General features: G+C 43.1%; 19 protein-coding genes across 19 annotated transcripts; 9 read left to right on the top strand and 10 right to left on the bottom strand.

Moving 5' to 3' along the window:
• Nucleotides 1-5,207: 5,207 nt before the first annotated feature.
• LOC128709991 (dystrobrevin beta) lies at nucleotides 5,208-12,023 on the top strand. Its single transcript, XM_053805030.1, has 10 exons — nucleotides 5,208-5,331; nucleotides 5,419-5,718; nucleotides 5,799-6,441; nucleotides 6,540-6,663; nucleotides 6,734-7,097; nucleotides 7,166-7,342; nucleotides 8,127-8,273; nucleotides 10,781-10,909; nucleotides 11,854-11,897; nucleotides 11,964-12,023. Exons 1-10 carry the CDS (start codon nucleotides 5,208-5,210, stop codon nucleotides 12,021-12,023), a joined length of 2,112 nt encoding a protein of 703 aa, XP_053661005.1.
• A 3,332-nt stretch (nucleotides 12,024-15,355) lies between these two features.
• LOC128719367 (translocon-associated protein subunit delta) lies at nucleotides 15,356-15,962 on the bottom strand. Its single transcript, XM_053812991.1, has 2 exons — nucleotides 15,711-15,962; nucleotides 15,356-15,616 (listed from the first exon to the last, which is right to left on the bottom strand). Exons 1-2 carry the CDS (start codon nucleotides 15,960-15,962, stop codon nucleotides 15,356-15,358), a joined length of 513 nt encoding a protein of 170 aa, XP_053668966.1.
• A 655-nt stretch (nucleotides 15,963-16,617) lies between these two features.
• On the bottom strand, nucleotides 16,618-21,640 carry LOC128707777 (uncharacterized). The gene is made up of 6 exons (XM_053802733.1): nucleotides 21,500-21,640; nucleotides 18,974-19,180; nucleotides 18,357-18,899; nucleotides 17,765-18,292; nucleotides 16,833-17,691; nucleotides 16,618-16,757 (listed from the first exon to the last, which is right to left on the bottom strand). Exons 1-6 carry the CDS (start codon nucleotides 21,638-21,640, stop codon nucleotides 16,618-16,620), a joined length of 2,418 nt encoding a protein of 805 aa, XP_053658708.1.
• An 8,675-nt stretch (nucleotides 21,641-30,315) lies between these two features.
• On the bottom strand, nucleotides 30,316-52,093 carry LOC128719473 (uncharacterized). Its single transcript, XM_053813097.1, has 9 exons — nucleotides 52,048-52,093; nucleotides 47,671-49,274; nucleotides 36,640-36,731; nucleotides 34,258-34,491; nucleotides 33,761-34,188; nucleotides 33,368-33,678; nucleotides 33,145-33,303; nucleotides 33,003-33,076; nucleotides 30,316-30,763 (listed from the first exon to the last, which is right to left on the bottom strand). The coding sequence occupies exons 1-9, from the start codon at nucleotides 52,091-52,093 to the stop codon at nucleotides 30,316-30,318; spliced, it is 3,396 nt and encodes a 1,131-aa protein (XP_053669072.1).
• A 24,141-nt stretch (nucleotides 52,094-76,234) lies between these two features.
• On the top strand, nucleotides 76,235-78,443 carry LOC128709206 (protein O-mannosyl-transferase TMTC4). Its single transcript, XM_053804190.1, has 3 exons — nucleotides 76,235-76,267; nucleotides 76,330-77,946; nucleotides 78,018-78,443. The coding sequence occupies exons 1-3, from the start codon at nucleotides 76,235-76,237 to the stop codon at nucleotides 78,441-78,443; spliced, it is 2,076 nt and encodes a 691-aa protein (XP_053660165.1).
• Nucleotides 78,444-79,421: 978 nt separating this feature from the next.
• LOC128707031 (zinc finger protein 669-like) lies at nucleotides 79,422-81,415 on the bottom strand. The gene is made up of 4 exons (XM_053801975.1): nucleotides 80,720-81,415; nucleotides 80,168-80,652; nucleotides 79,994-80,086; nucleotides 79,422-79,932 (listed from the first exon to the last, which is right to left on the bottom strand). Exons 1-4 carry the CDS (start codon nucleotides 81,413-81,415, stop codon nucleotides 79,422-79,424), a joined length of 1,785 nt encoding a protein of 594 aa, XP_053657950.1.
• A 1,118-nt stretch (nucleotides 81,416-82,533) lies between these two features.
• LOC128710113 (dual specificity mitogen-activated protein kinase kinase 4-like) lies at nucleotides 82,534-84,051 on the top strand. The gene is made up of 5 exons (XM_053805154.1): nucleotides 82,534-82,567; nucleotides 82,683-83,407; nucleotides 83,496-83,636; nucleotides 83,705-83,790; nucleotides 83,859-84,051. Exons 1-5 carry the CDS (start codon nucleotides 82,534-82,536, stop codon nucleotides 84,049-84,051), a joined length of 1,179 nt encoding a protein of 392 aa, XP_053661129.1.
• A 3,496-nt stretch (nucleotides 84,052-87,547) lies between these two features.
• LOC128707393 (uncharacterized) lies at nucleotides 87,548-94,891 on the top strand. The gene is made up of 6 exons (XM_053802345.1): nucleotides 87,548-88,089; nucleotides 88,174-88,445; nucleotides 89,666-89,791; nucleotides 92,659-92,799; nucleotides 92,898-94,227; nucleotides 94,288-94,891. The coding sequence occupies exons 1-6, from the start codon at nucleotides 87,548-87,550 to the stop codon at nucleotides 94,889-94,891; spliced, it is 3,015 nt and encodes a 1,004-aa protein (XP_053658320.1).
• A 2,399-nt stretch (nucleotides 94,892-97,290) lies between these two features.
• On the bottom strand, nucleotides 97,291-107,695 carry LOC128718041 (myotubularin-related protein 13). The gene is made up of 14 exons (XM_053811714.1): nucleotides 107,641-107,695; nucleotides 104,123-104,208; nucleotides 103,112-104,046; nucleotides 101,990-103,036; nucleotides 100,740-101,917; nucleotides 100,029-100,682; nucleotides 99,006-99,806; nucleotides 98,670-98,921; nucleotides 98,333-98,585; nucleotides 98,098-98,253; nucleotides 97,816-98,037; nucleotides 97,623-97,747; nucleotides 97,452-97,540; nucleotides 97,291-97,383 (listed from the first exon to the last, which is right to left on the bottom strand). Exons 1-14 carry the CDS (start codon nucleotides 107,693-107,695, stop codon nucleotides 97,291-97,293), a joined length of 5,946 nt encoding a protein of 1,981 aa, XP_053667689.1.
• A 2,760-nt stretch (nucleotides 107,696-110,455) lies between these two features.
• LOC128707115 (NADH dehydrogenase [ubiquinone] 1 alpha subcomplex subunit 2) lies at nucleotides 110,456-110,963 on the top strand. The gene is made up of 3 exons (XM_053802061.1): nucleotides 110,456-110,553; nucleotides 110,697-110,803; nucleotides 110,875-110,963. The coding sequence occupies exons 1-3, from the start codon at nucleotides 110,456-110,458 to the stop codon at nucleotides 110,961-110,963; spliced, it is 294 nt and encodes a 97-aa protein (XP_053658036.1).
• Nucleotides 110,964-111,784: 821 nt separating this feature from the next.
• Nucleotides 111,785-115,556, bottom strand: LOC128707731 (serine/arginine repetitive matrix protein 1). The gene is made up of 6 exons (XM_053802689.1): nucleotides 115,427-115,556; nucleotides 114,717-115,354; nucleotides 113,391-113,482; nucleotides 112,894-113,062; nucleotides 112,204-112,820; nucleotides 111,785-112,058 (listed from the first exon to the last, which is right to left on the bottom strand). Exons 1-6 carry the CDS (start codon nucleotides 115,554-115,556, stop codon nucleotides 111,785-111,787), a joined length of 1,920 nt encoding a protein of 639 aa, XP_053658664.1.
• A 2,020-nt stretch (nucleotides 115,557-117,576) lies between these two features.
• On the top strand, nucleotides 117,577-120,057 carry LOC128718039 (tRNA-dihydrouridine(20a/20b) synthase [NAD(P)+]-like). Its single transcript, XM_053811713.1, has 5 exons — nucleotides 117,577-117,671; nucleotides 117,754-117,875; nucleotides 117,938-118,013; nucleotides 118,089-118,486; nucleotides 119,558-120,057. Exons 1-5 carry the CDS (start codon nucleotides 117,577-117,579, stop codon nucleotides 120,055-120,057), a joined length of 1,191 nt encoding a protein of 396 aa, XP_053667688.1.
• Nucleotides 120,058-128,228: 8,171 nt separating this feature from the next.
• LOC128718038 (amyloid-beta-like protein) lies at nucleotides 128,229-189,665 on the bottom strand. Its single transcript, XM_053811712.1, has 11 exons — nucleotides 189,561-189,665; nucleotides 179,793-179,963; nucleotides 159,804-159,942; nucleotides 155,719-155,940; nucleotides 133,652-134,169; nucleotides 133,432-133,605; nucleotides 132,100-132,249; nucleotides 130,560-131,299; nucleotides 130,198-130,342; nucleotides 128,402-128,578; nucleotides 128,229-128,330 (listed from the first exon to the last, which is right to left on the bottom strand). The coding sequence occupies exons 1-11, from the start codon at nucleotides 189,663-189,665 to the stop codon at nucleotides 128,229-128,231; spliced, it is 2,643 nt and encodes an 880-aa protein (XP_053667687.1).
• Nucleotides 189,666-203,926: 14,261 nt separating this feature from the next.
• Nucleotides 203,927-204,696, top strand: LOC128707572 (MICOS complex subunit MIC27). Its single transcript, XM_053802529.1, has 2 exons — nucleotides 203,927-204,254; nucleotides 204,329-204,696. Exons 1-2 carry the CDS (start codon nucleotides 203,927-203,929, stop codon nucleotides 204,694-204,696), a joined length of 696 nt encoding a protein of 231 aa, XP_053658504.1.
• A 2,067-nt stretch (nucleotides 204,697-206,763) lies between these two features.
• LOC128708446 (uncharacterized) lies at nucleotides 206,764-220,707 on the bottom strand. The gene is made up of 7 exons (XM_053803424.1): nucleotides 220,037-220,707; nucleotides 213,192-213,892; nucleotides 210,626-211,261; nucleotides 209,590-209,735; nucleotides 207,227-207,501; nucleotides 206,975-207,092; nucleotides 206,764-206,892 (listed from the first exon to the last, which is right to left on the bottom strand). Exons 1-7 carry the CDS (start codon nucleotides 220,705-220,707, stop codon nucleotides 206,764-206,766), a joined length of 2,676 nt encoding a protein of 891 aa, XP_053659399.1.
• A 9,745-nt stretch (nucleotides 220,708-230,452) lies between these two features.
• LOC128709170 (uncharacterized) lies at nucleotides 230,453-231,416 on the bottom strand. Its single transcript, XM_053804155.1, has 4 exons — nucleotides 231,230-231,416; nucleotides 231,028-231,104; nucleotides 230,766-230,922; nucleotides 230,453-230,592 (listed from the first exon to the last, which is right to left on the bottom strand). The coding sequence occupies exons 1-4, from the start codon at nucleotides 231,414-231,416 to the stop codon at nucleotides 230,453-230,455; spliced, it is 561 nt and encodes a 186-aa protein (XP_053660130.1).
• A 5,984-nt stretch (nucleotides 231,417-237,400) lies between these two features.
• LOC128718037 (uncharacterized) lies at nucleotides 237,401-238,115 on the top strand. The gene is made up of 3 exons (XM_053811711.1): nucleotides 237,401-237,712; nucleotides 237,788-237,932; nucleotides 238,030-238,115. The coding sequence occupies exons 1-3, from the start codon at nucleotides 237,401-237,403 to the stop codon at nucleotides 238,113-238,115; spliced, it is 543 nt and encodes a 180-aa protein (XP_053667686.1).
• Nucleotides 238,116-239,134: 1,019 nt separating this feature from the next.
• LOC128718036 (serine proteinase stubble) lies at nucleotides 239,135-253,972 on the bottom strand. The gene is made up of 8 exons (XM_053811710.1): nucleotides 253,563-253,972; nucleotides 252,957-253,294; nucleotides 252,678-252,823; nucleotides 252,174-252,480; nucleotides 251,762-251,951; nucleotides 251,317-251,614; nucleotides 239,385-239,534; nucleotides 239,135-239,269 (listed from the first exon to the last, which is right to left on the bottom strand). Exons 1-8 carry the CDS (start codon nucleotides 253,970-253,972, stop codon nucleotides 239,135-239,137), a joined length of 1,974 nt encoding a protein of 657 aa, XP_053667685.1.
• Nucleotides 253,973-258,403: 4,431 nt separating this feature from the next.
• Nucleotides 258,404-263,012, top strand: LOC128709168 (UDP-glucosyltransferase 2-like). The gene is made up of 4 exons (XM_053804153.1): nucleotides 258,404-259,056; nucleotides 260,629-261,071; nucleotides 262,419-262,635; nucleotides 262,715-263,012. Exons 1-4 carry the CDS (start codon nucleotides 258,404-258,406, stop codon nucleotides 263,010-263,012), a joined length of 1,611 nt encoding a protein of 536 aa, XP_053660128.1.
• Nucleotides 263,013-288,358: the final 25,346 nt, after the last annotated feature.

The following is a 288,358-nucleotide window of genomic DNA, read 5'->3' as shown; positions in this document are numbered from 1 at the left end:
CTTGTTTTCTTGGAATTTCTTAACATATGATTTCTTAGAATAAGGATATTGCAGCAAATCTGCTACTGTTACCCGTGTTGACGTGGTTTCTTGTTGAAAGTTGTGTTTTCTTGTAAAAATAATCATATTTTTGATTTGCTTGTTTGCTTTGTAAATGTTTGTTTGATACAGGGTTTTCGGGGATTATATTGACAAGTTCTGCGAGATGTTGTTTTGTTTGGGGCATACAATTGATTTGTTCGGCAAGTCATTGAATTGTACAGTCTTTCCCCGACTTACGCCAATAATGCGTGCCACATGAATTCGCTAACTCGGTTTTCCTTTATAATATCGTTTATAGTTAGTATTAAATGATCGAGTTCTTCTTTTCACGTTACGAAGCACGTTAATTATTGATATTTTTACCTTTATTTCGACAATTGGAGTAAATTTTCAACAAAATAAATGTTTTTAATATCAATAGGTAAAGTATTTATTGGCAAATGTGAAATTTGACAAATACAAACTTCAATTCCACATACTAAATTACACGAATTGTCATAATTTTGGGATACTCGCATCCCGAATTGGCGTAACTCGAGTGTCGCGTACCTCGGGAAAAGACGACAGAGAAGATGGCGTTGACATGTTCGACAGAACTATTGAGCGACGGTAGAATGTTATTGTTGGGATCTCGCTGAACTGGTCAATATAATTCCCGAAAACCCTGTAATGCAAAAGACTGCGATAAGAGAAATTGTGAGTATGTAATGAGTCTATGCAATGAGAGTCTTTTATTTCTTCCGTAAACGATGTTGGGGAAATATTGTCAAATTTAGCTTTGCAACTGTCATATCCGAGCAGCAGCGATAATCGAGGCTGCACAGTAGTAGAAAAGAAAATAATTAAATAAAGAAATTTGTGAAATACCGTTCAGAAAACCTATGATAATATGAAATTTGAGATCACCTCAGGAAAACCTATTTACTTTATCTACCGATGTATAATTTATTTTAGTACAGACAAAAAGGTCTAAAAAGCATGTCAGAAATACCATGCAAAATTCACAAGTGACCTATTTGTTATTGTTTACAACTTTGCGAAGCACCTTCTGTTGGCTATCACTGCGTTTGTTCCCCATTTTTTTTTATCAAAAACAAGTGACATTGTGCGGCGCAACGGGTTGTAATTACAAAAAAAGACCATCGGGTAATCGGGCTTTTCTTCGAACTGCTTGTCTTAAGTACCACCACCAAGTCACCTCTGTTTTAAATTGTTGAAATTCCAACACCATAAGAGGAGAAAAATCGAGTTGATCTTCTACTTTTGAACAGCACTGTGTTCTACAGCATGTTCCTCCGTTTCATCCTGTCCCATGTTTCCTATTATCGAAACACCAACGCGTTAACACAAGTTTAACCGCCCACACAACACCATTTTGCCATGATTCATCCCGGCATCTGTTGCTAATCGTCTCGTTTTCGCAGAAAATATTAAAACACGATAGCACCGAGTTTGCCTTTCAGCACCGTGTCGGTGTATACTGTGACATTCCACAAAATAGGCTATCCATCCAGCCGAAATGTGAATCCTTTCGGCGGCAAAAACCCACTTTACAAATAGTACGCGAGCCCGGCAGCTGTTCGCATTCCAGATGGTTTTTCCTCCTTTCGCCAACGCGTGTGCAACGGATTACTTTTCACTGCCTTGTTTGCTTATGAAAGCGCGCCCCCGAAAAGGGCGTGCTTTCCGAAGGGTCCCTCCTGACGCTCAGACATCAGACAACGAGATACGGGATTTAAAAAAGTGACACCAGCACCAGCGAAAATAGGACGAAAAATCTAAACAAATGGTAAAAACGTGATAAAACTTTTACGCGTCTGATTGCAAGGATTTCAAGCACGGCCGTAGCACAACCGACCGGCAGCAGCCACAACACAAAAGCAACGATTCTAAAACCGTTTAAGAAGCAGCACTTTCGAATCCTGACCATGTTGCGGTAGAACGACCCGGTAGCCAGTTATGACCCCCTTAATTGACCTTATCACGGGAAGCGGAATGAGAGTGTGTGCTGGCAAAGGTGGAAGAAAATGTAAGGCGTCGTGATAAGCGTTCGAAAAAGATGAAGAGAAAAAAAACACGAACCAAACCAAATATGCTTTTCTGCCTTGGGGAAAAGTCGAATCAACACGACGCTTCCTAAACACCCGGGAACAACGGGGGTGTGGTGTTTGCACTGGAAAGGGAAGGAATGAAACGAAGGAAAATCTTTACCAACTCCAAATACGCCTTCCAGCTTAACTGTGTTCGCGTTGTTGGGAGTTATTCGAGGAAACGACGAAAAGTAAACTGCGGTAACCTCACTCGTTTCGTTGTCTCATTGTCGCGTGATTGAGTAAAAAAAAAAAACACACACACACATATTATCCCTCTTCCAGTTCCCTTCCTTGCCTATCTCTCGCTGATCACTGCTATTCAACACAGTGGCGCATTGTGGGTGTGTGTGTGTGCATCTGCGTGTGATTAGAATTTGGGTGACCGGTTGCCTTAGCTTGTGCCGCGGCTATCATTACGTCCCCATGCTTAATTCAAATGTCGCGTGACATTTTCCGCCAAACGATTGTTTTCACTCCTTACCGCCTTGGTTGGTGGGTTGCCCTGCCCTGCTGGGCGCAGGAGCGGTCAGGTAGGGTTGACAGGGAAAAGCTTATTTTATTACGCCTCCACCCAATTGTTGTAATTGGATGGGTCTATTTTTCCAGCGGTACATTTTAACAACATGCCGGAGCGCCGGTTTCGCTTCGTTTCGCGTTTCGTGTGGATGGTTCCGTGGTAAAAATTCTTTCGCAAACAACAATGCTGCCTTGTCAGTCCACGTTTCTATCGCCACGAATAATTCTGCTGTTTTCCTTAGATCCTTCTCGAGCGATACGGTTGAACGATCCAGCATGTCGTCTAAGAGGGTGGGCCACCGTACGTATCGATAATGGTGGTGTATTAGGCTGACTGAAGCAATCGAAATGTTTGATAATGTAAAGCACATCTTTTACACGGCTGAATGGAGACGGCGCGCAATTCCGGGCGCAATAGAAACAACCGTCCGGTGTCAATAGCAATCGATGCAAAGAAAATAAATATTTTCGAGTGAACGCTTGACGAAAGTTAGTGCAGAATTTGATGAACGAAGAGGGGCTGTGAAACGTATTTTGACAATCGTTTATTCAACATTTGCGAAACGCTTGAACGCAGTATTTTCCACCAAGTGAAATAATTCACCAGCTACCAGGCGTCTCCATTGTAATTGCACTTAAGGGCGGACTATGAAGCCATCACGTTTAAAGAAACCTTTTTTATTTGTTCTTAAAATTTTCTTGAAGCTCACAGTTTCAAACAAAATCTGATGAAGGTTTTACGTGTTGTAAATTTTCTTAAAGCTCACTATTTCAAACAAAATCTGATAAAAGTTTTATATCAACTTTTTTTTATTTTTTTATTTTTCTTTTTATACTTTTTTTATATTTTATATCACGTAATTAAAGAGTGGAAAGAAGCGCTAAAGCATCGCCATGCGTCCGTGCATTAATGCTCAGTGTTAACGCGCGTTAACGTACTGCAAATCGGTACCAACCTTTTTTTTCTCTACTCCAAAATACTTGGCGCGATGAACGAAACTGGGACTGTATGGGACTTACATAGATCCAGTACTCAGAAGCGTATTCTGAAACATGGACTTTATTTAAAACTGCTCAGAAGGTTATTTGGACGAACATTTTCAGCTGTACGCCGAACTTACTGTCCTAAAGCAGATTAGACACGCCAGGCTAGTTAGTGAGCTAGTCACATCATGAGAATGACACCGGACGACCCACCGCGTAAAGTTCTTTTAGGTCGTCCACGTGGACAGATGGAGGTTTGGTAGGCCCAAATTGAGATGGAGTAATGATGTTGTTTCGTTCACCAGAAAGGCCGGGATAATAGATTGGCTGACGACGACGTTCGACCGCGAAGTGCCGGATAAGGCAACAAGCCCAAGCTACAGAGTTACTCAACCTAAACTTTATATAAAACGTACGAATGGCAAATTGTCGGTCGTAAAACGCATTCCATTTTGACAGCATTCCAAAGAAAACCCTGTAAAAAAGGCCAATTTTATTTTTTTTCGAGTGGAAAGACTGCACATCCAATATACTTCTTATATTGTCATGTCATATTTTCGAGCTTATAAATGTATATCATCCCTTAACGATTCATTATTTATGTGATCTCAGTTCTTTCCACCCACTATATGCATATCTGTTACTCTGATATGTTTGTTTTATTAATTTTGGCTATTACCAATCATCAACCGTATTACTCTGTTATATTTTTTTTATTCAACAAGGACGGCCAGGCCGTATTGCTTGACTCTGATATATTTAATGTTAAAACAATAAAACTCCATTTCAGAAAGAAAATAAAAGATAAAATTCAACTGAATAATGGAGATGCAATATGTTGCCTGATCACAATAATTAAAAGATGAACAAGTTAAGTGGTTCTAAACAGTAAGACAGCTTTAATGTTGACATCTAAAAACACTCTTCAAACTACTTCATAAACGAAATATCGATTGACTGGGTGGAAATAATCAGTTTTACGGTCGTTATCTTCGGATCCACTTTATAAACCAAAGCAAACATCCTAACTGGTGAACAAACGACTGAAGCGATTGACGAAAGTCAACGTTTACAATGCCTAAAGCCAGATCAATATAAAACGCTTACGAGTGGAAATATACTACCAGCGTTTGTAAGTACAGTATTCGACTTATTACTCTTTCACACCTACCTCAAGAGTGTTATCTTTTTTATACATGCGACATCTGCACCTAATAGCCGTCTGAAATGAGACCTTTACAGATGATTGAGCATAATCTTGGATAATCTTCGGAAAAGAGTGCATTAAAAAGCATTAGCGGTAAAAACAACACGATAGATTGATTTTACGATTACAATTAGTTTTAAGCAATGGTAACAATTTAAAAACATGTTTTATTTGCACGGGTTATATAACAATGTACTTCAAGCTCTATAAACGACACAAATTCGCTTTAAGAATAATGATTAAAACCGGCATAAAATATCCTTTACTTTTGTTTTCTTTTGCAGATATTTGCTAAAATCACAGCGTCGCCTACGGAACGTTCCAAAACCATTCCTATCATTCCAACAAACCAAACGCTCACAGACATGGAACCAATGGAAGCCCGGGTTGCGATGTTGCAGGATCTCAAGATACAATCGTTTGACACGATTCGCTTCGCATCCTATCGCACAGCCTGCAAGTTGCGATACGTACAGAAGTCGACTAACCGTAAGTGATGCAGTTGGGATGCACCGTAACTCTTCATAGCCTAATTGCTTTCTGTTTCCCATTTCCGACCCTTTCCGGGCACAACAGTGCATCTGGTCGACATCTGGAACGTCATTGAGGCGTTCCGCGAAAATGGACTGAACACACTCGAGCCCCAGAACGAGGTCAGCGTCAGCCGTCTCGAGACGCTCGTATCGTCGCTGTACCACAACTTAAATAAACGACTGCCACCGACCCAGCAGGTACATGTAGACTCCAAGGCGAGCCTGTTGCTAAACTGGCTACTGGCGGCCTATTCCGGTGACAATTCTGGCAAAATACGGGTATTTTCGATCAAGGTGGCGCTAGCGATCATGTGCGCTGGCAAGATGGTCGATAAGTTGCGATGTAAGTTGCAAATGGGCGGATATCGAGCATCCGACAATTGGATTTCTGATTGATTTGTTTCCCCATCCTTCCCCGGCTAGATATCTTCTCACAAATCTCGGACGGTGCGGGCCAGCTGATACACTGGAAATTGGGCGATTTCCTCCGCGAAGTGCTAGCGCTTCCGGCAGCCGTCTTCGAATCGCCAACCTTTTGCTACAAAGAGGGCCTGGAGTCGGAAATCTTTCCGGTGGAGAACAAAATCACGGTAAACGATTTTATGGCGGGCTTCATGACAGAACCCGGACCGGCCTGTCTCGTGTGGATGCCGTTGTTACACCGGCTCGCTACGGTCGAATCCGTCGTGCATCCCACCGTATGTTCCGTGTGCATGCGGGAAAACTTTACCGGTTTCCGGTACCGTTGCCAACGTTGCCATGGGTATCAGCTGTGCCAGGACTGTTTCTGGCAGGGACGCGTTTCACTCAACCATCAGAACGATCACGAGGTGAAGGAGTATTCGAGCTACAAAAGCCCAAGCAAACAGATCGGCCATTCGCTACGCAAAAGCTTCCGCTGTGTGCCAGATAAACCGATCCAAGCGTTACCACGGTTTCCGGAGCAGCCGGAGAAAACGCTCAACCTATCGCACATCGTCCCACCGTCACCGTTGCCGTCACACAACGGCTTTCCGGACGGAGGCATACCGGGTCTGTACGACCGCAGTAGTACACTAGACTCACGGTAAGGGTGAATTTGTGTTTCTATAATGAGTTTGAGTTTACATTCACTTTTTACTAGCAACTCTAGCACTAATTGTTCACTTGTTTTTCGATCCGCAGCGCCACCGGTTTATCGCTAGACAGTAACGGAACGTCTGGAACGCGTGGAGCCGTTAATTCTAATGATGAGGAGCACAGACTGATCGCACGATACGCAGCACGACTCGCACAGGAATCACGGACGGTAACTTTAGTTCAACCTGCAAACAACCTGAGTATACTGAGCAACACGCGCCCTTTTCTACTCCCAACAGCCCGGCGGGTCGGCCCCAGACCCGGTACAGATAGGGCTGGACAGTTCACGGGCACAGCGTGAACTGATCATGCAGCTCGAATCAAAGAACAAGGAAATCATGCGCGAAATACAGAAACTGCGCCGGCAGCAGGAAGCGGAACAGGTCGCACCGGAAAGCCCCGCCCTGATGAACGAACTGCGCGCACTGCGGCAACGGAAGGGTGAACTTGAGGGGCATCTCGGAGCGCTGCAGGATTCGCGCCGCCAGCTAATGGCACAGCTGGAGGGGTTAATGCGGATGCTCAAAAACCATCAAACCCAGAGCCCACGCTCCACTCCCAACTCTAGTCCGCGGTCGGGTAAAAGTCCACCGATACCGCAGGGTGGGTGTTGTTATTCGGCCAACGGTAACTTGTAGCACCGCGTGAATACAAATTTAATTCCATTTTAGGACCACCAATGCCAAATCAAGGTCCGCGGCAGGGACCGATGAACCCCGGTGGTTCCGGAATGCCACAAAATATACCGCCCGGTATGCTTCCTCCCGGTATGGGAATGCACGGTCAAGACCCGCACATGGGTCCGGGCGGTATGGATATGCGGGGATACGCACCAAATGGAAACAACAGTGAGTAGTGCATTCCGTACGATATTTATAGCTGTTTCGCCTCGGCTAGTCAAGACCAGCATAATTTTTCCTGTTTTCCTTCCCCGCCACTTGACTTTCCCTTGCCAAAACCTACCAAATGCCTATGCGCTATGAGCTACAATCAAAGCGTTCCCAACCGAAAGATTTTGGTTGGAAAAGCTCTTTCTGCAATGACAACCTGACGCTATATGTTAGAAGAAAAAACAATGGAAAGCTCTCGCTTCAATTGCTTCATCTTATGTTTCTGTTTGCTCGTTATGCATCTGTACTGTTTCTGTAATTGCATACCGTGCAATGCATCTCATCCTTGACATGAATGTTTGTTTACGCGCTTAAACTTCAACAACAATTCACACACTTTCACCATCTAATCGGTGTCGGACAGTTTGGTTAACAATTTATACGGTTTCTTTTAGTTTCTTTAGTCGCCTAATTTGATACACTTATATCGGTTAGTTTGAGTTTTGCCCTCATATATACACACACTCATCTCTTGATTTGACTGTTTGCGTTGGAAATCGCCATCATCGCTCACGTTTAAAAGTCATAATTCATCCAGCAATCATGCGCCGATTCGCTTCTATCGGTTGGTTTCTGTTGAATGTGTCGGATGAGTTTCCCTTTTACGCAAACCGTACACATCCGATAAAGCACCACACATTATCACATCATGTTTATGTACCCGTGTTGCATCCCACATTCGCTGTGAAGAACATTTCCATCTGCTTTTTTTTCGAATTTCGCTTCCGAACGCTATTCACAGATGGTAGCATTAATGGTGGTGGTCCGCTTGGCTCGAGAACGAACGCCGCCGGAGCGTGTCCGCCGGCCGGTGGCCGGTCGGATCTGCACTACGCGGCTGATTCCGTTTCCACCGCAATGTCCTCGCTGGTGCGCGAACTTAACTCAGGTACCCGCACGACTCCACATCGATTCGCTTCCTTCACCCACCTTAACGCATCTGCTCTCACGCACTTCAATGTCTTCCGTCTTGTCCCACCAGCCGTCCACAAGATCTGCACCACTGTATGGTCAACTAGTCATAGCTTTTTCCTTACTTCTTTGGTTTTTCGTCATCCCGAAAGTCATGCATTACGTTTGAGGGACGTTTTTTTTTTATTTGTATGTGATTCGATCCTCCTTTTCTAATAACATGCTGTTACGTTTTGGCGTGAACGGTCCGTCATGGTGGGGAAGCCAGCGGATGGGATTTCATACCATTTACAATGCCTGTGCTGAAACTTTTGTCTAATTCTGGATGTTCAAGCTAATTTTCCATGTTTACATTCTCTCTGTACAATCGCTCATTGTCGCTCTATTAATTACTAACATTCCTATCTCTTCATGTTTCTTGGAACGTTTGTTTTGCTATCTTTCTATTTGCTGTTCTCCTTTTTATAATCGTGTGTGTTTTGGTGTATGTACACGTGTCCCTGTGTGAGCACGGAATCAAACTATAAGTGTAACGCAACCTTTTTCCAACCCAACTCGTCATACAGTGTAACGCTTTGCCGTATGGCAGAACCTCATCAGTTACATATCTAAACTAGTAGGCGAAAAGTTCCTTTCGGCTTAAGACTCTTTTTGCTCAGATTAAAATCATTAGGTTTAGCATAAATACAGCTTTCAAGGCATTACTACTTGTCAAATGTGTTATTTTCTTAGTAACGTATCTCGATGTGACAATCATATGTACTGTAGCTCGTGTTCTTCTGTTCTGCACGATGCCACATCCACTCTGGTGCCGACCGTATCTGCCTAGTGTTTCGGTGTACACGTTTCATGAATGTATCCGCTGCGCTGTTTCCAATACCTATTGCTGCCACCGTAGTTACCTACTGCTCCGTAGTAGTTCATGCCGCGCTGTACTGTCATCTCGCGAGCCCGTCGATGTGCGCATTAGGAATGTTTCTTTGCTATATATACGTGTGTTTTGCTGCGTATTTCTCTTCAAACGTAATTCTCACCAACAAACGCTTCTACACCACCTTCCGCGGTTCCGCTAACTGGGCTGCGGACCGTACCGATAAGCGCGTGGTCGTGTATTTTCGTAAAAGTACTTCCAAAACTCCATCCTTGATTTCTAGGTTCATCCCCACCGGAAACGACATTCTTGAAGGAGCGCAGAGTTTAGTGCACGTTAGTGAGCAAGTTTTCCAAATACAAAAAAAAACCGCCAGCCACATGATCCACATTCTCCCACCGATATCATAGTCGACCAACTCCCAAATCGGGTAGAGGGCATCACGCGCGTGTGTTAGGTTGACCTTTCGCACATGGTGGTGGACAGCAATGGACTCGTAAGCTTAAGCTGAGTGAACCGCAAACTTTGGCGAAGGTGCAGAGGGTCCATGTACCATCCACACTCACCCAATCAAGAAACATAGCGCATACAACCTTGCGAAACGATAAAATAAAATGCTACAACAGAAACAGAAACAGAACATTTTTGCAAGCTAAAAATTGTTCACACATTTGCTAACTTTGCCAGGAAAACTCACACACTTTATTCGCAATCTTTACATGAAAAAATCTGGTGTTTTTTTAAGCAACAGGAATCTATTTTTGGCATTATTTTTCGCCCTCTGTTCCCAGAGTATTGAATTTTGTGCTTTTTTGTTTTGATTTTTGATGTTGAGTTGCTGTTTTCCATTGCGATAATGATATTTCATTATTAAATTTTGTTTCCGAAACCGCCCACATCGCCGACACCAATTATGTGAAAAGTAGAACATTGCTGTAATGGCATTTTGTTTTATTCCCTAACTTTTTCGAAACAACATTATACAGGAAAATGTAATTTTTGTGTTTTTTTTGTCTAAGACAATGATCACCGTCAGTAATAATGGTCTCGTTGTCGTTTTTTTAATGCCGGTTATCCTTTTATCCTTCCGTTGATCATTACCCACCAACATTATCACACATGCACACACAAACACACAAAACACATGTACACACAGTATCAAATTTATAAAATTGATATACCGCGATACCGCTCAGCTCAACGCAGCACAGTTATATTACACGCATGAACGATCTTAATTCGGTGATCGGTTTTCGATCGTTTACTTTCTTACACGCATGCTGAAAACATACACGCTCGCAAACAACGACAACAACCTTCCGCAACAACCACCACGAAATGTTTCCGGGAAAACAATCGTTAAAACAATTCAAACACTCCAACACCACCATCACCGATTGGCAAACGGCAATGCTGGCACACAACTGTGTTCTGCACACACACAAATGCACAAAATGTGCTGAATACTAAATAATACTAACCAACCGGTCCTACTACAAACTCATAACGAAACAACATCATCATCTTCCCCTTCGCACATAATACGTACTACCAAACTATCTTACCCCACCGATCGCCACTTGGGTGGGTGCGTGCGTGCGTGCACCACACAGTTTTCTATGCGCACTACGAAGGACATCTTCCGCCCGGCGTCGTACATAAGCCGCCGATGCGCTACTTTTCAGAGGGATCCGACGATGACAGTATCGCTTCGTCGCAGCACACAATGCGCCATTCGCTAGGTAAGCATACCCCCCAAATGCCGTTGAGAATTTAACAGAATCGGAATCTATATCCATCGAACGTCAATGATGCTTCTGCCATTACTGCTCGCCGAACGTACATCACTCTCAGCTTGGCTTCAACCCGTGTCGTCCAGCCCGGGCGAGGTTGAATGCGGTTGAATTCAGGCACGGAAGAAGCGAATGCTGTGTCACCCAGTTTGGTTTTGTTTGTTTTTTTCCCAAAGCCCCCCGCCCACCCAATCGCTTGTTTGTGTTCGCACTTCGTTGGCATGGTGCTCACACCGAACCAAGTTCAGTTCAGTTTGTTTTTGTGTTTTGCGGACAATTTTAATCTACCCTCTTTTTGCACTGTTACTGTAGTTTTTCAATGGAACGAATGAATACGAGAGCACCAATTTGCGCACCAATACACACACTGTCACGTATGGGAAACATAAAAAAGCTGCACGATAATCGTACTTGTTACTACCATAACCGTTCCGAACGCTTCTTCATGCGACAAGTATTTATAGTAAACTCCCCTTAATTAGAACGGGATTAGTGTGGTGTGCTTTGTATCAAGCAGCGAGCAGTTAGTAAACATTAATACAAATATCAAGTGCATTAAACGATCTGGACGTTCCTTAGTTTATTGCCGAACAAAACAACCTCAATAAAAGTCGTAAAATATTTTTCGTCGTCTTTTACTAACAATGTGTTAACAATCGAATAATCGAGTGGATGCTGTAGGAAACTAACGATGCATTTACTAATGATAAATATCCGTATCTATTTCTTCATTTGATAAACGTTGCGTGTTTCATTTACGTCTCCTTTTTTGCACCATTTCAACTTCTTTTTCTACTCGGCATGTTTTCTACCGGAGAACTTGCACATCCGCCGAATTATCATGCATCATCTTATCATGCTGTTGCGTACTTTTTCCCACCATATTTTTACAGACTTTGACGAGATGCACATGACCACACATGAGTGGAGCGAAAAGGTGAGTAAACGCAAAAGCAGGCTTGTACTCAAACAGATATTTAATGCACGTTATGCACTTTTGCAGGATAATACCCAATGGCAGGAGCAGTTTGCTGCCTGGAGCTTAAATTCACAAAACCAGTGAGCGCCGGAAGTAGTGCAATAAATCCAAGTGCGGAGAGAAAAAAGGAGTAAGCTAGCTACAAGCAACAACAAGCACGACGATGGCGATCGGATGACGATCACGTACGGAACACGCCATATAATTGTACGATCGCGAACCGTCTACCAGTGGGGTTCATTGATTTTGTAATGATAATTACCATTTTGTCGTTTAGTGTATCACTAAAGAACACATTTCAGCCGGCAGCGAGTATTCTTAGCGATGTAACAGTTGGAACTGTAACGAAAGTTGTCCTTACTAAGCGTATGTTGTGTGCACACAGGGCAGCGATATTGTTTTTATCTGTTACTTACATACGTTTACATAATTTTATGCAAACTAACACATTAAAGCGTACAAAGAAAAAACTAAAGGGACTTGTTTTAAGCAATAATGCAACAGGCAATACATTCATTCCAAGCACACAGAGAGACACAGGTGTTAAAGGTAACTTCTCAAGCGATACAACGGATTAGTTTGTTAGGATATGCATTAAAAAATACACACATACGCAAAACGGTTGAACAACAAATTTGTAGCGCCTGTGAGCAGTCATTTTCACTTGCCAGAACGAAAAAAAAAAACGTGAAAGGATTTCATTCACTCTATTCAACGGGTTGCCCGGGTTGAGTATAGTTTTAATTTCGCCTGTTTACCTTAATTATTGGGCTTCCAGTTATTATTTACCGTTGTGTTCGTATACGATTATTCGTAAAATAGCTCTACAAGGAAGTGTTAAACAATCTCGCTCGAAAGCCTAATTTTGTACGTTGAAATTGATTTTACCTTGGTTTTCCGCAACGCGTTATGTTGTACATAAATGATTTTAATAAACAATTTTTCTGTTGGTAATAATTAGCATTGTTTATGTTGTGATTTATTTTATCTTTAGTATTCTGTTTTGGAAAGCAAAGAGTTTTTTTTATTTATTTATTAGCTTTCGGACCGTTCCATAGCTTATTATCGTTATAAGGTAGAATCTGCTCGCACCTCATCACGTTATGTGGACAGTGTTTCGTCCATACTAGCAAACGTGCATTACGGATCAGTTTTAGTAGATGTGTACAACGGCAAGTTGGTGAGCGAATTAAGCGCATCGTTAGAATAAGCAACTCATATGCTTTTTACACCATTAAATTAACAGTTTCTTCATATGCAATGCTGTCCTTGCGAACTTTATATTATTCGGCACGATTCGGCCATGGGAAGACTAATATTGGTGGTACTTTTAGGGAGAAATACGAGATGGCTAATTAGTGCATTCTATTAAATCTAGTAATGTGTCGCTACATGTAAATAAACGAAAGTATTTGTTGGGAAACGCCCATTACAGAACGCAAAATTGAAAGACCGAACAAAAACCGTACGAAACGTAAAAAGCTAACAAAACTTTTCATCCAAGTTGTTAATGAAACAACTATAGTTTACAACAAAATAAAAAAAAACACACACACACTAGCAAATGATTGGCGTTAGTTTAAACACATGCACGATACTGCGCGATCCTTGCATGGTTCCATTCAAAGAAACCCCATAACGATGCAACAAAAGACACACAGCGTTTAGATAAAATTTACTTAAACCAACATCCGTACATAATTGTCCGAAGCGATTAGTGAAAACGAGAGGCCGTAAAAATATCGTCTATTGGAAACGATTCAAATTCAGCATCAGAAAATCTCTACTAAAGCGTATATAGAATCCCCTTTCTAACTCATCGATTAATCGCATATCTTCTATCAAAGATATATCGAAATATATTTGCATTAGAACGCTAGCAAACGACCCGTCATAGTGGTAGGAATTTAGGAAACAGGAAACCAATATCACTAGCTAGCAAACAACGACGGTTACACAATTCTGTACGGTTAAATTACTTGAGTCGAGTTTTCCAAATCCCTTATTCATCGATTCATTATGGCCGTAGATGGCGAACCGAGCAAGAACGATCGCTTTGCTATTTAACATTTTTTAAAGTCTATTTGCATCGCAACCTTCACTTCTCAGCAACTTTTTCGGCGTGGCCAAGCGAATAAACGTGAAATGGATGTGTATGAGGCACTAATGTTGCATCCAAAGCAAAACGAAACCAGAAGTAAACGTTTCATAGTGTCATGATTGCGGCTCCATTCAAGCGCACTGAATTGATTCATTGAACATACGTCATTAAGAGACTATTACAACAACTTGGTAATGCAATTGTGTTTGACGAACATAAGTTAGTAGTAGCCCATTGAGAACAATGGTACAACCATAACACAACAGCAAAGAAAATGTGTAAAGAATACCAAAAACACACTCCTAAACGGTGTAGATAGACAAACGTTTTAACAGTTTTCTGAGGGGCAAATTATAGTCAAATATACAGAGGCTTTTTCGACGTAGAAAGTAGAACCGTACGAAGTGAAACAGTTAGGGACATTACGGAACAAACATACAAAAATAATTAATTCAGTTCAAGTAGAGTTACCGCGAGTGGTTTCCAAGTTGAGAGTGAGATGAAAAAAGCGATATGAAGCATCGATCGAACACACATACGTTAGCGCGCTGTACCGTACATAATCGCAGTTATTCGAGAATTACTTCTTAGCGTTATCATTAAACGGAACCCAAAGGATAACTAAATGATTTTTGCAAATCCGACAAATGCTGAACGTACTGGGACATTCTAACAAGGGACGAGTTGCTAGAAACGAATGCTTGAAAAGGGGAATGCGTTCGTTGTGCGTAACGGGTCGTCGAATGGAGCGAAAACAGTAAGTTGGCGGTAGTGGCATGTTTGGCATTTCACTGTTACGAATAAAACATAAAGACTAAAGGACTATATAATACTACTAACCTGGTTGTTGATGTCGTCTTTCGATGGTTTCGTGTGATATTCGAATGTTCCACTGCTGCAACACGTAGCTCTTTCTCTACAGTACATTATTTTCAGGTGCGACAGCCACACAAATGGTTTTCTTTTATTCACTGTAGGTAATCATGGTTCAGTCTCTAGAAATGAAAGCTAGTATGAACGTTGCTGCTGCTGCACCGATACGTAACAGTTGTCCCCTATACCCTCCCGTTCCGGTGAGGGCTGCTCCCAATAATAGCGGCGGCTCGTAATTGCTTCCAGTGCTTTTCCACATTTAAAACATGTGCCAACTGTTTCGTTAGCGAGCAAGGGAGTAACTTTTCTGGCTTGTGCGGATGAAATTGAACGAAGCAATGAATCTTGGATGAAAAAAAAAAATCGTACGGCTAATGTACGGCAGTTCCTTTGACTGGTGGCACCAAACCGAAATGCGAGCGAACCGGAGTGATGTGGTACCTTACGCCATAAGCTTAGACCGTGTCGTGAAAGCAACGTATGCAACGAAGAAAACCATCACAGTGGCGAGAATTTCCGAGTTTACCCACGGTCCCTTATATGCACCGGAGAAATTCACGGTAACGGTCGTGAGCGGTTTCACCGACTGGATGTCTTCGCCGGCACGCTGGGCTTTGCGGACAGCCGCATAGGATTCTTCATCGAACAGACGCACTGCGTACGATCCGCTGCTGGCTTTCTTAATTTCCTCATTCCAGCTGACCTGAAAATACACAATATGGACGATACCGGTCAGCGTTACGACTAGAACTCAGAGTGCTAAAGGTGGCACCTAATGGTTTTGCGCGATTGCCTACCTGGTACTTGTTATCTCCGATGCGCACAACTGGAGCCAACTTGCCAAGGACTTCGGCGAACAGGGGCAGCTTTTCTGCTCCGGCGTTCGAACACTTAAGCGTGAACTCCGTTACAAAACCGATCTGGCTAACGATCGTGGCATCCGAGGTGGAGTAGAAGTTAGATTTCACCTCCGGATTCGAGCAGGAGCTAGCGATGGCGTAACTCAACGCACAGCACAATACGGCCGACGCTAGAACGAACTTTACCATGGTGTTGGCGTATTTGTTTGCTACGTACGATTCGAAATCGAGAAATGTACTGAAACTGCGCTGATCCCGGCGAGCTTGCAAATGATTCGGTTTGTTGTTTGCAACGAAACCATCCACGTCGATTGCTCTCCAGCCACGTCAAACGCAGCTGTCATAAACAAACCGGGCACGCTGTCAATGTGACAGCTGTAAACATATCGACTTTATGGAAAATATTTACTGAACTAGGCGTAAAAATTAAATACAATTGTGTTTTTAACAGTTTCATATTTTGTTATAAATCACGCGTAGGGATAATCGATTTACTAGTGTAGGTATGTCATATAGAACGACCAGAATAGAATCGGCAAATTGTTGTCCTTTATTGAACGGTCGCGTCTTGCGGATTGTCATCCATTGGATTTCGGCACCCAATTTCAGCAACTTTCGCATTCTCAACTGATCTGATTCAATAAGATCAGTTTTTTCGTTAGAATTTCAAGCCTTGAACCGTACTTCGAGTGCTAATAATTTGGTTTATTTCTATACATTAACCACAAATTGGGCGGCAGAAATGTTTGAACATTAAACAATAGCGCATATAAATGATTTTAAAAAGTGAATGATCTTAACAATTCCCAAAGCCCAATCAGTATGTTTCGTAAAATCGCACGAATTAGTATACATCCATCCCCGCGCAAAGACACAGGCAGTTCAGATTGACCGCTCGTCGATCGCGGGCCCGCAACTCCAACCAACGCTTTTGATTCGGAACAAACATTTCCGGTGGCAGTGGCGCTTTCTCGTCGGCAGTTTCTAAGATAAAGTAGATGTATGCATGTGTGCATTAGAGGAAGGTATTCTTTTACTGTCTTATCTTTACACACTTACCTTCGCTTTTCTTGCCCGCTTTCGATGGACTTGGCAGAATGGATATCGTCTCCTCAGGTTTACGCAGCAGTAGTTTGCCCACACCTTCACACATTCGCAGCACTTCGTGATGGGACAAAGTTTCCCGTAACCGTTCATCCAGCGCCTCACAAGCATTGATCCACTCGGCGACACCGTCGAAATCCTTCAGCAAGTTCAACGCACCGGCGCTGCTGAATTTCGTCTTTTTCATGTAAATGTGATCCAGCCAAGCTTCACAGATGATCTTTAGCGTTAGCTTCAATATTTCAATGTCTTTCGTCGCCTGTATGACAGGCAGATAGATTTGGTTGAAAAAGTAGGCCACATATTCGTTGGCCCGTTCCTGCAAAACTTCCGTCTGCCAGTGCTTGAAGTATGGAAAGCAAAGCGTCAGCGATGCAAGGCTCGTCGTACGGCAGACGGCGGCCAGTACATCGATACATTCGGTGCAGGTCGCTTTCAATTTGATGATGTTTTCCTTGATTTCTGATACAAGTTTCGCCCGTAGCGCTACGCACACCTGCACTTGCACTTCCAGCGGATCGTCGGCAGACAGCTCCGGGACGCGTATGTACTGCAACTGCTCCAAACACAACCCGATATCGTTGTGGACAACCTTGAAGAACATCATCATGTTCCAATCGGTACATAGCGATCGTGCCTTGTTGGCCGCCCAGATACGCATAGAATGAATGGAATGATCGAGTCGATGCAGAACCGGAATCTGCTCCACCAGTGGCAGCTCGTTCGCGATAGTGCCAATGTCACACGTGTTCGATAGTTGTACCAACTGATACAACAGCTCACTCCAAACTTTTCCACAGACAGTTCCTTCAACCTTGGAAGCAGTTTAGAAAATCGAACGAATTATTATGCCTATGCAAAGTTACCACGTGTTTTCATCTACTTACAATTACATTCTTCCCGCAAAATTCGCCCTCCTCGAAGGGAAAATCCACCGGAAGGCTGGAAGAAACGACCGCCAAACGGAACTGCTTGTCCCAAATCGTACTCGTCACATGCACCGTGAGTGTTTCACCCAAACCCTTTAGCGTGGACAGTATCGGTTCCGGTGCTTCATCCGGCTGGAGCAGCGATAGCCAATCGCGCAGATACTTTGCACAAGCCGCCGGCCGACAGGCCAACGGCGAAGAACTCCACCACAGCACAACGTGCTCCAAGGAACCGCCAACTTGCGTCCAAAGTCCCCGCGTACCGCGATTGACCCACTTGATCAGCTCCGTTTTGGTGAGTTCTCGCTCAAATGCCGATGGGCAGTACTTGATCACCTTCATGATAACGTTCGCTACGAAGATCTCCTCATCGGCAATCAAATTCTCCAGCAGATCCATTCCATCCGGTTCGTTGACGAGATAGTTGATGGAGTTGTATGCCACTGCTTCGGCGGCCATTTCATCGAAGAAGTTTATCGCGGGATCCTGAAAAGACATCACAGATAGTTGACTAGAATTCCCGCAAAAAAATAACTCATCTCATCCATACATTATGTTCTGATTCGTCCAGCTCCCGTGATTCCGGTTTGATGATGGGCGTTATCACAACCTTTCGGCCCGGTGTCGCTCTACCGCGGGTATGTATTTCTCCGCTCGAGATCATGTTCACGCTCGCTTTGCGTCGAACGTTCATCTCCTCCTGTATGGGATCGATATGTTTTCCCACCTCCGGTCCCTGTAGATTTGTCGTCAAAGCGCGCAAAATTTCCACACTCGAAGTGTCCGATTCATTCTCCTCGTTCGCTACAGTCAACGCACCCTTACAGGTGGTCAGCAGACAGTTGATCAGTGTGCTGCAGCAATCTTCCGCTCGCTGCTTGGTGATGATCTGCAGGATCGTTCCAACATCGACTTTCTTCGGAGTGGACATTAGCGGGGGAAAAGAATTGCTGCACACTTGCGCATTCGTTTGGGTGCGGGCCTGCGTTGTCTTTTGGGCCAAGAGCACGCTTTCGTTGTGCAGCGTACACAGCAGCAATGCACCATCGACGACGATTTCCGACGTGTAGGTAGCGGCGAGCATTAGCTTGATCTGTCGGAAAACATGCGAACATTGAAATAGGCGAAGATTATCAAGATCAAGATTACCGATCGATCAGGCATTACCATTTTGTTGATGATGAATACCAGCTGAAGATTGCGCTTACGCAAGTTCTGCCGTATCAGGTGTGCCTTCCGGTTCAGCAAAATCTTGAAGAAACTTCGCTCCACATTCTTGTCCGCCGATGACGCCGACATACGTATCAGCCGTGTCTGCACGTGGGCGGACCGTTCGAAGCATTCGCGACTTTGTTGTAGCAACCGCTCAAATTCCTGCGTTCCAGAGATCCATGGTGATGTTAGAGCCGAGCAAACCAACACACGAATGAATGAGCACAGAGACGTATTAGGGAGAGAGGAAGATTGGCATGAAGTCATCCTACGCCACGTGGTATTCCAGTGGCCTGCGTTCACCCGGATCGTAAAACGCTACGTTCGTTCACTGTCGGCAGACTACGATACACTTAAGGGGCGGCCGATTTTGCGCACTCGCAACCTTCGGCAGTCACTCCACTGCCACTGCTCGGCAGGCTTCAAAGCTCTCCAAAGGACATACTGCACTACTCTCGCTCCATGGTGCTTATACAAGCAGGAGCACTTCATTTCAATGAACTTCGAACATTGAGACATTCGAGGCCAAGCTAAGAGGCGGCTAGGTGAGGTGCCATATCTTTTTTCTCTGAAAGGCTAAATAAGCTTGGTCCCAACTACATGATCGATGTAACAATAATTCAATTTCTTCTTTCCTTTTAAATGTTTCCGTCCTCGACAAGTATTGGGTCAAGGATGTTTTGTGAAAGTTAGAATTGAGAAAGGTACCCGGATAGCCTGTGTGTTTTTTTTTTGCAACACGATTTGGAAATACCATTTGATTAAGTTTAATTTAGACCATACACCATAACGTTTAATGTATAACGGATGCAATAAAAAAATGGATTAATTTCAAACGACGATGAACGACGATAAATCTGTTGCAGATAACTGAATGCAATAAAGTTTGCTTGAATCCTAAACTTAAGATTCATTCAGGAAACTTCAGGAACTATCAGATACGCCATAGCTGCTGGCGGTAGCCGGTAGCTGCATTTTGTTGGCCTCGAAGGTATAGAATTTGGTTCTGTGGTTGTGATTTGATATAAAAAAGTCAGTTCACCGCTTTCGAGTTCCACCAGGGGGGTTTTTAAGTATTCGTTAATACATGATAACTAACCATTTTCGATTTTTCGATCGATCTTGCGTAGATCGTAGATTTCGACTTTCGAGGATTTCCTAGAAGGATTGATCGATTGAGCTGCTAGCCAGATGCGACAGATAAAAACTTTCGCAAAACAATGTCCATCTTGTTCAAGTATTTATTATTACTTACTATTCGTACTATTATAAACCTAGTAGTAGTAGGGCTTAGTAGTAGAATTATTTGGCCGATTGCTACTACTTCCAGGGAGAACGCAGGAAGCACTTTGGTTTTGATCTTCATCTTTAGGCTCTGCTGCATTTTACGGTGTTGCTATACGATGTTTGCTATTGCGGCCTTTTTTTGCTGTAGCGGCCAGAACAAAACTACTAATTGACACTCTGACCTTTTTTAAGATAGGAGAAGGCAAAACAGATGACAGATCGACAGATCGAAAATCCTTCGGTTCGGCGTGTCACTTGCGGATTGAACAAAGCCTATGAAGCAGTTGCCTTGCAATTTTAGTAGTGGCTATTCCACATTTAGCAATAACGTCATCCAATTTTGGTGGTGCGTAAAAGGACAGCTTTAAAACATAAAACAGTACGGAGTTCGCCTTTAGATGATAGGGAACTCGTACGAAAAATCGTTGAATTTTGTCCATTGTTTTTTTTTTTAATGCACCTACGTTACCTCCATTTAGTAATTTTCACCTCCATGGTAGTAATTTTTCACCCCACTTATCAACGATTGGAATGTTCTATCTCCCTTAAAGTTCTTCAAAAATTCTAACAGTTTTCTTATCATAAACTTATGAAGACAGAAACAATGGCTTTAGGGGGTTTTCTACGTCAACCATTCATTCATTCAAAGAATGATTTATTGCCGAAACTTTTGCCATTCCTAACCTTGCTCATTCCGCCCCAAGAATGAACAACACGTCGTGCCGCTTTGTGCATTTAGTGGTTGTTCGTTTATGTTTGTTTTTCATTTTCACCTCGACATGGCACGCGAACTATGTTTTGTGTCATTTTTTTTCCTGTTTTCCACCGTTATGCTTCTTTTACTCAATCTACGGCACCCTGCGCTCCGGCCAGTATCCACCACAGCGTCACACGGTGCGCTTTGCACTTGATAATAACTCAATATCAAGGTTTTTGTTTCGATGAAGGAAATTGGAACCGTTTCCTTACGATGACATTCAAAAATTTGATCCACAAAGTATCGTCGATGGCGTAACGTATCGACGGTGCAGCAGTCAAGCAGGGACTAAGCTATACCAGTATGGGTGTACGGATCGCTGGGTGTACGAACCGCGTATAGTGCCGGAAAGGTACCTGGTGTACAGCTGATTTGACCAAGGTTCGATGGTGAAGGGAATGGTAGCCTTGCATTATTCCGCTTCTCACGCTACTTACGTAGTAGTCGGGCAGATCAATATTAATATCCGTGGCAAACTTCTTGCCCAGTATCCGAAGCTCTCGTTCCAATTGGCGCGATTGCTCGAACAGCTTGATCACCTCCTGGTGCTGTTTCGGAAGCCACTTGGATGTGTTCATGATGGAAGCAAAACGCACCCTACGGTGCCCGCTCTGGCCGCGTTGGAGTGGAGCGTTCTTCTAGCCGAGTCTCGTTCGTTTCACCGTACACTTGCGCAACATTCTTACTCGACGGAACTCTTCACTGCGGAATTCAATACTGCGGCACCAAAAATTAGGTCATAAATTTGCGATAATTCACACGCGATCTGAGTGCACCACCATTTTACCGTTACGCCCGAAACGGAACGAAGCAACGTGGTTGAATGTTTCGAAGGATATGTTCGTCCGGCCAGCAGCGTATAACCACACGACCCGCAGATGCAACGGCGTTCGATCGGGAACTGAAACTGAAAGTAGGAAAACGATGAGTGCCCGACCATGATATTGACAACCTTGAATTTTCCGATCAGCCTCACCCATACACAAACCTGGAATGCAACTAAGGTGGACTCGTTTATCGATTAAGCACGGCGATGGTTCCGCGGATCCGAGTGTCTCCGAACCGAACCGACGACTGCGACGGTAACCTAGACAAGATTCTTGAAAGAGGTCGGATTCGGAATTGCCTCCAGAAAAGTCAAGTTTATTCCACGTAGCCGCAACTGCTGGTTCTACCGCAGCGCACTGGGTCGTTGAATGCCTGCCTTTGTTACATAGCTTTCCGTTGCCAAGGACACGAGCAGCTATGGAGGACGCGCCACCTGATACTGCTGCCATTCGCAGGAAGCACTTCAGTTTAGCACGTGATGCGGTGGTACAAAACTTTAGCATATTTGCCTGCTGTTTCTATTCTCAACAGCGTTTCTCAATACATATTCGCAGAAAAAACAATCACACGCACAAAAGAAATACGCATTTTAGATTTTAAATAATTTAATAATTTATCGACCAATTTTACACAGATCGGTTTTATCAAATTCCTTCCCTCTTCTTATCGTCTCTGTTTACATTTGCGTTTCCATCTCATCGTATGTAAACACGCGCTTACTACCGAAATTATTTTCATTTTTTACGTTTAGTTGGTTTTTTTTTGTTGTTGTTCATTCTCATATACACCTAATCATTATTTCAGTATAGACCTCAAAGGGTTTGTTTGATAATTGTGGAATCGTTATAAATAATGTAAAACTACTAAACAAACAATATTCATATGAAAACAAACAATCAAAATTAGTTCTTTAAATAAAAAAAAAGTAAAACAAAGTAAAACTCTTACACTCTCAAACAGATGGACTTCAAAACATTTGAAGCACTACACGACATCAAAATAGTGCCGTATACGCATACCGTTGATCGATCCTTCTCTTTCCTTTACCTTACTACTACTGCCACTGCTGCACCGCTACACTAAGAACATCCTTTTCTGGATCCTATTACTTCTTCGCTTTTAACAAAAGAAAAAAAAACAAAAAGGGGAAATTTGTTTAACGTATTACTTACACTAGGAAAATACTAAACCCTTATCTTAGCCGTCATGTGTTTTGTAATGATGGCAAGCCGATCTCGTCCGGCAGTAGGAGGATCTATTTTAGTAGCGCCTTCAAATGCTACTACCTGAAAGATGGTCTTAACTCTCGTTTTGACATTTCCATTTACTTACATTTAACGTGGGTGTGTATTTTTTGTTGTTTCTCCTCTCCTCAATGTCATGCACTACATAATTACGGTTATTCACAATAAAAATTAAATAATGTTCAGTTCTTTCTATTTCGAGTTTGTTTTTACCTTGCTTACATAGTGGTTTTCGATTAGATTTTTAACGGGCAAGGTCGTCTATGCACAATTCCAGCAACATTGTTTTCTTGCCTAACTGGTATATCCTATCCTGCCCATCGCCAAATCTTGTATCCGTCGCTTCCAAATATATTCCTGCGGCACAATTTTCTGCTTTTATCTTTTGCAATCCGTTTTGTTTTTCCTCCCAATTAGCAATGACTTTAAGTGTTGCTTTCTTTGTTTGTAAAATATGGTGTCATGTTTAGCTGCGATCACTTAGTAGTAGATTACAATCATGTTTTACGACTCGCTGCAATGGAGCGGGCACGACACCGCTCGTCCGCAGGGTACCATTTAATGTTTCTGAATATTACGCGTCTAGTCGTGGGTGTACGGGTCTACGGTAAGCAAATAACACTGTCCCGATTATGAAGCAAAAAATAACGCTTCCCTATGTATAACCTACTGGTGTGTAAGAAATACATACTACTGCTCCAAGTAATAAGCTCATGTCGTGAATGATAGGAAAACTGCAAATAATAGTGCGCTTTCAAACAACTTTCGTCCAACAAACGTAACCATGCGAATAATGAGCAAACACAAAACTTAACAGTGAACTTCGAGGGAATCGTTCTTCTTGTCATGTTGGGTTCCACTTGATAACGGGATGAAATTCGTTTACGCGTTTCGGGGAAGCTATTATTCGGTTGCAGAATTTTACACAACACGCATGTTGCCCTCATCAATATTTAACTAGTCCCGTTCCCTGCATACTAAGCAACATAAAACTGCTTTCAACTCACACGGAACACATCGATTGTGATAGCGATCTGGTATCGGCGGCGCAATTAGAATTTGATGCGAAAGTATCCAGTACATGTAAGAATATATGTATATTTATTTGCAAGAACTAGCGGTTAGAAATTTAGCACAAATATAACTGGACTAGATAAGAGTTACACAGGTTAATTATAGGCTAGATATGCGCTTTCTTCTTCCTTGCTAAATTCCATTCCGTGTGTCTATTGCATATATGTCTCACAGAAACGTTATACAGTCATCGCTTCAGATTGATTCATCCCGTTCGCTTGCGCAAGAATTGTGTAAGTGTGATCCTGTACAATCTGCGCAAAACGGGGCTTTGCTGCCATTTCCATTCTATTTACAATTACAATTCCTCTAAACTGGGTTAAAATTGCAATTAATCCAGCGTATGCACACCGATGCGCGTTTGTGTAGATAGTACAAAATTGTCCTTAGTTTTCTTAAAATACCGTCACATCGAGTAATTATATTTTACTTCCTACTACGGTTCACATTTGCTCTCAGTCACGTACCTCTGTTGCAATGAAATGGTTATCAATAGTTTTGTGTCTCGGTGTTGTTAAATGTTCACACTAAACAAATATCGCTAGTGGATCGTTTGATTGATCGGTCGATAGCGAGTTTATAATAAGTCCACTTCTTTTTTACCCGATGCCTGCAGAATGATGGGGCGTTTTGTTTTGCGCATCAATCTCCTGCTAGCGTCAGAACCAATTAATTTGTTTTGATTATAGAACTAATCCGCCTAACTCACCGGGGGTCGGCTACTGCTCGCTCGGTAAACTCAGCGCGTTAGTTTGCTTGTATTTGTATCTCTTCGTCATTCAACGACTGTAGATGACACGATAGACGTCGCTAGGGAAGGAAGAGGGATGCAGAAAGGGGCAGACGGTGGATGGAGGATCGTAAGGATAGAGGAACGGCTTTCTACAGAGGAAGTACGGATGGTACGAACGATGGAGGCGCCTAGCGTCTATCGGCGCTTCTTCTTATTGCGTCGCTTGCGTATATACCGCTCGCGCCAACTTATCCTGAGGCTGATCTTTTCGCTGTCACTGTCGTCACTGTCATCGCTGTTTTTCCTATGGATAATTCAAACAGTTCGCTTTAGTGTCCGGCCATAATGTGACAACGGAGCGAGTAAAATGTACGGAAAACGGAACAGCACAAGGATGCTCCAAACACACAGATGGCAGTAAATTCTAATATTCATTCTGGAGTATTTGTAAAAGAACAATTTTGCAATGGCTATCTGTTTATGTACCGTTTCCCAAGTTTTGTATTTTGTCTTGTCACTTCAATGACTGTTTACTTCACTGTATCTCTCTCTCTCTCTATCTACACTTGCATTCGTGCCAAAATGATTAATCGTTACAGTTACAGTCAAACGATTTATGCTGCTGGACGATCGATGATCGGCGAAGGCAAGTGTACGATGATGTTGATGCCAATGATGTCCCTGGTGAAGCGATGACAGAGATGAGTAGTAGCACGAAGAGTAATCCTGGATGATGTTTAGCCAACGACGCGCACATTACAGGGCGATCGAACATGGCGAGGGGGGAATGAGATATTAATTCATGAAAAGCATTAAGCTTACGATGCAATGACCTTCCTCGAACTGATATACGGTTGTCACGAAGTCGTAAAACTTGACATAACACCCTTTCCGTGCGGAACATCGTGTACGCGGGACGGATTAGAACTCGAATGTCACAGAGTGCTGGACAACTTGTGAATCGCAATGCTTGTCTCAATTAAACCGTCTCTGCGAGAGAGACACTTACGAAAACTTGTACATAAAAATCAATATCTTTAATCTTGCTCGCAGTTATTCCACACGAGTAACACCTAATTAGATAACGCTAAAACGTAACGAAACAATTATTTTGGCACCGTTGTAAAGCTTATACGAAACGTCTTAAATAAAGTATCCGAAGAATGCTGTTACTTCCCATGCATTGGTCCACTAAAACAATGGAGTACCAATGGAGAACTCAACAGACTATGCAAATCATTCACTGTTCGGTCATACAGTGTGTCTCTGTGCGAGTCTTATTAAACTCTTAGTGTCGTAAGTCTACTACTAGAAAAATAAAGAATAATGGCTATAAAATACTAATTATGGGCTGTGCAAACTATAGGTAATTAAATCTATCTCTAACCAATACAATTTGGGTAGTTAGGTACCTCTCTCAATGTATTCTGTCACTGGTTGGCTAAAAACGAAACTCCCTTACATCTATGCTACAAATATCACCGCAGACACGTGGTTGGTGGTTCGCTAATCCGCTTTTGATAACTACTTTTAGACAATATTTTCTGGTCCTATCATTTGAAGATGGTTGTGTCTGTGCATGCCGATACGATACGCTCGCTGCTCGTGACACCTATGAAATGATCCAAAATGTACAGATTTAGTTGATAGTGTGGTTTCGGGGTATGATTATGATATGACAATGGTTTGATTTTGTAACACGTTATAGGCAACACCTGCAACGAGCGTATGAGAAAGCATTCATCCGCAGTACGTTCGCGCAATTCACCGTTGGTAGAAGTGCGAGTGCATCACAATATGCGGTAATTGTTAAACAACGTTGTTGTAACAGTGTGAGCTCATGGTAACTATTAATTTAAACCACACAAAATTGTTTTGTTTTTTCATTCCTTGTAATTGTAGGACGCTTTGTAGGTTCTGTTATTTCGTTCGTTACGGCAAAGTTAATTTCCGTTTGTTGTTATTATTTCTTTTCGAGCATAAACACCTTAGCTGAGCGGGAGCTTTGGTAGAACAGAAGCCATTTTTTTTAATCTACAGTACGTACATATACTAACACATCGTCTTTTGCTATAAAGCGTCCTTGGAATAGTATTTGTAAAAAGGATGAGTTTTTGATTTTGAAGTAACTAGTGAAAACCAATTGCATTCATAATGCCAGTTAATAATGCCAACGATGGTAGTATTTGTAATAGTAGTAGTAGCAGCAGTAGTAATAGTAGTAGCGATTGTAGCATTAGCTGTAGCTGTTGTTACACTGATGAAGATGTTGTCCATCCGCTAGTGGTAGTAGCATTGTAGAGTGTTGCAAGGTAATGTATCTATCCCCTTCGACAATTCTTTCCTCTCTTTCTCTTTACGACGTTCTATTGTTTCATTCGCAAAGCATTTGACCGTCGATCGGCCAGCCATTTCCGTTCATCTGCTTACTCCGACGTCCGTATATTAACAGAGAAGCTGTGCTTGTGATTAATGTCCGTGCACGCCGAATATCGAATATCCTTGTGTATGTCCTTCCGCAACCGTACTCTCCACGGTTATCGCACAGCTACGCACATAAACTGTGTATTTCTAGTGTTTGTTCTAGAGTCGATTCAACTGTTCTTGAATGGCCCGTTCGGCCCGCTCGAAGTCCTCGGCCGACTCTATTTTCACCGTTTCTCACCATTCGTTCAGTATGCAATCATCTAACTGTGACTCGAGGATATCTATGTTTGGTTCGTAGTCCTCATCCTCATCATAAGAGCTATATTTGTTACAGCACACCGACCCAAAAAGGACGAAATCGATCGGACGCAGGTGTTATCGGGGTTTCATTCGGGGCCGACAAGTGAGTTTGAATTGTAGGCGTAGAGATGTGCATTCGTAGGTGTAGCAAATGGTAAGTGCAGAACGCAGTTTGCAATTGTTACATGTATGGGAGGGGTGGCGCGTTATTGTTTGTTTATATTTTGTTTTCCATTAATATACCGTTTTCCATGTAACGACACCATCGAACACAACAAACAACACGCGTGACACATTTGCAACACATACAACGGAATCCAATCAGTATGAATTAACGGGTTTATCAAAAGATGTAATAGAGAGGAAGAGAGAGAAAGAAAAAGAAAAAGAGATGATATTAATTAGTACATCGACAGCAGAGCAGATTGAGGTGTTGTGCTGCTAAACGCAAATAAGCAAATGCTCTTTTTCGTCTACATTAGCATCAAGTTTTTTTCCAGCATTTGCCAATTTTACCATTTATATTAATGAACAATATTAGCCTAAAGCAAAAGCATCGCTTGAAATGATTTGCTTGTCAATAATGGTACTTTGACACACGCAAAAGAACAATGGTTAAGAGTGTTTTATGTGCAATATGATCAAATCTACACGCAATCTAACAATTGTACTTGCTAATCTAAATGGATGATACATTTCATAAAGCATATGTGGATATTTAGTAAAAATTAGGTAAACCCAGATGCTAATTAACGATTTACATACAAACACTTAAAAGTAATGACGACCAGTGCAAAAGTTATGAAACATGCGTAAGCCTTACGACTTAGACATGGGTAATTTATATATACAAAAAAAAAACTTTTGTAATGCATTTTCTCAAAACGTATGTACAATTGCTGAGGGAAGAAAACATTCAGCTAACAAAACTACCATACTGAAACAAAAGGCAAAATGATACCTGTGAAGGAATGACAAAGATATGCAATGGTACAGACGAAACGATCATAGGTGAACAGGAAATACAAGAAGTTACATTATGATTATTCTTACATTAACATGTTACGTCCTCACCGATTTGCCTAGCACAGAGTTTTAGCACAACATTGCATGAAGCGTTTTCATGAAACGAGAGGCCTTTTCGAATCATAGTTATTCATTATCGTTGTCCCAATTGCTGATTAGAAGGTGACTTTGTAGACAAACAACAAACACACATTTTTGACACCTATAAGCCAATTTTATAAAAATACACGAGAAAAGAGTGTAAAATATTTTCGGTATACACTGCACTTACAACATAATCCGACAGTATTTTACACACTCGCACATCCTAACCATTTTATGCCCTTCAACCAATTATGAGCGCTTTCCAAAATGTATGTACAAAAATGAAAGTGTCATAGATATAGGAAAACAAAAACATAAGGTTTGCGTTGCCCGTTTCATTCGGTCATGAAACTGTACTTCAATGTAAACAAATTTGGCATTCGGTTAAAACCAAAAAGTTAATCCAAATTTGTATCAATTGAAATGCAAAATCGATCTCCAAGTATACAAAAAAAACAACATTTTACTCGTAACAGACAGAGACGAAGGAAAAATACACAAAAAGATTGAAGAAAAAGTTAATAAAAAAAAGAATTCATCACAGAGATCGTACTGAACATTAAGACAGACAAGTTGTGGTGGCAAACATGTTAACCTATACGGCGATTGGAAATGGTAACAATCATATTTAAATACCCAAGCAAAAATACACTGGCACATCAAAGTTTCCGATAGTTTGTAGCTGACTTTTCCGATTGCTAGCGTTCGAGAATATTCCACTGATGATAATATAGGTTTGGGCTATCCAAAGTGAATTTTGTACAGACAATTTGGAGCTTAGAAGCTTTCGATTCCAGTGCCGTTTGAATACAATATAGCAGTAAATTCATTTCGTCCCACACACACTCACACACACGCATGACGCATTCGAAAGCGCATAGACACGCAAAACATAGAGAAGAGAAAGTTGTTTTTTTGGACAGGATTAGTAAACAACGACGTAAATATGGAAAAAGGGATCAACTGAAGAACATTACTGTACACAGCAATGGATATAACATTATGGGGTTTACAGACAAAAGGAAATAGTGATATGAAATTAAAAAGAGAAACAAACAACGTTTCGAAAATGTGATCAATTTCCAACAAAACATACTTCTCTTATTAGCAACTGTACACGGAAAGGTGGGATTGAAGCAACGTATTAAAAAGAAAACAGCACTCTATTCAAATAAAGAAAGGGAACACATGTTTAAGCTATTGAATTGAATTACTGTCCATAAAAGGTGTAATAAACCGAACAGAACGCAAATCACAATAACAGAACCAGAAATGTGCAAGACATTGAACGAAATAATTGTAAACGGTCAACTGTCAATCCAAATGCGCAACTAAGAGAAAATCCTTCCTAATTGACTAATCAACTGAAAGTGGAAAGTTGCTCCACGGGTGGGATATAACACTGGGAAGTAGGGATGGATTGGATATAATATATAGAGACAAAGTAAGAAAGTGAAGAATTAAGGAAAGAAAGAGATAGTGAATAAATAGAAAGAGCAAGGGAGCAGGACAGAAAAGTGCTGGTCGGTTTTGTTACTTACACCAGAAATGCGCTATAAAAGGTATTAGGATCACTGTCGAGTGCCATCATTTTGCGGCTCGATTGCATCGGTGCTTGTGATGCAGCAGCGGTGACATCTTCCGGTGCACCATGCTCTTTGCGACCGTTGTTGTTGGCATGGGACGTGGAACCGCTACTGGAACCGTCGCCGCCGACGCCGCCGCCTCTGGTAGAGCTTGAAGCGGTGCTAGTGGCCTTGCACGTACCGGCGCGTTGGGCCGATGAGCGCGAATGGTGTACGGTCGTCGCCGACACGGACGTGCAATGCACGGTACTACTACTACTAATCATGGTGGTGGTCGTCGTACTGCGTCTGGCAGCAGGCCCGATGACACCCACTTGCAACAAAGATGGTACGGGCAGTCGTGATCTGGCTGTACCCGGCACGGTCGATAGCAAAGGCTGGCCAAACATGTAGCATTGGCTGCTGTATCTCAACCGGATTGACCGGAGATTTCACCATTGTTCGAACACATCAGTTTTCAATGGTTTGTGCACGTTTGCAGGCCCAAAAATCGTACATTCCCGCGTTTATCCATTTATTTTCATCAGCATTGTTGTTGGTCAGGTTAGTTAGCAGAACGTATAACTCGGACGTAGATGGAGGATGTTATTTGAGGGTGTTTTTATTTTGTATGTGTTTCATAATGTTCACATTTCATAGTGCGGTAGCAGCAAGTTAGCAAAACATGGTTATTGGTTTTGTTATTAGGTGAATTTTGAGGAATGTAATGTAATTTAGAGAAAAAGAAAAAAACGAGAAATCACTTATTCACTTTGTGAGCTTTGAGAAAATGCATTCATCATACCACAAGCACACATCACAACCCATCAAAGGCACGTACAACACAACAACGATAAATGTACAAATTGCTAGGAGCATTAGGACAACTAAGACAATGTTAACCACACATCCTTACTAGATTTTAATTTGGATTCCAAACTACACAATCGGGATCGGGAAATGTAAAGTGATAATTCATTTTTTGTTTGCTTCTTGTTCGGGCTAATTACGTTAAATGAAGGAAACTTTTCAGCCATGAAATTTATGTATAAGAGAGTAAACAAAACGATTCCTGTCCATGAGTTCGATTTCAGCAAAACTAAAACATTATGTTGACGAGAAAATTATCACATTAGACAAATACACTAGGCTCAATCTTTACATTATTTTAAAGCACACGAAAACGAATATTATTTGCGGCGTAATATTTGATGACTAACTTCCCAATCAATGTAAACTGACAGTAGCTTATCGATGGCCATGTATAATGTGTTCATAATGTGCACCATATTGATGCATCACACGTGGTCAATAGATGCTTGCAGAGCTTAGATGCTTGGAAACGATATATAGCCATAAGTTAAATCCAATTCACGTGAGCATTGAGCATCAATTCGCTATTATGTTCAAGCACGCGATGAGATGCACACGAATGATATGTTTTATTTTGATCTCAGAGATGAACCATTAATAATGGATTCAATTAGCGATTAAGGCATTTAGATGTGTGTGTGTGATTTTTTTAATATGCAATTCTTTGATACTTTGTCTTGTTTTGTTCTTACCCCTATGCATAGTGTGCTACGTTTCTAACATTTCGTTCTTGTAAATCATCTTCACCTATCTTTATCGGGTCTCTTCCTCCCTTCACCGAAAACGGAAAAGTGTACACAAACGAAAAAATAAAACCATCGAACAGGTGTTTTATGGGTAGGTGTTGCATTTAAATTGTTTATGTGAGAGCATATAGTTGAAAGGGTGTAGTGTGTAGGCAGTTGTAGAAAAACAAAATATATAGAGAGAGGAAGAAACAAGGAAATAAAAGAAAACAAACACAAAACAACAAACAGAGATTGAGAAACCAAGGAAATTATCATGTAAACATTGCAATAATATAAATGCTAACTACTCGCTGTTACAAGGAAGTAAAACTAAAAACACAAACAGTTCAGCTGATTACAAACATAAAGATATGCAGAAACAGAACAGAAGATAGACGAATAGAAGAGAAACATAAGGAAGTTTGAAGAGAGGTAAGAAACATAGAAGCTTTATGTATTTGGATTTAAGAATGCTAATGCTATAGAAACATAAATGGGTTAAAGATATCAGTTTCTCAAAAGAAACCATTGAAAAGACATATTTGCAATTGATTTGATGTGTGAATTTTGTACGTTTAATTTAGTCTTTTTTTGTTTATGTTATATTTTCATTGCAATGAAATACACTACACAAGCAACTGTTCTCACGCATTGACCACTGACCATTGATCAGTTGACTTTATCACAATGCTTCATTAGAGCGGTCTGCGCTTATTACAAACAAAACTGAATCAGTTTCTGTTCAGTTCAAAATTCTATTCGAACCGAATGGAGTTACTCTATTGTATCCGATTATATTCCTATGACAGATAATGCAAGACGATAACGGTAACAAGATGGAATGAAATGATGATGAAACGTATAAAATGATAGTAACAAGAGCAGAAATAGTGAAAGAGAATTGTCGGAAACGGAATTATAGAATAGAACAAAATATAATTGCATTTCATATATGCAACTTGGGTGAAATAGATATTGAGCAAGATATAGATAGAGGAAAGCTCCAAGAGAAAGTATAGTGAAAAGAAAGGTGTTAGTTCTAGTTTTTTATATATTACCCTTGCGTATCTCCGCCTTCTTCAGCCACCAGCAATTCATACTCCTGGGCTGCATATCGGTCCCAATCCGAAAGCTAAAAGATCACAAAGAAACATGTTATTAAAAAGTGTTAATGATTGAAGGGCTCTTTCCTATTCTCACATCATCATTTTCACGCTGTGCAAATGGATCACGCTGTTCGTGCTCCATGTATTTCTCCAGATTGAAGAATGTGTCGTAGAAAATGGGAGTCATCTTGCATCGTTTTAGATCGGCCAATGTTACACAGCCAGGTGTTGCTGGTTTTATCATATCCAACATCTGCAAAGAAAGGTGTTCAGTAACGCATCGTCCAATATTCTTACCGCCATCTAGCCAAACTTACTTGACACAGGCAGTCTTCGAATGGAAGCGTTTCTATTCCGAGCGATTCCATGCGGTGTTGTTGCTCCTCATAGAAGTACTCCAGCTCGTACATTGAAAGCACACCGTCACCATCGACATCCATACAACGGAACCAATACTCGATGGCAGTCGGATGTGATTTGTCCTCTTCTGCCAGCAGGAACCAAACAAAATCGGTGTACGACATTTTTGGACCGTTCGGACCCTGTATCATTGGGTTGTTATTGCCTCGCCGGGGACTTCGCGTAACGCAACCGGAGAAGATCCTTTCGATCATTCGCGACGACAGAGCTGAAATGTACAGAATACGCACCCGTAGTAAGTAAGATTACTTATTCGAACTAGCTTTCCATATCTTCATATATATCCGTACCGTGATCATTATGTCTGGCCAGATCCTGCTGGTCAATGTAGAGATCATGATCGCGATCCAGTTCCCAGAATTTGCAATAGATGACGTAGAAGTGCTCATAGCTAAAGTACGCCATAATTTGATTAATATCTTCCTCCTCCTCTAACAGCTGAATTACGTCCAGCAGGTTCGACTTCCGCAGTTCCGCCGTCGTGATCTTGCCGGTCCAACTCCGGTTCACGTTGTAGAAGATACGTGCTATCACGGTGTGTACGTAGCGGGAGTGAAATTCGGCTGCCTCCTTGAGGAATGCCAAACCTGGGTGCGTATCGACTACATCCTGTATCAATGGTGCGAAATCCTCCGGTAAGATATAAGGCCGCGTACGATCACCGCGGGACATTATGTAGACAAATCGTGATGCTGCATCGTGACAGAAAGATGTCATCCTGGAAATAAATGTAAACATAATGCTGGTCGAATCAAAAGTTCACATATGAAACACTGCGTGTGCTTACTGTCGCCAGAAGTGAAGGAATTTGTCTCCGTCAACGGCACCATTCGGCGTTAGCTGCGTACACATGAAGAGTGGCAAGCGCCAGTACTGGGGCACCTGGCACATCTGAACGATCACCTGGAAGCTGTCTCGGGTGCACTCGTAGTTTGGCATCTTGTCGAAAACCTGCTCCAATCGCTGCATCGTCGTTTCCGTCGTAATCGTTGGCGGTGGTTTGCCATTTGGGAAATGGAATCTGGCGGTTAAAAAGAGAACAGTGGAAAAGAATTAACAATTCCTAACATTTCGACCAGCTTGCCATCCACATTGCACAAATGCCAACAAATAAAACTATACTGCGACGGGTGAACACTACCACAAGCAAGAATGTCATTTTTCAACATTCGGAACCGTGCCAAATATTAGACCATCTTCTTTCGAAAAGAAGAAAAAAAAACAATTCATTCACAAAATATCGCTCAAATTGCCAAGACAAACACCTCCGAAACAAATTGCATTTTTTAATGAAAGAAATCTCTCACTTTTTCTCTTTTTCTCAGAATATTGAACCTGATTCCTGCGCCGAATGACCCAATGCACGAGGATCGCGAAGATTAACAGCGAATAAATTACATGTCAACAACAGAACATGCAAACAAACGGTCGCTCTTAATATAAGTGTGAATACTCATTGAAAACGCGCGTGCACACTCACAGAAACCTTCGCTACGGGCAGGCATGCATGTATCTACAGTGTTGATCTTTCCCGCGCGAGTTCCGGCCAATTCGTCGACAATGGTGGTTGACCCAACGCGATCAACATTAAGCCACGCTTCGTCCCTTTGCTCGAACGGACGTGAAACGATGTTTAATGAGGTCTAATTTCCAACCAAAAGAGTCCCATTGTTGGTTCGTAAAATTTTCCTGAAATCCCATAGCAACACAACAATGGGGCAGTAATGTGGAGGAGACAGTACCAAATAACAGTACCACTGATGGTTGAAATGGAAAGTTTTATTCAACAGAATTGATGCACGGAATACCCATGCCTGTAACGATCCCGAAGATGATTGTTGTGGCCGAAAATAAAGATAGCTAATGAGTGTTGTCTACCGAATGCGCTAATAGACCATTTTTTCTTTTCTCTGGAAAATCGATACACTGGTACAACATTCGCAAAACCAAAGCTCTGTCAAAAAGTTCTGCCCAAACACAAAACCCTTGTTCCAGAAGTTTTTCGTTGCAGAACGGAATCCCTTCAAATGTGCCTGTTTTGGGAATGGCAAATTTTTGAAGCATATATTTGCGAGAGATCAAATTGCGTCTGGACGTCAACAGGTGTCAAAGAACCTGCGAAAACATTCGTATTACATTCGAAAACCCGCACAACCGGAATGAGCAGAATAAGAAAAAATAAATTTAAGGCTCCAAAATGTCAACACGAATCAAATTACAAATGAAAAGAATCGCACAACGGCTCGCATTACTGAGAACGCGAGGCAAAACATTTCTGCTCCCTGTTGCACGGTCCTCTGTAAATCGCAGAGCATTTCATTGCTTTCACTACTAGCAACATTAATATGAAGATACTACAAACAAGAAGAGCTATTTACATTCATCTCTTCGTCAACACGGTTCGGTCACGGTCAGTCAAATACCAAAAAAAAAATCATCAAAAGAAGAAAGTAACCACCATAAGGACACTGGTCCACTGGTGGCGCTTTAAAATCTTACAAGTTGCAAATCTATTACTCCTAACGGCTGCCGGGAGAGGAAATTCACCAAGCACCAGAGGGATGGTCAGCGAAACCAACCGGTCCGCTTACCGACCGTAGTAATACCGACGCACGTTTTCCTACATTTGTCGAGTGAAATTTTTCGTGATGCGACACTGGCTCATCACATCCGTTGTGCCGTAGCCAGACATCGTCGTCATTCGCAGCACTGTCCGAATGTCGCTAGACCGTTGCGTTGGCACTGTCAGTGATTGACGGTTTTGCTATGTTTTTTTTTTTTTTATTTTGAATTATCTCTTTCGTTAAGCGCCACAAAGGATACTACTCGCTGACGGTTCAAGTGCGGTTAGGTAGATGATTCGAATGATGCTGCCCATCTGTGTCTCGAGCGAACATGCTGATATGGGTTGTATTGTTTTTCAGGCACAATTCTATCCCAGCTGTTTAGCAGTTGGTGACAGCGACTTTTTATGCAAATAAACATTTCGTGTAGGTGTAGAACCCGATCGCATACATAATACTGACCGTTTCGTGGTGTCGGTGTCGACACCACTACAACGGATCAAATTAAAACTCGCGTACAGCAACACCAATTCAGCAGCAAGAAAACCATAAAAACAAACCAAAAATCAGCGGACGAAGATGAAGGTCGGTGGCAAGATACTTACTGCGGTATGTAGGGGGCTTTGGTTGAGTTTTTCAGATGTCGCTGCAGCGTTGCGTGAATGTTTGGCGGAATCAGTCGGTTGACAGGCTTGGACTGTAAAGAAAATAATAAGAAAGATATCAGCAACCAGGAAATACGTACTTATTGTCACCCTATCGGTGAAACATGGGTGCATTACGTGAAGAGACAAACAGCACACGGCACAAATCGGTGGAATCAATTAGTCGGTTTGGTCGGCTAGAACGACAGTGATGATGTTTTGTCACCCCCATCTCGTGTGCGTCCGAAAGGCGCCACGGAGCGATGAGGAAGAAAACGAGACCAAACAAGCAAATATTGCCGTCAACGAAGGTGCTGCTGTGTGGTGAGAACGGAAAAGAGCGTCGAACCAAGAAGGACAGAACTGACATCAAATATGACGCGATCGTGTGATTTTACGTCTTTCAATGTTTAGGTTTTTAAAACATTGCAATAGATTTTATTAAATCATTAACAGTATTTATGCCTTTACATACACAAATTAAACTAACAGGAGTGCTGATAAATCGGTAAATAGCATCATAAACCATTCTAGAAGCGTTTCAGCAATGGGGTCGTAACTTTGACGCAATAAATCGATCGCGCCACAGTTTGTGGGTGTTCAAACATTCAGAAAAGAATATATGTCAGATACGAAACTGTACCGATGGTTTGTGGCACGGTTGAACATTTCGTTTACCGTACCATCGTGCACATGGTTGTGAAAGAGTGAAAAATCAATTTCCTGCAGATTGGGGATGGTAACATCTGTTTGGAATACGCTGCAATCCATCCCCGCTAGCGTATGCTAGAGTGCATCAGTAGGATGATTTAGTTTCTATTCGTACACTACTGTTTGACTCTTCGAGATGCAATCTGTGGAGTCATTCGAGATGTAATCTATGGACAAGCGTGAGGCAAAAATTGGAACAATAGTGTCAAAAATTGGGCAGTCAGCGTTAAAAGAACTCCTTAGAAGAAAATTTGTGACCAATGACTTTATATCAGATTAATTTTGGCAAAACGCATTGAAATGTATCCCTTTTTTTGGAAGCCGCATCATCAGATCCTACGGAGTTTAAAATGAACCAATCGGAACGACATGTACCTCGGTCCGAAAACAAATTCTGCACACATCCGTCAAACTTAGCCCTTCATCGATCATGCGTATCGAAGCATAAAAGCATACGAGCATGAATTGGAGAAAAGCAAAGACCTGTACAAAACAAAAAGCAGCACGTTCGGAAGACTCATACATAGGACGGACGCCAACCTTAGCCGTGGATCATTTGCATACTTCAAAATTCCTTGCACAGCCGAAGTAACGGTAGGTAGCAATGAGAGAAAAAAAACCAAAACTGAATTGCCAACAGTTCGATGGACTTTGAGCATAGTTAAATTAACCAAACGGCTGCGTGTTGTGAGTTCTTTTTATAGGTATAGAAAGGCGTTTGTCGTCTTAGACGTATAAACTTAACACCAATAACGTTATTGGTAACGTTATAACGCTATTTTTTCGATTATCAGGTTTCCATTATCTAATTGTTTACATGTTTCGTCCGACTTTATTATGTTTATTTATATATATTTACTAGTAAATTGTTATGCTCATCGGAAGCATTAAAACTAATACAACCGGAACGGAATCGCGCCTCAAACATTCATAGAAATTCCACCTTCAACGCATATTGCTGGTCAGTTTCGCTAGCGTATGTTTGTAAGGCTTGAAAAGACACGTAAATCGTTTTCGGTACACTTGAAAACAAAAAACCCCTTCAAACATAAAACATTACAGTTCATTCGTGCAGAACGCCCACTTCCTACGCCGTTGACGCGTAGCGCGTGACGTAACGTGGAAAACACATACTGAGCATTACAACAAAACGAGTGATGCCGTCCATCAGCTGGTCAAATCGGTCTCGTGACGGATCACTTTCTACGCCTTACGCCTACTTTACTTCCATCACCCGTGCGCAACCACTAGTCCGGTATTTGAAACAATGTATTTTAAATTCTTAAAGAGTGGATGATACTGGGAGCATGTAATTTAATCCACCACAATCGTTCAATATTTAGTGGTAAGTCTACGAAGTTTTTTCTTCCGCTGGTTGTTTTAATCGACCAGTTTCAGGCTACATTTGCACCCACTCCTTGCGCCATCTTTATTACCAACGGATGTGTGGACTCTTTTACCGTATTCTAAAAACCTGTTTTTGATATTTGGATGTTACCATCCCAATATGATGACAGCATCTTCTCATGCGAGCGAAACCGTCGTGATGAAATTAACCGCAGCAATAAGCTGGCAAAAAAAACATAATTCCAAAGCTTTTATTTTATTTTTCCTCCCATGGTAAACGCCGCACCCAAGAAGATATAAATCAGTTTTCTTTAAGAGGCATAATCTTAACTTCAAATCCTCTTTAAAACAGAAGTGTTGAGCACATTAACGCGTCGTGTCTGTTTCTCTAAGTATGTCATGCGCAGCGCAATGGAACACTAAACACTTCCTCGGCTCATAAACAAATATTTGTAAACCAAAAAATCAGCGTAAAATGGACAGGAATTTAAAAAGGTAACACAATCTAGATAGCAAACCATGTAAAGGTTTGAGCGGTTGCGAGATCTCTGAAGAGAAAAATACATAGATAAAGCCGGATTTTTCATTGGTGCTACAGTAATTTATACAACAAGTAATCCTCGATACGAAGTAAACTAACAATTCGTTCTTTACTTTCGTTTAGACCAGGGGTTTTCAAACTTTTCAGCCCGCGGGCCGCATTGGTTGAAACCATAATAGGTTTTACATTACATTAGAGGGTTTTACATTAGATAGAATATGGCGAATCCAACTTACCGAATCGCACAAACAAATAGCATAAACACGAAGATAGACATTCAAAACCAACATAGTTTACTGAACCGCAAAAGCTGGATATAGAATCGCGTGCACAATTTAGTGAATGCTAAATCGGTCAGCCTGTTACTTATAAGCGGATTCAAAAGTTTAATTACAAAATGAAGTTGGAAATTAATCACACGTATTTATCATCATCAAACATAATTTTTAATCGATATTTTGCACACCATTTGTTTAAAATTTCGTACATTAATTATGTAAGTAATATCTCAACTCTTGAATCTAGCAGGTACGTAAACAGTCCGGTCAGATTTGACATTAAAGTGAATAAAGTCACAGAAAACCAGAAATGGGTAGGCCTAGACCTCTTGAGGTTATTCTGCCTATAAAGAAGAAGAAGAAGAAATTGTGCTCGCGACTCCATATCCAGCTTTTGCGATTCAGTAAAGTGTTTTATGTTTCACTATCAATCTCCTCGTTTATCTTATAAGCTTACGCGATTCATTAAGTTCGGTTCGCGATATTCTATCTATTGGAAAACCCTGTATCTTCCGGGTAATTTACAGCGTTGTTGCGATCGTGATGATTTTTTTTTACAATTTCTAGTACTAAATGTCACTAGCTATTATAGTAATTAATATTTGAACAGTTAAAACCTTTCCTAAATTAAACATTTTCGTTAAAATGGAATAGCAATAGCGTCGCAGGCCACACTGAAGACTCTCAAGGGCCGCATGCGGCACACATAGCGGTTGTTTGGAGACCCCTGGTTTGGACAATACATTTCAATTGATTTTTGAAAACTCATCATATACTACGCTTACAAAATGTACCAGAACGTAAAAGAAAACTACAAAGAAAATTTTAACAAACTCATTATAAACACGTTAGCAATAGTAAGGTTTTGTTACATAAAATATTAATGAATGCGTTCAAATATAGAAAGCTACCGGTAGCTGAACTATAGCGATTGCCGAGTTTCGAACATTTCACACGGTTTATGGCATTGTGAAAATATGAATTATGAATGTTCGCTACAGTCATTCACAAAATATATTAATAAAATAAGAAAAAAAAAACAATTCCCTCCCACCGTCTTGCTACAACTTCCACCGTACGATTTTTACAGCCCGTAACGAATTTTCCAGTAGCTCGACAGTCAGTAGCTGTATCTCGCATGAAACAATTAATGACGATAATTTATGATCCAAAACAGTACGATGTACTATTCGGTTTAATCACACGATCATCTGATCTCATGTGTTGGAGCGTGTACAAAGTAAAACAGCAAAAAATATGCACCAGCACCTGCGATGTACATGCAGCCGTTACCAGTTGGCATATTGTTTTGCATGATGTGTGTGTGTGTGTACAAATAATGATCGTGCTTGTGCATTTCGTGGATTGAAGCGAAGCAAAGATCAACAACAAATACTGCAACTACTCGCCAGTCACGAGTAGCAGTAGTATGGTTGGCTATAAATACTACTGATACCGATACTACTATAAAACCACCAGATCGTAGACCGTCCCGACATGTTGCCGGTCACATTATTGAACGTAAACGCTTTTAATAGCATGCGCCATCGGGCAAGGGGGATCCGACCACAAATTAAACGGCCAATTAAAGACTAGAAACAAGGTTCGAAAATCTGCCTGAATTTGCCTAAATTATACCCTGTCACACAAACCTTGTATGCAACGCTATTCCAATACTACCAGATCTGGTACGGTCTCCGCATGCATACAACTGCGAACCTTTCCAATTCCACATTTCAAAGCCCTTTTTGCTCTCGAAGCCTTCAACGTTAAGATGCAAGCACGGGCCCTACCCATGAAAATCGCACACACATATACGCGCGCGCCACTCGGCCAAACCAGCCAGATCGACTACATCGTGACGAATATGACGAAGGCGTCGTAATTGCACACTTTTCCGGTTCATCTAGACCCGGCCAATGTCTGTGACTCGCCTGCAAGCAAGTGAATGTATCAATACCACGCAAAAAGAATCTACGATCGTGCACAGCAGATCGGATCTAAACAGACGCCCAACGTCGCGTAAAATTGTGCAGCACAAAAAAGCGAATCTCTAGGCACGAATCTTTAGCACTGTTTAGCACCAGCTGTGACGGCGGCCGACGTAAGCAAAGCCAATTTTTCCCACAGCACGGTTGTGTCTCAGTTGAGTAGCTTTATAGAGGTGTGTCAAGCCGATGACGGCCGTAAGGGGCAACCTTAGGTTTTACGAGAAGCTGTTGGTACTGACGCGGTTACGTAGATACATGTAGGAATCTCACTTTTATTGCATACCTCGTGCCCCCGTCGTCCACCAACCGCTAGTGGCCACCAACACGATTTTAAATGAAACCTCATCAAGCGGTTGTGCAAACGAATAAAATTTAATAACCCACTTGGCGGCTTCCGAAACTCCTCGCGGCAAGATTATCCCGCTGCTAAGATTCTTGGAGTTGGTGGAGGGTGTCATATTTTCAACATGGCATTTAAATAGCTGGAACAATAATAATAATTGCTCATATTGTTTTTAATACAACATACACTAAAGCTCGTCTAAGTCTCCAGTATACCTGTTCAACAATAATTAAATTAAATGGTTATGAATGTAAAATAAGTAAAGATCGAATATAACACCACCATCGTGACACTCTTCAAACTAATATTTATTAAACTTTGGATTTTGAACTAGAAGTTGCTAAGATTAAGAGGTTGATAAGATAAAAAAAGGTTGGTTTAAACATATGCTAACATCATAAATAAAGTAACATAATATTTTGCTCCGATTCTATCGTAAACTACGCTTGGAAAGTGAGTTATTGATTTAGATTGACTGTAAAGAATTTCGGCACAGAGATTATATGTCATCTTGCCACAAAGTAACGTATCTGCCGCACGTTTTGGGAAATCATCAATCTTCCTATACATTTCCAGCGATCATTCCAACCGTTACTCGTATTGCCTATTAGGTCTTTTTTCAATTTACACAAAATACAACACTGCACGCAAGCGTAACTAACTTGCCTCTCTCTCCCTGGCATTGCATCACTCTCGCACGGCCAAACATCGTAAAATCTTCAGCATGACCAAGGTTCAGCCAAGTGTAACCATTTTCCTAATTTTGGATCAAAACTACTTTAATGATCTGTCAATCTAAGATTTTTATGTCACTTGCCTTTTTTTTACACAACCCCGGCACTACTCAGCTTGCAAAACTTTCATGTCAAGCATACCGAAGATGGTTTATGCTAGCTGGCATGAATTTGGGGTGTGCAGCTTGTGCACATGTGAAAAGGAATACTCGCTTAATTCGCAGCATCACGGACGTAGCTGGCTGCTTGTCTGGAAATTACTACCCACGCGACTCAAGCGTACAATGCCGAACGCCAGTGCATAATCGAGATCAACTGTCACGACCATTTTACTGCTTAATTTACTCCCCAAAACTGTCGTCCACTGAAGCTGCGAGACTCATTCGACATGTTGCATGTTGCACAGGCAGACTGCAGACGCAGACATCATCGGCCAACTGGTTCGCTCCACCATTACCCAACGTGGGACGCTCGTAATGGCTCATTGTTGGTGCGCAAGTATGCAGTTTGACCTCGCGTCCGTGTACTAGTCGAACGTTGGTTCCCAGTTCTTGATGATGCAGACAGTGTCTTCCATATCATCGGAAAGAGCTTCGCTGTTGGGCAAGGTGACCTACTCGAACGTCTTCCATTTTAGGGTCTGCGCACGGCACATGGCCTGGGGGTTGTCTGAAGAACTTTCAGGGGCAGGGCAGCATAAGCCTACATGTTGCTAAATACCTCCCCATGAGGTTAATTGTACCAAGTTCGTGGATCAAGAAAAAAGAGAAGATTCCAAAGAATATCTTAAGTTTACGACAATACGACAATGCCGATAAGTGCGAGCTCTTCCTCGTTTCGTTCACAAATTCCATGAACTACACCACCAGTTGTTATAGTAGGAACGTACTCCATCATACGCTCGTCGTTACAAGGTTGTTTGCTCACGTTAATCGACTAACGCACAATTTAATGCGTGCACACGTGTGCTGTGATAGTAAGTTGCCTTCTTCATTCCGTCCTACCCTCGCAATAGTTAATCGCTGTTTTTACGCACAACCAAACACATAACGAGCAGATTAACTGGGAGAGAGAAAGAGAATATGTGCAGCAAAAAAAAGCTCTGCGACGACAGCGCTGGTGGACAGGCGGTGCAATGGGGAATAGTTTTTCATCACATCCATCTGAGCCAGCGCAATAGAGAGCTTGCAGCAGAAAACGTTCACTCGGTTCGCTCCGCGATTTCATTGCTACACGTGATTGCCCTGTACCGAGGCACAGCTTACCTTACGCATAATTTCGTTGTCGTCGCTCAGGAAGGTGCAGATGCGCGAAGAGCATTACGCTACACCGTTTGCAAACGTCGTCGGTACGCATAAAGATAGAACCGTCCATCGCACGATTTCTCTGCGGCGTGGTGCATGCCCAACCGAGGTGAAACTAGCATTTCCTGCGGCCCACTCGGTCGGCCAATTCTGTCACGATCGATGAAAGGGAAATAAAAGGAAACCAACAGTGATCGATCTGTTTGCCGGCAGCCCTCGCTAGTGTACATGTGCGGCCCCACACAACCGTTTCGATCGAGAAGCATTGATACGCCGTCGGACGCTTTTCCTAATGCAAATCTCTCGTAATGACCACCCCTCGCGCGTTCACGTACGCAAATGCAACCACGGTTGAAATACGAAATGAAAGTTCGATCCCGATCGTACGTACGGATGGGTTTGCCGGTGACGCTGCAAAACCGAACTACCATTACCCCCGTCGGGCGAAAGTAAAGGCTTCCCTCATGCACACGGTGCTAACCCAGGCGTCCATTTAGATTAATTTTTACCTTCGATGGGCTAGAAAGTGTTCGGATCCGGTCATAACCTTTTCGGTTGCACGAATCCCTCCATTGGCGTGGGGTGTTTTATTTGACATCGTTTTGATCGTGCTGTCACTATCATTAGCGATGCGAATCGATTGTTGAATTATCAATCAGCCCTACGCCGATAGGACGTGTTAAGTTCCAAAACGTTTCTCCTTGCGTGCCCAAAATGCCGAAATCGGATGGTGTCTTCAAATTTTAAGCCAAAATGGGAAAATTGTAGATTGAATGTTTTATTTGTGCAATTGGTTGTGGCCGTACATGAACGCAGCGTATGAATCGTAACAATTTTATAAAAAAAACCCCACATCTTGATACATGAACAACTTAAATATGTTGAAGAATTCTTCACTGTTTACAAACATATCATCGTGAAATAATCGCTGGGCAGAGAATATAGCGAAAGACTGCTTCTTTTCCTATTCGAAGGTCGTCCAGCCCTTTATAAGTAGCGTTCATTTGAGCCCAGCGGCATTGTTCGTAGAAAAACGCCGCAGCGCGCGTACATAAAATAACATAATTTAAAACCCTGCTACCCAACATCCGAACTACACTCGAACGACGTGTGGCCCGTGAGGCTGCCAAAATCATCGTCAGCTGCCAAAATGTTGCCCATCGAGAGTGTGAGACTGTTTCAAGGTCTCGCGTAACCCTGACCAATCGTTGCGGTGCGGTGAGTCGCACAATTAAACATGCCCAAAGTGTTTCCTCGAGCCTCCGTTCATCCGGCGTGCCCGTACTTTGGGGGTAGGTGGAAATCACACAAAAGCCCCGAATTAAATTCCGAATTGAAAACGAAACCCGTACCGAGCGGAGTGAAGTTTTCCTACGGCACCGTACCCCGGTAACCTTGAGCAAGAGCAGTAAATTTAGCGGGCGTAAATTCATTTGCTAGCGGAATGGAGGAGAACGCGGCTAAACCGCCCGCCAGATCGTGCTGATGGAAACGAAAATGAATGTGAAGCATACAGCATCATCAACTGCGCCACGAAATGTAACGCTATGCCGCATGTATGTCATACTAGTATATAAATGAACCACTTCACTTCAGCGAGTTAACTTATCGTAGGGCCCTTTCCTTTATTGGAAATTATTTTGTTGTAAAATCAATTCCAATCACTATTATACGACGAAACAAAACAACATATACCGCACGTGTTTACTGCCGCACACGATCACGCAGCAGTGGGCTGTTGATTACAACTTCTCTTGTCAACATTTCGCACATAGCACACGCACAGTGCGCCCGTGCCCGCCGAAACCAGCAAAGCGCAACGAAAATGCGCATGAAAGTGGTTAATAGGCTGTCATGTTCATCATCGCAACTCATCGCACACCGGAGGCAATTCAAAGTCGGTGTTCGGTGGATCGGAAACATTACGATGATCTGATCACGCATTGGGCAGGAGACTAGGGCGGATACGCCATTGTTTACAGCAGCCACAGTTTGCTGAGTAAACCGAAACGTAATAAGATTATCATTGGAGCCATTATCAATACAATGTTTTTTTTAACAATCTTAAAAAAGACTCTACTGGTATCTCGTCACACTGCTTAGACGGATACTAACATTTAAAGATCTCGTGTTTAACGACCGTAATGATCATAACAACAATGTTATAAACAAAAATTTTTCCATAATTATTGAAAGATATAGGTACGTTAACAACTTTATAAATTATAACCTAAGTCTAGAAGGTCACATTGAAGCATGACAATAACACTGCATGTGAATGGGTAGAACGCAGTGTCTGTTAGATTTATGCCTCACAAATTGCACTGAAAAAAGAAGTGGTCGTCGGTCAAATAAGGTATAATTTGCCATTTGAATTTGAATTCTGAGTTTATAAAAGGGCCCTTTTGTTTTTGACCAAGAATTCGCATCTACCTTAACACATTAAGGTTAATTTGAAAAAAATAAAAATATATCATACTCTTGACATGATAATCGGAGAGTATAGTATAAACGGATCCGTCTTCTTCTTCATCGGCACAACAACCTTAAGAGGTCTAAGGCCTGTCATTTCTGGTATTCTTTGACATTATCTGCTCGTAGCGGGATAGTCAGTCCTGCGTATGGGGATTTGACCCGGGTGTGATTTTGGACCGGTCCTGTCGTGTGAAGACCGACGCCGCTACCAATACACCACCGGTTTGATCTAGTCGGATCCATATATCATAGATATTGTAAGATCTTTGCCTTTCATGATCGCCTGTCGATCGTCAGTCAGCCTTTCTAAGGCTCATACCAAAAAAATCGAATAAAAGGGCATATTTTAATAGTGTTCTGCCTAATGAATCTTTTGAAAAAGTCAACCAACTTTCTACTGCATTCTTAAAATATTTATCAATCCTCAAATTATGCTAATAGGACTTAGGGTTATCATCAGTCTAGAAATTCTTATTTCAGACATTAAAAGTAAAATATGCGCTATATCAGAAACTTGATATACTCATTTATTACTTCAAGTTATGTTCAGAAATCTTCAAGAATTGACCAATTCTTCTGGAGTTTTTAATTCTGAAGAAGAATTCTCTGGTGATGCATAAATCATTCGGGAGTCAAGTTCAATTCAATACATATACTGTATAGCAGAACGCACGGTTTTTGCGAAAAAACAAAAACATTCCCCATGAAGTCATTTAACCTATGACCATCGGTTTGTGCTACAAACAGGCGTACCAACGTTGAAGTGTAGACACGTCGCTGTTTCTCAAATAGGTCAACTAACTATGTAACTCGATTGACACAATCGCTCACGCGTTCGCTAATTGGATCCATTGGAAAGCATAAACTAGACTACACCCAGCACAGTGTCACGTATAGTGCGAGAATCGGACCCGGTAAGGTTCGCCGCCAGCTCTACGCCAGCCCTGGCAAACTATTATTAATTGGGTTAATGTTTCGATAACTTAATACAGACTTATGGAGCATGTAAACTCATCGGTTAAGGCAACTCGATAGGCTAGGGAGACTATTAAGGCACTATCCTTGATGATCTGCTCAATGGGTGATGCGATATCAGCAGAACAATGCTTAACACCTCGTTGTGCGCATTAGCGGCAAGATGCTATTTTCATCACCTTTATCAATCACACCTTTTTTTCAAAGAAGCAATAATCTGTCAGGAAATCAGAATGCTCTTCTGATGGGTAAAAATGTGAAGACGACATTGAAACTTGAAACGCTACACTCACCTGAAGCTTTACCGGTTCTTTCACTCGTTCCCGTGGCGGTGCTTTCTCGGGACACTTTTCGAAAATTAGTACACGTTCGGCGACGGAACCACGGGACAGGAAGGGCCGTATCGGGCTCGGGATGGTTTTCGGCTGCATGTTGAGCTTCTTCTCATCGTCGACCGATGTGCGGCCAAAATCCTTCGGTAACCGTGTCGTCGCGACATTGCGCGTAAAATTCATCGACAGCTTCTCCTGCTCGCGTATCTGGTGTATGTTCAGGATCGGTATGTGATTCGGCTTCATCGGTACCCCGTTCCAGTGTTTCACGTTTGGCGTGTCACCGGAGCTGTGGTTTGTGGTACCGTTGCCATTCGCCGTACCGTTGCCGTTCAGTGTCGGCGAACCGTTGGTGGCGGCCACAATCGGGCCGCCGCCATTGCCGGCGGACGCCGCGGTCACCATTGCTGCGACGGGACCGGATTGAGTGTTGTAAATAGCACTGCCGCTTGCACTATGGCTGCTGCCGGCGCCACTACTCAGTCCTGCCAACTGTGCCCGATGGTCCACAACGGATCCGTAGTCCGGTACGTCACGATCGGGCAGGGTCGAGGTGATCACTTCGGGTAAAACACTATCACTACTGTTCAGCACGGTACCGGTTTTAAGCGCGTTTATCAGACGTTCTTCCTCCCGCGACACTTCATCCATAAGATCCGCGGTGTTCTTCGCGAAGCTGACGGGTGTGGAGGCACTGCCGCCAATCACCTTCGTGCCGGCGCCTCCGGTTTTAACCACGCGGTTCTTTAGCGGCCAGCTCGGCACATGGTTGAGCAGGTGCTCCGGTTTCACTGGGGTTTGCGGTTTTTCGCGCACAGTTCCGCCCGGCTTTGACTCGACGATCGTGTCCTTCAGCACGTCCGGGACGTCGTTCTTATTCAGGGTGTTAAAATTATTGTTATTATTGTTGCTACTGCTATTACCTAAATGGCTCGTGGGTTTGGCGATCCCGCCGGCACCGCTAGTGCGCAGATAGCTTGGCCTACCCACGACATCCGACACACCGACACCACCACTCACTGTATCATCACCACCGATGGCACCATTTCGTTCGAACTTTTGCAAAACACTTTTGATCGCCGAGCTCGTGCCCGTTGCCGGTGTCCGCACAACTCCTCCACGCTGCTGCTGACGCTGGGCCGCTATGCGAGCCTTGTCTTCATTCACGAACGAACTCACCAGCTGCTCTAGGCTGTTGTTGGAGAGGTTCGGCGCTTTGGCCAGCAGTTCCGCTACGCCGGCAGCGTTGGAAGTGGGCGACGAACTGCCGCCCGGCACAACTCCCGCCGGACCGGATTGCCCGCTGGATATTGCGACGGAGGTGCCGCCGGGCTGATGGGTCGGTGTATTTGCAGGGTTTAACGCCTGGCTGAAGGCATGCTCGGCACCGTCACCGGTGTGACAGTTGAGTATCTCAGTCGGTGCTAAGCCGCGCGCCTTCCAGGTCTGGTAGATGGCTTCCGCGTGGTCGGAGATTTGTTTCGCGATCGCATCCAAATCCTCCTGGCCCTCGACGAACGTTCGCACGGTGTTGGAGGGCGAAGTCGAAGATGACGACTGTTTCGCTGCCGTGGCCATTTTGTGTGTGTGTGTGTGTGTGTGTAATTGTTTCGGCAATTGCAGACGCGTTCCCGTGTTTCCAGTATCACCACCGATGTGAAGAATGCACACAGTGACGTTTGTTGCGTTTTACCGATACATTTTCCGTTTCGACGTCCCAATTTGGTTAAGACGGAGTGGTTTGAATGTTGGGCAGGTGCACCGGCATCAACACCAGAGGGTAATGTTCATCGTTGTACCGTCAAAAGCGAATATCGTCACCGAGCGGCCCGAAATGCGAATAGCGCGTAATACACCATTCAGCACAAAGTTAGCCAAACATGGGCACAAACGGAGAAATATAAAAAAGGAGGAAGAGAAAGAAGTACAAAACGAAAGTCAGTTTTAAATGTCGCGCTTTTGTTGCGGCTTAGCACGCTAGCGGAGTTCTGCTATCGGAGCAGCACACACTATCATCACTGACACTAATGGCGTCGGTCGTTAGTACATCTACACGACATAATGACGAGATGAGTGGTGAAACACGCGTCTTGTTTTAGTAACGATAGCAACAGTTGGCAGGCAGCGTAGTATACACACTAATGCCCGCGTGTGGATTATGATGTGTGGGCTATTCTCCACATCGCAGCACACGCAATTATATCACACCATACACACATACATACACACACACAGAGATCTACACAAAAACGCGCTAGACGAGCGGTCAGACACGCGCAATTACGGCCGGGGGCGAAGGATTCGTTTCAGTTGCATCCGGAAATCCAAACGCCTTCCAATTCCAAGCTTCTAAGCACTCATTCTCTGTATCCAAGGCACGACAAATAGCACAACTGAGGCATACAATCCTTATGGAAAACAATGTGATACGCGTTCTTCCTTCCTTCCGCAGATGAAACTTTTACACACGCATAGATCACGCCCTTGTTGCCCACTCGATCGGATGGATTTCGCCCAATCAGAGCGCCTATCGAGCACGAAGGGAGCACACTTCGCAGCTGATCATTTACCGATCACGTATGCTCCAGAAGAACACTTGCGATTGCTTCGCTCGGTTTGTTTTGCTTCACCGGTATTATTTGTATCACACGCACACAAACGCACACGAGCACACACACATACTCCAAATCGTATTAGCTTGTTCGCACACTGAGAGAAAATGCGAAAGAGAGAGCAAGAGAGGGACAGAGCGACACTGAAGATTAGTTTCCTTCATTAAGGACAGTGTTTCATTAAACGAGTGTGCCGATTTTGTGTTTGGTGTATTACATTTTCAGCAAAGAACTTTTACAACATTTCCCTTTCCAAGATCGCCGTGCTCTTGGCGCACCACTGATTGACACATATACACAACAGGCACTATTAGAAGGGATGCACATTAAGTCGCACGAATGTCGGGCCGTGTGATGCAGGGTGGCGAATTTGTTTATCTATGCAGACACACACACACACACTTTTGTAACGCTGTTTCGAAAGATTTGTGAGAAAAGAAAATGGAATGGTAAGAACAATTGTAGTACGTGTAGGAAATTATTAAATGTCCTTCATTATTAACCAGCCACAGAGAGGCGTAGAGGATTGATTCTCTTCCCTACACCTACACGGGTGACCTCGATCAGGGATGTTGTGAACGTGGTATATAATCGAATTTCTCCTTCTCGTCCTCTGCGTCCTCGTCTGCGCCACAACAACTTTACAATACTATGTTCTGTTCATGGGTTAGCGAATGGAATTGTTTTTCCTCTAGTATTCAGAGATTGCGGCAAAGGCAATAGAACCGATTGTGAGTGTTGTTAAAAATGAACTAAATTTTGAAGCAATAAAATAATAGAAATTATGGTAGAACATTGTAATGCAAAGGATTAAACATAAAAAAAAATATTAAACATTCAAATAATACATATAACACACATAAAGAACCCTGCCAGATGCAACCTAGTAAGGCTTTCCAACTAATATAAAAAGACATCAACATGACAGAAGGACCAAACATCAAAGTCAAACAGTCAACAAAACTTTATGCACACACATTACAAATTACATATTTTATAACTATATACTTTATATTACAGAAAACAAACATACCAACAACTATTAAGAAACCAGTATAATCAAACTGTACTATGAGATATTGAGCATTTATAGTGAAACTTGCGATTCAAACTCAGAAGTCATTTTGAATAGGATGACGCGATAATGATTGAATTAAAAAAAAAATGTAAGAAATAATTCATACCCAAAAATCAATAAAAACCTTGCTCGGTTTGTTGTGCGTTGCAAAAACAAAAACAGTTCTCTAAAAGCACTCTGTAAATACTGCCTGTTCCACCTTTCCAACTCGAGAACAGTATCACTCTACGGTACGGCCCGCACAGGGTTCTTCAAGTCAATATTGGACACATTTTCACTGATGGCACAAAACTCTATCATTCAAACTACACCTTAACTGCCTCGATAGGGACGCACTAAAACAAATGTTTGTTCAAAAAACCAAAATTACTACCGGGATCGTCATCGCATTGCTGTTTGTTTTTTTTAAAGGAAACAGAAAATTATATTATATTAAAAGGAGGGAAAAACCAACAATCATAAGGGTGTGCATGTAAGTGTTATATCCATCAATCACACAAGTAGATTGGAATCCATTTCGCTACAGGTGCCGGAGGAACGTTGTTTTATGTATTAAACAATAACCAAAGGAATCACTATTGGTAGGGGGCAAAGCAAATTAGTACGACGCCACACAAGCAAATCAAAACACGCACGCACGGAACTCACTTAAAAGGAACAAGTGTTGATAGTAATAGTCGAAAGCGTCATTCATCGAAGCGCTTGGTATCGGATAACCGTTGTGCAACTTGCAGAGAAACCCACAACAGAAGCTAGCTGTCAGTGTAAACTTATGCTGGCTTGTGCGAAAGACGTGAAATGACGGTCGCTCCTAAAATGTGTTACCAAAACAAAAAAAAAGCTTTCTTCAAACAATCGAAAATTAGCCGGCGATAGTAGCGAAGGAGCTCTGCAGCTGCGTTAATTGATCTCGAATCAAGTTAATGCCCACAGATATTTCTTATGTGACCATGATGCACGCTGCGAGCAGGGAAATCGCCTTGATACACACTGAAGCACACTAGATGATGCCCCTGTTTTTGGTTTTGTTCGGGCTCGTTTTGTTGTCGCAGTAGCACCTCAATTCTGGGTTGTTTCCTTCCTTCACTATTTTTAGCACACATCGACAAACCTTCGATGAGTTTCCGTGCATCGTCAGTGCATACGCCAAAGCGGGTGAGAGACAAGCGCGAAAGGTAAAGGAAACGTGCAATGCAAATGCAATCATTCCGCAATGATTTTGGTCTTTGAATTGTGATAGGAACAATTTAAGTAAAAAAAAAATCGATGGAACAAATATCTGCATTAGACAATCCTCATTGAACATATCTTTATCTTTATCTAAACCCTATTTCTCCTGTTCAGATTTTAAACCTCCCTCAATTTCCTTTTATTGTGATGGCGCAAACGCATACTCTCAAGAACATGATCGATGTACACACACGATCACTCCACCCTTCCCAAAATCGAAGGTCACCGACGTCTGGCTCCCTTCTTTCTTGCCGTCTGAATCGAGACGGTTTCCTCCACTTTCATTCAACCGCCGCTGTTTTCCACATTTTCCACATGTTTTTCTTTCTTCCCTCCTTGCAGCAACACATACACTCTAGCACAAATATTCATCAGCTTGGTGGGAAATTCCTCTCACGAAATCATGCCTTTCACGCGCACGCACGGAATACACCCCCCTTGGGACGGTATAGAGGAACGGGGAGGGGGAAAGAATTTTCTTTCACCCTTTTGCCACCAACTTTTCATTGCATTTTATCATCATCCCGGTGCGGGGTTTACGCGCCACACACACCACGCATACATAACTTCACTCCATTACCAAAAACGGCCACCGGTGTTCCTTTTGCTATCTATTTGCTGCACTTTGGTAACATCTGGTCGTACACCCGCCAGAGCTAGCGACACTAAAGATCCCGATTTATTGGAAACATTACTTAGTAAACGGCCAGGCGCGGTTTTTACTACGAGCGACACGAAATCGTACGACTGGCACAGTGGAAATCTTTCTCGCAACTGCGGTTGTGCACGGTGCGCGACTGGGACGTGATGCTTGAAAGCTTCCTGCTCGCGGATGTTCCCGCCAGCCTCGGCCACCCGCCCCGCCGTTCGATCGATTGATTGCGCACGCGTATTCTCACCGGCACTGCCAAGGGGACGGGGAAAAGGGCCAGGATAGGAGAAACGGGCACATCTTCCTCACAGCGAATCGTGTTGCTGTATTAAAGATCACCGTACGCCTGCGCAACTTAAATAGAGTTCGTCGCCAGTTAGTGTGTGTCAGTGTGTGTCATTCGATTAACATCCCGCCGACCGTCCTACCCACCCCTACACGCGAGTTTCACCAAAGGTTCGTCCGATACATGCACGCACACGCACGAAAATCCCGCACGCATCAGAAAGAGAGTCGCGGCTACAAGTCCACGCTACGCGCGGTGGATAATTAATTAGACCTGACGTAGTGTTTGCTGAGCTGGCCCGCTAAGTCTCGAGTCTCGGGGTCCCAAAACGCTAGTCCACCTTTTCATATATTGTCACACACGGCATATACGGCTGGGGTGGAAATGCGCGTGTGTACGTAAACTCCAATCTGGGCATAGCTGCTCGCTTGGATTAGGGTTTGGAGTTTTGGTACACACTGTAGGGTGATAGGGTGTTGTGGGATGGTCCGACACCAGAAACACACACCCATACGCGGACGCATATATTTAGAAAACGGATCCGCACCACCTCCGGATTTGCCTGTAAATATAAACGGAGAAAGAAGAAAAGCAATTTTAATGAAATGTCTCTAAAAAAAAGGTTTCATTGGCAGTGCTTAAACATCATGGACAAACTAGCGAACGGAGCGGAATGTTGGGATGGGATTTCGGTGTGGAGTTTTGGAAGGTTAGAAGTTTGCATATCCATTCGCGTCGAAAGCCGATGGCAGAATAAATGGTAGAAAGACGACAGCGCCGATCGATGGCAACGGTTAATTCCGAATAAGATATGGCCCATGGTTTGTCCTTCCCACTCATTTAGGGAAAACGATAAATGTGTTTTTTGGTGTCGTTAATCGAAACACATCAACATAACAGCGACGTATTGACGGTTCCACATCAAGCTTCCATGCGATTTCGATATTAATTTCACGGGAAGAATTTATCCACTTGTCATCCGGAACACTTCGGAACACTTGCGCAGTGCTATCTGGAAGTTGCTTACTCTTCGAATTCTAGCTCGGCGATATTGGAGACTCTCCAAGGCAGAACCGGTGAACGAGATCAAGTTCCAGCAAAAAAAAAATCATCTGCTGCAGTTATCTTCATACTCTAAATGACTTTAAAATATGGCATAAAAGCTCCAACAGTACATTTTTAGCACATATTTAAGAAATCATGAGTTTGTTACGGTTAGACACAATTGCAAATGGACACTTCAATTTGCTCGCTTTGAAACCAATCCTCCGATTAATATCGAACATTTTCCCCATATCTTCGGGGCCCCCAACATTTTTGGGGCTGAAACTTAAGGAGAAACGTGGAATCGTATAGATTTATCGATACAGAATAGTACACTTGATTGCGAATGCGCAATACACACCTTTCCCGAATAAATCAAGTTCAAGTGTTTTCCTTAGCACTTTCCCCAAACTTAGACATGCTAATAGATACGAGCGAAAAAAAATAAACGCAAACATACATACGTCAAATAGGATGCAGCTATATCCGTTACCACAGCACGCGTTTGTTGATGGATACCTAACAGAGTGTTGGGCATTGGGTCGTACAGCAAAGCACCAACACGTTTTCCGACCTTTTGACATGCAGTTTTATTTTTTCCCGCTGTAATCAAGGAAGTGGCTTCTGACATGCAGAGGAAAACTAACAAATTTTCCCAAGCTTAAGCTCTCGTCATCCAACACGATCAGACAGCGAGCTGAGCTATTTTTAGGGCAACCAGTCGTTCGTTTTTCCTCATCATTTGTCAGTATACTATCGGCAATCGGTATCTTGTAGCGGATTAGCGCGATCGCTAAAGGCTTTCGAATGGCGGGTACGATGTAGTCACACCCTGGGTAACGAGGACAGTGTGCATGAAGGAAGGTGACATCGGAAGTACCGCCATTCAATGTACGCACTATATTGTGATCAGCTCTTCCGGCTTTCAGTGGGGTTGGAGGGACCGACCAAGACGGACGCATTAATCGACCAAGACAAGGCACTTCCGTTTTCCAACATTGAGAATTGAGATTTTCTAACTTTTCAGGGGCAGTGCGGCCTGTGTCGCTCAAAATGAAACCGTTCCCTTCGCACATCGATCATTAGCAGGCCTCGATTGACGTCGGCATCGTGGATCGATCATCACGGATGATCGCATTGTGCCAAGTTCTTTAAATAATTATCTCCCCAATGTCAGTACAGTGCAAAAACAAACGTGGGAGCTAATCATCGCGACAATGGTTTTTTCGTTAGGGTGAATTACTTCCGTCCCGGGAGACTGATCTCGACCCGAAGTATCTTCAACTGTTGATCTGATCACATATCCGGATGAATGCACTCGTTGCAATGTTTCACTACCATGGGAGATATTCGACTAGGAAAAAAGCACTTCATCGATTATTTACATGCAATTTTTTTTTTGTTGCTTTGGTTGTCTGACGACGCAATAACGTATCAAACGCAACGCAAGCACGAACCATTCCCGAAAGCACAGCCCGGAAAGTATCGTCAGCCGCGGTTCGATCCGTATCCCGCGATCTTTGCTTTATTGGTGGAATTTTTACGGTCGATAAATTTTACTAAAATGACACCCACCAGCTCGGAAAGCCACGACGGTTCCGCCATATATTACTAGCAACTGCTTCCGCCCATTAACCAGCTACACTCGATCGTCAGCCTATCGTACCATGACACGGTCGCCTTTACATGGTTCAACAGACGAACAAATGAGTATGGTATGGGCGATAACCGATTTTCAATGTCATGAGCATGGGCAAGATCAATGCAAAACAAACTCCACCATACTGCAACTTGGGCTCGACGCACTAAAACGTGTACCGCACATCAGCAGCATCTTTTGCAGCGCGATTGAATCAGCTGGCGATAATTGGTGTATCAATAAATTTGAAAATGCCTCACAAGATGCGATCGCGGGTTTTCGTCGAAACGTTAGCACGAAAGCAAACAAATATTCCAACCATTCCAAGTCATTCGCCCGAGGGACCTTGGCCCATTCAGCTCGATTAAAGAATAGGTTGCAGATGTTTGAACCAAAACCATACGACCCGGCTTAGGGAATAATTCTATTTATGTTTTTCCCAATGCGATACTCGACATTTAGGGACATGTTCCGGAACGTTCAGCTAAACGTATTTATCTGATGCAAGCAACGTTTAACGTTGAAATGTTGAACTGCAGGAAATGGGTGTCATGGGGATTGATTTTATCATATTGTATTTCAAGTGTATTGATTAACACAAGGCAACATTCCCCATCGGAAATTGTGTTGGAAGTTTGGACAATGTTGTTTTTTCTGTAATTTGTTATGGTTTATCCTTAATTAAATATCGATTCTAGATATTACCAGGAATTACATTTACAATCAATTTTCACCGATTTCACCGACCGAAATATAGAATTGCTTTCTAAAAAAAACCTTACACTGGGCGACACACTTCCTACCAAGAAGCATTCTCTATCCAATTCAAAAGTTTAGTTTTGAAATTTTGTATACATTTTTACACTAACCGCTTTTAATAAATATCCATTAAATTATTTCAAACAACATACGACTCCAATTGCACACCAACCGTACCGAGGCACAAAGTACGAGATGAGAAAGTATTTAACAAACGATTTGACCCACGTTGTCTTCTGGACGGGTAGATGTAATTTTGTTATGCAGATATTTCACAGCAAAGGTCAAGGAACAGGTTTCACACAGCGTTGTACGGGCGTGTCTGACTCATGCCCAAGCTGAACAATAGCAATCGAAAAAACATATGAAGAAACCGCAAGCTTCGAGACTATCGATAAAACATGGAGCCTGTCCCGTGACACCATCGAACCGTCATTTTCTTCAGGAGTTTCATCATGGTCGCAATCCAATCGCGTGCCGCTTAACATACAGTAAATTGTAGCTATTCATTTTTAACCTCCTTTTCATTTCACATTGACGACTTTTTCATAAAAATGAGGAGAGGCGAATATTCGAAATACATGTGACATAGTAAATAAAACTGATCATTTCAGGTTTTACTGAAAATTCAAAATATTCACACCGATTTACATGACAATTATTAATTGATTATTATAATGTGAATGTTATTTACAATGCTTTTCAATATCGAATATCGTAAATAATCGAAATATTGGAAAAAAGAACCTTAAAGCATCATATCAATCGATTTGATATATCCAAATAAAAATTCTTGTCAAGAGACTGACAGGAATTGGTGTTTTTATTTGTCAAATTTAAAATCGTAATTGGCCTAATAAAATTCAATTTCATAAAGTCGATCCCTAGCGGATAAGCGTTGCGTGGAGGTGAATAAATATATATTTTTATTGAATTGCCTATAATCAAGACCAGTCTGAATCAGATGACTAATGGACGCTTGCTAGCCATTGGGGAATTTATCAACAGGACTTAATGTCCAGAAGGGTCACATTTAGATGTTCGCGGAACCATTTTGTAACATTTGGTTTTCAGATTACTTCATAATATTTCAATGAAAACCTCCTCAAACGGAATATGTAATTTATACACAATTAAAAACAGTGGAATCTCAAAAGTAGCCATCAATGGGCATTTTAGTCTATTCACAATGCTTCATTTTAAATGAGAAAGCAGTGTATACCATAGTTTTGAAATCTTTTTCTGCTTGCATTTGATGGTTTTGTGTTGTGGCTATGGAAATATGTGTTAAGCTGTTGGGGCAAACGCAATAAAACTAACACGTGCCAGAGCTATGCTGTAACAGCGTCATAAATTGCAATACTACTAGTTACAAGATAAAGCTTAAAAAAATAAAAACGATACTGTAACTTCAATCTTCAATCTATTAAACAACGAACTAATCATCTCTCCGCCAAAACAGCCTTTGACCATCATTGACGCCGTAACGTTTGATAGCAAACAGTGCACCAATGCACCGAACTCGAACCACCTCATCCATTTCCATCCAACTGCTGTCCGGTTTAAATTTTTAGCATCCGTTACAATCTGGTCCCCTTCCATTCGGTGCTGGGCGTAGAAAGTCGCTGCAGAATCGCAAACGCAAAACACGCCTCGCGCGTCGGGAAAGTGAGCATTCGCGCAAACCGTACGGTGTCCCGGGCGCAGCGTTGCATTGCCACCATTTTGAGCGACCATTCGGTGAAGCGGCGCATGACTTTCAACACAGGTTTAGCTAGTTTCCAAGCAACTCCCCTAGTGCCTAAGCAACGTAAAGGACCGTCCTCTAGCACCTAAGACTAACAGGACCTGCGGGTCGACAGTCTAATCTTGATCCATCACAACCGTACACGAATATGTACTCCCCGAGATTTCGAAACACTGTCTCCGGTCATAGTAGAATATGCTGGGACCCTCCTCCCGATATAACGGGCACCTGTTACGGGACGTATCTTCCTCGACCGAAGAGTTGCACACCGACACATCAACTCCATCGTACCAAACACCCGAAACCGAAACAGGTCAGCGAACTCCAAGATGTGTCTGGGCGCATTAGTAGTGCACGGTGCATCGTTTGCTAGGGTAGAGTCCCCTGCCGAACCATGTGCAACTGGCGACTGGCTTTGTATGAAAGTGCAGTTTCACGGGACGCACACGATTTAGCTTGTAATTCGACCATTTTTAGCACTTCTCTGGTTGCCTAAAGCGATTTTCAAACCAAATGTCCACGCGAGCATATTTTAGGGTCTACATAGGAGGAAATATTTATAAATGAAGTCGCGTAGTTTGTGCACCGTCTGTGTTCATGTTGTTTATTCCGCGTTGAAAACGAAACGGAGCTACATATTTTTAACGCACTATCAACTAAGCGAAATGTTCGTTTATCTATTGTACGAAAATTATGATAACCGCTATTTAATGTTTGTGTTTAGATGTTTCTAAAATAGACACTCTACCCACTATTCCCTATCCGAAGCACTATAAGATTAATTTTTACATCACGTTAGAGCTGTAATCTCTTTAAAACCACATCGCAAGATGGTTCCCCCCGCTGAGATGGATGCTGCTGGAAGATGATACTAAAAGGCGATTGGTAGCATGTCAACGTTGAGATAAAAAATCAATCTTCATCCTGGCACATAGCGCGCTTTCCGCGATGCTATGCAATGTGGAAAAACTGGCTTACACGTTGGAAACGATTTTCCATGTTTGCATGTTTATTTTCAATCACGCTCAATCTGTCCGTGGCCGGGTTTCTTGTACCGCCAGGTACTAGTGCTCTAGCGAACGTATATCGATACAATATGCACATCTAGCACATCTGTCTCGCTCGCTCTTGGACTCACAATTCCCCGCTTTTGGCACCCCCTCCTGGCAACACTTCACCATGTGAAAGAATTCCCGTCTGAACGCATATGCGGCCATGGCGTTCCTAACGTGTGACAGATTAAGGAGTGAAGAAGCAGAACGTGAGGGCCCGCTGTGGTAAGGTGCATGCTGCGAATGCATTTCGCCGGCAGGTACTTGACAACAGGAGTTCGGCCGTGATGTTTAGTTTGCCACGGTAGTACACTTAAAAACATATGACGGTGGTGGTGGTTTTCCTTCGCAAAGTCCAGATTATACCACGTTCCTCAAACAACACACACCTTTTTTTTACAGAGAATTCCCACCATTCGCAGTGACGAAAGCATTTTCTCTTTTACTTATTGTTTATCTAAGTGTCCGCAAATGTTTAAGAATGTTTTGCAATCATTTTAAAAGACTTAAACAAAAATATATATTATATATAAAAATGATAATTATGCCACAGACAATCTTAGCACATTGGGCTAATGCTGATGAAACTAATAATTGCGCCGTATTGTGACGAAGAGCGCTCTTATGAGTCCTTATATATATTGCTCATAAATCAGAACACAGATTGAGATTCAGCAAGGTTTATTTATTTCACTTAGTTTATATTCGTTATGATTGACATGAAAAACGATTTCGTTTTTACAGAATGCTTTTCTCGCTATCGAAATAGAATCGAATAGACAACTAACGAAATAGAATCGAATAGACAATAGAATAGAATAGGTTGGTACTATATTGCACTTTCAAACATCCCTGACAAATATATCATTCAAAGAATTCGTCATGTTTCATCATTTCTTGAATATCGAATTGCAAAATTTTGCATAATAAAATAATGTTATTTAAACATTTTTCATTAAGAAAACAAGCGTGGTGTCGTGTCCACCCTTTACCATAATTGTCCAAGGAAATGGTGAAAAGCCAAACATCGGTGTAAGAGCTAATCATAACGATGGCAAAAGAGCCAAACGTTGTACCCATCCGTACATCCCATCGCCTTCACGGGACGTTGCATTTACGCAAGTTGATGTTTCCGGGTCGTCCAATAAACCGCCGACTAATTTGTCAAAATTTATGCCTAACGCACTCACACACACACACCTTGCGATTTTTACTCAACTATGTTTTTCGCCTTTAACTGTAAACTTTGTGCGTGTCTGCAGAGCTACTATCGGGTTTCATGGCGTGCTTTAACCCCTTGCCTAACATCATTAAACACCGGTAGCGGTGCGCATTGTTTTCCCACAGCCTTAAAGGTGTCGCAATAAACATTATCGTTCAGCGTGATGCTTTAATTTGCCACCTGAGTCGCGTTAGACTAAGGGGTGTGTATTTATGATGGCGGATTTTGAAAGTGAAATGAAAACCAAAACAAACGAAAATTTACTATAAATTATTGCAGTAACTAAGCATTGTGGTGGTTAATAAGAAATCAAATGAAGAAGAAAGAAAAGAGTAGATGAAAAAAAAACTCCTTTTTTTGTCTTAATCTTGTGATGACTCTTTCAAATAAAATTATGTAATCTTCAAAACAAAAATCAAAACCTCTAAATTTCGCCTAATATCCCAAACGCAGAATTTGTGTTAAATAAGTTAAATTAAACCTTAGTTTTTTTCAATAGGAAAGGCCAGACCGTATTGCTTATTATACCTTAGTTTGAAACATTGAACCTTTACGGCATACTCCAATATTTTGACCCCATTTTGGTATTAATTTGTATGATGTTTGCGCATCAACATAAAACAGATTTCAAAATAAACCTTGTTTTCGTGCACCGAACAAGATTTCTTAAATGTAAATGTAATGTGAAACAACTTTTAGTAAATATATTGCTGACTATTGATTGAAATATGTTGACCAATTGATGCCTATCAATGGGGTGGTCTTTAGATATCTGGAAATCCAGTCTCTCACACAACATAAACGGTATCTAATCCTACCCGGACCGTTCACCCATACTATCTAACTATAAACTCAACTATCTGTCTATAAATATAATAATAAAGTCAGAGAATGCCAAAAAATTCGTTACTTAAACAAGTTAAAATCGCTTTTCCTAAGTGTCGATAAAAAGTAATAATGATCATCAAAGTAGTTGCTTTGCGTTCAGACACATCGAACAAAAACAACAGAACCCAACCGTTAAAACCAGTTGAACGGAAATTATATTGATGAAGCGAAAATAATCGAATCAAACCGGCCGGTATTAAGTTTTCCGACCGAAATTGAACTGACCGGCACACTTCAGGCGGATGGGAGCGTACCGTGCAATCCAACCGATACGATATCTCCTTCAGGGGATAGCGGTGGATCTACTTTCACCGACTAGAGTCGCGTCAACGAGCGTGCACATTTCCTCCTTGCTCCGGACAAACGAAACACTTTCTGGCTTCTGTTCAACGCGATAGAACGAACGCCAGCAGCATAGAGGGGCCCGTGTTCAACAAAACCACCATATTGCGGTCGGTTCCCTATCGGACGGTTTACGTATAATGTTGCAGAAGATAAGATGACCGCCTAATCATCCAAAGCTGTCAGCTGTTGTTATTTAGAAGTTTCCAGCATTTTAGTCAAGATTACCTCGCTGTGTGTAACGTAGTTGCTAATTGGAACTTTCTTTCCATAATCTTGCATCAACGGCATTTGAGTAAAAATGCAATTTGCAAGTCTTAATTATGCTTTCGTTATGCAGATATGTGCATTATAGTGTTAAAATTAACCATACTGCAAGTTTTGTAAGGACAACATTAAATCATCACCCTCATCATAGAGTATTCAGAATGCAACCTAATTAAATTTCGTTTCTTATGAGGCCAAACACTCTAAACCTTGCATGGACCAGATTTCATCACCTGAAATACACGGCAGCCCACTGTGCTCTGCATCTTGTTGATCTTTGCTAGCAATCCCCACACTTGAGTGTCCACTAAATCCTTCATTGAGGACTCTTGTACGGATGGAGTTGATTAAATTCTGTCACTGAGCGGCATCGATCCGCTAAAAGCGTTCAAACCCATCAACATCCATCGAAAATGCCGGTAGCGTTAATTTACGGCTTTGCTTGCTAACGTTACGTTTAGCAGGTGGGCAACAACGTAGATTTCGATCCAGAGACTAGCCGTCAATATTGGCTGAATGCCAAACGCATTCCCCACATGAGTTACAATGGTGGATTAACTTTCAAAAATGCTTCCAAGCAAATTTACCAGAAAGGAATGTGAGTCAGATCCAGTGGTCTGCTCGATTTTTGCTCCATTCAATCGGTTGGAGAACAAATCTTTACAGCAATAATGTTTTTATTTCATTACGGAAACTATCTTTAGTTTAGTAATAAATATCAAACATTGCTTCAAAGTGTGCACTTGAGATGATATTCAACAAATCTTGAAACTGTTATGATACACACTGGTAAGATTCAGCTGAAACCATGTACACCACGCCCAAAGCAACGCCAAATCAATTCGTTGCTGCCTTACATTAGTGTGCTACTGCCAAATATCATATCTTCAGAACCGAAATATGGCTCGTCCCTATTTGGTTGACTTCACAGTGTTAAGCGTGAAGCCAGAGCCAGAGTTGAATAGTTGACAGCATTCTTTGGCTTCATTCATTTATAGACTGTTGTCGCCGCCTCCGCACAACACTAAATGCGGGTTCTTGTCTATTCTATGCCTTCCGACATTTCAACATAGCCCAATGACCCGATTCACATCGATGACGCACGCTTTTTCTTCGAAATGCTTCAAGAACGCACATACTCTTGTGCAGGACCAACAATAGACCAACGGTTTCATAACTAATCATTATTAACATAGTAATTTATCATGAACGAATATAATTATGAGGACCAACTAAATGTTTGTTGAAATTTGTTTAAGGTATCAGCAATCAAAGCTAACACAATGTTAAATCGCCCGGAATTTCGTTAGGAATTTCGTTTTCACGAAACATGCACTATTCTTTTCTTCTAACTTTGCCGAACATTACGTATTGTGAAGGCTTATTACACATTTGGACGAAAACCCATGTGTTACGCATAACAACTCCATGTTGTTTGACGCTTTTAGTCAATACGTCAGTCGATTCCAACGAGCATAAGTTCCTATCTATCACCACACAAAGCAAAAATGAAGCAAACGAAACCAACGTTCACCAAATGCCATCATATCACGTGCCAGAAGTGTACACACATGTGCAGTGTTAAGCTGTGGAAAAAAGGGAACAGAAAACAAAACACTATTCCGAACCACAATTAACACCGAAATTACAGCATTTGGTTTCTGTTTGTCATGCGCGGAAAAGCAATATCGCACGTAAAAAGCCTATGCTGTTGCTTATTCTAGTTTAAAATTATTTACGCATGATTCATGTTTTGTTTTCGGAATATGATTCTAACAGCATTTGATAAATAATGCGAACAATCCAATAATTACGGTGCAGAAGTAAATATAGGAACAGTAACCAATATACTTACAATAAAACAAAAAGTTTGTTAGTAAAGCTAATCAAAGACTCAGTAATTGATAGGAAAGAATGTCTTTGAACATTCCCATAACCGTTCAAAAAACTAATGAATATAAAATTTAAATAAAGATAACCTGAATGGTAAAATTCATTCTACAAAACTTCAAACAGTCGATTACCATATTCGAAACCATATTTTCAAAGTTGACGAACGTCGTACCTCAAAAACTATCTGTACGACTTAAATGCGGTTTAAAAATTGAACCTTACATAACTGCTTCGGTCATTGCACTTCCGTACGGTTCTTCGGCGGAACTTTTAGTTACTAATTTTGCGGCCGAAAACGAGATTTTTCTATTTAAATTATTGTATTTTTTCTAATTCAATCTTAATTGTTTACTCGGCAGAATGTACTATTTTCTAAATATTTTTAGTTACTTTTGAAAACTTAGGAAACAGTTCTAACGAACGTTAGGAAACAGTTCTAGATCGAATCATAAAAATCTACAAATAAAAGCTGACGGGAGTAGAATAGTTTCAGGTTTTCCACGAACAAAAATGTCGACCTTAGTCCAATTTGTTGGCTTCCAACACACAAATTAAGCGACCAAGACGACCGAAAAAAAAACGCACGCAATCGACAAATTAAATTTGTCCACTGTACGTCAATGTGCCCATCTACACCGCTGTCTGCACCTGTCTTCCGGAAAATAAATCGAGAGTGGCTGGATGGATGTAGAACGTAAAGCGCATGGGCCGGATAACCGATCAGTTTCCGATTAATCTATGCTGCTATTTTGCTTAAAACAAAGCGTACCGATGATCTGTTTGTTTGTATTATTGCAAGTTAGTTAGTAAAACTACCAAAGGAATATTTCGTTTCTACGCAAAATTAACCGTACATTTCATTCATTTTAAGCAGAAGCTTTTTGTTGAACTAGTCAAATTAGATTTTTATCGTAACAGCATACCATTGTTGCGAGAAATCTCTCCAACATACCGACCTATACACGCTTTGTGCAATTTGTTCGTTTATCTAGACAAAAAGAGACGCACTGGCAATAAAAAAAAACATTAAATAAAAAGCGCCAGACCACCGTGCTTCCGGTGATGGAGCAGTGGTTAGCGTTTCGTTGCTTCCGTCCCACAAAAACCACACTAACGAACCGAACACCATTACATCCAGCGTTGGGGACAGGGAGCAAAAAAAAAAAAAGCTGGACGTCGAGTGGGGTGAACAACGTTTAGCCCGGGTGAGATGAACAATTTCCACACCTTAGCAACAACCTTCATTTCCCTGCGTCTCCCGCGCATTGGGATGATTTTCCTAGTGTACAATTATTTTCATAGTTACACTGCACTCCCTTTCTAGCGCACTTTTTTCACTCTCGCTCTCTCACTCACTTTTTCCCTGCAATTCACCGTTCCATTTCCCTTGTTAACTCTAACCTTTCTTCATTTAGCCACCCCGCCCGTTAGTGCTTTCGGTTTGTTTATGTGGAGTTGCCGTGTGTGTGACTGTCTGTGTGTGGTGTGGTTGCTTCAATGTTGATCTTTTTTCTCCTTCTTAATCATTTCCCGCCATTCACCTCCTGGGAGGCTACCGATCGCGCATAAGCTGAAACGAAATGAAACCCATCCATGGGGCAAATATGCGCGGCCGGTATATGAATGAGTTGCCTGCCGTGTTCAATTTTCAACCCAATAATGCAAACCCCGCAGCGCACTTTCTCACTCCTTGGACTTCTTTTGGCCTAGCCGCAAGGCCAACTCGGACGGATGTGTCTAGAAGTGATTCTTTTAATAGAGATTTGAAGTGCATTTCGATACTCAGTAGTGTGGTCACGCGGCACTGATTAGCAATTCCTCACGGTCGAATCTTTGAGACAAAACACTCTTGAAAGCATCCTTATCCGATAAAAACACTATAGAACGGTAAACATGTTATGTAAATTGGAAGTAATTCAGATAGAAAACACACCTACCCATATTGGTGATCGAGAGAGTGATCGGGTCTTCCAAAAAAAAACGGTCTCTCCGCAGCATCCGCGGCCGCGTGCCGCCAAGTCGGTGCAGGAAATCTGCCCGAGTGTTGGTGCGAAGGCGAAACACCAAACTGGTATTCACTTCAAAGCAGCGCGACACGAAGAGAAACCTTTGCCGTTTTCAGTCGAAACATACCAAAACGGAACGGATTCAAAACGAAACGAAAACCAGACGAACGCGGCGAGCAAAACAAACACTGCAGTGTGCGCAACGGGCTGGAAAGGCTGCTGATTGTCGATAGAATGGGTGAAACAGGAAATCCTGTGTACCGTTTCGGCGTTAGGCATAGGCGACAGCAGGGGAAAAAAGGCCATACCCTCGAACTGTTTCATTTTCCCGCCGACCGGGCCGTTCCCGTTAGGCCGCGCGGGCGAACGATGAGTGAAGGAAATACGCTCAAATTGGAAGTTTGGTTTTTTGTTTGTTTTCGTTCTTTACATTGCATTGCCAGCTCAGTCAACAACATTTATCAACCCTCGCATCGACAAGCCTATTCTTACAACGTTTGAGTTTCATTCGTGCAACTGCCAGGATTGTGCGGACGCACAAAATGTACCCTTACAGCATCGATCACGCATGCTGCACAGTCTCACTAATCGAGTTTGCAACAACCACCGTACGTGTTGCTATGTTCTCTCACCACCACACAACCCAGCAATTATGGAAATTAAAACATCACTTCTCTCCTCCCGCTTTCCAGACACGACCACACGTTTGTTTTTGTTTTGATTCTGCTACATTAATTTATGCTCAAACTACGCAAAAAAAGGGAAATATTTCTTCTTGCGCTCTGAATAAAGCTACACAAACCACGGCACGGTTTTGATGCTGCGATCGCACCCGCTCGCACGATCAACTTTCTCGCTTTTATGCTCACTCGAATCTCCTCACGGCTCGAGGCACACACTACCACTCACGATTCACACTCTTTCTCACTCATTCCGATACGATCGTGCTGCCATGCGCTTACAAATGTTGTTCCCGTCCCTTTTCCAACCCCCAAGCGCAATATAAACACGGGAACGCATAAATACACACACACACACACACACATCAACCTACGCACCCTCCCAAACGCGACATTACAGGTTCAATTCATCGGACAGACGAACGAGAATGTCCCCCACACATTACTCTGCTGGCTTTTTGTGGTTGCCTACTCCGGACACGAAAACCACCCACATGCGCCCTCCGTAAAGGTTGGCGCAAACGGGACAATTACCGAACAGATAACTGGTTGGAATAAATGCGCGATGCTTACGCACACCGCTGTGTCACACACTCCCACACGCGTTGCAGGCGAAAAACACGATTAAAATGCACGGCGTACGATCTCTGTGGCCATCCGCGCTCCAGAGCATCCGACTCAGTAATGAGCGGTCTCGGTGGTTTAGCTCGCGATCGAAGCGCGACAGCATTTCATATTACCAGGGGCAGGCAACTAGCGCTATACGAGCTTGTGCCATTTTAATTATTTTCACAAAACGAAGCTATTTTCCGTACTTTTGCCAACTAGCAACATGTTCTTTTTTCTTAGAGCTTATAGTTAAGGTTTTGTTTTATATGTGTTTATCGTACAAACTTAGTCCAGTTAACCTGGAACTTTGCAGTCCATCTAGGAATGTTGCACTATAGCGGGCTAATGCCCTTCATTCATTCAGCTATCTTCAGAAGTCATGATATCGACAGGAATAAAATTCAAATTTCTCAAATCCGAATTTTTTATATTGCGTTATTTTCTTCGTATTTTGTGACAAACAAATTTAAGTCGTTGTATGTTGTTGAACCAAAAATTAATACAAAATAGCACTTTTTTAAACGTCTCTTTTTCATCATTTCACCCGAAATGCGCACAACACAAAACTGAACAAAAGCGAGCATACTGGAACCGTGAAGTGTTCAACAATTATCATCTGGTATTATCCAAAAGAAGCTGGATTGTTAAGTGTGATAAATACAATCATTAAAATGGGCCTATTTGTGTGTGAGCACTGGCATGTAATGAATTTGTCAATCAGAATATTCACCGATTTTACAAGTATGTTTAGTGATATTTCAATTCGTTCGAGCAAATGACTAACTACCGTATTTTAGCATGTATAACAGCCCCCCTGATGGATTATACAATGTTTATGGAAAAAAGTTATTATTTTCTAATTTTACTCAATGTTAAACATGTTATAATAATAATTCATTATTACGATTCACATTATTGTTCCATTTTGTCGTCACTGATGCTAGAAAACATCATGCACAAAACATTGATAATCGTCAATGTTTTCAACATCGTCATAAATATCTGCATAAGTTGCAACATCCTCAGTGTCAGAATCGAAAAGTTACTACCCATGTATAACGACCCCCTTAATCTTATTTTGGTCATTTTTGAACTAAAAAGGTGTCGTTATACACGCTAAAATACGGTATTTTGAAAGTTGTTTGAATATGCAGAGAATGGGACGTACAGGCGCGGTGACATCTAGACATCCAGATCAGCCACAATATATGTTTTTATTATTATTCTTCAATTCCATTTAAAAGCCTGTAAATTGTGCCTTTCGATCAACGGCATTCGATGGTGTCACGAAGTATTATTACGAAATAGGTAGTTGGGAATCCTAAATGCAATTATTCAAGAGCAAGAATGTCCGAAATGTTGATAATTCTTATTGCAACTAGAAAATATGTAAAAAATCTACTGTTTCACTTATACGTTTGACGACCACTGAAATAATGAAATGGAAAGTAAAGGAAGGCAAGTGGAGCACGAGTAATCTTCGGACTGAGCAAAACTGGAACAGAGAATGTGTCACGCACACAATGAAGGAGAGAGCGAAGCCGATCACAGCAAGATCACTCAGTTCTACAATACGCACGAGATTTAACCCTACAATCGATCTTTCGTTTAAGGATTGCGTGTGGGATTAAGACCAGCCATTTTTAATTATTTTTGTTACGATTATTTATGTTACAATTTAGTCATTCGCTTTTAACTTATCTCGCCAATTACGACGTAATAATGGATGCGTAAAATCTCAGCAACATAAATAATGTGTGTAAACATTATACACACCACTGGACGTGTACTACAGTGCGTGTTTACAACATCAGATAGGACGATACAAGGGGTGCCGCGCTTCAATAGATGCTTCAATGCTCCATAGGGATCGCCACGTGTTATCTATCCATCAGCTGGCTGAATGGAAAAGATTTGGCAAATGGCGAAAAAACGATTCAAACCTACACCCTTAATGACTGATCGAGTCCATAAGGCTAAAAATGGCGCAAGGGAAAGGAAATAGCCAAAATATTTGCAATGTTTTGGAAAAGCAATTTAACACCGTAACTAACACAATTTTTCTCGTGGATTATGTTGCAATCTGTTTTCAAGTTCGTAATGTAGAGTAAATATGTAGAAGTCATGCGTAAAGTACGGTAGACTTGAATAGTTTCAAAAACTTAAATGATTGGAAGGAATTGAGCTTCAGCAGTTTTTGTGCTAAAAAAACTACTTTGAAACTTCACGCTTAATTGCGTACCTTAAGATCAGTTACCGTGACAGCCCAGATAATGTTACACTGTGATATGGAAGGATATCTCTGGCTTCATAAATTATATCTTTTCACATTGCCAGTGTACGTTGACACAGTTACTCATGTTTTATAAATGAATGATATTACTCACAAATTCTCAACTCACTTACCGCACATGCTTCAATTCGTTTCAGAACCATCATACTTGAATATTATGTCAAGTGTCGATGTTCCACGAAAACCGACGGAAATAAAATAGCACTAATTAATGTGCTAGATGCACGAGATCCAGTAACGGTTCGTCAGCCAGTCAGTCGTTTGGAAGCAGCTCGTAAGTGAATTTTCCACATTATCAAGCTTACGTTCCAACGTATCATGAACATGGTAAGCCATTTTATTCGTGCTTTGGAGTATCTTGCAGGCCGAACTGCTATGTTGTGAATAAATGGCTCTTAAATGGAAAAAACATCTTCTACACCAGATTTAGAAAGTAGATGACGTGACTTTCATGTTCTTTCACATGACTGGGAGTCAACACAAAAAAAAAAACGCATCACATATTACTACACTATGAGCTTAATAACACGGCATTCAATTGGTCCGAATATACTGTAGGTAACCTAATAAAACCCAAACTTACACTAAAGCTAATTTTCGCAACACGTTACTTGTCGTCCATAAGAAAACTGTAACGTTTGGACTATGGTGAAAAAATATATCTCAACAGAGACAACATACTCCACAATAAAAAAAGCTTCACCACCGTAAGGTCTTAATAGTAACAGGCCAATCGTACCCGACCGTTCGTCCGACATTCACAATTCGCCGCACGGATGCAATTACCGGCGAATGAGTTTTAGTAGCATCCATCGTTGTTGGTTCGCTCGCTGGGCGTAAAGGCAGAACCTGCGCCTAAAATTGAAATCGAAAGTGGCGCAAATGCTGGCAACGGTCACAACAGAAAAATAAACACACTTCCACAATCGATCCAACAGCCACTGTACTAAAACTATCGATAACAGATGAATGGTCACACACAGACACAGAGTTTGTCAACACGGGCACAAACACAAATGCATTATGATGAAAAACGTAAGCAGATCAACCGAAGACTTTATCATCACCGTCGATGGTGTAGATAAATTTAGATTTTCGTAACTAAATTTCAACCTAGTCACGTGCGGAACCTTTATCCTACAACTAGCAGACACAATATACTAACAATCCGAAAAGATCTCGTCGGTTGTTAAAGGTTGCAATAATTTTATCCAATTCTTATCTAACATCGTACAGGGGTCCTGCTCAGGACACCACATACGTATATATTTTTTATACAATCATTTCCCAAGTTAGGCGACACTCGAGTTATGCGAATTCGAGATATCCCAAAACTTTGACAGTTCGTGTAATTTTGATGACGATTATAATGAGAATTCGAATTACGCGAATGTCTCTGGCACGCATTATTTGCGTAACACGGGAAAAGACTGTACAGGCTTTTATGTGTAACTCAAAATTTGTTACAAAGAACATTTCAGCTGCAGGAGATCGCGCAACAAAACATATAATAATTGTCAGACATCTTGGAACAATTTAGGTAACCACTCTAGTAAGATCGAGAGGCACGTTTATTGAAACATTATTTATAGAAATAAGACTAAACCCCCTTTCCAAAGAGGTGCTGTGTTGAAAATAAATTGTTTTATAAATATATCTAACACAAAGACAAAATGAGGAAAATAATTTCCACCGTTTTGTTAGTTTTATTTTATTTATTTAATTTCAGATAGAGATATCTTTCAACGTTAAGGTTGGGATGGACCAACATTTTTTTTGTGAATGAACTACGCTATTGGAAATATACATGTTATTTATTTATTTTATTTATTATAATTATAACCTCAAAATTCCTCAAGGCATTTTCTCCTTGTGTATTTCCCTATCCCCGGCATGTTAGGTTGTTATTAATATACATGTTTGGTTTTTAAATCCAATATTACATTTTCAGTCCAATGACCGCTTCTGTACAATATTGCATTGTTTCGTAATCGAGTAACAATAAATTCCATAAACCTGTACTAACGTATACTACAATCATAACCAATTCCCTCCTGCACGCTGTATAATCGACGATGGATTCAAGTATTGAACCGCACAGTGTCGACTGAACGAACGACCAGATTGAAATTTGACTAAAACGACATCCGTGATTTATGGGTCGTTAATAAAGGTGCGCCTCCATAACGACAGCCCATACAGGTCCCGTGCGAGTCCCGTAGAAACCACCATTTGCCTAATTTGGTTCACTTTTCATCACCTCCAGCGTCATCTTTTTAACGTTGCCAAACGATAAATAGGACACGGCGGTGCAAGGTGGGTGCAACTTCCCGAAAAAGGCACGGCCGACACTGTTCCGACACTAATTAGATTGTTATCAACCTTTTCCACAGACGGTAAAGCAATTTTGAACCATCGAATAGCCTCCATTTTCGAATGTCAAAATGACCGAAGCACAGGTCGATCGGGAACCCGGCTGGTGGTTGTGGCACCGTCTTTGCCTTTGCTATGGAAATATCGTTTTGATGAACGAGCTTTTATAGAAATTAATACAGCACCATGTGACGGGAAATCCCATCCTCGTACACTTTACTTATTCCAGCACCATGCCGGTTGGGCACAAGCTTCACAAGCCGTCAAGAGCCCCTTCTTTACACGGGGCAAGAAAAAATCAGGTCAAGCCACACGCCATTTCCACCACTTTCCGGCGTATGGGTGCGAGGATTCCGGTAGTGCGGATAAAGGAGAGGTCGATTTGTATCCTTTCTTCATACCGGTCACAGAACCCATCGGAAATGACGAGGTAGGCTCTGGTGTGAGGCAACATTCTGTCTCACAGTTCGCACAGACGATGGCAAGCCCACCATCGGAACGTCCGGAATCCTTCGACGAAGGTCATCCAATGAATCTATGACACATAGGCAGTGCTTTTTTTATGCAACTGCTCATTTTCTACCGTTCATCGGACAAGACAAGACAAGATTCGCGGAAAGAGGAAAACATTTAGAATGGTATTACACCCACTTTAATAGTTCATAAAAGGACGTCGAGAAAAAAAAACCCCTCCACAGGGACCAATAAGTTCTTTCGCTGTTTTGTGCTGTATTTTATCTCTTTGGAGAAATTCAACGGAGAACTAATATAATATACTAAACATCCTATTGTTTTTAGGCGAAATAACATAATTACTACCCAGCACAATGGTTTGTATTTAAAAAAAATCAATTAATTCGTGTGAAAGTGCATTTTTTCACTAACGCACTAACAATTTTCATTCGTTCTGTTCCAGTTGTAAAGTGAGCTGAATGCAAAAATTCACAAAGCGAACAAACAAGTTTACGTTGCAATTTCGGCACGCAGCAGAATCGCTTGTCCAATGGCAACAAATAAAACACCACCCACAGCACCGACTGTCCTTGCTGTATGTTTTTTTCCCCATCGTTGCAGCATTGGTCACACACGAAAACGCACGGCGGGAGAAAATATTTCCCCCCACATTCCATTCATGCTTCTTCCTCCACTCCAACCCTTTATTCTGGCCAGTACGATTTCGCATTAAACACGGCAAATAAATAAAATGGTTAAGAAACATAAGATAAATAGCGTCGAAAAGACAACTCATCCTGATGGAGGTCTACTAAGTGCCGAGTACCACCAGCCAGCACACCCAACGTTCCGCGGGGCCGGTCGGTGCATGGTTGCGCCGGTCGAGTTTGCTGAGGGCCGGACGATGTAAGCACGTCACGATATTACGGTTTTAGCGCTAGTGTGTGTGTGTGTGTAAGTGTGTTTGTGAGCGAAGCGTGCTGGCGAAATGTGAATATTTGCTCTGAAACGAAGCTAATTTTAGGCCGGCGCATATCTTACAGGCGGCACCGATCGTTAAATCTCGACACAATCACCTTTCCCGTTCGCGAAATACACGAAAGGGTGAGGGCGGCGCGGCCCCAAAACACGACGTGTAAACGATCATCCACAAAGGTGCTTCATCGATTAGAGGTTTTGCTAGCGTGGATGATAAATAAAACCATAAAGTTCTACGCAGCATGTAAAATGGTGCCGACATTAATGTGAGTTTTTCGAAAACCGAACGGAAATATTTCTAGCAAATAATCTGATATTAATTGAAATTTCGTTAAATCCGCACAGAATTCCGGTTTACTAAGTAGCATAATCGTAGTAGGCGTACGCTCACCATTTAGTTTTTCATTATTAGTAAAAAAAATATGATAAATTCGATGGAAGCGCATGGTGCTTCATGAAATACGAAGTGTTATAGTGAAGGATACCAATGTAATTTTAAATAATACTCCAGTTACTTACCGGAAAACATTTTATAACACCAATCCTCCTCGGTGGGACGCTTTTGGTACCGTTTTATACCGCAAGATGTGCAATAGCGACGAGTTTACAACAAAACCCGCTGATAACTTGATTGTTTCGTGCAATAGGTTGCCGTGATCCCGATGTTTGAATACTGCTATCAAGCACAATAATGAAAGCGCAGCGTGAAGAGAGCCGGGAAAATGTTGGTCTTTGTTCTCGGAATGCACTCTGCTCTCGGGTACGACAGCGAGCGGATGGCATTCCAGAAGTTTAGGATAGTGTTTGACAGCTCCTGTCCCCGCTACTGTTACGCTTCCAGCAAAGCGAACTTCCGGGTAAATTCAGTCGTCAACCTTTGCTACATAAGGCTACCACACACAAAGAACACAAAAAACACACCTTTCACTGAACATTCAAAAGAGCTTCTTGTTTTTCTATCGTATCGTTTTTCTAGTAGTAGAACGCAGGAACACTGCTGCTTCCTATCGTGGAAGTTTACTGTCGATTAACTTTACAAACCCCTTTAATTATTAGAATTTGCTCACCTACTTGCACCGAATATACCGTGTCCAGCGAGCTAAAACAACATAAATCAGCAAATGCTGCGAAAGAAAACAGTTCCTTTCTTTCCCCTTCTGCACTATATGTGAAAACTGGCCTCGAATCAGAGCAGATCCAAGTATACCCAGTGGAAAAATGGATTCTAAACCGAACACTTCACTTTTCCATTTTCATCCACCACTCAACGCCACAGTACAGCAGAGGGTGTGAAGAAAACATGGCACCGAGCGTTCGTTGCGAGCGAGCAAATGTAAAAAGAACCGATCCCGGATACCAACCCTCTTCTCCAGCACACGACATTAAAACACTCACTCCGCGTCGTTAGGTCACTAAAGTTGGTAACCGGTAGCGTTTAGCCTTCGTTTATGCATTAACCGCATTGGGAACTACGACCGAACATTCTAACATTACAAACTATTCTAGAAAAGCAGCAGCAAAAACACCAGAATTCGCTGACCCACACGCAACTTTCTCGATGAAAAACACACACAAACACGCATTCACATCTATCTGTCTAAATTTTGTCCTTTCAACTACCGTATCCTTAACGACACACACACGAAGTAAATTTCGCTTCTGTCTGCGATGGTGTGTGTGAGGTGCTACGTTGGAAAATCACTGTTCTTTTCCGTTCCGTTTCAGGAATGCCACCGGCCAATGGCTAACTGGTGTGACACATTATGTTGCAAACTATTATTGAACTATCGAAAATTAACTAATTCTAATTAAGTTGAGCGCATATCCACATCCCAGCAGATGTTTTTATTGTGCATATTCCTTTAAGTTGTGATAAATTTCATATAAAACATCGCACACCTCAAAGTACAATAAAAAACGCGCTGGAATCTGCAATAATCGTGCCTGCTGTCAAATTTGAACTGTTTGCGGATGGTCAGTAGAAATATTACTCAATGTGTGAAATTCTCCTATATTTATAGTCAAAATTTCGCACGTACAAGCACAATGCTCATCCTAAATATTAGGAACGGTTTTACAGAAAATGAATCGATTTTTGCATCTCGGTATCCACTGCGTCGTAAAATATGTTCGAAACGGCTCATAACTGTCAAAATCATATGTCAATGTGTGTGCCATGATCGTACCAGCTGTCCGAAGTGTTTAATTTTGTAGACAAAACAAACACAAATTGAATGCAAAACAGCCTCGAAAACGCCGGGATGGGACGACTAACCCCGTAAACTTATCACCCCCATTCCTTAGTAGTGTAGTGTTGTACACTCGATTGTTTCCCCCGGTTGAAACAATGATCCTAAACGATTAATGCCAGCAATTTTAACTTGTGAGTCGTTTATTCAGTGCGCCTGATCCAGTCCCGGTAATGTCTTCCTTGCGCCAGCACGCCTTGGTACAGGTAAGGGAAACAAACGCTCCGAAATCGTTTCGCTACTAACCTACCGATCGTGCGCTCCACAGTATGCACTGCTTGTCGCCGCCTCGCTACTTTCCTACGGCGGAGCATTGTACGGAACGTTCGTGTTTGACGATTCGGCAGCAATCGTAAAGAACATCGACGTACGTAACGTGGCCACCCCGTTTCACACCCTGTTGCGGCACGATTTCTGGGGCAACAATTTAACCGACCCGACCAGCCATAAATCCTTCCGTCCGCTGACCGTGCTAAGCTATCAGCTGGAAAATCGTCTCCTAGGTTTAAATGCCGGCCACATGAAAAAGGTTAACCTTGTCCTGCATACGATCGTGTGTCTGCTGGTGTTACGTCTTTACCAAACGGTATGGCGCGATACCGGCCCATTCCGTACTTCGTTTTGGGCCGCCTTTGTCTTTACCGTTCATCCAGTGCATACCGAAGCGGTCGTTGGTATTGTGGGACGAGCCGATTTGCTAGCATCGATCGGATACATTACCGTCCTGTTGTTATACCAACGTTGGTTAACGAGCGAACGCCGGTACAGTGTGTTGGTGTTTCTGGTTCTTTTCCTCCTCACCATAGTATCAATGCTGTTCAAGGAAACGGGCATGACCGCTCTGGTGGCGTGCGGGGCAATCGATTTGCTGAAAAGAATCAATTGGCATTACGTGCGGATGCCTGTGCGTGATTTGTTACAAACGCATCGGGCTTGTTTGGTACGCGTAACTACCCTGGCCAGTCTTTCACTGGTTGCAGTCGCGGTGCGCTTTTGGATTATGGACTTCGAAAGTCCAAAGTTCCATCGAATGGATAATCCAGTGGGGGCGACCAACAGTACAACCACACGAATACTTTCCCAGAGTTATCTGTACTGGCTCAACTCGTATCTTTTGCTTTGTCCCGATAGGTTAAGCTTCGATTGGGCCCTTGGGTCCGTTCCGTTGGTGGAAAGCATTTTCGATGGCCGCATGCTTCTCATCGGATTATTTTACGGAACGGTAGCGATACTAGCGTTACGGAGCAATGAATCCAAAGCAAGAGAAATTAAAATATCGCTAGCGTTGACCATTGTTCCTTTTTTACCGGCTTGTGGATTTGTACGGGTTGGGTTTGTAATTGCCGAACGGTTACTGTATCTTCCCTCGGTCGGGTTTTGCTACCTCCTAGCGGTAGGCTACCGGCGATTGATTAAACGATCCGTCGTATTCTACATTCCGCTATGCTTCCTGTGCACCATGTTCATCCTGAAGACACAATCCCGTGCATACGAGTGGACCTCGGAAGATGTTTTGTTTCGTTCGGCGTTGCGTGTTTGTCCGAGGAATGCCAAAGTGTACTACAACATTGCCCGACTTGCAACCGACCAGGGAGATCGTGAAACTGCCTTCACATTCTATCGGTACGCCATCGAGCTGCATCCGGAGTATGAAGCGGCTCACATGAATCTCGGCAATATGTATCGGGAAATGCACAAGCTGGATACTGCCGAACGTCATCTAAGGAAAGCGATTGAAATACACGAACCTTTTCCATCGGCGTGGATGAACCTGGGAATTGTTCAAGCGGCTCGAAAAGACCACCAAGCAGCGCTGATTAGTTATCAGCGAGCATTAGAGCTAAAGCCAAACTATGCGAACTGTTTGTACAATTTGGGTAACCTGGTAAGTGATAGTGGGACGGATTTCTTCCATAGTTTTGCATTGAATCTTTTTTGTTTATTTTATGCTTTCAGTACATCGACAAACAAAACTCCTCAATGGCATTGCGGTACTGGCGCGAAGCAATACAGCAAAACCCACGCCATAGCAAAGCGTGGGCCAACATTCTGGCACTGTACGATAATCGGGGCCGCACGGAGGACATTATACGCACATCGGCACTCGCGCTTACCTTCCTGCCGAACGACACCGCCATCCTGTTTACCCGTGCCAATGCGTTCGGCAAGCTCGGCCAGTACGAAACGGCTGAGGCACTTTACCGGCAGATCATTGCCGCCCGTCCGGATCATGCTGTGTACCGTGCCAATCTCGGTGTCCTGTACCACCGGTGGGGCCAACGGAACTCTCAAGCGATCGAGCAGTATCGGGCTGCGCTACGCTTAGATCCTAACTTGCGCAGTGCCAAAACAAATCTTTTGAAACTGATGGACTCATCGTAATAGCACACGTACTGGCAAATCACTCAAACCCACTTTGGCTAGTTTAGTTCATTTCTTATGTTACTAATTGCAGATAATTTGCTGATATTTTTTACCATTATTTATTTATGTAAGGAGTGTTGTGTAACTGGTAGCAGTTTATACAAACGATTTTCGAAATATTTGATTGTAATAACCAACTTATCAGTCATATGTTTTGAAGTTTAAATTAACGAAACAAGCTTAAGGCAGGGTCAAAAGTTAAACGAAAACCTCCTTTTACTCGTGTAATTTTAACTATTACGGTACCATATCGTACTTGAAAAACAAGCAATAACTTATACATCGAATCACGAATAATGCAGTGAAATTAAAACATAATCACGTATTTTACACACATAAACTCGTGGAATGATTTTTTTTATCAAACTTAATATTTATTCTAGTATGTAATTACGATTGTTAAGCGAGAGATAGAAAGTCAGCATAATAGACTATCGGTGCATCCGACGATGGCGGCCCGGCGTTTTACTCTGGATTTTCACACGAAAATGATGTAAAACGGGAAAAATGCATTACAATTCGGAGGCAGTTGACCCACATTCGATGTTTTACAAAAATTTAATTTCTTTTTGTAAAGATTTGTTTGATATTTTCCCAATTTTCCTGCTGACTATTGCACGTACATCCTACGCCCCGAAGGTAAACACAAACTGAGATCCCATGTCACAAAACCCAAGAAACAAGGGGACAGCAATGTGGTGTTAGAGTGAATAGTCATGAGAAATAGTGCCACTTTGCCATTAGGTACTAAAAATGATGTGGATTTAAATTTACTAGCGTCATCTATGTATCAGGCCAAACAATTATCAGCAGATCTGTTATTTCCTCTGAAGATCCAAACGATACATGGTTAATTTACATACATTAACCATTTGTACATTTTATCAGTCATTCGTATTGCGCATGGTTATTGCATACGGTAAATCCCATTACCAATCATCGGCCCATCAATTGCCGCCCAACCAACGGTTCTTCGTCCACAGGATCGTCTTCCACCATGAAACCATCGAGACCCTCTGTTTTTATCATATAATCGCTAAAGTTAACTATGGATACGCTTTCTAACTCTTCCGATGCGATCGTTACCCCGGATGCTGTCGTTCCCTTCTCACCATCCACTACCATAGGCCATTCGACCGTGAGCAATCCACTACCGGTGTCTGGATATGAATCGACAAGTACCACACCGTCCGGTTGCTGCTGTCCAAGCAGAGTGCTGCTCTCGCGCACTGTAACCTGATCGTCGTTCGATGCTATTAGCTCATCCTGCAACAGTTCCGAATACACGACGTGCGTTGTATCCTGCTTAATACTGTTGTTTTCTGCTTGTAGTCCATCAGTATCATCCTTCGCTTGTCCGGTCGCAATCAGCGTTTGTGAACTGTGCGTGTTACAGTGGGATTTTAAGTGATGTGATTTCGCAAATCGCTTTCCGCAGATGGGGCAACTGTGATACAAGAAAAAGTGAATTAACACTTGGAAATAATAATTGGATAAAATGGTCATACCAGTACTTCTTCACGCCCGTATGTATGAGACGGTGACTACTTAGAACGTGAGAGTAGGAAAATGCTTTGTCACAAAACTCACACACGTACGGTCTGGAAAGGGAAAGAAACGTGAACGAAGAATAACATTTGATTCATGTTTGTATTATCATCTTTCAAAAAGTGGTCTCCTACCTTTCGCCCGTATGCGTACGTTCATGCTTCGTTTTGCTGCCAAAGTCCGAATACGCTCGATCACAGTACTGACATTTGTACGGTTTTTGTCCCGTATGAATGCGCACGTGACGCTGCAACTCGAACGCGACGACAAACGATTTTTCACAATATCCACACTTGTGTGGTCGATCACCCCGATGTCGTCGCATGTGCGTATCAAGCGCATGTTTATGTTTGTACGTTACATTACAGATCTTGCACAGAAAGGATGGTTTAGGACCGGCAAGGTTACGTTTGATGCGTATTACCGTCTCCACACCGGTACCGTCTGTGGCTGGCTGTGAGGTTACCATTTCAATCGTAGGTTTCATCTCGTTCGGTCGGTTTGTTTTGCGGATGGTTTGTAACGTTTTCACACCTTCCTCTCCCATGGAATGATGTCGCTTTTCGTTGAACGCACTACGGTTCACCATTGGTTTCGTTTGTTTTCCAAAAACGGATTCCTACAATTATCAGTGAGTATAAATGATAAGGAACGGAATAAAATAGAACTCACAACTGCATCAGGACTTCTACCTTCAATTCAGTATTCCCTGCTGTCGTTGCCACGATATCCAGATCATCTTTTCGATAGATCAGGTATTCTACTTCATCGTTTTTCGATTCTTGTTTCGAATTTGGTAATGTGTTGATCATCATCTTTGTTTTAGTATCAAACTTTTCAGCTTCTTCCTGAGTGCCTGCATCAGTTTCATCGATTATTGTATCACTTCCATTTCTCGCTGTGGTTTCTTCGCTCCCTATAAACGATCTAGTCAACTTCACATTCAAACCGGCCGGTGGTTTGTACGTGTACATGATTCCGCTATCGAGATGTATTGCAATTTGGTCCTCATCTTCCGGAGCAGATTCTATCGGCATAACGATCGGCGATAAATCGGGTTGCTTCTCTTCAAGACAATCGAATGTGTCCGACCCGTGCAGTAACGCACTCGCTTCCAGGCAGTTCAACTGAAACCGGTACGCCACATTAAGATCTTCTATGCATTGCGAACAGATTCGATTGGGTAGATCGTCCTGCGCACGGATGGTCACATTTACACACTGCATCACTTTATCCGCGTAGGAGAGCTGCAAACTTTCGTCCAGCTCGAAGATGGAACGAGATACGCCAGACTGTAAACACGTCCGGCACATGTTGTTCCATTCCGAGTTCGGTTCACATCCCGTGCCCTCAGACAGTAGCGTTTCTTGGCAAGCACTCATGGTTTTTCGACGTCGCGTTCAACACAAGGCCAACATTATTTTGCCAAAGTACGAGATACGATTGCTTGCGCAGAGCAAAGCTACGCAAAATGTTGTTGTTTTCATTCTGGTCGTTCACCGGTGTCAAATGGTTACCTGTCATCTATGCAGGGTTCGGCAACAATGCGCTGAGAAGTTTGAATACAGAAACCCCAGATTCGAACACACATTTCGTGCGCCACATTGCTTGCAGAATGAAATGGAAATGATGCTGTTTCGGAATGGAGCGATAAATATACATGGAGAATAGAAATCTCTCGCTAAGAGGAATTTGAATAAACATTTTACCCATTTTTCCAATATAAAAAAAAAAATAAACGAACAGTACATTTACTGCCAAAGCTCCACGCAGAACAAATATGAACTGTCAACAGTGAGCACAATTACCGAACCTGATAATGTAGAGAATTCTATCGCAAAGAACAACCACGAAACGGGTAAAAAACGTAAAGTAAACTTTGCTGGACATCGACAAAAAGCGAAAGAAAAGGGACACTAGTGACCTGGCCCAGCAACGGCATCGCAGCAAGGTATTCGGTGGCATCAGAAACAAGCCCACAAACCAGCTCTTTCCAGCAGACTGTGCGTGTGTGCTGGTCAGCAGAACACCACGGTACATATTTTCTCTGCTGGTCGCCCGCACGAAGTGATTTGACTGTGTGTTTTCCTACTGCCATCCACACCCGTTTAGTGCGGAACCGTTGTCGAGCCGGATTGGACCGTGGTTGCCATCGGCCACCGTCGTAGATTGTCGTTTAAGCACCACAGTATTAACCGTCGTCGTCCACATTCATTCCGTCCTTCCTTCGAGTTTCGTACCACCGCGACCAGGTGAATCAGGTGTCGTGGTGCCTGTCAAATTCCACATTATCGCTCGTATCGTTGTAAAATTCGTCCAGCTTCTACCACAGAAACGATACGCGCAACCCGTTTATAGTCAGCGTACTAATGTTAGCAGTGAATGTTTCACCGCGTGAATAAGTAACAATATATTACGGATCCCCGCGGTGAAAGGGCTGCTGGTTAATCATTAACTATTCACCACTCCAATCGGACGCACCGCCGCCAGGCTCTCGCTAATGTCAGACGATCAGAGTTCACAATCCTCACCAGGTAAAGGCGACGTTTTCTATTTTAAAATAACGTGGGACATGTTGCCCGATTTGCCCGTTAGGTTCATTTATTTAAACTCTACCTCAACAACCCTTTTGCCTTTCACTTTCAAAAGCAACAACTCCATCATCAGCACGTCCCTTCATGCCACTACCATTGGAATTGAACGGAGAGCGAAGGAAACCGTCCAAGAAGCTCAGCTTTCAAGGATGTCAGGGTGGACAGGCGCCAATGATACCGGATCCGACCCGGGAACGCATACGCATGCAGGCCGCGGCGGGCAAACTACAGATCGCACCAAACCAAATGTACGACTTCACCTCAGATGATCTGCTCGACGAGGGTGAAATAGGGCGCGGTGCATTCGGTGCGGTCAACCGGATGAAGTTCACGCACACTGGCACGGTGATGGCGGTGAAGCGCATTCGCTCGACAGTGGACGAAAAGGAACAGAAGCAGCTGCTGATGGATCTGGAGGTGGTGATGAAATCCAACGATTGCAACACCATAGTCACGTTCTACGGTGCCCTGTTCAAGGAAGGTGACTGTTGGATCTGCATGGAGCTGATGGACACATCGCTCGATAAATTTTACAAGTTCATCTGCGAATGCCAGCAAAGCCGCATCCCGGAACCAATACTGGCGCAGATCACATTCGCGACCGTACGCGCACTGAACTATTTGAAGGAAGAGCTGAAAATCATCCACCGGGATGTAAAACCGAGCAATATACTGCTGAAGCGTAACGGGGACATAAAGCTTTGTGATTTCGGCATCTCTGGACAGCTGGTGGATTCGATCGCACGTACGAAGGATGCAGGATGCCGACCGTACATGGCGGTAAGATGGGAACGGATCGATAATCGATGGTTCGATGCAAGATTGATAGAATTGTGTGTGTTCATGTGATCTTTTTTTTACTCTTCAGCCGGAACGTATCGATCCTCAACGCGCCAAGGGCTACGATGTGCGCAGTGATGTGTGGTCACTTGGTATTACGTTAATGGAGGTAGCGACTGGCAAATTCCCTTACCCGAAATGGGGTTCTGTGTTTGAGCAGCTTTCACAGGTATGTACATTACAGGGGAAATTGCCTTAAGTCTGGTAGAATGATTCCGATTGTTTTTTGCCCCACAGGTCGTTGAAGGTGATCCCCCTCGACTATGTACCACCTACAATGGGATGGAATTTTCTATAGATTTTGTAAATTTTGTAAATACTTGGTAAGTAACTTGGAGTAGAAAGCGACAATGTCACCCATCTAAATATGTTTCTCTTCTACGGCTTTTAGCTTAATCAAGGACGAACGTGATCGTCCCAAGTATGGGAAGTTGTTGCAGCACGCGTTTATTCAGCTGGCAGAAAAAAGTGACACGGATGTTGCAGCTTACGTGAGCGAAGTGTTGGAATCGATGGCGAACAATGGTATCACACAATTTACCACCAACTTACCGGCGGAAGGTTGGAACGAAAGTTTCAATTAGGGTGCGCTCGAGAGGGAAACATTTCGTAAGTCAGCGTTCGCGTTTGCCTTTCGGATTGAAGCCCCGTTCTTTTTTTAATGGTTTTGGTTTTACCACCACTTTCTACACAACTTCTTGTACGATTTCGTTTGCTTTCACGACCCATAGACTTTTAGTACCTTTGACTGGTAAAACTGCAATCTTACAGACAGGGAAACAAAACAGAGTTGCGCAGTCTTGAACACAGCTATTCGTTGTTTTGTCTCTCTAGAGGCTACTTAGCCACGGATTGAACCGAAATTCCTAGCATACATAAGTAAGGGGTGGACAATAATGAAGTAGCATTTTGGCACAGCGAATTAGTAATTTTAGCTCTGTTCTGGTGTAGTAAAGTGGAAAGTAAAAAAAAAACCCAAATGAGATTTCCCAGTAGGTGTCGTAAATAGCGACAAAATACCAATCTATATCTTTTTAACCACATAAAAAAAACACATAAACTAGGACAATACACGTGTATTTATTCTGACCGGGAATTAATTACGTTAGGTCCTCTTAGTACTAAACACAACAATACTAGCACACAAACACACAAATACACTAATAGAATGTAAGTAGTAAAGGAAGAGTTGAATTCCTTGAATTATACATTTTTTGTAATCGTGCGGTGTAAGGTAACAGTGAATGTGCAAATGAATGCAGTTGAAGGTAGAGCAGAGCTAGCAGATAAGATGAGTGAAGCAAAATAACATTCAAATGTAGAACACTTCCTACCTAGTTGGTTGTTGTTAGTTGTTGAAATGAAGCATTGGTCAAATGTGATTCGGTTTTCATTTGTCAATGAAAGTCATTTTGTGATGCAGTGCAGCGGGATTGTAGTAGATGCTAATGGAAATAGTAGCGGATTAGCTAACCAGTAGACAAAACGGCACGATGGCAACTCTATACCTAAACAAAACTTACGGGGCGTATCTAACAGCAAACAAACAAAAAACCCTTTAAACAGATTAAACTTTTTCACACCAGAACACACGTTCACTAGTAGTAATAGCAGTAGTGGTAGAAAAAAAACAATGCTAGCAATAGTAGGATGAACGATATTGTCCGACAAAACAGAAGAGCGACAACTACACACTAGTAAGGATTTTTTTTTAGCTGAATTGAATTGTTAAAAGGAATACAAAATATGCCGGCTGCCGCGAATGTTCTCGGTGGAACATAACTTTATAACACTACCTTGTGGTATTAAATTTATACCTAGCAGCCCCTAGCGATACAGATAGCAAACAAATCCCTCTAAACCATTGTTGAATGTTTAGCTGTGCTTTCGTGAAACAAAATTTTTCCCCATCAAATTTTTATCTAAAATCCAGTTCGGTTCATCCAAGCTAAATGGTTCTCGGTTAGGTGTAGCCATTGAACGAATGGAGTCCCCAGCTACAAAAAGAAACACGTTCGTCCTGTTAGTTTATTAGTTCTTCAGCAATGTAATGCCCTTTAAGAAGCGGTACATGGCGTGCCCCCGGCGGGAACGAGTGCGAATGCGATGCACACATTTTCTACGCTACTACTTATCTACGCTTTTCTACTATGGTTGCCTTATAAAGAGATTAATAAGTATCTGTGTCTGTGTGTGTGTGGGTGTGCGCGCGCGAGAATGGGGATCGTGTGTGTTGTGTGGGAAAATAGAGCGCAGGCAAGGTGCATACCGTGCCGGTAAACCGATCACAACAATTCGCCGTCAAAGGCCGCAACTTTGGTTCATCATTCCTTGTACGATTTTAGCATGCAGAGGCAAGATACATCCTAGGGTTTTGTTTGTTACCATTCGTGGTTGAGCATTGTGGACGACTTGAGCTCTGAGACCCGGCCGCCCAGCTTCACGGTAGCGAAAGCCGTGGATAAAACACGATAGTACTGCACTATTTACACGGAAGTATTTAGCGATAAATACGAGATAAACAAGTAAGATAACATACACACACTACACACACAATGCAAGAGCTTTATCGTAGTTGTTTCGTCGCGAGTAATATAGTGGTAGTAAGCGGCACGTTTTTGGCGAGAATTGAACTGGGATAGGGGAATGTGTCCGCCGGGAAGGGATGCATACGAAAGTCAGAAATAGGTTTTGCATAAGTTTTAACTGTGAAGAAAAGCTTGAGATAATATATTGAAGGCGGGATATGTTAGGTGACAGTATGCCACCGTCATTAGTTATGCTGTGTACTAAGTAAGATGTATAACTTAAGAAGGAACGTCCAATAAAACTGCAAACAATATGACCGAACTAGCGCCATAGAGTATCAAAGGTGAGCAGTGAGGAGCAAAACTAACGAACCAACCAATGGACACGGACACATTTATCGAACAATAATGAAATTTAAACTACTGCTAACGTCAACTAAAGCTAACCTAGGAAAGCAAAAACTACAGAATACAATTCCCTGTTTCGGATCGGATCGTTAACATCACAAGAGCAAATATGTGTAGCGTATAAGAAACCACACACCAATTAAACGCATACGTTGCCGCCAAAGGTGCAACACAACTGTGCGATTGAAAGGAGAGATCTTTAAAAACAAAACGGAAAATTAAAGAACACAACATAAAAATAAAGACACACACCCATACACACTTACAAACTCTCGCATATTATTAATCTGTTTTTTTTTTCATTAGTTCAAATTAGTTATGTGTGCATACTGAATCAGAAGGAATGAGTGAGTCAAACCCTTGCTAGTGGGTTAAGTTAATTTGGATTGCTGCGAAGAGTGTTTAGCTCACTCACAGCAATTGAAAGCACTTCCGGATAATAAAACTCACCTGTGAGGTAGATGTGAATTCGATTCTCTGTGGCGACTAGCAGCTCACTTGCTGTGATTTATTATCACTCCGCTCACTTGCTGTGGTTCATTGTCATTCCTGACTCGGAATTACCTAGAAATTCCTCGGAATTACCTAGGGATTTTATTCTCCACGGTAACTAGCAACTCACTCACGTGTTATCTCACGTGTTAACTTCTTAACTCACTCTTAGGAGAGTTAGAAGAGTGAGTTAAAATATTTGCTCATTGTTGTGACTCACTCATTCGCTGCGCTGCGTTGTTATTTCCATCACTTACGGGCTTCATTACTGTGACCGCTTTGGTATTGTGCTATCGCAAAGCATTTGCAGCAATAATGTTCGCTTTATGTTCGGTTTTGCGAAGGACACACGACGTTCGTTCGTCGTGTCCTTAGCGGGCGCGCGCGAAACCACACCACCACGTGTTCGTTCGGCTGCGAGTCGAACCGATCCGTTCAGTTCCGTTCCGGTCGTTGTCGATGTACACAGCAGAAGTGCATCCACCATTTTGCAAGGTGTGTAGTACTGCTGAAGCCATCGTCACACCGATGCACGTGGCCGCATTTTAAACGGTGCTCGTCAATATTGTGCGTGATCGTACGTGGGAGTGGCTTTATGTAAATCAGGAGCTTTAGTTTTGGGTTTAGCCTGGAAAGTGAATAGTTCTACAGCATGCGCATCCACACGGCAGCGCAGCGTCGTGCACCGTCCTCTACCATGTCGTCGTTGGAAAATTGTCTCGATCCGTCCCTGATGGATACGAGTGTGCCGGCCGTCTATCCACCCGCATTTAGACGCTATCCTCACAATGGACTAACTGCAGCGGAAGAGTACAAACAAGAGTCATCGCAGCGATCACAGGAACCGGTCAGTCCTGGTGTAATGTTTGGCTCGCGTACGCTACCCACCGTTTCGGAGCGTGTCATTGGTTATGGTCGACGATCGAACGATTACGATGACAATGGCATCGAAGTGCAACAGTTGGCGAACGGTGATATGGCACTGATTGGTAATCGACTATGTCGGGAAGATTCCGGCATTAGTATTGGCGATCCCCAGCAGGAGGGTCGGTTTGAGAGGTTGAAGAAAATTTGCTCGTTTGGAACGCTATCGTCTGGCGGTGGTGGTGGTGCTGGCGGATCCGACTCCGAAGGATCGAACGGAATTAGCAAGAGTCAGCACTGGATGCTGTTGATCACACCCGTTGTGTCGAGGTTAGTGTGCAAGATAGGAATATGCATGCGTTGAGCAACAGCATACCTCCAATATCCCACATTCCTTTTTCCGCTGTTTGGCAGCTTTTCTTTGGCTCTCGTAATAGCTGCCGTTGTCGGACCTCAGTGGCTACTGACGGAGGAGAAAATACCGATAACTACGTACAACAGCAGTACGCACGGTGCTGGCACGATGGTGGTACCCACCAGTGCCACCACCAACAGCCTTCTGCATAACCAGCAGCTCAACATACAGCATCCACACTTGATACCGGCGACGAAGGACGATGTCACCGGTGCTTTTCTGACCAAGTACACCAAATCCTCGCTTTGGGAACTCTGCAGTAAGTATAGCGGTAAGTTCGGTGTTCCACAACAACCAAATATGTACCACGCTGTGCCGGTTCAGTTTGCATGTAGCACTTGAATTACCCGTAGTAGACAAAAATCACCCAAACTCCTGCTCATAGCTTACTGAGATTTGAAACCGGAGAGCCTGCAACGTGTTGGGGATCCGCCTGAACAGCACGTGACGAGCGGTGAGATGAATCGATGTCGTCCGGAAGTGATTCAAGAAAGTGATGGACGATGTCTTACGGTAAAACAAAGGAAACTCTCACCCGTAACGATAGTGTACCGTGTGCACGCAAAGTTAATCATTAAAGGAAAATTGATTTTTGATTTCATTTTGCCATCGGTGCCATTTCGGTTTAAGGCAGTGTTAGTGCTGCTTTGGACGGAAGTGGGGCCGTCCACTCCAACGAGCTATTGGTGTGTTTGCCTTAGGTGATATCGGTAATATCTTGCCAAAACATCTCTCGTCGGTACGGCAGGAACAGAAACCGTTGTGAAACAACCTCAACCGATGCTTAGAGGACAGAAATCGAATGATTGAATTGATTTTTGCACGCACACAACAATTCTGCAGATTAGCGTTTTGTCTTACAGTAGTCATCCTGCAGTGATGCCAAATCATTTCCACAAATAGTAACCTCGCGACCGAACGCTTGGGAAGCGTTACAGTAGCACGCAGTGTGGCAGTAGAACAGCACCGGATGGATGAGTCCGCGCAAAACGTTAGCCTTGCACCGGGATAACAGCACCAGTACAGCGTAATCACCGGATATCGGAAATCGGTAGAAAAAGACTGCCGGGCGAATGGAACGGTTGGTTGTGGTTTCGGTTTTAACACCTGTAACGATGCAACGAAAGGACCTGCCCGCCGGAACGTATGGTGGTGGCACATTCTGCCAGAGTTTCTACCAGCCGGCGATAAAGGTAGCTGGCTTGATTTTACAAGTGCTTGCCGCACCGTACCGGATGCAGCGCCCCGACACATCGGAAATGACACTTTGACGGTGGGAGTTTTCTTTTCCATTTCGTTTGCCATGCTTTCTTTTTGCCCCCTCGGATGCTGTAGTTGAATTTATTCTGTGCTTCCTTCCTTGTGACCCTTTGCCCCTTCCCCCCCACTAATTTCCAGCTGACTATTGAGAGGAAGAAAAAAAAATAATCCCCGAATGCTCGGTGTCTAATTTGTGTGATTTTATTGCTTTCGATGCTTCGATTTCTACAGGTGGTACGGTCGCGGGACACTCGCAGCCACAGACGGTGGGGAACGAATTCCAGTGCTCCAAAATCGATTATTTCCCGAGCGAAGGGTACAGCCCGGACCCGAACGATTCGACAAATGCAATTCCTTGTAAGTGTGCCGGGGGAACTGTATTTCGGGTGGTGTATGTGACGTCTCGAGTGCATCCAGAAGCGCGTTAACGGTCTCGTGCGTGGCATTAATGAGCAGTAAAAAAGAACCCCCGGAAGCATTAGTTAAAATTCCGTCCGTAAATTCTTTTGGTTTAGCTTGGTTTAATGAATGGTCTGTACTTAGGTTGTATCCTGAGGTATGTAATTGCCTCTTCTTGACCTTCATGAGGGGTCGAAATGTCTGCCATGACAGGTCAATTTTAGATAGAGTTTAATTTTACCACGAAATTGAGATAGCCAGCCCTGTATCTACGGATTGTTCTGGACGATCGGAAGGAACTGGTCCTGGTCCACTACCAATAAATACCACCGCGAGCCCTGGACTGCCCTTAACTGGATAGATGGTGCATTAGGTCGAACTTGAAGACTTAGACAAAGAAACCACGGAAATGCCCCACGGTTCGTATGTCTCGATCTAGCGTTTGATCTCCGTTACAGTTATCGATTACTCGTGGCAATGTTTTAGCTCTACGGCGTAAAAATCACACATCTGAAGCAATAATACACGCTGCAACGCTGCACACACCTGTTACTCCTGACGATGGGGCCACTGTTTTAGCATCCGCATCTTTGCAAACGCCACCCTGCGGGGCACATCGATACCCTGGGTGACCTCATTACGGTGTAATATAATTATCGATGGTCACAATCCTTTTGATGTGTGGCAACACTAGAACGGTTCGTCGAGACAACCCAGTCTCAAATTAGGTGTGATGGGTGCGCTTTAGCCCACCAACCGGTGGTGTACTTGCCTTGCTGTGGGCTTTTTACCCCTGCACAGCCTTTTACCGTGCCAACCCGGTAGTGACCAAGTGACCGAGATTTTCCTTTTCATTTGCTATAATCGGCGGGCCTTATTTTGCACCACACCGCACCGCACAGCATGATGCTGTGCTGAACACTGTTCAAAAGAAATGCACCTGACTGTTTATGTGTCAACTCAAAACTCCTACCGCACGGTGGGCCATTCGTTTCGTTCCCTAGAACTCCTGGAATGTTGGGGTTCTGTGCAGCATTGCAATGGACTCGTGAGCAAGCACATGTGGCAAATGATAAGTCGTACGGCACGACAGCATTGGATGCTTATAATTAAAGACCGTCCGAGGGCTATCTTCAGCCATGGAGATGAGATTAAACTGCTGTTTCCGGATACGATGCGCCCTGATGCATCACACGGTACAGTCGTGATTGGAGTGGATATTTGAAGTTTGAAGAGATGTGTAGATCGTTAACATGCTATTATGCTCCAAATTTGGAACATTTGTATATTTAAACCGAAGTGAATGGCCAACAGACGGGCTTGTCACTTATAGAACTAACTTAAGAGACTAGGAGAAACAGAACAGAGACAAGTATAACGCAGCACCAATTACCTAATTTAACACTAGTCCCAGTCGAAGTAGTCAATTTTTTGATTTATCCTAGAAGCCATAGCCGTCATAGGAACCTTGTCACTATACGCACGTCTGTTTTGATCAGTTTTCAAAGTCCTATTGCATCTTAGCGTACGAACAGGTACATTGAAATTGACTCTACTCAGTAGTTCCGGAGAATCGATCTCCCCTACAATAATTGATAATGTAAGATGTGATGTGGCGTGTGATGTACAATGAGACTTGAGCCAACTTTTTATGAACCTTTTCGATCTTATTAGACCACAAAATAGACGACAAGCGCCCAACTACTGAAGAGAATTCAAGTAGTGATCTTACAAGTGATTTATACAAAGAGATAAGACAATGTGGGTCAGAGAACTCACTCGACTGCCTTCGAAGAAAACCCTAACATTTTAGAGGCTTTATCGACGATTTCGTTGTGGTAAAGAAGTTTGCGGTCAAGTGTAACTCCTAGGTCCTTAATGGCATTGCAGTCCTGAAGTTTTATACTTGATATACTGTAGTTGCAAGCAATGGGACAGTTGCGACATTGCCGAACACTTATGAATAGAAAGGCAAGATCATACACAGGCTAAGATCATCCGCATATAACAAACATTCCGAATCGCTGACTACAGTGGTAACATCATTAATAAACAGAGAAAAAAGAGGACCAAATTGCTGCCTTGTGGGACGCCCGAAGAACTCACGAACTCCCTGGATAGGTGAGATACGATTTATGCCAACACATTACCAAGTACATTCTCAACATTCTCCAAAGAAACTTCAACTTTCTCCCCAAACCGGCCTTTTTTTAGTATCTTTTTAATCGAATGATCAAAGGGATACTAAATATCACTACTTCCTAACGGCATTGATGCGTGTCATAAAAACGGCCTAAAGAATGCTGCTGCTAGTAGTTGCTGACACGCCTAATTGGAATATAGGCGCTCAAATTGATAGTGTTCAATTTCCCCCGCATAAAAATCCACACCCAATGCCATGGGTAAGCATTATCTAACGGCGATTCCCAGCAAACGCCGCACACACTTTCTCTTGCTCCGGTGTGCCAGGTGGCTAGTATCATGCACCGATAATCCAATTATGTTCAGAAGGTTGAACGATTCCGGGTGTGTGTGTGTGTGTGGGTTTATGTTGCCCAAAAATCATCGTTCCCAATCGAAACTCGTTCTTGTCGTTTGAATTCTCGTTTGGCGGCATGTACGTGTGTACCGAGACTAGCCGGACTTTCTTACGAATTTTGCACCGAATTTAGGACACATTCATAACCGACCTCGTTCAAATACGGCAAAATACGGGGAGGGTGGTAGCATAGCACCAACAGCGAAACGGAGCCTGCATCCCGGAGCCCAGCCCGGGAGGTGGTGCGCCAGGTGGGGCAATAATTATCGGCCTCCTTATTTTGCAGATACCGTAACGCATTCGTCACCGTTCTTTCTCGCCTCGAACGGTGTCCTCATCGTAAGCTACGGTCTGTTCCTGGTGGCCATGTGCTCGACGAAGCACAAAATCTGCTACTTCGTCTCCGGGGTGCTATTTATAATATCCGGTAGGTGTCCCTTTTCGTGTGTGTGTGTGTGGTTTTTTGCATTGCAACAAACAGCAACTGACTTTCACTTGGTGGACTTTTACCCTCCACGCGGTTAGGGTTGCTGATGCTGATTGGGCTGATAATGTACATCTCGATACTGAAGGCAGAAATAGGTTCCAAGCTGCGGCCAAGGTCGTCTCTGCAGGCGCCTCAGTTTACTTTCCGCTACGGGCAAAGCTTCCTGCTGTATGTGTTCGGGTTCATCATCACAGAGCTGTCGGGCATCCTGAACGTGCTGATCTACTCGAACGTACAGCAGGACGAGTACAGTGTGCACGACAGTGGCCAATCGGGCTTCCACACCTATCAGAACCTTTCCGGTGGCATCCATTACAATCTCCACTATCGGCGCGAGTTACCCGCTGCCGTGGGCGATGAGCTCGGCAAAGGTCAGAATAGGCCACCGATCGTTGACTATCGCTATCCCTACGATGGACTGGACTGTGAGACCACACCGCGATACTATTTCGAGCAGCAGCAGCTGCAGGATGACGGCGAAGTCGATTGTCGCCTGCACAGACGCGCCTTTGGACGCATGACGAACGATGGGATGTCCAAGAGCCTCACGGATCTACTCTACATGGAGCCGACACAGGTATATTCCGATCGGCAGGTCGCTCCATCGCGTGTGCGTACCAACGGAGACGGACAACGCACGGATCGCCCATCACCAATCGCAGACCTGGAATTCTCACACTGGTCTTCAACGGGTAAGCTAACACGAAGCGTATCAACCTGCACAGATCTGCTACCGGTAGGTGATTTCGCTGAGCAAGACACGGTACGCAATCGCCGGGCACGTTCCCGGTCCCCGTCGCGTAGTGATGACGAGCCTGCCAATGAAAAACTGAGCAACATCTGTGGTCTCTCCCGCCACTACCTGTCCCGGGAGCTATCGAAGGAAAAGCTATTCAACGAGTTCTGCAAAAAGGTCGGCCCGCGACCGAAGCCAAAAGACATCTACTACATCGAGAGCGATGGACGCAACGGAGACAGCAGTTACCGCAGCGTGTTTGTAGTGGAACCATCGTCGCCATTTGCAGGTCGAAACCGATCCTCACAGCGAAGACGCAACTCGATGGCGGACACGAGACGCAGGGTGACTGCCCATGAACCGTCCGCCTATGCGTCCAACTATCGGCAACGCATACATTCGGACAACTCGTTGGATGATTTGGAGCACGATGCACATGGCCGCTACAAGCGGCGTCGGGATCCGATCGGGCGGGCACGTTCGGTGGACTATAGGCAAACGTTACCCCGCAACTTTCAGCAGCGCCACATGGAAACCAGTGAGCCGGAGGATGAAACTGGAGGTTTCGGCGAACGGGTAGCACTGGAGCGGAAGCGTGTGTCCGCTAGTGGGCTTTTACTGGAACCCGAACGGTAAGTCAATTAAAGTCAGTTTGAAATATAAACACAAATCTTTGGGCTATCTTCGTCTAGGGTTAATGTGTCGCATGGAGATCTCTCGTCGAATACCAGAATTGGTCGATGGCACAGAAGCGGAGAGAACTTTTCACTGCACACTGATATCGAACCGGACATCCGACCAGCGGACAAAACGCATTGTCCCAAATATCTTGATCCACCTCCACCAGCCTACACATCCACGCTTTCCACCGCTGGACAACAGCAGTCCCAGCTAAGGGATAAACTTACATCCTCATCGCACATGTACCGGAGTTACGGTGATTTATCTTCCCAGCAGGACTTCCGCCGGCCAACGATCCTGTCGCCCCACGTGTTTTCACCGATCGGTCAAACGGCAACATCAGCCGCGTTGCGTCCCATTCTTACTGTAGTGCAGCAGCAACCACACCGGCACGTTCACCATCAGCACCATCGCCATACTGCCGTGCCACAAGAGCAGCAGCCACATGCTGAAACGACGATTATCAACCGCAACCATACGCTACCGTCGCCAGTGTTTGATCTGGATCGCATCGAACAGGAAAGGCGCAAATCTCACTCGCAGCTTTTTCTCAACAGCCCAGCCAGCAGTTCGACCGTAGAGCAGTATGATTTTGTGAACGGTACAGCCGTTTAGAGAGGGCACATCACCATCGACTTGTGCCACCGAACAAATCGTCATAATACGATAATCATGCTTAATCATTCCCGTGTGTCTGTCGATATGTATTGTTTCAAATGAAGCTATTGCGCTAGTCTATCATAAATTAATGTGAATAAACATGCTTCTCATAGTTTACAGTCTTGTAACATTTGCAAGCACTTAATTCGGATTATTTGCATACTGTGGCCGTTCGGTCCCTTTTTTATACAACATACATTTATTTATACGCATAATACACGTTTCTAACAGGCAAACCTTTTTTTTCATTGAATGCACCACCTTCGCTTTGTAGCAACTTAATTTTAGCCGGCCGTGAGCATATCTTTACCATCTTCATTTATAGTGCATTTGTACACACGTGGTATTTACCTTATGCGCGTCAATTTATATACGCATTCGAATATATAAATGTATAGTACTGTTGCAACATAGCGCATGCTATATGAACGTGCTATTTACAATGCTTTTACTTCGCGTGGTGCACCTTAACTGGAAAACAATATTGCGAATCGGGGTTTGTTGCGACTAAGTGTAAGTTTTAAGTAAAAGTTTTGGTGGGTAGGTCCGACATGCTGTGGCAAGGCATTCGCCTACAACAGCAAGCTTTACCTGACAACTGATATGAATCGGTATCTTTGTTGATTATGCTCGAACGGATAATAATTTAGCTCGGCTTAGAGTGGCCCAAAATCATCGATTTAAAATGACACGGCTTCCGGTTCGAAAGTAAATCAAATTCTGCTGGATTCATTTGGAGCTGAAGCTATGATAACTAGTTGATCGTATCTTCAGCATCGTTCGTTCTGCTCTCATCATCCACCGTATCATTATGGTTTTGTGTTTCAGATCATCATATACCATCATCATGATGCAATTGATTTTGTACAGAAACAGATAAAGTTACCCTTTGTTTGTTTAGTAGCATTCTAATAACTCGTGTCTTTGGAAGTGATCTGATCTGGTACGCAATTTTGTTCTAATCACCACACGGACTAATTGAAAGGAAATTGTGGTGGGATCACTAAACGATACTTCACCGATCACTGGCAGTTCTTGGTTCTTAATCTTAGCGACGGTTAAACGAATACATTCCCACGATAATTACACACTAATATCGATGCATGGCACTGCATGAACCGTTGTGAGGGTTGGCGCGTTTAACGATAGTATAATAGCGAACAGATATGAAGTCATTATTCGGCGCTTCAAGAGAGGCGTACACCGCTAGTACACAGATACACAATAATTGATTTAACCTAACTTTGATAAGCTTTTTTTGCGCTATCAAAGCAATTGTAACAATTCTATAACACACACACACTTCAGAGGGAAAAGCGATGCAATATACGCATGTTTTGTTTATCGTTCTTACATTTGTTCAAATTATCCACTGAAATGCTAGTTTTATCTTTATCTGACAATGATATCTATATGTTTTACTATTCGAATAATGGTGTGGTGTTTGCTGTTACCTCTTCGTAGAGGAGACGCTATTGCTAGGGTTTATATTACCATGAGAGAACTACGATTACATCACATATCACATTTAAATAATCGAAAACATTATTTGTGATTCTAGTTCCGCTTTCATCGAATCGAATAACCGATAGAAACTAGTTGCACATGCTGCTCTAAAATGCTTTTCTATGAGCTTTGTGATCAGGAGGTACAACAAATACGGGTGAAACAAACGGAAGCGATGTCGAATTCGGTTGGAAAGACCTTATAGTCGCATTTCAAACATCCATCCCGTGCAACGTAAATGAAACCCAACAGAGAAAAAAAACAACCTTAGTTAAACATAACAATACAAAATGAGATAACCCGCATCACTTCGTAGACGCATATACGCCTTAAACGCTAAATAAATTAGCTATTCGCTGGAAAAATTTCGCATACGGCTATATATCATACGCCGGTAAAACTCGAGAGTTCGGCTCGAAACTAAAATATATCTTTTTTCCCTTCTGCTTCCCCACCCAACTATGAGTCTATCTTTCTAACGGTATATGCGCACAGGTTGTGCATTTCCGTTTTGTATTGAGCATTTTAATATCCGCGATCCTTGAACAATCAAGGTATCCATCTATGTAACGTTTGGAACTGATGTCTCGTACTGTTGTAGTTTAAGGCTATAAAAGAGAGCACGCGTTATTAATGAACCAAAAACTTCCAGGGAAATAGGCGCATCAACGGTGGCTGATATCTATGATAGTCAAAAATAAATACAATTTTATAGACGAAAATCATTGCTCCATGCTTACAGCCTAGATCATCAGTCAGGAGAATCATTTTGTTTAACTAGGGCATTCGGAGACAGCGCGATTTTCCACATGAAGTATCAGAATTAGCCTGAAAAGAGGTAGAATTTTCTACTGCAGACAAGCCTGGATTTTCTCGATCCACTCCTGGGCACTGGATGCTTCCTGGGCGTAGAAATTATACGTTCGTCGGCTAGTTTTGAGCTGAAAATAGAAAATTAATGTGTTTGTTATAATGCAATTATCAACGAACAACTACCAAAGGTACTTACATCGAAAAATGCTCGATCATCAAACTTCTTCGAAGGAGCTGGTGCTGTTTGGGGAGGTGCTTGTGCGACCGATTGTACTTCAGCCAGTTCTGTAATGAATCATTAGAGAGAACGTACAGTGTGTGGATGATATATGTCAAAAGCTCCAAAACAAGTATGAAACACACTAACCAATGTAGCCCTTGCAGCTGCAATCATCCGTCGTGTCATAGTACCGCAGCTGATGCTTGTGCGAGTCCAACACAAACCAACGTTGCTTCCAGTTCTTTAAGATTGCGCCGCGTTTGTAGAGGTAGCTACAGAATAATTGCAAAAAATTGTAACAGTGCTTCCAGGACCATCCGTATATATTCTACACACTTACCCTTCGTGTGTACGATCGTCAGCAACCTTGCTATCATACTGTTCGTAATAATGCTGACTGTTGGTATTTGTCGTGTTTACACTAGACGTTACACTATTATTATCGCCCTGCGTTCGTGGTAGCGTCGGTTGATTGCCACCTTCGACTGCTTTGTATTTGGTACAATTCTTCGGAACCGATTCCGCACACTTCTCGTGATAGGTGTTTCCACAATCAACGCATCTGCATCGAAAGGAAACGTCGTTAAGATTTTGCTTCAAAATGCCATATGACGGATGTTACCTTAAACCGTTCAGTAGAGGACCCCAGAGAACGTTACCACAGTGATTGCAATTGACCGGTGCCGAATAAACGTGCTTTTCAAAGCGATGTGGATGCAAGAAATTCTCCTGATGAAATCCAGCCTGTCGACCGCGCATTAGAATTTCCAGCGTGGATCTAAGTTGCAAAAAACCAATAAAAAGAAACACCATCAATGTAATGGCCCACCGCATGTAAATCCTCATTTGAATTATACCTTTTGTGTAACAATCGACCATGCGAACGGACCAAAGCACTGCTGAACGATGCATGCCGGGTCAGTGAATCTGAGTGCGGTGGTTCCAGTTTATCCCACACCTGGCGCCACTTTTGCGGCAATAAGCCCCGCTCAGCCTCGGCCGTTTTCAACTCATCCAGCAACTTTGTGAACGCGTCCGCTTCGTAACGGCTCAAACTATCATAATTAACGGTCACTACACGCCGTCTTGGCTGTCGTAGCATTAGAGCACCTGACGGGCCACCGGTACTGCCTAGACTTCCAGCATTGCCCGCACCACTATTGCCACCGGTTGTTGTCGAATACATGTAATCACAGTCGTCCTCCATATTATCACTACCGACCAGCTCGGGATCGTACGGTGGTCCTTGGGCGAGTTCCTCGCCTAGATAGTACGACCAAATCTCCAACACCGAAATGGAACTCTGCGGCCGCAGCACTGTGCGTTCCGGATCGGGGGTGTACATAAAGTTGTAGAACATTGGGGATTTTGCGTGCTGCCGCTCAATGTAGTCAAAGAGCGAGGGACCAAACTTTTGCGTGTTTGTGTTTCTACCACCACCCATTACTCCACTACTGTTCGACGAAGATCCCACGGGACCGCCGCTACTTCCAACACCGCCTGGAACGCCATTACCACCGCTTCCTCCACCCATGCCGTGATAGATCAGATTATCGTCATCGGAAATCGTAAGCGCTTCTACGACGTGTTTGTGATGTGAGTTGAGCGAGCCCCGCTTATCGTCAATCGCAGTTATGCCAAAATCAACCCTCTCCAGCTCGCAATCGAACAGGAATGTTCGAAACCGGCAAGACACATGATGGTACGCCAGAAACCTTAAATAGAACTCATTGAACTCGAATGCGAGAGGAAATTGAAGCTGTATCTGATGCACCGCATCCAAAAACTGCAAAAACGTTGGTGCAAACGGTGAACCGGAGCTTGAATTCGGCTTCAGATTGCTTCGGTGACCAAACCTGTGGCCGAACGCAAGCCACTCCTTCTCGATCAACACTCGGAAGCCCTCAATCGTGCGGTAGTACGGATCGAGACATAGCTGCGCTAGGGATGATATTTGCGCCGATACGTCCCAACCGTCTTCGAGTGCCAGTGTTACGCTGGATTCCTGTAAATCCATCAGATCAACAACGGCTCCCGATAACTGCAGTAGGCCACGAATCTGTTGCAACCAATCCGACTGTTCAACCAGTTTCGCGAATGTTTGGTCCGGCTCGTTCGTATCACATGACGGTAGACAGGCTCGCATTAGTTTCTTGAAGGCAGTTCGGGAATGTCGCACGTCAGTGTAATCGACCGGAATGAATTCTGCATACATTTCCGATAACTTCGCTGACTTGGATTGCGATTTCTCGCCCAGAAAGTATAGCGGTACGCGCTGGAATGCGTAATGTGCCTGTTGCCCTCCTTGTCCAGCACCACCAGGGCCACCGTAATGAAGATGATGATGATGATGTCCGCCAGGACCGTCGCGTTCCCAGTGATTCACATCCCGCAAGCTAGTGGAATCGGGACCACCTCCTACCGCTGCCGATGAGTTGCGGTTTGGTTTCAATGAAGTCCATTTGTTCGACTTAATATTCGATCGCATCGCACCGAAGCTAGAGAATGAAGAATTGTTGATGGAATACAGACCTCCACCACCGGTGGAATTTAGACCACTGCTGTTTCCACCATCATGGTGCGAGTGATGTTGCTGCTTGCGGCCAACATCAGGCGTTAGGGTAGAAATATCCGATCGCGGCAGATTGTTCGCAGCCAGGGCGAGCGAATCAAGTGAAATATTGGAGTCAGACAGTCCACCCCACGCTTGATGCCGAATCGTGCGCGTATGTGGTGTCATTTTGATCACCTGTACGAAGTATCGATCTTGCTCCTGGAAGCTTGTACTATCAGTGGATGTATTCGCTGAACCTGGATGCCCTTTAAGCATCCCCATCACGCCCTTTGCTTGTGGCACGGCACCACGCAACAGCGTGGCCCCATTACGATGTCGCCACGTCGCCACCGGTATACGGTGCTGTTTGTAGCATCGTGCCATACATCGAAGCGAATCATCCGACACTTCCTTCGGGCAAACTATCATTGCCGGGTACGTTCGACAGATACTGTAGTTGCTATTTACGGGAGAAATACGATACCCTGTCGTCTGTACATCGCCCAACCCCAGCCGTAACCAGTCACGAACATAGCTTCGCTCTTTCAACCGTTCCACGTCCTTTACGTGAACACGTGGCAGTGTATCCGTACCATCGTCGGAGACGTCATCATCGTCGTTGTTGTTGTTGTTCTCGTTCATTCCACCACCACCTCCGCCGGAACTGTTGCCTCCACCTGGTCCACCCATACCTAGCAATCCACCGCTACCGTATGCATCGTCATAATCAACCGCACCTGGCAGTATATATTTCCGTTTCGTAGCGCCTGTCTTTTGTTTGAAGCCTGCCTTCTTTGCCGTACGCAATAATGTTTTCTTCGCAAAGTCCTTCAGTGTGGCATTTTTTTCCTTCACTTTATGACCCGGCAAAAGGGCGGGATGCGCCAAACCGTGCGTGGCAAACGCAAAATGTCCAAACTCGTCTTCCGGGTGACGTATCTTATGCACGGCTTTCCGAAATGCGTCCACCTGCTCCTGCGGTACTTCCTCATCGAAAGCGACTTTAATTAGCTGGAAGGTGCAAGATCGCAGCTGCATTCCTTCTGGCAGCACCTGCTCGAGATGCTGCAGGTATATCACCGTCAATCGTTTTTCTTTTGTAAGCGATGAAATGGGGAACGCCCGGACTACGCTCTGCTCGCAAGAGTACGAATCGCAAGGCGATCCTCGGAACACCACACGGTAGTTGGTTAGGAATAGAGCTCCCTCTGCCGGGAGCATCGTGCCACTGCTACCTCCTTCCTTATCTTCCCGCCCGTCCGCCAACAAATACGCCCGCAGCTCACCAATGATCTTTTCATCCTGCAGCAAGACCGGATACTGCAACTTCGGTTTCTGAATCGGTGGTATACGCTTCGCTTCGCGTGCAACCGCCTCGAGCGTCTCGATGTGCATCTGTATCGTACCAGGTACCATCTGATGTAGATTGCGCACGTGCTCCGCGGTCACGTTACCCTCGGTGCAAACACGATCGATGAACTTGCACACCATCTTCGTAACCGCACTGCCCGTTTCACCGGGATCGTGCTCTTCGAATCCTTCGTCGCTGTTGTGGTCGCTGTTATGGCTGCGCGATTCGATCACGCTATTCGACACGCTCGTATCGTCCTCGAGATGGCGACCGTCCTTGTCACGTTGCACCCGACCCACGGCACCACCAACATCTTGCGGAATTAATAGGTACACCATCCGGTAAGCGTAGTGAATGGCATGGCTGTACAGCGTACTTTCCTCCTTGTTCGTAAGTTCCTTCTGTGTCACCGAATCCATCGTAGCCCACTTACCCATCTGATCAGCCGCTATTTCCAGCGCCGACGGTTCTTGAGCCCGCGTAAGCATCGAAGCTCGGTCGAGTTTATCGCGCGAAATGGATTGTGAAAGTAGAGAACTGCTGTCCGCATATCCCACAGCACTTCCACCGACACCGCTCGGTTTCGGCCAGTTGGCAAGTGGTAGATACAGTTCTTTGATCGCCGTCTGAACCTCTTGGTAGTACGCATCCTCCCAAAACTGTTGAGACTTCCACACCGGGTGATCTTGGATACAGGTGTACGCAAACTGAATCACACCCGTACAGAGCTTACGGCAAAACAATGACGATAATGGAAGCAATGCGGCCGCCACGCCATACTCGTCCTTCGCCGAATCATCTTGTAGTGCACGGTTCATCAGCTTGATCACGAGATCAAACTGCTGGTGATCGAGTTGCTTGTTGCCCTGTCCGATCTTTGCCAGTTCGCGGCACATAGTAAGTCGGGCTTCGCGCTGCTTCAGTATACGCAGCACCGCTGGGAAGCTTTTGCGTGCTTCCGTTATCTTATTGTCGAAGATGCAACTGATACAGTTTCGCAGCACCTCTAGCTTGCGCGCACTATTATTCACGATGGGGCGCGATTCTTGTGGAGCCGGTTTCAAATACGGTCCCATCGGTACGATACGCAGCTTAACCCGAACCGGTTGCATACGGGACTGCAAATCGTTCGCCTGCAACCCATCGTTGATAACATTTTGCACTTCCTGTGCGTCAATCAGCGGCATCGGTGGTTGATGAATTCTAGCAAAAGCACCATCCGGAGGGCGCAATATTTTCTGCTGAAACGATTGCGGATTCGGGTACTCGTTGGTGTACAACTGTTTCGCCAGATCCTGTATATGAACCAGCACTAGCGAGGAGTCTAGCGATTCGGATTTCAGTAGGTCGTTCATTGTGCTGTACAGCTCGTCCCATGCGTCGCATGCACGCCACGGTGGGCCACGTTCCGTCACAAACCCGGTAAAGAACATACTGTCCAACACACGCGACAAAAATTCACAATCCACTAGTTCCCGGGCCCCGAGGAAACCGGCTCGATGAAACTGGATGATCGGCTTGGGGTTAATCCGAATCAGTGTGAGGTAGGATCGATAGCCCTGCAGGAGTTGCGCGAAAAGTCTCATGAAAACTGCTCTTATCTCCTTATCAAGCATGATGTCGTTCTTTTGCTCGCGAAAACTGAACCCATTTGTGCTGCTTACTGGCGCCAGGGCCATACTCTGGTTGATGTTGTTGTTGAGCCCAGGGCCGTGAGCATTGCTACCGGACGGAAAGGCGAGATCAGCCAATGCTAGTTCCGGATGCAAAACCGTCCGCAGAGCATGTTCGGTTGAGTCCCAAAGCGAAGCCGGTAACCGGGCGATTGGTGGTACGAGTGACTCGGGAATGTGTATTGATCCTCCATCGAGATCGGCAACGATCACGTCCAATATTTCGCTGATTTCCGACCGAAGCGAACTGTGGATGCCCATGATAAACGTTGTCGGCATGGTAAGTACTTCCAGCAGCGATGCAGGCAGTATCGGAATGTAGACAAGACTGTACCGGAAGGGGTACATTAGCGCCGTCAATGCCCGACAGCTGTCGGTTAAGCGCGTGTAGCTGGTCGAGTGAAACAGGATCTTATGCTCGGTCATGACGGCACAAAACAGCAACATTACGTTCTTAATACCCAACTGATGGAACAGCAAGCTGACGCATGAACCCGTAACGGGCAGTGTGTTTGAAATCGGAGGCTGCAGGATCTGTTTATCGCCCGCACCGATCGAAAAACGTACCGGAGGTCCACCGGGCGGTGGAACCTGTATACAGCCAAGGATGCTACCGATCAAATAGTGGAGCTGAAATTTGAGGCTCTCCAAATACACCGTGTAGATCGTGCCGAGACAATTGCGGAACGCTTCAATGTACTCCAATCGTGACACGATCACGAGACATTTCGGTGCATACATAATGCTATGGTGGGTGATCGAAGGTGGCCCACTGTTTGCCAGTAAACCACCACCCGTTCCACCGCCCGACGGTGATAGATTGTCGTCCTCTTCCTCTTCGTCGATCGGTTTGCTCGGTGTGATGGCGATGGTTTCGTTGAAGCACAGACATGCACAATAATGCCGGTTGCCGTCCATATCGGTGAGAACCGAAACGAAAAACTGTGGCTCCTGTCGGATGGTAGAAAGGGACCATCCTTGCGGTTGGCAGAACTGAAAGTAATAAATTAAAATCAATGTTATAATTCATCACACTAGCCAAACAAAAGATAAATTTTGGAATACCTACCAGTTCTATTCCCTCTATGAAAGGTGTATCGGGCCAGTCTTTCTCGGGAAATCTTTGAATAATTTTTCCACTCCTTGATCCAGTTCCTACAAAAAAAGTAAATCAACAATAGACCATTAGACAAATAATTCACAATAACTAAATCAAACAATTATACTGAAAATAGATGTTTACACCATTAAATTTAAGACAAAGTTTGTGGAACGATTAGAATTGTAAAAAAAAAACGTTTCACATTATAGAATCCCAAAAAAAAGTGTTCATACCGATTCCTAAACAGATTGATCGAGTTTCAATAAACAAAAGGCTTAGCCGATAATATCAATCCTTTTTCTTTGCCTTCTATCTATCTCCATCTTCACCTAACTCGCACAAACGAACTCTGCTCTCCACTGTACTTGATTTAGATTTCACTCTCTATGCGGAATGAGTGATCGCGCTCGCTTTCCATTTACCCTGCTGCCCAGCGGCTCGGACACTAATGGTTTGAATTACTTTTGACACTGACCGCCGACTAGTCCGTTCAATGTGTGCGCCAGCGAAGATTTCCATTGGCTTGTCAGTGCTTGCCAGGCCAATAAACCATCAACCGCAGCTGACGAATGATTTTCATTCATTTTCACTACTCTCCAATAGTGTGGTGTGCGAGGTGCGTTTGCAGTCACAGTCACATGTTTCATCCACTCTTCGTGGTGTTTAGTTTTTTTTTCCTCTTTCGCCAAGTGTGACGATCGATGGCGAAAGTAAGCGCACCATCATCATCGATCAGCCGAAGGCTTATACGGACACACGCTCTTCCCACCGAGTAGCGGTGTAACTAGAGACGCAGTGCGTATAAATTATATCTATGCGATATTTTATGGTACTGACGATGAGTTATGGACGTACCAGCGATTGATACGCTAGATAGGGAATGCAGTTGTTGAAGGAAAACCCAAATAATGGCGTGTTTCTATTAGTTTAGAGCATTAAAGGAATGTTTGCTAGAGGAATGGTTTTATTTTTGATAATTTAAAATAAAAAGTTCCATATTGGTGAGATTGTAAATCAAACATTATACACACAAAGACGCAACAAAATTAGTGTGCAATCAGAATCAAATCCAGAAAAAAATGAATTAATTTTTAAACAGAATGAATGATCCTGAATCGCTATTATAATCATTCTTGAATAATAGATTCATGATTTATCAAATTTATCTCCTCTCTCTTATTTATAAATTTAAATTTAATTATGATTTATCTCCAAGATTTATGAATCATCAAAAATTCATTTGATATTGTAGTTATACTTTGTTAATCTTTTAATGTTAACTAACTAACTAATATAGCTAATATAATAGCTTAAAACCATAAAACATGAGCTAAATTAGGATTTATTCGCGATTCATACATTTTTAAGGACTCGTGAATCTTCGAGAATTTATCAATCATTAAGAATTTATAGATCTATGAAAATTTATGAATATTACGAGTGTCAAATCATGATTTATTTGACTCTTCGCTAATGATGGTCAAATGACTCTCCTCCAAAATTCAGTAAACATAACATCATTCTAATGCTAGTTGGCAGCAATGAATAAATTAATTAACTGGCTCTTAATTAAATTTAAGAAACTCCAAATAGCCTCGGTTCATTACTTTTATCGGTCACCAGGACCGATTAGTTTAACCAAACTGGAATGTAACGTAGATCGAAGTCGAAATGCAACTTACAAAAAAAAAAGACGAAGGAAAATGAAAACAAACATATTGAAGCAATTTTTTGAAACCATAACACATTTTCCCTCTGTGGAAAGAGGAAGTTTTTTTTTTTGGTGCATAGTTACGTTGCTTTGGCTATATGTTGCTTTTTCACTTTAAAGTGAACGTGAAGAAGAAGGAAAAAATTGCTAGCGAAACGCAATTTAACGTCGTTAGTGGCCACGGTGGCGGAACAAACACACGCACCCGGGCAATGGCGAGTTGGAAGCAACAACACAGCAACAGAATATGCGATCCGTTACGATCGAAAGATCGCGAAAAGGAAATTCCATGCACACACGGCCAACCGAACATCGTAGCAGCACCCACGTATTGCAGAGGGAGGACGATCACCATCAACATCAGGTGGCGCGTGATATTGAAGTGATTTTATTGCCTACTTTGACCGTCTATCAAACCAGCGTCAATTAACGCACGGGTAATGGAACACTTTCGTGTTTATGTTCAATGTAACATTTTCTATAAATTGATGTACAAATTGACCACCTCCTGATTGACCACTGCTCGATAGTGTACGAAGTAGTATGTATGTAAAACAAAAAAGTAAACAATCTTCCGTTCTTATTCTCAAACAAATCACAAAAGCCAAACAAAAAAAAACGAACAAACGTGTTGCAAAATTAAAAATGCAAGCATAAAGGAAAGTATGCTTCCCCACTGAGAAATGTATGATGCTTTCATCAGCAATTTTCTGGCAATTCTGTGTATGTGTATGCCAACTGGAAACCAGACAAACGCAGAAGAATGTCAACGATTGATAGTGACTTGTAACCGTATAACTAAAAAAACACGATTGGTTTGATTAGTCGTTAGAAGCATGGCCTCGGGTCTGGGGCAACTGGGTCAAATTTAAATGCATTCCAGCGAATGGAAGAACGTAGCCGTGAAACACATGTGATGATTTTTCTCCCTAAGCAAACGATGAGGTCAGACCTACAAATTAACCGTTCTATCGTAGAACAGATCGGAACGATTGTCCGAATGGAATATGCGTTCAGTCAAGGATTCTTTCTCATGTAAAACTCCTAATTCTGAAATAGATCGCGTTACAATAATCACCCCATTAGTGTCTGTTGTATGTCGCATTGCTTCGGTCCTTATCGCAGAGATATATGGACAGCATTCTGATTATCTTTCACTATTCCATTATCAATAGTCATACAATGTGCTGGCAATGGATGGCAATGGGTCCAAGACGTTGGCTTGGCAAACAGAAAACTGTTCCCCAGCAATTACGGATGAACCATCCATCCGTTGGGTGGTATATAATGCTACATCTTTAATGCTCAATACGCAGTGCGAGCACCCAACGGCGGACATCGCTTACACTGTGTGGAATGCAACCAACCATTTGCCGTTTGCGTTGGATGTTTGCTCAAATGTAACACTATCTATCGCTATGCGTTTGCGTTCTATCAGTGAAACGCTGTGACCAAAGGGACAGCTGGTCACGAATGGCTAGGGATTTTAACTTTGCAAATGGCAAATGATGAATAATGTATCCCCCCGGTTGCGAACTCATAGCGCACCATCGACGAGTGTCCCAACAAGCGTCGAGGGGGCGAGGGGGAGAGGCTTTACATAGCTCAACTAAAAAATAAACATAAATTATAAGCGCATGAGCATATTTACAGAGCGATATACGATTCGGACTTACATGCTTGAATCTACCGAACGAGAAGGATCGAGCAAACTGAGATAGGGTATATTTGAAGAAACTTCAAATTACATTTAAGAAACAACGGTGTGACTTACGCTCTTTCTCATGATCGTATCCAACGATGACGAAGTAGTCGGCAAGCCGCGACATTTTCGATTCATTGCGCGAATTATCCATCGCCGCAAAACGTTCTAACGGTGTTGCCTAGCACTGTGTAGAGTTGCTATCCGTTCTTGCTGATGTGTACGATCGCTTTCTAGCCACCGAATGAGGTACACCGGCGATCTAGGTTGATCGGACACATTGAGTAGAGTCTGCGAAGTATAAAAGCGAAACAGCCGGGACGTCACCTAAGACGCGAACAGTGGCTCCACACAGTATGATGAATCTTCTAAACGACGATGATGATTTAATTCTCCTTCCCTGCGTATCTCGTACGCATGATGGCCACGGAGAAACGATTGTGCAGGCTGTTCTCGTGGATGAGTATGTATTGTTCTGGTTTCGTGTTTTTTTTTGTTGTTGTTGCTGCTGCTCTGGGCTATGTCGCTGGTTCAGTAATTAATGCAGACGCGCGCGCTTCTCGTTGCTTTGGTTTTCCGCTGCTCCGGTTGTTCGGTGTTCCCGTTGCTATGACTGCACACCCGGTTACAATATGTATATACACGCACACACACACACACAGATACACTTTAGGCACTAAAAAAACAAACAGTTTACGGGCGTTTGTGGTTTCAGAATGACTGCGAATGATATTTTTCTCTATCCGCATCCGTGTGTAGTCGTCGATTCGATCACTCCCTACGGTAAGAAAAATTTAACTTCGCATTAGCACACATTAATCACAACAACGAAAAAACATCTGTATTTTTTTACAGCAAAAATTCAACCACATGCAAGGGGGACGTGCGTTTGCACTTGCGGAGGTTCTGGGCGCACTTGTAAGCACTCGGGAAGAAAGTAATGCTGCATATCTCAATAACAAAGGAACCTGCATTCTGCGACTCCCAAAATACACCCTTTTGCTTGTTTTCGTTCTCGCACACATAAAACACTGAACTAAACCGCTATTTCGGTGCTCGTTATTAGAACCAAAATATGCTAAATGCCACACCGCACAACAGGCCACTGCCCTCTTTTTTTTAAATAAGTGCTAACGTGCGGTTGGTGAAGGGAATGGTTGGATGCTGTTACCCTTACTGGTTGACATTAGAAATTCTTAACGGAACGCAAAATGAGATCACGCCATAACCGGGATGTATGTTTTAGGCGAATACTTTTCGAATTGCTTTGTTGTTCCAGCTACAGCACACGAAGCGATTCGGTTTCCATTCTGTACACCGTAGAGCAGATGGGCACGGCTAGCAACTCTTTGGAGCAGTCGGTGCGCGCTTGTTCAATAATCTGCCCTTCCTTATTGCTACCTATTGCCCCGCTATTGAAAGTTGATTTGTTGTTGCTTCCTTAAATTCCTTGACACGCATGCACGGGTGGGCGCACAGCGGGCGAGATTCCCTGCTCGATTTAATTTGGCTGCACAGCAACAGAGCGATAAGCATGAATAATCGGCTTTCCCTGCAGGAACTGCACCATTTCTTCACACACGGGACTCTTCTTGATGATGATTGTTCCGTGGCTGCTTGTTAGTATTTTCGATCACGACCGCACCCAGCCGCTTACGTCTTTTTGCTTTTTCTGGCTATCTGTGTTAATTTTGGGGCAGCAGTTGATGATTTCACATTCGCTTGAATTATAACCACTACTGTAACGAATGCCGTACCAGCACTAACAATGAAATGAAAGTAACACAGCAGAACAATAATAATTTTCGGTCGTTCCTCTAGCAGCGTTTTGCATTAGCACTGTTTTGACAGTTCTCCAGCTATCCATTCGTGGCCTACTACTGTTGCTGCTGCTGTAGCGTTGATGCTGAGCGAACTGGGCCAGGCAGAACAGAAAGATATCCAACCGTTCGATGACTTTACGGTCCAACCACTTTTCACTACACTTAAATCCGCGCCATCCACCCTAGGGAGCGAAAAGGGCAAGTACTGGAGATAGGGTAAAACAACTTTTGCTCATACAACGGGAACCAGCAGTTGCCCCTTTGTCCGGATTAGCTCGATCCGCCACCACCATTTTCACTGTACACATTGTATGCTATAATTCACAGAGCTTCAGGATGTACAAACTTACAACACTTTTTCCATGGCCGTTCGTTTATCCTTCTGACGGCATTAGTACAGTATCAGCTTACGAAACGGACAACCAGCCAAGCGCTAGTTGTTCAGCACTACAACCTCGCTCTCTCGCATGCTAAACACAATCAACACAGCTCATAGGAATGGCACGCGTCAAACCAGTCAGAATGCGCTTTTTGTGGAAACAAGTGTACGAATCGACGAACGCAATGTCAACGGTTGCAGAGTGGAACGAAGGCACGCCGCGTTGATTCTCCAATGTGTTACAATGTGATTAGCAGTGAAGAATGAATTTATTGAAATATCGCATTATTTATTCGTAAAAAGCGTATCATAATAACTAACAATGATCCCTACCTTCGATATTCATTTTGTTTTTGAGAATTGACAAAACGTATCCGGGCGGCAAGTGTTTGAAAAGTGCAAGTGTTTAGACAGTTGTGATAAAATAAATCCCTTTTCAATACTCATCTTGTATGAATTCATATCGTGTAATATAAATTTGTACTTTTTCTCGCTTCAACGTTTATAAATTTAAAAAACAAATTCAAAAAAACAGGTGAGAGCACCTTCCACTGTGCTTACAATTATCAGCAACTGTCAAGTTGGTCAGCTGTCAAAAAGCACCGAACCAGGTTTGTTTTTCTTCTGTGCGCTCCCACTCGATTCCACTTGCGGAAAAACTTATCGGGCCAAACGGATAACGAAGATGAGGCTGACTTTGCTTCGCTTTGCGCGGCTCAACCCGTCGGTCAAGGAGCTTCGGCTACATCTCTGCCAGACTGGTGAAGAATCAAAGGGTGTGCGGTAAGTAGAGTGTCGCTTCGGGCGATAATCGCCCTGGGCCCTGGATGAAGGGAGACCCAATGTTACACAATCGTCCACCGGTGATGGCATTTCCCTTTTTACCCCTCCCTCTCTCTCTCTCTCTCTCTTATCCGTGACCATAGCGATTTCGTTAACACCCGCTACGTACAATTGAAGCGGGATAATCCTACGCTACCGATATTGGTTCGTGAATGCAGCGGCGTACAACCAAGAGTTTGGGCCCGTTACGGTAGCGCATCGTTCGTATAGTTTTAATCGCATGTTGAGCTGGTATTTATCCAACTTTTCGATCCTTTCTAGAATTGGGGAAAGAAAAATCCGTAACACTAACAAACGCCACTGCTGAGGACGTCTCGAAGCATATCGAACAGCTGGGCAAGGCACAATAGAACCACCCATCTATCGAGGGTTGTTTGAAGATGTTAGGAAATTGAATGTAAACAACAACAGTACATGGAATAAAAAAATTCAAAGGTAAAAAAGCAACTTTTCTGGAAAGAATATGACCGAAGGCAATCGCAGAGAGTTCAACGTTTTTATTTATGGTTATTTATTTGTTTTTCTTTATTTGCACTTCGACATTCCCAGGCTAAAATCATCGGCGAACTGGAATTGAGGTCACACATCTATTGCTCTTAACATATTTTGTTGATTTACGTTCTGACTATTACAGCTTTAAGTGTAATGCTAAATTTACTGAGATAGCTTTCCAACGCTTTGTTACATGCTTGCTTTTAAGTAAAGATAAAAAATCTTAATCTTAAATTACTTTCCTACTTTTCATTGTTTTTTCTTAGTTATACTTAATCAAAATTCTCCATAAAAAACATTCGTGTTTGTGTAAAATAAGTTCACGCTTGTATGTGTCATGAGAAGAAAAAAAAACACAAATATTCCACCAAGCATTGCACTGATTTCAATGATTTAGAATTGTTAACGAAGTAAAAACAGGAAACAAGCAATTTGTTAAGCAAAGGGTCAGATTAAATTTCTACAAATTATGAAATACACAATCATAAATGGTTTAAATAGATAAGATTAATGAAATATTTCGTAGACATTTCTGACGCGCGTGTAGCTCGGGAATAGCTCCTTCCAAAATATACCTGCTGTGGTGTCAATTTCCTGGACACCGTTTATGTTTTTTCACTGCAAAATTCAATGGAGAGATAAATAGGCTTTCCGAAAAAGGGAACGACAGCTAACCACTTTAGTTTAGCCGCTGTGCAATGGGAATTTTCTTTCGACGGCGGTTCATTTGCGAACGTTCCCACAGCTCGTAATATCGTTCTTGTTTGAGCCATTCTTGGTACTTGTACCACCACTCCTCCCACTTGATGTAATCTTGCAAATCGAGATCCCGCAAATACCCGCGTCCCTTGTAGTACTCGTATCGTACCCGTACGTCATCCCACGATGACAGGCCGCTCGGTCCAGTAGTCATCAACTCTTCTGGGAAGTGTCCGGCCGGGGCTGGCGAATAGCTGCAGGAGGAAAAATTACATTTAGCTCTACAAATATTACGAAACTAACTACTTAAATCTGCAGCTTGTAATGCTTGCATCAGAGATATTTTGGTACGATTCGACGAAGAAGTTACAGTACATATGTTCTAATGCGTAAACTTACGTGTAACGTGTCGGTGGTGCTTCAAGTTCCTCTTCGATCATCACTTTAAGATCCCCGCCGGACGAGTTCTTTGTGATGCGCATATTTTCCATATTCGATCGATCAACGCTCCACTGGGCCATTTTACCAAAGCGCTCCGAAAGTGTCATGCGAGTGGTGGCCGTAAAACGAGGCAAGGAACTTTCGCTACTGCTTGATTCCTCCGAACCGCTTGACGGAGAGCGTGGTCGAGAACGACGTTTCGGCTCGCCTTCAATTTTCACACGCGCGCGCAGTTTATCCGCACTCTTGTCTTTATGATGTTTTTTGTGGGTCGTGCTCGAGGAGCTTGCTGCTGCTGTCAGAGCCGTCTGGGCAGAAGATGACGGCCGAGATGCAGTATCGTGCCCATTCGAGCCAGCCGCATCTGATGACGGAGCTACCTGTGTTTTCGATGCACGGACCTTGGATGGTCGTGTTTCTTCCGGAGCTGGGACAGTACTAGAGGGTTTGCTTGCATGTTTTGTACGCTTCGGAGGTGACAAAGCGCGATCGGAATCCGGTGTTTGTGGACGCCTTGTTCGTTGCTCGGAAGGCGGTTGTGGGCCTGATCGTGATGGACGATGATCACGTGAAGTCTGTATGAAATGAATATATCGAATAATTAGATGTTCTAGACGTATGCTCTTGTGTAAACATAGTTTGTATTACCTTCTCTAAACCGCGATGGCCTTTCAGTGGCGGTTCGGGTGGTGGCAGATGCTTGCGGCGTGGATCCACTGGCGGTGGACTCATTGGCCGCAGACGGCTATCATGATTCCCCGGGAGGCCCTCCCGACGGAATACTTTTGGACCGTTGTTATGCGGTGGTGATCGAGCCCTAAAACACAGAAAATGGTCGAGGTTTACTTAAGGAACATTTGCTTACAATAAGTAAATAATTATTTGCATAAAAAATATTTTAATTACTTTTTACCAACGAATACATTGAGAATAGACAAGTTTTTACCGACTTAAGCTCGTTATCGGAAATTACGCGGGAATGTAGATGATATATCACATTCCAACTAATAACAATCTTCCGAATTCTTTAGAATTTTTTAAAGTAAAGAAACAATATCCGAAATAAGAAAAATGTGTGAAACAAACAAAAACTAACACCTTGTCAACTTGCAAAATGCTACTAGCACCCGCTTGTTATTACTTACCTTGAACGACGATGGCGACGACGGTGATCGTCAACCGAACAACCGGAACAGGAATCATCGGAACAGCTACTCATGGATGCCGACCGACTCATCTACTTTCAGTGAAAAAACGCATTATTTCATCGCATAACGAATGTACTACGATATTAAATATTTTAGATCGAATCGAAAAACAAATAAATAAATGAAATCATAAAAATAGTAATTTGATAACATTGCTTCAATAAAGTTCCGATAATAGTAAACGTATGTTGGATAGGGCTGGATTGCCCTATATACCAGAAGTAAGAAATAAATTAGAAATTGCGCTTTTGATACACAAAGCTAAGAATCATCATAAGAATTCTGTGTAGCCCTAATGGCAAGATATTTCATAGGCATGTTTAACGAAAAAAAAAACTACAGAAATACAGTATCCTACTATATAGTAGGACCCCCATGTTAAGTAACAAATAATTTATAATATATGCTACATTTGCAACACAATTACGCGAGCATTACTACTCATGTTCAAATCAGCCAACAATACTTAGTCAGCAATAGAAACTAGAATACTCTAACTAAAACAGAATGAGTTTGTACTGCATTACAAAGCAACATTTACACGCATTATACCACACTAATATGAAAGAAATATACTTAACACTATTGCTCAAAGGAACTACCCATACCGTTCTGGGCATGGACTAAACAAGAACGTGGCATGTTGACTGTGGGAAGTCTAATCAAGTTTTTTGTTCTCACAATTTGTTCAAGTTTGATTCAACCACGACGAACACGTTATCTAACAGTTGGAAGATAATATTGAGAGATGGTCCTATTGTTTTTTACGACGTTGTAAATCTTATACTGTTCCAACAACTGCACAAAACAAACAGTCACAAGTAGTGTAGTAGGAAGAATCTGAATAAATCTTTGAAATGCATGAATGAATCTCTATTAAAAAGATTCATGAATCCTCAAAGAGCCACGAGTTATGAGCCGATAGCAAAGATTTATGACCCCTCCTCAATTTCGCATAAGACCTCAAGGGACTTCATCCGCCACTGCTCTGAAGATTCATGAACCTTCTGGAAGTCGATTCCTGATTTGAAAGACTCCTTATTTAAGATTCTTTTAAATGACTCTTCTCAAAACATTCATAAACATCCAAAACATTCATTCGTAAAGCACAAAAGTCAGAAGTATAAGGACGACTACATTTATGTGTCTTTCTAATTTAGAATCAAGGCATGCACTAAAAATGTTGTTCAGTGCTGGATGCAACTGAAGCAATACGAATAGCACAGTAATAGACAACTATCTATATGAAACAATAATATTCACCCTTGGCGGCGGTGAAGGAGGTCGCTTCGAACGTGGTACCGGTGGAGGCAGCCGTCCACCCTTAGACGGCGGAGGACCCAGATGAGGTGACATACGGCGAGGTGCTCTGCGTGGTGAATCCGGCCCCATACCGGGTGGTGATGGACGCCGTCGCATTTCGCCTGGTGACATGGGGCGGCGCATCATCCCCATTGGTGACTTGCGGCGCATTCTTGGTGAGGGCGATCGGGGTCGTCGTTTCAGTTCAGGTGGTGGTGGTTTACGATTGATCGGTGACGGCGATGGAGACCGACGACGCATCGGGACGGGTGATAGGGGCGATATATGGCGTTTGCGCATTGCTTGCATCGGCGATGGTGAGCGTCGATGAGCCGGACGCGGTGATCGCGGTGATCTACTGCGTCTACCGTTACCATAACGACCACCTCCAGCACCACCACCACCTGGACCACGGTCTGAATCTGAGCTGCTGGGATCATCTTCGATGTACAGTTTTTTGTAGCCTGTATGGCGCCAACGGTTGGGATCCTTTTCTTCCACTTCCAATAGCTTCTTATCCCACGTTTCATTCGGGAAGGCACGGGCCTTCTTCATGACGTTATCGATCTCTTTCCGCTTGCCTGCCGGATGGCTTGGATCTGGATAACACGACAAGCGTGCATATTACTTGTCGTGTTGGTCATTTTCAAAGAGCAATTAACAAAACATACCAGTAATCTTCGCCCGGCTGGGATTTCGATCCATACGAAGTTTGCTGCTGCCACCGAGAGGACCACCGCCGCCTCCACTTCCAGGACCGCGCCCCGGGGGAGGACTTAAATCGCGCCGACGTACTGACATCGCTTCACGATAGTTCACAAGTTTCGGTGCAACAAATCACACGCTTTTTCTCGCTCAGACACGCGCGGCCACGGAGAAATCTGTGGTTCTCGTAGAATCGCACCCAAAACTCACACGATTTGACCAACTTGATCCTACCGTGACAGTTCGGAGTCAGCGAAATTAGGACTCTTTTACTGGAACTGCAATAGTCGATGGATAGACCGAAACAGGTGTTTATGTTTTCTGACTGACCCACGGTTTACGCTACACTGAACTTTCCGGATCGACCGCAGGAGCGTATGTGTGGCCAGGGTTTTGCGTGTGAGTCTTAGGATGAAGAATGAAGCGATGCGATAAAATAAGAAAAGCAAGCAGAATTAGTACCACGTCTCGAACAATGTAGAAAGAATTATAGAACTGGCTATCTTGGGGATGGTAGGATGTTCATATCCTTCTGCCAGAACTTCGCGCTCATTAAAATGCGATCCGAACAGCGTCGGTGTTACATCGTTTTCGGCCAAGGCGCGGGATAATGAACTCTCCTCTAGACTTGAATATTGTTGAACCGCGAACCCGGCGCGACCACGCCGCAAGTTGGCAAGAATCGTATAGGAACCACACCGCGAACGGATCCAGATCGCGGCATTTGACCGAACAAAAGATGCTTCATAGATGGTACGACACGATTCGATTATCACGGCACGGAACGCGTAAAGGAACAGGAATGCGAAAGCCAGCGCGGTCAGTATGTTGCTCGTACAAAACCCGGCGACGGAGCGTTTACACGGCGAATAAATTTCGATATCAGCATACTGCGAGATATGCTTCAGACCAAACGGAACTGAACAACAACGGAAGAGAAAGAACGATAATCGATAGGCGTACGGACGAACGGACGGAAGAACGAACGATAGTCGCTAGAGGAGATATTCAAAAACTTTCGTGAATGCGCACTGTTTGGATTGTCAAGTTATCCAAATTCAAAGAGTATGCACCTTCCACACTTATTTCCATTATTTGGGCTTTAACTCGCATAGGAATTCCGCGAAATCACCACTTTAAGCCCGAGCAAACTACACCACACCACCGTTCCGAGATGGGGTTTTATGTTTATGTTGAGCACTCCATCTTTTCGTGCACCTTAGCTCAACCCGGTGATGTAGCGGAACACCGGAAAAGTATCGATTCACCGCAAGTGTTATCCTGTGCACTCGCACACCGTGTCGAACCACACATTTTCGATTTTATTCGGTGACTGCCGATAAATGCAACACGTACACGACAATATTGATAAAGAGCCGTCCGAAGTTTGCGTTACTTTTTCATATTTCGATACACATTATTTACCGCTGAGCAACGAGCACCGAACAAACAAATCTGTGAGATAGAGAGCTTGCCTTATTACCTCGTTTTTTACGCGCAGTAGAATCGTGAAGTGATTATTACGAGTGTTGAACGTTTTGCAATGGTTACCGCGAGTAAACTGTAGCTAGTTAGGTTCGAATTCGACCATATTTTACCGCAATAATTGCGTTAATTTTCCGCGATACTCGACGCTTTGCGTTGTCGTTTGCTTTGATACCGAAAAATACGCCATCTTTTTTGTGGCGACCCGAACAAGGCGTTACGAGCATTTTGACAACTGGGATGCGTTACATGCGTTATCGTTTTCGTCGATTTGAAAATTGTGTTCAACGCAATTTGATTTGTTGCTCCTGAAAAGGGTATAAAAACACTTATACATTATGTACCTAACTGTAGGCTTAGCAGAGAGTACAGCTGGAAATGTTGATCCAACTGCGAGGTGAATGTCCAGAATTGATGAAATTAGAATGTTATTTCTGATATCATATGGGAGACCGTATCCTCTTAATTTTGACATACTTCTCTTCATTTTATTTTATTCTTTTTCCTCTCTTTGATGTGTCAGCCAGGGAATACCGCAAACAACTTCGTTTTGCTAGCTGATCCAAAATACGACCTCGTGCCGCCTGAAGGTGTGAAGCGCCGTTTTGTGTAGTTTAGGTTCAATAAAATCATGAAAGAAAAAACAAAGATACACGAACTGTTCAGCTTGGCGGCCGAACGAAACACATTTCTTAAGATTTGTGCTCCGATGGTAAGATACAGCAAGTACGAAACTTTGTCCTTTAATTCACTACTATAGTCTTTGTGCAAGATTGGTGATAATTTGAGACACATTCTTCTTCTACAGATTAGAGTTTCGCAGTCTAGTTCGTACATATGGTACCGACTTAGCCTTTACCAGCATGATTATGGCTGATTCTTTTTGTAAGAGCGAAAAAGCCCGTCTCAATGAGTTCACCACAAACAAAGGTAATAGACGGACTGGAGAGCAACCAAAATAGTTAATGCTAGATTTTACTGTCTCGGTTTAGATGACACACCGCTAATAGCCCAATTTGCAGCTAATAATACAATTGATTTTTGGTCCGCCAGCGAGATGGTTTTCCCGTAAGTATTTGCGTTCTAAATTTACCTTTTTGGCACTTATTTTAAGTCATATTCATTGTGATTATTGTGTTTCAGTTATGTCGACGGTGTTGATCTCAACTGTGGCTGTCCTCAGCGCTGGGCGATGGCCGAAGGGTACGGAAGTGCGCTGTTGAAAACTCCCGAACTAATAGCCGACATGCTAGGTACGGTGCGCCGCAACATCCCAGGGCCGTTTAGCGTTTCGGTTAAGGTGCGGTTGCTTTCTAGCTCGAACCATAAACACACAGTTGATATGTGCCGTCAGCTGGAAGCCACCGGCATTACATTCCTTACCGTGCACGGTCGAACAGCGGCCGAGATGACGAAGGTACCGGTACATAGGGAAGCGCTGCAGGAAATTAAGCAATCCCTTACCATCCCCATGGTTGCCAATGGTGATATTTTCACGCTGGACGATGCAGAACAAATGTACTCCCAAACAAAGTGCGACGGTACGTATCCAAACAACTGCAATCGAACAATTGCAAGAGTCAGCAGGGGAAACATTGGAAATTTATTCAGTTCGGTCGCTCAATCTAAGCTCATGTCTGACAATCTGTTCGAAAGGGAGGTTAAAGATGACGATCCGGACTGGGGTGCGTTATGCTCGCCGAATGTATTAATGTCTTGGTTTAGCTCCGTGATCGATTGCTGGTGACTGGTGATTTTCTTGATACCTTCAGAAAGATCACTAATCACTTTGAAGAATGCGTTCAATTCCGGTAAACTTTCCACGACTTTAGTACGCTGTGTATCTTTCGGTACGACCTGCAGCTGCTCGAGCGACTTTGAAACATCGACACGATTATCGACACCATGAACGAGTACGATTTCTTGTGATGATGTTTGCATGCCATCCGCTGACGGTGATGCGTGATCTTCCAAATGGCGCAAACTGTCTGTGTTGAGACGTTCGCCTAGGTTTTCAAAAGATATGGATGAAAGTGTTGCCTGAGCGTTGACGAATATGTTATACGTATCATCCAACTCCATCCGAATGTGGTTAATCCGCTGTTGAATGAGATCTTCATTGGAATTGTTCACTTCCAACAAGGAAACGGTGGACGTTTCAGACAGCAGTTTGGTCGTGTTATCCATTTTTTTCACCGTTCAACAGAAATTGCTGTCTTTTTTCTTATAAAAAACTACGTTTCTTTTGAAGTACGGGTTTTGCTAGCACTACCTGCAAAAGTCTCCTCAGCAGTACGACCTCAAGGTGTTCGACTTGCAGAAAAATAACTAACTGGTTACCATGAGCAACCAAAGCATTTGTAATCGCGTTGAACAGTGTGCTTCAGTCACAGTCGTTTCAGTTTGTTAATATTTTCTCAATTCTCGTTAATGCTATTTATATTAATTTTCATTTTAGTTATTATTCCCAACAAAAAATATTTTTGAATTGTTGTGGGCATTTCTGCAAAGTATAATTTTTTTGTTGATAAAAATAGTTTAACCAGTTTGAAACAGTGTTGGAATAATCGATTGAGTTATCGCTTAACAAACAAACTTGCTCTCTATTTCAGGCGTCATGGTAGCCCGTGGCATACTTTCCAACCCGGCCCTATTTTCGGGCCACAAAAGCACGCCGGTAGAGTGTGTAAAACGATGGTTGAACATTTGCCAGCAAGCCGATACCGACATAACGTACCAATGCATGCACCATCACTTTTCGTTTATGACCGAATCGCTTCTTACCAAGCGATTACGCTTACAGCTAAATAATCTGTCCAAGGAGAAGCAAAACGTCTACGAATTCGTCAGAACGCATTTGTCGTTAGATGATGTTGTTGACGATACGTTTATGTATGATTACCCACCAAAGGTAAGTTGCTTCTATAACGATCAAAACTATCACAAAAGGGCAACGGAACATGGCGCAAAGAGTAATATTACTGCGAATGGTTGTGTATACGACCCGGAAGCGTCGGATGGTAACTTTTTTCGGAGCAAACTAGATAATACACAGTCTACGGATGATGAAGAGGAAGATATTGATGGAGTTAGCTTTTTGTTCGACGAGTGAAATTACAATAAATAACAAATTTTGTTACGTAGCAGTAATGAGTGCTGAATGTTAGTTATATCCGAAGGAATCTTCAAATCACTCGTTTCAAATTGTTTCGGCGCCAGGATGATTGGCCCGTGAATTCAAAGTGAAACTTTGATTTCCCACCCAAAGATGGCGCTACCTGTTGCAGCGAAGGATTGTGAGGAGCGTTCATGAAACAATTGAAAACAGTGAACAGTGAAACAGTGAAAAACAATTACCTTATTCTTTGCGTCAAACTGTATTGGATGTGATAGTAAAATGACACTGTTTTCCCGAACATCGCTGGATTATGGTGGTGACGTACATGTAGAAAACCGAACCGTCAAAGTCGTCCAAAATTTCATCTATCTTGGGTCAAAGGTTAACACCGACAATAACATTTATGTCGAGGTACGGCGCTAGGGTGCTGTCTTTCTACAGTCTAGAAAGGCTAGCAAGCCGGTCTTTCTACAGGCTGAGGAAACTTTTCACATATGCTCACATACGCTTCTGAGACTTTGGCTTTGTCTAAACTGACGAAACCCTCTTAGCCGCGTTCGAGAAGAAGATGCTCATAAGCATTTGTGGCCCCGTATGTGGGGAAAGACATTCGAGAAGTCGCTACAATAATGCGCTCTATGAGCTGTGTGGCAAACCTACTCTCATTGGATACACTCCGCGGAGCACAGTGGATTAAAGGCTCCGGTGAGCTAGTCACGTCATGAGAATGACACCGGACGACCCAGCCCGTAAAATCCTTTTAGATCGTCCACATGGTCAGAGGAGGCGTGGTAGGTCCAAATTGGAGTGATGGCGTCGGCCGGGATAATGGATTGGCAGACGAAGACGCTTGACCGTGAGCGGTTTAGAGGACTTCTGTCGCAAGCTAAGACCGCGAGGTGGTTGATGCGCCTGGTAAGTAAGAGATAGAATTTCTTATCCACTTCTTTTCAAACAATTTTTGGTCCGGGCAGAAACAGGAGACAGGTGGGAATTCCATTGGCGTGGTGGAAAACGATTGCTTAGTCTCAGTTGACCTTACCCACCGGGCTTGGCATGTATAATTTTGCATTTCGATATTGGATAATACATGTGTGGCGTCCATGCCAGATAGGGAGCCGGCTGAGATGAGCGGTTTCGGTATATTTAATTAGCAGCTAAGCACTAAATATCCTACTCGAAACTTTCACTCTTCACGTTTATTGTGTGACACCTAAGCACAGATTGTCGAATTAGCGTGGGTTCCAGGTCCCCGATACCTCTTAGTTTGAGAACCCACGCCTTTTAATTACCTCGTAGGCTTTCTTGGGCTTATTTCCATTGGCCCTCTGTCCTACTTCAAACGATGGGTAATAACCGGTTCCTGGACTTTGGTTTCGTCAAACGATCGATTCACGATCGCCTGATCGATACCAAACTCGGCTCAGACCCCCTATGCATAAATAAAAGTAAATCGCAAACCGAAGCGGAAAAGCCGCTTCACAAGTGACGTGTACTGCAAATTACGATTTCTGTAGTTAAAAAGTTATCATGATTTTGTTGAAAAAATATGCAACGTCGTTTAAACTGATATTATTATACTGAACTATTAACTGATGTACAACCAAAATGCAGTTGATGCTCTCATTACGAGTACCATTTGTCACAAGTTTGTCGTATAACGAACAGATCTAAATATTATCAAATTACTCCTCTAACGAGCAACATCTCGCATATTTTTGGTTCATCGATGCATTGCATCGATGCAATAAAGTAGTTTTAGCCTGTTATGCAATGTTCAGAAGCTGGCCTTTTGACGTACTTTTGATGTTGGACACTAGCTCAAAGTTGGGAATTCAAACGATAAATTTGAATAATTTCGAACGAAGTACAACGTAGGACTTGTGGAAGAGATTGCGAAGGTGTTTAAAAAATGAGATGTGTTTCCTTATATCTTAGCAGGGCTGCTAAGACCATTCCACCATTAATTCGGGTTTTGCGATATGTAGAGCTTTAATCCAATGATCATGTCAACAGTGTATACTGGGGTCTAGATTGACTTATATCACTTGTAGATAGGAAAGCCCCCGATGTTTCCATCCCCGAGTCGTGGATGGCACTCTCTAGCGCTAAGTGGAAGAGTAACCAAGCTAGCCAACAGACCAAAATGATGCACCATTTGTGTAGATACCTCGTTTTTTATAGTACTTTTTATTTAAACATTGGTTTTTCCATCTGCTGTTTTTCATACATACATCATCAACACACGCCACACTCGTTTCACACATATGATGTTGTGATATTGTGTTTAGCTTTCTGTTCTGCTATGCTTTGCAGTTGATTTAGCCTTGGTATCTAGCTGCTATGCTTGCCTTTTGCTCAGATGATCATTTCCTTCCAATCCTGGCCGGACCACACTCCCGTTTGAGCTCCATTTGAGACGTGTTACTGGCTGTGTGTTGTTCGTGTGTCTGTGTGTGTGTGTTCGGTTTTTGAAGGTTCTGTTCTTATGTATTCCACTTTCACTTTCCGAACTCTCTGTTTTTCACCAAAAGCACCCCAGCACCATTGTTTGTATGGGGGGTGCTTTTCCGGTAACATTACAGGTTGGATCGCAAAGTTATCTTGAGTGTCGACTCACACGGGGAAGCGGTATTTGTGTATACCGGGGTGTGTTAGGTGTTGATTAGAGTGCCTTTGATTTCTACTGGTATCTCATTCTTCGGTTTCCTTTCGGTTTTGTTTGTTTGTTTTTTTTTTTATCAAAATTGGAATTCGAGTATTCTCCCGTCTAGTAGCTTATCCGTAACCTGCCTCTCGCACCTTGGCGGGTGGGTAGGGGCCGGTTGTTGGAGAAAGGTCAGCAGTGTAACAACAGTATAGCATCAAAAACCTGGGAAATGTTAGTAAATAACCCATACATGGAGAAACAAACACAAAAAAGAAGGAAAAACCGAACCCCAAGCGGATTTTTATTTTGATTTAGCATGTGCACGTATTTTTTTGCATTAAACATGTTTGTTTCTCGAGTATAGTCTTGGTTGTGTGTGTGTGTGTGTGTCAATTTCGTTTGCTCTTGTGGCGATTTAAATGTTCCGTGTTTGTGGTATTGTAACTGTTGGATTATTATTGATTGCTGGACAAACGGACTAACAAGCAATTTGTTTGCCCATTGCAAACATTACATCTCGTACATCTGTCGCATATCCGGCCACCTCAAGACTATGCAGCAAGATATCCACTACGTTCCAGTAACTTCGATTTTTGCCCTTTCACCTCATCGGAATCGGTTTTTGACGCAAACTTTTCCAACCACCACTTCCCACACTCGACTGCATCGCTTGTAGATGGAAGGCCCGAAGGAAGTCTTCATTGCTTCCAACAAGACAACCAGTGTGAGAGTGCGTTACTGCACAGATCAGTGCAATACACGGGATAACGACGAAAAGCATGCTTTCACATACATGCTAAAGCAGAAGCCGTCTCGCTGACTCGCTTTCAAAAATGTTCACTCCCAGCAGGTGGATCACTACCTGCTGCGGAACTTGTTCCATCTTCGTCTATACTGTTCTGGGTTAGATGCCGACTAGGACTAGGTTGGCCTCTTCTTCTGTGTACGAGTGTGTCCGCGCTCTTGGCTTTTTCTTATCGTTCGCTTATTAAGGGCTTGCTGTTGTTGTTTAATTTAATTACACCGGTAGCATGTTTATTTTGTTCTATCCTTCCTGTTCATTCTTCCCATCTTGTGTATGATCACCTATTAAAACTAATCTGTAAATGTTTACATCATTACACTTATATGTGTGTGTGTGTGTTGTGTGTTGTGTGTTGTATATAAATATATTCATACTTATACATGATATATAATCTATTCTATGCATCCATTCTGGGTTTTTTTTCTTCCGTTTTCCACTTACAACTGTTCCAGCTTGTTCATTTTGCCTGTCCGCTGTTAATCTTCATAACGTAACGCCATGCTCTCTCTCTCTCTTACTTGTTTCGTTTCATTATTGTTTTGCCTTCGTGCTTATAGTGTTTGCCGTTTAGATGTTTAGTTACTAGTTTTGTTTACGTTTTCCCATCTTGTTTTTTTTTGTTCTCTATTCTTTATACATAGATTATATATATGCTGTGTCTGTGTGTGTGTGTTTGGGTTTTGCTCTTTTATTTCGCTTCGCTTCTTCATTTAGTATGCTTTCTTTTACTGCTGCCGTGTAGGTTTGTTTTATTATTCTGCAATTTGAGTCACTTTTTGTTTTATGTTTTCAAAAATTTCATTTAATCTGTTTACGAGCCAAATCATCGAACTATCGATAGTAGACGAGTGTGGCATCGCGACCCATGAACAACCCAATTAAACTAGTAAAAAGTAAGGATAGATAAGTGGTAGTAGTTAGTCACGCGTAGTGTAAAAGGAGCACGAGAAGTGCGAGGCCCCCGGTGGCGTGCTCTCGCGCTGCGTATTTCCTGCCAATAGCCGTTGGTTGTAAATAATGGTGAAAAAACGAAAGGCGATACGCCCCATATAGGTGAAAGCTCTAAAGAAAGGTTAAGCCGAGTATAGGATAGCTGGTTTAGCGGTAAGGTAACGGAAAACAGTAACATGATGCTTTCAAGCCCTACATATATATATGTGTGTATGTGTGTGTGTGTGTAGTTCACTGGCAAAATCAGCGTGTCGGATCAGCGTTGGGATAAGATTGTTCAGCACTGTTTAGCGAAATTTTCCCGTTTCGATTCCCTTTCGCACAGCTTGCCTACATGATTCTCATGCATTACTCCGAGATTCCACAAGTGTGCATGGCAAGTGTTGCCAGCACCGATCCCTACCACGTTTGCTGCCTAATTAGGAGTTCATGTAGATATCAGCTCTCCACGGCGGAGGGATAGGGTGTGGGGGATGGGGGACAAGGGACTTAATGACACACTATCGATAAGATTTGTTTGCATTTTTGCATTGTTTTTTTTTTGTTGTTTTGTTTTGTTTTGTTTTACTCTCTTTTTTTTCTCTAACACCTATTTGTTTAACGCGCGTCGCAAAATCCTACAAAAATGGACGAATTTTCTTTGCCTAGGATGCAATTTTCCGACTGTAACCTCTTCTGAGTGATTGGATTGTGTTGCGAGTTGTTGTTTCATTCTTCACCTTCATCAATTTCCCGCCGTTCCGTCCTGCTGCTCTAAATACGCTACCAATCGTGGGCTTTCCTTCCCGACCCTCTCGTGCTTTTGTGCGCTGTACGCACGCGGTTGTGAATGTGCCAAAGGACGTCCTGAAGCTTCAACCCATCCGTCGGGGCGTTTCCGGGGGGCAGCATCAATGGCGAGAGGTACGGGAATGGTGCATGCACATTGCCAATAAGTGCAATTGAGTGTTTTTTGTTTGTTTGTTTTTCGTCACGGCATCAAAATAGCTGGGGCTGCGCTGGGTGCATTGTCTCGGAATGTTGTTGTACGCTACAGATCGGAAGAAGCTCTCTTGTGTTTGTCGTGCTACGGCGTTTTGTGGCTCTATGTTTTGGTTGTAAATTATTGTTTTTTGATACACATCTTTTGCAATCCTTGCCGAGCGGGGGAACAGTGGCAATGGGGCTTCGCAAATCGCGCTTCGCACAATCATATTCGCTCACACATACACACAGCTGCATCATGATCAATAGTTCGAAGGTCTGTCGAAGGGGCTATTTGCGAGCTCTTTACACACGGGTTTCTTTTTACAGAATATGGGAAAGGGTCCAGCGTTGCTTAACAACGTGGTGAGTCGGTGTGCTGGGTATGCTAAAACAAAAGAAAAATGAGCTAATTTTGCGATAGCCTACTGTGGGTGACCGTGCGTTCCGAAACCATCCAGAGACTAATGGATTACTACCAATATGCGAGCCTAATGAATGTAATACAAGAATGTATGTGTGCCTTGTGTTCCACTTGACAACTGAGTCCTTTTTGCGCCAACGCATCGGCGTTATTGTTTCATGTGCCACTGCCGATACTTCCGTCCCTTAACGCCACGGGTTGTAACACTTTTGTTCTGGTTCACTTGTAAATATATATATAGCAGACGCGTTAGCCACTTATGCTTTTTTTTTGGTTCGTTATTGTTTTGTTTTTTATAAGGTAGTATAAATATGAAATTTCAAAGCGTATAGCAGGTGTGTATTACAAAAAATATATATGTATATACTTCAATAGCTGTTCGTTACGTTGCGTACATACTGTTCTTAGGTAGTTTGTCGCCCTTTTTTTGTTGTTGCTGTCAGACAAGTTATGCTTGGATTGAATTGTATGGTTGTAATTGTTTGCGTTGGCGCGCTTGTATGGTGCCTCTGACCCCTTTTTTTTTTGGTGTTACCTGCAGCGAACTTGATTATTGAGTAAGCACAGGTGTGCGCGTTCCAATCAAAGCACCAAAGCACCGGAACGCATGTGCGATGAAGGACGCACCATGCACCATCAAACACCGCGAAGCGAATATATAGATCTAATTGCAATTGGTTGTATAATGTACGTTTATTTATGCATGTATATTCTTACAAGCTTATCAAATGAGAAGTAGTGTGTATTGTGTATGTATGTGTGTGTGTGTGTGTGAGTTGGCGCATTCTAGTTTCGCGGCACCGTCCGCCCACAGTCCACCCACGACGGTCTTTAAGCGCGGCTGTTTTGGTTTTTGTTTTCCTTAAAGGGCCCAGTGAAGAGCGTGACTGCCTGTGACTAACCTGAGCTGCGTAACCGATCGGTTTTTTTTGTTTTGTAGAAAATTAATAACTAATTAGCTACTTAGCTATCTAACTATCCTGCGCCTGGGTCCTAAAGAATGGTGCCTTCGGTTTCGGATGGGCTCTGGTGATCTGCTCGTGATGGGCAATGGGGAAGGGGGTGTTTTTTTTTGCTGTTGTTTTGTTATTGTTCCTGGAGCTATGTGGATGTGTGTTGCGATTGATGCAATTTCCTTTCGCCGCGATCATTGCGAACGTTTCGTTTGCTACTAAGTCTATAAGAGCGCAGCAAGAGCATTCAACTATAATTAGTGACTGTTGCTTGTTTGTTTATTATTATTCTTTGCTTCTATTCTTTGGTAGCGTCGTGCTCTACGTCTGGTCTCGTACAGTCGAGAGTGATAAAGAGAGAGGCGTATAGGTTGTAAGATAGGTGTGAAAGGAAAGGTTTGTTTTGTTTGTTTTTTTTGTCTTCTTGAAATAATAACTCGCAAAAACGTTGCCATTTTGTTTTTTTTTGTTGCGATCACACGCACGATCGCGCTAGTATTAACGCTCGGTTTGTTTGAATTTAGTAGTATGCTATGTTAGAGATGCTCAAACACTCCCATTTCTATACACGCGCAAAAGGACACTCAGTGTGTGTGTGTGTTTTGGTTTGTTTTTGCTTTTCCTCACAAAAAAAACCTTTCACAAATGTTTGCATTTCGCTTGGTTTAGCTTTGTTGTTTCGAAAATTGTTCTTTAGTGCAGCGAGTTGGACTGTTAGTAGCTGTCTCACGGTTTACTTTACACGTACCGCACGCACACACAAACCCTTCCGAGAGATCGTGCTTTGTTTTCTGTTTGAAGATCGTTTTGACAAAAAAAAAACGCCCGATGGTCTGCGTTTCGTGCTGCCTCACCAAGAGCACAAGGACATGAGGCAGGAGTTACAACGAAGTATATAAAGATCAGTGTGGACAGAAAAGGAACCCAACCCTACAAACGTGTGTGCCGGTGTGTACGTGTGCGTATGTCACGCTTCTGCTCAGTTTAATGTTTAGTTTTTTACATGTTTCTTTTTTTCTTAATCCAAACCAAAACGGACATAACTACGCATATGCATAACTGTGTGATAGTTATGTTTTGGTATAGCTGGTAGATAGTTTGTTTCAAGTACACCCAGTTGATGGTGGTGTGTATTCTGCCTTTTGTTCGTCTCTGCCGTTTGCCGTGTTTTTACGATGTGTGTGTTGCAACTAATGTTTTCCCCTTTCCTTCTACCACGAATATCGATTTTTCACCACCTAGCTGGTGCCGCTGTTGATTTGCTCTTGCCTCTGTTACATGACATTAATCGTACCTCTCAAGGATCTTAGCTCTGGAGTACTTATGCTTTCGGCTCCTTTCAACTCGCCCACTAGCAGGCCAATTCGAGTGGTTTATGGCCCTGACCGACAATGATGGTTTGCGTCCTTTTGTGGGAATTTATTCCTTGATTTCGAAGTACTTGTAGGTTGGATTTTCGTACCCATTAATCTGCATGTTGGCCACATGCCGTTCCTCTGGGGTGACCGGTGCACCGACCGCCTGGAAGGAAGGGAAAATAGCTTGGGTTAAGCAGCGATGTAATGCGCGATGAGCTACACTATGCACCGTACCTGATCTACCTCGACGAATCCTTGAGCATGAGGTGACCGGGAAGCTTTCCATTTGGCAACAGCGACACCAACAAACACCGCAGCCATCAGGGCCACTCCGGCGAAACCGACCGTGAAGTACACGTTCTTGCTATCCCGTCCGCTGGAACTGTAGACTTCGCGTCGAACTGAGTAGCTCTGTAGCGGGAGGAGAATATTGCACGATAATTTAGTGCCGAAGCGTTGGGTGAAGTGGATTTCGATTCGAAAATATGAATGAATCTTCTAATCTAATATGAACTATCCAGAATAACTAATAACCTACTCTGAATCTTGTGATTGTGTGGATTGATTAATCTTTGAAGATTTCTAAAAATCCTCGTCATCTCCTTTAGTATTTTGATTAATGTTTAAGCTTTTGCATTTTTTTTAACCCATTTTGGTCCAGAGCTACGAAATCTTAGTCCAAATGCCATGAAACATGTGTTAGTCTAACTGGAAACATTAAAATATTGGGGGCTGTGGCACTATTTTTATTTAAACATCTTTAGAATTCGAGACATGCAATGTGAATTCTAACTTTCCTATCAAATAATTTGTCTTTTCGATACTTTCTTAAAACTTTAAGCGAGAACATATTTTTACGGTTGGCTTTTATAATTTATCGCACTACAAAACGTAACATAATCGTCCAAAAGTGCCATCGAGCCACGAAGCACTCTTAAAGTGTCATCTGATATCATTTTAAACACGTTCAATCCTATAGTTTGATACACTCAGCATTTAGAAAAAAAGAGTATTTGTGCGTATGAAATTATTTGAATAGGTTCAATATATGAAATATCACAAGTAGTGCAAGATTTCGCATTGCATGGATAAATTTAGCACCAGTTTTGTTTAGGTTTATAAATATGAAATAGCGTAGTGACTTAAAAGGGACAACTTCAGTAGAATCGATCCGTACTGTGCGTGGTATGGTCAAATTGATATGGAGTAATGGCGCACTCGAGGAGTTCTGTAACAAGCCTAGCCTGAAAAATTAGTAATTAATTATTTCCATGCATTCATCTGAAGCTATCCGCAGTTCGAGTTAGCTTCTTCTTAGTTTCTTATCTTCTTATCGGCACAACGACCTCACGAGGTCTAAAAGACCTGTCATTTCTATCTTTCATTGGCTTTGTTTACTCGAAGCTGGATAGTTAGTCGAGCGCACGGGGGATTGGGCTGGATGGGATTTCGGACCGGTCCTGTCGTGTGACGACTGGCGCCGCTACCAATACACCACCGAGCCGCTCCGCAGTTTTAGCTTAGTTTTTCCATAAAATACGTAAATAGTGTGTTGAAATTGGATGTAAGTGCCTTGAGGAACAGTACACTTTTGGAGGCTTCGTTTCATTTAGACCGGCAATTAGAGATACATTAATCTTACAATAATCGCAATCGTTGAATGGTTTTTTTTTAATTATTAAAGCTTTTTGTATCATTAAACTGCAATAGATCCTTAGAATCTGTGAATAATTTAATTTAAAATAATTCCAATTCGATTCAAATTAATCTTCACTGGAGATTTATACGAATGATTCCCCTCGACCGATACAACTATATATAGTGCCATTTGGTTCAGTCGCAAAAAAATAAACTAGTCCCAAAGCATAACTTTGCTGCTGATAGTTTTGTGGTTGCAATTTGCACTGCTTTTCGCGCGAAAACGGCTAATGAGTGCTAACGCAACAATTTGCGGCCAACGGAAATTTGCCTCCACTTTTTTGTATGTTTGCCCCGGCGCTTCGTTTCCCCCTAAAACCACCATCACTTACCGGTTCACCGTGGCCAATGTCGTGGGCCAGAACGTGTTGCATCTTCGGTTCGGCTTCCTGATGGGCGACGGCCGCAGCAACCTCCTCGACGGCGCGCTGTACCGCTTCATCGTCCACGGTCGGAAGAGCCGTCGGCTGTGGGCTCCTGTTACACCGAGCCAGATGCGCCACAGAGGAAACGAAACAAAACGAACACAGCAACACGCGAGTGATTAATTAGTCGGCAGCGCAACGGGAAGCTACTAGCAAAGGAAGTCAATCGAGCTAATTACGGTCGCGTTGCTCCCATCCTGCCACGGGCGCTGGCGACGGAAATGGTGCGATGTTCGTTTTTTTTTCTCTAACAATCCCCAAATACTTACGTCACGGCCGCTTCTTCGGAGTAGTCCTTGGTGGTGTCGGTTTCCTTCTGGGCTTCCATGTCCGGCTGTTGCTTTTGGGTTTGGGGTTGATCCGTGAGCGTCGGTTGCTGGGTTTGCATCGGTTGCTGTTGCTGTTGCGTTGCTGCAAATGTGGCAGCAACCATTTGTGCCTGTTGCTGTTGAGCCTGTTGTTGCTTTTGCTGTTGCTGCTGCTGTTGCTGTTGCTGCTGTTGCTGCTGCTGCTGTTGTTGTTGTTGTTTGTAAGCGGCTTCCATTTTCTTAGCCTCCAGGCGAAGCTTTTCCTCGCGTATCTTCTCGCGCTCCTGTGCCCGTTGCTCCTTGCGCTGCTTTTCCGCCAACCGCTGACGTTCCTTTTCGCTGACCTTGCGCTCAATCTCCATGCGGTATTTGTCGAGAATGGCCGCCTCGGCTTCCTCCGTCATGGCCAGCATCGAACCGGGCGTTTCGTCCTTGGAGCGAAGTGCCTGGATGTAATCATCCATCAGCTGGGACAGCTTCACCGATAGTTCCGGGTAGCGTTTGAGCATCGCCATCGATTGATTCACGGCCCGGTCAATGTCGACCAGACGCTCCAGCGTGCGGGGGCGCTCGGATGCGGCCGCCTCCAGCCCACCGGTACCGCCCGAACCGAGCAGATGCCGATAGTGCGATAAAGCATGGGCACGATCCTTGTGAAGAGCACGTAGCAGCTTCTGCAAACACTTTTCCACCCGATGAGACTGTTTTGTAGTGGGCGAAGCAGGAAAAAGCAGTGAAAAATGATCAAATATTCATCCGTGAATGTGTGCCAATTCGGTTCAATAAGGTCTCCGGATCTGGAGCGTTACGTTCGCCATAGTTACGCTAAGTTTAATTACAGTTTACCAAACGAATCAGGCTCGGAATATTCGTAAACATTCGAACGGTGGATTAAATATGGGTTGCTGAGAGCTGCACAGAACACACACACACACAGAGCCCATATTGTTGGTGCGTTTTGCCTTTTGTGCTATATCAACCTCGGAGAAAACGACTTCCCATCGCGTCACGTTTCTACCCATCACGTGCACATTTCGCCATTCGTACAGGCCGAAGCCGAAAGCCCAGAACAACACCCATACACAACGCATCAGTTTTTGTGGGCGCCTCTCGAAAAGAAAGTTCATTAAAATTGTGAAATAAACGGATTTCCATCAAAGTTGTACATGGCGCGGAACGTGCCTGGCTTCGTACGGTACAACGAGCACGTACACGCACCGGACGGCGGGATCGCTTTTTCGATGCATCGACGACGATTTCCAAAAGGGCAACCCATAGTTATGTGTGTGGGTGGGATGGGTGAGTTGATATTTCTTGGCCGGTCCGGATACTCTCCGTACCGAATCTACCGAAAACGCGGACATCCGCACTGGCGAGGACACAAAAATGTCACCCAGTTCGAAGAGATAGGAAGGAAAAAAAAACCATTTGCTCCACCACAGATGCAGCGTACCACAGGTTCCGGCTTTACTTTGTAAAGTTATGAAACTGAATAACTTACGCTCGGCGGTTGCTCCGTGAGGGCTTGGGTGTAGCAGGTCATCGCCTCCCGCTTGCGCTGGTTGATGTGGGCGAGTACGCGCTGCTGATGCATGGCCGCCAGCTGATGCTTCTCGGAGTTGCCTTCCTCTTCCAGTGCCTGCACAGAAGTCTAAAATATTACACGAACGAACGGAGGTTGGCCATGTGGGGGTGGCCAGATTTTAGTTACGAACGAGACCGTTAAACTCATGTCACCAGTTTTGAAGGATTTGTAGTTGCTGCTATTTGGTTGTTTTGGTTTGGTTTTTTGTTGCGCAATAAATTAACTACGGAGCAAAACCCCCCACACACACGCACGGGGTTCTAAAAGGGGTGGCCCGCAGCAAACGAAGCGAACGAGTGCGCTGGGGAAAATGCATTTCGAAGGATAACGAAAAAAACACACACACAAGCGTGCTGCCGTTGCGAAAGGATTGTCATTGGTGTGGCGCAATAATCGTTAGTTGGCAGGATGCAATGGGGAATGTTACAGGGCAGCGCGGAACGTTTCGGAGAATGTACGCGAATCGTTTTGGATCGGTATTTAATTGCTTTTGGGACGCTTAGGATAAGCGGAACATTGGCCACGTTCCAGCCAAGGCAAAGGGTGGACAGCAGCAAAACAAACCTAGAAATTTGTAATAAAACTCGTGCACTGACTGGCAATTTTGGCACACGATGGAAACGGTGTTTTTGGTTTTTTTCTCCGGTGGCATCCGGTATTTTTTTTTTCCTTCGCTCAACGGCAAAATGCAGTCGACAGTTAATCTAAATTGCGCTCGTTCGATCGTTCGGCTGGCCTGCTCGGGAGTGGTCTCTATCGCTACGCTAGTGTGCTGAACAAAAGGTTACTACATCCGCGACAAACCTCTAACCACCGATCATTTGGAGAGAAACAGCAGCAAAACTCACTGTACCCGCAAACCACGGCCATTGCGTACGATGGCCGCGAGTTGGCAAATGGTGCTGCAAGCGTTTTGCTATTTCCTCACAAATGCGAATCAAACGTTCGACTCAAAACATGACATGATTTTTACTGTCAGCTTACGTTTTTGTTTTTTTTTTGGGGGGAAAGTGTGTGGATGTGTTGGCAGTAAACATTGGGAGGAGACACGAAACAAAGTGGGGGAAACAAAGCACTAAACCGATGGTGCATACACTGCGCCACACACATGCAGATAGTGTTGCGCGAGCAAACCGAAAGTGTACGGTAAAGGATCGAACAGAAAGCCGCAAACAAGCAAAATGGTTGCCGGGGGAGGGACATTCGGTGCGTGCTTTTTTTTGTTCGCTCCTCCGCTCCGTCGCTTACCTGGAACCGGGCCGTCATTCGCTGCTTGAACGTTTGGGCCGACTTCGGATCGGCCAACCGCATATCCTGGTACTTCTCCTCCAGATCGGACCAGTCCTTCATGACGCGCGTCACCTTCTCCCGGTGGCTCTCCTCGAGCCGCTGCTGGGCTTCCTGAAATTCGGCGTGCAAATTCTACGAACAGCATATACAAAACATCAATTTCGTGGCTCGTACATACCTTGAAGCTCTGATGCTCGTTGCGCGGATCAAAGTGCGTGAAGTATGGGTCCGGCGTCGGGATGGCCGTGATCGGTGTCGTCACCAGATCGATCGTGCCCGATTTTTCCGTCGAGCTAGCGGCGTACCCGCCGGCGTACAGCATACCACCGATCGGACCACCAATATCCGCCTGCTGCTGCTTCTTCAGTCCATCCTTGCCGGGGGCGACCTGGGGCGGTGGTGGTGTCGTGAAGCTATCCCACGCGGCCGAACCCGTATCGATCGCGTCCGCACCGGACGGTTTGTCACTGCCGGAGTCGAAATCTTCGTCCGAATCGTACTCGTCGTCATCGCTCTCGATCGGTTCGTCGCCCAGCATCTCTTCGTCCTCCTCGTCGTCGATATCGTCATCGTCCTCGTCATCCTCGGAGTTGTTGTCCGAAACGCCATCCGAACCGCCATCGTCCAGTGCGGGCAGCATGTCGGTGTCCTGTGGCAGCACCGGCAGATCCGTTTTCTTCACCTTCATCGGAACAGCTGGTGGGCGAAAAAGTAACGAAAAAAGCAGGCGGAGAAGGTTCATTAAACCATTCGCAGACAGTTCCCAGCGATCCAGTTGGAAAGTTCTCAGTTGTCAGCTGCGGCCCCTTCAATGATCACCACCATAAAGCAAAACCCTACCCCAAAAACGATAATGATGATACGATTCGATTAAGCGGTAAAGTGTTGCCCATTAATCAGCACGGCGCAACCATTAATACAGCCGTTCGTCTAGCGTTTCGGCATTGGTTGTCGGCAGCAGCTGCGAAATCGTACCGCACTCACCAGGAATCTCGAGCGAAGGCGAGCGCTAAAAGTCGGAGACAGCACTGTATGTTTATCTGCATCACATTGCGGGTGGCTTGATTGTGAGCGTCACAAACATCGATACGTTATGGCACTTGGTAGCCCAATGCTAAAACGTTAAAAGAGAACGTCGTTAAGGAAAGTGCCATCAGAGCTTACAGTGCGGAGTTTTATCCCAACACGAACTGGATGGCCATACAACAACCATTTCCGAATGCTGTACGTTCAAAGCTGGGCTGGGTTTATACCAATTCAAACCCCAGAATTGTTTCCAGCTGGGCGAAAGAGGAGTTTGCGAAAAGTTCTCAACGATAAACAGTAAAAAAAAGGGCAGCAAAACGAACTGTCAAGCCCATTAATCGTTCGCACCGTTCGGGGGAGAAAAAAAAAAAACCCGTTTGGGTTGGATACAAAATCAGTGGGCCAGAAGCTATCCAGCCCAATATTGGTGAACGATTTTTTTCCCCTCCGCTTCCGAAATTATTCGTGCTCGGTTCAATAATCGAATCGATTCATCAGCCTTAGCTTTATGCAGAGTGTTGCGAATGTTGTCGTTTGCGAACGACCGGGCCACCATCGGAAAGGTTAAAATATTGGCGTCGCCAAACCGTTTTTCCAGCGTTCGAGTTCGGAGGTTAATACGGTGAAGACAGCGGACAGTGGGTGATCCATAACAAAATCTGTCCAAGTCATGCACCATGCTACTAATGCTGCTACCGCGTACATCGAGATCGTTGTGTTTGTTTCGAGCTCTACCGAGCAATGCAGTGTTCCCGCTAGCGTCATCAAGCGAGTCTCGTTGCCTGTTTTGGGCGGTGGGTGTTATGCTCCTTTTTTTCTTTGTTATGCTGTACCGGATGGTCATCCTTCTGTTCGAACCATCAGCGAGCAGTCGTCTGCACGTGAAGGCAGCAAAAACAGTGAACATTTGTTATTATCACCTTCTATATGCCGGAAACTGCAATTTTCCGGTCGTGGAATGGAGGGTGGGTGTACCGTGGAATCGAACAGTTTTACGATCGCAAAAGGGTGTAGGGAAAACGGGAACCGAACATAGAGCTGCAAAGAAGTACACACACACACACACAGAGGGAGAGATAAAGCGTAACGTTGCAAAGGAGACTAGTAGTTGTGTGAATGTCCTGACCGAGAAGGTAGACCACAATTTTTGTCCACCACCCATCTTATTCACCAGCTTTTTGGACTTTTGGCATTTTTTTTTTGCTCCTTGCTGAACATAACATCGACCTCATCCGTACTAGAGAGAACGATTCGTTCGCTTGCTCGAATCGATCGTTGTCATATTTTGTGCCCGAGTGTGCCCGCTCGCTGTGTGTGTGTGTGTTTGTATTTTTCGCGCATTTTTATAGCCGATCGTTGTACCCTTCGCGGGATGAATGGTTTCCCGTTTTTTTTTCGCGTTTTCGAAGAGTGTGTATTTGCTTTTTTATGGTTTGCAATGGGGCAGGACTGTACATTTACCTTCTGGAAGGACGCTATCCTCTCGCTCGTTGTGTGTGTATGTTTGTGTTGGTGTACCAAATGCCAGTGAAAGGAAACTGTGGCGAGATGATAATGACCTAACCCACCGGTACCGATACACGGCGGTCGGATAGCGAAACCCATGGATAGCCTCGCCGCGAAAGCTTTCCATAAACACCCCTCACTAACGATGCCCACGGGCCGGATGTTATACGAAGGAAACCAGCTGCCACTGTCACTTCTTCGCTTCATCGAATGGACGGATGTCAAAGTTTTATAACCAAAAGGATATCAATGGTTGTCATTAGTGGGGTATCGTTTTTTATTATCATTACACCACCACTGGTCTCGAGCTGGGTGGGTGAAGAGAGGGGGGAGGGGTGGTGGACACACGAAGGGTAGGAACAAATGGTGTGTGTTCGTTCCACTGCTTCGACCGATCATTATGGTCTCCATTATAGGTTACCGTCCGTTGTGATTGTGTTAGCTTGACTGATAAGTTGGCGATGGTTCCGTTTATTGGCGAATGTTTATTTTTTTTTCATAAGTCAGAATTTTCATGCATTACAGTAACTTTATACTCATATTAACGGAGTATAAAAGCACCGATCAACCATAAAAATGTAACTATCTGCTTGCATTTTGTCGAATCTTCGATGAAAACCCTGTAATGTACTGTTTAGAGGAGTGGTAGTGCACCAAACAACCCAAACTCATGCTCGCTGTGTAGACGCAGCAGAGTACGAAATTAAAGTTATGCAAATGAATCACTTCATCTTACGGTTTTGAAAGTAATACTCCATCTCAAATGGAAAATGAGTTCCAAGTGTGATAATCCATCCACCGGATGGTGTACTGCGCGCACTGGGCATTAAAGCCAAACTTCCGTTTAATATACTGTCAAAAGTCGTTCAACAGTGGCTCGTAAACTTTACGACATAACGCGTGTTCGACATAGAGTTGAGAACTCCAAGTCGAAGGACAATGCCCGCTTTATGTTCGCCGATCACATGAAACGTTTCGCATAAACCCAGCAGAAACTACCTTCATATTTACAGTGAAAACGATTTCCCAGCACAAACCCGTTACTGACTGCCACTGGTTGGGTAAATACTGTTCACTTTACGGCAAGGAGCTGTTGAAAACTTTCGCAGAAAATCAATAAGTTTGTTTTGTTTAAATTTCTGAGCAGTATAAGCTTACGCTTACGTACCCATCGAAAGCTCCAGAAGATCTTGTCTGAGATGCTGAGAAAGGGTGGAAGCGCATCGGGGTGCTTTACAAGGACTTTGGATTATTTTGAAATATCGAAAGTAATCCTAAACGATACGGTATTTTATTGATTCGATCGGACATTCACATACATTTGATATCACTGTACTTTAAATCAGATTTGTCGGGGTTGGCATCGCACGAACCGTATGAAACATGTAGCATGTAGCAGAATGGGCGAAAATTGTCCAATGTTTACGAATAAAATACGGATAAGATAGTACACGTATGACACTAAATTAGTGTACCGTTTAAGATCCTTTGGCGATATCTGTAGGCTAGTAAAAGATCTTTAAGACCGGACAAAATGGTGTCTTCTTCGTTCGTTCATCTAAGGATTCTAGCAAAACTCCGCAAAATGTCAGCTTTAGCGTGTAGAGCGTACACGAAGCGAAACAAATCCGCACGTGGGGAAGGAACATTCCATTTTCCAGTATAAACTGTTATCTCCCCGTGGAATATCCGGTGGTGGTCCCTCGATTGATATTACCAAATACTCTCGAAGCTGGTGCTCGGCACCTCTCACCATCTCATTTCCGGCACGAAGCTTTTTCACTCCACCACCGGTTCTACCGTACTTCATCGTAGTAAAGTCAACAAAAGTGTGTGTTCCAAGCTCAACCGTAACCGACCAACCGTACGTCCGTGGGGATAAAAGCAACCGACATCGGGCAAAACCGGAAACGGCCATGAAAATCGTCTTCGCTGCTGCTACACCGGGCGGGCAGGTACTGATCAGCTTTCGAGGTTCGTTCGAGGTTACTTCCGAGACGGCGACAGTGACGGTGCACGACAGTGCGTTATGAAACCTGAAGTTTAAATGCTTCAATGCCTCGTCCGAAGCGGGAGCCGTGGAAGCGCACAATCTCGTGGAGTGGCACTCAGGAGTGCGCATCGAGCCGAGTGGTATCGTATGAAATAATCCCCCAAGCTCTCTAGGGGTTGATTCATTGCATGGAGCATTATATGCTCCAAGAGCTTCGATGCGGATCCGTTCGTCTTTCGTGTGTATGTATATATGTATATACTATTTGTCTGTATGTGTGTGAGCGAGCAATTTAAAAGATGCGCATTTTGAACAAGGTTAAGAATATTAAAGAAATTCTGCCATCGTAAGCTAACCGGATGGTCGTTGCAAATATCCGGCGACGGAACGTACGATGTAGCAGGGCAAAGGTTCCCATCGTCCTGCGAAACGTACTTGAGCTTACCGGGGCATAAGATTAGCCCGGGTTGGACTTCATCTCGGCACACCGTTCCGTCGAGTTTTCCTATTTCTTTTTTTTCAGAATAGAAGAAATAAAAAGATGCTGTTCACTATGTTCCAGTTCACCTGGTGCCGCTCCGAACCGTACCGTTCCGTTTGAGCAGTGATTTATGTAGCAAACTTTAAAAACTTTCCATACATTTGCGATTCGTTCCCTGAAACGCTTTAGCCCTCGAGTATGAGCATATTTTTCCCAGCAAACTTTCTACCCTCTTTTGTGTAGTAACTTTTATTTGCCACGCGGAACTCTGCTGTTCGGTGTTGAAATGCTTCTGTCAAACAAGGCTTTGCGCTGGCAGGTGGAAGCTGCCGATATGCTGGAAGTTCGTGTACCGAGCACTGCACTGCAGGAAGAGTTTGGCGCAAACAAATCAACTATGACTTACTTGGCAACAAAACTTTGGCACATTTATTTTACACCACGTCTCCACCCGCCTTTTTTGACCCCGCGGTCGGTTAAAGTGTCGGCCCAGTTCCCCGGGGGCGAAAGTGCTTTTGCATTGAATCTGCCTACTTTTAGATTGATTCTCAATATTGATTTTGCTGTACAAGTTTTGCTTGCAAAATTGGGTTGCTCTCGGTCTGCAGGTTTGCTGACTGAAAGCTCTTATCCTAAAAGACAACCATATTTTATTGCCGTGAAGATTGTTTAGCTACATCGTAGATGTTTGTACAGAGCCTTTCGCACTTTGTTTGTATACGAGCCAAGTTCATCAGTAAAATGATGGTCAGACATTCTGTTTTCAAGCTCTAGCGTTGCGAAATCATCATTTTTGAATGTTTAGGTTTAGATATCACAAAGTGGATCTGTAAAATTCGACCATTTGTTAATTGATGTTGAACGAGAAACCTGTCCGGACCTTAGCTATCAAGCGAGGCACATCCGAGTTCGGGTGAAGTGTTTTTAATGCTACATCAGTGTTTATGATTCGCTTTCAACAGCTTTTACGATTCCTATTACTTTTTTGCCTGCGGAATCGATACCTTTTCCAAAGAAATCAAATCATTCAGCTTAATGGTGTTTGAGCCTTTTTCCATGGTGGGATACAAACTGTGCGTACTTCCTACTAATGAGCAATTTGTAATGGATACCTTAATTTTCCAGTAATAAAGGTAATAATAAAGTTTTTTTTTCGTTCCAATTTATATCCTGCCTTTTCGATCTCGGTGAAACGTTAGCGTGAAAAATAATAACATATCAGTCAGTTCGGATGTCCTATCCGGAGGAAAGTGAAAAATATTTTAAACCATTTTCCATCGTTACTTTAACAAATAAAGCTCACTAATGTGCTTCCAAGTAGTTGAGTTTCATAAAAAGATCACGTAGAAAGGGCTTTGCTTTATTAAGTTGAACATTTCTACCGATGATTAGTGCACATCAGAGAACTTCTTTATCCAATATGCGCAAAATTCTTTGCAATACTCTCTCTATTTTCCTTAATTTTTTCCTTATTTTCCTATAGGTGTTTAAGCGTGATCACCACTTGTAATAATATAGAAGTGTAGATTTTGAAAGGTATGGGAAAGAATTTGAAGTCAGCATTAGCACTCAGTGACGATTAAAAGCTTGGAGCTACAATGAAGCGTCACACCTTAAATGCTGAGGAACACTCATTTCACAGACCTAATCAACTCAACACTACTTGTCTGATTGACGCTGACTCTTGTAGCATAAAATATTATTGCGCATGTAACAGATGTTTTTCACCTCCTGAAACACTCCTCAGCTTCAACATCAACAACATCATTACGACAGACATAGAAAAATGTTACGAAAACATAGCATGCCTGAACGAAATACTTAGTTTTTAGTTGTCACCAGGTCATAGGTTACAGGACTCGATTATAGTCAAAACCTAATAAAACAACTCATTTCAAGAAAACTGTTAAAACAAACGTTAACAAATACATTCGTTTAAAAATTGGTACAAAAATGATAAAATCCTTTGAAATCACCGTGCACGTATGGAATAAAATAAGGTCTTCGGGAGAGAACAAGCGGAGAGCTCCGAACTCTAAACCACTGTGTTCTCTGAAGTAAAAAATATTTTTTGATGGGTTGATAATATTTTTATCAAGCTTTTGTTTCAATTATGATTTGTAGAGTCCTGAGCTACATAAAACAAACAAAAGAGCACCCTCGGAGCTGTCGCTTGAAGGAATATTGGTTATATCTCTTGTGTTAAAATGTTTCCCACTGGTTAGCACACTGGTTCGTAAACGCTTGTAAAAAATAGTAGAAACTAAACTATCTACGATAATTTTTTTAACATATACCACCAAGACATTCATCCAATGAAAAGAGCCTTTTTTATGGCAGTACGCGATGTACGGTTGAATAGAGTGACCTAAAATATGCAGCACAATGCTTGAACTAGTAACATCAATGTCAGTATCAAACCGATGGTGGTGGAAAAAGGATACATCCATTCAATCCTTCACGGTACACTCTTCTAACATTACCCTTTTGGTTATTTGTTCGTTCTCAACCGTTCGTTCTCTGACGGATATGCTCCGGCGTGATAGGATTGTGTTCCGTTTCGGCTCGATAGATCGATTTATGCGGACACAAATACCGTTACAGCGAGCTGAAGGACATACCGCTTACACGAGCGGCACTAGCTTGTGATGGTGATCCGATGTAAAAAAAAAGCTTTGCGCAATGGAAACAAGTAGCACGGCAAAAGAGCAATATGTTTCGCAAAGCACACTGTCCACGCGATACAGGCTGTGCATCGGAGGAAGCGGTTTTAGTTTTGCTTCTCATTGGTACTAATTGCTGGTTTCGGATGTTTTCCTTCCATAATGCATGATGATGTGGTTCAGCTATCAAACTCCTCTTGCACCGTATGTGCTGCAAATGGCGGGTTCCATCCCAAATTGCTTGCAAACGCGTTTGCACAGTTGGTCGGGAACAAGATTTTCGTTGTAGGCAATTTATTCGTTGCATTATATTCGTTGCTTTATATTCAACATTTATTTTTGCCCACAAATTACGCAATAACTAAATGACTAGAAAATGTTGTATCGGGAACAAATGGAGGCGCCTGGTAGTTTGTGGAAAGTTAATGTGAAAATGATCGGTGCACGATGTTTATATCTACCCAAACAGATATATCATGCAAAATACATTTTATATTCATTGGTCGTGTTAATCTTTCAACGATTTCCTTCCTTTTTGTTAATGGTTTATCCTTCGATGCCAACTGCTTATATTTGTTGTGTTAAAAATACCATATAGTAACTGTGCAGGGGTCGTTGTAATGTAAATAAAAAGAAATTCATTCTACCTGCATTTCATTCACTTCACCCGTACAAGGCTGCAAATGTAATGGAATCGGAAACATAGACCATCAACATAAAAATAGTACCAAACGGTTAAGTGGTAATTAAAATCGCTTAATATGCACGGAACGGGGGTGATCCACGTGCAGCAAAGCTTCCTTTAAACGGAAACCGCCCTATTGTTTATGCACGGGGCTTCTAGTGAATCGACTGTCGGTGACAACATTGGTGCAGATGGTAATTCCACCACGAGCGTTCAAGTGGTGAAGGTCCATTTGATTGTATTTTTGCTGTTGTCCAACCGACTTTGTGACTTTCATAAAATGGACATTTTTCCCCATCCGCTGGCTTACATTAACATCGCCGCTTCAATATGCACAGCCGGGCTTAACCGTGCGCATTATAATTCTTCGTAAATGGGGTACGAATGAACACTACACACCAGATGGGCAGGCAAAAGAAGGCAAAACAAAGGAGAGAGGCAAAAAAAAGAAGAACATTTGAACAACATCAACACGAAAAACGGAAAATAAATGAAACCATTTCGTCCACTAATGTCCATCGCATATCGCGTACCGTTGGTGTGGGTCGGTTTGCAACAATACCGAAACCGTTTAAGCGAACTGCATGGTGGATTTTGTCGCATTTAAAAAGGGTCATATATTTGTGCGTGTGTATGTGCGTTTTTTTGTGCTTGGAAATAAACGGGCTCTGTCTTTGGGAGCTCGGGAATGGTGCGCGAAAGCACTGGCAAAGAGTGAAAAGCACAAATTAATCACCTAGCCAGCAACACGGCTGGAAAACAATTAATGGGAAACAAAACTGAAAGCATCCTTCAGCAGGGCCGGTGAAGGATGGCGGGATAGGTGCAAGCGTGAAGTAAAGCTTGAGTTTTTGGCAGTCTGCCGAACCCGCTCGTATTTATCCCAAAAAAGGTTGATTTAACTCAAATGAAAATGCTTACTGTGTGTGTGTGTGTGTGTATGTGTGGTATAGAATAATGAAACAATTGCTGTACCGATGACAGCGCTTCAATGATTCGTTGTCCTTGGCCAGGGACCATTTCGACTATTGGCGATGTATAATGATCCATCGACTATTGGCACAATGATCCACATTTGCGTAGAACGGATCCAAAAGGTTTTTGGAAAGATTGTTAATACTACTACAAATAATCGAGTGTGTTAAAACGTGTTTAGCGGGCTACCTGCGTGTAGTGGCATTTTCCTGCTCCTTCTGCTTTGGTCGACCAATGCCTGTTCTGTGGCATTTGCAAAGGTTCGCAAAGAAAAATGGCTGTCCACGGTAATGGTGGAATAGGGGGAAAAAATTGGAAAGGTTTCTCATGCTCACTGACCATCTCAATTACATACAAAGCACGCTGCCCGTAGAATGTTGGCGGTGGAGGTTTTTTCTTTTTGTCCGTTCTTATGTTTTGTTTGCAGTTACCCAGGATTCCCGTACCCGTGTGGAGCTCGCGTCTCCCGGTGGCATGTGGCAGCCGAACGAATAATGTGTCCCTGGAGAGAAACGGAAACTCCTCCTGGCAGGAAATGCCAGCGCGGATAACAGATGTGCACCAAACAATGAACAAATGGTTCGTTGGTCACTGGCTGGCGTTTCGTTCGTCGGTGCACCGCGCGTTCGGAAGAGTGTAGAAACAACAAGAACACACAAACAAACACAGCGGAGCAAAAATGTACAAAAAGCGATGAATAAGAGAAAAAACCTCCCATACTGGTGAATGCTGGTGGAAATATGGTGGTCCAAACAAACGAATAAAAGAAAAATCACTTTTTACCTCGACACGTACAAACTGTTTTGCACGCTCGGAAACGAACTTAAAATTCATACTGCATGGTGCGTGTTGGAGAGAGAGAGAGAGAGAGAGAGAGAGAGAGAGAGAGAGAGAGAGAGAAAGCGAGAGCATGTCAAAGATGACTACAGCACCGTCAGGGGGTACATGTGTGTGTGTGTATTTTTTTTATTTCCTTCACCTCACCCTTCGAGCCTTTTCACACGGATGGTGGCGATCTGTCGACATTGTCTGTTCCGGACAGGCCACGGCCAGGAGGAGCAATGTCCGGGTGTTCGGTCACTTCCTCGGTTGACCGTCTCCGGTGTGTGGTCCCGGGGCAGTGTTTGCTGATGACACATTCAATGTGCAATTATATTCCATTTTGCATTCGAATTAATCATTCCACGTCAACTGATGGCGACAGTAGCCGAGCATGAACAGGAACCTGGAAATTGTTCGGCGGTTTCTCAGAGGCCACGGCACGGGGTTTGGGTGGAGCGGAAGCGATGCGTCGCTCGTTGTTCGGATAGGCAATGGATAGCCATTTGCAATGATGCTCGGGCAGGTCGGGCTAGCGTGCTGTGGCACTGGCACAGCTGTTGACGCAACAGAACACGGGGACACTATCTGCTCCCGCACATTCGCTTAGGGGCGAGCTGTTTGTCAGCCCAAACTGAACCGCTTCCGAAGGACGATGTAGGCTGCTCTGTAGCACATGTGTTACCCTCTGGTGCAGTGCATCAGTGTATCAACCCGCTGTGTGTGGACCTCGGAGGCGGTGAAGTACGACAGGTCACGCGGAAGGTACGATGGTGGAACCATCGCCATACAACCATCGCCGGCTTTGTACTGCCTCACTGAGTTGACCTCATTCCGGTTCACCGAGGACATGATCGGATGTAGGGTCGGTGCGTTTATGAGTGGCGATGTTGCGCCGTGGTGCGCCATGGTGATGAAAGCCCCTGCCCAAAACCTGACATGTCGGCGATCACTTGCAACGCTTTTCAGTTTTATACCCTGCCACACCCGTTGGTCCCGTTTGGTGTCCCAGGCAACCTCCCCCACAATTCATCTCTCGATGGTGTGTGGCGGAGAGTGATTGATGCTATTTATGCCTTCAACAGCATCAGCATGAAGTGCACGGTTTGGAAAGCGAACAAGGACACCCGTTAAGCCTCGCAGAACCAGAAAAGGTCCTCCTCCGTTGCAATGATACAGCTCGTTTAGCGCCGTGCCCGTCCGAGTTCCTTGGTTTGATGTCATGCGATGACATCTTCGTGGATATGTGCCCATCAGAGCAGTGCCATTTTTGTATGGCCACTTCAATTGTGTGTATGTATATGTGTTCATGTGCGAGTGCATCGCAGGCATTTGAGTGACGAATTGCGTTGCAGTTTTAGGTGCATCGGAGCTCTCTCCGGATGGACAGTGGTTGCGAACGATGGACGTAATTTATATCATTAATTCATGCCAACCGATTAGTCCGGTGCAGAACATTTGCAGCAAAGCGGATGCGGTGTACGGAAATTTATATTTCTACCTTCTTGGAACGAGACCATTTTCTACCTTTGCATGGTGAAGGGGGGGGTCTTATGTTAGAGCTTAAAACACTTTTTTCGATAATAACTTCAATTGTGACATGTAGAGAAATCAGAATTATTGTTATAATTAATTAAATTAAGTATCATTTTTTTCTCAAGCATTGCACCTTAAAGAAAAGGTGCCTGAATAAACACTCCTGTGGCCGGTTGTCACTGCTGTAGCATGAATTTTGTTATCCGTAAATTTGTGCTCCTCCTTCATTCAGCAAAGATATGGCAAGTGGAAAACACTAACAAGATACAAAACACCATGCAAATGATACAATTATACGCTCTTTCATCGGCATTCCCATTCGCTATCCATTCGCCAGCTCGACATCACAAGAAGCGCTTCTCATAAAGGATCTTTTTATAGAGCGCATATCTTTCCCTCTGTTCGGGGCAGATCGTCTAGCTGATGGTCGGCGTCTTTTCTCGCTGGTGTCGCTCGACTGTTTGTTCTACGCTTTCACCAACATTTCAACGCGCCCGGGCAGGACGTCGATGACGGCGCCTGTTTCATAACTTCGTCGGAAGCAATTTGTGAAAATGATTTCATCAAAATGGCGCTTTTATTCCACCATTACCATAGACAACGGGCTACTTACATTCGCACGCGCTCGCGGCAAACATCCATCCGCGGAAGTTAATTCAATAGTTAAAAAGTGACGTTTTCTTCCGGGCGTCTCCGTCGGTGGCTACAAGTCCCGGCTGCGCGGAAAACCACGATATCCTGGCGTTGGTAGCAGACGGCGCTTTCCCGCGTACCATGATGGTTGGCTTACTTTCATCTTTCACAGGCTTGGCTGCGGAGCGTAAACCGCGCCACTAGCGGCGCAGCAGGAAACCGGTGGCCGGATTCTTGGGGATGAGGTTTTTTGGTGCCGTTTTTGGATGGCGTCTGTCTAATTAAGCGTAGCTCGCCTCCCATTTCCTTCGGGCGGATCATTTTCCTACTGGGCCCACCCTCCGCGGCTCGGAAGGAAAGGAAAATGTGCTTCCGAATCCCCACAGTACATGGGCACGATGGAGAGCTTCATCATTAACAATATTAACTTTGCTTCCTACGATTGTCCTCGCTTCTCCGCTTTGCTGTGATGGCGTACGCTATGTGCTTTGTTGGTAAAACAAAAATGAAAGCTTCCATACCATTTAGCAAACGCCTGCCTCCAAGCCATTCTTCACCTCCCCAATTTTGCCTCCAAAACCCCAAAATCAACCAAACAAAACGGTCGGCATTTAGCAGGCTAGGCTTTCTAGGGGGAGGGTCAGACCTTCCTTTCGTCTGTCAGCCATTTTGCAGTCGGTTCAACTTTCCCATACTGGTGCAAAGCTTTACCGAGCGGAAATGGATTGACACGGTGCGGCGAAAGCGTTTTCCATTGAATGTGTTGGGGTGTTGTTTCTACAATATGGAAACGATGGTATCGTGCTCATACCATATTTGGGATGATGAGTAAAACTTATCGATAGGTGAAACGATTCTAGCACACTTTTATGTTCTGAAATACAACACAACAATTCACTTTCCGTAGAGCGATGCGTGTGTGTGTTGTGGTTTTTCTGGCTGAGAAATTTAGTTCAATGACGCAGCAGCGTTAAGCTCTTCATAAAACACACCAACATAATATAGAAAAAAAAGCATCAAACGGGCTAAGCAAGTCACTCTCTCATTGGAGCTCTTGACTTAACACTGTAGGTGGCGAAGCCATTTGTATGAATTTATTTGTAGCACGATGACGTGCGTGTTTATTGACTGTTACTGAAACACGAATCCCAGACGAATCGTATCAAACGCGAAGAGTTCCATTTCCCATGTCTGTGTTGTGTGGTTTATTTGCTTTTGTATTATCATGAACTATTTAATCGCTTTGATTTGCATGCTGATTCTAATTTGTATTTTTCAAAGTAATAATTTGATTATGATAATAATTGTAATTTTCTTTTTCTTGTTATATTAGCTAATATATTATCAAGGGTTTAAAATTTTCCAACAAATATTTTACCATGCGCTGTATTACATCCAGTTTTTAAAGCTGCTCACAAGTGAGAAACGTAAACAGACATGAAAGAACGCTGCAAATACAAGGATAAGTTTTACGTTCACAAGCTGATTAATAGTGCTGGCGGGGTTTTGCGCCCCTGTGCATTTTTTTTTGGGCGAAAGCAGCAAAACTTGCAGAAATAACTTTTAGCCAAATTAGTGAAGGCTCAAAACCCCCGCGCACTGGTGTGTTTGCGCTTCTAGCTTCACAGCAGTGACGGCCACACGGAACAACGTAAAATTAACATTAATTTCCTTTAAAACTTCTAATTAAGGGATTTATGATGTTTTCGGAAGTTGTTTATTTGAAGTTTTTGTGCTTGAAGACTAAATTGTACAAGTTTGTGTAACTAAGTAAGTATTTTTTTATCAGTTTTGCTACACTTTTCACCTGGTTTTTTCTTCCCTGACAATTCTTGGCAGTGGAAGGGAAAGTTTGCTTCTGCAATTAATTCAGTAAACGATGCAATGTATCGCGTCTAGTTATTCTTCAACGAAGAAAAGTTAATTTTGTGTTAAAAATGAATAATCTTGAAGCACGAAGTACATAAGGGCTACCAATTTATCGAAATTTGCGGTGTGCCATAGAGGCAAGTGCGTCACCCAGTATTGTTTTAAAAGATATTTTATTGAATGCTGAAATGAGTATACTGATTGTACTCGTCACAATGAAAAGCCGTAGTAGACCGAATTCCATTTATATAAGCCTATTTTCCCATAATAAGAAGCCCGTAAAAAAGATAAATTGTTACGTAGGATGGGCCGAACAAAAAACAGACATGTTTTCGTGGAAAGTAAATAACAAAAGAAAACTAACTTTTGGGACAAAAGCACCAACACTGTTTGAGGCAAGAGTGGCACCGATTTTTCTTTGAAGTAAAGCTGTCGGAAATGTAGGTTCTGTTTGTTAAGCCCACACTGTGGCAGGAAATTGTTGGATAGGGTTAAATTAGAGTTATCCTAATGATGATAAACTTAGCAGCGTGTTGCTATTTTCTATTAAAAGAGCGCTGACATACACACTTGCTACACCTGTTAATATTTTGCATTGTTAACAAAATCAATTTATTTAATGAAAGTGACTTTAAACGTCATTTTTAACCATTTTTAAACTCATGTAAAAATGATAATGTTAATAAATAATAAATGAAAAATTAAATGTAAAATGATAAAAAATGCGTATTAGGCTTTTTTCAAACTGGTTTTAGTAAGCCAGAGAATGAATTGCTTGAGGTGGCAAACTTGCCCTAAATTCCGCTAAATGTATGTACTGTGCACGTTCAGTTCCTTTGTACTCATTTTACCAAACTAACAATGCAAATCCTTTGCTAGCTGATGTAACACATTCGGCACAACTTCCCATGACTCTGTAGGCAAGGTGGCAATAATGTTGCCGTTGTACAAACTAAGTAAAACATCTACGCTAAAACCCATGTATCACAAAACGACGCACACAATACTCGTGTCGTTCCATGTTTCATTCCCATTGTTTGATGCATAGATTTGATTGAGGTTCTTATCCCATCACCCAGTAGTTGAGTTAGCAAGCTGAATGGGTGAAACTTAACAGTGAGCAAAAACGGGTCGGAATCAGGATGTGATCTGAGATGGGTCGATACGATACGGGGAAGAGAGGGGGAGCTCCACTTATCCGTTTTATCAAATTCCTGCAACTGATGTAATACAGCATGATTTGATTGAAAACACTCTTCAACTGTTCTTCACTTTTTGGAAACGTAGCGCTTGGTTGTCTATTGAATCGCTGCTCCTAAACCTTAAGCCCTCCCCCCCCCCCCCTCGAGTGGTGGCGAGACTTTACTGGTGGTGGTAGTCAGCTCTAAACCTACAGCGCATGTGTGCGTGTGTGTGTGTGGGGTGGTTGGTAAATCTAACCCATTTCAATTTGAGCTGGTGGCTTTCTGAGGCCTGAAGAATGAAGAGGGAATTACTGACAGCCATCACACTCGTACCGGTTCGACATGTGCCACTGATTGTCGTGTCAGTGTGGGTGGGTAATGTTAAAGCGGGTGTTGAGGTTTCTTGCCTTGCATGGATTCTATGAAACTCTAGTTTATTATCTGACATTTAGAGGACAAAAGCATGTTCGACAAAAAACGACTTGTCCAACTTTAATCGAGGCAGAAGTCATGAGACTGATTCGTTGGAATGATTAACGACGTAGCTGGGGTTGCTAGCTTGAAAGCGTTTGTAAATGGTTTTGTGCTTTGTTGAGGTCGTGTTTGTTTGAAATAGTTTTTCACACACAAATTGTTTGTGACGTTTCAGCGGGTATCATAACAAGTTAAATAGTTACTTTTTCACAAGAGAAAACTGTGTTAATTTCGAAATATAAGAGTAATATTACAATTTCTTTAATATAATTTAACTTATTATAAAATAATATATAATATTTTTCCATCCGCTTCACATTTTCTATTGTTTTGATATCAGCAATAGCAATAGGAGAGTATCATTCTAGTTGTGCTTAACCTCAAAGATTGGCTATGGAGGCGCCTGGTACATGCTGGAAAAGATCCTGTCATGATTTTGTTCGCCTTCCATCAGGTGTGAATGTATGTGTCCAAAGTATGAAAACTATTTTATCTGTGGTATTTCCATACTTATAAAGGTTTGGTTACAAAGGCAAAGCGTATCTCTATTTTGCGTCTATTATTATAAGTTATATAATTAATTATAATTATTAATGAGCAAATTACAGGAACTATAAATGAGCAAAAATTTTAAACACATTGTATTTGGCGATTGTTTATGCCATATCATAAAAAAACATCTCTTCACGCTTGCAACCAACTGCTTTCGGATCATGGGACTGTGACTTTCTCGTGATAGTTTTCGATTGATCCGCCCTGTACAGGCGATTTAACGCTACATTATGCATGCTGAGCTTCCAAGCTCTCGCGGAAGTGAGTGGGACATGTGATGAAAATATTAAATATGCATTGAAAAGGCTTGATGCAAGCAGCTTCACTTCTTTGGTTAGTCTGAAGTGTGCAATTGGTCAGCAAATAGTGGAAATCGATGTCGTAGAGCTATGGTTAGACCTTCAAGTAATTTAAACTGTACTGCTGTAGTGACATATGCGAGCGAGTGCTTGGAAGTTTGTATTACTGTTGGCTGTAGAAGCCAGACCAACAACAGATCAATAAGCATCAACTACAACAAGGCGCTAAATGATAAATGATTGAGCCGACTGCGGTACGGTTGCCTGAAAATGTTTGCCAAATCGCTAATCATGTAGCTGTTCGGGAATAGCTATCCCGTGTTGCGTTTCTCCCAATTTGTAGCTTTTCGTATGTTTTCTGTACGGTTGCAACTTTACCGCCCAGCCACTAATGAGTGCATCGTTCATTTTGCTGCAAAAACACTGGGCGTGTAAATCTCGGTCACTTCGGCAAACACACCGCAAGACCCCTGCAACGTCCTGATTTCGTCGGTCATCAACTTCATCTCTGCTTGCTTGTTGTTGTGCTAGCATACCCTGCCCTTCCACTGTTCGATGCGATCCCGCTACGGTGGACCGAATGTTCGAGTATACCCCCGGGTAGATGGGGAAATTGCTGTCAGCCAGAATTAATTGCTCAGCGGGACACTGGTGCTACTACCACTACTACGGGGCACAATTTATCGCTCTGCGTTGCCGATTTAACGAGCGTGAGACAGGAGAGCTGTATAGCAGCAGGGTAGCACACCGTAAAGCTGAAGAGCTTGGGGTGCTACCACCGCGTGCACATGACATTGGCTTTTGCCAAGCGGCTGGGCAGCGCTTGAAACTCTCCAGAGAACCATCCAAGCCAACAAGGACACGATTGCTTCAGGAGACTCAACTCCCAAAAATTGACGGAGGGCAGAAGGTCTCTACCATGTCTCTAGTTCCCGAGCAATGAGGCCCCGATGAGGGTGCAAGGAAAGAAAACAGATTTCCGATAAAATTAATGATGCTTTCGATTCGAAAATTACGAGCAATTAAACAGTGGCATCTGCCCTCCGGTTTCTGGTTTCTGTGGTTTTTTGTTGCTGGCGGTTTGGTCGGGTCTGATCGGGAGGAAAGTATGACGCGGGATAAAATTATCGTCTGATTGCAATGGAAACAGCAAACTATGACTCATCTTCGTACTCTTATTAGCACTAGGAACAATCCGCTTACTAACTTTCATGCGTTAGTTTTACGAGCAGTATGAAGCGGAAAGTTTTCTTAACTTTGAATTCTGCTGTTTCAGCTTACAATCAATGTTTTAATTTTCGATAAACCAATCTTCTCTTCCGTATTCAGCAGCTACCAGTTCGGATGTTCAAAATCCCTGCGCCTTAGACAATAGCGCCATTATGCCGCTATGATTTTGGGATACAAGTCGAGATGAAATTTAATCATCCAACTATTTACTAGCTTGCCACCGATGAGAAGGTTAATGTAGGGATATTTGGCCTGGGGGTATGCACGAGGCCAGCACAGCAGACAGCGATTATGCCGCGCAGAACTTTAAATCTTGAACCGCACGATTTCATTCCACGCATAACCCAACGGAAGGATGGACGCGCCGCGTTGGTGTGCAGTTACACGGTGAGTTAATGAGTTTTTGAATGGGCTATTACTTATCCTTTGCAGTGAGACTAAATTTTCGAAGATTGTAAGGTAAAAGCAGGAGCGTGTTAAAATTCAAAACTGCAAGGCTGTCCTCCCGGTAAGGTATTGCTGGCGCCACGACTACCGTTGTAAGTTATTGAGGTTTATGTGCCGACACAATTTAATATTAATATGAATGGTGCAAAAGTCATTTTTATTAAACCGGTTCAGCGAACGGACAATTTCAAGAGGTCTAAACCTGCCATGTCTGGCTTTCTTAAACTTTTATTTACCTCGAATTGAATAGCCGAGTGCTGCCTGTGGGGCATTGATGCGGATGAGATTTTGGTAAGGTCCAATCGCGTGAAACCGGGATCTCTACCAAATGCATTATACACCAAGCATCTAAGTCTAGGTATAATAATACATTATTAAATGTGAATGTAGTCGAGAGATTGTTAATCGATATTTGTTGCCTTTGTGAGAACAGTTGATTATAATAAGATGCAAAATATTTCCCATAATATTTTTATATTTTTGTCCATCTCTCGTGATATTTATGGATTTTGTTGGGAAACAAGTACGATTGTTTGTTCACTATCCAATAACTGAAAGGTTACTCACTCAGACCTTGCTCCATTTACCAAACCAGATAGCAATCAGAAGAAGCAATCTCCATGTTATGCAGTCAGTCGGACTTCAAAGTTTTTTTTTAGTTTCCGGTACACTTTAACAGGAGTGGCAATATATGGCATAAGCATTGACATGCTCTAGGATAACTTTACCTTTCTTTGCCACGGCCACAACTTATTTCTACAATTCGGCCACAATGTATTGCTCGCAATACGCATTATTGAGTCGATGAAATCGATCCGTAACAGTTATTTAAACCACATCATTGACAGCCGGGGTTGAAGTTCATTTATATTTGTTGTATTTGGTATTTGGTGGGACCTGCGGGGTATGGTCTATTATGAGCTGCTACAATCAGAAAAAAAAGACAAAAAAAAGGCTGCTACAAAGAAAAGATCAGACAGAAGATCTACCGACAGCAGTTGATATGCACGAGTCGCGATTTGAGTATCAATTGTCGATATCATTCGGATCATTCGGTTAAAAATTTCCATTTTTGGAGCACTATTACGAAGCCATTATGTTGTATACACTTACTAAATTTCTTAATTTCTTGTATCGGTAAAACAACGTCATGAGGTGTAGGCATAGCATTTCTGGCTTTTTTTACATTATTTATTTTTACGACAGTTAGTACACCACACGTACACTTATACTTAGCATATTAGGGTGCAAAATATTTCCTAATAAAGGAAATTTAAAGTAAATCGAATGAAACAAGCATATAATAACATTTTTAAACTATTAATATACCATTCCAATCATAATCTGGTATAATTGATTGGTGAAACAAATCAGCTAATCAGCGTATAAATTCTTATACTGATCGCCTCATAACATTATAACGAAATTAAACTAGGCAAATTGAGTTTAATTTGTTAGGTTCAGGCTCTCAGGTTATAGAATTATGTCTCTTGATTTACTGAAATTCCTTCAGTTCTGTGTAAATGGAGGCACCAACATCTCCAGTTACCAATAACTTTCAACGCGTGGATTAAACAACCGTCTTCGGTAGCAATGGTTCAGCTATCACATTCGGTTAAATGAGATCGTTTCAGCGCACAAGCGTGTCCCTTCTAGACCCCACAACAACAACAACAACAAAAAACATTTCGCTTCAGGACCCAGTGGATAATCAACTCAATAATCGGGATGCTTGCCGTCTGGCAGATCTGGCTCCATCGGAAGCTTTATACTCGGCGGCTTTCGTTGGACCGGTCGACTACCGGATCACACCACGATAAGAAAGGGGCCATGATCTTAAGGGTGGAGTGTGTGATTAACACTGCTTAAACTCGTTTGTACCCGGCTGCGCCCACATTCGCATCACGCTAAACCTTTCGGTTTTCCGGCAAAAAGGGGCCACTAGTCGCTCGGGAAGCTACCAACAATTGCAGCTTGCACCGAGAACAGCCGGGAAGAGAAACAGATTTTCCGGAGATTTATTTGCATAATAATAACATTTAAATTGTACCCAAACCCGGCCGTCCAACCGAACCGGGTCGACCTTAGCCGGTACGGTAGGCAAACATCATCCAAACAGCTATTTTGCATCGTTTGTGTGCGTAATCGTTTTTGTTCCGGTCCATGTGGCTTTGTGTATGGGTGTGTGAATGAGTTGGAACATAAAAAAGGGACTTTTGGCTGATTTTTCCCTCCCTCTTCCCTCGGTCAAACTGCTCAGTCAGGGAAAATGGGAAGCACGATGAAAAGCGCCTGGAAAGTGTGCTATTGGAGGTGTCGTGACGGTTTACTCGCGTCAGCATCAACGTGCATTGCTGCATGTCTTCATTGTAAAAGGGATGGTCATGGCAAATGTACATAAGTGTGTGTGTGTGTGTTAGTGTGAATCTGTGTGGTTTCGGAAAAGCTTTTCTCACGCCCCAGCAGGATAGGGACATCAAGGCAGCTTTCATCCGTCCAACTATCCGTGCACTCACATGTCCTTTTACCAACGTCGAGCTGCGAGCGCTGTGCCACATCGGGTGAAAGGTTGCGTTGGATGAACCACACCCATTTTGCTGTCGGGCTCGTACCGTTCTACCGTTTCCCGGGGTACAAGATTGAAAGATGACGCGATGCGAGAAGGGTAATATTATGCAAATTTGATGCACTCGGAAAACTTTTAAAAGACAATCCAGGGCTCCCGAGAACCAGGGTGGAGATTTTTTGTTCGCCCCTTTACCGCTTTTTTTTTTGGTAGCAGGAACACTACATCATGGGTGAGCTGGAGGAGGTCATGCGACGAAGTTTGGCCGTTTTGTTTGTTGTTCGTGGCCCTGTTCGGTTGCCGGTGTGTGTGTGTGTGTGTGCTTGTGAGGGTTTTGTGCGTGGTATTGGTTCATTTTTACTTACTTTCAGTGTCCATTTCAGTATGTTTTTTTTGTTTGCTTGTCGAACAGTGTCATTATTATGCCACTGCGCTACTCTGTTTTATGTTTCTAGCTCTTTTATCATTGTGTTGGCATGAAAGCTATTTTTCACTCGGTGGTTGGGACAGCACCGCGCGACCCGCAAGAAAGCTTTTCCGAAAAAAGCCATTTGTTTTACGTTCACTAGCTAGGCAGGACCTATGTTATTGCCTGACTCGAAAGCTAGCAACTTTAACGGGTGAACTCTTTGACATTGTTGTGCTAGTTTTGTGGAGTCGTATAATTCATATTTTCGCCTCAACCAGCGGTACCAAACAATCAACCTTTTCGCTGAAAAATGTTTCCTTCCGGAACGCCAACAAGTACTATTTTTCATCTACGTTCTTTTGCCCTCTGTCGCATGCTCGTGCACAATTTTGTTTTATCTATCGATAACACAAGAGCCAACACGAAAAAGATGCGGGTCGCCAATTCACCGTATCGCAATGTCGTATTCATCTGTGATTTTTGTGATAGCGCGACCTCGATACGTGTCGGCAAATGGCTTGCGGAAATAATTTCGAAACGCGTGTTCACGCATCGCTTTCGCGCTTGGGAAATGAATGAAGCTTTTTTTCCTTTTGGTATCACCGGTCAGTATCATCATTGGGCACGGGTTTGCTTTATCGCGCACTGTACGAAACAATCAAATCCCCGGGCGATCCTGTGCCTGTGTTTCACAAGTGACCCTTTTTTTTATTTCGCCTCTACTCTCTGCCGCTGATTGGCACCCCTTAAATTGTGTCCCGGCGAGCATAAAGAGCTCTCCAAGCAAATGATGAAGGTAGCAGAAATTTGCCCACTCACTTGAACTTGGGCCGATCGTTTGAGCGGAAGCAGAATAACGATGGATGTGTATGGGAGGATCGAGGTATTCATCACCTACCTTTGAAGTGCTTCGGACAGCAGACGAATTCAACGCCGGAGAAGAGCGAAATGCCGCAGGGCAGCAGCATGGCAAAGCTACGCATCTGCATGTTGCGATCCTGGCAGGCGGCAGCACCGGTTTGGTTCCACCTGACGAAGGGCCAGCAGCGAGATGCGTTGTGAATATGATCGAACAGGCAACCTTCCGGTACGAGCAGCGCATCCGACTGGAACGGTCCCTCTGTGGAAGAGTCGAGTGGAAAGAGCAAATAATAATAATACTTTTTGTTGGGAATCTACGATTTTGTTTGATCAAATGACACATTCTTCGTTAATGTAGGTCAAGTAATTTCTTCAAAAGCTTTATTGGAAAAACTATGAGCTATGAAGCTATTGGTAAAGCTGGATTTTTTGGAGCACAGAAATTTGGACAAACGTCACAAGAGTTTGAATAAAACAATCGCTACACAGCATGAAATAAAATCATTTAGTTACACGAAGAGTTTCTGTGTTTAACACATGTATTGAAAACCGGGTATTTTCATTAAAAATCGGACAACGCACACGTGACCATAAAATATTAAATGATAACAAAAGCCTTGGACAACGTGGATTTTGATGATCGAATGTGTTAATCTAGTCGTATTGCATCTAAGAAGCATGAAATCACGAAGAAAAAGCAGCTGAAAGTCCGACTTTCCCGACTAAGCGTCGGACGTCAGGGACTTGAGAGTCTAAATGCCAATGATAGGTTTGAGAGTAATGTATATTACTCTTGTAAAGGGTTTGTAAACTTTTGGAAAAACTGATCAATACAGAAAACTATAGCCAAATCTCAGAATCTTGGAATAATTTTGAGACCAAAAGTGAGAATCAGTTGAATACCATGGCCTCGAAAGAAAGATGAATCAAAAACTAATTTTGTGTTTTGAGCCCCGGCTGGATATCGTATGATAAACCGATAGGGTATTGACGAATAAGGAGGATATAGGGCTCAAGAAAACTTTCATGCAAACCTGCAATAAGTTTGTGATTCATGTACATCATTATTTAGTGTTAGATGAATCTGATTCAGATTCCAGAAGCTTAAAGAATCTTTGAACTAATTCAACTCATTTGAATCTTTACTGCAAATATTTATGAACATAGGTTGTAAAGTTGTTGTAAAAAACGGGTTTAAAAGACTTTCATTAAACAGAAAAATAATAAAAAATGAAATCTATTGTGATCTATCGAAACAATAAGAAAATGAAAATGAAACAATCATAAAATCATGCTTCCGAAGAGATTCATAAATCTGTAACAAATCATGAATTTATGAGGTATCACGCATCTTTGGGATTTATGAATCTTTGAGGATTGGAAAATCTTTTAAGATTAGACTGCTGTTTTAAATGACGCCTTGTCATAGATTGATTGATTCATCATGAAAGATTCATCAAACACAATACTTTCGGTATTATTGTTTTCTTACGTCATTCGTAATTAGTTTATTCCTAACGCATACTAAAATAGCAATCTAAGCATCATATATCTAAATCTTATCATTCTTTTCTTTAGATTTGATAGATAGGAAAAAGTAGAAATTTAAAAACATAAATAAATTGGAATGGAACTAACACAGCGCTGCGCTGGATTCGAACAGAATCAGACGGGCGACAATCAACACGACATGATACTTTCATGTCAATTCATTATCCCCAAAATCGACGGCACGGTACTGCGAATGGGTCACACTCGTTCTAACGTTCGGAATGTACAAAAAGGGAAAGAATCACACCAGCTTTACCGTGCCGTTAGCTTTCGCCCGTCAGCATCAAAGAACAACAATCTCGGCTAGTTCGCGGCGAACGATGTGGATGAATCTGTCGATCACCAACCGGTTGCCGACTATAGCATCGGATTTGTTCGATAAATGGGTGCAAGTGAATGAGTGGCTGCAGCCAGTGCTACGTAGTTCACAATTCGGCCTATGAACGTTATAGCCACTATTGCATGAAAGGAAAAGAAGATAAATCTACAGGATACGCAATTCGGCAGTACGACGTGATGCGTTGCACCAAAGAGTGAACGGTTTCTATTATTGTGCTTGCTTTCGTATGCTTTATTCATTCGTTTCGTTTAAAAGCCAATTATGCATTCGCTCCATTACGCAAAAGTGTCCGCTGCGTGCTGGTGGCGTGGGGTGAATTTGTTAAAGCGATTGCCACATTAGCAAGCTTCAAATAATACCGTCTGTAAGTGCTTACACGCACCTCGTGCATCTCATAACACATTGACCAAACGAGCACAAGTGCTTTATCGCGTATCGGTCATTTGTGAGTGATAGAATTTTTCATAACCATCAAACAGTGCTCAAATTAACTCACTAATGCGTTTATGGGCACAGTTTATGATTTCCAATTAGTCTACTTCCCATAGTAGTGGGTCGCCCTTGTGTGTGTGTGTGTGTGTGTTTGTTTGTGTGCTTTGTTTTTTACTTCGTTCATGTGCACCGTTCCGTGGAAACCTTTATCCTCGTCCAGCCCCATTCCAACGACCGATAACGCCGAGTGACAATTGGCAAAGCAAACGCACCCGTGCCGATGACGGCCAGACTCGCCGTTGCATAAACTGTTTGGTAGCCGAGGTGTCAATAAATGGATTGAGAATGGAAAGTAATTCAATTACGGATGATACGAGTTCAGCTTCTGTGATGCTTTTATTAAAATGTAAATTGGTTTTTGTTCGCGATTAGATCATTGATTGGTGATAAATTCAATTAGACTACCAAGCGACGCAGTAGCCATTTTGTGTTAGAAATGATGCGAAGAGCGTGGACATAAAAAAAACAGGATCTGTATTTAGACGTATTTTAGATGAACGCTCACAGCATAATTGCAGGATAGACGACTGTGTAAAAAGTATTTACGCTTGCACTCCACGTTGATGATGTGGATTAATGTTTGAAACGTCGTACACGTTTACTACCCATCGTTGGGAAAGGTCTTGAAGTTACTTAAGTTGTGCTCGATGGGAACTAAAACATCCGTGCGTACTGTGCGACGCGTCACACTGCCAGCATGAAAACCCGGCGCTATCAAAGTCTACCATAAAACACGAGACGGGTTCATTTTCCTCAGATCACTAATTTAATAATGTGCGCTCCATATTTTTACAATTCTTCCACATTGCTTTCGCCGTTAGCGACTTCCCTTTTTTGCTGTGTAGGAATGCTGCATTAGATTTGAATTCTATTTCCCTTCTGTTAGTCAAATCCTGGGATGTGTTTTGTCATGTTATAGCATGATTTAGTTGCATGGTGCGCCGTATGCATGGTGACGCGATAAAAGAAATGTTTCCTTCTCGCACTCTGCCCTTTACGCACTAACGCCCTACTACGATACCTTTGCTGTACAGGGACAGCGTTGCCTCCGAGGGTCGCCTCTTTCTCTCTCTTCGTGGCAGATACTACAGGAAGCGTCTAAAGAAACATTTCCTCTGGCTGTACATCTTTCCGAGTTTAAAGCGCTACTGTTTTTTCCGCCTTTCGATAAAATCATTGCGCGCATTGCTAGGGCGTACAATGAGTACACGGAAAAGCGGTTACACCATTTGGGTTTAGACACTGAGCAAACAGGCGTACAACATTTTACTGAACCCCATTTCGACTTACGCATTCAGCACCGTTACGGTGCTAATGGGAAAAGCTAGTATCTCGTTGCAAATTATGGTGCGATAAGAAATGTGGAAACATCTTCCCCGGACGGTGGTGTGGCACTTTTGGCCAAGGATTGTGAACGGAAGTCCAAAGAGAACATGAAAATGACTGGGTTTTACTGGGTGAGTTTTACCTATCAGACAGCGAGATAAATTCAATTTGATGTTAGACGTTTATATTCGTTTCGCTAAAGTGAACGAAGCAAGCACGACTCATCGTGGTTGAGGGGAACAACCAACTAAAGGGTAGCGAAATATCTGCACAGTTAGAACAAACTTGCGTTTATCTACTTAAATCAGCATTAAGCGAATGTTCGCCCGAGTTACCTTACTGTTACCAACGGTAAGCAATGTGAGCAAACACCATTTTGCCACCGAGTGATCGAACCATGGGAAACTACTTACCGAGACACCGGAACGGTTTAATCCACCGCTGAGCTCCTTTGCACTTGGCTGCATTCAGTGCACCCTGACGACACCAACCACCGATCTTTTGGTAGTGCGAAGACTCCACAATGTTTGTGATGTCTCGTCCCGGGTATACCTGGAAAACGTGGAGTAAAGAAAGGAAAACCAATCGATGAGCTTGCATAGTGGAGAATCATCGGAAAAGGTTGATTAATTTCTACACCGCTAAACCAGGTCGTGTGGAGCCAGCTACGATTGCAAACCAATTATGTTTTTCTTTTAAATCGCAAGGAATATTCTTGTAAAATGGTGAGAACAGTCGTGAATTAGTTAAAGAATTTATGGTCTAGTACACCCTAGTAAAACCGGGTTAATAAATGAGGACAAAACAAAAGGTTTTTACATTTTTACAAGCTTTTACACGTCTTATTTCAATACAAGTTTAGTTGCGTTTAGTGCCATCGTTTAAGTTCGTTTAATAAAACAGTAATTAATAAAACAAAAATAATTAGAAGGCCACAAAAGTCAACATTAACACGCGTACCAATGAGTTTGCATTTACTTTAGACAATATTCATTCATCCCTCACGGTTTGTTGTTCATGGTTTGTGACAGTAAGATTGTTATATTTCACACCATTTTTCACCCGAACTCAAATTAAATCAACACTGACATTATTTTGCGAAACGGCAAAACGAGTACGACCGACTTAGGGACGGCAATCGCGTCTGCGTCCATGTCCAATTCCCTTCCCATCCCTTAGGTGCCCTGTGCCGTACGCTTTTCTCGTGGCTTATCTTTAACAACTTTTTGGTTCGCAGGTCTGCTATCGTTTCCCTCTTTCGCGTTAAGTTTATGGCGTTTGTGACTGTTGATAGTACGATTGTGTGACAGGACCCGTTGGTTTGGTTGGTCTAGTCTGCTTACTTATCGTTACATGTCACTCGTTTGCAAGAACGTTTTTTTCTTTTGTATGGCAACACCGAGGTTCGCGAGTAGGAAAAACTCGCTCCGCGGTTTTGCATTTCATGGTTGCGATATCGCTCAGCAACAGAAGCTCATGATTCACGACCACACTTTCCGTGCCCGGAGAAAACTCGCAGCCCCAGCAGCGCGAAAGCAATTTAACGAATCCTGTATCACGTCTCCGCGCTGTCTACCGCGAACTCTGACATCCACAGATTCACACTGTCACGCCACGACCACCGCCACAAGCCTCAACGGAACTTGGAAGCTCATCTTTATCTGCCTAGCAGGCGTGAAATTAAATGATTTTATTCCCACCGGGGCTGTAGGCTTTTTGAAAATGCTGCACAACGCACGGCACAATGGTTCGTACAGGATGGTCGGATGCTTTCGGGTTGTTTTCCCAAGATGCAAAATTAGCAGAATACCTAAAATGTCGAATTACGCACTACCAACACGCATCAGTCAACGGCAACAGTATCGTGGTTGTCTTTAACTTTTTTCCAGCAGCTCAAATTCCTCTACCACGCCTTAAGCATGACGACTGTGTGAATCTTGTAAAAAATCACAAAAGGAGATATGGATACCGCATTGTGCTTTTGTGGTAATGAGTGATAAAGCCCCAAGTTACATCAATACTCCCTGAGGCGAAATGTTTAACACGGGTTTTGAGAGATGGCGGGCAGGAGAGTTGTAGATTAATTTACTAACGTTGGTGTATTACATTTTCATAACTAATCTCATCGTTAGTATTAACATACAAATATAGTACCTATTGCAATTTAATGATGCAACGCTCATGCCCGAAGGATTGAACGTAATATAATTTATTTCTTCGTTCTTTCTGCTCTGTACTGCACAACTCCGTGTTAATGTATTGAAATTGCTGTTTTTGATTAATACCTTTATGCATACATATTTTATATAGTTTGTTTGATAATTTATGGTTAATATATACTACACGAGGATAAAGTATACTTTATTCGTATCCATATTATAACAAAATTACGTCTGTAGGTGGTTATTCTGGCTTTGTAGCAGAAAGCAAGATATCAACCATGAATTGATTGAATGTGGCTTGTGGCGAATACTCATCGGATATCGATTCCGTGATTATGTACGTGTATAAATAAACATCCGTTCTACCTTAATCAACATTTCTGCAACTTTGATTCGTTATCCCAACGTAGAGATAGAACTTCCTGTAGGAAGTACATCGTGGAACCGGATGCCCCGTCTGTCGTAACAAACCTAGCTAAACTTCGGAACGGCTGTTCGACGTAGTAAAGGCGTCGCAGTTCCGTACGATATGTGAGCATTTGAGAAGTAATTGAAAGCACTGATGAATATTGCGCCGCATCTTGTAATAAACTCGTTCGCTTTCGGTCGATGAATTGCGCATGATGCAATCACGCCCGATTGTCGGAAGAAAATATCTTACGTCCCAATTGAAGCCGAACCCAACAAAGCGTAGAATCTGTCCTCACCAGTACATGGGTGGAAGAGATTCTATTGAAATTTAGTTGATAATGTTGCGAATGATTAAAATGTCCATGTTGTTGTGTGTGCGATTAAAGCAACAACGTGAATGTTAAACTTTTTTCTGACAAAAGCTTCGGCTGCTTTGTTGCTCTGATTTAAGTTTCTGGTTGTAGTGTAATTTATGTCCTTGTTGTATATTTATTTATATTTTTTTCTTAATTTCAGACAAGATAAAGGACATGTCCCCAAACTAATATGAATAGAACGATAAGTTTAGATTCCAAAACATATTTAAGCAATACGGCTTAGCCGTCCCTCACGAAAAAAAAAACTTTCTGCCAGGCCGTTTGGACCTTATCTCTAGAACTTTGTAAGGTTTCAACAAATGGTAAAAGCTTGGGGCTAAAATTATGCGTAGCTTATAACTTAATCTGGCAATATACAAAAATACTTGTAAAGCCTAATTCTTTTCTCGAAACAGTGCCTGTGGCAGTTTCAGCAAGGAGATACAAACTGTTTCATTATATTTCTATCGCAAAGCCATTTCAAACAGCTAAAGCATCTCCGTGTCTAGTAAAGAAGATCCGACCGAAAGTGGTCATGTTTGGGTTTGATGGTGCCTTTCAGACTATCTTCGGCATTTCCAGGCTCGTTTGTAGCACTGTTCCGCACTTCGGACAACGTTTCGTACTTCTTGCAACCAGTTGGTTCGAAAATGTAGCAAATATAACAGACTACAATGACATGCTAGACGTGGCATATGTTGATACGCTTTCTTTTATACCAACATGCCAGGAGGATTATACGAAAGTGTTACGAAAGGCTTGCTGTTGCAGCTAGCAAGTGAGCTTCTCACCCATGGCGAATGATAGCCACATTGCTGACTATCATGGAAATAGTATCATGTGTCGAAATTAGGGCAATTGGGGCCACTTTGGATTGGATTGAGGTCTTTTATTCGCACACGAGACCATCTTGCAACTTCGAACCCATTTTCTAAGCTCTGTGTGCGATTTGTGCCATCGACCGATGCTTCTCCCGGGACTATTTGACCCCACACGCTTTACGGAGATTCGGATTCGGTTTGGGGTGGTTGGACCCGATAGGTGGAAACCCGTTTTGTTATGTTTTGCGTCAATTTCCCGCACAATAATTTTCATTTCACAAGCACAACCAAACGATCACGCAAACGGACTATGAAAGCCTTTAAAGCCATAAATCCGATGGAATCTGATTAATTTATTGCTTTATGATAAACAGCACACAGCGGCCATTCCTTGTTCCACTGTACACTCCCCCGAAAATACACCCATGGCCAAGGGTTGTGTTTTCGGGACACTGCCGTACCGTAGTTGTTGGTTTATCGTATTAAAAACCAATAGTGTGGATGCCCGGCAAACATTTTCATTCCGGTTTGCTGACCGACGGGGAGCCGTGGCACCGGCCGATGCATGGCTTACGTAACCATTAGCATGGCTGGGAGTGGGTATTCGGGCAGTGCATATGTGCATACAGGGCTGGGCAATCATGCGGTCAGCAGGCGGAAGTTTTGATCCAATTTTCCTACACAGAGAAAACCCGATTTGCACGTCCATGCAAAGTGAGGCGTAAACCGAGAATATCGGTTAACAATTTTCGGTTCATTTCGTTTTGGGCCAATCATAAATGAATGCCTGTCGGTGTGGGTGGTTGTCGCTGTAAAACAGAACACTTCAATACGGACAGGGTATAATAATTTTGACATCATTTGCCGAGTGCTTGTATAGCAACCATTTCCCATAACACTGGCAAACATGATGGTAGTAGCTCAGTAGAACGTAATTTTAAATATGGTTCCAAAAGATAATCAGTTTTTCTAATTAAATTAATTTCATGTAGTCATTTTCATCCGTCAATGAAATCGTATCAATAAGAAAGAAAGCTTTTGCCCAAGCATGACTCACATTTTCCTCAGTTGAAACAGAATAAACCCAACTGTGTAGTAGTCACAGTCACAAATAAATAGTGAAATTAAATCAAACCACCAGATCGCAAAACCCCAAAACGCAGGTAAAAATACGAAAGTACTCGGGGACGCGTTCGGAATTGTTTGTTTGCCCGCGGTTCGGATCAAACGATCAGTGGCCATCGTTGGGGGTTTCTGTTGGAGCATAAATTTTAAACGCTAGGTAGCATAAATTATGCCAAAAACATCAGTCGTTCCACTTTATCGGTTTCGTTTACCTTCCGTCCGTAACGTAACCGTAACATACTCCCCGACCGTGCATCTCGGTTTCCACGGTTGGCTATCAGTAGCTTTGCCACTCGGACCGTTCGAAAGCTGTTGGTGTATCGGCCAGAATGGTGATGGTGGTACTAGAGCTGTGCGCTAGCTATTCCGGCAGGGTGGAAACGTTAGTGGGATCGGAACTGAATGTCGAGTGTAAGTTTATTAGAATCCTGCAATGATTTATTCACCCACATTTCCCGCATTGCAATAGGGGGCCATTGCCAGGTCGGTGAAAGGTGGACCGGCGATGTACAGATGCGTTCAGATTATTTGGCTGCCGACGCGTGCAGGTTGCGTTTATTTTGTGGGAAGGGTCCGTTCGCCTCTTCAAACCCCCATTTATTGCCTTGCCACAGGTACCGGTAGCAACGGATGTGGTAGCAATCGGGGCGTAAGAGTGAGCACGGTTTATTTATGTTTCACACTTTGATGTTTTCCTGCCATTTACCGCGGGTCATTGAAAGCGTTGCGTTCTGTTCCGGTTGTTCGGCTGTATGTGGAAGGAACCACATCTCTTACCTTTAACAGGTATTGGGAAATTTAATAACACAGATATGGCATGGCGCTAGTTACTATTCCACAAACCATTCAGCATTCAAACGAACCGTTCAAATGATAAGCAATAAATCATTAAGTAGACCCGCTGGTTCGGGCATGTCCAACTATTCTGCGCTTACAATCGGTACACTAACGATCCTGGAAGCTTCTTATGAATTCTCTTACCGAAACGAGAGCATCTTTCCATTCTCGCTTGTCTACGGTCGGATGAAGATTTGAAGCCCGTTGCAGTGGCTATTCAATCTTCTCCGATAATCAGTTGCCGATTGCACGGTACCGCTACAGGGAGGCAGGAATGCCTGTACATCGTACTGTCGGCCATTGTAGGAAGTCCTTTACCACTCGGGAACCACAACAGTCCTATCCGGAAACGGGTGAGCGGCATGTTAGTGTATCAATTTCTGGTAAGCTAAGCTTAGCATATCCCACCAATCCCATCCGTTCTGGCAGCTACCTTCATCGGGTCAGACCGGCGTGTATTAGCTCGTCTCGTTTGTGGATAATATGGTTGCAGGATATATATGCTCGTTTCCCCCACCCCCGACCACGAGTATCAATCGGATTGGGCTCGGTGGAAGATTTATGTGCGTTTTGTTATCCTGTTGATGTGCATTGCGTCGAACGCCCGTAATACCACAAGATACATGGCCTAGTGCCGTGTGGTCCTATAACTGGGAAATCTTTAGCACGTGCGTACACATTGTCATTGCACTGCTCCGGACACACATCCACAGGGATAGTGATTCGAGCAGAAAATAATTGAACTTAGTGTCCTGCGTTTCCCGTCAAAGCGGGCTCGGGCCGAACGAGGCTGACATCCGTTCTTGATTCGTGCTGATGCTCGGAGGAATATATTGTGCACGGAACGGAAGAGACAACGAGAGATTTCCGCTCGATAGTGTTATTAATTTTCATGAAGTTTCACCCGCCCACGGAGGGAATTGCACCTGAAATTATCTTTCATCGTCTCATCGGCCTGAGAGAGCAGGAAAGTAATTGATTGTGTCTACCGTTTCAAAATTTTAACATAATAGTTTGATGTCATTGTTACATTTATTAATAATGAATAAAATCTAAAATGTATATATAATATTGATAAAATGATTATATATCCAGCTGCAGCTGCTGAATCCGACTGCTCACAGATATTTCTCGTTTCTATCAATGTTTTATATTTTATTATTACGCAGTAGAATTAATGAGGGCAATGCGTATTATGTGAAACAATAAATATGAAACGCGTCGGCTGATAACGGTTGAAGAAAATCTACTTTTTACACATCTCAATCAGCATAGATATAGCGAGTAATGCACTTTGCATTCATTACACTATGGAACCAGTCCAGAGGTCAGTCTATCTTCAGTGCATGTTTGAAAATACACTGGTCAAGCAAACAGTCGGCATGGTCTGCTGTCGAACATATCCGACACGGTTCGAATACTAATGAGTCTCCGAATTATTTACCGGCCTGTATCGAACCATTCGGCACTTGGTTGGATCTACCAAATGTTGAGCATTGATATCGTCCGAGAACAGTACAGCAGCGATGCTAAAAAAATGTAAAAAAAATCTCTCACACACACGCAAACAAAACGAGCCTACCACAACTCACCAGAATAACACACGCATTCTAATCATATTCACGCCAGCACGCTTATAATTGTATGCAAATTGGTACCATTCATCTACCGCCGGTGAACAGAATGAAAGACCGAGCGCAAACGAGTACAGGAACCACCATCGACACACGCGAGTCCACATTAGGTTTCGCGCAGTTCGGCACGCGGTTGTACCGTAAGAACTTATTTGAAATTCATACAGCACCGCGCAGTGTGTACTTGTTTGGCCCGATGGGTGTCTCCGTAGTCGCGAACTACACCACCCTGACATTGATTATCGACATAACAATGCGAGAGATGCTGAAAGAAAGCACACAAACGTCATTTACAGATGATGAGCGTACAAAGTTATGCGGAACTCGTTAAACCGCTGCTCGTCATGGAAATTCAATATTATTTGCATAATAATGTGCTTAAAAAAATATGTATTTGGCTATTTCTAGCTGGTTCTTAAAAAATATGAAATTATGGAACTAAAATTTCAGAACTTTAACCAATGAACCAATAAACTAGAGAGCGAAACAATTTACAAAAATCAATTCGTCAATCCATACTAAATCAATTAACTCTATACGCAACTACGCAACTGTTGATACATTTGTTCTCATGTGTACTTTCAACTGCATTCAGCGCTAATGGTAAACCACATCCTCACTGCACAACACATAGCAACCGTGGTTCGTTTCTAAATTAATCACTGGACAGCTTCATCGCAACCGCTAGCCGATTTGGTCGAGTGTAAAATGCTGAGTTATTAAATTTTGCACATGCAGAATGCATGGTGAACTCTTCGCACATCGGGCCTACAAATCTAATTTACCACCCGCAGACCATTCTTTGGCCTTAAAGGGGATAAATACGGCTTTCAAAGGGAACGTCAATTCTAATGCATAATTGATTGGTTCGCATCGTTCGTGCCAGAAGTTGTGCTTCTATTATCGTCGCAGCTCACTACCGGTAGCTTTTGATGCCGCATATGAGAGACACTAATTGAATTTTAATGTGGAGATGATATTTAATGATCATATGAATGGATTCAAATAGTTTCGGATGGATATACCTGTGATGATTACGGTGCACTTCACTTTTTTTATTAAACTTTTCGATGGTTATGAGATAAAGCATTAAGTAGCAGTACCACATGATCAATATCACAAAATTTATGCATTTTAGGAGGAGTTTCAGGGTTCTATAAGGGTCTCCCTTGACACAACTTCCAACCACAACCGCCGTTAATTAAATACACTTCACAATGGAGTAAAAATAGTTTTTCCTCATCCAAACCTCATCTGAACAATTGAATACCAATTGAAATGAGTATACTCGGAATGGGAAAATATTGTTCCGTTAATAGAATTATTTCAGATTTAATCATCGTTATATACTCCCTGCAAGCAGCCACTAGAAACGTTTTCCACCGTCTATATGAGGGTCCTTGGAAAGTTCTTTACTTCCATCCCACCTTTGCTGTCGACATTATTCCGTATTTGTGGGCAACGATACGACAGTTACTACATGTGACATTTTGGCACAGGTAAGTCATGGCACTTACATTCTACACCGCACAATGCCAGCCTGCCATCCACTTCATTGCGATCCACGTGATTTTCAGAACGCAACTGTAATATAACTGTTGAAGTGATCGTGAAGCGCATGAAAAGAAGTTTGAAAAATGTTAGATCATACACCGAACCTGCAAGGCAGGGCAGGTAGCGTGTTCCCGGTGCCGGCAAAAGTTGAAGGAAAGCTCTTGTAATCTGATTTTCCCGTACATGCTCCATCGAGAAACATCAGCTTTGACAGTGAAAAGGACAGTGGTATGAAGCAGGGGAACACACGGAGCGGTAAAACATAGGATGTACGACTTATTGCCGGCAGTTGTAGCCATGCAGGAAGCAACTGCTCACACTCTAGACTCTCTGGACATCGTACGAATGTGAGCGTATTCTGCCATGTAATGGATTTAATGGAAAAGCTCGCAGCTGTCCGACCAGTACCACCGTAAAAGGTAGTCACAGATCGGAGAGTAAAACTTTGAATCGCTCCTGCATAGCGTAACGGCACTTGATACGCCATCATCACGGTGGACGATGGCCATTACCGAGTTTCGGGAGGCCTGCAGCACGTGTCAAGCCTAGCCACGTGGACGGTGATGTCTGTTTCCATTATCGCGATCGCGATGAAACTCTGCCGCGCTCGGCATGGCCACTCGAGAGCCCTGCCGTTGCTAGCGACTTAGTGGAAATAAATTGAGTTTGACAAAATTTCATTAAACGCGTACTATAGCCGACTTCACTGTCTGCACTGCTGCCAGCTGCTGTAAATACTTTCACAGCCTTCACACGGACGGTGGTTTTCGTGCGCTTGTCCTGTTATGGTCCCGCGTGCATTGGCCAGCGTAGTGTAACCGTACTCCATAATGAACAGCCAATTAGCTCGAACAAGAGCTTGAACGATCAATTGTTGATTGATAATATTGGATAAAACTGGAAGGACACATTTGAGTGTGGTGGGTTTAGAAAGGAAGTTGAAAACAATGAGGTTAGTAATGGTTAATCGAATCAGCGAGTCATTTGAAGTAAGCAGTGTCATTACACAGCTTCGTAGTGTGTTGTGTGCATATGCTCCGTTTAGTTTATTTTCCCGTGCGATATATTTCTCCAGTAAGACGCGTACGAAACAAGCATACAAGAGTTTTTGTTTGCTGTTACTATACTGCGGTTATATCGCAAACCCCTCTCTAGTGACATTCTGTATCAGAGTACCACGCACAGCTTTTCAGATAACTTATGAAGATTTTTTTTATTTAAAAAAAAACAAGCCAACCTGAAGAGACTGTCTTGTTTACCTTATTGTCTGGCTTGCGGTGATTATCCGACAGATATGCAAATATTGACGCCCTATTGAAACCTTAAACCATCGCCAAGGATCTCCAACTGGCAAAGCGACCAACGATGGGATGGTGGCTATTTAGAGTTGCTACACATTACATGCTTGGCACTTTTGTTTGGCCACGATGATGAACTTGGATGGTGTTTGTCGATAGTAAAGGTTGCAAAAAGCAGGAGAAATGAAAACAAACTCTGAAATTACCTCCAGAGAGGGTTACCTTTAGTTTTATGAGACTTCTTTGAAGTTTGAAGTATGGTTTGAGATAGTCAGTTTTATGGTTGCTTAAACTTTACTTAACAATAACAGTTTGTGTACTTACTGCATTGTAACAAGTATTTAAAAATGTGTTGTTTATTTTAAAATTTACCAGACCATCATATCAAATAGCATAACATCGCATCATATCAATAAGAGGTCAGTAGTCGATACGGACTGGGAGTTATAACGAAAAACATAAATAAAAGGGCCCAACCGAATATGTCCGGGATAAGGAAATTCGCAAGGAGGAAATGCCTTGTAAAATTTGAAATATTTGTAAAAACTAAAACACTTTGTTGATAATACGGCAAATGCCGTCATTATGGAATAAATAAATAAATAAATAAAAGGGCAATAGGAGTAGCTTGTTTGGAGAATGTTTTAAGTCTAATTTTTATTGCGTTAAAAGCTTTAAGCTTTGCTTTAAGTGATCCAAAAACGGTTAGCTTCATAATAACCCAGCTATGTAGGTATTTTGTTAAAATTAAACCAAAAAAAAAGAATCAATCACGGAAATGGATGCATTCAACCATGTCCGAGAGAACGCTTTTGCAGCTTGTGTTCGCTCTATTACATATAAAACAAGCCAATTTGTGCAATGAAATTGAAACAGTTTTCCAATTTCCTGACAACCATTCCCATGCATTTACCATTAGCGTATTCGAAACCGTGGTGTGTACCCCAGTGCCTCACTGCAGGAGTGTGAGCCCTGAGCCAGAGAAACGCCCTGATAACCTGCAAGTTGAGCACAATTTCATTTCACGCTGCGTCAATCAGATGCCACGAGGGGTTGGAATAAAAAAAAAATACCAAGCAAAAAAAGCTCTCAGTCACATAGCCTGCGGATAGCGAATGTGACGGTTGACAGCACGCGGCCAGCGCAAAAGCCGAGCAAGATGGAAAAAGTTGAATACTTTTCTGACAGTCCGCTCAAAGCATGTCCCCAAGATGATGATGATGATGATGATGATGGTAGCGTACATACATTGACTGAAATGACTTTCCCAAACGGACATCCTAAATATGTGCCCGCAGCAATTGTGCCAGGATGTTCGGGACCTTTTTGTGTCGTTTCGAAGACACAATGTTCTTATCTCCGTTGCTCCAACTGCGCATACAAACACTTGCGTTCGGGATGTAACGAACGGGTTGGATTTTCGGAAACACTTGCAGCCAGTTGATGGCACCAAGTGAGGATCACATTTGGAGGACGAGCTGTGTTGATCACGGCACTGTGCTACCCGCTAGAGTGTAACACAAACTATCATTCATACACACGAACCATATCCCATGTAAGCAAACAGTCATTTGAAATGCAAAATTCGACCGTATGATGTGTTAATTTACATCACCTCCGGAATCTCTTGCTTGGAGCGATACGAACGGGACAGATCCGGATGGACGATGATTTTTGAGCGGGATGTAGGACGATAGTTGGTATCACACATGCCATGCCATGCGGCCATGAGAGTTGGTCCAATTGTGATGAAATTCGTAAAATTGGTATGATTTCCGCGCTCTGCAGTCTGTATGCGACTGCAGTGAAGGATGGGGAAGCAACAGAGTTGAGATATTCAATTAAAATCTCGTTACACAGCGGATGTTGAGTTGTTTCACGGGGAGTTCTCTTAAAATGGGAAGTACAACAGCTGTATGTTGAGCTTTCTGCTGGTAAATATTTGGTGCAGATATGGTAGCATTTGTTTTGTTTTGTGGAAAATAGTAAGTGTAAGAAGTTATACTAGAAATAGTAATATATTTTACTTGCTACTGATAACTGACGTATTCGTTCAAAGCATTGCATTAATCGTAGTACCAAAACATTAGTAGTGAATAACAATAAGCTGTAATTTAAATTTATTTTAATATATTTTAATATAAATGCCTATCGCTTACCACATTGCCTAAGACGCTAAACGAAAGAGGTTTGTTTTTGTAAGCCAACAGGGACTTGAAGTATCTTCAGAATGTAGCTGATGGTCACACAACTGTTTCAATGAGGGAACCATCATGATGCTGTTGCTGTAAAGCTGAGCTGGTAAAGTGCTCTTTACTTGCTTCAATGCAGACCGTTCTGTATAGAAAAGTATATCTTTCATTAGAACGAAATCATTGAGTCAGTTTCGAGCGGGCCCGACACGAGTTCAAGGCAACTGGACGGGAAGCCACCGGAACAGTAATTCACGTGGAAGCGCGATAAGCGTTTTATAACGAGGGTAAATGCCATCGTCAATCTCGATGGTGGTGGTGTCCTCGTGTATGAAAACCAACCAGCCAACAGAGCGCTGTTTTATTGTTGTGGGACTTGCGTTGGGCTTGCGCGTCTCATTTGTCGCAACCCTGCGTTATTGTCTTCTCGTGCTACTGTCTGTAACCAGCAACAGTGACTTAGAGAGCATCAAGTGTACGAAGGTTGCAGAAATGGCTGGAAAGAACATGCAGTACCCCACCTCTCAACATGAAACCTTGGTGCAACAATCCGGTTAAATGCACACACACATATTCAAAACGAACTTCATCACGAACTGTGGTATCAACGGTATGGCAATATTTTACCACTCGATTGTCATTCTGACCCTAAGCACCAGAGATTATTTATCCTCCGGACCGAAACGGCTGAGCACCGATGGGCATGTTACACAGTGTATTTACTGCACCACGGGTGGTAGTCGACCACAGGCAGGATACTCATCTTGCAACTGCATAACGATGCAGTATTTCGCTGGAAGCCTCCATCTGAGTTCACAAAGGGTAAGGTGCAGTGCATGAATTGTGATACAATCTTTTTACACAGCTGCATAGAGCTCACACACGTACACCTGATTCAGAAAGCAAAACAAAAAATAATGACCTCTTGGCGCCATCATTAATTTGCCCATAAACCCAGGAATAAGCTTTTGTAATGGTGAAAGTCTTTCGTCGTAATTGTCACCGCGGAGTACCCGCACAATCTCTTATCTGCAGACAGGGCAGCAAATTAAGCGGTATCTATAAAAATAATGATTGCTTTCATTGGCGAACGTTACAGCAGAGTGTATGCCGATTTGTGCCGAAAGCAGGCTTTACAGTCGCACACCCAATCACAGTGCCGGCTTCTCTGTTTCAACTCCGTTCGCATTCTGCCACGACGCTTGGCTCGCTGAAACCCTTGAGGTTTTGCTCCCAAAATAACGCCGTACAATTAAGCTCCGACACCATCTGCATCCCTTTCTGGTTTTCCCATTTCTTTTCACTTGCAGCACTCTGACCTACGTCCCATAGGCTGCACGGTGCACAATGTCACAAACGTCAGGCAGGGCGATGTGAGGTTTATCCCCTTCTTCGGTGCTTGCGTTGAGTTATTATTATGCATGCCAAAATTGGTGAGGTTACCGGTTTCCACACTGTAAATCGTTATACCATCGAGTCTCAATGGTGGATGAAGTATAATAGCGTTTTGTCGCATGATTCATACCGGTCCCACAGTTTCCCCGGGGCTCGCTAACAACATCACGCTAGCGGTTTCGGTCAGACGGAAATGCTGCTTCGTAATGAAAATTCAATGCACAGGCACCGGCACGAGGCGCAGCGAACCAATTTATCCGCAGTTTATTTTTGTGCAAATACTCCAGAACTGGCCCCGTACCCGGGTTGCGGGTTCCGGGCGGGGTCCTTGGAGACTCGGTACGCGACCGAGGGATGAAGCTCCGTCTGTGGACATCGTGGCCCGAGATCGGTTGGTCGGATAAACTGCGGACTATCAGGGCGGGAAAAACAAATAATGGTCGTGTTGTTTGCATGCTGTGCTTTATGTTGTTTCATAATTTAGTCCTTTCTGGCCGTAGAGGCAGCCTCTGCCTGCAGCGTATTGCGTCGATTGCGAGAAGGATGAAGCGATTTGAAGATTTTTATTGTTCTATCTTGCTACGGGGCGAAGAGAGTCTTTTCAGTGACGTGACTTAGAGAGAGGGAAAGAGAGAGAGACAGGCACGCGCTATGGGATAATATGAGACAAATAACCAGCAGAGATACTCGAACTGGATGCCCTTCAGTAGGCAAGAAGCTCCTAGATATTTTGTTACCCTTTTGCTAGGTTGTAATTTATTACAATGCTGCGTTTGGATTGTGTTTGGTCTGTGCCTTCGTTGCGCGTTTATTTCCACAGAGAGCGGCTGTATAATTAGTGTCCTCGGTTTTCCGCGAGAGTAAGCCATTCCGGGACAAATGTTTGAACTACCAACACGGACGACAACCAATCCATGGGCCTTCCCATTTACGTGGAAAGCTCAACGTAAAGTGAAAATGAACTATTTCTCATTTACATCATTTCAATGCGTGCAGAGCGAAAAAAGCTGAAAAGCGTCGATGAGCATCGTTTCAATTTCTCATGAGGTTCCATTCCATTCTACACACACACAGTCATCTCAATCAATAACTCCTTAACCTCCAAGGACCTTGCACCAACGACAAAGCTCCGGGTTTCGCCGCATAAAGTAGAATGTCGGAGAGCGCCCAGGTAACGTTCGTTGGCTCTAACACGTTTGCTTCGTTACCTTTCACACTCCACTACAAAGGCAACAAAGGCCCGAGTTGAAGCAGAAGCATCAATCCCCAAGATGCAGCATTGAAAAAAGCTAGCTGACTAAAGGACTATCGATCGGTTGCGATTGGACGAGCTTTAGTATTGCGAGTTCTTGTTGATGCGTGAGATTTTTATTTGTATCGTCTTCAAAATCGAAAATTCCCAATCGAGAACAATGCGGCAGGACGAGAGCACTTCCGCAATATGTAGTAGTGCGGTAGCAGAATAGACCTGTACCAACCCAATGTTGCTCTAGCATACCGTTCTATCTATATACTTCTTGAGTATTGCTTCATCTACACCGTACAGGACAGTAAGCTTTATCCTTCTCATCATCATAATCATGATTTCTTTCCGGGAACTTCTACGTAGGTACCGTGCTATTCCTGGAGCTTCAATGCTTTCCCCGGCGCACTCATGGCAACGATTTGGCGCTTTAGATTTGTGATAACGAAAATCTACATATTTTTATGCTGATTTCATCATCAAATCAAATGGTCTGCCGAGTATGCGGATAGCAACAGCCAACATTGCTACGCAACCGTACGCACTACGAATGTATCCGCGCGATAAAATTGCCGACTTGTTTGCGTACGGCATGGCCAGCGTCTTGCTTGGTTGAGCTTGTGGTGCAAATGGTTCCGCACCAGCATTGCGGGTGCAGACAGTTTTGGGTGCCAGTTTAGAATGTCGATTTTACAAAAGGGCGTGTCGGCGTACAGTGCGGTGCCTGAGAACAGCACGCGTGTTACGTACACAATCGTTGCAACTCTTATGAAATGGGTGTCTTATCGCACACATCGCACCATCCCCATCCCTCCATAGGTAAAGGCTAAGAAAGAACATATTATTTGAGCAAAAGTTTCAATCGATGCTGATGGTGCGATATTTTTACGCTCTGCATTGTTTTTGTGCGCGATTTGAAGAAATTAATTGCTACTATTGAAAAGTTTGTGCGGGACTAATCTTTACTCGCCGCAACACTATCCCATAGGTCATATGGTTAGTGGCTGTAGCGCGTGGAAAAGTTTCACCCATTACGAGATAAGTAAACACGACGAAACGATGATCCAAGCATGTGTTGCACTGGTTGTTTCCTTCGCTGTGTCGTTGCGAACGGGGTTCCCGTTTTGTGCCACAGCGTGTATAACATCCGACACGGTCTCTGCAAGAAGTTACGCTTTCACACAAGTAGCATGGTGGTTCGACCGATGTTCAAGAATGTGGTCCACCAGTTCACACCAATTCCTTTCCGTTTCGCACTACGACGACGACCGGTACGGTCGCATTAATTTCGTGTATCCTTCGCCATTGTTGCCGCTGCCGCTCCACTCCACGCGATGCCGATTGGGTTGGAAATATTTCAGCGCATTTGTTTGAGAATGTACCCCACTTTTGCCCAACGGTCCCTTATTTGCTCGGTACCCGGCAGTACATCTTAAGATGATGGTGTGAATTTGAATGTGTTTTCCTTTTGCTTCGGTGGTTTCGAATAGCTCGGGTGGAAAATGAACTCCACCTCCAGCGCACTGGTTTTTCCCGCACATACACATGCAACGGTTTGGCAAAAGGGCTCCCTACCCCCCTCTCCTCCTTTCCCCCCGTCACATTCTTTTATGTTTGCAAGGGGTCACAAGGACACGAACGCCCCAAGCAACTGCAGGGACACCAACCATCCATCCCGCCAGTGGAAGATGGTGAGTTCTGCTCCGAAGAACCGGTTACCCGCTCTGACGGGTAAAACTACTGCTACGTGCTCTTTCCACCCGGTTTGTTTATGTGAGCGTTCCCGGTGGTTCCTCGGCACACCGATCTTTGACGCTGCTTTCCACATTGCTTTTGTGTGTTGTACGGTACGGTATGTGCCAAGTACCGGATCTTTCTTGAAAATGAAACAAACACAGTACTATGCTGGCCAGATTTGTGCTACCGGTGATTGTTTGCTTCAAGCAATTGCAGCAGGTTCTTCGTTGCCTTTGGAAGACGATGCTATCTGATGCAATGCTACCGGTGGTATCTCCGCTAGTGGAGGGTAAGCATTAGAAAAAAAATCATCCCCAGGTAAGATCTTGGTTCCTTTCACGTGTACATCCACACGAAACGATCTGTACTTCAACCAAACGGCATCAAACGAAATAGCATGAAAAAAATGGCAATGGTTCAAAAATTCCTCATATTGCACAAATGCCAGATGAATACAGGTGCAGTCCAGCGAAGGCCAGCCATGACCGTAATACGTGACGTGGCACAGTAAATTTTCACCAAAATACGTAACCGCAAAAGAGCACTGAAGCGTCGGACAATGTGTGGTGTATACGTTGGCTGCAATAATGTAAATCCAAAAGGCGGTATCACAACCTTTTGGCGTGACAGCGCACGAATGCCGATGGGTGTGATATGAAGAGAAACAATGCATCAACCAGCGTTGACGCATTGTAGTCCTGCAGCTCTGGGTGCATTGTATGGGGTACACTTTCGCTTATCCTTAATGAAATGCTAGAAAAATCAACAATCCAGTGGTATGCACCACTGGCTTCAATGGAGATGTGTCGAATTGTCAGAAAGGATGACATCTGAATTCACCCGCAATCAAAATTGGAGAAGATGAACCAGCTGCATTTTTCCCTGCAACCTGCTACCGTATAGCGTTCTATGTCCTTAACCATAGCAGCAAAGGCAACGCGGCTCCTTCACAAACAGTACAGAAGAAATAGAAATAGTAGAATGGAAGTCAACGATAGAAAAGATTTTGCTGATTTCTCAGGTCACCAGCTGGGGGCTTAGAATTCAATTCTTCAGCAGTTTCCATCCAACACGGTTCGGTAAATGCTAAATGCATGCTGCTTAAACACACCGGAAAGTGTATGCAACATCCACCACCGACTGGTGAGAGCTGTTGAATGGATGGATGAGGAAAAAAAAATCTCTTCCAAGCAGACAAAAAACCACGGAACTGGAAAAGAAAATTCCCAGAAACATTATACTCGCGCTTCGTAAAATGCACCGTGTGGTGCATATCGTCTTTGCGTCGTTTGGCATTTTTGCGCGCCTTTGCGCCGATGGGGCGTTGGCGCTTCCTGGCAACGATGCCAGCCAGTCATTATGCTTATACTGTGTAGTGCTCGCAAATGCTCGGTGTTCGGGCAGCAGATCCGCCCGACGTCTCAGATGTTTGCACGGATGGTGTGGCAGGGAAAATAAAATGTATTGCAAATAGTACTTTCATCGCAAAATGCTCCGCAAACACTCGCAAAACTTGACGCCGCATAGCCGTGCGAAGTGGGGGCAAAGTGAAAAGCCCGCGCGTATAAGATTGGAAATACCTTTCCCAAACGTGCTTTGTGAATGAATTTGCTGGTAGTGTTTTTGTGTTGCGACAAAAAAAAACAAGAATCAGAATAAAAAAAAGATGCAGATCTTATGAAAACCGTAGGCAACGCTGGAGGTGTTATTCGGTGGTTTGCACCACGGCAATCATGGTGAAGCATTGCAGAAACAATCAGGAACGACCAGCGCGGTATTCCCACCAGCGGCTGAGGGTTGAGAGGCGTTATTTTGCTCTTAATTTATTTGCATTCTTCAGTACGGAAAAGCTGAAGCCCCGAAAGCAATTAAGAGGACACTCTTGAGACCGTGACCACCGGCGGCAGCAGGAGAATGCGAAACTTTCACACCCCGTAGAGCGAGAAAAGAAACGCCGAAATGAACACATAAATGAAACGTTCGATCGGTTTCATCAACTTTGCAAGTGGGCACCTTCAAAGGCTTTTTACTCCCCGGTGAGAATCGTCCAAAAGGTGATATTATTTATTTGATTGCTCAATTGAGCGTTGTATAGTTTGATGTCTAAGCTATGAAACACAGTCAGTATTCAATTTCCTGGAATGAGATAGCTGCATTCGGCATGAGGCAAAACAGACTGTTCAAACACAGAAACAGATTTAAGTGGATGAATACCATAACTCAATTGAGTGAGTTGTTTTATTCTTTCACGGTGGTTAACAATCCCATTAATGTATGTAAATTAATGCTAGTAAAGGCTTATAATTATTGTTGGTGTTTGTTTCTGCAACGCTTTTATCACAAACTGCAATGCAACGAGCAATTAGAAAGGAAGACAACAATTTCAATGCATATACGTTTGATTATCATTCCCATGTACCATTGCCGCTCAAATTCATAATAATTGACATTTATGACATCTGCATCATGTAATTCATTACGAGAAACGGCACAACAGCATTACAAGCGTTGTCCTTTTTGCCAGCGAACAACCGATATGTGAACCGGATACAAAAGGCTTTGAATGCGCTATTACGGTACTGCAGGCGGTGCACTAAACTAGAGAGAGAGAGAGAGAGAGGAAGAATGGGACGGCATTGTCCCAAAGGGTCCGTTTTGAATCCAACTGAATCGGTCGATATCGAAAGCGTGTGTGTTCGATTTCAAGATACTTTATGAACATGATCGATATAAAGTGCTACCAAGAGCGTCTGCATGGAAACGAACCGGAATGAATGCCCATCTATTTCCAACGGCTTTTGCCTTGCAAGCGAGAATTGCATTTCATTGGTTCGTCGCGTAAAACCGTTCGCTACACGTAACCTAATAATCTACATCGCACCGTTCCTTTCGAGGGCAGCCGGTGCGGTTGACTGTTAAATTGAAAAATCTAATTACTCCCCTGCTGTAAAGCTATCTCCACCGTTATCAGACGGTACGGTAGCTACAAGGATGGACAAACGAGCAGGTAGTTGTTTGTGAGATGGGTTGGATACATGAAGGTAATGGAACCCAGCGGTATTTAATGCCCACGGCTACGTATCTTCAAAGTTGGAGCGCTGCAACGTTTGCTAGAACTTCAAACACGATTCGTTACTAAAGCTCAGCGCTAACAGGTATGTTCTAGTGGGGAAACGGCAACCATCTGCATAGCGTTGTCAGCTTCCCGAAGGGCATGTTGTAAGTGTTTGGCATCGTTGACATTGGTGAACAATCGACAATCGACAATCGAGATATTTACATCCTCCAAGTTACCCGCAAAGTTTGTGAATGCTTTTAAGCCAATCGTGAGGAATACATTTTTAATTATAATTTTGAAAGTTGTTCCTCTCATTCTTATTCGTACTTTTCAATTTCAAAGTGAATATAACAGACATTTTAGCTAGTATTCATTAGTTGACAATCATTATAGTTAGTGGAAAGATTTTGAAGATCAAACAACTCTTTTATTTTCTTACTCTTACTGACAGTTCTTACTCGTGCGCTTACTGAAAGCTTAAAACTTTTTCTGGAGCTCATCTTTAAATATCTTCAAGCTTAGAATATGTTAAACATAACATCCTCTTTTATTCGTCGTAACCGTTTGTCAACTGCTTACCTTCTTACAGTAGTCCAGCAGATCCATTTTGTCACGGAGACATGTCGAGCCGGGGACCTTAATGCTCAGGTCCGTTGTCCATCGTCCTTCCTCGGACAGAAACTGCGGATGGTAGGTCTGTCCGGCCTCACACAGCACCGATATCTGTGGTTCCCACCGTGGCGAGGCAGCCTGTTAGAACGAGAAGCAAAGGACATTAAGGACGATGAAATAAGACGCAAAGAATATGAGATGGGACGAAAATGTGAGTGTTCAAGGCTGCAAATCAGTGAAACTGGCTGTAATCCTCCGGCCCCGGGTCGGAAGACTTTCCGAACCGTAATATGCTAATGCGGATGCGGGATTCATTAAACATTCAGGAAGCATAAAGCATTCGTTAGACATTCTCGTGACCGTTCGTTACAGGTGCTGCAGTGTGGCCTATTAGTGCTTCGAAGATCAAGGATTAATTGAAAACAAATATTGACCCGGAGATGAGCTGGGGGTGGAGATTCCCACCGTGATCCTTTTCACTAATCACCGTACGATCGCTTTGGAAGCAGCTTAACTTTCACGGTAAATAAGATTGCCGTGCCGAACCGTTGTCGCTCTCGTGATTCAAGTTTCTGTATCATTAGGCCGGATAAAGATGTCATTGTAGGTGCCATTGATCCATCTAGGAGGGAACAATTTGGTATTAGCGTAATCAACCATTGGTATCTTGATGCCGTTTATCTGGAGAATCTTGTAAAGCTAAAGCACTTGCAAATGAATCAATCATGCTTTTCGGTGCAGAACACTCCAGTCGCCAACCTGCTCTGATTAATTATCGCTAATCACTTGCCTGATGAATCGTCAGGAAAATGGCTGATGACAACGAGCGTGATGCTCTTAGCAATATTTACACTTGTGACAATTACATCTCATTTTGCCGTGCTTAAGATTGGCTCTGTGCATCTTTTGATGTCGGCCAAAGTCTCAAAAACCAAAAGTTAGTAAAAACATATAGGTCACCAGCAGATATCCGTCTCAACTATCCATAACTCGTTACTGCCTTGCAACTAATCATCTTGAGTGTAACCAAGACCGATGTGCCAGCTGTGCTTCACTATCCGCCCGCTGGCTTTTAATTCTGTAATGGCACTTTTGCATGTTTCTGTTTTCGGTATTATTTGTGACGTTGATGACGCACGGCCATGAACATCGTTTCACTAGGGACAACTAGCCACCATGTTGTCATCTGCGTTTTGTGTTGTTGCTATTTTATCTCGAACATTTGTGCTCTGTTTTGTTGACCAAAAGATACACGAGCAACATTTGTGTATACTTCTTTCGCCAAAGTTACAGCGACGATGGTGCCAGATGGCGATGATAGTAATTATTCAACAAACACGAGTGTCGTTCATTTCTTGGTTAAGCAATATCGAATGCTTTAACTCGCTTTAACAGGATAGATAGTATCAATGCTCTATGTTGATATTAATAGTAGACAATATGAAGTAATTTGCGCGGTATAGTTTAGGGAATTTTATAGAAACTAATTTTTTATTAACGTTTTTATAGTCTATGTATCAAAAGATACGTAGCAATCTGATATGTATGTCTTCAATATGTATGATGCGATATATACTTTGTAAAACGGTAACCTTCAATTTCATGACATAGCACAAACTAACTTTAGATGGAAGCGAATTCGTTGTTTAAAAGAAATATAAAATGAATCGTACCATATTTCCTTGCAGTTAAGAGCAACCACTTTCAGCAGGTATTTCCGAACCGCTCCGTCGACAACAGCACTAAAGCATACTCTCAGATAAGACACCGGAGGACCAAATCCTTTTCGGCAGCGTTGGCATGTTTTAATTAAAAACTCGTCCATCTTTGACTCAACCAGGCGAAGCAATCCATTGCCAACGAGAAATTACTACGAGTGTCCTGCGAGAATTAACTTGCTGTCGGTAGAGGGAGCAGGACGTGTCGAATATTTTCAACAACCTATTTCGTTCGTTTCTGCCATTCAGCCATTTTAAGCTCTTATCCGAATCGAACGTTCTAAACCGTAACGAAGCCACAGTAAAGGAACATAAATCGTGTTGAAATGGAGATCGAAAGGAACAAAAGCAGAATGAAGAAATGAAATAATAACTACCGTTCGGGAGAGTTTTGAGGTTTCGGGAAGAATATTGTTTATGCTATCGTAGGTAAAATGATGATGACACCGATTTGCATTGATGCATAGTGAAAAGTTTAGAACAGCCTGCTTCCGAATTATAATAGGTACGATAAATTGGCCTTACGTTTAATAACGACACCCGAAGTACTCAGCAACTCAAAAAGAACCGAACTCAACTTGAAATCGTTTGAAAGCTTAAAGACTTTTGTCATTTATTCAACAGCTTTATTATAAATGTGTTTTTTTTAAGCAAATATCATAACTTTCTCGTTAAAAGACCATATCCCCCTGAAAGGGATATCCATGTAAAGCCCAATGGAATATATCCCCATTCTTGTTGGTCGATGGTGAATAAAGACGAAAGAAATTTATCACATCCCTCACCTAAATAGGTAACACTTTCTATCTGCACTGCTTGATAAAAAAAAAGTAAATAAAAATGCCAACGAAAGTAAAAATAAATCGTTGACGTGTAAAAAATGTGCCTCCATAATAAGCTTGAGAAAAGCTTTTCCTTGGTGTGGTGCTAAAGGAAATGGATGAAGATGAAAGGATTCCGCATCTTTCGGAAAACGTTTTATCTCCCCATGGTAACGATGTGCGATACCTACCTACTGAGTGGCATGATTCCCCGCTCACACACTGCTGCACAGTGCCCCCGTACCGGTGCACGTGTCACACATGCACGTACGCGTCACCGCACACTCGGGTGAAATCCTATAACGCGCTCTTCACTCATCGTTCATTCTCACTCTCAGCATAATATGGCCCTGCGTCCTTTTACACTGGTGGCGGAAATTGCGACAAGCAAGGATGCGGACATGATGCGTGGAAAAGCGATCATTTTCTGCTCAGCTGAGCCAAGGTTTAAGGACTTGGACGTACGAACGCATGGCCAACAAAACGTGGCCCTTCTTTCACCGCTCTTGCTTCAACCCTTTGCCGATGGCAAACGAAAGCTCCTTAGCTTTCGCAAGAGAGAAAAAAAAACACCACAAGGAAAAAGCCACTTTAGGGAATTCTGGAGATACGCTTTTCGCGAACATACGCAGTACGCGCATCGAATCGAAAAGCACACAGGCGGTACGACAGGGTAACTCGGGCAGGTAGGAGAGATCGATGGCGCTTTTCCGGTGTGGGAGCGTACCGTACAGCACGAATATTGAAACGATTGCTGACGAGGGGCATGACGACGTGGGTCGTAAACTTTGTGGCTTTTTAAGCCTCCCACTGGTGTGAAGGATGAATGTGTGATGGTGTTGTTGTTGTTTTTTTTTTGGCGGGTGAATGTTAGAGTTGAAAGATTTCATCAGCCGCCCACACAAGGACGTGGGTAGAAGTATCGAGCGATGTAAAGACGATTTTCCGCTATCGATGTCAACAGATTTCTTTTTGCTTCTTGCGGGTAAAGTCCAAACAATGCAAAGCTTGTTTAGGCACCCGCTCTAGTCCAGTCACTCCACCCACAGCGCTCCACATGTTCAAATTAAAACACTGCTTTAAGAAAATGGGATGTTTGTATGGGAGAAAATTGATTTGGAGTGTAAATGTTTATACAAACGGAATATATTTCCAAATATCCGTCCCATTACCTCGGGAGCAGCACGATTAATGTGTTTGCAGATTCATGGTGCAAATATCGATTATCGGAACCATTAAATCCACATCATTTCGTTTCGATGGCTCACGGCTAGGCTATGGAAATCGTAATGAGCACCCGGCAAGTGCTACCGGAGATTGTGCTCGAGAGCACGATTAGAACGCTCGGTGTGGCGTCCGTTTGGCGTTATCCACTCAGCCGTAAAGTTGCTGCCTTATGCTTTTGGCACGACACCTAGCTTTGTCGTCTCATCCAGCGACCCGCTCTCGGCCGGCGAGTTCCCCTCGAGAGGTAATCAGTTCCGGATATCCATTTTGAAAAATTAGCTTCTGTCGCCACACGAAACTCAAATCGTTTTTCTTTTTCGTTTTGGTTTGTTCTTCAGTTTTGTGCCGTAGCGCCTGTCATTGTGCTCGGTTAATGGTTCGTGAAGCGGGCACGAAAAACATCGCATCGCTCAAACAGACACAGGATGACTACACACACTAATGGGTGTTTGGCCGGTGGCCATGACTGTGCCAGCAGAGCCTCCGTTACGCGATTGTGGCCATCTTCGTTTAGTTGCAGCCCTGTCTGATTTCCCACCCTTTACACTCCCCTTCCCACCCCCCAAAGATGGGTGCCAAAGTAAAAAGATCGATCGATTGCAGGTTCGTGTGAATTGCTGGTCAAAAACGTACCGGGACAGGATATTAATTGAATCGTTGACATCGGGCTGTCAGAGGCTAGATGTCAGGTTGCCGGTGGTACGGCTGTAAAAACTTAATGTAGCATCCATTTCCAGTGCCCTAGTGCCCCCCGCCCCTACCACCCCGAGGGCTCGATCGTCCCGGCAATCAACTTTCGTTCCGAAAACTACCATTCGATCTCCCAATCCCTTGTCCACTGCCTTTTACACTGCTCTTGAGGGCTCTTGTATCGGTCTAATAAAAAAAAAGGAAGAGAGAAATACAATTCCCCGAAGTACACTGCAGGAACTGCTGTTTCATTTTGCCCGATTGACATCGTGCACCGGATGTGCCCGTGTTTAATTTAGTTCTTTGAACTTTTTACCACTTCTCTGGTGCTATTGTGTCTCGTTCAGGGACGGGACTCTTGGGCGGAATCCTCGAAAGTACCTTAAATTTCATCTTCGACGGTCGCATCTAGCGTCAACGCTGGAGCGCCGAGAATCACTTTACGGCTGTGCCATAGAACAGATTATAAAGCAAGTTATTGTTTGAGTTTGCTTAGTTCTTGACTCGCAATTTGTTTTTCGGTTTTGAGTGTGTTTGCGGAGGCTGGATTCCGTGTTGTCGGTTGGCTCTGGAGTGTCGCTAAAAGGACGCGGGGTAAAGGGAGACGCCGGGCAAGAACATAAACGTTGAGGCCGGGGGCTGAATTAATATAACAAGAGCAATTGGTTGCGAGCGACGAAATAGCAGCACAGCGCAAGAGAGCTGAGCTGCAAATGGGATTCATTACGTACGCCCTACATGGAGCAAGTCTGTTAGGCTGGTTTGATGTCGGTGGCGTCGTAGCCTATCGCGAAAATAAACCCCACCTAAACAAGAGACGTCCCAAGACGTTCAACGACCGATGCGAGTAGATTCGGATCCCTTCAACTCATGTCCATGAGTTGACTAAGCAACGGCACACATTTGCCGTATGGTTGATGTAGGTGAGTCTTACTCATATACTTGCTGTGGGTTTTGAAATATACCACACTCGCTGTTATGCAAATATTTTGCTCACACAAAGAGTGCCAGCCAGCTTTACGACCAATCGGCAATGAAACGAGTAAGTGTCAGAAATGGGTAACACCGCATGGCTCTTCACATTCTCTCGACATCTTGCCGCCATCCCTCGGAACCCGATTACGCCCGAGCGCTTTGGACGGCTTGCGGGATGCGCTGAGAAGGTAATTTCATTTCGTCGTAATGCGAAATGGTACCTCTGCATTAAGTACCAACCGTTTCCGACCGTTTTCATCCGCTGGCCACGTTTCAAACCCCAGCCCAATAGTCCATATCCTGATTCGCTTATTCCAGCCGATTCGGTTTGGGGTTTCTTATCTTCTTGCTATCCCCGTACGAAAACCCGCAGTAAGCGGGAAATATGGCACAGAAAATGTCATAATGGTTTCGTATAATAAAAGAAACTCACAGGCCTACTCGCGTCCCGTTCCTTGCAACACATTAGACCAAAGTGATCCGAGGTGATAGTTGGTCCAAAACGCGCCCGTTGCCCTTCTAATAGTCCCTTCGAGGTATGCATCGCCATCGCATTAACCCGTCCTAATGGGATTCCCGTTTCTTTTCTTCACTGTTTTCGGCAACAGGGCCAGTAAATTAAGAACGATATTAAAGCGCTTAGTGGAAAAAAATTGGAAAATTATTCGCTTTACTCTATTTTCAGCCTTGCACGGATTGTCTGACGAAGGGAAGTCCAAAAACGGAAGATATGCGAGACTTACTGCACTAAAGTAAATAAACTGAAGTTGGGTAGGTTCATGACTAGAAATGATTTCACAGAACTTTACGTTTGTTGTTAACGAAAATGTCGCGTGAAAATACATTATCAAACGAACACAGGGTACAGATGGTTATCTTGACGGCCTTCAAATATTTCATATAGTACGAACAGTGAAACTTTGTTTTCGTAATTAAAATATCCTTTAATAACACTAACTAATATCTGGCAAAGATTTCCATTTGAAACATATTTTCCGAAATTAGAACATGGAAGCAATTCCATTCGGTGATTTCAGGAAATATAAATTAATATGCGATATAGCAAAGTTTCAGCAATGAACCAATTCAACGGCTTCAAACATTCGCCAGACAAATGAGCATGTTTGCGCCATTGTTCAATTCAAAGGAAACGGAATCATTTATTTCATTTTAATGCTGTAGGAAAATCATATTATTCATTTAAAAATCCATAGTTTTCTTGGTACTTCAAAATGATCGTACGTTTTCTAGGAATATTTTGGAGTGAACCGCATCATGTAATATAATACGTAATTCACTTGTTAAGTTGTTTAAAATATGGAATAATCAAGCAGCTATATAAAACTGCATAAAAGGACTGTAACTCTGTAAACGTTAGAGAATTTTCTATAACTTCTACTGCGCGGAAAGTGCTGGAACGTCCAACGTTGGCTATTTATATTTCCTCTCTAACTTTGACATACCGTCATCGATCGGTGTCCTTGGACGAACGGTGAGCTCCATTCGTTCGGTTGAGTGGACAGACACTCCAACGTGGCGCTGCGAGTCCAAAGGGATAAAGTGACCAACAACTTTTTCGGTCTGTGTTTCGCCTCGCAAAGGTCGCTTGGTTGTGTCTCCAAACCTATTAAGGAGAATGCTTTTTCATAAGTATATACATATATACATATACAGGTTGATATGTAGTTCAACCGACCTTAAAGGACTAACGACGACTTTATCGAAGGAGGTCACCGAAAGAATATTCATTGAATCCTGAAAACCTGCCGTCTTTTGTATCGGGAGGACCATTTTGGTATGAGTTAAACGCCGATGATAGAGAAGGTAGTAGCAGTGTGTAGTGAAGGGGAACAAAGGCAGCATTGTAACGTCTACAGCCCATTGCCGAGTTTTAACTAAATTATAAAGCTCACAGTCGCTGAGCCCGTGGTTCCGGCATCTTTTGCGAACCTTTTCCGGCTCCATCACCAACCAGGATGTCCTTTTTTTTCCTTACCGTACAAAAATTCGTCACTATTCGCAGGTTCCAAGGAGGTGTTTTTCAAAAGTCAACGATGTCGAACCTTTCGGTCGCCACCGGAACCGAAGCCTTTTCCGCGGGCTATTTGCTTGTACTTTTACCGTGGCCTATCTTTCTGCACCCAACTCCAGCCAACTTCTGAGTGCGTCCGAAATATCACGTGACAGATTTTAATTTATTCAAAGGGACAGTTTTGTTCCGATAAACTTAGGGTTGAAAACGGTGATGAAGCACTCGTACGCACGCTTGCTTGGCCGGTGGCCTCACCATAGCATAATCACATTTGTTTCTGTGGCGCATTTTTCTTCATTATCGCGCGGTATTAACGGCCTAAAGCAGCTCTATCCTCCACTCAATGGCACACAACCACACACACTCATTTACACTGTGGAGGGCAGTTGGGAGGCACATTTACAAGCCATAGGAATGAAATAACTAGGATTGGTAAGAGCAGTGGGGAAAGAAAAGGAAGCGTTCGGGAAGGCGAAGGTACGCGCGGTGTGGACGCCTGGAATGGCAAGAGTCTTATCGGAAAGTCGAGAAAACTTCTAGTAGCTTCCATGCCGTAATACTCCTTTCCTTTGGGACAAGTCGTCGTCGTTGTCAAATGACTTCCGCTTTACAAACGGCCAAAACGTGAGAAGGGCCTAAAATGAGGGCGATACTTCTTAGGGATGCTTCTGGCGAATTAGAAAAGGACGCTCTTATTATGCTTTTTTTTTAGGCTGCTGTCGATATCGTTTGGCATTTTAGCAATGGGTTGTAATGATTTCTAAAATGGACAAAAAAGGTCAATGAGAAGGTTTCTGTTCCTCGGATACATCTAAACCTGATCACGAGGAAAGCCCTTTTTTGTACATCTGAACTGTCCTTCGTTCTTTTGTTTCAAGTATAATTCAATTTTCCATTGTATATACCCAGCTATCGTCAGCTTCACTAAATGTTGAATGTTAAAAAAAAATCAAGCAAAGATTCACAACAATTTGTAAGATGTATTGTGTTGATATTGAGTATCATTTCAGAAGAATTATTTAGATTGTCTCATACAGAAGAACATTAAATAGAATATTTGTCTTAACTTCAAACTTAATTTACAGATTTTTATATCACAATTTAATGTATAAAATCAATAATTGCTTCTCATTACAAAAGGGTGAGATAAATTCATGGTGACATTTAACGCCAACGACTGTCCAGAAAGAGCACTCTAGGGCCTTTTCTTTGAATCGTATTCTGCTTCATCTTAATTTTCTAAATGACCTATCGTAGGTACGGCACAAATCCGTAGAGGTCGAGTTTGTCTAATCAATTTCCTAAATCAATTTATATCATTTGTTTTAATTTCCTCCGCAGTTCTACTTGTACATTTTAGATCCTTACTAAAAAGTAAGAAGTGTGCTGCTTATTATTTCTGCCTCTATTTGTTTTTGTAAACAACCTTTTTGTTTAAATCTATTTGTTTAAAAACAAAACAACCCAACCCATCTCTTAGCTGCTCGAACGCCGTTTCAAGCACATTGCTAGCACTTATGGATGCGAGTTAACTTTCAAGCAGGAATCATCACATTCCGATTCGGAAAGGAGCGTTTGGAAAAAAAACGAATGCTGCACGGTTAAACGTGGTACGAAGTCGTAATGCCACGAGCGCACCACTGCCATGACTCATGCTGCATATTAAAATCCTTCGTCACTGGAAGGCAACACACATTGGTCTTTCACACCTTCCCATGCCAGAGCGAACCAGTTGGAAGTGATTGTTGAGACAGGGGACGAAACGATCCTACGGCAAAACGTTCCCACGATGGTGCGGCTACGAAACCGGGGGTGTCCTGTCAGAGTTTGTGACATCCTCGGCGCAGTGTACGCGACCCGAAGTGTCGAACAGCTGCCTTATTCACCACGGCGCAATAATGGGAGGGCGGCTACAAGTAAGACAGAGGAACATACCAAACCAGTCCAATACCGAAATTCTTTTTGCGCAGGACAATCGGTTCGGTGGCGGTCGGCATGGTGAATAGTGCACCCCATTCCTTCCGTATCGGATTTTCCTTTGCGCACAGTGGTAGTAGTGGTGTGAAACGTGGAACCTTCACCGGTGTGCTGCTGTGTAAGTACTAGTAAGTGTCGTTTTTGTTATTTTTTGTTCCTTTCGCGTGTGTTCCAGCCAAGAGCAACCGTCCGTCTGTTGGCAGCCCTTTCAAAAGAATAAACAACGAACAGAAAGCGAAGCAGAAGCTCCCTCGGTTTTCCACATGGTGTAACTTAAAATCGCATGTAAACATACACCCACATTCTTGGTTGGATCCCATAGTTGCCTCACTGGGATCGCCTGCTTCGGAACGGCATAGAACGAGGTGACTTGAACACACGTGTAGAGACGTTGCTCCATTATCGATTTTTCTCCCCTTTATGTTGGGAAAAGTTTCCATTAACGTTCCAACTGGCGTGCTAAACCCTGAGCGTTCTTCTGTTACTTACTTCCAAACGTGAGTAAGTGCGACCAGTAACGGGCAGGACCAAGCAAAACTCTGGGTGAAAAATCTACAGCCGTAGGGAAAGTGTTCTGTTCGTTGCGAATAATACGAGCAATGAATTTGTGGCATTGCACCTTGCCTCATAAACCGCACTTTGTTGGACCTCCTAAAATACATTGCTGTATGAAGTGGTGTGTAAAGCAATCGTTTCAACTGCCATACGACGGACACTGGGAGCCGCCGTTCCGGGTTCGGCTTGCGCGTTACTTGCGAAAGCCACTACAAAGGTTTCCCTCCGTTGTAATCTTATCCCTTCAAGTAATGGCTAGCGTGCATTATAGCGTTGCGTTCAAGTCGAAATCTAATTTCCTGACCGCATTCACCCCGCCGAAGGTTTTTTTGCCGAGAAGTTTTGCGGAAAACCTTCCGGTCAAGTTGAAGGAGAAGAAAAATACAAAATGCAATCAAGAATGCATTAAAAACGAAAAAAGCCGTAAGTTGACATTTCAACCCCCTTTTCTGGGTCGGATGAAACACGAACCGCTTGGGGGCTAATGTGAAGTAAGCAAGAAAAGGGTTCTTTGTTTCGTGTTGCGTGCAGTCCTTTCGAGTTCAAGGTGTTCGTCCCGTTCCGCTGCGCTAGAAGTTGCTGCCACCGTTGTCGGAAGACTTCCGAGTGAAAGGCTTAGCCTTGGCAAAGGTGACCAAGTCGTGGCCCTATCCGAATTGCAATCGATATCGGATGGTGTACCGAAACGGCGGCGACAGGATCGTGCCATGAACATACGACACCATGCAAAGCCATACGCTTGCTGCTGCTGGTTTTAATCCATACGGTTTGTATTGTCTCGAAACGGGATATACGATCATTCAGTGCTATCAGATTGGCAGGCAACCGGATGGAAAGATGAGCTCCAACCTACATTGAGCTTAAACCGTTCCCAAAACTGCGTCAGAAACCATGTTGTGTTCTTACCTGGCTAGGATTCGACGAGCATATTGCCACCAGGACAAATGCGACGGCAGCAGCCCACACAGAGGACGACATAGTAGCTTTGCTGTTTTATGAACGCTGAAACGGCAAGGAACTACGACACTTCCACACAGAGATTCTTCAACGGTCTTTATCCGTAGTAGTTGCTCTTTTTTTGGAGCGTTAGAATTATATTTCGCTTTACGTTTGCTTTTCACACTGTTTCACTCCTTCGTAGCGCTACTGTTGGTACCACAAGTACAATGTCACTACAGTTTGAGTGTCACAACAACAAGCGCTTACACACGGGATTAAGATACCCGTCGGCAGACCACTGCACAATCGCAACCGTGTGCAGCTAATGCACGACGCACTAGGACGGTACGGACTCAACACTTGCTGGTGTATAAATATTCACCTGAAATTATAACGATACAAGGAAAATAAAGTGTAAAACAATATTACTGTACTGTTTCCCCTTGTTTTTGTGTATACTAGCTTTTAAGTTGTAATGGGGGTATCACTGTATATATATATATATATATATATATATATATTTTAAATTAACAAATATGTGTCGCTTATGATGAAATTTGCCAGTGTCCTCTTTCTGATACCCTCCCAACTCAATCAAATAAACACTGTAATTCTGTTCTTTTCACACACTGCAGCGTCATAAAATCCTACCGCTTCGATATTCGAACACTCTGATTAGCTTTGCACTGGACAGAAACAAGGAACGGGATTTAAAAGCCGATAACAAAAGCGTGTATGTAATCGAATATCCTAATCCCCCGCACGGTTTGATAGTTCCATTCGAATCACATCCCGCTTGCACTACCACTATCCTCTCCAACAGTTACGGCCGCTTGAACTAAACATCCTTCCCGGTAGTTCTCTTTGAAAATGGGGTTTATTTTTTTTTCGCTTCTATTTCGTGTCAATCGATAAAAATTACAACGAACCCAGAGATATCAATGACCAACGGTGCGAACCAGTGCTCTAAAACAATCCCTAATCGAGAACTCGATTTTCGGCACCCGGATTTGGGTCGAACGTTATTAAATCCTTTTCCCGAGTTGGGGCAATCCGTTGGCTATCGCCTGCTACAAGAAGGACTATGGGGTTTTAGTATCCTTCGCACAAACATGGAGCGTTTGTGTTGGTTCGTAACTCGCACACACACACACATTCATCGTACACTTGTTCTTCTGCCTTTCCTTTGTATTCTCCACCAGCTCCACTGTTTCCTTTACCCACACTCGCACACGCACGAAAACATACACACAGCTTGTGTGTTTCCTCTCGCTTCATTTGGCACGCACACATCTGCTGATACACACGCTCGCAGCTGCTCATTGTGTTCGCTCAGCTGCGCAATATCATCCCCCTCGTCCATCGCACACACGAACACGAACACACATACACACAGTGGAAAAGAGTTTTCCTTTCCACACATTTGCGCACGCACGCCACAGGCGCGCACACTACACCTTGGGTGTGATGGTACACATTCGCACACAAGCGAGCGCACACACACACACAGACGCGTACACTGATTTGCTGGGTGGTTTTTCACACAATGGCGCAATGTCCATGGGGGGCAATGGGGAGCAATTTCCCGACGGATGATTCATACTGTCGATCGATTCATGTGTACACTACGACCTTTGGCCGCACGGAACCAACCGTACTGTACCGTACATTCAAATTTTACATCACACACACGCAAACACACGCGCTCACACACATATATATACTGCGGAAAACTGTCATGGAAATTCATTTAGTGGAATGTTCATCATTCCTTTTGAAGACTAATGGACCGAATTCGTGGAGGTGGTAAAGCCTACTAAGATGGAGTCAGTTTACGTTTAGCTGATTTCTTTATGTTTTCCTTTGTTGGGGAGATTTTAAAAGTTCAAGTGCTTTAAGCACTACGTAAACGAATTGGTTAAAAGTTTTATTTTGCTGTGCACTTTACAAGTCGGTTAATTTAGAGACTCGCTTCATGAAATACCAATTCAGATGTTACACACTCCATTCGTTGTTGGAATAGAATCGACTAGTTTGATTCCATTCCTTCGGTTCTAATGGCACCAATACGTTCTAGATGCTTGCGGGGTATCTCTAGTTTTACCGAATAATTGACCCTCTTTGCTCGAGGATACTCCGCAACGTAGCCTGTAAGCAGTTCTAATCTATCCCCGAACAGTCATACAAGAATATGCAATGCTATGCAATCAACGCCAAACCACACACACAACGAACCCTAGAAATGCACTCGTACCCGTAGGAAGAGAAAGCTCTGCTATTTCTTGCTTAATGGCGGTGCGAACCGACGGAACCGGTACCTGCACTACGAACCACTGGGGAAGCTATTTCCGATGTGACTGCGTACGGCACAACATCCAAACTGTCGCTGCACGAGAACGGTTCAGCTTCGCTGTTCTGTGTGCTGTGCGAAAGCGACCACCCTATTGGGAAGCCGAAACTTCCCGCACGGAGCATCGAAGAGAGAACGAACGAACCTTTTTGCGAGAGACCATTACACGGCAAACTCCCAGATCACAGCGCAGCGAACAGAAGGTTCCGAAAGTTCGCCTGACGAAGAGCATGCCAAGACGCAGGTGTGCTGGACATCAGGGACCGGAGGACAAGACGTTTTACCACTTGACTCCGAAGGACGGGATGGACGGGCTTATGCCGTGGTCGACGCACTGCCATCGATTGCGACACGATGGAGACACGGGTTAGAAAGAGGCCATCGGTTGGGCTCGACACACGACACGACGCGTTAGCATAACAAAGGTGTAATCATTGATCCGCTGCAGGAAATCCGAGCGTATTTCGAAAGGAAGCAACTCTCGGAGAGCTACGCGGCTTTGCTGTGTTTGCATCTTTTATTTTTAAAGTAGGAATGGAGTTGTGGTTCTTATAATGAAGAACTTACATTCAAAGTTAAGTTGTTTGTACTTCGTTTGGAAGCGAAGAATATACAACGCTGTTGATATTATCGACGGGAAAAGCAGCACAAATCATGACTCACTCAATGCAACAAAAAGAGAATTTGAAAGAGAACCATCCTGACAGAAGAGCGCTAAGAACGTGCGAGTAAAAGACTCCTTCATCTTGGACATGCGCACTGTTGACCGGTGCCAGCGTTTCCATGTTGCCACCATTTTTCACGTTCTGTTCTTCTCGCTGTTCTGCTTTTCTTTTCGGGATGTTCTTCCCCCTGTCCACTCTTGCAAACTCCTTAGCCACTCGACAGCACCGCCAACCCGCCAACCCAAGGGTCAGCAGAACGAAGCCATCATTCGAACGGTGGCTATTGCACGCGAAAGGGATGTTCTGGCAGGACATGGCTAAAGCTGTCACACGCTGTGATGCAGTCACTGTAGAGCTAGTAGCAGCACAGAGATCGATTTAGCTACGTTAAACAACCATATTCCTGGTTCCGGCGAGCGTTTTTTTTTGTATATGTTCTGTGTAACATTTCCCCTTCAAAAAGTGCACGTAAACATCATCAACTGCAAAGCGAAATAACAATACTGTGCTCGGATCCGCTAACATAACGGAGGCGCACAATTCTGCGGCCAGACTTCCTGGGAGGCACATGAAACGGGCAGAAGCGGCCACATAAAAAGAGAATGTTTTTGGAGACTATCGAAGGAATATCGATATAACACCGTTCTCCGGGTCTGTTCGCATTGCTGGTCGAGGTCGCCATCGTCTCCGTCGCTCGTGTATAGAATAGCGAATTATGGTGGAGCTCCCAACTAGCTGGTAAACCTGCCGGCAGAACGCGTTAAGGTTAGCAAGCGAATACCACGCAGTGGCGGTTTAGGGAAGCGTGTGGGTACGGCAAAGGGTTTAGCAGGAAATTGAACTCGTGTTCGAACGACGTTACCATCACCAATTGTTTCTCTTTTTTTCTATTCACGCAAGTGAACGACTTTGTACCATGTTTAATGTAGCACTCTTCGCAAAATGCAATGCTCGCGGTACGGTCGTTTAATCTTAAATTTGTGACACAAAATCTTGCATTGGTTCAAGATTAAACGATGGAGGCATTTATTCCCTTACTTATTTCTTAATTAATCCCATCGGACACTTATGGTTGACATGGGTTACGATACGGAACCGGCTCACAAAAAAATAGATCAGATAATACATAATTGAACCACACAACTACGCAAATTGCTACGAAGACGTTCCTTGAATGTGCTCGTTAAAATCTTCCGCGGATAAATTAAAGCTACGAAACAAGGAGTTTACAGGATTATTGTGCAAGCGTATGCCGTCAGAACAGTTCAGTTCTTCGTACAAGTATACTAACTCTTCCTTTTAATCTTAAGAAAAAGCAATATTGACAAGGTGAGCGGTTGTTTAACGTCTCTGTCGATTACTTCCGCGACGATATAAGCAAAAGGTGAAACGTTAAACAGCATTTACATCTGTAAATGCATCACGCACTGTGAGTGAGCGAACACGACCTGAATGCTTAAAATATTCAACAAGCATATTATTACTGTAGAACAGTAGTACTAACAGTATCGATGAAATTTTTCGTTCCCAACTCGCAAAACATAACATTTAATTGCAGTTGAACTATACAATAGGCGAAGCAACAATACAGATGAAACCTAGCTGGCGTTTAGTAGGGTTCTTACGCACATGGCTATCTTACGTCATGTGTGTCTATATTTAAATAGAATGATAAATATTACAAACTACCTATTATCAAAAGCTTAATTTAACTTCATTCAGCTTCATTATATTATTATAAATATCTTTTCTATAGTGTGGTCTGAGTTTCATGTTCAAGAGTTTTATTGTATGGCTATTACAAAGAAGCGAATAGATATAACTTATAATTTGGGATAAAGATGGTAAATGGGCTTGCAGTGGTCTAAAGCATTGTAATAGAATACTACCATATAATGATTATGAAGGGGACTGGTTATCGCAAAAACAAGACTTCATCACTAACAACCGCCCCAGATGTCAAAGAGAAGCACCATTTCTCACATACGGGAATCGCAAAAATAGCGAAAAGTTCATCATAAATAAGAAAGAAAATTGTTGTATTGACGAAACTGTATTTTTTACAATCTTTAATAAACGGTTACCCAAAACCACCAAATCTAAGAGAGTATTCTGACATCGACGGGCTTTATTTTTTATGGAAAAACAAAAACTTATTTTTTATATGTTACGAAATGTGGTACTGATAAAAAGAAGATTAAAATTGTTGTTTTGTTGTGCATGCCTTATTTACAATAAGTATATAAGCTTGTTGTATTCATTCCGCATTTAAAGTACAAACGAATACTTTATTCTAAGTGTACAAGGGTGTCATCCACTTTTGGGTGACGCAGCCTCCTAGAAAGACTTCGCGTCACGCGGGAGTGACACATTTGGGTGACATGGTACGGAACGCAATAACTGCTTCGTTTCTGTAGCACTAATTTTCCTGAAAGTCTGATGCTATTACCAATTCTTGGTATCACGAAATCATATGACGTCTTTTGGCAGCATTGTCATGGTTTGCAAAGTCACCTTATACATGGAAAACTTTCACAATAACCGTTTGGCAGTTGCTAGACATCCCTGTCTCCTCGTTACTAAACCTTTCATCTTTTACATTTAACTCTACAGTACATCGATCGTGACTGGAGCGCATAGTTTTTATAGAACAACACAATTTCACATAAATGATACACATTTTAATGTATCAAATACTTCTTGGCTTTCTGCGATTAATTTTGATTCGGAAAATAATCGCAAATGTTTCATGAATATGTGTACAGAATTCGTGTATGTTTTTTATTTATCCTGAATCATTTTCACTGAGTGCAGCATCTCAATTAGAAAAAAAAGTTTTAATTATGTTTATTGACCTACTTTGCATTTTAGCCCCGGTATGGCCACTAAACTTTGTGCCAACGAAACGTGTACGAAACGAATCGGTACCGTTTTACCGAGGCCAGCATAGGAACGGACTCTAATCAACTAAAACCAGAAGGCGGCCCCCTTTCTTCTCCCATGCAACGACCACAGCCACAGTAGCTGCTGTATGTGTTGCTCTCTTATTTTTTACAACAAATCATGAAATGCACTGTTTACCATCGCAAAGTTAAACAGGAAATCCGATGGGAATGGAAAACAACAAGACGCTGGACGACGGTTTGTGGAATGTGGTGCATAATTTATTACACCGTCGACATTTCGTTTGTCACAGTATGGGACAGGCTGTTGCAGTGTGCGAAAGGCCTTTCACGAGACGGCAAATGTAGTTTGCACTGTACTAAAAGCCTTAGCAGTTTGGGCGATTTTGTTGTTTCGGTAGTTGTGGCCTGGCCAGGAACTTACTTTCCAGTGCTGCACGGTGCGAATCCATTTAGCAAATATTTGCATCTGACGGTGTGCTTTATTGAATTGATTGGTTCAAAATTATTTTAATTTAAAATAAAAAAAAAACTAGAATTATACGTTTAGTTAGTCCTTGGGGATCATCATATATGCAGTGATGAACTATTCTCATGAGATCCTCAGAGGTCAGTAACATCCGGGTCCCGGAGCATTCCATCGCCTTCAGCTACTCATAATGCTTGCCTTCGAACATATGAGTCATTGGCCTGACCCGTTCGCATCGAAAACGCACACATACCCGGCACAACCCATCTAACGTTTTGCTGCCGGTTGCCACACTTGTGACAAACGTGAACAGATAGCTATCTTCACCATCATGGTACGGCCATATTTCATCCCAAGCACAAGGAAAATGTCTTCAAGCGTGTACGTCCTTCTCATTGCCAACAAAACGCAAACGCCATTGCTGGAAGTAAAATTCTCCATTGCAATGTCTGTTTGCTGGCTGTCACGTGCTTTTTTTCCCCCCCTGTCGCACATCACAAGTGATGTCATTTCTTTCAGCTGAACGCCAAATAACGAGCCGAGCAGATCGAAATGGTAGCGGTAGTAGAATAAAACAAACCCATGCTTTACACAACCGCACGATGATAGCTGACCTAAAGAGCGAGCGACAGTTTTCCCACTGCATTTTCCTCTCGATCGAGTGGACGTAAAACGACCACACACGCACCTCTCCTCGTCCACACTGCAATGTTCCGTCTGTCCTGGTTTTAACGCAGCGATAGGCACCTCGAGCAAGAAAGCACCCAGGATGCGTTCCGGTTCTGGACGGGACGTTGACCGGATGCAGAAGAACAAGAAAGGCGAAACAGTTCTGTCCAAGTGCTGGGAAGAAAGCAAAAACCGACCATAGTAGATAGATGCGCGCAATAATGGACACAAGTAGGAGAACACTCGCGTCACATCCTAATTGCTGCTGTGATACGTGCTGGCATTTCGGCTTTATTTCATTTCCAGACGCCTCTGGTTCGCATGTAGCTCATACGGAGCTACCACTTCCGGAAAGATGCCGAACGGAACGGAGAGACGTTCGGTTATTGGGTCGATTCGATTTGCGCGTCCATTTGGTGAGTGTCTGGTTTTGTTTGCTGCCATCGCTGCTGGCGAGTTCCACGCTTCCCACGTGTTGACCGTACCCCGCTGGAATAAAAATCATGATTAGGAATACCGATCGCCCGACACTGCCTTCAAGTTTATGGTATAAACAGTATCATCGGAAGGAAGGACACAGGGGCGGACGAGTGAACTGATCCATTTTGTGCTTCAGATTTTTAATTCAATTTTCTAATGGAAATCCAACCTCCAGCGGGCATGGGAGCTGGTTCTTTGTGTGTGACCTGGTTGCCGGTACATGCATGTGTGTGTGTAGGCACGAAACCATCCGGATGAATGTTGCAGGATGCTGTTGGGAAGCAAATGCGACCACCAGGCGCAATGGCTACGCCCGCAACCGGAATGGCTTTGATATAGGTGATTGGAATTTTTTATCTCGTCATGCACAAGGGATGGTTTACTGCCGGTTTTTTTCCTCGTGTTTTTTTGTTTGTTTATTAATTCCATGATGGCATGTGCAGGAAATTAATCATTGCGTTGAGCCATAAGAAAACATTCCAGCAGTACTGCCGAACTGTCATAAATTGTTGTCGGACATTTTTTGTACGTGAATTGCGTTTATTGTATTTCGCTTTCACCACACCGCTGGTAATTTCAGGATTTGGAAAATACTCAAACAAGTTTCAAGTAGATTGGAAGTAATAAAATGTTTACAGCTATGATGTGGAAAGCAATTCTGCGTTTTATATTGCTTTAGTATAAATGTAGTTTAATGTATAAATCGTTTGATAAATAATATTAATCCTAATAAATGGTAAATGCTAGAATTTTTTACATTAATTTGTCCATATTTTGAAAACAACTTGTAGAGTTCTTCTTCTTTTTGATTGACGGTTCAACTACTTCAAGAGGTCTGCTATGAATGGCTTTCTTTGACTTTGTTTACCCGTAGCTGGATAGCTGGTAGCCTGTGTACGGCGAATTGGTCTGTTTGGCACCGGTTCTATCACGTGGAACTGGTGCCACCACCATTGGGCATCTAGTTTTTGCTGTGGAGAGTAGATACAGATCGGAGATTAAGCGATCCACAATCTTCGGAGGAATTGATAGTGATAGAGGGAGCATCTGCCACTTGGTTTTAAACGGAATTGAGCAAACAATATCGCTTTGTGTATTTAATGATAAAAAACTGGAACTCTGGCTTGCAAACTACACGGGAACAAAAATTGGAGAACGTCCACCAGACATACGGCAAATTTAAGGACTTTTAAATTATTCAAAGCATCGTTGTTTGCAAGAGTGAGGATGTTGTCGGTTACAAACAAACGTCGTCGTAAGAGTTGCTTAAGTATACTAGTTGATTCTTTAGCATAGACAAGCGTAGAGAAAAAGGCAGCAGTATACTCCACGCCGATCAAACTCGGGAACACTACGGACTCTGGGATCAAGTTTATCCGCCCAGGAGTGTGCTGTGCAAACGGAGGATCTTCGATTTATTTTGAGAGTGCCATTTTATTGTGAACTGATAAAAGCAAGCCAGATCTCTGCTTTGGTGACAGCTGGCGAGTGGCAAAGTTGGCCCAAACTAGTTATCAGCCTACAGTTGGGGATTCCTGCTTCACATTTGTTCCAGGACTTCTCTCATCTTGCATCCCACGAATATGTATAGATGATGATCTTTGCGAGCAGGATATATGCATGATCCAGTACAACCTTTAAGAGACGATGGTACAGAGGTAATGTTCGGGGGGATTCGCAGACACTCATATTCTACGACATCTTCTTGTGGTAACAACGACCTACTAGGTTATACTTGTCATTTCTGGCTTACTTAGTCAGACCTTGCTACGGGGGTACGGTCCGGATGGGATTTTGTCTCGGTTCTATCGTGTGGGAACGGCACTGCCAACAAATATACTACCGGACCGCCCCGGGTTCTACGATATACTTTCACATTTTTGTTGTTTAATTTCAACCTCATTCACCTACAACCAATTGCCGGTCAATATTCCCATCAATTGCCGTCCAAGCGACACCATCAAATTCTCCAAGCGGTGATATAAACTAGATAAACACTAGTTACAAAACAAAAAATAGTTACAAGAAGAACCTTCATGGTGCATTGTTTTTGCAAAAGTTTTTATTTGGAATTGGTATCTTACTATAAGCAAGGAATTGTTAGAAAATATGTTTAAACAATCAAATTGTATTAGCTTCTATCAACTGTTGGTTTTGTTTTTTGTTTGTTTGTTTTTTTTTCTCTGCTAAGTGCATAACATTTTTACATATCCTAGCTTATAATGATGCAATGCGTCTCCTCCACCAACACCACTACTACTTCCATGATCATGATCGCGACTTCATCTCGCATGGCTAACGACGGGTGTTTGTGTATGCTAATGTGATATACTACTTGTCCTCTGATACAGCTATGATTACTTCTTATACTTTTTTGTTTGCATTCGGACACAATCTGTGTCTGGTATGTTGGGTTTTTGTTTTGGTTTTGTCCTATATGCAATATGTTGTATGTGCTCTGTAGGTAGGTAGGTAGGTCGGGTGTGTTGCTGGAAGGTAGATAGGGTACGCAGGTAGGCAGGAATAGGTAGGTAGGTCTGGTATGCGTATGTATGATATTTGTATGATATTTATATACGTGTACATGGATGCTACTGCCGATTATGATAACGGTGTACGAGTGTATGTATGTACTATATATTGTTTCGATACCTTGTGAGCCGCTTACTACCTGTGCACTGTACCGGCTGGATAGTTCGCACTGCTTGTTTGACTATACAAACTTGCCAGCCGTTTCGATCGGTTCGCTGTTGTTCCTATTGGTTTTATTTCTGTGCGCATGAATCGAAAACAACAAGTCTATTCCAATGATTTAGTTGCTTTTCTTCCTTCGTCTCCTTCTCTTTCGCTCGCTCTTTTCGTTTAAGTTTAGCGAATTTAAATTCTTTTCAACATCGATGATTTGTTTCTTTTGTTTTTTGTTTTTGGTTCTTCGTTAACATCAAATGGAAAAAAACATAATACTTTACGGGTGATTTGCTTAAACAGTTTTTGATTGTTTTTTTTTTCGTCTTTCGATTTTGTTATTTGGCTTTTCGCTTACAACACTACCGATCTGATCTATGAGCTCTACGTCGATTACCGAACGGAACGCGAGATATTCCCTATTTTCAAAAAGGAACTGATAACATCGGAACGTAGAAGAGGAATAACATCAGATATATTCAGAGTAAGGAAGTGGATATGGTGGAGCGTATTGAGCAGCTCCCGAACATCGATTGTTTCATGGTTGCACGTGTTTGATAGTAGTAGTAGACGGGAAGTTGGGCCAAACTGGGCAGGATTTACCAACCAAAACGGAACGGACGGAACCTCCGTCGGTCCGGATGCCAACGTCCTGCCACCAAGAGACACTCCTATAGACGACGAGTTACTTGTTTTTTTTTGGTTTCTTTGTATAACTATGACGACAATACAATTTGCGGTTGGGATATACACACACATACACACACAGTGATGGTACGATCGTAGGAATAGAAGTATAGTCGAGAGATAAAGATTAGTTACGTGTATAGTTTTACTGCTGACTTAACATCTTTCGCTTAGCGTTCTCTCAATGTCTCCTAACCCTCTTCACGTCACCTGATCGATACATTCCGTAAGAATTGCATTCGGTAATCCATCTATTGTTTGTTTGTCTCACTTCTTCCATAGCTACTTACGCCATACTTCTTACTCTTTTAGTATTTTGCTTTGATAGGTTCTAGGTTGATGTAAGTTGAATAGTTTGTGTGTGTGTGTTCTGTTTTTTTTTTGGTAATTTTTGGTTTTGTTTTTCTTTTTCCTTTTGTCTTATATTCACGAATAGTAAATAACGAATTATTATGTTTTCGGTCCACGCAACACTGACATATTTGTTTAACTTTTGCCTTTTTTACCCCTGAGCCGCAATCTCCTGCCGTGCTTCCGACTTTAGCTTGACGAATTCTTTCGCTATTTCGTCGTTATTGCGCTGCGACAGAATACGCAGGATGGTCCAGCCAGTCTCGTCCATATGGATGCGCTTCTGGAGCGGTAGCCAACAAGCGAAGGAACTTTGCTATAAGGTGGTTTTGTGGAAGGATTAAGTACAGTAGAACAAGAATGTTAGTGTTTTCCCCTTTACATTCGCAGAAATGCTTTTCAGTCCCGTCCCGCATAGATGTATTCATGTTAAAGCACACAATCTCATTCACACGTACACATACACACATACACATACTCTGGCGCAAGAAGAACTATTCGGTTGCTGAAATAAAATTAATTTGTTAGATTGGACAAAAATGGCACACAAACGCAAGAATGCGGTCTCGGAGTATCCTGAACGGATGTTCAACAGCTAAACTACTTCCCTGGAATAAAGCGTCCGCGGATGACCTTCATATCCGTGGCGTCAAACAATTGTCCCTGGTCGACATGCAAATGGGGTTGTTTTACACGAGTTCTGTAACAGAAAACCAATCAGTTCTACTGGTTCCACTGATTTATGGTGGTAATTTAAGGGTATTACTTTTTCAGCAGATGCACTTTCCTGCACTTTTTCCATACGAACTGAACTTTTCCTTGTGCAAAATCTCACCATTTGCAAGAGTTTAACAATGTGCCATCGGCAGACTGCCTACACTATTAATGCGAACGTTTTGCAATGGGGAGCACGGTGGAGCCGCCGAGAAAATCGATTGTGTTTGCTCCATATTCATGCGCAGTTGAAATCAGCGTGGAAGATAAGATAAAAGTTATACAAACGCTCGAAAAATACGTTACTTTTGAAGGAAATTTGTAGTAATTTGTTAACAGTAATCAATGCGTGTATTAAAAAAATAAAGTAAACAGTAAATAAATAAATTAATTAAATTAAATCCTTGAAAATGTGCGTGTTTGTATCATACATAATATACAAGTCCGAAACAAATAAATATAACAATTTAAACACAAAAAGAAATTGAATAAATATTATCCTTTTTCCCTCAATGATACGCTACACGCAGAGTTTTGGAGATATTATGTATCATCACTCCTAACATGTGTATAACAAAGTGTGAAATTTATTACAATTCTCACTATAAATTTTCACAGTGGTCGTTTCGCTTGCATAGAAATTTTTGGTATAAATTAATAGATTGGAACGAATAACATTTTCTTAAAACGAAAAAAAGAAATTGAAATCGTGAATCACAATTGCAGTGATGATAGCTGATTATTTTCAACATCCATGTTGGACTACAATCCTTGCATCACATAAATTACATCGATAGATTGCATATCAGTCTGTATAGTTTGTTTGATTTACTTTTTTCTATGTTCGGAAGCTATGAAGGCTGCATTTCTGAAATACAAGTTTTAAAAATAAAAATGTATCTTGATTCGCACATTTTTGCCATTCGTTTAGTACCGACGCCGAACAATAGATGGTGCTAGTGCGAATGTAATTGACATTGTTATTTGGGAATGGAATGCTTTTTGTTGTTGTTGTTGTTGTTGTTGTTGTTGCTTTCCGATCTGTCAAACTGTCATATGCTTTGCATCAACACTCCGGATTGACAAAAACGAAAAACAACGAAAAATTACATAAGTTTTTAAGGTAAGCAATGTATTCTATTGATATTTGTTGTATTATTAACTAAATTATTGCTTTTAGTAGCACTGTTGAAGATGTTACGTTCGGCCAGCACAAAGGTAACGCCCGTGCTGCTTGGCGCGGTGGCCGTGAACGTCAGCACCGGTGCAGACAAACCGAAATCCAAGGAAGAACCAAGCAAAATGGTTTGCAAACCTTCTGAACTACCACTTTATCGATCGCTAAATCAGAAAATTGACTGTGAATGTCAACATCGTAAAATCGAATCTACCGGACCAGCGTCCATGCTCGAAGAAGGATTCCGAACCATCCGTATACAGGTGCAGGAAGCTTCCAAGCTGGTGGATGATCAAAAGAAACAAATCGTCGATCTGTACGAAGAAGGCAAGAAGCAAACAAAGTGTAAGTACACCGAAATAATTTTGCTTAATTGAAATGTTTAGTAATATAACTGTTTATACATTTGTGCGCTGCAGTTGTTCACGATTATCTCCATCAGGAAGACAACACCATGCCACGTGTAGGAGCGATCGCGATCGGAGGTTTGGCTGGTCTAATCTTTGGTCTGCGTGGAGGCTTCTTCAAGCGTGTCATCTATACTTCGATCGGTGCTGGTGGTGTAGCGTCCATCTGTTACCCACAGGAAGCGGACATGTACGCACAGCATGGACTGGTTGAGGCGAAAAAGTATGCCACGATAGGGTACAACTTCGTGTATGGCGTAAAGCCAGGTGATAAGCAACTGGAATTGCCAACCATCCCGTCCAATTTGGGCGAACTTAAAGACAGCGTATCGGGGTTGGCAAAATCCGCTTACGAGGCAGTATTTCCCGAGAAGAAATGAATCGGATAGTGGATTATGTGTGACTATTTCCCTTTCCTTGTGATTCGTGATATCGGTTGGCGTAGAAAATTGATACCGTGTCGTGCATGTTTGCTGGTGAAAATAAATCACTAATATCTAGGAGAAGTGAGTGTTTAATTGTTGTAAATATTGTTAGCTAAGACATGGGTTAGAAGATTGTGAGAGTAATAATTCTACGTTAAAGAAAAGATCGTCACCCAATTCAGCCTTCTTGTACCACTGGCTTCTCCAGTTGGGTCTTTCGATCGCGTTTATCTTTTATAGTTCATCGTTTTTCGTTATTGGAATTTGTCTTTCTTCGCAATTCGTCAGCAAATCCGGAGCCCCCTCAGGTAGGGTGCTTAGTCCTCTTCTCTTCATCCTTTTTATTAATGATGTTAGTTTATCCCTTCCTTCGACCTGTCACCTCTTATACGCTGATGACCTCATAATCTCGTATCTCCTCCACTTCCGCTTCCGATATGTATGGTATGGTGCTGAAAAAACTTTAAGACTTTCTCTTCTTGGTGCTCTAATAATTTCCTATTCCTGTGTCCCGATAAATTTTCTAGTACGTATATTGCTCGCTCCTAAACACCCATCTGTTAAAAAAAACGTAACGCTCTTATGGTCATGGTGTCCCAAGGTCGTGGAAAGTACCCTGGAGTGAGGATGGATTGTAATTTGTCCTTTAATGTTTATATTGATGCCTCTAAGGACCGCTAAGGACCTCCTATATTTAATCCCTTTTTGTGCCCCCTCTCGCAAACTTAGAACTCGTGATCCCCTGTACTTACCATGTTGTCATACCCAATACAGGCACAACGAACCGTAATTGGTTTGTATTCGCAATTTCTATTTCTTCTTTACTTGCTTCGATTTTAATTTGTCCCTAACTGCTTTCCGACTTCGACTCTCTTCCAACTTCAATCTTTAATTTTAAATTTCCCCTACCAATTTTCTCTCTTCTAATCCTCTAAGCCTACTGTATGTATGTATTGATAGATTCTATGTTTAGGTGTATCCTAAGCTTAATATTAACAAGTTTTTTAATTTAATTTAGCTTTTAATACATGGTTTTTAAGATATAATAGTGAGTTAAGCCTAAAGGCAAACCACTTAATAACAAAATTAAATTAAATGAAAAAGGTCATAAACATCTCCCGTGTTTCCTTACGCACAAACTTTCACCTTTCAAGAATTTAAACGATTGTATGGGAATTAATATACGATTAACATTCTTTCCTACGGGCGATCTGGTGGCATGATGGTAGCAGTGCCGATCTTCACACGAACGGACCGGACGAAAATCCCATCCGAACCAATCTCCCGTAGCACGGACTTGACTATATCCGGCTACGTGGTAAAATAAGTCTCTAGCAAGCCAGAAATGGCAGGCAATGACGGGTCGTTACGCCAGAAGAGCGAGAGAGAGAGATTCTTTCGTATTTGTCGCTTCATTATCGTAATGACGAATCAAGAACATAAAATAATCATAGCCTTAGCATTGAAACTTAAGCTTGTTCGGATACATTGTAGCTGACAGGAAACGTTTCAACGCTTCCAAATTCCGTTATCGTCCGTTACAAAAACGCAATGTTCACATTTTCTAGCAGTTCTGTACAATCAATCTTGATTAACTTTTATTTATTGTATTCCATTCCCGTTTTGTGGTTGATTCTGCTGCATTTTAACTTCTCCTTTCTGTTTTTGTTTTAAACCGTTGCTGGCAAAAGAGGCCGCACTTGTAAGCTTTCAGCTGTGAGTTTGTTGCTACTTTGGACACAAGAAATAAATTAAACCATGCAATCGAATCAAAATAATCATACCACACTTCGCTTGTCCCGCAAGTGTGAACAGCACTCCGACCATCGTGGAAGGGTAGGGTCCGATGAGGCTTTCGTATTGTTTATTTTTTTTTACAGCAAAAAGCACTATTTTATCGAATATTTGGACGTTTGGACGTTGTCGCACACTGGCTGTGGCTTTATCTGCTGCTAAATCCTTCTGTTCGGTCGCTTCGATTTATCAGCCTTCCTTCTTAGCTGATCGCCAATCCAGCGGATGCTAATTGAGATGCTCAAAATAATTCGTCACTTGTCGGTTTTCCACATCGTGTATCGGAACCGGTTGCGAGTTGCATTGTAAACGGGCCGATTTCTCACCCGGTACCACCGTGAGCTGACGCAGTTCAACCTGAAGGTAGACCGCGAAAGTAAATAAGCTTGATTTGCCTGAAGTACTGCGAACAGAATAGCGTGTTTTTTTTTCAACTCACATTTTGTCCAACCTCCACGATTGGATACTGGGGCAGCTCGATCGAGCCCTTCGTCAGGACGAACGAATTAATCCATTGGCAGTCGATGTAGACCGTTACGAAGCCACCGTTTCGGCCACTGTTGCGAAGCATCGTAAATTACCAATTAGTAAATCATCCATAATCGCCCATCGAAGTAAATGCCCCCAACGGACAGTTGCCGGGGTGCTTTGTTTTCTTGCTTTTGTGGTCTGCACCGGTGATCTGTCTTACCTGAGTGCCAGCGAATGCCAATCACCGTCGCGCAGGGTGAGTTTGCCCGATCGCACCGGTAGCATCTCGGACAGGCCGTACTTTTCCTGCAACACCCGTATCCCGCCGTGCCCATCGGTTTCGAAATTTATCGACAAACTTGAACCGGTCGTTAGCTTGGACCGTACGGAAAAAATGTGCCCACTGATTGGGCGAACCGTTGACGAAGGATCCGACCCGATGTCATCGTCCGCGCGGTGCTCCCGGTGACCACTATAACCGGCGGCCGGCTGAGTGTTGGTGCGCGTTGGGGTTGCAGTACCAATATGCGGGTTCAATCGTTGCCGTCCGGTCGTGCAAAGTTTCGTTTCGCCGGTCGTGCAAGATAAATGAAGACAAATAAACTATTGAATGGAAAGTTTTGAACGCGGACAATCGGGAATGATGGCGGTTGGAAAATGGAGTTGCAGTTCTCGAACACAATAGGTCACCCAATGGATAACCAAACACTGTTTTATGCTACAAATTGATGTTCGAATAGCTGGGTTTTACATGAGTTGAAGCTCAAAAGAGAGTGAATATTGGAGATACAATGCAAATAAAAGATTCCATTAGCTTGAGGGTCGGTAACGCAACAAAAAGCAAGTCATATACACCAATTTTAATCGTAATAATTCATGAAAAGGTTCATATCCAATAAGAACTCATTAGAGTTCGGATAATGTTTACCCCGCTCGAAAGTTTCATCGGTTCACAGGGGAATAACATTTGTGTCTATCATTATGTTTATTGATGTCGGACCGTATCATCCTACACTGCCGGCCAGCAAAGGCTGCCAGCGCCCGAAACTGGACATCCCTTTCTACTGAACATCAAAAGTTTACCATTGGCCGGTAAAATCATCTGTACCGGCAAACAGTGTGTGTGTGTGTGTCCGCGTACCATCGTTTCGTACCATTTCCCATTTCGTGTACTGCACCAGTTAGCGATCAATTTAATGGTGGTTTTTATCGTGTTGGTCAAAGTGAAAACTTTCCACTTCTGTGATTTGATACCCGCATCAGCCCGCTTATTGGAATTGCTTTTCCATGTACACTTTATCGATTTACGCCTTTACGTTCATCTTCTGTAGAGGGTTTATGTTTTATGAATTGCAAAAAAACACATACACACACAGACGCCGATAGATGTAAAACAGTTCTCGCTTTGCATTGCGAGATAAAAATCAGTGTTTAGATAACTGTATGCGGGTTATGCTCTGGTCATCTCTGATTCGATTGTTCGCCTTGCACTTGCCACTGAATAATTTTCAAACGGTTGGCAAGTTATGTGGAAAGAGTTGTTGAAAGTTTCTACTAGCAGTGTGTTATTAATATGTTAAAGAAAATCGATATCTACACATGCACTCTGACTTTGAGGAACTTGCTTGAAGAATGTTGAGGTTATAACAATTTGTGTTGCTCACGGATGGTATAGTTTTGAAGGTTTTCTGTAAATACTCTGTAATTAAATCGTAAAACATTCGATGTTTAGCTGATTGCTAGATAGGAAAAATTATCTTCCACGAAGTAAGTTTTCATGTGCGAATTAATTTGGAACGCAACATTCTTTGAAGCTCTGAAGTAAGTGCCATTGACTGTCCTGAAGAACGTTTAAATTTATGAATCCTAAAATTTAATCCAGTTTTCTCCTAAACAATCATAACTGTTTTTATAAGCAATTCATCAATATTGCTCTATATTTGCATGCTAAACAAAGTTTGCTATACCTTTTAGCGTTTTACAAAGAAAGAACCAAAATTCAATAATTTAGAGATATTTTGAAGGAAAATACTCACAAATAATACATGTTGTTATGGATTTTCAAAGCTTTTCTTTATGTTAAAATTGCGAAAATTGTCAGTGTTTTGCAATTAATATGAAAAAAAAAATCATTATGCAAATAAATTCGTTTGCTCAGTACTTGTAGAAAGGTGTAAAAAATATTTCACATTTTGAAGTTAATCGATACACAGGCCTTTCAGAAATTACGGGTACCAATTATGAAAACCGGATATTTCGAGAGAAACGCGTTTGATCATTGAGAACCTGCGTTTTCGTATGAAGTAGCCCTTTTGGCAGCAACTTTGTAATTGACCAGTTGAGCTAATGAAAATGTAATGGTATTTGTTTGATAATCGAAACAGCTCTCCTTAGAAATTAAATCCTTTCGGAAAAATCACTGAAAAAATTCGATTTTTACGGAAATGCTGACGCCATTATTCCCATTTAGTAATATGTATGATGATGAAGGATAAGGAAAAGCGAATGATTGAATCAAATGATTTTGGTGAATAATAGAAACATTATACATGTATGCATTATTACATTATTGCACATTTACATCACACTTACCTTTAAGCGCAAACTCATCATTAGGGTAAAATTTTGATCTAGTTGATTGATCTGATAGTTGATTCGATCGTCGATCGCTTCGTCCCAGGCCCTCCAGTGGTAGTTTGATGTGAGTGCCGTTAACAAATTAATTGTACCTTGTGATAATGAATAACATTAATAAAGCTAAAGCAACTCATTTTAAAACATTTGAAAGAGCTACTACTGCTAATAGCAAAAAGGAATGTTGAACTATCTTTGCGATAAAATAACCACCGGAGGAATTTTTAACTCTCGGAAGGTGTTGGTGCTTCAAGTGAGGTTTTTTGTTGTCCTTCCCAACTGGCGCCAAAACGACGCCATTGAAGTACCGTCCCATTTATAGTCCGTTTAGTGGCGGAAGCGTAATCCCGCATAAAGTTATGGTGGCTTTCCAAACCGTCATCTGCAGATTCGTAATGTTTTCCCGTACAACATCCCGGGGTCGACACGCACCGGCACACCGACCGATGAAGCTTATGTCCGTCATAAAACTCCACCAAAAACACCATACAAACGAGCGCACACATATACACCCATCTACCAACGGTTCATTTGGAGTGGCCGTTTGGGACAAGGAAGGGAAAAAATACTGCTAAAAGAAACAAATGGCACATTTCAGTTGAGTGTGTGCATGATGGGACATTGGCTTGTGGTTTGTATATTTTTATTTTCAAGAGAAAAAAGGACGAGATTTTTCTACCTATACATCCCGCCCACCGATGAAAGGTGATAAATCAAAGAGTAAGACAAACAAAGAACACAGCAACAATATCGAAGGTGAGCCTGATGAGACGAAAGGAAAAGTCAACGAGACGCGACGACGTTGGTTTTATGCATGCCATCAAATTTATGCACCCTGCGCCAGTGGTTCGTGGTGCAGAAAACAAACGAATGTCTGCGGATATGAATGGTAGTGGTGCTTTAGAGCTTTGCACAGTTTCCACCTGTTTGTTTGGTGGGATGAAAGATCGAGAAGAAACAATGCACCCAAGCAGACAAGTCTTACCAGTGCACTCGAACATGTTGCAGTTCCGCTGCTCGATATTGTGACCCTCGCAGACAGGCCACGTGTCCTCGTCATCAGCAGCCTCATCCGATTGTCGATTATGATCCGTCTTCACTGCAGCTTCCATAACCATTCGTTCGTGGGGTGGAACGGATTTACCCTGTACCGTGGGGGTCCACTGGGTAACAGATTCTGATGAAATGGGTTCGCTCGTTGAGGGGTTCATTATTATGCTCTTTTCATTAACCTTTTCCCGGAACTTCATTCTTCGCTCCTTTTCATACGCCATCGTTTGTTTTGATTTGAGTTTTCTTTTCCGTTTCCCATCGCCATCATCGTTCCCGTACGACATTCGAGTAATGGAGACGCCTGGTTGCGCACCGAACGTAACTGGCTGCGTACGTGCGGTGGTGGCTGCGCTGGTGGGGTTTTCAATTTCACTGCTTAAAACATTGCGCCGATGTCGCGTGGTAGCAACCGAAGGTGTTACCGGCGGTGGCGTGATGGATTCCGTGTGTATCTCCGTCGCACCGGCACGGTCTGAGGGTGCCGACTGTAAACAATGTCGAAACCGTTGTTGTACACCGCCTCCGCACGCCACACTGCAGCCGGTGTTGTCACTCCATTCGCTCCAGCCTGTAACGTACATGGGAAGGTAAACACACGAAAAGGATAAGAAAGGAGTACAAATAGGTTGGTTGTACTCGAGAGGTTTTTCACGGAAAACCCAAAAACAAGCAACAAAGCTTATCGCAAACAAACGCAATGACAAAAGGTGCTTCAAAACCGAAGCCTCGCGTCTCGAGGCCAGCCGAAGTAAATTTGGAAAGAGTGTACCGTCGTTTTATTTGCATCTTCCTCACTGTTCGACAACAGCAGCGCTTTTCATTGTTGAAAAAACCTCTTTTAACGCGTGACGAATGTTAAGCGAGTGAAGTCGAACGATTCGTTCCACGGCCGTTGATTGTTTAGTTTTCTGATTTAACCGGCACTGAGTTGAAGTGCTTCACGATGCTCACAGCGACCATCGAATGAATGTTTTGAATGGAACCAAATGAAAGCAATGTTTTGTGCAAATTTCCGTTGAAATATCGTTGAAGTTTAGTACTGTAGAATGAGGTAGGCGCAGCAATAGTAAATGTTGATGAATTATTGTAAATGAATTATCGTCTACTTCTACAATGCCTGTGAAGCCCTATCAACACCTCAAAAGACGCCACTCAAAAGACACATTTCAGCATATTTTTCGTGGAATTGACTATCAAATGTTACTCAAATGGCCTCAAATTTATGGGAATTACTTTTCAAATTGAGCTTTGCTCCAAAACATTCTGCCCATTGCTTCCTAGTACAATAAGGTAGACTAGTTAAAATATCATAATTAATTATTTTCTAGCTAATGTTTACAAGTCGCTCCTTCCAAGAAATTGCTTACTGGACAGATGCGATTGGTCTTGTTAAACACTTCAACAAACCAATGCAAGATGCACAAGTCCAGGCACTTCTTCACTGTTTGGATGATTGCTTTAAAATCTGGGGATCACACCGCAAGGATCACAATGTATTCGATCTTCATCTTTAGAATCTTGTTCAGAATTTTTCAGATTGATTCAGGATTTCGCTCAAAGATCGCTTTGGCTTTTTCGCATCGCTTTTCATAAGATTCTAGGTCTAACAATAAGCACTTAGTTGTGTAAGGCAAATCATTACCAATTGACCATTTAAGTTAACTGATTTCGAACCGAGTTATTTTTTTTTACGGACTCAATCCAGTCAGTGCTGGGGCACCAAACAATTGATCCATGCTCTAAAATAATGCTTACTGGACAGTCATAGAAAGCTTAAATACAACAGGCACAACAACCTCAAGAGGTCTAAGCCTGCCATTTCTGGCTTTCTTTTACTTTGATTACAGGGGTTTGGATGGGATTTTAGACCGGTCCTGCCGTGTGAAAACCGGCGCCGCTGTAAATACAGCAACGAGCATCCAAACGCTACCGATGTCAAATTGAGAGAGTGCAATTAATTATTGTAGCTTAAATTTCTAGACGAAAGTAATAGTGATTACTCTTGGATCTATTCTGCAACTTCATCAACTTTAATTGTTTCCCTTTCTCCCCGATAGAGCCATACCACATGGCAAGGAGGCCAGAACTTACTCGACTTAACAATTTCACGTATAATTTCTCTCCTTGCCCATGAACTACTGTACGGCTAGCTTAACTATTTAACAAATGGAGCTTACAATCATTATGTGCTCAAGAACTAAAGTGTACCTAGGAACCGCGCCGGGAAGCAACGGGTTCTGAATGGGTTTCGATTATCAACGTTCATGCGTCATTTACACCCTGTTTCACATTGTTCTTACGGGTTCGGGTGGGCAAAGTACCATATTCAACGTTACCGGCCTACGAGTGGTACTCTTTTACATTCCCGTACAACAGGCAGCTTGCCGCGTAACGGCAGCCCTCTTTGAGCCGAAACTCTCCCTAAAAGCCTCCGTGTGCACGTGTGGTCGGCTTATGCTGGGGGTTAATCGGAGTGAAAGGGATAATTTTCTACTCACCAAGCGCTTGCCACAGGGCATCCTCGAGCTGCTCGTCCCAGCGTAAAAGTCCCACGTACGGATCCACTCGCAGTAGCTTATCAGTGGCACCACCGCCATCGTTACCACCCGTGGACAGACGCCCAAATACGACCAGTGTAACAGGCAGTATCTCGCTCAGCGTGCGGCTAATCTGACCCTCGCTTTCGAAATCCTTTCCCATCGATTTAGGCACGGCCCGTTCATCCGATGTTTCGTCTTCCGGCAGTGTGCTCTTGTTGCTTTCAGCGCTTTGCTGCAAATTGACACGTTCATCAGCAGACAAGGGTTTGTGCTTGTGGTCGTCATTCGAGAAAGTATGAGCTGGACTGCTGCGGTCGGTGTCAAGGTTGTGCGCAGCCGAATGGATTGAATTGTCAGTACCGATCGGGTGAGCTGGTTGGAAAGATGAGTCATCGTGGACTCCTTCCGTAACAGCTGACGGTGTACTTTCGCTCCATGTTCCTCCGGGTCGCTTGTTTTGGCAACCTGGCTTTGTGGTCTTTGCCGTCGAGATAGGTTCTGCACTGCGGCGCTCTAAATGACTCGATAAAGATGCATCAGCGTTCAAACCGTCTGGGTAGGTAGTGTCCGCCGTCGTCGATTCGGTCGGTTTGAAACTCTCGCCTGTCGTGTGACCTTGAACGGGCACATCACGATGCGTGTACTGTACGCTGCCATTGCTGCGAAAGGATGATTGTGCGAAGAAAGAAAGGGAAGATAAATAGGCCTGAGTTGTGGAAGAAATTTCATTAAAGGAGCTGCATGGTATCGGTGAGATTGAGGCGGCAGACAAAGGTTGTTCTCGATTAAGCAGAAAGCGTGAACAGCAGGTCGGAACGGTTCGATTAACTCGTTTCGCAACGCAACCACTATTTGAACAATTTTCTTAATCTCATAAACTTTTTTTTTCTTCCCAACCGCTTACGCTTACGGTACGCTGCTGGAGGATTATCTCGAGATCGCTCGGTCTTATATGGTTTGCCTTATTCCGAGTACAAGTAGGGCTTACGTGTGCTGGATTGGGTTTGGGAAAGGAAGATAATTTTCATTCCGTACTAGATCCTTCACGCCAGCTTAAGTTAATGTAGTGTAGTATTAACTTTGCTTTCTGCATTCATTATAGTTTTTTCTTCGTTTAGACGAGTTATTGATTTATAACGAACCGCACCAAATTTACTATACTGAAGCTATTAAAAAGATCAACAAATACATCATGAAAAGCCCAATCATGCTTTCCATTTTCCGTACTTATTCAACCAGAAATTCTCCATGTGCGAACAGGAGGTGTTCCCTGCTACACAAAACCGAGATACTCAGAGCCGTTTGATTCGATTTTCCTTTTACAGTGGCTACATGTTGCCCACTGAACGAATCCACAAATATGCCGCCCGAGTGGGTTGATTGGAGCAATAGTTTTCTGCTCGATGCAAACCAACACATCGATTGCAACGTTTGCATTTGCATTTGGTTCCATTGATGCTGCACGGTCGCTTCGTGGCGTATGGGTTTCGATTTAATCTGCAATCAATTCCATTCCCCGTCGTTCTGGTTGGTGCTTCGCACTGTATCCTGACTTTTGTGGTTCTACGTTCATTTCCCGTAGAATGGTTGGGTTTGCTAAACTAATCAATCTACTTGCCACAGCGGTCGTCCGATTGGTTTTACAGTGAAATGGAAGTAGCTGTTGGACGATTAACGGTTGGCATTCTGGTTTTGGAGATTGAATCAGCATTTCACAGCTATTGTACGTACTGTTGACTCCGCATTTTCATTTATTCATGTTCTTCCTTTTGAAATTACAGAGTTAGTTGCGTTTTGTATGTTTTTACACTTTCTTTTTGGTAAAACAAAGTAAACATAAATGGCTTTGTTTCGTTCGTCACGCATCCATGCTAATGAGTTTTTGGCCTGCCCCTGAAAGGGAGTAATTATCTTAAAAGACATATGTTCTTCCGATTGTATTCATGGCTGCATGTTTACAGCAATTTAAAATGTCGCAGCATAATTTGAGCGCTCTTTTTTGTGTTGTTACTTTCTACGGTAACTTGATTTTAGAGCAAAACGAAAACAGGAAAATCTTTCCCCAAACGAAACGCACAACGTTCACACGGTGTACCTAAAGTGACAGCGCATTTGACGTTAGACACGTGGCACCGGTTAGTTGTTAACCGTTGGAAAATTCAATTATCGTTCCATTCTTCAGCGGTGGCGCATGTTCTGGTTCGCTTCCAGTAGTACCAGTGGCAGACGCGGTTCCAACTCGCTGCGCACCGTGTGCACGGCACTATTCGCCCTCGCAGTGGAGCCCCAGTCTGGAAGGCTGGTTTTTGGGGGTGAAACCCTCCCAGGATGGACAAAACGCAATTGAAACTCATCGGACCGGAACCAACTTATCCTGGCTTTGCTCGGGTGAGGCAAGTATGACCAGATCTCTAAACTATGGTGCCGCATGGCCACCAGACGGCGAAGGCAAACACACTCCAGGAAAGACACTCAAATCGTGGTGGCACATTTCCATTGGCAATGTTTGTGCGCTACTGCGTCTAGGTGTGGGTGGACAGTAGTAAATGAATAGAGGCTTGGATAGACAGAGAGAGAGAAAGAGAGGGAACGGTACCTAGTGAATGAGAAATGCAGCAGAGCATTCGATGCCACGGTACGTTTGGTTTGAAATTTATCTAGCCGAAAATCTAGTTAAATGTTTCGGGAATTAATTGAATATCAATTGTGCCGGTGATTTATTGTCCTAGTGCACCTAGTACAGCTCGCAGTGAATAATGGTCGGTCACTATGGTCGTTACAAGCTATAAGTGTGCGAAGGTTCAATATAATGTAGAGAACAGCTTTAAACATCATATTTCAAAAGTCAGATAAACTTAAATATTTTACGCTTACGGTACTCTTTTACAACACGTTGTAAAAAGATTGTTTCAATTCTATAATGAATGCCTTAGCCTGTAAATCCTTTTGTTGCTGGCATTTTTAACACATATGACGTGCACCCATTTCTTTGGTTATGTTCACTCTAGAAAATGATTAAATAATTTATTTTTCCAATATTAGCATAGGCAGCCATCCATTAACACCGCCAGTTTATTTTCCTTTTGAAAGGCTGCACAAACACTGCAATCCGCGAATGTAAAATCGCAGTCGACGCAAACCAAGCGATTGTGTACGCTCAAACTTGAGCCGTACCGTTCGGCAGTCGTACAAAAGATGGGTCTTCCCCTGGGTTTTTTTTAATGCGCACTCTGACACTTTATATGTCCGCATGCATGCATGTCTTTATTGAAAATTGTACAATAATGCCAAATTTCCTTAAACTTTACGACACTCTACCACAATTGGTGGTTCAATGGCAATAGTTGAACAAATACAAATTGAAATAAACAATGGATAACATTTTCTTTGAGTATTGAGAGAGTTAGTGATTGTTCTACACCCGCTGGGACAGGTTGTCTTGGTTTGATTGATCTTATGCGTGGTCTACAATACAAAAACAAGACGACGCTTAGATTGTTATCCACAGTACAGGTGGTATCAGAGATACACTACTTCTTCTTCAACAACAACCTCATGAGGTCTAACCTGCCATTTCTGGCTTTCTTTGACCTTATTGGCCCGTAACCGGAGTACCTGATCCTGCGCCGGATCCTGCGTACGGAGGTATGGTCCGGATGGGATTTTGCGCCGGTCCTGTTATGTACAGTAGCGGCTCTAACGGTAAGCGGAATAAGCGGCAACTTTGGACCCGAGCTTCAATGGGGCCCGAGTTCATACGACAAAAAATATATACAGGTTAGATTATCTTTTTTAATTTTTTTTTCTAAATTTAAAGAGATTAATGTGGACAATTTTTATTATTACTTAAGGAACATAATGTTTGAATTGAATCATAAAATATGAACGACAAAGTTAATGAGCTGCCTCCTGACAATAATGTAAGTTTATTTAATTTGTATTGCGTGAATTAAATTTGTATTGACTATACCCATTTCTAATTCTTCAGTGTAAAGTTATTTAATGTTTTAAAAAGAGGAAAACATATTTACGAAATTCGTTGGGAATTAAATAGTTTGGCAATATTGTTCATTCAGCAGGTATTTTTAGATAATATTTATACGACAGGCATCATAAATGAATTAGATAGGAAGAGTCGAAAAAATTAAATTTAGAATTTATGCATATAAAACTTAAAAAATAATACTTGCATATAGAAAAAATACTTGAATAAATGTACAGCAAATCACACAAATATAAATTGACGGTTAAGGATCGTAAACTATGTAACTATTTTTACAAATACATCTTTATGACAATGTGAACGATCGTATTGTCTTTTAAAAATACTATTATTGGTCAAAACCTAAACATTAGTCATAAGGGGCCGCGTATGTTTGCTTCAACTGTTTGCAATTCAACGTTGGTTGGTTTGAGTTAACGTTTCCTTCCCTTTCCAAGTCACCAGCCAATCGTTTAAGGTAACGGCCATGCTAATGGAAAAAGCATGATTACCGGGAAATGAACAATGTTGTATTGCCTCTGCCTCATTTAAATTTTTTGTTTTCTTGTGTACTATCTCTCAGAGCCATTGCATTTGCGCCCCGGACTGCACAAAAGCAACACAACGCTCGTGATGATAAATTGCATAATCCATTTGCATCAGGATGAAATCCAACCCAAAACTGCTTTACCACAGCTTTTGCGGTGTCACTGGGAAATTCACTGGCAAAGGAATTAAAGTGTACACATAAAATCATTGCAAACCACTTGTAATGGTGCAAGTGTGATTATCCCTTTCCCTTGTGCTGAGAAGCGTGACGGAAAATGGAAAATTCATGATGGTAAATTTCTCACTATAGAAAAAATCCCCCCAAACCCTCTTCTCGTTGGGTCGGTGAAGAGAAACGTACATACGACTGGAGAGCGAATGCATCGGGAACAAATGGAGTCATGATATTTTTTTTGTAGTTGCAAAAATTCTTGGTGTGAATGCATCCACTGGAAGGTGATTCTTTATTTTACCTCCCCCAAGTTCCAGCTCCCAGCAGCTGTGTTTGTGTTGTATCGCAAAAGCAAAGCGTGAAATTGCTTTCAATAAAATTATTTCTTTAGGAGATCTTCCAGAGGGAAAGGCGTGCGAGAAGGCAAAACGCAAAACAAAACGCAATGCTACATTTCTCGCTGCGTGGAAAACGGCAACCGGGTAGCGTGTAAGGGTGTCCGAAGGCAAACCACAAACGACAAAATGGAGGTAAAAGGGCACAATTGCGAAACGGTTTTGTTTTTGTCATCTGGCAGAGCCCACGCTTCGGCCCTACAAACACTGCGTCATGCTTATGGTAATGAAATTGCATCTCCACTCATTTAGGCTTCTTTTTGTATTCATTTCTTTGTACATCATTTGCCGTACGTTTTATCGTTTGGTATGCGTTAAATGGCGTGAAAGGTTCGAGGGAAATGCGGTTTGGAATCTTTTAACTTATAAGAAAATGTCTAACATTCTTGATTTAATTACATAATTCAATACAGAACAAAAAAAAAAATAAAAAATAAATCTTTTATACTTCTATAAACAACATGTAGCGGTGCCGGTCTTCACACGAACGGAATGGACTAAAATCCCATTCGAACCATTCCCCCGTAGCAAGGACTCACTATCCGACTACGTGGTAACGTAAAGCCGATAAGGCCAGGCCGTTCTTACAAAAAAGTATTAAGTATTATTATTTTCTTATCAACAATTTTACAATAATTTCTGATCAAAGGTGGTTGTAATAGAAACCAGAAAAATAGGAAAGGAATCAATGTTGAATCAGAACTATCATTGGCTAGTTCTTGGGATGGCCAATAAACACAAACACATCGAATTGATAAACAAATTGTCAACATATTTGACAACGTAAAAACGTATTTGAGAATATCCCAACTGTTGCGTTCTAATTAGCAACGAGTCCATTGCAAAGGTTTTGGGTAACTTAAAGGTGGCTTTTACATTGCCTAATATTGCTAAAACACTATTCACGTCCACAGAAATGACAATACAGATTAAAGAATGATTTTTTTTTAAATAACATAAAAAACTAACCCTAGAACCGATTAAATGTTGAAGAAAAATAAAGTGCATCGAAAAAAGGGACAATTTTGGCTGTTTGCACCATTTAATCCAGCCTGGCAACATATGGTCATTAATGGTCATTATCTGTTTGTAAATGTATTGTTCAATGCATATTTTATTTCCTATCCTAAGCCGCTTTCATGAAGAAGAAAAAAGCCCAAGCATTAAGAAAGGACAACTATACCGTTAGAAGATGTCCAACATCATTTGATTGATCTGAGAGCTGTAATACTCTCTACGCCGCACAAACTAGATAAAACTACAATCGTTTCAATGCCACATTTTCTTTGTTCTGCTATGGTACGACTGCTTTTGTCGCGAACTCAAGAAAACGCCGATCCAACCATTGTTCGTGGCAGTTGACATCATTAGCAAATAACAATGCACATGGAATAATTTCCTCGCTCCAATCAACAAACGGTGCGGCCAATCAAGCAAACTAGTTTCATCACAAACGATTCCGATTGTCGACGGCAAATGGTTTCAGCGTTTCGCTTTGATTCCACACCATATTTTCTGAATCGTGGCAATCACTTCATCCTGTTATGAGTGGAAGAAAAATGTACCATCGGAGAAGGCGGAAGTGACACCCCACCGTGTTTTTGATTCCTCCAATCCTTCAGTTCCCCAGTCCGGTTGTAACGCAGCAGTCTGTCTCACATCGTATTCACGATAATGTTTTTTATTTTTATTTCAAGTTACCTACCTCCAAAGGATGAAATAATGCTTCCAGCTGTTCAGTTGCAACTGTTTGAAAAGCTCATTTCCTTTGTAGACGGTGCCGGGCTCGAGTCGTACGATAAAATCTGCGCCTGCCTCATGTTTCGCGTCCACCGGCTGCGGTTTCCAGCGTGGCTGGTGATGGTGCTGCTGCTGCTGCTGACGGTGTTCTGCCGCTCCCGTCGCCATGCTCGAGAAGTTGAGAGCCGCATCCCGCAGGTCGTTTCCATGGCCAGCGAATGCTTTGAATATCACATCACTTTGCGTCACAAGTTCGGACAGCTTCAACACGCTGCCAGATTCGGGCGGTGCGCGTTGGTTTGTGGTGGTACCGGCACCACCCGACTCCTTGCAGGGGTTGTTTAATGAACGCACATGCGACAGGACAGCATAGTCCTGCAAGTGCAACTCACGCTCTCTGCTGCCGGCGATCGGTCGGGCAAGACAAGTCACTAAAAGGATCGACGTCAGCACCAAACCGCGTCTACAACTTGACCACAAACAGCTGCCTGCTGTGGCTGTACACTGGCGGGTTGCCTTCGTTTCTATCTTTCGACGACAAAAACTCCACTGTCGGTTTGAGCCACTTCCCACGATTAACGCCATAATGCTTCGCAAGCAATAGGTGGCAGCCCGCGGCGACGATCGCCAATCCATTTGCACCTTATTTCTTTCACTTTCAATTTAGCCACCCTCACCGTCTCACCATTCGCCCATCGTCACACTTGTGTCGCACGGTGCAGTTGCCGGTTACTCCTTAACGCCGGTACTTCATGCGAGTAAGCTACCATCAAAGGAAGAAGGAAAAAATAAATTGCAATAAATTTCACTTATCCGTGTACACCTTTCTACTGCCGGTTCGCTGTCGGTACCACACGGGCGCCATCAACTTCATAACCGGAATTCAGACGCTACTGCGAACTGCTTCTGCGTGTTTCATTTTACATCGCAAGAAGGCGCAGTTGAACTTGGGTTCAAGCTTCTTTTTTTTTGTTGTGTTTAGCGCTTCCTGTCGTTGTTACTGTTGAACGATTGCTTCAAGCTTTTACGATGCCGTAACGCGGGCTTCTACACCATTCCACCATCTTGACACATAGAACAGCCGCATAACGGTGAGAGCATTTGGAACCGAAATTGTTCCGCATTTGTTGCAGCACAGCTTTATCCTTCTACGGTGGGTGCGTGTGTGTGTGTGTGTGTATGAATGTCTCACCGCCTCTTCTCTTGTGCCACAACGATATTATCCCTTTCCAAGCAGACAACACTCGCAGAGGTACCAGATTTTGGGGGAAAAATTTACGACGACGATATGACACGGAAAGATGAAAACCTTTTCTAGTGCGGGCAGAAAGTTTATTATCACTTTTTTTTGTTGGTTGGTAAAGTTGCTTGGGAGGTTGGGTGTTATTCAGGAGACTTTTCTGCTTTCGGTGACGAACGATCTACAAGCAGTGCAAAACACCGAAAACTATAACCACTTTAATAAATACGCCATTTGGCGGAAATAGCGCATTTCGTGCGAGGCTTACAAGATTTATGCAACGATGCGGAAAGGATCTATTATTGTGAAGGAAATTTGTGTTTTATGTTGTTCAGGTTGTGATTTAGCAAAAAAAAACAAATTATGCAAAGATGTTTGTGGGATAAGTAACATTAATGCAACCCATCGGTGTAACATTGTCCTTGAGATGCGTGAATGGTGAATGGATCTTATAGAATGATATCATGATGGAAATGGAACAAAGAAACGCCAGCAAAAGGTATACACATTATTCTTCATCAGCTCAAGCTCTAAAAGAAGATAAATGTATAGCGGGACAACGAGAGAGATTATAATTTATGGATGAATTAGAGAAACCCTTTGTTACATTACACGGATTCCCAAGCATCTAACATACTCTGACTGAATATGATCGGTTCCTGCTTAGGTTGTTATTAAATCTGTTAATAAGAATGGAACATAAATGTTACAGTCTATTCCATGCTGCGTGAAACATAAAAGCTCCAGAGCAACCATTATGTGCCCCGTTTTACCTGCATGATGTCATTGCCCGGATAGACGGGCTCACTCACTGGTAAGAACTGCTCGAATCACCCGGGTCCAGTTAGTGTGGTCCGTAAATAATGGTTCTGATAAACGAAACGATGAAAACCCCTTATCGAAAGATTTCCCGTATGAATATTTTATGCACTCAATGCGACCACCAATGTTTTTTCGTCCATTTTCCGAGTACCAGTGGTTGGCCTTTCGCCGCGGCGCACTTGTCTGCCTGTGAACACTAAACAGCTTCAACAGGCTTCGCGTACTCGGCTGGTCGAGGGAGAAGATGCCGTATGCGGGGAAGGCTATTTATCCCACCGATACGCCTTACAGCATACAGGGGATGCCATGTTTTGGACATAAATATTGCATAGCGCTGGTGAGAATTTGGCATGAATATGCTTCCAACCGTTTGGGCCGATTTTTGGGTTGAAACAGTAAGAGCAAGGAAATGCGGCAGAAATTCGAAAAATATACCGGCAGCAGGAACATTCTGGCCGCAACGATACGCAATCCCGCTGTTTGCCGGTCTTACCTCCAGCAGGAGAAGTGCTGGCAGGTTGATAGTGGTTACATGTTCCTTTTTTTTGTGTCCCTCTGTCCGATGCGGCAACAACTAATCGACAACGAATAAAGTACGATAAGGCGGGATGGTGGCGGTACAGTTAACAGCAACAGGAAATATAGTGGCGCATCCTTTCGCATAACAGCAACGCAATATGGGTTGTGTGCCGGATGCTAACACTGGGTGACACACATGCGGATCATAAATTATCTCACATGATAGGTTGGGTGTTTTAGGATCGAAATACACGATCGAAGTTCCCTGAGCCACAGGAGAGAAAAAGTTGAACGGGGTAGATTGAAAATGCAACAGAAACGAAGAAATGAGAAAAGGGAGTATTTGTTTTTTTAAATGTCAGTATTGAAATTCGGAGCAGATGTAGAAGAGCAGTTACTGATTACATTCTAACTTGGAAACTGTAAACGTACGAAAAGAATTAAGTGAATTCTTGAAACATCATTCAAAGTTTGACTTTAGTTATTATTTAAGTTTTTTAATTAACTTTTGTGACTAAAATTTACACGGGGGGTTGGGGGTCAGTCGATGATGTATTGGTAGCGGCGTCGATCTTCACACGGCAGGACCGGTCCAAAATCCCATTCGGACCTATCTCCCGTAACAATGACTGATTATCCGACTAAATGATCAAATAAAATCTAGTAAGTAAAAAATGGCAGGCATGGCCTTGATTGGATGGTCGATACGCGAAGGAGAAAAAGAAGACTAAAATTTAATTTGAATTGTACTGTACCCAGTGTATTGGATGATTAATAAATATAACTTCCATCCGTAATTTTATTTGTTTTTTTTTCTATTTAATAATTAGTGAAAACGGCCCATTTTCCTTTTCCGACACCCACTGGCGTTTGGCCCATTGTTTTCAGTTGAATGTACCGTACTATACCATACCATACCATGAATGTACTTAACTATGGACTTAACAATTACTATGGAGTAATGGCAAATTTGTCAATAATCTGGCTTATGAATTGAACGAATAAAAAATACCATCAAATAATAGATGATGATAAATGAAACCCTAGAAAGATTTCAAGTCATTCGGGTACGAGGAATCATAGGTATCAAGTTCTTAAAACAAAAAAATCCTCGGAAAATTAAACATGTGCGTTTCCGAGTGGATATGAGTTTAATATCCATGGTAACTTTTTTTGAATTGAATGTTTTACCAGAATTGTATAAGCCATTATTTGTTTTGTATAAGCCATTGTTCCTGCTGTCTGTATTTCCTCGTCCGGTAAAATATCTATTTTAGCCTCGTAAACCTCGTAAATATACAGTTACAGATTTATTAAGGACGATTGAGCAAAATATTTGGCTTGCCATTCATATGAGTATGATATGATATTTTTCTAGTAGTTTTTGTCATTAGCTAAATAATCCTTCTCACAACACGCTACGTTATTCCTTTGTACAGTGAAACATTGGAGCTTAGTGTGAACTTAAAACAACGCAAAGTCAATGCTACGCTGTATGTATCACCTTTCTAAATGCAGGCACAAAAAATCTTTTCAGAATGCACGTTCAAGCAGCGTGTGTTTCTCATCATCACCGTCACCGTACGCCATCCCTGCTATCCGTGGGTATCAAAATTAATTAACAGTCTCCCTTTTTGCCGCTCGTTTTTCGCCGGATCTTGTCGGCTGCTTTATGCTAACCGCCAGCGTACTGGAGTGGCAGTGGCTCCCAAGAACAGGTACTTTTGGTTTGCATTTTCAATCACAGTGTCGCCTCCAAAGGTGGAACAAATTCCTGCAAACACCGCCACTAAGGAATATGACGAGTGGCAAAGGCAAATCCCGCCATCTTCCTTCGTTTTTCCTGCCCACTAAGGTGCAGCATAAAATATAAGCAGTGATAAATACACTCGTTGAATGTATTCATGAAGGTACCACAAATGAGTGGCAAAGCTGGATGACGAATAGCAGGGCTTCACTGCGAGAGCAGGGGAGATCGCTCGTTTTAACTTTTATTTCTATTTTTATTAACGCTTCAGGCAGCGTCCCAGGCACGCTGAATCATTAAAGCCGACATGAAAACAAGAGCATGTGGATAAGTCATAAGCACGCGGCTAACAGACCAGCGAAAAATGCGGGAAAGTTTATCGGCTCGGTAAGAGCAAGACGGGACCAGACTCGCCGGTGCGCTTATCGTCCATGTGTGAATCGCCAGAAAATTGTCGTTATCATTCGTATGTATGAATGACGAGCGGTATCGCGGTCTGCCGGAAGCGCACACGGGCAGTAAAATGTAGGCCGACACAGACCGAGGTGATGGCATCTTGCCGGTATCGTACGGCAGCCTTCAGGAAAAAAGAACGGATGACTCCGTGCGAACAACAAATTACGGCCATGATGCTGAATAATCATGCCCAAGATTGTATGTAATAACGGTGGGTAGATTAGTATTTTACATTCATTGCGCAGTTGTTTCGCGGTGCCCTTTGAAAAAATGATGAAACGTTATTAGATTTAACGCTTATTAAACAAAGAAATGACATATAAACATTTGGCTTTGATTGTTCTAAATTATGTTAGCAATGCTCAACCAGTACGAGAGCTGCATTTATGAAAACTTTGAGTAAAAGTTTAATGCTTCAATGCTTCAAATAATTCAGATAATTCAAATTAATCGTCGCTCTTTTTAATTCTTTGCACTTCCACCAAGCCAAGCCTTATTATGGAAATGAGACAAGTTCCCCTGGTTTATAGCCTGTTAAGCACCATCATTTACCAATTGGTTCGTGAGATCATCGCCTCCAATTTAAAGCCGACATACGTCTGTATCGAACACAAAGCAAGAGAAATATTTTAAACGAAAACTTAAGAAAGACCAAAGAGTTAAAATAAATATAAGAAAAGTTTTTTTTCCTTTCTGCACAAAAACTTTTAACCTCTGTTCCATTGTCACGCTTTTGTGCCCGTCTGTGACATAACATTAGTATTTGACATATCGGGGTGAGCAAAGTTTTGCTCTTGTGTGCCCCGTTCCAACCCGGCACGGACACGGATGGGGACAAAACTCGAAAGAAATCACTTTCAGTGATGGAGGAACGAACGGATTACGTTTCCTTACCCAGTGTTCAAATTTAAAAGCTTTGGTGGCTTGGTGGCTTTAGGAGCTTTTTCGTTGCTAAGGAATTTTAAGCAGAAGCAATGCATAACCCTGTCATTGCGTGATCAAAGTAACGTACAGTTTTGTGTGCAATGCCACCATGTCTTCTGCCACATTTATAATTTCCTTTTCTTCCGGAACCATAGATTGCGGTGAGAATGGTAAGTAGGTGTTGAAAAAAGATTCTTCCCCAAAGCAGCGTTAACAAGGCTCTGGCATCGAATTGTTCGAAAGGAACGGAACCTGTGCGTAATTCATGCGTAAAAATTATTCTCTTCCTACCATCATTGAGCGCCCCCGGAATGAATCTAAACTCCATGGCAGTGAGGTCAACCAGACAAAAGGGTAAACAGTGCTAATCGTTCGAGCTTGCAAACCCATGTTGACTAATTCCACCCACTGTTGATCTTACAAATTTTTGGGAGTGGACCGTCCCGAACTGTGGGCCGGTTGCAGACCGACGGGAAACCGAGATTTGTTTTCCGAGTTGAATGAAAAGTTTCAACAACATGCGCCATACCACACAGGATGCTTTCATCAGCTGAAAATGATGCAGCCACATTAAACTGGGACTCGAATGAGTTCTAACAATGCCCTCGAGAACATCACCAAACAGGTGGACGGACAGACGAGGGAGGTTTAGGGGGGGCAGCTTGGCGCCGCTCCCGATAACTGGAATGGGTATTTGAATTGAAAGTTTCGTTCAAACACTTAATGAAGAGCAAATTCAATTTACATTTCGTACATTTCACAGCCATCATTGACGCCGTGTCGGTTCATAAAGGATCGTGTTCGACGCTATCGGACAGTGGCTCTTATCACCGTTAGCGTATCGGTGCTAAAGGATGTCATCACCCCCCCAACATCACTCGTAGCTTGACTTTCCCTTGTGCTGCGCTAAGAATGTTTTACCTTTCCACCATCCAGCGCTTGCCGAAATCCTCTCTCAGCTTCTGTCGCTTGGTGGAATATCTTTCCACTCAGCAACGCACCATTGGCACACCGCCAGCGCGTTGGAGCAGTGACGCGGGCTTACTGGGTCGGTTTATTCTTAAGCATTGGGAAGCAAGAAAAAGGCGAATCGTTCCCTCGGGCTCTCGCTTTCGCATAGCGTCCCCACCGACACCAGGCTTTGATTCGGGCTCCGGGCGGCTAAATTTCCATTGCAAATGAGGCAATCCCGTGGCGACGGCGTGGTGTGCGTTTTTACCTGCCGTCATTCACCGGCAGCACCGGCGTTGTCCCGTTTCCCGTTTCAAACTCGTTCGCTTTTTCAATCCCCCCCTCACAACTTCAAGGAAGAAAGACTAAACGGATAGGAAATTGAAAAAACGCCCGCACATCGACGACAGCAAAAAAAACCTAATTGAACCAGAATGGAATTGAAGCCCAGCAAGCGTACCACACCACACAAAAGGCTAGCGGTTCAAACGGGTGACAAGCAACCCGCAACATCTTCATCATCGGTGATGATCGCGCTGCCCTCCGGGGCTGGTCGTGCCGGAGGCGATCAACCCGCCTGCCAACTCGATTGATAGCTGAGGACCGTGAATGACGCGGGTAGCACAAACAATAATTAAGCTAGCATTTGTTGACTGGCCTGATGGGGGGAGTTGCGGTGTTTTAAGGTTTGAACGGACGTGAATCTTTTGCGAAGGAAGAAAACCGGATATTCGTGTGCTACATTATGTCGTTCTTCGTTCGGGCGCAACAAGATTGAATGGATATTTTGTTCCAGGCTTGTGCATTGTCTACGTTTTGCTGCATAAATGGTCCTAGAAAGGGCTTCATGTCCGTTTGACATCGCCTTCGTTAAGCTAACAAGCTGTTGATGGTTCGTTACATTGATCAGCATCCGACGCGCTTTGAGAACATGTTCCCTGTACATCCATTGTGAAAGTGTCTGATTAGTTCGTTGATTTGAAATCTTGCCGCGATTTGAGAATTTTTAGGTTTTGTTCGACTATTTTATCTAACTTCGGTTATTCCCAATTTCCAAAGTAAATACATTGAGTAATATTTTCAAGCACCAATCATAAAAATACCCATCTAACAGTATACAACTCAAAGTTCCATATATTCCCACCCGGATGTGCTATCCCGGTAGCAAGCACATAATCTGCTCTAGGTCAAACATCAAAGCACTTTCAGCGGCAGAAAGGCATAAATCAGACACCAGCTCAAATGTTTCGAATTTCCTGCCTCTCGCAAAACGCACTTGCGTAGAGATGTATTCACCGATCCATTACAGCCGAATGAAAGGGAAGGATATCGAGAGGAAACCATATTCCAGAAATAATGTAGCATATGTGTGTTGCGTCGGGGAGCTCGCAAGTTTTCCAATTACTCTTAGGTGTCAGGATGTGAGCTGTTTGACATTGGCATAAAACCAAATTGACGAATAAACTCTGCGGGGTAGGGTAAGCGTCGGCGTAGTTTCCAGCATTGGGAGACATATCTATACTCGAACGGTGAAACCAAAACATAATTGTCAAATTTTGAACGACAGCATGCTGATCACGTCGGAAATTGGACAAATTTCATGATGCTACGAATCTGCCACGGTACACGGTACATCCACCCACATTAACTTCTATCGCCGAGGCGCACAGCACGGTATATTTTGTCAATTTGTTCGTCAACTGACGGGCGTAATATTTTACAATGCCGACAGCAGGAGCAAACAGCAATTTCTCACAGGCAGCTGGAAATGTCGGGGTGTCACCATGCTGGGCTGTCGAATTGAAATACAATCCTTAAATCCAACCAACGCCACCGTATCAACGACTCGACACAGGGTAGATGCCACTACGATACGTTTAGCACACGGATCCTTCGTACTATATCCAATCACACCAGCAAATCATTTCAGAACCTTTTTTGTTTGTTGCTTTACTTTGGTAACTGTTTCGTTATTCTTGACTCGTATCGTTTTCTTTGTATATTTTACTTTATTCTTACGCGCACGTCGAATTATTTGGGCGGATGCGGGTTGTAGGACACGATGCTCCGAACCGATTCGCACGGCGCGTTCTGATGTACTGTGGTTCGTGCAGGTTTGAAAGTAGCTCATATATAAGACAGCGCTTCGGTCGAGAGCAGCCACAGCATGTCGATGAGAGCAAACAGTGAAAAGCATCCATTCACAGCAGTGAGAAGCCTTTATCTCAGTACGAACAGAAGGAAAGCTCACCACTCACCTAGCTAGCTCACTACTCTCCCGGTAGCAACACTTCTCGCCTACTGAGACTTCGGGTGCGAAGATAAACAAAGACACGAATAAACCGAATCACGTGCTCTTTCAGTAGCTCGTTATCAATACCCACCGCTCCACCAATGTGTGGCCGATGTACATTCACCGTCCTCCCGGCACATTATTCTGATGCGTGAGAGCGTCCGGTTGCGTAGCGACCATGGTCAAGGATTTTCCCTGAGCAATGTCGGTCAGCTATCCCCGTAGCGGTTAATGTTTTGTCCTGCCTTAGTTAGCGCTGTGCGCCTCTCATCGTCTTGTCGTTCTTGGAAAGCATGATCCGTTCCATCAGCATACGAGCGTTGGCGCGAATTCACCTCTACCTTCACAACTGCTGCCATTGCTGGCAATCGGTTACAGACGGCTGAATTTATTTAAACGTTTCGAATAGTGCCCAGGTACTGTAATCTCGATGGTATGACTCTCATTTGTGTACATTCAGTAGGGGAAAAGCCAAATGGGTCGTTGCAATCTCGTCCAGGTTACCTTCAGCAAGAACTATCTGCCGAAACCAACATGTATGGAGGCAGTTGTTGTTGTTACGGCGCGTTGGGGTTTCCGCTACGGCCTAACAAAGCCGTAAAGGATATGAATACAAATGAACGTGCATACGAGCTGAGCTGAAAAGTAGCTATCTGACGTAATGGATAACATCGCGCTCTTGAATTCGTACAGCGGAACGTTGTCATCCTGGTTTTTCGTTGCACTTATTGTCATCTCTTATGAGTCAACTGGACGTTCGGAACGGTGTCGCAAAACGATGCAAATGGAATGATAAAATAGCAGCACTGTGCAGTGTGTTTACAGTGGGAAATATCATCCATAGAACAGCTTGCTTATATTAGCCAAACACGGAGTTTTGAGTATACTGAACAGTTCTTCCCATTGGTGGTCAGGCGTCTCCATCGATAACCAAGCGTCTCCATTCAACACCAGGCGTCTCCATCAATAATGCAGTTATAGATTTTTTTCTTTTCTAGCGGCAAAACTAAAGCAATAAATTTGAACGCAATTATTCAAATTTATAAAATAATTGTTAACTACTGCAATCTCAATTGCTCTCGTAAATTTCAACCTAAAACTATTTATAGCGTTTTATATCGGCTTCTGTTAGTTGAAGTGTTTTATACTTTAATATCTTCCGTTTCATTTCATTTCTCATTAAAACCACTTCTCTGTGTACGCTACGTCACCATTTCAGAAGCAATTCAATTTATTGACTCATCTGCACTGCACCTCACACATACGAACGTCGCACATAAGCATGCACACAAGTACGAATAAGTCAACCTCAAAGCGGATGTGTACCATCTACGTTGTTTATCATCACGCGTGTATGTCCCTGCTTACTTCACTCATCTGCTCGAGAACATTCACCGCCACTGGTGAAGGATTGAAGCTAAAACACTTCTTAGAAGATAAATCCGCCCATGTTCAGCAGAATGGAACCGGTGCTGCTTTGCGCCATAGCTGCCTGTATCTGCTTTGCATGTTCCTGCCGAATGGCCTCGTAGGCTCCTCTCGTTATCCAGACCTCCATCGCGAAATATACTTCGGCGTCGTGTTGTGATGATGCCAGGCAGAAGATTAGCGGTCACGTGCGCCCATCGCGGTAAGTGGTAAAGAGGTAAGCAAATAAATCACTTAACGTGCGGACTAATTTACCAAAGAACCCGTTCCTCTGGGAATGCTAACCGGGCATTATCTTCATCATACATACATACCGCTGGCTAGTATCAACACGACACCCCACACGGAGAGCAGAGTGCTAGAGGTGACTGCCCCTCGGAACGCCAGCAGGATGGCCAACCAGCAGTAGAAACAGAATGACATATGGAACCACAGGTGTAGTGTATACAGCTTCAGGAGAATGCATTTTCGCTTCGTTAAAGTATGATGAGAACGGGGTTTTTTTATAACACAGTGAACAATGGAAAGTAAAACACATAATGGCATGACGCTTTACAACACTTGCTCATCGCTTACCTTAAAAATTGCCACCACCAACACGAAGGACATGAAACAATCCAACCCACTAGCGGCCACCAAAAAACCGTATGTGACTGAAATTGAAATGAAGTGCCCATCAGTCCCGTGTATAGCGTCTCGTATAGAGGCCCGTTTTCATGACAGGTTTAATCTAGAACGTTGGGAATGAAGGAGAACACAATCACTTCAATGCACTCACATTGATTACACGTTTGATCCGGTGTGTTGCTGTCATCTTCATCGGATGTGTCGTTGCCGTCGGTACAATTATCATATCCGATAATTTGACTAACACGGTTCGCGTTCATAATGGCACTGATTGACATGAACAAATTACAGCCAGCGTAAAAATAGCACAACGCTTTGAATGTGGTACCGGAGCACATTTTAAAATTTCGAAGTGCTGGTAATAATTCTAAAAGTTTCTGACAGTATTACCACACAACACTAACTCCGCGGAAGACTCGTTCAAGACTGGATCAACGTTCGTAACGATCAACAAATCTTCGGCTGTTGTACGATCGCTACCGTATGGAAATCCTCAAAAGCAACATGATCTCTTCCAGCATGTTTTCGTCTCAAGATTTCCATGACCTAGAGACGCACTCCGTATTGGCCCATTGCTGTGATTTGTTTATTTGCACAAATGAAGCATAACAATCGAGAAATGTGTGGAAAAGATCGCAACAGGGTGGGCTGTTGTGTGAAAAATTACGAGTGAAAAGAGTTTCCCACCAATCGGTTGAGTACCGAATGATGAGAACTATCAACAAGGGACCCGTGGCTTTCGGTAAACAATAAAAAGCCGCAAAGCAAACATCTTTATCCCGCAATCGGATGTTCGGGGTGGTATTCTCGAAATGATCCATTGCCGCAACCAAATTAATGGATTAAGATAGATTGCACTGTTTGCGGTATACCAGGCAAACAGGGTTTTGGCGGTAAAGCTGTAAACTAACGGTAGGGAATGAACGAGGAGATGCTGTATACTAGGAGTCCCAATAGGCTGGATGATGAATTTCGTGGTTTTTCTGAAAAAAAAACATGTTTTCCGCGTTGTCTCGTTGAAATCTAATAATTTGCTACATCCGAACACCTTAAGAATAGTTTGTATTCCAATTATTTGTATTCTCACAAATTGAACCGCTTTAGGAACACGTTCCATGGTAGTAATAGCTAACTCCTTTGTAATGTTATCCCTAGTATAAGAGCTATATTAGTATAAGCAATATTGTGGGGTTTTAGAACACCAGGAGCATAATAAAAAAAATATTTTGCACTCACTGTTACTGCGTAGAATACGAAACCGCTAAACCCTCCTTGATAGGAGCAGTGGAATCCAGCGGTACAATTCCGGATACACCGATACGAGATGTTTTGGCTGACAGGGATCTGAAATACATCAGGCTGATCTTTCGCTTCGCCAGGGACATCGGTCCTATCCTATGAATCCCTTCCATACTACCCCATATATCCTTTCCTTTCCCATCCTTTGTTATTCGTTGTGTTGTCCTTGTAAATGAATATTTTTTTTGTAGTGACATGTTTAAACCGTTGAGGACAAAGTCGCCTTTGAGGACAGCACCAAAGCGGCATAAGGAAGGCATACTAGACAGTGTGTTTTGTATCGTCCAGTCTGTATCTATTTGTTGTCTTTTTTGTTGCAGTCCAAGGACGATTAATGAGCTAACCTCGATCCACATGCGACAATAATGAACTCGGAACCATACCATACCACTGGGAAACAATAGGACGATCGACGAAAGCACATCGCAATAAACACAACAATAGAACCAAACACTAGAAGACAAGATGACGATACGACTCGGACGATCCACAGCAAACAATAAAACATCTACAACATCTACACCTTCACCAACAATATTACAACATACATTTACAATCGGGCATGCCCGGGATAAGGCAATAGACAAGCAGGAAATGCCTTGGGGAGTTTGTACTCTCCGCAGTCAATGCAGGACTGATGATACGGCTAAGAGCCGTTATAATAAAATTTAATAAAACAAATAAATTGCACTCACTGTTCTAAACTTCTACAAAAGCCAAAACCTAACTGAACTGTTGTCCCTGGTTGATCCTACATCTGCTTATTCGGCTGTCTTTGATGAGTGGTTGTGATCGCGACGAGTTTGTTCACTCTACTCACTAGGCTATTCAATGACCATACACTAACACTTCATTATTGGCCATTCGGATTTCTTGCTCGTTGACGACTATAATATCATCGTGATTTGATTTTATATTCGTGATTTGATATATATTAATATATTAATATATATATATATATATATATATATATATATATATATATATATATTAATATATTAATTCACAAAATACAAAAATATTAATTCACAGTGACACCTAAAATTTTTAGTTTCTATAAAAAAATATATAAAAAAAAATTGCGAAATCAAAATATTATTACCAATTAAAAATGACATTATTGCATTTGTTTTTTTTTTTTCTTAATTATTTATGCTACATGTAAAATTCATATTCGGAAAAAAAATTACGTTAACGCAAAAGCAGAAACTCAAAACAACATACTAAAGCCAACAATCAGCGACACACGATGTTGCTGTCTCGTGTAGCACACGCCAGCAGTTGTAACGAACCACCAACGACGGGTTCCTCATCCCGATGAAGATGGCTAAAAGAGGAAATTCCAGCACCCGCAAAGCAAAATGAACCGAAGCATTCGAACAATTTATGCCATTTCCTACCTCGGTTTCCGGATCCGCGATGAGGACGCGGTAACGACTGAGGTGCGGGTGACCTTCCGGAGCAATCCGGAGCTAGGGTAGCGGAAGGATGTTTCCGTTCCACTAAAGTTCGTTTGGTAAACGTTGCTGCCCTGCCATTCCAACCTTTCGTTGTCGCACATTCGGTTCACTCAATGGATTCCCGCAGCAGTGTCTTACTAAATTCTAGCGCTCCAGCGCAAAAGGTTCATGGTGAACATGCTTTCACAGTACATAGTTGTGGGCAAGCCTATCTACCAACATCTTCCCACACTCTCCGGTGCTAGTTGCAATATTGCAAAACCCTCTCTAAACCGCTACAATAAGCAATAACGACTTAACAATCTTTGCCCAATGCCATCCGTTCGCATATCGTTGGAGGAGTCCTTTCCCGATGCTTGCCGGAAAATGCAACGGAAACGATGCGGAGGAAGTAGTTGCCGGCGAGGTCTTGTTCTTTGCGCTCGTTCTGTAGGTGTGGCGCTTGTGTGGCGGTTCAATTCAAAGGCAACGAGACAAACTTCAATCACCACCACCACACTCACCCACACGAGTTGCCAAATGAAAGCATCGTTTTCGGTCTGTTTTCACACACGTACCGAGTTGCAATGTGGCAGAGTCTGGCTGTGTTCGGGTACGTTCCTCAGGATACCCAATTCCCAAAAAACCGAAAGGCCATCCCAAACACCATGCAACCGGTCGTGGACCGGTCGTGGCAAGAGTGCAAGCTAGTGGCGGCGACTGGATGGAAGCATAAAAACAATTTCCCTCTGCCGGATGCCGTCACATTTCCGCGACTGGGAGCAAACCCATCGGTAATGGGCCACAGTCGCTACAGTCGGCTGGCAGTTGGCCCTCAGCCAAACCGAATTGAAAGCCGAAGGGAAAGGATGAAAGCTGACATAACGCTGGTAAAACGGTTTTATTGCCTTTCTTCAGCCGCTTGCACTCACGCCGCACCGCGGTCGGAGCTGGATCAACTTCCTAATTGTGCGGTATAAAGGGAGCTAGGGGGTGTGGCGAAATGAGTGAGGCCATCATACAATCAGCCCCCCACAAGGTCCGACGTGCCGAATCATAATGCAATTCGATTTTTGCGATGGCCAGGAAGAAAGTTGGTTAAAACGCTGGTCCGAATGATTGTTCGGTTTATTCGCTTTGCTTTTGTCTTTTGCACTCACTGCTACCATTGAATTTTATTTTCTTAAACAAGCAGAAAACGAGATGGCGAAGAAAAACCGCTCCCATATAAATCCTTTGGCAAACCTTCACCGTGCGTCCAGCCATAACAAATGTGTACAAATTGAAGAACGGTGGGAAAATAGAAGTGTGACAACTAATAAATTATCGGGAAGCTTCTGTAAATAACAACCCACACCACAATCGGGCAGGCAAAACCTCGGATGAAAAATGGCCTTGCATTAAGAAAAGGGCCACTTTGAACGGATAAATTCCTTTGTTTTTATCTGCCACTGTCCTGGAAGCTCATACCACCAAATGCGGCACGTGGAGACGGAGTATGGTGCTAGTTTGTTAGAATCGGCAAATGGTAGTAATCTGTTTATGATGGATGTTAAACGAGATTTACGTCGTTTCAAATGTTTTGCATAAAGGCTTTCTTTACTTCTTTTTGAAGCCAATTACGTATTTTTTTCGCATCGGTTTTTTTTTCATGTACGATGTTCCTACGAGCAATACGTAGCTCGTAGAGAAACAAAGAGTTTACTTCCAGCGTAAGAGCAAGACGTTCCTAAATTTACGACCCCTCACGCACGTAGCAAGAAGGCAGTTATTTCCCGAATGACTTGGGCGTTTGACGGTCAGTGAAAATGATAATTTTTTTCGAGACTAACGATAATTAGATTTTGAAGTTATCACTTTCTTAAAGAAGTATAATACCAACAGGGATATGATCTTTTGGTCTGATCTGTCATGTGTGACAATTATGCAATCGTACTAAGTTGTAGTAGGCTTGATGAAGATTGCCGACTTACCGAAGACCCTTTAACCATTCTGAAGGTTGTACTGAACCAGCCGACAGAGCAGTGTTTAGTAATCCAATAACTGCAGGAACAACTCCAACAGCTTTGTTAAGATTTTATCACGAATTTCAGATAACTTTGTTATGATTTTATCACGATCATATATTTTATCGTTTATTATTTTATCAAAAAATATGCAAACCATTTGAAATATAGCCAACATTGCATATTATGTTAATTAAGCGTATATGAGGTCTAGTAGTGAATTCAAAACCCTGCCGCCAGACGGGAAACAACAATTTACTTGAAAGAAAAACAGGAAGTAATAATAAGTAAAGGATCCATGGACAATAACACCTAAACAAGAATATTATTGTTTTTGATTATTTAGCGACCCTTTGTTTCCTCAGGGATTCTTTTGTTTCATAATAATTGGGGATTCAAACTATCAAACAATACCAATTAATTGATAGTAGTTTTACAAGAAGGTTAGCTTCCTTCTAGAGTGCAGCAATTTCAGGCGTATTACGGTGTTGAGTACCGCCTACGAAATATTCTCCCTTATACTACAAGTTCGTCTTGTCCCATTCGTAGAAAAGATAGTTGGAAACTATCAGAGGGGATTCCAAAACGGAAAATCAACCACTGATCACCATGCGGCAGATCTTGGAGAAGATGGCGTAACAGCAGCTACACTACTACACTATAGCAGCTACACTACACTATCGAGATAGACGATAAGCGGTCTTTCTACAGTCCGAGGAAACTTCTCCACCCAAGTCACCTGTCGCGACGAACGAAGCTGGGACTATATATAACCTACTTAGTTCCAGTATTGGCATGTGCCTCTGAGACATGGACTTTGTTCAAAACTGACGAAACCATCTTAGCCGCTTTCGAGACGAAGATGCTCAGAAAGATCTATAGCCCCGTAAGTTTGGAAGGACAATGGAGGAGCCGCCACAATGACGAGCTCTATGTGCTGTACGGGGAACTTACTGTCGTACAGCGGATTAGATTCGCCAGGCTCCGGTGGGCTGGTAACGTCAAAGACACCGGACGACCCAGCTCATAAAGTCTTGGTTGGACTTCTTTGTCTTCTGTGAACTTCTTTCTCTTTGGACTTTTGGTTTTGATCGTCCACATGGACAGAGAAGGCGTGGTATGCCCAAAATGAGACGGAGAGTTGGCGTAGTTGAGTCCGCCAGGAAGACCGGGTAAATGGATTAGCAGACTGTGAGCGGTATTTGAGGGTTCTTGCAGCAGGCCAATGCCGCGAGGCGGTTGTAGTTGGTAAGAAAATATCAATATTTGTTTAACTAGAATGCAATTAAGTGCATTGGTTTCGTTTTAAAATTAGTTTTTTTAATTCAGAAAGAAGGGCTACGAGGTATAAATTATGAAATATTCAATAAGGGTAGATCCTTCCACTCCTTCACGTTTAGCTGCAATTCAAAGCGGGAAGTTTTAAGATTCACAATTTCGCACTATACGTAATAAATGGATGATCCCTTCGGTTCCCCAGTACAAAACGCAGTACGTGACATAGATTTTTAATAATCTAAAAGTAGGCTATGTGAATTTTGAACAAAGCATCGTAGTTTACTTTTGCTTTGCTTCAGGATGTGTACACGCGACTGTTACCGAGTGTTTGGTTACTTTTTAGGCTTTTTGTGGATGGCAACTTCCGTTTATTACACCACAGAAACGATCGAACTGCTGAAGTTGATGAAGTTAAGATGTGATAAACTGCCAGCCTCATCAAGAAGCATCGGTGAACCCGATACCGGACTGGCTCGGATCCAGTTTAGCGATGCGATGATTGAGAAGGTGTGCGATTTTTACACACACCTCGATGTGTTTATACCGTATCACATCATCACCACCGTCATTAAAATGATGCCCGGTATGTTGCTGGTTGGGGGCATATTTACGGTAAGTTCACTTCAGGTAACAAATTCATTTCAAAAATTTATCACATATTTTGTGTGCTTCGTGTTTGTATTACAGAACAACATCACGCTGGTAAAGGTGTTTGCTTTGTACGGATTTCTGGAAGAATGTTACTTTGTAATTGTGTTTTCTAAAATATTCGCGGTCATGCTATCGTTTGACATTAGCGTCTGGGTCTATTGGATTGTTGTGTTTTTCTGTGGTAAGTGTAATACAAAATCTTTAAAAAGATTCCTTTCGAAAATCCGATCCATTGCATCATTCTTCAAAACTACGTTTCTTTCTTGTCTTGACCCCAGTCAAGCTTTTTTTCGCTATCTGGATACTGCTGGGTGTGTATGCAGCAGTGAAACCCCGCGTAACAACCCGAACACCTCGTGCGTAAACAAGTCGCGAACAGAACAAAGTACAAAACAAAACACACAAACATACGATACGGTTTCTTTGGAAATTAGAATATTATTTACTAATTGCTTCTGCTACTATTCGGAACAGTTACATAAATACACCGGTATGTGAAGGAATAATAATCAGCTATTAACAGGAATGCCATTGCGAACACGATCACTAATAACGTTTATAACTGCCAAGATAAACAAAAAAAAAACCGCCGTAATAAAATAATAATATTAATGAACATAATTAGATCGGATACTGAGGAGCAAGTAGAAGCGTTTGGCCAAACATTCGTCACTTCATTCTGGCTAGATAATCACGCGCATCGGTATGTACAAATTCATTTACCTTTCTTTCTCCGTATCGCCTATTCTTATATTGATGGTTATTCGTTTATGTTACCCTTTCGTTGTGGACTCTATTTACACTCACGAATAGTTTTTCCTTTCCACTCTCTCCAAACCATTCACAAGTTGCGTACAGTTTTGACGGTAGCACCCTTCATTTGTTTCTTCCATGCATTCTAGTGCTGTGCTCAGCAAAGCGCTCGGTCATATTTACATTTCGTCTTGCTTGCAATTTTAATACCGTGGTTGCTACTTTCCGTTGTTTAATTTTCCTGCGTTGCATTCACTCGGCAGTTTATGGGTTTTAAGCGTTGTTACAAGGGCTAAATTTCCTACTCAATTCTGTCAGTATTTCACCTAAGTCGAATGTTCTGCTTGACGCCTGTGCGCTCATAGTAGTGAATTTTTTTTTTAAATAAAGCTTCTTAATGTTAAAGATACGCTTCGCTCATTTCATCAGTGCCCTTGTTTCGTGTTTGATGATTAACTTACTTTATCAATGCTATATACACGCCGTTTCGATTGTTTTATCCGCTTTTGTTTCACTCTCACGCCGCTTCACTCTCAAATGTACGACGCACCGACTAAAGTTGCCGACTTCTCGTTGCTTGGTTTGGTCCCTCATTGTCCGTCGGTATCGGTCCAACACGCTGCGTGATTATCACAGAACGGTTTCCATGATCCACGGCACAAACTTTGATATTCGCGTACAAACACCCGGTAGGTTCGCTTCCGCACAGCCAATGCCCCACGATATGATGCCCGCTAGGAAGTAGTGACCATCCTTGCCTTTGACCTGCAAAAACGGAAAGAAGTGAAGTGTAAGGAACGGATCGATCGGTCACCGAAGGGCACTGGGTATATTTTTCCCATCGCAAAAAAGTATCCACCATTCGCCGTTCGGCTCTTACCTGCAGTGGACCGCCCGAATCTCCCTGGCACGAATCCTGCCCGCCCGTCTCATGACCGGCGCAAAGGAAAATGTCCGGAATGAACTCGTGTCGGCCGGCGCGCAGAAACATCGACTTGCACCGGTCGTTGCTTACGATCGGCACGGACACCTGACGGCATTATGGGAGGGGGAAGGAAACATGAAAGAAAGCAAATAACAACAAACGGTGAGAAAGTAAAGTGGAAAATAATGGCAGAAAAATGCATTCCTATGAATAATAAACGGCTCGCATAACTCAACGATGCGGATGGTAGGATAGCAGGGCGAGTACGTGCCAATAGAACCAGAAGCATCATGAAAAGTTTACGGACGGATAAAACGTACGGAGTAGAAGAGAACAAAAAATACACGAAAGAGTAAAGAAAGCGATAAATATGCAACCATCTGTGTAGTCTGTTTTCCTTCTTCGTTTATCGAAGGTTTTGTGTGGAGATCAGTGAGTGAACAATATAAAAAAGTGTAAAAAGGTTTGGCAAGGAAACAATAGGGAAACCTTTACTTATACGTCATTGGTTTTGGTACTCGGCGAAAAACTTTGGATAAGGCATATTGTTGATAACGTGGTGTATTATCTTGTACTTATATTGATTGTGTTCATATCAATATCACTGCTCGCCATAACTAATTTCGACTTAGTTCGGCAACCACTAAGTGCAATAAACTTTTAATCAAACGCTCCTTCCCATACAGCCACTTTTGCTCGAATAAGGCGTGGGCAGGGAAAAAAAACTTTCAATCTCCATCACCATCGAAAGCAACCGCGTGCTTCCGACCTTCTCAGAATCTATTAATTATCAATGAACAACGAGCGAAACTATCAATGGTTAATGGAGGCAGTTCGCACTAACAGTACGTTCCATCATCCACCGAGCCATACGTCAGTGTCGGTGGCCATCCGTTACCGCCGGCAACCGTACCTAATCAACATCAACCCTTAATTAATACAACGGTCCCAGATGTTACGGTACGGCGTAGCCCTTTCGCACCGGAACACGCTGCTTCGTTGAACCTGCCGGACTCTAGCCGATGGTCCTTGAGAAACTAATGCTGCTGCCGTTTGCGTGCTGTTTCTCGGGAGAAATTCAATATACCCGTCGGTGTAGCACCGGAAAAGGGATTTCACGTCGGTTGGCAAAGTTGGCTCCGGATGGGGTTGCAAATTGATGCTGAGGGATTGGCCACACACAGTGTATCTGGTGTCGAGTGATTGCTAAAGATGGGTAACAGACCGAGTGCAGGGAGTGTATTTTCTAGTGCATTATTTAACAGCAGTGAGCTCAGACACATTTCGGTCGGTCAAGAATTCCTTTTTGTTGTGCTGTAATTACTCGGTTGTGCACTATGAGACATAGTTTTCTTTTTTGTGTAACTCATTGTTGTGTCCTACTAAACGGGCAGTTTAAATATGAAAAATGTGTCTGTCATTCTCCGCTTTTATTAGGGTAGGGTAGGGTCTTCGTTCTGCAATGAGTTCAGTAATATACTACTTAAAGCACACTGCTAGAAAACAAGGATTTCAATACATCAAAGAATGGATCATCATACGCGTCGCATCATTCATGCATTACGTCCTTGGGCTACCTGTCGCAACAACCTTCAATCGTTACGAGCTGGCTTATAACCCGCACGAGGAAATGGATAAAGTTTTCGCACCATTCAACGAACTGACGGAACGGGCACACGCTTACGCCTTCCAAAAGCAGACGACGAATGACAAATCTTCACCATCCAAACCTGGCGGAGCCTTCGTGACAAATGACAGCTCCACACGCACGCAACTACGACGCCAGGAGCTACCGGCAGATGCCCGTGTGGAGATGTGATTTAGTCAAAATCCCACCAAAAACCCTGGAATGGAATAATAGGCGTGAGCGAACTACTAATCTGCCGAAAAAGAACAATCTCAGTGAATACTGAACCGCCGGCGTCTGAGGATTGCCGTTCTAGCGCGCTTATCTCGATGGCCATTAAAAGTTTGCTAGTGACACCCGACGACAGGACGCTTGTGGCTGTGTGTGTTTCTTTGGTTACCGAAACCGGAAAGGGATTCATTCGATGATGATGACGATAATGATAAAGAGAAAACCCAACGACATGATGATAATGTCAGGCTATACGTTAGCGACATACCGGTAGAGATGGGTTTGTGTACCATCGCCAACATTGCAAACTTGTCCTTTCGGTGAATCTTTCACCTGGCCGTACTGCTAGTGACGCTGCTTCGACAAACGCATCTTTAAGTGATTCGAGAGGCAAAGGCTTCAACAAGATTGATTGCTTTCGGATGGTTGAACAATTAAATCCATTCCGTCGGCAGTCGGTGTTCATTCAAGCGCTCCGAATATCGTCAATCGCATAGTTTGGTGCTTTGGCAGCTGAAATTGCTCGTTTGACGTGTCCTATAAGGAACGATTTCTTCGCAGTTGTTGTTGATTCGCTTGGGCCAAGGTACGGTTCGGCGCTCGGTTATTTTACCAACCGTCTGCACACAGCGTACACGTTCGCCATTCTGTGACAAAAAATCGATCAAATGCGTCATTTATCTGTGGCTTTTTAAAATCACAGTTGTACCGTTCGGTTCTTCGCCAATTTCCACGCCAATTTTAGTCCTTTCCAACGATGTGTCAAATTCAATAAGCTCATCGAATAACAGATATCGACAGAATTGTTGCGTTGTCTTCACTTTCCACTTGATAAATGGTTTCCGATAAAAATGGGTTGGAAAAGTCATTTTTCTAATTCGATTATATTCGACCCACATTTATCATCATCAATTACTAGCAAGGGGACAAAGGAAAAATGGTCTGATTGTCAATTTTGCGATACTTTCACTTCAAAGCTTTCCGTAAGTCTTTCAAACGCTACAGCTACATGTTGACACATCAAATACCATAATTAAAGTAAATTGTACATTTTAGAACAGTCTCAACGTAATGTAATTGTTCAATAAACTTCATTTAGAACTGACGCCACATAGCCGCGGGTGCGGAATAAGGGTCACACCATAGATAAATGTTTCTTCTGCGACATTCTCGTTCAGTTTCTGACTAGAACCAAACATAAAGGGCGAGGGAAACCGTACACATTCCTTCAGTTCGGCTACAGCCAACCAAACGTTTTGCTTTTCCCGCTTGCACTGATCTATGTTGCTTCTCCTCTGATGTGTTTTCGTTGAAATTCGGTTGTTGTTGTTGCGTTTCGAAAGCTTTTACCATGCCAGTACGACGTGATACTGCTCGAGCGCTCGCAACACAAAAACATTTCCCAGAAGCAGAATAAAACGGAACGCAAACCAAAGGAATCTAACGCTCGTGCGGGGCAACGTGTTTAGAAACGCGCTCCAAAATTACACCGAGCTCTCTGTTCCTATTATCAGCCCCATTCTTCCGGCAAACCTCATCTTCCTCGTTGTGGATGAGAATAAAATTGGAAAAACCCATACTCAACCACCGAAAAAAAACCACGCGTGGAAAAAAAAGCTATTTTCATCCCATTTCGATCATATTACGCTGGGCAGACTGGTGGTTGTCTCCTTCGCTTTCCCACGCACGGTTCGGGGTGTGACGAATTTCCAGGATCGACAACAAATCATTCCCCAGTCACCATTCCACCAGCGAGGTAATTCGTTTTCCCATCGTAAAGTTAGTCCTCAGCGCTGGAGTGCGGGATTTAGAGATCGGATAGATGGGGTTTTGGGGCGAATGGCACTTTTCCTTCCTTGAAGCGACGAAAAAGTAGAGAATACTCTTGCTGATTACCCTATTTTCGGTTGTTACGGTCAAACCGTGCGTTCCCGGTGCAGGAATGATAAGATTTATTTCTCGTTTCTTTAAAAATGGCTAGTGTCGCTGCAATATGGTGCAGATATTTGTCTAAAATATATCTTCCATTATGTGTACACTCGTAAATCTCAGTGTAATAAAACCATAATAAAAGAGTGAACCAAAGAGGTAAATGATAATATGTTTAAATTCCTATAAAGAATTCAAAATAGGAAAAATCCCCTTTCAAACCTCCACCATTTCAATGGTTTACAACAATAATATAAAAAAAAGATAAGATACTATTTTTGTGCCTTAAAGAATTCCGTCTCAAGTGGATTTGATCAATGAATAACCAAGCCGTTGGAAGCACAGTCTACCTGTGCTCTGTCACTATCGACACGTCCTTCCCATAAGCTATTTTGCTTTCTTTACTTTCAGCGGTACTTTCGAGAAAGCATTACGTTTCCTTCGGAAGGGAATGTTCCACTGTTAGCGCTAGCCAACTCCAACCTAGCCTAACACGGTTGTCAATGGTGTCCCAGTGTGTGGCTTCCCGTACGTGATAATATCCATTTCAGCTTGCCCCGAGTTATGCGCACCGACCCGTTGGGAGGGAAACAAAAATATAAAAAAGGAATTTATTCAACGCGAGACTCTTGTCCATCCGCTATGACTTACCTTCCACAACGGAAAACACACTGAACCCAGCATCTTGCCCAGACGGAGTACGGTGCTGTGGATGGCTTGCGGTTATTTTTCTGAACCATTCTTCAAATTCTATCCCTGTTTTTCACAACCACGCGTGGTGTGATAAAAAATTTATTGTTATGACGTGCAAAAACGGCTTGATTTCCGCCTTTGTGCTGTATGTGAATAAAATTGATATCGGTTCAAAATATAAACGCTTGCGGCAGAGTGGTAGACAAACTAACGGTAGACGTAAAGTTCTATAGCTTTGTTCGTAAGGAGTAGCAGATATTCCCTCTCAGATTAAACTTTTAATTTATCCAGATAGAAACATTAAAGTTTAAATGTGCTTTCGAGCTCTGTCACCCGTAGCAGATTTCAAACGGATTAAAATACATCGGAAAACGGGAAAGGTAACTACCCCAGAGCGCTTTTATCTTCCGCTTCTTTAAAGGATAATAGCGCGAAAAGCCCCGAAATATCATCCCATCAAGCTCAATCACTTGACATTCTTTCACACCGGTTTCGACGGTTTTGCGCCGGTACGCGCCACGGGGAATCTTACGCTAATCTCTTCCCTCTAATTATCATCTAACCACAACGACAGCCGCTTATCGCCGCTCGGTAGGTCGATGGCTGTAGCTCCACAGAATGCCATAAAATAGCGTAAAACAGCATTCAGAAAGCGTTCCCTACGCTGAGAGCGAAACACTTGAGAGCAATCATCAGTGAATCTTTTTATTTCACTTCGAAACAACAGTCTCGCGTGACTTTCTTTCTGGCCGCCACAGTTGCCACAGAACGATCGCGAAGTGATAATCTAGGATTATGGGTTTTTGTTTTTCATCTCATGCTGTGTACCGTCAGTTTACTTTCACACGCGTTCGTTGCCACTTCGCTTAAGGATTGAAAAACCTCAATCAGAGACATCAACCGTTCGCCTAATGGGTGATTATTGCCAACATTGTTGACAATGTTTTATGGCAGTCGTTAGATGTATGGGAGTCCTGGCCGTGAGGCTGGGGTTGCAAGAACACAAAGAAAAGCGCATGAAAGCGATAAAATTGTGATAAATATTGTAACAAACCAATAAAGATCAACAGAACGGCTCTGTTTGTCTTTTTTTCAGTAACACTCATTATCGTTATCGCGTTGTGGTTTAGCTGATACGTTATGTATCATTTCACTGAGCAAATAGAGTGTGACTTTAATAATCGCTTAATGATGTACAGAAATATTACAGCGACACTTAAAGCAGTACCAAGGTTGAATGTTTTCCAATGTGTGTCGATGGTTCAAATTTTAGTGTTAATATAAAAATTCCGTAATTAACATCATTGTTGAATGATGAAAGCAATCCTTCCAAATGATGGCAGTGCATGACAGTTCTTTATCCTATTCATCTCTCATCTCTTTGTTCGTAGCTCATACATCCTGAAAACATATTACTATCCGTAACGAAGGCGCATAAGGAATGCTAGCTCATAAAGTCAGAGAAAGAATTCACACGATCTCTTTCCAACCCTTAACCGCCGCAGCCTTTCAATGTGTTGCGAATCATAAGAGTCGAGTTCATGAAGATAAAAGCGATGGAGGTTTCGTAGCACACTATCACCATCATCGCCATTATCACCATCACGAGATGAAGCATGGCGTTTGGTGGCGCTAGAAGAAGCTTAATGAGAAACACAATTTATTCATTTCCATTCGCACAAACTTTCCCCGGCCTCAAGACGTGAAGAATGTACAGCGTACTTTTGTATTTACCAAACCAACATACTGATTCATTTACGCTTTCTTGTTAACCTTTTTTGTATCCATGCACAATTGGGGATTCTTTAAAGTGGTCGAGAAGCCAATCACTCCCGTTGAAAGCTATCCAATGGAAATGTTAAAAAACATCGACCCTTTTCATTTCGGATTGTGTGACGAAAGAGTTGACGAGAGTGGAATTGATTACAGCACATTCCGCAGCGACAATACGCCTTTCCTGGGGGAGCGCTTATAGAGCCCCGTAGGTAAAAATGGTTTCGAACCGATTTCCTTCCAAAACCTTCGAACAAAACCCTTTCTGGAAGTTATCGAGAAATGGTATAGGCCATCTTAACGTAAAGAATGTACTGCCTTGGGAGAAGAAATAAATAACTAAAGAGATGCTGCATCTTGAGCGCCAAGCTTCGACGGGTTCAGCAAAAGGAGATGAAATGAAAGGACTTTCGGTACAGATTGTTCCAACAATCGTGCGCGGTGAAAGAACGGCAAACGAAGGCATTCGCTTTGAATCTTCAATTCGCTCAAAAGGCTGAGCACGAATATTGGTTGCTTTGGTGGAAGAATTCTACTCTAGATGGAATTTTCCTTACCGTACGGTGGTGTGATACCGTTGAATAGATTCAAACCCCAAAGAATGAAGCGACCGGCGGTTGAGAATATGAAAAATCCAGCACAAAACGTTGCTCGGAATGTTTTATACCACTGCTGCTAGGACTTCAGCATGCATCAGCAAACAGCGTGCCATTATTTTAAACTTGATCGAACTCGTGATGAATCCTTCTATTCGCTCCCGTGCCGAATGATATCGACAGGACGATGGGCATATAGTTGTGATGGAATGACCACAGAATAGTGAGGGTGGAAAATAGTAAGTCAACCTGTTGGACAGCATATAATTATTTAAGCAGCTAGGACATATACGCTGAGCAACCCATTACAGGGTTTAACAATCCACTTTGTCATGTGAATGGCATATTTTGCCGGACTTGAATTGTATTTATTTTCTATGCAGTATGTCCTCCCGCTCAAAATGTAAATCCGCTGGCTTGATATGAGTTTCGCAGCGTATGCTTTAGTTTTTTCACTGGGTTTTTGGGCTCCATCTTGTCGTGATTTGTACCTTATTTGCAAAATTATTTTAAACTACTGTTCCGTTCCCATCCGGTACGAAAAGAACCCAAATGACATTTCGTCATTTACACATCCCTATGCGGTGTGCTAGAAGGATGTGTGAGAAGGAGGTGAGAGAGCGAGGTGAGAGAACGAATTGGAAAAGGAGAAGTAGAGTGATCGCCAAAGGGAACAGACGTATCTTGAAATTGTTAAAGTTAAAGTTAAAATAAATGGTCCTTCGAAAAGCAAAAATTCCCAAAGAGTTCAATTGTGTACAAGGATTGAACAACTACTTTTATGCGCATGCTGAAAGAAATTAATTATTTTAATGTATATTATTAGAAGTGATATATTCCTATATATCCTATATATAATGATATATATTATTTAAAAAATTCCTTTCATCCTCAATAATAGTTTGTTTACATGTCATTCTGACTCGGTTTGACACATGTCCATATAGACACATAAACATAAACGCCTTCCATTCACTGCCCGAAATCTCAGTGAAAAAACTAAAACAATCGTCGCTAACATCATATCGAGCCAGCAAGACTGGCAAAGTATGTCATTCACATGTCAAAGTGGCTTGTTAAACCCTGGTATTACAGGGTTTACAGGTAGCTGAAGGAGTTTACTTTCCTGACACCACTCATTCATTTCAAAAGGTTTTATCACTTAGATTAAATTTATTCCCTCACTTGCAAAGTTTATCACGACCAGATTTGCTAATCTTCGGTGCGATCCCGAAATGATGCTTATTTTCTCAACACACACCGCTCACTTAAATGAAGTGGAAACTTTAATTTTACCAAAGTTTGCCACTCGACATAATATTTCCTGCCGCATCACTTCGACCGAGCATTTTTCGCTGCTCATGATTCTAATCAATTAACACCACTTTCGGTGTGCTGTATGGAATTGGTTGGAAAGAACTTATTCCCGCTCGCAAACGCTTCACACGCACGCGGGTTCAGGAAGGAAGAAAAACTTAATGCTTTTAAAAGTTCTCGCTTCCCAGGGCGGTATTGCTAGATGGTGGTACAGTGGCGCCATATTCTTATCCGGAAAATCGCGTTATTTTGCCACGTTTTTTGCTCTCATCTTTATTTCTTCACTAGAAATGGTGAAGTTTAATCAACTGCATGCACTATACGAGGCACAAGTTGTATCGCTGCTTAATGGCTTAACAATGACGATTTGAAAAAGAGTAAATCGTTCAACACTGGATCCGTGAGGTTGTGAGTGAAATAAAAAAAATACTGCTAGCAATTGCATTTGCATTCGAAATGAAGTTGAAGTTTTATAATTTCCTTCATAGGTATGCTAATCGTGGAGTTTTTCATACCAAATACTTACTGACTTGCACAAAGCGTGTTCATGATTTTTGTATTTTTCCGGAAAGTAGCTAAAAATACTTGCCTAACATTATATCGTAAATATTTCCTACAAAAGAAATCTTGTGAAGGCAGAGCATTTCCACGAGCTTCTGTATGCAGTACGTAGGTACATATTTCCAAAAAATCTCGGAATCACTGCACATGCTTTGTTCGCTCGTCAAGCGCCATGTATCATCCTCAAAGCTTATTGACTATCTGTGCTGCTATGTGCGTTGGGCCCTTCAATCTGGCCCAAACGCGCTACGGTATCACGTTTGGCAAACAACTCAAATTGCAAACGAAAAACGATTCCACCCAGTACAATTGACCAATGGAAGTCAACATCAAACATCTCCGTCGTTTTGCTTTTCCCCAATGTGATTGTTTTTTTCTTCGTTAGCAAGAAGGTCCTCGTTCGTTCTCCATTTCTTTTCTTTCGGAAAGGATCGTTTACATGAACACATTCGGGTAAATTTCTTTGCCGGCCACTCGTAGACCTTTGTTTGCTCTGTGTCTGTTTTGCTAGCAGCAAAAGTTCATCTTCCTTGCGAACTATTGATTCCGAAATTATCGACAACTTTTTCTAACTCCAACTAGCCATGGCCAAACACGACACGTCTGCTGTGGTGCTGGCGGGCAGGGCGTTCTTTCCGATTCATGCAACTAGGATAAACACAAATCACGACTTTCGTAAAGTCATCTCTTGCCTCTACCACCGTCCGTGTACGTGCTGTTGTGGTGTGTTTTCTTTGCTTTTCAAACAGTTTCGTAATAGCAACTTTCTTACAAATGCCATTAACAGCAGTGCGATAAAGTCGCACACACAAATCCCATCGAAAAGCATGGTTCTTTAGTGCGACTAACGAATTCCACCTTCCACTCGAGTCTTCGGTCCAGAAGGAAGTGTTAGTTTTCACCAGTTGGTCTCAAAAAAAAAAAAGGAAATCGAATCATTGCGAAGCACCACAAATCGAAACGAACCGAGCACACGGAATGGACACGGAAATACCAGCCAGCGCTAGTGAAAGTCATCGGGCCATTTCATCAACACACCAGTACGACTTTATTCGACGTGACGATGCTATCGACGAAGTGCTTTAATACATACAAACGAGCAGCACTGCGTGCGCAATGATACATGTGAAATGTGACAAGAAAAAGGAAAATTCTCACCAGTCAGCATGGCTAAACGAACTTGTGAATTCGCCTCTCGTACGTTCTTAATTAATTCCTTCGGGAGCGGGAGGGGACATACGGGTGCGAACATGCGTCGGTAATCCCCAATGTCTAGCTTGCTCCACCGGTACGTGGTAGTTTGACACGCGCTGCCCGAAAGGATTGTATCTCTTTCGGGTTGACGGTTATGCATACAAATCTGGTCAAAATAAACGCCTTTTGCCATTTTGACCTTTACTGGTGTGGACCCAGCAGGATGAAGAAATCAATGCTCGTAACACTGAGCCCGTTTCCGATGCGGAGTTTTATGGGCTACAGAAAGCTAACGTTACTTATCACGTATTCTCGTGCACTGAAGGAACCTGCTAAATCTATTCTGGCACTGGTGTAAATTGAATGCTTGTACACAAAGAACTTCGCACAGTAAATAATGATCAAGCAGAGTCACGCTTGGCAAGAGCTTAAAGCCAGAAGATTTGGAAAGTTCGCTCCAGCTCAGAATGTTATTATCGTCGATGGCAAGGATTGTTTCAAGATTCTTTTTTGTTTTTTGCTCTCTGGTAATGTTTCTTTCTTCGTAAGGATACACACAATCCAACATTGAGGAACGGCACGATGACTGACTCTTAACGATGGTTGGTGTCATATATCAACTTGACACAAAATAATTGTGCACACTCCATCGGGTAAAAGATACGAACGCATCGAACCGATCGAATAGACAAACGAGTTGTACATAAAACTTGTCAGCATCCCAACAGTCACGTGGAGAACCAACAAAAGGACCACACAGACACAGACAATCAGAATTGGTATGGTGGTTGTTGCCATTTATATCATTGCTATCACCATCTGCTGCTGACGGAAGCAAATATATTTTTAAAAAATACATTGAAAATCTCACGAGTAAGAAACATTTTTAGACCCACGATGTCAGAAATGTCATTATGTATCGAATTGCAGGGGAACCTTGACCTAGTATTGCATCCGTTAGGATTTTAGTTCTTTTTCATCTAGAAAGAAATTTATTCACTAATGTACTTATTTGTGCCATCCTCAGTAAAAATACCGAATCCATTAACTCTGTAGAATGTTTCATCCCTTGGCAAATCTTCCATTCTGGGCTTTAAGGATAATTCTTGCTGAATACTAGTGGCATTGCACGTGCCGTTTACAGTTACAAATTAATGGAGCACGTGCTTTTATACACTTTCTTCCTTTCACTACTGCTAGAAAGTAGGTTAGACAATGAGTAATAGCTCCATAATTAAGCTATCGCTGTGATGTACATTTAGTACCGGTAGCAAAATGGAGTTGCATGCATGAAACGTAGCACTTTTACATGAAGAAGTTGCATCCATTTTCATTATTTTCCTTAACGAAAAAAAAGGAAGAAGTAGTGTTCCGAAAAAGTAAAAGAGAACCGCTTTCCGTGTACTTCAATCATGAAAGCGTCTTATCGTACCAACAGACAGACTGCACCTAAGGCACCTTTACTCAGAAAAATGGAAAATTCTACAGCACCACATGACGAAAGTTTTCTGCAGCCCCAACTCTTCCATTTTTTTTTTCGTCTTTTAAATCATCCCCGGTTTTGCAAGTGATGAGTTTCCTTAGAATCAAGAAACGTGTGTCTTTGATTTTTTAAATGTTCACAAAAAGCAATTAAACACATTATGAAACGTATAATTTTCTGACTATTTCACATTGTTTACCATCCCTATTTAAAGAATGTGTTAACAAAAAGTTAAGCTTATTTGTCCAATATATGGCTAGAATGTTTATAAAAAGTATATGAAAATGTTGGGAAAAACTTGTGTAAAAATCCCGTTGAATCAAGTCCCTGACACAACAAAAACTTGCTGCGTGATTTAAGTAGTCTGTATGCAGTTTATGCCAAATAGCCTGAATAAAAAGAAGATGTTGTACAAATTTCATGATGAAATTATCGTCCTGATGGTTTATGTGAAAACATTTTATAGCTAAAACTAAAACCTACCTCCTGCAGCACGGATGGCAATGTGCCGCCTTCGCTCAAACGACCCCAACCGGTAACGGTCGCATTCTCGCCGATCAGCAGATCGTCCGTCGCCGGTAAGCAGATGGGACTGATATGGGGCGCAAATACGAGCGGTTGCTCCAGCTTAACCAGCGCCAGATCAAACTCGTACGTGAAGAAGTTATATTTCGGATGGACCACCTTCCGTGCGACTCCTCGCTCGATGTATGGCAGCTGTTCCTGCACGTGCGAGAAGTCGTACTCGCCAACTCGTATTCGTATCTGTGACGTTAAAAGACTACAAAAAAAAAATGGAAAGAGAGCGGAAATGGACAAGAACGAAGAAGAAAAGATGACCAAAAGGAACGTAAGCAATTAGGACCAATCAATACAGAAAACGACTCGATGCAGGATGCATGGGATGGTCACTTCAGAGTTCACTTACTCATCGACACAATGGCCTGCCGTTGCTATCCAGTTGTCATTTATGACAGCGCCCCCGCACCGATGGGTACTCGAGAATCCGAAAAATGACGTTCGTCGCACTGACACCTGCCATGGCCAGCGCCCGAACGGAGCATTTTTGCCACCGACGATCCTTGTCTCCGGGCGGCCCATCGTTTGTATGCCGCATTCTAGTATGTTTGTTGTCGTATCCGTCCGGAATGTCGGATGTGGTACAGCGTGCGAGAAGTAGATGGAAAAACAGGGAATATGTGTATGACGAGCCAGGACAAGGACAAGCAAAATGGTTCTCCAATCAGCCACGTCCGGGAGGATGGCATTGAACGAACAATTCCATCCAATTTTGCGAAAGTGAGCTTCAAAACCGAAAGCGTGAGGTTTTCGGCTCTTACCAGCGTTTCTTGCTGCGGAAATTGTATATCGGCCCGGTGCCGCTGTGTACGATGAAATGGACGGCGCGGCATCGTCGACGTCAATCACAGATGGGGATGCTGCGAGCAGTTGTAAACCTGTTGAGCTGCTGGAAGCAATGGTGGTCGTGGGCTTCGCCGTGGTAGTAGTGGTGGTTGTGGTGGTGGTACTGGACGTTGACGTGGTTCTTCTCGTAGTAGGCCGCGGTGTCGTGGTGGTGGTCGTCGTTGTCGTCGTGGTAGTGGTACTAGTGCTTGTACTAGTAGTACTTTGCTTGGTCGGCTTTGCCTGTGAAACGTGCAAGATGCATGTCAATATAAATCACTCGAAGAAACCCCAAAGCAAGAGGCGGTTTTGTTTGGAAGGAAGGAAGTATCGATTGCCCACAACAAAAATTGAATCTCGACAATCCACTATCCGCATTATTCCAAGAACTGTGCCCAATTTTCCCATCGCCCAAACAATTTTGGTTACCCAATACGTACCGATGGTTTTGGTTTCAGCACGGTGCTTTGAATGTTGTTCGAAATGGACAGGATCGGTTTCTTCGACGGTTTGTTTGGTTTCGGCGGTTTCGTCCGCGTAATGAAACTTGGCTCCGTCGTGGCCTGCCAGTGGGTGGTAAAGACGCCTGGAGCGAGACGGAAGCAAAACAAACTCACATTACAAATAAAACACATTTTCGATCGCAATATTCCGACACGAAGCTGGAATAACAACAGTGTACGTGGAGGGAGCTCAACTTTACTCCTCCAGTAACGTACCGGTCGCTGCACTGGCTGCCATCTCCTGGTCCACCGGTCCCGATTGCTGCTGTACTAGCGTCGATAAGGTAGAATGTTTATTTACAGTGCCTTCTGTAGGCTTTTGACTAAAGTGATTGCTGCCGGTGACGAACGTGCCACCATTGCTAGCGGAACTACTACTGGAACTACTAACGCCATTGCCATTCCCGTTGCTGGAACCATGGCCAGGTTTGCTATGGTGATATGTGTGGAGTGGATGTGACTGCTGATGATGGGTGTGGGACGGTCGTATCACCAGCGTTCCACTGCCATTCGGTCGATAGATGGTGGTGTAGCCATTACTACTAACAAAAGTACTGTTGAGGTTATGGTTTCGCATTATTTCGCCAACCCGTTGGGGAATTTGTTCAGGAAAGGGTGACCAATTCCATGGTGACAGTGCGTGTAGAGGTGTTGGTAGGTTGGAATGAATATTTTGCATCGATTGTAAGGTTATCAAGGGTCCCGCGTTCCGGTTGGTTGTGGCGCACAACGAGGGGGAAAAGTTAAGTGGAGAAACATATAGGTTAGCGGTGGACACTTATGGGGCAACTAGTAAACCGAGTCGATTCGTCCCACACTTACCTTGGCCTTGGTGGTTTATACTTGCCACCGGACGGTGATGACGTTGGTTTGGGCCGGTAGCCCAGCAACGTCTGCTGGTTGTTCTGTGGTATCACATTTTCGGTCAGATTGTGCGAACAGCAGGACCCGAACATGAACTGATCCATGCACATGCCCACGTGCTGACCCTCGGATTTGATGCATTCCCAGACGAACATGCAGGTACCCTCGAGGCCGTTCACGGAGCAGGGCTTCGGGTTGATCTTGTAGTTGTGACTAGAACCGGCAGCCACTCCGGCCACACCCGCCACCGTCGGCGTATGCTCAGCAATCCAACAGAAGGCCGTTAACAGTAGAATCGATGCCTTCCATCGACTCCACATGGTGGAGATGTTTAGATCTGCAATAGAAACAGTAAAGAGAAAAGGCATGATGGTACAATGGAACGAATGCTTAATTGGATAGTACACAGACAACTCTTTCTTCCACTATTTATTACATAAACGTTCCAGTTCACTAGCTTGCCCTTGAAATGAGTCATGAACCTCAACCTGTAAATCATAATCAATATTTGTGACAGCTCACTAGGGAACGGGCCAATGCTTACGCAACGGGTAATAGGACGGAGACTTGAAACTCATGTGTTTGTGTAAACCACATCCATTCGTTCCCATTTATGGACATTCTCCCCGTTGGCGTTGGCGTTAGCTTCCAAACTGTCCAAATCAACAAGTTGCGCAATGCCCAGCACGCGCCCATCGCTGCACTCGCTTTCTCATGCAAGACTAGAGCGTGCTAAAAATAAAACAAATCTATGTCCCACTGCCTATGATCACGATGATGATGACGGTGATGATGACGACGATGATGCTGATGGTGTTTGTTTACAAACAACCGGTTGACACCCAGAGCCCTTGGGTGGGTGCACCAGTAAAACCCCAAACGAAACACATGTTGAGTGCGAACCAATGCAACGCATGCTCTGTAGTCTTGCCTGATCTCGAGAGCAGCATAAACTGCCCTCCAAGCATAAAACGCGCTATATTCGTGTTCCGTAGCTACGCAACGGTACGATAAGCAAGTGAGCGTGTGTTTTACGCGTGTAGGCCAACCGGTGCCATGCGTAGCGTGAACTGAGTGCCGTGAGTTCATTGCAAACCAAGAATCCCAGTCCGTCGAGCATGGACAGGTCTTGTTTTTCGGCGAAATTTTGAAATTTTTGTGGAAGCAAACTTAAGAATGCAACAAACAAAAAACACTACACAAATGCATTTGTGTTGTCACCAAATGCATTCTCGCGTTAGAATATCTGCAGTTGATATACGATTTTTATTTCGATTTAGGAACCATTGCCAAAAAGCGGCCGTTCTATAGATGGTAAATATTTGTTACAGAAGAAAATATAGAATATGTGTTATTTTAGAATTTTAATTTACCAAATAAATATAAACCCCTTAAACATACATTGGCTACACCACTATATCGATCATGCACGTTTAACGTAATCGGTATATGCATAATTAAAACACCGCCTGTTTCATGCTTCGAATGTTCCCAGCTAAAGCACCAATGGACAATACGTGCAAGGATTCTACTAAAGCTAGAATATTCTTTAAGAATGTTTCTACTAAAATTAGAAGATTGTGGTATAATATTTTTTTACAAGGTAGTATGTTTTTGGTTAACTACTTTTAGTTGAATAAACGAAACCAAATAGATGTTGAAGTAGAATAAAACGACTATTTTTCATTTGTATTTCCTTACCAGCACACACCAGTTTTGATTTCAGATCGAACCACGGATAAAAACAACTAATATTTGTAAAAAAAATGAGAGCATTGTTTAAATAAAACATATATTATAATTGTCCTTAAATCCAAGGAAATATTAGGATATCGACTTTATTGAACGTAAAAACCTTCCTCTCTTTTTGTACTCAATTAAAATCTAGAAACCATTTCTTGCTCTGTACCATTTCATGTTTGCACAACTGTTGAATCGTGAGTAACCTCCACAGAGCGTATCGATGGTATACTGTATAGTTTTTTTTACAACTACACATCAAACACGGCTCTATACGCGCTGTTGAAGTCAGGGGCTTTGCAAATAAACGTTGGCTTTACTCAACTAAACATGGAATTGTTATTACGTTTAAATTACGTATATAAAAATCAATGACACTTGTGAAATAAGTATTTAGAAATTATCAAATTGAATCTAATTTTAATATTTACCAAACCTTTTGTATCCATAAAATATATTATTTTAAATACAATACTAATGGGGTTTCAACTTAAATAAACCATGCATTAGTGTTCGGTTTTTTATCATTTTTTTAAATATCGGTTGTTCAACTCTGGCGCACACTAACACATGCTCAACTGCCATCCATTCCCAACCATATTCACATTCGCTGCTGAGTCTCGGAGGTGCTCAATTTAGCTGCACAACTCAAGCAGTGAACGTCGTGGATCTCGTGCCTTCCGGAAGGCATGTCTTTGAAGATAACGCGCTAATAGTTCGGTAACAATATATTACAAAGTTTATGTGCCTTTGAATAGTAACACATAGTGCCAAACGTCGCAAAACATTAGTTGTGGTAATATTTTTACAAAGGGATACAAAAAAGTTTGTAAAAAAGTGTCGCGTCACCGAATGAGGATCGATTCCGTGCGGTTAATTGTAGGCAACTAACGGTGGAAGTAGTGTTTTGCTTAGGTGCCAAGAGTGGACAACACTATTGCTGCTGTCCTTGGTGTGTATGCGTGAGACAGCTGACCCGCTCCGATCGTACAAAGCATACGCGTCGAGAAACGCTCTTTCTTCACACGGTGCAGCGCGTGTACACGCATCGCAACAGCAGCTGATTATAATTAATGCAGCGAAAGACGAGATCGGTAGAGGAATTGAAGCAAGGTACGATCGCGAAGCAACGGTTTCATTTGTCCAAGGTGGTATCAGACCATTGTCACGATAGTGGCGTCTTTGTGCAGGCAAACCCAACCCATCCTTAGCCAGCCGTTCGGTACTGGCACGATCAACAGCCTCAACGGATGGGGATTACGAATTTCAAAACAAATCCGGAAAGCGTAATCGTTATCAACCCTTGAGTGTGGGGCACACGAATTTAAATGAATTTAGCGCATTTCTTTTCGAAGTTTCGGATTAACCTGTTGTTTGGTGAAATGAATAAATTAAGCGATTGGTGTGTGCGTGCGTTGGACGGATGGAAATGGAAGCATGGCTGGTACGGAAATGATCACTTTTCAGGTTCATGCCTTGGTTATATTATTTTTACCACTCTTTCCGTAACAAACCCACCCAAACGGAACACAAAGAAGATAGCCAACAAACCACGCGTGTGGTGGTTTGATAGGCGAAACCATTCCATTCCCTCTGTGGAAGCAGTGGGGAAAAGAACTGTGGTGCAATGGACGTATGTGGTAGACGATGTTTTACGGCATGCTCGTGGGGCATGGGACTGGGTATGATTCACGCCGGACGTACCGCACCAACGTCTGCCAAGCGTTGGAAACAACGACCAACGCAGCACATGGCACTAATATGTTGCCCTGTTCATTGCCTGTCGACAACGCAAACAAAGCGAATGCGCGTTAGGAAAACAAATGGCACATAATTCTGGTCCTACATCACCCACGGGGAGTTATTATGATGTTATGAGTTTAAAGTTGTGTGTGCATTGTTCAAGAATATTGTATGCTCCGCTGAAGAAGGATGTAGTGGTATTTATGAAACAAGTATTTTTATTATGTTTTTAACAACTCAAACGTTTTGTTACATAATCGTCAAATTAATCTTAGTAACAAAATAACTTTAAAAGACGGTACTGCTCGGTTTACTGTTCAAATGTAAAACGTAAAAAAATAGTTGCGTAACAGAAAATCAAAGATGTTGACTCTACGATTGTCTTAAATGTTAGTTTTTCTAAACCACCAGAGCTCTGCTTCCCCAAGCCCAAACAAAGGAAAAGAAACGTATCATCAATTAGCAAACCATGGTTCTACTAAAATACCCTCCGTGCGTCATGCATGGCACACATGCAACCTTTGTCATGTGGCTGGAGCATGTTTCATAACGGTTCGGTCCATCGCAGTATCACGGTCAGAACTGCACGTCCGACTATTGCTAATTAGCAAGTATTTTTTATGCTTTGTTGTTACATGATTCTTTCCTTCTTTTCTTTTCCATCTTTTCAGTTTGTATCAGTCACTAACCCTAAGGGTGGTTCTTCCATTTAATCACAAAATTTACTTGCCGGCCAGCGAGTGAAACACAACGAGGACCTTAAGGTATACTTACGAACCGGGAAATTGTGACTCAGTGCTGCGGAAGGAAGTGTTTCTTTCTTTAAAACGGATTACTTAAAACGAAACGAACGGCCGTTCAATTGTCGACGGGCGCGACCATTTGGGTGGTGTGAATTATTCCATCTCAGTTGTAGTGGAAGCGACGGGGACCCGTCGTTTGAGCTCGATTGTGCGCTTGATTGAATGCAATTTGCTCCAGTGTGTTTGGTTTGCTGCGTGTCAATTTGTCTGATCACATGTTCAGCACACACCACAAACGAGACCATCCAAATTGTTAGCCAACCGGGTCAAACGGACACAAATTCCAATTGATTCGACATCTTCACCAGTGACCAGTGGTACGTACAGTGTTCTACCGTAAATTGGTCGTTTGTGCCAAAAAAGACACGAACTAAGAAAGACACCGATCGTGGGACAGTGGAAAACTGTTGTAACACATCTTCACATCACAAAACCCCCAAAAATACTTGGCGACAGTTGGTAGCGGGTTTTGCCTCAACGCGAAAATAGAACACCCCTGCACAGGCAGCAGCAATGGCCACCAACACACTCGTGCTGGTCGTAGCCATCATCGCGACGCTGCGGTTTATTGAAGCGGCCAAAATACTGGCAATCTTCCCGGTGCCTTTGAAACAACATCAACTAGTCTACCGGCCGCTGATCGAAGAGCTCGCGAACCGAGGTCATGAGCTGGTGCTGGTAACAACGGATCCCATCGATGCGACGGATCGCACCAATGTATCACTTGAACGGATAGTGCAGATCGATCTTAGTTTCGCCTATCAGCTACCGGTCTTGGAACAGCTTGGTCGGGACGGGCTGGATGGGCGTGACATGCTGCGAAACATATTCGATGTCATGCGTACGATCTCGGCCGAAGAACTGCAGCATCCCGCCATGCAGAAGCTGATCAAGTCGGCCAGCCCAGGGACTTGTGATGCCGTGCAATGTAACCACTTTGACGTCGTCATGGTGGAGTGGTCCGGTGTAACGCTGATGAATGCATTTGCGGAACACTTCCGTGCGCCGCTAGTGGGCATCGCCAACGGGGGTGCCTTCATCAATGCGCACGAAGCGCTCGGCAATCCAAACCATCCGATCGGCTATCCTAGCATTTTTATGCCCTTCAGCGAGGATCTGAGCCTGCTGCAGCGTATCTCGAGTGTACTGTTCACCGTGTGGTACAGGTAAGTGTAGGACTAGCTTTAGGATGACACCATTCCTCTCTTCGCAAAACAGCTGATTACGAAGGGCTGCAGTAATTTGCAGCCGCGCAACGCTCCCTTGTTAAGTTATCTTTTATTTTTTTTTTTGCCCAACAAACTCCACAATTAACGACGTGTGTTGTATGAATTATTCAACCCTGACACGGTACAGCTGGAGGCAATTATAATTGAGCAATTCTGCCGCTGGTTTCCACCATGTGACGGGCAACCTCTCTCGGCAGTCACACACATGCCTCGCCCGCAGGTCAAACCGGCTTCCAATGAGCAATGTGCTCGGGCACAAACCGTGCACAAATGTGCAAGTCAGTCGGTGCAGTGACTCGACGTGCTGCCGTCGCAACCATGGAAAGTAAAAGTGATTAAGGGAATTTGAGAAGAAAAAAAACACAAGCACTTTTGTTTACGTTTCACATAGGAGTTAGAATATGAAATGACAAAACAAATGCAGTGGCTGTTTGGTCTCATAGCTGATATCTCATAGCGTGTATTAATGTTTGGCTACTTTTTTGCTTTAGAGCAAAGCAGAATGCTTGCGTGACGGAACTAAAATAGCAGTTTGAGGACACGATACACACGTATCCGGTCACAGTATCTAGGCTCATTCGCGTCACACAGTTTCTAGAACGTTGCTAAGGGCGAACCATTCTTGCAAACGCTGGCAAAACGACCTGTTGAACGTGTGCTAGTTTCACTTATCGATTGTGCAGCCCGTTTCTATGCGGTTCGATGAAATACGAGAGCCGCCTCTCCACCAAAGACATCAGGCACGTTCAATGATCTTCAAATGCTTACACATTATATTGCCAGCTTCCTGCTAAGTAATCGAAACGATTACATCTCACCCGGCCTATTTACTGAAGCGGTGACGCAGGAAGCAAACCATGTGCTAACATTGTAGTTTGTTTTCGCTGAACATTTCTATTTAAAAACATTTGGATTATGTTTGTGCTTCTTAAAATAAAGTCACTAAAATCTGAAAAAAAACCCCTTCTTATCGAAAGAAGAATTCCACACGGTGATTGAACTGAGAATGATCTGAGATTTTTCCACTAGACACATTTCAACATGCAGCGTTGATATACGTTACTTGATAAAAATCGTAACTTCACGCATGAGATATCTAATGCATTATCGAGGACATAACAGTTTTCGCGCTCAATTGCTAGCAGACGGGTTCGAGTGTCTGTTATCGGTGTGGGATTTGTAGCAGTGACCGAGTGGCCTTGATATATTTTTTTTTTTGGGCAAAATTAATGTTGGAAGATTAGATTGCATAATTCGTGAAATTACGCATCAGTAGATTTGCTAAAAACAATTACAACCTCTGTGACGTACTTCGGTGTTGACATTACTTATCAATCGGTAGCTGATACCATGTTTGTATGTTTTTAGCCCAACCACAACACATCTGCTATGCTATCGCTCTAGGAGGTAGTTTTTTGCTGATAAGCGCTTTATGGACGAAACATGTACAACAGGATTGAGACACATTTTAACCATATTTTAACCCCAATCTTACTTGTTTGTTTGCAGATTCTACTACTACACTGAGGAGATTCCTGCTCAGAACCTGATCGCACAAAGCAACTTCGGTGATCAGATTTCCGATCTACGCCAAATTGAACAGACGGCCGATTTGCTGCTGATCAACGCGTATCAACAACTTGGAAATGTACGTCCAGTTGGACCGACGACCGTATATCTTGGAGGCATTCACCAAAGCCGTCCGGCTGTCGGAGCTGAGCTACCGGAAGATCTTAACCTTTTCCTGTCCCAGTCGGACGAACCGGTTGTGTACGTCAATCTGGGCTCTTCGCTCGGTGGAATTGCCGGTCGGACCCGCATCGACAAGATTGTTAAGGCACTCGAACAGCTAGATTTGGCAAGTGTTTGGGCGCTGGACGACGTCATGGAAGTGGTCAACAGTACCGGGCGCACCTATCAATCGCACCACCTACCTCAAGAGGCCGTTCTGGGTAAGTTTTCTGCTTATTTTTTTCATTGCAATTGTTTTTGTGCCATCCGTTCCACTTTTTAATTTGATGCGCTTCATTAACCGATTTGCTCCCGCGCCACGAACGTTAAAACTCGCGTGAAGGTAACTGGCCAGCTTCTGAAGTGCAAAAAATGTATAATATTATATGAATAGAATATACGCAGTATAATCACCATTTCTATGGCGTGCTAAAAGCTAGAGAAAGGGACCTTGAAAACATGCTTCTTTTCTTGAATACTTCAAGGAGCACCTCTTTGGCAAGATTCATATAAATAAGACGAACTATCGCACCTTCTGCTTCAGATAGAAGTGTGTTTGATGGTTTCAAAACAACCACGAGACGGTTCACATGCCGTTTTCACCGCTGTGAATATTAATTACTTCCCGGTATCTATTACCGGCGACCGGCAGCGGATGGGCGCGGGACGGTCGCGAATGTTGAAGCATGAATCCGCACATGTAGCAGCGAGGAATGTTTGAAGCAAATCAAAACAAAAACAAGATTAGATAGCACTTAAAAAGGGGAATTGGTGGGGGCCGGTCCCGTGGTTAGGCAGGCCAAGTTGAGTGCTCCCTACCCCAATGCCATCACACTTCGCAACGAACTCAATCGCACAGCTTAACCAATGCTGTCCCATTTGGGGGCTTGGCAGCCGGTTGCCCATTAGCCTGTTGTTTTGCAGCGGTTCATGGTTCCGTTCCCATCGGCGGCGGTGCTGGTTGTGTTTGTGTAAGTGCAAGAGGGTTTTGTGCTGAAACGTAGTAGAGCGCCAGTCACACTCGTACGCACGTGTTTCGTTGGCGGTTCATTGAGAAATGCAACCGACAAGTGACAAACAACAGCGCGCTGTATCTCGGGCTGGTGGATAAGGGTTGGCAATTACAGTGGAATATGGTACAGAAAAACAACACGCATCATCAACAACAAGGCGCGCTTGGACGCAACGATGAAGGTCGAAAATATTTACATACGATGCGCTTGTTAACGGAAGACATTTCTGCAACTAGTTTGTTATTGTTTACTGTGCTTTATCAAATGCATCGTTGGACGCAAGCATGTTAGGAACTAGTTTTAGGATAATATTGTGCACTAATAATGTTGAGCGTCCTTGTAATTTGGTAGCGGTACCGATTTACACACAACTGTTTTGTGGCTCAAAACCCCTTATGGGTTACTAAAAGTTAAAGAAAACTAAAAATGGTAGACCTATAACTCTTGAGGTTGATGTGCACTGAATGTTATTCGATTGCTTTGTAGGAATTATATTCTTACTATAATAATCTTTTTGGTCTACAGTAATACATTTCTTTTATTTCTTACTTACAGGACATCCAAAAGTGAAAGCGTTCCTCACGGATGGCGGCCAGATAAATGTGGAGGATGCCATCCAGCATAAAGTACCTGTCGTTGGCATTAGCTACTCGACCTCGTACGACCATTATCTGCGCCAAATGGTCAAATATGAAGCGGGCATCATCTCACTCATCGATTACGAGGCACAGACTTTTGTGGATAAGCTGCGCGATGTTCTAACAAACAGCAGGTAATTTACCATCCCTTTATCATTTAACCTCAGCATCAATGTAATAATACGAATTTTACGATTCATGCAATCGTTTTAGGTATCAAGAAAATGTCAACAAGTTGCACACTCTGCTCAACGACCAGCCTCAAACGTCCATGGAGCGTGCCGTTTGGTGGATCGAATATGTGGCACGCAATGGAGGAACGAAATCGCTACACGTGCGCCATCTGTCGTGGTTTGAGTATCTCATGCTGGACGTACTGCTCGTGGTGGGTGTCTTGGCTACACTCGCGTGCTCTTTGATTGCATACGGCATTTTTCGAGCAGTTCGTTACTCGAAAAGCTTACCGATGGAGATGGTGACGCGCGGTAGCCGCAAATGCAAACTGATGTAGTAATTTAGTCACTGTTGCTTAGGTATACAATAGCAATGATATTTTGCTATGCAAAAACTACAAAAATAATGTTTTGTTACATTTGAAACCTCTCGCAATAGGCAAGAGAAGCCTTTGATAGAATTATAGAATTTATGAGATGTTGCAATTGCTCATGCCGAAGGTTATATGACAGAGCACCGTATGTCAGCTCATTGCAAAAAAGAATTATTTGAAGTTTGTTTATCTCTTTATATCGATAAGATCCAAATGCCTCACAAAAACATTTTGAAAGTCTGAAACGGTTTGGAGCTTGTTTGTACAAAGAGTTGATACTTGTGAAGAACTTTGAATCTGTACTAGTTAAATCAAACACCTCGTATATTGAACAATTCTAGTGCATAAGTGCATTGTGATATTAACTGCATAAGATGTAGAAACAAGCATAGATTGTACAATAAAAAAAAAACACTATTGAAACAAAAAGAATGAACTGTTTTTTTTTATACAGTGACAAACTTTCTATATTTATGATGAATGATGAACATTTTGATAATACTTTGTGGTGTTTTAGAGTGTTTAAAAATTCAGCGATGAATATTGAATGAAAAGTCGTAGTTGTTAGTCGTATTTTTAACGAATTTTGTCAAAATGATCATCCACAATTGGTAAGGGCCATGTTTTTCATTAACACCCATTAGTCCAATAAAGAATGCTGGCAAAAATGTACGGTGAACCCTCGTGGACTGCATCCATTTATTCACGCAAAGAGTAAAATGTACAAAAAATCTAATAGAGATCATCTCAGAGATCGTCGACGAGAATAGAGATGAATGCAGCCGAAAGACTCGAAGTCTCTATAAGCTGACACAACAACAACATCGTCGACGAGAAATCAAAATCTGACAGCAAATATTCAGCATTATTTCCTGTTGCTTAAAATCTAATCGTCGAAGTGTTAGTAATAGTTATAACTCCAATTACTAGTACATAACTTAATACTTCCAGATATAGAAACGAGCTCTGCACACATTGTGATCCAAATGGACAAGAACAGATTACGTCGTATAGCTTCTTCCAGTGAAGGCAAAATATTTCAACACTGCAACACGGAAACCGCTGTGCAGTACTTTCTCCTGATTAATGCATCACAAGGGCCCTCATAGTTGCATTTAAACACACACAAAATGAACAAAACCACTCCATATCACCATTGGATCGCGATGAAGGTGGATAATGTTTCGTTGAAAAAATGCATCCAAAGTCTCGAACGGCAACGATCCGGAACTATGGAAGCAGCTTCACTTCATCGCCAATTAGCGCAGCGCTGGTGGTGAATTAATCTCACTGAGTAATCCCTTTTATTCGAAGCGATCATTCACATTTAGTTGCAGCCGATTTGTGATATAAATATTCAGTAGCATAGGTAGCGGGGAACGTCCCGATGCGGTTGCACACGTGGTTGCAACACTGTGTTGGGGGATCAGTCCAAAGATCGCTCGGGAGGATTAACATTTTTTGGAAACTCTTACAGACAGCACACTCAACACCGGCCCAGTGGAAAGTGCCGACACGGAAAGATTGGTATGAAAATGATAGACAGATACCGATACGATAAGCGGGGAACAAATGATTAACGAAATTGAGACGAGTAGGACATTGACTACTTCCCAACATGATAGCCTGCTCATGTAATTGCACAGCTTCGCGATGGCTAAAACGAAGAGGTTCCTCAAGAGTTTCGTTTGTGACCAACTGGATGATGAATACAGTAGTAATAGACGCAAATCGTTCATGCTTATTGCTTCTCACCTTCTCAAAACCTTATCTGAGGGTGAATGAAAGTCTGCAGAGAAGGATCCACTACACGACCAATCAATTTGTTTATGTTACCGCTCAGCTTCTTGCCACAGTTGTACACGAGTTTCACAACATTTTACATCAACCGCTGGCGAGATCAGCAGCCTCTTGGTGGGACGGCTCTAGCGCCACCGGATCCTATGCACGGTGTGCCTTGTCGTGATTGTCCGACAGCCCAGCCCTCGCTCCAGCATACCGGACTAAATGATCTTGTTGTACAACATGCAACACGATTTGCCGTACGGTAGCAATCGCTACGATAGACCGATCAGCACCAGGCACGATACCAGTTCTGTTTTTTTTTGTTTTGTTTCTTCAACCATTTTCATACGAAAATCCGGCCCGAAGGCTAGGTGTTTCAGGTGAAGTTTTTCACTGTTTGATCGTGACGGCTCGTTTGTTGAGCTTAGGCAGATTACATGCTGCCGATGTCGAACGAAAGTGAGAGTGGTATGCGTTAAAGTTTTCATGCCGAAAAGAGGGTCGTTCCGATGCGAGCTCGCATTATTCGATGCGTACGGTGGAAAGCAAGGATTACTGCTGTTTAATCTAATCTATTCCATGGAGTTGTTTTATGTTTATGACTGCAGGTTTGAGAGGAAACGAGTATGTATGGAAGCAGGTTTGGATATTTCCTGCGCAATGGAGCGAGTTAGTATTAACGGATAAAACTTATCTCAAGCAGATTAAGCGATGAATTGATCGTTCGATTAGCATAATCATTAATTTATTACCTATGGCTTCATTCGGAACTGAACGCTGTACTCATAAGTGTAGTATGCTTGCGAGCGAGAGTGTAGTTGTGAAACAGTCTTATTATAGTTTGAATTGATGATAACTTCAAATTATATATTACAAGATCACTTCTTTAAAAACAATCACATATTACCTGAGTTCTAAATTTATTTGGGCCACACATTTACACACTTCCATCTTCAACAACAATTTATTAAAACGTATTACTTCATATTCATTTCACTCTATAGCAATTTCTTACGATCAATCACCGGTAACACACTTATTAACTGTTGCAGGGAAAAGAAACCACAATTTTTAATACAGCACCCAGCAGTTTGTGCACTGCTTTCGTGCGCACAATGCCACAAGCTGAACCGTTATGACAATGCTTACCAACCTTACCGAACGATATATATGACGAACCAACTGTCATCGATAATCAAATTCGCGATCACACGCGCGATCGGCTCGTTCGTGCACATTCGTCACGGTTTCATAAATCGATGAAAACCCATCGCTTTCCCGTGGACCGAGCGTTTGTCAATCTTCCCAAAGCATAATGTTTAAATTAGCTTTTTTAACCACGCGACGACGAATGGTTTGCCCTATATATTTCGCTCTGTGTGTTTTTTTCCTCCTCCAAACAGTAACAAATAACCCCAATGCCCACCAGGCACCATAAACCGATCGAACGTGACAAAACGGCAACGCGGAACGTTCTAGGCGGCGACAATCAAGTGATCCCGCCATGCTCTATCAATGCTTTGACTTGATAATCTGTTCCCCCTGTCGTCACAACAGACGGCCGCAGCCGCTTGCGTATGCTAAACCTGACCGCCCACGCCGATTTTCGGGGGACTGATCGATGGCAATCGATCGAAAAAGTGGATCAAAGCGTTTAGCATAAAACAAACTACAATGTTTTGCCCAGTTTCTTCATCGTCGGGCTCGTGCAGGCGGAGAGTTGGTGGAAAGATGCTCAAACGGGCGTGGGAAACGGGATATACAGCGATGCTGGGTGGACTAATTCTTTCCCTAAGCTTTTCAAATCTCCCTCGAGTCCTCGTTTAATGGGCCGTGCTCCTTTTATGTTCGCCTATGCCTACGAATCTGGCTAGATTACAGTCGCCCGGCCACAAATCTAACACCGAAACTGGATCCCAGCAAATTTGACGACAGTGGAGCCGGTGCGTTGGAAGATCCGATACGCGATCGTGCCATAAATCGTGCTTGATTCATTTGGCCAAAGCAATTCTGAGGCGACTGTTGAAAAAAAAAGTGCCATCGGAGGTGCGGTTTTTGGTGAATGGCAGAATGTGCCGCGGAAAACCCGACCATCCCTCGCAAAAATTGGATAAAATTTACATTTTATGACAAGATTCGGTACCGCAGGATAATGCGCCACAGATACCGAAGATGCGATAGAGGTGATAGAAGGATGTGGTAAGAAGATTTAAGAAAACTATTGTGTTATGTATCAAAAAACAAACACACACACACACGTCCGCCTTCATATAAATCATAGTAATTAATCAAAGCGCTAAAGGAATTAGAAATAATGCCATGGAAATCTGCCTGCAAGAATGAGTGAATTTATGTGGAAAAGTTGAATAATGTAAAACAACATCTTACTTCTCCAACCTTCCCCAAGAAAAGAATAGAGATGAAACTATTTCTGTTTTACCGTTTTATGCACTTAATATTCAAAACTTAAAACGAAGCCAATTTCAAGCCCTGTTCAGCATAACATAACATTTACACATATAACGACTGATTAAAAAAAATCACTGCATCGGATCATGTCAAAAACACACAAACGAAACTTTCCGAAGTATTTATATTCCGAAAGGACAAATTCCACCAGTCAATCATGGCTAATCGCTTTTACGAGGAAATTAAAAACTGCACCTCACGCTGCAGTGGAAACGGTTCGTACGACAATTTTTCATTCACTTTCTTTCCACGCTTTGATCGATTGCTTGAAACGGTCAATAAAAGTATGACGAATGGCGGTAGATTATCGAATTCATTAGCAAAACAAAACGATGCGGCCTTTCCTTTTGGGGGCCTCGGCGGGAGGTTTGAAACTTCGAAGGGAATTTCGAAGCTATCACCTTTCGACGTTGATGGCGCAACATTCATCATCAAAGCATCGGCTCAAAGCATACTGTGGCCGGTTGCCAGCAGCAACCGACGCTGATTGCATTAGCACGTATTCGCCTAGCACAACGATCTGTCGCCATCACGTCGCATTGGATCGGTTGATAATGTTTTTAATTGATTGAATAGGCAAAACTCGACAGAAACGTCTGCTTCCTAGCCCACCCTGTCCCGCGGGAGAACGAGATGCTATTAGCATAAATTTTTCCCCGTATTTTATGCTACGCAGAAAACAAAAACACACACCGAAAATGTTGGTATCGACGATATCGTGTCGTAGCGTTCTGCGAAACCATGAAAAGGTTCATCACCATCCGCAGGGATAGCTGTGTTCAGTCTGAGTCAGCTTGATTTATGTGTGCGAATCCAATAAATCTTGACGTAGGTTCCAATTGGCCAACGCCGGTCTAGCGACTGGCTTTCTTCTGTCAGTTTTCATGTTGTTTGCAACCCACGGACGCGAGCTATTCACTAATTGGCAAACGGCGCCGAAATCGGACCCAAATTAGCGGTCAATCGCACAGTTGCCGATCAATTAGTAATGGTTTGTAAATTTTACGTGCTAATTGTGTTTAGGGATGCGCTGCCGAACGGAAATACCGATACCTTAAATGAGCAGCATGTGTGAGCCAATAAATACAGATCAATGGACGTTTGGGGAACAATTCAATGCGACAGTAATTTCATTAAATGTACGAAATAGTTCTTACTTTTAATTCTTAGTGTATTAGAACACACTTACCTGTATCCACCATCGAAAGCCTTTTTAAGCGACATTTATATGATCATATCAGTTGTCCTGCAAACATAAAACAAAAGAAAGATAAATTAATGTTTGGCTCATCTACAATATATTGCTTTTATAAAGGGTTTACGAGATTGCTTAGCTACCGTGGAACTTTTTCCTGAATCCGTTCAACCAGAACTAACAAAAGTGTCAGTCAGCTTTGCAAAAAAGAAGTCAGCTGCTATTTGAGCTGGTTCCAAATGGTGCGAATCATTCAGGGTCTATCTGTTTCAATGCCAGTTCTTTTTGAATTGAGTCAAGAAAAACGTCGCGAAGTAAAATCATAAACCCTGTAATCAATTCAGGAAACAGCTCCGCTGTCGCCCAGAAAATTCGTAAACCCTGTAATGTTGTTCGCAATCACCTTTCAATAAATGAATATCACCAAAAATGAAGATTCGAATCTATACACAATCACACACGCATCATGGTCAATGACTTGTAAACCTAACCACAAATCACATCAACGGTACAGTCGAACCCTTCGTACCGTCACGTGCATTCGAATGCGCTACCATCAATTACAGTCCCTTAACGATCCGATTCCTTTGGCACGATAATTAAGCCGTAATTTTAACAAGATGCTGCAATGTTTGATAAGACTGGCGAGACAAACAAAAACCCGCAGCAGCTTCACATTCGGCACACCGTGGCGTGCCTCGAACCCATCACAACGGTCCCGCTTTATATGAACGCCATGTTTTGATGCAAGATTACTCCCCGGCAGTACAATGAACCGGCGGTCCAGTCTCGTCGGACCGACCGGTATGTCCGGGCGCCGGAACATTCGAAAAAAAACCCATATGCTTCTCTCTCGCTCGGGACTGTAGCTCGCCTGTCCTAAAAGCTTCCTTGATGTGTTTTCTCTTTCCGGTTCCTAACGAAGCAATGCGCAAGCGCAGCCTCCCAAAACCGACCAATTTGCGAATAATGAGCCAGCGTTTCACGAAGAATTTTAATCAACGACGCAATGATACTACAAAACTCGAACCTTTTGTACCGTTTAGCAGGCGCCAATCGGTACTGCTGCGGCTCGACAGGATGCACGTCGGGCTCCGTCAGTACCTGCGACATTATGCACACCAAGCAGCGAGAATGAAGACGAGCGCATCACCAGCCGATCATGGAAGTCAGGCAGCCCCAAGCTGTCGCACGACCCGAGATTAACTTGCGAAGTGCAAGCCACCGGAAAATGATCACAACAATTATCAGATTAAACGGCATTATTACGATTGGCAGCAGCAGTTGCGCTCGGGCTTGCAAATACCGGTAGCTGATGGGGAATGATACTTGTTCCCCGGTTCCCTTTCGACTTTGAGCATGCTGATGTGGTGTCGAGATACATGCCCGGGCAGGATACAACCGTCAGCGCGCGCCGCGTTCAATGTTTTGAATGAAGTTTGTCCAGGCGAAACATGGACGCGCCACGCTTTCATCTGTCTGCAGGGGTGTTTTTAATGATGTTCACACCTTCCCCGCGGTGGATTGGTTCGATGCGCCGACGCACCGGGACGCCCTTCACCCGGGACATTGTGGTGTGCGCGGTTTCCGCTGCAAGAACAATTAGATCGTACCGAAGTGAAAGCATAAACGGCGATGCGTCCATTCGTGGAACGCAGGGGTTCTACGAAGGGACGCTCCATGTCTTCAAGATAAGATCTCCCCATGGAGAAGGGTTCGGAATTTTGGACATGCTGCAAAACGGGTCCATTCGCTCCACAATGAAGATGCAAATCATCTGTCACCCGGAGGGTTTCCGCAACGTAAATCGTGTGTCGCCTTCCTACCGTGAACGGTACATGATACAACAGTTTACGGTGCGATCTTAATTACAGCACAGTTGACGACCCACATTGCATCGTATTTCTCTAAATCGTACCTCCAAAATATGGGTGAAATGAGTTTAATTACTTGAACCACTGTTAGGCTCCTTTTAAACTGCGCTTCTACCCACCGCTCTTCCAACTAGTTCCAACCAAGCGAGGTGAAATGGTTTGCGAAGTCATGAACCGACCGGACTGGCCACTCCACTTATTCGACGCGAATTCTCGATCAAACCAGAACTAGGCCAAAGAATAAACGGCCAACCGGAGCAACTCGAAAGGAAAACCGTACCAAGCTAAACCAAGGATAAGCTCGCTGATGCCCCACGGGCAAATAATTACGCCAACGGTTCTTTCCGAGCGATTCGGTCAGTTTTGACGATTCTGGATCAGCCCGACACATTCCGCAGCCGGCCGTCCGGTTCTTCCTTCTGCGATGACGGTGGTCACGGTGGACACAATCGTAATTCATGATCACGAGCGCCTATTACGTATGTCGTTGTTAATTTTCGTCTCCCCGTGTGTTTCTTCCGGGCGGGCAGACGAACGGGCGTGGCCAAAGCAAAAAAAAAAAAACCAGGTGACATTGTGAGGATTGGTGGTCGAAGGAACGGATCAGCGGGCTCGAATCAATCAGCGGGCACAGTATAAGGCGTAGTTCCGCTGTTTCGGGTCGCTCGCGATCGCGAAAGGCGTACGGTAAGAACAACTTTTTTGGCGAACGAAAAAATACATTTCAATCGCTGTTGAGGAACAAGTTGATGAATTCTACCTTTTTGGAGCTCGGAAAAGTTTGGGGATACTCGTAAAATATGTTAATTTGATGGTATGGGACGAATTATGCAATAAATCAATGCAAAGTAAGTAATGTTGTCGTGTTTCTTTGAGTTTTCCAGTTTTGACATTTTGCGTCAAGACTTTTTCTTTAAATTTGTTCACCTATAATATTTTTTGTCATTAAAAACAAATACGTTGCATACTACGGTTAGGTTGTTTTAAGCATGGATCGACATCCCGATACTCTACTATGCATCAATAATTTACAATTAGCGGAAAAAAGCGAAATGCACCCTGATCTTGTAGTCGGCGTAAAAACGATTCGTCCGACTCTCAACAGGTAGTTTCAGATTCATTGGAATCATTAGTTTTTTTCTTGTTTCTTTCTCTCCCCGACTTGCTTTAACCTGACGCAGGCAACATAAAGCTGACGGGCAATTGCAGCTTGCACTTGCCTCTCGCGTAGTCAAACCGCCGACAGCGCCGAAGCGTGGCATTAAGGTGCGCATGGCATTACACTGCCCGGCGCACGCCTGCAGTTTAATATAATTTATTAACCAATCAGTAGCGCATCAAAATAATAGACCGTTCGGAATAATAATTCATTAGCCATGCACGAATGCGCCAGCATTTACAGCAGCCATTGTATTGGACCAGACGTTCGACCTTCAACGAATCAAGAATACTGGGTGGTCCAAAGGGGTTCCGGCCGTAGTACCATGCGCGGGTTGTATCTATCTGTATCAATCAAAGTGCAATCCGTCTCTGGCGACATGGTAATGGTGTGTATTGGTTGGAATTGCACTTTGCAATTGCAATAATACTGTTGCCGTAGGTGCGCTAACTGAACACACAGACACACGCGAATCGGCAAGCATCTTAATTGAGATATTCTGATTGAGATATTCTGATTTTACCGGTGAATTGAATTTCAAATCTAATGTGAAACGGTTGCCTCGAGTGCAGTGATGGTGAGTGGTAAATTGAATTTTAATTCACTCTCTTTGCTATGCTTGAAGAAGAATTTGAAATAGTTTTATTTCTCTATTCAAATAACTATAATATTGAATTTTAAGGAACAAAGAAATCATCATTAAGCGCACGTACTAAAATAAACTCATCCTACTATTAAAAGAGAATCTTTTTGCTGTTCCATTGTTATATCCATATTTTTCTTTGTTCATAGACCTTTTTTGGGATTTATTTTTCAGATTCTTGAGAGCTTGAAAGGTGTCTGACCAACATTGAGCTATCGACACATAAAACGGTTCCCAAAAATAGTGGAAACGCTTCTTTTCACAGAGATAAAAATAGTATCCCAAGAGGAAGTTATTATTACTCAAAACAAAAATGCTTCTTGCACGCCAAAGATAAATCAACACCTGATCATCAACACTTCATAACAGCGCGAAGAAGCTTGCGAAATATAAACATACCCCTAATCAACACGCATACACTATTAGTTTCTTTTTGCGCTGGTGAGAACTTTCTACTCTTTCAAGATCTTTTCAAGATACCAGCTAATCTGTGGGAATGAAGAACGTACCCTGAAACATTTCGTTTGCCGAGGTCTTGGGATGGATCCCATATTTTTTAGATTTTGTTTGACCTCAAAAAGTTCACCGCGTCTAGATGAGAAGACTTCAACCGCTCAGTTTACGCTGTAATACGTGTGTTCTACCAATATGTCGCGGGAAAGTGTGCTGCTACCGATCAACCGACACTCGCAGGTAATCAATATTGACCTCCATTTGAACAGTAAATTGATACGATAGAATCCGCAACCTCAATCTCCAGCCCGTGAGCAGACGATATATCTGCAGGAGGCAGAGGGAGATATAACCGGAATGGCGTAACCGAAGGACCCACTCTACCGGGCTCCTGATCGTATCTTTATCGGCATTGCGTTTCTATTCTTTAACGCCCGTTCTATGCACACGCAAACCCCGCAAACACCAGCGCACGTGGAAACGCTGAAGCGACACCTAGTCCAAAAGGCCGTTGCCGCAGCATATGTCAGAACGAATAGAATAGCTATCGTGATGTCTTGTCATTTATCACTCACCGACAACGCTGGCGACGAGCCGCCCGGGAGCCCAAAAGAATGCCAAATCGGTGGCAGTGGCTACCCTCATGCACCGATCCCATCCAGGATCCTGTGACACCGAACCCGAGGCACCCGCAGGACAGGGGCATGTTGATGGGTTGCGACAGTGATAGGTTTAGGCAGGCACTACTACCATGCCATGCTACTGGTCGCTCGCACGAAGAATAAATGGCCCCCGGGAGAACTGAGACGCCTCGCGATCGGCGACCGAATGGCCCGGCATGGTAGCACATTTTTTCCGTTATTCATTCTGACAGGCCAACGTTGGAGCCTGTTTCCTGGCGGTGCGCCCAACCCGGAGTTCGTCTCCATCTCCGACCCGGCTTTTGGCACGTCTCATCCGGAGCCATTTGTTCCCGAGCGGTTGGATTATTTGCAGCGAACAAAGTCCGTCAGCGGCTCGAGCTCGAATTACTTCATCGAGCTTCGTCTATCGTTCAACGATCCTTTCATGGTTTCAGGGGAGACTCGAGACATATGAAAGACAAAAAAGAAAACATCCCTAACGCTTTCTGTGTCAGTGGCTTCCAATGATCAAACAACGCTTACCGAGAGTGACTACATCGGTTGAGTGACTACCCAAGACAGTTCCCTTTTTTGGTGCTACCAATCGGAACATTCCAAGCCGGTTGTGAATCGCTTCGTTCTACCGCAACGGTCCCGGAAATCTTGGAACCCTTCCATAGGGTGTGTGTGTGTGTTGTGACCGACCTTCGACGTTGGCACTGTTTGCGCTAATCGACAACACGATCGCAATCGCAGCTGTTACACGCACACGGATCACCGTTTGGGACACCGTTCAGATGAAGCCGACCGATAACGGCCGACGTGATGATCGTACGTTTATGGGCATGGTGTGAAGTGACACCGGGAGTTTGCCTCTTCTCCTGATGGTCCCGATGGAAACGACACTGGAATTTGGATCCTGACCAACCTGAACACCTGTACCCTGCCAACCAACAGGTATGTCGTGAACTTTTCGGCCCTAATCATGCGCGGTAATTTCAATTAGCTGGATGACCTTCACAGTGTTTGAATACCACAGGATTTCGTAGGCCCCATTTTTGGAAAGCTAACCATTATGATTAATCCAATCAAGCAGCGGCCACGAGACTAAAACAACCATTGTGGGTAAAACAAAACAAAAAACAACAAACTCGGCCCTTTTTGACGTGATGAAACTCCTCACTGACATAAGCAATTATCATCCCTGACCATTAATCACCCTCATTCGAACTGAATACCGAACCGGTCGCCATCTGCCAATCAATCATATTTGCCAAAAAGGTCCTGCCTGCCTGTCCAGTCTGCCGGCCCGCAAGAGCTGCAGAATGAATGAAGTTGTCAATTTGTGTCCGGGTCAGGCGCCGAAGAGTTGAAAAGCTGTGCAAACATTAGCCAAGTGGTTGCTTTCACCTGAACCGATGGTTCAGCTGAATGACCACCGAGTGGGAATGAGTTGGCAGGATTATTTTGCATACAGTGTCATGATGGGGTACCCACCCGTTCATCCCATTGGGGCGCGTTGGTTATGCAGGAAGAGTTGTTCGAGTGTGCTATGATGATTGATGAAGGTTCGATGATTTTGGGGGTTGCAGTGGCAATTATGAGCACAATCGTCGCTTGCTAGCTTGAATGCACTTCCACAAGTACGAGGAGTGAATGAAGCTTGACAATAGTGTACAGCTGTTAAGAGGTGTCTTAAAGTACACTTTTGCACAAAAGCCCTTTTTCCTGGGGGTTTTTTTTCACCAACGCATTAAACCTACCACCAACAAATCGCCTTAAAAATGGTGCTGCAATTTCTTTTGATTAATGAAAACATCGTACGCTGTCCAACTGCTGCAACCTAACGAGAGTGGATGTCTTGGAGCGGTGCAATAAACCGATGGTAATGAGCAAACAGCTTCTCGCTTGCCGGGCTAATGAGGCTTAAATGAAACACCAGACATGGTGGGTAGTCGGTAGCTACCGTCACCGATCCCAGTGCACTTATGTCGATGCGTACAGCGCTAGAAATCATCATCACGCTAAGACGGTGTATTTGTTTTTATTTGATGAATCTAATTAATGCTGAAGTTTGCGAAGCACCACGCATGCGGTTTTGCTTGCTGTTCTTGATGGAACTGTCCACTATTTCCGCCAGCCTTGTTTTATCGTGGTAAGTTGCCATTTCGCTAACAACGCTCCTAACAATGTTCAAACCCCTCAATAGGATGTGGAGAAGAAAGCTGCACTGCGGTCCAATGCAGTCCGGTTGTTCGGGTCTTCATCGTCCCGTTTTTTGTTGTGTTGAAATTCCAAACATCACCATCGTTGACGAAGCGCTAGACGAAAGACTAGATCTCACTTAGATGTGGTTAGATTCATTCGCAACCGGACCGAAGTGAAATGATGAGCAAATGCAGGGAAAAGCAACATACGGGTTCCGAACCACTCTACCGAACGGAACGATTAGTAACAATCGGTTTCTCTTTCGTTTTCTCACCGGCGAACGGACAAGTCACACGCGAACTTGATTCCACTGCAAACATACGCGCGTATGATCAACCGCTCGACGATGTGTAATACGAATGGTGCTTGAATTTTCCTGCCCAGTCCCTGGAATGGGTACTCGATTTCATTTGGCGTGGCGGTAATTAAACGAGACTCCAAACGATCCCGGATCGGACAGCACCTAACCGAGACAAACCATCCGGCCCGGCGAACCTTTCTTCTCATTCCCAAGGGCAAACGACAGTGACAGTGAAATGCCACGATAGCATGTGACGTGGGACAACATTATTCCAGGCGTGGAAAGGGGTTGACCAGTGGGGGTGTGATAATGATTTAGTCATTTAGGGGAGGCAAAAAAACATCTAATTACCACCGCACAGACTGGGCAAAGGAAAGGTTCGCGTGACGGTGGTTCGTTGACACGTTTAGCAGCACACTTGGTCAGTGATAAAGCGTGCGCGTACAGGCTCATTAATCTTTGCTGTAATTTTTCAACGTTACGTCGATGCTCAAGGCGTGGGCAAGGTATTCCCATTCCAATACCTATCGAATCCCACCATCACCTATAAACCTGATTACTGCCGAAGAATTCTTCACCTATTTGCAGGAAGCAAATGAGAGAGTGCAAAACCACCACATACCACCGGTTCAGCTGCATAATGGAGGTGTTTATGGGGGGGTTTTCGACGCCCGTTCGCCCATTTGAAATCGGTGCAGAACGCACTCTATTAGGTACAGCTATTTACCGTACTGTCCGCACGGTTCGCACGCCTGTTCACCTGGAAAAAGGTTCGCATCCGCTCGGTGGATCAGTGCTCCCGAAGGAACACTGCCTTCTACTCTACGCATCACCCTTGTGCCCCCGTACGCCCTGCACGATCGAGTACGCAAACAGAAGGTGCCTGCTAATTGCTATCATTTCGATCAATCCCGTTCAGCTCGCTACCGGATTTCACCCGGCCCTGGTACGAAAAGTGTGGAAATGGTTCTGGTGCGTTCCCGTGGCTCGAATTAATCCCGCACAGCTTATTGCATTAAACGTAACCGGTATGACCCCGTCCGGTATGAAAGATTGTGCCGGAAAAATCGATGCTTTCCGAGCGGGTGGCTTCCGTTTGCTTTGTTCTTTTCGAGACAACCGCGGTAGGAATCGTTTGCATTCCAGTCTCTGACGGTTGGTGGAACATTGAAGCAATAATGTGGGTGTGGAACTTAAGACTGTATTGTTGTGTGTGTGGGTCATTCATCGGAAGCAATTGCGGTTCACTGGAGAAGTATTTCTCCGTAACCGGAAATCGGAAGGTGCTATTCTAGTATGTGTGGATTAGGTATGATTTTGCATTTGATGCACCGTCGTGTGCATACTGGCCGCAACTTCATTACCTGGGCCGGGTTTTTCTTTTCTAGGTTAGTTACATAACTGTCCGTCGTGGGCGCTCCGGAGCGGGCATGTTTCCTGTTTACTGCCCGTGAAAGAAAGGCATTCCGTCTCAGCAAACCAACCAATTACCTTCGATATTCTTCAAATCGCTCGATCGGTAACTAGCTCAGTTAATAAGAAAGTCTATCCAGGATGCAAGACTATGTGGTAAGCGATCTATTCGTTAGCAGAACCTCACCCAGCTAACGAGACACCTCGTGAATGTTCTATTACCGGTTAGATGGATTAACGTTAGAAAGTTATTATGTTTTTTTTACATCATAACATTAATGGTGTGGAGAAATTAGCTCTGATCATAACGGCTATGCCATTAGGTTGAATGATAATGGATTTAATAAAGTTTTTATATTGTACACCTGAAGAAGTATACAGTGTACGATTATCGACCTTTATAGTGTTTTCGAGTTCAAAGAAAGTTGGAATTCAAAGTTGGAAGAATTTCTAGTTTATGTTGAATTTAAAGTAGACAGTATTGAGTAGATCTGCAATTCTTTCGATTTTGAAGATCGAAAGGAAACCGATTCTGTTTAAAGAGTTCTCGTTTGACGCATTGAGAGATTCAACAGGGGTTTCAAATTTTGAAGGAAAAGATTGAGATTTTTTTTAAATTATGCTCCACTCGAACTGGAATATATGGACAAAGATCTGGATTTGCGACCCGGTGGTGTATTTGGTATCGGCTCAGATCTTAGCCAGGCACGACGAGACCGGTTAAAACTCCCATAGACCATAGAAAGAGTGAAGAATTCCAAATCTAATGCGGCACTGTTTAACAAAACTTCAACAGATTCTAGAAATTCCATGGCTTTGTCAGTTGAATCCGAAATCTCTGTAAGAACGATTGTACATCCCTGTAAACGAACCAGACTTGTTTTGCCAAAGGCACTTGCTTTATTTGTGTACATATCTCATTGATAACAACTAATACCTTACGGTGATCTACAACATTAGCTTGGTTCTTGTCCTTCACTTACTGCATACTGTTGTATGTGTCCCATTAACATTAGTGCTTCATTATGTACCATTATTCACCAACTGTATGTTATCATCCACTCCGGGGTAAGTGTTGCACGATATCAGTTCTGTCCCCTAGCATTAGTGGCTATTTGCTGTCGATTTCCACGATTTCGTCATTAGACGCACACAGGTTCGCATTAACCTATCGCTTCAAGCACCAAGAGACAGGATAGTGTAATGCACGCCAGAACAATTATCCTTTCCCGGTGATTAAAATGGCAAATAATTCAATCGATCGCCACTCGATCGATACCCTTTGACGCAGAGAACCACTTAGACTGTGGCTCTTTCCAGGCTAACAGTGCTACCCAGTGCCTTCACGTTCTTGCTAATGGAAAATCACGCTTTCCCGTTAAGCGAGCAATTATTATTACGCAGTGGCTATCGGTTTCATTTTCACTGGCGCGTTTGTGTAGTTTGCTGAAACTCCCGCGTGTACCCGCTCGCATTCAGTGAAAGTAATATTACATCAAATTACATGCACTGAAGACTTGGGCATGTAAAATTGGACTCACAGCAGATAAAACATCGGTAAGTAGTTTCATGCGTAAATGCGCCTAATTAACGCAGGCAGCGGGCGTGAGGTATTAGGCCCTCCGTATCCGTAACGGTTCCGATGTACTATCGCGGTACATCTAATCGTGAGGCACATCTGCAGCCCGAATGCCGTGTTTTTCTTCACTACGTGTTTCGACCCGTCTATGTTGCGTGTGAGAAGATGCGTGGTTCCGATGTAGGTGCTGCTGCTCGACGTTCTTCCCCGCTTCGATCGATTGCTCTCGGTTGAATCGGCCCAACGGTCGTGTGGCGGTTACAGCGATCGGTATCGCAAGATGATAGCCCGGCCCCTGGGTGGAACGAACGGACGATTAACCCGCAACAGGCGACAGATATTCTACTCGTGACAGCTGAGGAGTTGCTTTACCTTCCCCCTGTCACAGATTTTCTTTTTCTTTCCACAGGTCACACCTTTTCGATACAACGATTGCCCCTCGCTCTGCAATCGAACCGCTGGTGGTTGCTAAAGTCGCTGAGAACGACCCATCGGGGGTACCTTCAATTGACCATCGATTTTCACCGATTTTCAACACTTAACTGAATGGCGCAGTTCCTCCTCCCGGTAGCCACACTACCCACCATTCAGACACGACCACAGCGGTAACGGTTTCGTGTGGTGATCGTGGTTGTCGTCCAGATCGGACGCATGTTTTCAGCCCATGCTCCCTTTCCGCACACGGTTACGCAACCGTGCGAGCCATCGATTGAGCAATAGCTCATCAATCATTGTGAACAACGGGCCCTACTAACCCGCACCGGCTGTCTCTTTTACAACGAACAGTCCCGTGCTGTGCATCGACCCCTTCGGCCAAACGCACACACACACACCCACTCACCCTGGGCACCCTTTGCCTTAACGGTGCGGGAAAATGTTTTCCCATTCCCAACAGCAACAAATGGTTCGATTATGATAATATATCTAATTGATTACCGGCTCATTTGAATATTACGATCACACCGTTGGGTTGGCTAGTGTGGAACTACAGGCCGATTGCGTTCAAACCTCAGAAAGCCTCGGCTGGAGCAGTCGACAGCCCCACAGTGGGCCGGGGTCTGGTTAAGTGGATCAGCTTGTGACAGGCGTGAAACCCTGATCACCACCTGGAAAGCTGGAAACTGTTGCGTACGCGCAGCTGGTTTCTGATCTATCTTCCATCGCACATCTGTGATAACAGATCGAATCACAACGGCACTTCCAACCGTAGAAGCACGGTGTGGGATGAAATAGACGTTGATTCGCGATAATGATTTAAACGGGTTAGTTTTCTGTGTGTTTTGCCACAGAACGCCACAAGGTTCTAACATCCGAAAATAGCAACATTTATACGGATTTGAAATATTATTACTATTTTACATCACTTGTGGGCTATATATGCTATGTATTCAACATGCTCCGACTACTTTGCCCCTTCCGTTTCACATGAATGGCCACAATTTAACACATTCTATCCACAACACAACAGGTTTCGTGAGGAGCATAAACACACTTTAATTAATTGCGGAAAAATTGACTTCCTTCCTTCCATTTTACGCACCCAGGCAGGTAAACGAGCTAAGTTTAAGTGATGAGTAAGTGTTTCTTGAATTTCTTTTCAATTCTTTTCTTTTTTCCAGCAGCAAGTTTCGGAAGGCACTTGCCCGAATGGCCAACCGAGGCCAAAGATGCCGTGAAAGGCCACCCGCTCTTTAATGCTTACCGACCGATGGGTGGTCCAGCGAAAGGGCGTGTGTGTTTGAGTGGCCATCTTACCAGCTTATGTGCAATCCCATACAGGCACTGGTTATTGTCACTGACAGCATTTTGCTACTGTGCGAATGGACGAAGCCACACGAAAAAATACCCATTCCCGCACGTGAAATCGGACACTTTGACCGTAAAATAAGGGATGATGAACCGAAAATAAAGCCGTAAAACGGTGACTGTTAGCAGCCACAAAACCACAAACACCAGCACTGTACGTTGCATATCAAAAGTGCGTTGCTATCAATCGGATAACTTTGTTCTTAATTTCACTGCGATAGAGCAATGGCTTTGGACAATAAAAACATTGGTGAAAAGTTGAACCATATTTTAAATAACGGTCTGGAATGATTGGAATAACGTTAGACAATTGCAGTTTTTTTTTGTTGTTGTACTGCAACATTAAACAGCACAATTCTGGACAACAATGTAAAATTGATTGATATCGTACATCCCACCCAGAACGATTTCCATCCAACAATCAATCAGTGCGCGATTAAGTTTCCCAATAATTCCATATCGTTGACCGCCATTGTTCTTGCTTATCAAACTCGAATCGATAATTATTCATTTTTCTGTATCATCTGAAACCAAATTGAAAACAATTCAATTTTATATTGCCAACGGCTGAACTCGATTGTTCGATTCTTTCCGTTGCACATTACAATGCACTTTGCACTTTGAATCGATTGGAATCAAACAATTTATTTGGCTCCTTTCGCCTTCCCCTTGTTCTGTTGCGTGAATCAATTGCAGTGAAGCAACATTTACGAAGAAAATACTTCAACCACGACATTCTTTAAATGATTATTTTGACCAGTTTGATATGGTGCATTAACCAGACAGATCGCACCACCTCTTCCAGTGGTCTATCACTCACGTAATCGTTGTAATTGCAGTAAGGAATTCTGTCTGCGTGCATCATCCTGATTCAGCTCACTCGCACAACCCCGACCGGTACATCCAGTTACGTTCCTGTTTTTTTTTTTGCAAGGCCCATTTTTGTTTACTCAATCAGATCGATACCAGAACCCATCACCATAAATCCGTAAAAGTGATGTCGATGTGACAGTGCCTCCATTTCCCTATCACTGCTCGGCCGTGACAGCGTAAAATGAAAATTCTAAGAAACGGAAAACTAATGAGAAAAGAAATCTTCTCTAAGTGGTTCTCCTGCAACGGCTATTTCTGGCCGCAAGCCTGCTACAGCTGCAATGATAGCGAGCTGTTTGTTTTGGTCCGGGCAAGAAGATTCTGCAATCATTCGTCTTTGTCTTCGCAATCGGTTCGTGTTCCGTGTCTCATCGGTTCAAGAATTACGACGTGCGTCGGAACGCTTGCTGACTGGCGAGCGGTTAACGCAAAACCAATTGCTTGCGGATAATCCATAAATTTAAATCACACTCACTCGTTATCAATCAATCTTCGGCCGTACTTGGATAACGTTACTTTGCCATGTCTTTCGAAGGACGGCATGGATGGGATTGTAAACGCGTTAGAAACGCATCCTGTTTTCCGGTTGCAAGCTAACAGCTTTACACTTCGGTAGTGCTTGGAACGAGCAAAATTTATAACAGTTCACCGTGATTAATAGCTTACACTTCCAAACAGCTCGTTATTAATTTAAAACTGTGAACATTACATCTTAGCACCGCTCCTGAGCACTGCTACGGCTGCTTACTTACCAGAAATGATGCTTAATTACAATCGGGGTAGCTTCGAACAAAATGATCCTCAAGCCATCTTACGCTGGTGGCTTTAGTTCGAAATTGATTTTTCACCATTTATCAAAGCTACAAACGAGACAAGGCGGAATGAGTACCAGCTGTTAGTTTAAGCGATTTAATTGTAACGAAAGCGTACTAAAATAAATGACACCAAATAAAGCGATAAATCTTCGCCGCGCTAGCAATGATGGCGCGTCTGTGGGTTGTGACCTACGCTTGGCTACCTTTTCCGTTTGCTATCCCATTAACATTAACTTAACTTGTTGCACACATACACACGCTTGGGAACAGATGACGCTTACACCATTAAATTTCCTGCTATGAGGCTCGTGTGTATTTAAGCTACAGACTCTACAGAACTCTTGCTGAGATTTGTTCTATTCAGGTTAGAAAACGATATAGAATATCGAAACGATTCCACTAATCGCTTTGCGCTAGTCTAAAAGCTCTAGTAGGATGCTGCATTAACATGCCAAACATTTCTGTAAAATTAGAATCATACCACTGGATGCAAGATGGATTAACTCTAAATAAGTGATGTTAGAAGAAAAGGTTGTCGTAAACTGGAGGAGTCAGCAAAGTATCATGTATCTTAAGCAATTAACATCAACAGTAAGTTCGCAACATATGGATGATGTCTTTCGACTTTTTTATTCTACACAACGAGGTCAGCTTCAGTGGAAATACATGCAGACGTCCACGTCCGAGATGTATGGCTTACTTTACCCGATGGTCCACATTCGAGATTAAAAGTATTGCGGCTTTGTTAATTGCTCCTCTGAAGCATGCGCAAGGGATGAAATGAATCATTCAAGCACACGGACAACAGACATACAAGAAGTCACTCCACACGGGAACGCAATCACACGGAATGTCTTTTCGACTACGGAGTGGAACGACGTTTGCCCAGGCCGTTACCGTATCATGCTTTCTCACGCCCTGCGGACACAGCCGTATGGCTTCCAGCACACAGCATAACGATAGGGGACACAATGTTGCAAATATGGGTCCATCAAAGCTTCAATCGCACAAATTACCACTCCATCCAGTCGAGGGCGACTTGTAATTCGATAGCAAAATGTGTGCCTGAAACACATGTATACACACACACACACACACACACACACACACATACGCAAGTTGTGTGGTTTTGGGCCAACCCGTCTTACGTGTGTATTCTTCGGAAAATTCATTTTGCACTACCACATTACTTCTATGCTTCGCAGCACTCGATAAGTAATTATTAATCAGGATAGGTTTTGCGCGCTTTTGGGTTGGGTTTCTCAATACCTCTGACACTGTTCCGCATGCCGTGGGGTTCTATTTCCCGGCGGAGACCGTCCATAGACAGGGTTGTAATTAATGTTTTGCGACCAATACCGGTGTATCTCGGCCAACGGTACGTTGTATAGCGCCCTGCTACTGCACTGATTATACCCGAGCTGGCCGAGTAAATTAGTGCGATTGCTTCTGCGATGTGAAGCGGTCTGGCGATGGCGCCGTGCAGCATACGGAACAGGAATCAGCAACATTGTTGCAAAAATATTTTGTGTACGCTCGGTTGAAGCGATGCTCGATATGCATCTCGAATTAAATATTTGCTTTATTAAGAGCTAAAGACGATTTTCCTCAGCTCGAATGATCACGTTACTAAAATAGCAACTGCTTCAATAACACCATAAACGAATAAGAGCAACGATGACAGTTCGTCGCTTCACCGAACGTTAAAGTCTTTCATGCGAATTCCGTTCGACCAGGTTTGAACTCTTCATAACTTATTCTATTTATAGAACTGTCTGCGTACTGAACCCAGACACCGTTTACGGTCAATGAATGGCAGGTTAACTGCCGCTACATATTCGTAATAGATACCGACAATTAGCCAGACTATTGAAGTAAGCGGTCCGTGCATCTTTTGAAGCGGGAAAGCATTATTTGCTGTTTAGCACATACGAGTAGATTTTTTCATTTGACCAACGTCCGTCATGATAATTTCAGTATCAAAGAAAATGAAGTGAAGCGTATGCTAACCAGAACGCCTCTTGCTCGATGGTTTAACATTAAAGGTGTTAATTAGAGGCTGAGCTGTGTTCTATTCGCCGTAGCGGGCCATAGCAACCGTTGCCGTGATGGTAAGAAAGGTTCTAACCAACACAACCTTGACCTTCGCCACATCACCCTGCACCGCAACGAAATGTACAAAGGCTAGCGGTGAAAATTGATTGATAGTCTTGGGTTATAAAAAAAATGTTCCCTTTCGCTCCAAAAGAAAGCAATCAAGAAATATTTTCTTTTTTCTCTATCGTCAACCGAACTGCCCAATGAAAGTATTACTGTACGTACATTTATCTTGCTTTTGCCACGTTTTTTTTTCATCCCGGTGGCTGAAAGAGAAATTGAGCAATGAAGATGAATGAATTTTGAAATAATACCCCATGTTTAGCCGGGAATGATACAACCGGTGGTGGTGGGAAACCACTTCGAAAACCGTCAGCTACTAGCAAGTGCTCCAGCGTGAAGTGTTTAATTGGACGATTGAACGTTTATCCCTTCCAGGAGTGGATTTAAAACTTAAAAGTTACTAAGTTAAAATTGTTGGAACAAAGCGAATTGTTGAGGGACGTGTTGAGTGGGGGTATTAGTTGCATCGATTGAACGATTTATACATGGGTTTAAAAGTATTTTTTGTTGTTTTGCAGGATTTTCTAAGAAAATATCACTGCATCATGTACTGTTTTAGTAAATTGTATTAGCAAGTCTGCCATAAGCCAATGATATATTGGATAGTGAAGTGAGTAATTCCATACACAAATTTAAATCATGTTTGTTACGAATTCAAAAGGTATACGAAAACAAAACTGACCAGGCAACTTGATAATATTATGGACATCACTCCTATGAGACGTTGTGCAATTGCATTTACTGCTTCCAAAAGGTATGGATATCTCAATTATGTCCTACGGCAGAAGCGCAATGCACACCGATCCTACGATCGGTACCTGTGTACTTGCAGCAACTCCTTTGCCCTCTGTTCGCGAAAACTTCTACTCAGGCAGGTTCGGGCTCCGTTACATGGTGGCGTGTTGCCGATGTGTTTGGTGCAAGATTTACGCATCACCGGTGGCAAGATAGCGAGCTGCTGCATTTCTACCGCGTCGAACCGAGCAGAATTCTCCTGCATCCCCTTTTTATCCTTCATTTATCAAGCCAGCGGTGCCAGCGATGGTGGACGATGGTAATCGTTAGCCGAGGGGGATCCACGCTCAAAAGATGTGCTTCCGTTTCACGCGCATGCCAGACTGGTGGGCTTAGACAAAACGATTAATAATAATTATTCGTAATTTATTACGGCTACCATTATCCGATGCCTTTGCTTACATTAGATCGTTTTGTGTTACATTTTGTGGAACATGGCACTAGACAATCTTTCGTAACCAAAATTGCTTTCAATTTTATGGTTCGCTTTGTTGTTCATGTTCTTCTTATGAAATCTTTATTTGGTGTTGAACCTTAAATTATTTATTCGTTTAATTTACTATTCTATAAATTACAAAAAATCATTAATAACAGCCTACAATAAAAAGCTGAAGACCACGTGTAGCCTCAGATGGTATTTTTCAATCGCAGTTGTCTTCATATCCACTCAAAACAGCTCATGCTCGTTGTGCACTAGCAATGCAAGACAAATGCACCCCGCCGGCAAAGCGGAATAAAATTGAATTAATAAATATATGCTCTTCTACCGCAGACACATGTGCTGCCCATTACGAAGGCGATTTACAATGCTGCCTTAGCACTTTGCTACCAATGTTCCAACGCTCTAGGCAAACGGCAACGCCAATTGACTAGCCAACCGACATCGCTTCCAGCCCACTCGATAATCGGCCACTGGACCAGTTCAAACGGCACCGTGCATCGTACAGGCGGCTTCTGGTCGCTACATTCGCGAAAGGAAATCTAACGAACGGCCAATAAATAAATACACTCAATGATGACACTTGACCAGTTTCGCGAAGGCTAATCATGCGCCCGATGGACGCGGGCGGCTCAACGCAACCCTGCACCGGAATGCAGTCGGTGCGATTATGTATCGAAAATGGGTGGACGACATGAGAATAAAAGGCAAACCGGCAAACGGTTTAAACGATGCAGCCAGCCACATGTGAGCGAGTTTCGTTGGAACGATCGATCGAGCGTGTAGGCATCTATAAAGTGAAAACATAATTGTATTTGTAAAAAACTGTTAAAGCGCAAGTGTTTTTTTTGTTTTTGCTTTGGTAAGATCGGTTTCGCTGGTCTGTAACGGTGGGAATGTTGAGGAAAAATGTTGCCCCAAAGGATTTTTATTCCAACCGTGCTGCAAGCATAGAAATGGTGGACGCATTACTTACAGCACACGACAGCACGTGGGAATGTTGTGAAAAAGAAACAAAGTTAACACCGTCACAATACCGGTCATGCCAATTGTGATTGAACATATCTTGGTTAATTCATACGATTTTGCGCCGAGTGCTTCCTTTTACATCCTGCCTAAATTTTATTTATAACATTACAGTAAAACGTCGATTATCCGGAAAACTGCGGACCAACCGCATGCCGATTAATCGATTTCCACAGGTCCTTCTGCTTTGTACGTGCAATAATTGAACATAAAGATGACAGGTCATCGTTAAAAGTATTCATATGTTTTAATATTGGAAGTTATGGTTTATTAACAAGATTAACAATATACATTTCCCAGGAAGTCTAACTAGATAAATTCTTTATAGAAAACACTCGAGTTCCGACTTGGGCCAACCGGTTAAATGGTTAAAAATTCAAAACTATTCTACTAGCTGTCATTTTTTAACACACGGATAATCCGCCCACCGGTTAATCACGTCCCGAATAATCGACGATCTACTGTAAATGGAAAGTAAAAACAAATCGAACCGATTTGAGGTGTCTTCATTAACAATATACTCAGCCAATGATGATCCTTGCTTAAAGGTTTTCCTTCCCTTTCTACTTGTATTCAGTTGTTTATTCAGATAACTGCAAAAAAGATGGCATCTGATCGTCATCAAAACATCGATCATTGAGCACCTGTCTTCGAGAGTCGTTTTCGTTCGTATAATCATTTCCACGAACATCCAAACAAAAAAAAGACGCTTCATTCCCAACCATGACATTGCCGTGCAGTGTTGAACGGCTGTTTGCCACTTGAAACCATATCCCAGTAGCACGATCGATCATGAGCAGAATGATAATTTATTTGTTAAGTAAAATGATCGTAGTAGAGATCGCTGCAGTGGGAAAACCCGTGCAACACAGCACATCCAGCTCAACGACAGATAGGGAGCAAAAAATATAGAATGGCCCTCAGTATCACCGATAAGGATTGATTTGTAATTTTATCGATCTTTGCCCGATCGCTTGCAGTACGGTGCGTCACCCAAAGGAATGTAAACGGGTGGGAATGTGGTTTTCCTCCAATGTGCACATCGCGACCGGCCCTCGGGTTACACGATCAGTCGCGATGTCGAACAGATAATGTCATCGTCGATTGACACGTGTTCTACTATTGCACCTTTTTTTCTGCTCACTTGTTCGCATGTCTTCTTTCAGCGCGTACCAATTATCATATTCTTTTTCATTTGCTGTGGTTCGGTTTGATTTCCACTGGCAACGTTCCCGGTTACGATGCGTTACACTAACATTTGGTGAGTGCGGCGAGTAACATTTGTTTACCGTTACCGAGTTGCACAGAATACAGTGAGTGAACTTGTTCTCTCCGTTTTTGTTTACCTTTTGTTTTGTTTGTAATTGTCATGCGTGAAGAAGAGAAAACAAACTATAACCATTCATTTCTCAACTAACATTTCGTTTAAATTTTGCATTATTCCACGGATGCATTAAATGATACTTGGGAAATTGATGAGTTTGTATCACTTCACTCGTGTATACAATCTATTCTACGTTGATCAAACTTACAACTGCAGCTACTTTTATCGTAGCCACCATGTTTAGGGCAATTAGCATCTTCAGTTCAATTAGAGTAAACTATAACACTAACGTTCGCTAACCACATCGAAAAAGAAATGTTTTAAAAATATTCACACCCAACTGTGAGTGTTTGTTCCACCCGGGCCGTAT

Source organism: Anopheles marshallii, chromosome 2 (assembly GCF_943734725.1).
Source record: "Anopheles marshallii chromosome 2, idAnoMarsDA_429_01, whole genome shotgun sequence".
In the NCBI taxonomy this organism is placed as follows: domain Eukaryota; kingdom Metazoa; phylum Arthropoda; class Insecta; order Diptera; family Culicidae; genus Anopheles; species Anopheles marshallii.
The sequence above is the reverse complement of the archived record's forward strand: the minus strand, read 5'-3'. Positions and strand labels throughout refer to the sequence as shown.

What these genes read in the sequence shown, in the direction of transcription:
- LOC128707777 (XM_053802733.1), bottom strand. Translation starts at nt 21,640, where the DNA reads ATGAACACATCCAAGTGGCTTCCGAAACAGCACCAGGAGGTGATCAAG. An exon ending in TATTCATCATCAACAAAATG is followed by an intron (nt 18,900 to 18,973) that starts GTAATGCCTGAT and finishes GTTTTCCGACAG; the next exon opens with ATCAAGCTAATGCTCGCCGC. An exon ending in TTTGCGGGAAGAATGTAATT is followed by an intron (nt 17,692 to 17,764) that starts GTAAGTAGATGA and finishes ACTGCTTCCAAG; the next exon opens with GTTGAAGGAACTGTCTGTGG.
- LOC128707731 (XM_053802689.1), bottom strand. Translation starts at nt 115,556, where the DNA reads ATGTCAGTACGTCGGCGCGATTTAAGTCCTCCCCCGGGGCGCGGTCCT. An exon ending in CAGCCGGGCGAAGATTACTG is followed by an intron (nt 115,355 to 115,426) that starts GTATGTTTTGTT and finishes CGTGTTATCCAG; the next exon opens with ATCCAAGCCATCCGGCAGGC. An exon ending in GCCATCGCGGTTTAGAGAAG is followed by an intron (nt 112,821 to 112,893) that starts GTAATACAAACT and finishes CATTTCATACAG; the next exon opens with ACTTCACGTGATCATCGTCC.
- LOC128709170 (XM_053804155.1), bottom strand. Translation starts at nt 231,416, where the DNA reads ATGTGCTCCGGTACCACATTCAAAGCGTTGTGCTATTTTTACGCTGGC. An exon ending in GGATCAAACGTGTAATCAAT is followed by an intron (nt 231,105 to 231,229) that starts GTGAGTGCATTG and finishes TTTCAATTTCAG; the next exon opens with TCACATACGGTTTTTTGGTG. An exon ending in CGTGTTGATACTAGCCAGCG is followed by an intron (nt 230,593 to 230,765) that starts GTATGTATGTAT and finishes ACGACGCCGAAG; the next exon opens with TATATTTCGCGATGGAGGTC.
- LOC128718037 (XM_053811711.1), top strand. Translation starts at nt 237,401, where the DNA reads ATGTGTACACGCGACTGTTACCGAGTGTTTGGTTACTTTTTAGGCTTT. An exon ending in TGGTTGGGGGCATATTTACG is followed by an intron (nt 237,713 to 237,787) that starts GTAAGTTCACTT and finishes TTTGTATTACAG; the next exon opens with AACAACATCACGCTGGTAAA. An exon ending in GATTGTTGTGTTTTTCTGTG is followed by an intron (nt 237,933 to 238,029) that starts GTAAGTGTAATA and finishes TCTTGACCCCAG; the next exon opens with TCAAGCTTTTTTTCGCTATC.
- LOC128718039 (XM_053811713.1), top strand. Translation starts at nt 117,577, where the DNA reads ATGAAAGAAAAAACAAAGATACACGAACTGTTCAGCTTGGCGGCCGAA. An exon ending in GCCAGCGAGATGGTTTTCCC is followed by an intron (nt 118,014 to 118,088) that starts GTAAGTATTTGC and finishes ATTGTGTTTCAG; the next exon opens with TTATGTCGACGGTGTTGATC. An exon ending in CTCCCAAACAAAGTGCGACG is followed by an intron (nt 118,487 to 119,557) that starts GTACGTATCCAA and finishes TCTCTATTTCAG; the next exon opens with GCGTCATGGTAGCCCGTGGC.
- LOC128709168 (XM_053804153.1), top strand. Translation starts at nt 258,404, where the DNA reads ATGGCCACCAACACACTCGTGCTGGTCGTAGCCATCATCGCGACGCTG. An exon ending in CTGTTCACCGTGTGGTACAG is followed by an intron (nt 259,057 to 260,628) that starts GTAAGTGTAGGA and finishes GTTTGTTTGCAG; the next exon opens with ATTCTACTACTACACTGAGG. An exon ending in GATGTTCTAACAAACAGCAG is followed by an intron (nt 262,636 to 262,714) that starts GTAATTTACCAT and finishes CAATCGTTTTAG; the next exon opens with GTATCAAGAAAATGTCAACA.
- LOC128710113 (XM_053805154.1), top strand. Translation starts at nt 82,534, where the DNA reads ATGTCAGACGATCAGAGTTCACAATCCTCACCAG. An exon ending in GAGTTCACAATCCTCACCAG is followed by an intron (nt 82,568 to 82,682) that starts GTAAAGGCGACG and finishes CACTTTCAAAAG; the next exon opens with CAACAACTCCATCATCAGCA. An exon ending in TGTTTGAGCAGCTTTCACAG is followed by an intron (nt 83,637 to 83,704) that starts GTATGTACATTA and finishes TTTGCCCCACAG; the next exon opens with GTCGTTGAAGGTGATCCCCC.
- LOC128709206 (XM_053804190.1), top strand. Translation starts at nt 76,235, where the DNA reads ATGTCTTCCTTGCGCCAGCACGCCTTGGTACAG. An exon ending in GCCAGCACGCCTTGGTACAG is followed by an intron (nt 76,268 to 76,329) that starts GTAAGGGAAACA and finishes TGCGCTCCACAG; the next exon opens with TATGCACTGCTTGTCGCCGC. An exon ending in TGTACAATTTGGGTAACCTG is followed by an intron (nt 77,947 to 78,017) that starts GTAAGTGATAGT and finishes TTATGCTTTCAG; the next exon opens with TACATCGACAAACAAAACTC.
- LOC128707031 (XM_053801975.1), bottom strand. Translation starts at nt 81,415, where the DNA reads ATGAGTGCTTGCCAAGAAACGCTACTGTCTGAGGGCACGGGATGTGAA. An exon ending in ATACTGAATTGAAGGTAGAA is followed by an intron (nt 80,653 to 80,719) that starts GTCCTGATGCAG and finishes TGATAATTGTAG; the next exon opens with GAATCCGTTTTTGGAAAACA. An exon ending in CGTACGCATACGGGCGAAAG is followed by an intron (nt 80,087 to 80,167) that starts GTAGGAGACCAC and finishes TTCCCTTTCCAG; the next exon opens with ACCGTACGTGTGTGAGTTTT.
- LOC128718036 (XM_053811710.1), bottom strand. Translation starts at nt 253,972, where the DNA reads ATGCCTTTTCTCTTTACTGTTTCTATTGCAGATCTAAACATCTCCACC. An exon ending in GGCAGCCAGTGCAGCGACCG is followed by an intron (nt 252,824 to 252,956) that starts GTACGTTACTGG and finishes GTCTCGCTCCAG; the next exon opens with GCGTCTTTACCACCCACTGG. An exon ending in TGCCATCCGTGCTGCAGGAG is followed by an intron (nt 239,535 to 251,316) that starts GTAGGTTTTAGT and finishes TAATGCCGTCAG; the next exon opens with GTGTCCGTGCCGATCGTAAG.
- LOC128708446 (XM_053803424.1), bottom strand. Translation starts at nt 220,707, where the DNA reads ATGGATTGGCGATCGTCGCCGCGGGCTGCCACCTATTGCTTGCGAAGC. An exon ending in TGCCCTGTGGCAAGCGCTTG is followed by an intron (nt 211,262 to 213,191) that starts GTGAGTAGAAAA and finishes TGTACGTTACAG; the next exon opens with GCTGGAGCGAATGGAGTGAC. An exon ending in TCGTGGAGGTTGGACAAAAT is followed by an intron (nt 206,893 to 206,974) that starts GTGAGTTGAAAA and finishes GTCTACCTTCAG; the next exon opens with GTTGAACTGCGTCAGCTCAC.
- LOC128709991 (XM_053805030.1), top strand. Translation starts at nt 5,208, where the DNA reads ATGGAACCAATGGAAGCCCGGGTTGCGATGTTGCAGGATCTCAAGATA. An exon ending in AAGTCCACCGATACCGCAGG is followed by an intron (nt 7,098 to 7,165) that starts GTGGGTGTTGTT and finishes ATTCCATTTTAG; the next exon opens with GACCACCAATGCCAAATCAA. An exon ending in GGTGCGCGAACTTAACTCAG is followed by an intron (nt 8,274 to 10,780) that starts GTACCCGCACGA and finishes TGCACCACACAG; the next exon opens with TTTTCTATGCGCACTACGAA.
- LOC128718038 (XM_053811712.1), bottom strand. Translation starts at nt 189,665, where the DNA reads ATGGAGCAACGTCTCTACACGTGTGTTCAAGTCACCTCGTTCTATGCC. An exon ending in TGCTGGACTACTGTAAGAAG is followed by an intron (nt 159,943 to 179,792) that starts GTAAGCAGTTGA and finishes CACGTTTTCCAG; the next exon opens with GTATACCCGGGACGAGACAT. An exon ending in TAAACCGTTCCGGTGTCTCG is followed by an intron (nt 155,941 to 159,803) that starts GTAAGTAGTTTC and finishes ACTCTTCCACAG; the next exon opens with AGGGACCGTTCCAGTCGGAT.
- LOC128718041 (XM_053811714.1), bottom strand. Translation starts at nt 107,695, where the DNA reads ATGTCGCGGCTTGCCGACTACTTCGTCATCGTTGGATACGATCATGAG. An exon ending in TCTGATCTATCACGGCATGG is followed by an intron (nt 98,922 to 99,005) that starts GTGGAGGAAGCG and finishes ACAGTAGTGGAG; the next exon opens with TAATGGGTGGTGGTAGAAAC. An exon ending in ATGATCGAGCATTTTTCGAT is followed by an intron (nt 97,384 to 97,451) that starts GTAAGTACCTTT and finishes TTCTATTTTCAG; the next exon opens with CTCAAAACTAGCCGACGAAC.
- LOC128707115 (XM_053802061.1), top strand. Translation starts at nt 110,456, where the DNA reads ATGAGGCTGACTTTGCTTCGCTTTGCGCGGCTCAACCCGTCGGTCAAG. An exon ending in GAAGAATCAAAGGGTGTGCG is followed by an intron (nt 110,554 to 110,696) that starts GTAAGTAGAGTG and finishes CCGTGACCATAG; the next exon opens with CGATTTCGTTAACACCCGCT. An exon ending in AAGAGTTTGGGCCCGTTACG is followed by an intron (nt 110,804 to 110,874) that starts GTAGCGCATCGT and finishes GATCCTTTCTAG; the next exon opens with AATTGGGGAAAGAAAAATCC.
- LOC128719367 (XM_053812991.1), bottom strand. Translation starts at nt 15,962, where the DNA reads ATGGTAAAGTTCGTTCTAGCGTCGGCCGTATTGTGCTGTGCGTTGAGT. An exon ending in TCGGAGATAACAAGTACCAG is followed by an intron (nt 15,617 to 15,710) that starts GTAGGCAATCGC and finishes GTGTATTTTCAG; the next exon opens with GTCAGCTGGAATGAGGAAAT.
- LOC128719473 (XM_053813097.1), bottom strand. Translation starts at nt 52,093, where the DNA reads ATGAATGACGCTTTCGACTATTACTATCAACACTTGTTCCTTTTAA. An exon ending in AAGAACCGGTAAAGCTTCAG is followed by an intron (nt 36,732 to 47,670) that starts GTGAGTGTAGCG and finishes TTTTCTTTACAG; the next exon opens with TCCAAGCCTGTCAACCGACT. An exon ending in TCGAAGACTGCCTGTGTCAA is followed by an intron (nt 33,304 to 33,367) that starts GTAAGTTTGGCT and finishes CTTTCTTTGCAG; the next exon opens with ATGTTGGATATGATAAAACC.
- LOC128707572 (XM_053802529.1), top strand. Translation starts at nt 203,927, where the DNA reads ATGTTACGTTCGGCCAGCACAAAGGTAACGCCCGTGCTGCTTGGCGCG. An exon ending in AGGCAAGAAGCAAACAAAGT is followed by an intron (nt 204,255 to 204,328) that starts GTAAGTACACCG and finishes TGTGCGCTGCAG; the next exon opens with TTGTTCACGATTATCTCCAT.
- LOC128707393 (XM_053802345.1), top strand. Translation starts at nt 87,548, where the DNA reads ATGCGCATCCACACGGCAGCGCAGCGTCGTGCACCGTCCTCTACCATG. An exon ending in TTCGACAAATGCAATTCCTT is followed by an intron (nt 89,792 to 92,658) that starts GTAAGTGTGCCG and finishes CTTATTTTGCAG; the next exon opens with ATACCGTAACGCATTCGTCA. An exon ending in GGTGCTATTTATAATATCCG is followed by an intron (nt 92,800 to 92,897) that starts GTAGGTGTCCCT and finishes CCACGCGGTTAG; the next exon opens with GGTTGCTGATGCTGATTGGG.